General features: G+C 40.8%; 4 protein-coding genes across 9 annotated transcripts; 3 read left to right on the top strand and 1 right to left on the bottom strand.

Moving 5' to 3' along the window:
• The first annotated feature begins 1832 nt into the window (after positions 1–1832).
• Positions 1833–170845, top strand: DNAH12 (dynein axonemal heavy chain 12). The gene is made up of 73 exons (XM_077821355.1): positions 1833–2002; positions 7076–7166; positions 7512–7538; positions 9302–9491; positions 11205–11280; positions 14266–14424; positions 15184–15379; positions 16296–16484; positions 22305–22461; positions 22582–22673; positions 22938–23116; positions 24077–24212; positions 25843–25968; positions 28504–28638; positions 29710–29903; positions 32011–32254; positions 34477–34662; positions 35092–35292; positions 36406–36600; positions 36844–36965; positions 37085–37367; positions 38559–38678; positions 40914–41070; positions 41323–41495; positions 42817–42969; positions 43421–43660; positions 45389–45634; positions 56359–56478; positions 58259–58368; positions 59517–59700; positions 62344–62484; positions 63973–64056; positions 64162–64350; positions 64951–65070; positions 66593–66781; positions 67479–67633; positions 75473–75611; positions 77651–77817; positions 80973–81228; positions 86409–86708; positions 88977–89155; positions 90714–90906; positions 92257–92418; positions 98535–98729; positions 99633–99766; positions 100165–100327; positions 110452–110532; positions 113274–113450; positions 114939–115070; positions 120641–120730; positions 121910–122050; positions 123246–123487; positions 123840–123987; positions 125642–125787; positions 127170–127384; positions 129750–129942; positions 131347–131539; positions 136451–136623; positions 137411–137551; positions 138684–138842; positions 140020–140164; positions 149374–149524; positions 149895–150148; positions 151349–151489; positions 157191–157328; positions 158338–158571; positions 159942–160130; positions 162082–162185; positions 164611–164815; positions 166504–166641; positions 167136–167227; positions 169157–169224; positions 170655–170845. The coding sequence occupies exons 1-73, from the start codon at positions 1833–1835 to the stop codon at positions 170843–170845; spliced, it is 11898 nt and encodes a 3965-aa protein (XP_077677481.1).
• A 12123-nt stretch (positions 170846–182968) lies between these two features.
• On the top strand, positions 182969–204723 carry ASB14 (ankyrin repeat and SOCS box containing 14). Its single transcript, XM_077822678.1, has 6 exons — positions 182969–183125; positions 185330–185575; positions 188294–188465; positions 194855–195398; positions 203322–203475; positions 204545–204723. Exons 1-6 carry the CDS (start codon positions 182969–182971, stop codon positions 204721–204723), a joined length of 1452 nt encoding a protein of 483 aa, XP_077678804.1.
• A 5685-nt stretch (positions 204724–210408) lies between these two features.
• On the bottom strand, positions 210409–263367 carry APPL1 (adaptor protein, phosphotyrosine interacting with PH domain and leucine zipper 1). Its single transcript, XM_077821448.1, has 22 exons — positions 263244–263367; positions 256504–256602; positions 255458–255517; positions 250740–250811; positions 245509–245596; positions 244213–244254; positions 236123–236181; positions 235497–235643; positions 233160–233242; positions 232870–233028; positions 231040–231228; positions 228881–228923; positions 224850–224906; positions 222993–223084; positions 222233–222415; positions 219747–219796; positions 219055–219229; positions 218905–218941; positions 217202–217348; positions 216887–216937; positions 216405–216494; positions 210409–214249 (listed from the first exon to the last, which is right to left on the bottom strand). Exons 1-22 carry the CDS (start codon positions 263295–263297, stop codon positions 214100–214102), a joined length of 2127 nt encoding a protein of 708 aa, XP_077677574.1. The 5' UTR covers positions 263298–263367; the 3' UTR covers positions 210409–214099.
• A 192-nt stretch (positions 263368–263559) lies between these two features.
• On the top strand, positions 263560–273243 carry HESX1 (HESX homeobox 1). 6 transcript variants are annotated; one of them, XM_077822262.1, is made up of 6 exons: positions 263560–263797; positions 268173–268262; positions 270245–270327; positions 270557–270756; positions 271089–271190; positions 272353–273243. In XM_077822262.1, the coding sequence occupies exons 2-6, from the start codon at positions 268231–268233 to the stop codon at positions 272449–272451; spliced, it is 516 nt and encodes a 171-aa protein (XP_077678388.1). In that variant the 5' UTR covers positions 263560–263797; positions 268173–268230; the 3' UTR covers positions 272452–273243. The 6 variants fall into 6 exon arrangements, with proteins under 6 accessions (XP_077678388.1, XP_077678383.1, XP_077678385.1 ...); XM_077822257.1 differs by lacking the exon at positions 268173–268262 and having other exon boundaries at positions 263562–263797; positions 268791–270327; positions 272353–273240; XM_077822259.1 differs by lacking the exon at positions 268173–268262 and having other exon boundaries at positions 263562–263797; positions 270069–270327; positions 272353–273240.
• Positions 273244–288358: the final 15115 nt, after the last annotated feature.

Consider the following 288358-nt stretch of genomic DNA (forward strand, 5'->3'; position numbering starts at 1 on the left):
GATCATCAGGTTAGGCCATTTCCAGCACAAATCCAGGTTTTCTCACCCTCCACCCCCCCACACAAATTCACTCTCCTGCTGGTGATAGCCCATCCAAAGTGACAACTCTTTACACAATGTGCATGATAATCAAGTTGGGCCATTTCCTGCACAAATCCAGGTTTTCTCACTCCCTCACCCCCCTCCAAAAACCCACCCCCATACACACACAAACTCACTCTCCTGCTGGTAATAGCTCTTTCCAAACTGACCACTCTCCAAGTTTAAATCCAGTAAATGTTTGCTGTTACCTTATAATAGGAATAGATAACCAAGAAGAATACAGTAACGACCCATTTGTTTTCATGAAGTTTACACATCTGAATACACCACTATACATTCAACAATTACTTTGATCTATCCTAATAGCAAGTAAATTGGCCTGAATACATTCTTACATCTAACAATCGCTTTTGATACTAACACACAAGTGAACTGGGCTGTGGCCCTGGTTTACCGGCATCAGAAGGCCTATTCAGGAGACAGTGAAAAAAATGGAGTACTAGTGGCACCTTAGAGACTAACCAATTTATGTGAGCATAGGCTTTCGTGCGCTACAGCTCACTTCATCGGATGCATTCAGTGGAAAATTTTCCACTGAATGCATCCGATGAAGTGAGCTGTAGCTTTCCACTGAATGCATCCGATGAAGTGAGCTGTAGCTCACGAAAGCTTATGCTCAAATAAATTGGTTAGTCTCTAAGGTGCCACTAGTACTCCTTTTCTTTTTGAGAATACAGACTAACACGGCTGCTACTCTGAAAACAGTGAAAAAAATGTTGATGCCCAGTCAAGAAAATCCAGAGATGTAGCTGACAGGTTGGAAACCTGAAGGACAGAATGAAAAGCGGGGACACCAGCAAAAGCCAGAGATGAGGCAGGTCTGTCAGAGATCTGGATGAAACACTTGACCATATTTACCAGAAGCCTTGATCTAGAAACCGTGCTCAAAACCAAGATTTTCACGTACAGATGAGTTGAGACAAAAAGAACAGTATAAGTCAAGTTTCAGAGTAGCAGCCGTGTTAGTCTGTATTCGCAAAAAGAAAAGGAGTACTTGTGGCACCTTAGAGACTAACCAATTTATTTGAGCATAACCTTTCGTTTGCTACAGCTCACTTCATCGGATGCAAGTTGTCAAGTTGTTCTTGTAGCATTTAGAGTCACATTCACTATTTCTAGTTATTTTCTTTTGTATGAACCAAGAACAGAATCAAGCCCTAAATATCCCTTTGTACTTTGGAATTTAAGTACATACAGTATAGTGTTTTTCCATTCACAGGCACCGGCTTCCAATTTTCCCTGGGGATGCTCAACTCCTGCTCAGCTCCAGGCCCTGCCCTACTCCACCCCTTCCCCCAAGGACCTGCCATGCCCCCGCCACTCCTCTTCCCGCCCCACTCCACCCCTTTCCCATAAGTGCACCCAGTCCCTGCTCCTCTCCCTTACTCCCAGTGCCTCCTGCACGCCACTGAACAGCTGATTCACGGCAGGTGGGAGGCTCTGGGAGGGAGTGGGAGGAGTTGATGGGCGGGGCCATCGGTGGGCGGAAGGCACTGGGGGATGGAGGGAGCTTGGCTGCCATTGAGTGCTAAGCACCTGCTAACTTTTTTCATGGGTGCTCCAGCCTTGGAGCACCCACAGAGTCGGCGCCTATGTTTCCATTGTAGAAGCCTGTGTTGCTTTGGTGTCTAGATTGTGGAAATTATTGTGACTAACCCATTCTATTTCTCATGCAAGTACAATTTAATATAGTAATCTATTAAATTTTTCTTGTTTTATTATGCATTTAGATGTCGTTGTCAAATAAATTGACACCACCCACTGATAAAGAGACTTTGAACAATCGCTTGCCACCTATAGTTTTACCTACGTCATCGACAGCTGGTGTCTCAGCATCACACAATAAACTATTGAAATACCGAAGATTCAAGGAACAGCAAAAGATGCTTAATCAGATAGTGTGAGTTTCATATAATTCATCCAATAAGTTACGTTCCGATTCAGATTAAAGGGTCACTGTATTCCTAGGCAGCTGAGAGGTTTTAATAATCTTTTTTTCTTTCTTAGAGTTTTATGATGATGGTACTCATTACCATCAAAGTGTCTTCCATGTAAAATCAATAGCGAGGTCCCTAATGGGCTTCATGGAGTCTCTCTGACACTTTACAGGGTCAAAATTCTGTTTGGGGTAGCTTGAGGGGTTTTCTTTGTGGAGTGGAAGGGTTGGGAATGAGTGTCAGTTATGATGGAAAGATTTTCTCAAAAAAGAAGGTTTTGCACTGTTAACTAAAGATGGCCAGACTCAGGATTAGCCTGAACTCCTCTAGAAGATTGTTCTGTAGCTGAGTCCCCGCAAGAGAGAAAACTCTGGTCCCAGCTCTGGCATGCTTCGTTCTGGGCTTAGTGATTTGCATTGTCCCAGAGGAGTGTTGTGGTGATTCATAGATAAGGCAATGATTTAGTCACAGGTATTTTTAATAAAAGTCATGGGCAGTCATGGGCAATAAACAAAAATTTACTGCCTGTGACCTGTCCATTACTTACACTATAAATATCCCAGACTAAATCTTGGGCAAAAGGTTCGCTGCTAGGGAGGGTGTTGCTGAGGTGGGGTGGGGTCCATAGCACTAGCTGCCGGGGTCCACTGCCGACTGGCAGCTGCTCCGGTGCCCCATGACTGCTTCCAGGTACTGCTAACCTCTGCTGCTCCAGCCGTTCCAGGACCGCTGCTGGGGGCTGTCGACAGCAGCTGCTCCGGCCACCCAGGGACCCCTGCCGGAGGCCGCCGACAGCAGCTGCTCCGGCCACCCAGGGACCCCTGCCGGTGGCCGCCGACAGCAGCTGCTATGGCCACCAGGGGCTGCCGACAGTGGCTGCTATAGCTGCTCCGGGACTGCTGCCGGGGGCTGCCAAGCAGTGGCTACTCTGGCCGCCCCAAGGATCACTACTCGGGCGGTCCCCGGGGCCAGCCGCTCCGGCCGCTGCTCGGGCGGTCCCCGGGGCCAGCCGCTCCGGCCGCTGCTCAGGGCTGCCTGAACAGTGGCTGGTGTGGCTGGCCCGGGGCCACTCCAGCAGTGGCTGGTGTGACTGGCCTCAGTGCTACCTGAGCAGCTGGCCCTGGGGTCAGCCACACTAGCTGCTGCAGAAGTCGTAAAGGTCACAGAAAGTCATGGAATCCGTGACTTCCGCAACCTCCGTGACAGACACGGAACCCTATTCATAGATTGATATACATTAATATTATACACAAATAATTCTTTACAAGTCCTGTGTATGAACAAGCATTTACAAAGACATTAGAAGGAGTAATTTCATGTAATTTTTGTAGGTCTGAGTGGTAACTAAATTAACATGGAAATCTATTGCTAAGTTTTATTTGAAAATTATTAATTGCACTATCTTTTAAATTACTGCATTTCTTTTTCTGCAACTTTTTAAGGATGTATGATTGCCCTGTTGGTATAAATGCAAGGATTATGTGGGCTAAGAATACACCTATCAGGTTACCCTGGGAGTAGTGTTGGCATTGAAAGCGTGCGTGTTTGCTTGCTTGATCAAAGATAAAGCGGTGCAAAGAAAGCAATCTAACCTAGGTCTATAGGGTTAAGAAGCATAGACAAAATACATCACGGCCTCAAGATGATTGAATGGAGACTAAGACCCCAGTCTAGCAAAGGCTTTAGCACATGCTTAATTTAGCATGTGAGTCCCATTGATGTCAATGGTATTACTAACATATTTAAACTTAAGCACTGTGTAAGTCTTTGTAGGATTGGAGCCATGTTGGTGAAATGTGGTGACAGTACTCAGTTGCATGGATAACGCTAATGTATCTCTCTTAAAAGTATGAGTGATGAGGTAACTTTGTGCACTGCATGCGCGTACATGTTCACACTTTGAAACATTTTTATTTTTACACAAACTATAGTTAAGAAATATATTTCCCCTCCCCCCATTTTCTTTGGAAGTAATTTGATTCCAAAATAGATAAAATAAAGCCTGGATTTTGCAGTCTGGCCCATGCAGGGGGAATTCCTGCATTCGTTCAGAGTCCTATTGCCTTCAGTGGAGCTGAATGCCAGATTTCAAGTGTAAGGGCAGATTGCAGGATCAAGGCCTAAGAATAGTTTAGCACAAGGGAATTGGATTAATACTGAGGAAAAGAGAAGCAATGGTATTTTTATTAATAGCAATAAAAATCAGTTATACAAAGTCATATATTTACATGGTGCCTTACAAGCAGAGAGCAAGCTACCTTGCCCTGGATGTCTTTCAGTCTATCTCAATACAAGCTTAAATACAAAATTAAACCGCTGCATTTTTAGTTCTTAACATCTGAAGCCAAATCCTAATCTTCCACTAATATCTGTGGTGGCAGAGTGAGGCCCCTTGGAATGCTCAGAATGTTAACTATGTCACATTGGTAATTTATTATACAATAAAATGACTGCTGATATGCATTCTGATAGGCTGAGAAGGTTCTCTTGAAGTCTGATATTAAATTGTCTTGTTAAATTAATTCTCCTTGAATAACGTCAGTTATGATCCTCACATTAGTGTCATTGTTGGCCTAAGATACATTATTTGAAGCTATGTTACAAGATAATTTCATAGTCATAATCATGCCATCAGTGGGGAGTTCTGCTTAAATACTGATACCTATCCTTAGACCAGGGGTCGGCAAACTACGGCCCAGGGGCTGCATCCAGCCCTCCAGACGTTTTTATCCTCCCACCCATGAGCGGGGTCCAGGGTTTGCCCCGCTCCGGCACTTCAGCTGAGGAGTGGGGTCGGGGGCTTGCCCCACTCTGCATGGCTCCCAGAAACAGTGGCATGTCCCTACTCTGGCTCCTATGCATAGGGGCAGCCAAAGGGCTCCGCACGCTGCCCCTGCCCCCGCAGCTCCCATTGGCCATGCCTGGCCATGCCTCCGCGTAGGAGTCGGATGGGGGACATGCCGCTGCTTCTGGGAGGTGCTTGAGGTAAGAGCCACCTGGAGCCTGAACCCGTGACCCCCTCCTGTACCCCAACCCCTTCCCACCCTCAGAACCTCTTGGTCCCAGCCCAGAGCACCCCCCTGCACTCCCAACCCCTCATTCCCAGCCCCACCCCCAAGCCCGCACCCACAGCCGAAGCCCTCACCCCCTCCTGCACCCCAACCCCCAATTTCATGAGCGTTCATGGCCCACCATACAATTTCCATACACAGATGTGGCCCTCAGGCCAAAAGGTTTGCCCATCCCTGCCTTAGACTGTACACTGTGTGAATAGCTTTAAAATAGCATTAATTCCATTCTTGTTAATCATAAATGTACTGTTGAGAAAGAGAAGATGATACCTCTGATTTGTTGAAAGGGACACTATAAAGCTGAAACGTAGTTAGTTTTAAAAAGAAATTCAAAATAGTTTCAGGTACTACACCTGTCCCTGAGTCCCCTTGCCAATGTTTGTGGATTTTATAATCACATTTTTCTACTTTGTAAAATGATTTTTCCCTCATTGATTTGTGAAAGCCCCACACAAGGAAACAGTAAAACAGCTGTCAAATACTTAAAGTAAAGAAACTGAAAAATGGACAACAATCAGTTTTTCCTCTTTCATCTTTTTCAATTTTAAATAATCTTGAGCAATAATAGATGAATAATTTTCAGATGAAGTGTGAGTTTTTTGTAAATGGTCTCTTCTAAATTGTGATTATTTTTTAAAAATATTTTATGTATATTTAGAAATTTTGATAGATACACTTATAAATGTCAAATAAAATATTTTAAATTTAAAATGTGGAAGACATGAAATGTTAGGAATAAACCTGTAGTCTCTAAAATGATCTTGTTCTGTTATGTATGTTAAGAATGGGCTTGCTAACTGTAATCAAATATGTTATTGCTATTTTGATTTTTAATTTGTAAACTAGATGGCCAATTGTAATGTGATACCAATACATGAGAATTAAGAAAAATCCACTCTTGATGTTGAATACAGTCCGATGCAACATTAATCAAATAAAGAATACATTAGGTGGGAATATTAAAACGCAATTTTAATGTCAAACTTATTGCCAATGAGTCTAATAGTGATTGACTATTGTTCTAATAGGACATGTCTCCCGTACTATATGTCTACTGCTAGCAAACTCACTGTGCCAGGTTCACCCTCATGGAGATAGGTTATAGAGTGATCTTACAAATTTAGCTGCACTGCAGGAGGGATTCACCTCTAGGAAAGGATGATGGCTGTACTGCTGCAACCTTCTTCAAGAGGGTTTTCTTTGAAAACTGTGGGGGAGGAGAGTAGTGCATGTCTTAACCAGCCCGGCCTTTCCTGGTTCTCGGTTCCCTGGCAGACTGAAATTCTGAGAGTGTAGCCCCATAGACTTATTGTCACTTGGGGGATCTGCAGCCCAAATTGTACTGGGGGATGCATCTGGAACACTGTATACATATGTTCACTTGTCAATGTACAGTATACTCACATTAAGCGGGATGGGGTGCAGTGTTTTGATTGCTAAGGTCAACATGACAGGCCAACACCAGTCATCTAAACTCTTCTAATGGCCATTTAATTTTTTTAGTTATTTATTTTTCAATTTATAAATTCATGCAGTAAAAAGGAGAGCATGTTTTTAGCTTCTTAACATATTTAAAAAATACAATTAGACTTCCTCAGGAACCTCACTTTACTCAATCATTGACAATGCACAATTGGTTGGGACCTACTGTAGATGCTTTAAGAAAGGGGTAGAAGTAAAGATCAATCATGGTACCAGTCTGGTGTTTAACTCATCATGTTCAACTTAGAATGAATGTGAACATACACATACATACAATATTTTCTTTTGACTGTGACGGAGATATGGGTATCTCACTATATAAGAGAAGAGAGAGCAAGTTGGAGAGTCTTACTCTATAGAGTTGGAATAGTTGGTACACATGAAAAAGGAATTTGCAGCACTTTAAAATGACTGTATTATGTTATTTTTAAAATATTATGTACAAGTTTTTAACATTGTTTCCAACTATAAACTATACTTCAGAATTGACCGGGCTTTAAAAGATTATAAAGCAACCATGGAAGAAAAGTATCAGAGAGTTCCCACACCTCCTGAGCCAGAACTACCTTCTACTGTGAGTTTTTAATTCCTTTTAGCTGTAATGTTTAATTTTGATCACGTTATCTTTGATTTTTGTTGATGATGTATTTAGTCTCTTATCTGCAAATGTTTAGCAAATTAGGGCCTAATCTTGCATTAAATCATAAATAGCTTGACCAATGTGAGTAGTTCCACTGAAGTCAATATATAGATGCATACATGTTTGTAGGGTAGAGCCCTTGAGTAGCAATAATATTTGTTCAGATTGAGAATCAAGATTTATATTAATGTATTAGTTTTCTGATTTGGCTTATCATTGTTTACACTCTTACTTTGATATATGACTTATTTTTGTTATATTTTCATTTTATTTTTATAGATGAACAGTGAACAAAAAAAAAGAAGAGTGAGTTAAATTGTTTACTATTCTTCTTTTCTTAAAAGAGATACTGCATGATTCCTATGCTGAAATAATACAGAAATTGCATGTGTGTGAGGAATTAATAGTGTTAAATTAGGCCAGTTTCTAACAGTTGCCTTTTGGAAGATGTGGCTGTCATGCTGTCTGGAGTGGCTCAGGGCCGTGAGTGCCTACCTCAGGGCAGACTGCCAAAAACAGGATAGACACCCCAAACCGTTGGTATGTTCTATAATTAGATTTCATCAACCCAAGTAACAAATGTGAACTCCTGAATCCAGGGCCGTCCCTAGCCATTCTGGTGCACTCCACAGCCCCAGGCCTCCATGGGGGCAGTGCAGGGGGGAAACCGCCCCCTAGCCCCAGCCCGCTCTGGTTTGCTCCCCTGGCTCCCAGCGTTGAGGGGAAGGGGGGAACTGCCCCCCAGCACTCGCCGGCGGTGCGGCTGGGAGCCAGGGGAGGGGAGCAGGCTGGGGCCAGGTCGCTCTACTTACTGCGAGGTGAGTGCAGGCCCAGCCCCTGCAGCAGTCCTCAGAGGATTGGGGGCGGGGCTGGGTCAGAGCAGGGGTGGGAAGAGGCAGGGCTGGAACGGAGCAGGGGCGGGGGCGATGGGGAAGAGGCGGAGCAGGGGCTGGAGCAGCATGCAGCTGCGCAGGGCACCAGGAAATGTGGTGCCCCAAACTGCCTGGTGCCCTATGAAGCTGCGTACTTTGCATATGGGTAAGGACAGCCCTGCCTGGATCACTATAACAGTCTTACCATCGAGTCACAGACAGTCCCCTTAGACTAGAGAGCCTATCTTGCTACCCAGGCAAGCTGGACTTAGTGATAAATGGTCACTTACACCACTGTTTTTCAAAGCTGGGTCGCAACCCAGTACTGGGTCGCAGCATGTAAGGCACTGGGGTAGGGCATGTAAGGGGTGTGTGTGTGGTGCCTATGGGCGAAAGTTGCATGAAGCCGCTTGCGCGCCTCCGCCTAAGAGCTAGACATGCTGCTGGCTGCTTCTGGGGCGCAGCGCGGTCAGCAGTGCTGGGACAGGCGGGAAGCCTGCCTCTGCACCCTGGCTGCGCCACTGACCGGGAACCACCAGAGGTAAGTCCACACCCCAATCCCATGCCCCAGTCCCCTACCCCAGCCCTGAGCCCCCCAAACCTGAAACCCCTTCCTGCACTCCAACCTCTCATCCCCGGCCCACACCAGAGCCTGCACCCCCAGCCCAGAGCCCTGACCCCCTCATTCCTGGCCCCACCCCGCAGCCCTCACCCCTGCACCCCAACTCTCTGCCCCAGCGCTGAGCCCCTCCCGTACCCCAAACCCCTCATCCCCAGCTCCATTGGATCACGGGAATCAACAGTTTTCTTCAACTGGGTCCCCAGAAAAAAAATTTGAAAACCACCGACCTTTACCAAAAATCACAAAATATACAGGTTCCAGTCCCAAGAGACCAGTCATTTACTCCAGCTCAATTGATTTTGAAATGAGCATGAAGTGCCTTAGAGAAGGCTATCTATTTTGTTATCAAAGTCACAAAGATGTGCTCCACAAGCATTAGCAGAAACCGAGGCAGGAAAGAGAACAATACACCGTCTCTGAGTAATGGGGCAGGCAAAATTTTTTTACCTGTCTTGGAGCAGCCTTCAGTGTACTAGTTATTACTTTGATGGGATGATAAACCCATTGATACCCTGACTCAAGTGATGAAAGTCTGGTTTAGAGGATTAATGATTATGATATTATTGTCCTTTCAGACCAACTATCTCTTTATGAAGAAGTGTGTGGAAAGTAATCCAGTAGTCCCCATTCAGCAGCAGTGGCTGACCTCCATGCTCACTCTGGTGCCTCAGTCCCTCATGGAAGGCAAGGACAGAGAATTCCTGGTTGAAGAGCTTTTAGATGAAGTAACAAAGGATTTTGAAATGAGCATGAAGAGATGTGTGGGTAAGAGCGACAAGATACATTATGTTAATATTAATGTATGAATATGTACATGTTATAATCCATTCAAAATGGTGCTGCAGAAAATCATCACTGGGGAAAAAAAGGGATGTCCTTATCTCGAGTTAACTAACTTGAAGTAGTATCATAGTGAAGACAAAGCAGTTTGTAGTTTTCACCTGAATTAGCAAGATGAGTTAAAGATTATAGAGGCATCTAGTCTTTAACTCATTCTGCTTACTTATGTGAAGGCTATAAACTGTCTTGTCTTTGCTTGGTTGTTACCTTTGATTAAATAATTTCAGTTACTTTACTTGAGTTAAGAACATACCTATTTTCCTACTGAAGACACAACCTTCTTGGTTTATCCCTGCGTTACTCATCATTTTTATGTTAGAGAGCCCTTTTTTCTTGCCTCTTCTATTTCAGGGATATTAGCCTTTATTGTTCATTAATCATATTTTCTCACAAGCACCCTCATCCTTTTTTCCCGTGTTAGTTCTTACGCATGGGCAAGCTCCTGGTAAAAATCTGCAAAGAAACTGTGTTATCCTTCAAATCTCTCCTGAAAACTTAACATCTGTCATGTTGCCTACAAAATAATTGATAACAGCTAGGCAGCTGGTGTAATCAAAATTGTCTCACTGTTACTTTGTGCTGCTCCCCCATCTGCTTGTTTTTCCTGCCTGTTGTCTCTCACAATATAGATTGTAAGGAACTGTCTTTTTGTTATGTGTGTGTATATAGTGCCTAGCTTAATGGGCACTATATACACACTTGATTTCTTATCAGGGCCTCCAGGTGTAACAATAATACAAATAATATAATAATTTATGTTTGAATTAATTTTCTTCTACTTTCTACTGTTATTAAAGTAAACATTATAAACAACATCATGGTAAGGTGAAGATGAACCAAATGACAAATGCCCTTCTTACTTTCTTTTATTTTGCAAGTTATAAAGTGAGGTGCTTAAAACTGGAACTGAATATTTTTTGTTGGAAATGATTTTTCATAGACATTTCTGAAACATGTTTTCAAAAGATTTGAAAGTGGAATTTTAAAACTAGATTTTTTTTTTTAATCTAAAGCTTCCATAATTTTTTTCTGCACTAAAAGTTTCTGAAACTGCAAAAGTATTTGTGACAAAATTTTATACCCAATATTTTTGTGGCTAATATTTAAAAATAATAGGTTGGGTTATTCTTTTAATTTAAAATGTTGTCGGCATGTTCATAGTGTCCCTACTACTACCAATGCTCTTTTGAAAAATGGGAACTTTAATGACCACTTTTAGTCTGGAACTTGGTTTAGAATTTGATATGAACAAGATGGCACTTGTGGCAGCAGAATGCCCTGTCAACATACTCTCCAATGGAAGTTTTTTTAAATGTTCTAATTATTTTACATGTTAAGCACTATTTATCCAAAACCTTATGAAGATTAAGGGACAGTTGGATGGGAAAGGAGATTCCTTATTTAATATCAGTTATCCACAAAACATACTTGACAATACAAACTTTTAAAATAGCCTCATCAGGGACCTTTGTGGGGGGAAATATTCTGAAGATTTGAGTGATAGTTAAATCTCCATCATACCAAAGTTTTGGTCCTCTCCAGGGAAAGACAGAGAAAATACCTGCCAGTTTCCGTTTGTGCAAATTAAAGATAGTTGAATTTCCTTCTGATGGTTACATATTTATAAATGCATTCTAGTGCGAAGTGTTCTTGTGAAACCTGATGTAAAAGGACTTGAAGATGAAAAGGAAGGACCGTTACCAGTATCGCCTTTGTGAGTAAATTAAGTTAAGAAGTAGCCTAGTGACTAATCACGCTTTAAGTTACATGTAGGCGACTCTTACTGAGATGTATAAACACAATAATGGGATAAGTGGACCCCTAGTATTGATTCTGCAATTCAGCAATAATCAGGCTCTTGTTCCTATATAGCAATTTACATCCAAATGAATCATTAATTCTTTAACATTTTTTACTACAGGGCACATTTTGGCACCCTTGCTCACACAGAGCATCAACCTTCTTCAAGAGTAGTTCTATATGAGGTCAATGGGACTAATGAAGTAAGGTGTTATTCAGTATGAATAAGGATATCAGACTCTGGCTCTGATTATGCAAATCATAAAGATCATGTTGCCCACAACTGAAATGTAGCCACCTCTAGAAGGAAATGCGGCTTTTCAGTGGTAGAGAGCAACAGTGCACTACACTTTGGGTGCCTCATCCTGCAATCATTGAAGTCGATGGCAAAGCTTCCACTGACTTCAGTGGTGCGGGATGCAGCTCTAAGACAGGAAGTGAAGAATATCATACCCAGTTGAATCAGTAGGGAGATTTAGGTAGAATATAACTCCCTAATTTGGAATTTGACTAGGACAGTGTTCATACAAATACTCTCTTGAAAAGTGCAATGGGAATTTTAATGACCAGTTGTAGTCTGGAACTTGGTTTTGAATTTGGTCTGAAAGATGGCAATTATGGCATGCCCTGTCACATTTTGTTGGTATATTTATTTAGAAGCAAGAGTGCCATTTGCTGAATCACCAGCACTTGCATCTCTCACTCAAATACTAATCCAGTCTGACCCTTCTGAGTTAATAACATCTGATGAAATCACAGTTTATGATGGTGAAACTGTGGTAAAACCAGTTGATCTGAAATAGAGTGTATTATCTCATGGATGAGTGGGCAGTTTATTTACATAACTTCCACTACATTTTGTTGAAGATATGCGCATAACACCCTTTCATGCATAAGTGTGTGTTTGTATATAATTTATTTATTTTATTTTAAAAATCACACTTTTTAGATCTGGAGGATATTTTACTGAAGTTCTTTAATATGTTGTATTGTTTGTTCTCTTCACTTGTTGCTTTTACTTTTTCAGAGGTCTGGATTTTTCCAGACCATGGCATAACAGTTTTATATAAGCAAGAAGTCAGATCCTCACAAACTTGCACATTCTTCATCCTACTCTGAAAATTTGGAATTTGACTAGGACAGTGTTCATACAAATACTCTCTTGAAAAGTGCAATGGGAATTTTAATGACCAGTTGTAGTCTGGAACTTGGTTTTGAATTTGGTCTGAAAGATGGCAATTATGGCATGCCCTGTCACATTTTGTTGGTATATTTATTTAGAAGCAAGAGTGCCATTTGCTGAATCACCAGCACTTGCATCTCTCACTCAAATACTAATCCAGTCTGACCCTTCTGAGTTAATAACATCTGATGAAATCACAGTTTATGATGGTGAAACTGTGGTAAAACCAGTTGATCTGAAATAGAGTGTATTATCTCATGGATGAGTGGGCAGTTTATTTACATAACTTCCACTACATTTTGTTGAAGATATGCGCATAACACTCTTTCATGCATAAGTGTGTGTTTGTATATAATTTATTTATTTTATTTTAAAAATCACACTTTTTAGATCTGGAGGATATTTTACTGAAGTTCTTTAATATGTTGTATTGTTTGTTCTCTTCACTTGTTGCTTTTACTTTTTCAGAGGTCTGGATTTTTCCAGACCATGGCATAACAGTTTTATATAAGCAAGAAGTCAGATCCTCACAAACTTGCACATTCTTCATCCTACTCTGAAAATTTGGAATTTGACTAGGACAGTGTTCATACAAATACTCTCTTGAAAAGTGCAATGGGAATTTTAATGACCAGTTGTAGTCTGGAACTTGGTTTTGAATTTGGTCTGAAAGATGGCAATTATGGCATGCCCTGTCACATTTTGTTGGTATATTTATTTAGAAGCAAGAGTGCCATTTGCTGAATCACCAGCACTTGCATCTCTCACTCAAATACTAATCCAGTCTGACCCTTCTGAGTTAATAACATCTGATGAAATCACAGTTTATGATGGTGAAACTGTGGTAAAACCAGTTGATCTGAAATAGAGTGTATTATCTCATGGATGAGTGGGCAGTTTATTTACATAACTTCCACTACATTTTGTTGAAGATATGCGCATAACACCCTTTCATGCATAAGTGTGTGTTTGTATATAATTTATTTATTTTATTTTAAAAATCACACTTTTTAGATCTGGAGGATATTTTACTGAAGTTCTTTAATATGTTGTATTGTTTGTTCTCTTCACTTGTTGCTTTTACTTTTTCAGAGGTCTGGATTTTTCCAGACCATGGCATAACAGTTTTATATAAGCAAGAAGTCAGATCCTCACAAACTTGCACATTCTTCATCCTACTCTGAAAATTTGGAATTTGACTAGGACAGTGTTCATACAAATACTCTCTTGAAAAGTGCAATGGGAATTTTAATGACCAGTTGTAGTCTGGAACTTGGTTTTGAATTTGGTCTGAAAGATGACAATTATGGCATGCCCTGTCACATTTTGTTGGTATATTTATTTAGAAGCAAGAGTGCCATTTGCTGAATCACCAGCACTTGCATCTCTCACTCAAATACTAATCCAGTCTGACCCTTCTGAGTTAATAACATCTGATGAAATCACAGTTTATGATGGTGAAACTGTGGTAAAACCAGTTGATCTGAAATAGAGTGTATTATCTCATGGATGAGTGGGCAGTTTATTTACATAACTTCCACTACATTTTGTTGAAGATATGCGCATAACACCCTTTCATGCATAAGTGTGTGTTTGTATATAATTTATTTATTTTATTTTAAAAATCACACTTTTTAGATCTGGAGGATATTTTACTGAAGTTCTTTAATATGTTGTATTGTTTGTTCTCTTCACTTGTTGCTTTTACTTTTTCAGAGGTCTGGATTTTTCCAGACCATGGCATAACAGTTTTATACAAGCAAGAAGTCAGATCCTCACAAACTTGCACATTCTTCATCCTACTCTGAAAATTTTACTGGATATTGGTTACACAACATTTTCCAAATTACTAATAGTGGACTTGTCAAATGTCAGGTAAAATATCATTTGTTGAATTAAGATTATAAATGTTGGCTATATGAGCAGTGTTTTTGTAGTCAATAAAAATTGTATGAAATTGCAATTTATTTTAATTTGATATATGAATAATGAAATGCTTAAAGTGTTATTTTGGATCTTCAAGGTCCTATAAGTAGGAAACATCACACTGTAAAACATTTAACATAATTTTCCTACTCTGTGCTGTGCACAAATAGTTTATCTGCTCGTACATTATGAGTAATATCAGTACGTTGGGAGTATGTTTTCTTAGGGCCAGCTCATGAGCAGTAGAACTCGATGGCTAAATTCCCATTGACTTCAGTGGGCCAGGACGTGACATGTAGTAGGATTGATTCCCTGTAGTTTTACCTGAAGAAATTGATATAGTCTCTTCTAGCAAGATTGCTAGCTTTAGGGAAACTTCACCAATGCTCATTTCCCACTATTACATGTTCCCTTTACTATTTACATTTGGTTATTTTTCTTCAATCTTTATAGTTGATAGATCCAGTTTTATCTTCCTTACCATTGTTGCTGATCCTGTTCCCAGTATCAGTTCTTCTTTAGTTTTGGGGCTTTTCAATCTGACTGTAAGAGGGCCACTTAGGCTTACCTTTCTTTAAAGGAAGAATAGACTGCATAGTTAGGTAGATATAGTATAGCACTAAGATCCCAGTTCTACACAGTTGTTCTGTTAGATTGTAGAATTTAATTTTCAAATCAGTCCTTCATTTTTCTTTTTCTGGTAAACAGTTTGAAAGGTCCAATTGATTGTGAATCACTGAAGAATGATGTTTCTTTAAACTGTTCAAAAACAGAAGAGAAATTACTGAACACATGGTATCCAAGAGTTGTCAATCTCTTCACCAGAAAGGAAGCATTAGAGGGTGTAAAGTCAGATAAAGTTGATTCTTTCTATAACTGTGTGGCTACACTTATGTCTAACCAGGTGAATATCTTTTGAACCTACAATAGTTAACTTTTATATGTAATAATTTGGTGATTTTTAAATAAGCCAGTTCAATATACCATCTCTTATTTTTAATTAAAAATATTATTGTTAACTCTCTCTTGCCTGGCATCCAGTTAGATTAGGAAAATATATTGTCAGATTTTTAAAAAGTTTTCTTTAGTAAAAGACTTAGATAGTATTAAGTGTTTTTATTTTCCCCAAGGTGAATGAAAACTTTAGACATAAAACAGTTCAATAGTCTTTTTCAAGAGAGACAATCACTTGAAACCTAATCAGTTAAAAAAATGAGATAAAATTGATGAATTCCCCAGCCAGTTTTCATGGTTGCAAAATTATATTTCCCATATTTTAAAAAAAAATCCTCTACCCTGCTGCTGTGTTTTAAAACAAACACACACATACAAAGAAGGGAAATTGACTAAGGACCTAGTCGTGCAAATACATAAACATATGAATAATGTTCAGTGGGATTAAAGTTGCTCATGTGTAAGTGTGTTCAGGATCAAACCCTGAAAAAAAATTATAGGAAAAAAGTTGAAACTAATGTATACAAAGGGCTTTCAAATGCACAAAGTAAGCAAACAAAAATTAAAGAAAAATATTTATCATATTCTGTCTGTCATTTATAGTAATGCTTGGGTGTACTAGTAATATTAGTTATGTTATTGTAACAATAGCAGATAAAAACACTTTGACAGAAGTGGGTGTTACTTTTAAGGGTCTGATCTAATGCCCCATTGAAGTCAGTTGAAGGACTCCTATTGATTTCATTAGACTCTGGGCAAGGCTCAAAGTACTGAAATAAAATGGACATCCTGATTTATTTAAAAAGTGGAAGAGATACAGTTTTCTGTGTTCTCATGTAATAAAGTCAATGTGTGGTATTGTCTAGTTGAAAGAGCTATTGAGAAGAACCGTTGAAGCTTATGTGAAGCTCTTTGATCCTGAAGACAAAAGATGGCTGCCATTGTTTAAGATGGAATTGACTTTTGATGATGAGAAAATGGAGTTCTATCCAAACTTTCAAGATCTGGAAGAAGCCATTCTGTTTATAGTGACCCGGATAGGGCAGACTCTGCAGGTGCAGTTTAATCTTTATTTACCTCCGGAGTTCGTATGTGTAACGTTACAGAGTATATGAAGATGTTAATAATTTAGGATCATATCCTGCCCTGGCCAGAAGAGAGTTTAGAAGCAGAAATGTAGCCTGGTGTATCTTCTCTGCTGCAAATATTCTGCAATGCAGAGCATGATTCCTTACGGCAGTCAGGATGTTGAGCTCTGAGGTGTGTTTTGGTGTGCCTTGGATCAGGAGCAGAAGTAACTTGCTTATGTGCCATCTAATGGTTAGTATTTGCTGCCAATGGCAACATATGCACGAAACAGTCTGAAGAGGGAGGCCTGGATGCCCTCTGTCTCACAGACTATTCCCCAGTGAGAACATTGTGAGCAGCTTGACAAATAGAGTTTGGACCCATAAAACCCAACACTTCTTCTTTGAAGCGCATCCATTCCACTGTAGGTTTATGCACACCTCGTGCACAGTTGTTGGAGGTTTTTCCCTCAGCAGTACCTCTTGGGGTGGCATGAGTCCCCTTTGCTGCCTCACACCCCTGCATGCAGGTATAAAGGGCAGAGCCATCCCTGACCCCCATCAGTTCCTTCATATGACCAGTAATGGTTGTTGGAGCTGTTATCCTTGCATTTGAAAGTTCTACCCTCTTTAGTATATATAGTACCTGTTGTGTTAGTTTTAGGCTAGTTTAAATTTTTGTAGATAGTTTAGATGAAAGAGTAAGTTTAGGTTAGTATTTAATAGCATAGAATCACAAGTTTCCGTTTTGGTACTGGTACCGGACTCATGCCTTGCTCCCCTTGTTTTAAGACCTATCACTCAGGTGACAAGTCTATACCAGTGAATGACCTGCATCCCAGCTGCCTTGAAAGTCTGGGGGAGGTGTATGTGAGTGACAAAGGTGACATTTGTAGGGGGTTCAAGCTCTGCTTAAAGAAAAAGCAGCTAGACTCAACAATCTGCTCATGGAGCCTGCAGTTTTCCCGTCTTCAGATCCTTCCTGCACAGAGCAGGTACCAAGCATGTTCAAATCTGTTTGGAGTGCTCCCCTTGGTCTGACTGACTCAAGAGGCAGACCTTTGTCAGCAGTAGCAAAGAAGAGGCAATATAAGTGTTCTAAAGACTCAGACATACCGGCATTTTCTAGATCTTCAGCGACAGTAACAAGTGGAGGCAATGACACAGAGGAGTGCTCAAAGAAGAGGCACTCCCAGGCACAGTCCTTAAACCAAGAGGGGTCGCTCACTCCAGAGCCTAGGACAGGCCCGTTGAAACTGATGCCTGAAGTGCCAATGCACCTTTCAATACCACAGAGCCAAGAGCTCTTTTCTGGTGCCATCTACGACCAAGGCTTTTGATGCAGTTCAGTAATTATTGAACCTGTCAATACCGGTTTCCCCAGCTATTCAGGACTTCTCACCAACACTGGGATCTGCCATATATGCTTCAATGGTTCCGGCTCCAGCCCCGACGCACCATTCAGTACCAGTGGCTGCTACGGTAAGTGCACCTCAGGAGGATTCCATCTAGAGGGAAGCTAGTGATGATCTCGCCAGTTCCTCTGTCTGCAGACTTGGAACCGGTCTCACCAGTACTGACAGGGTCAGCTCCTCATCAACCTGAGGAAGAGGGCTCTTCATCAGACTTTGATGACTTTGAGGTAAACTCTTATGTGTCTCAGCTGATCTGTTCAGCAGACCCCATGCTCAGCATTCCAAGGACCAATGGCCTGGACATAACTGGGTCCCACCTCCATTTCAGTGGGCCTTTTGCTACCCTTGGGGCTTCCCTCCACAGTGTAGAGCAGCTCTACTCCATTCCCACCCTGCTATGTTGGCTGGGCATCGGGAACATCTACAACAGGACAGCATCTGCCTACCTCCAGTACCGGGTCTGGTACCATGCACAGGGACCTGTGTACTTTGGATTCTTCTAGGGAGGAATTGGAGAAGGTTCCACCTCAACAACCCTTAACCTGTTCTTCTCTGTCACCTGAGGAGGTGGTGATAAGAGTCTGCTTCTCCCCTTTCTAATGATTATAAAGCTCATCAGGACTTGTTGAGGAGGATGGCTGCAGCTTTGAATATCCAACTGGAAGTGGTAAAAGAAAAATCACACAGGCTTGTGGTAGCGGCATTCCTGTAAAAGTCAGGAGTCTTACCTAGATAGCTGGCTAGTAAGAAGCCAGTCCAGATCTCAGATACTGTCCAGCATGGCAACTATACAGTCCACCTTTGACACACTGGGTCTCCTAATCAATAAGCAGAAATCTACCCTGACTCCTGTAGAGAGAATAGAATTTATTGGAGCAGTCCAGGGCTCTACAAAGGCCAGGGCTTTCCTGCTAAGGCTGAGATTCCAAACAATGGAGGTCGTTGCTGTAGCTCTAAAGGCACATCCTGTCACTACATTATGAAACTGCATCAAACTTCTAAGGCATATGGCAGTGTGCACTTGTGTGGTGCAGCGTGCCAGAATGCACTTCAAGGAGCTGCAAGATTGGCTAGCTGTGGCGTAGTCATCAGCCTGCCATCATACAGAAATGGTTATTCAAGTACTATTCAGGTCTTGTTCTCCCTGGACTGATAGATAGAACCTTCAGGGGTTTGTGTGGGAGTTCCCTTTGCTTCTCCACAACAGGCAATCACCCTGGTCACAGATGCATCGAATTTAGGTTGGGGAGCTCACTTAGGACCCCTTTCAGATGCAAGGTCTTTGGTCTTTCCAAAATCTAAAGCATATTAGGGAGCTTTGGGCCATCCATTTGGCTTGCATAGCATTCCTTCCACATATCCCGGGTCAGAATTCCTTGGTGTTTGCCAACAATACAATAGTCATGTAAACAAACAACGCGGGGCTCAGTCCACAAAAGTTATGCCAAGAGGCAACTCTGCTTTGGAATTTTTGCATTGCCAGTTTTATCAGCCTGAACGCTGCTTACCTTCTTGGAATTCAGAATACTCTGGCAGATCACTTCACCAGGTAATTCACAAACCACTATGAGTGGTCTCTTCATCCAGAAGTGTCCAGTTCCATTTTCCAGCTGTGTAGGACTCCCCCTGTTAGCAACAAAAGCAAACAAAAAAGTCATTTTTTTTGTTCCCAAGCAGGCAACAGCCCAGGTTCGTTGACAGATGCCTTTCTCCTACCCTGGTTGAAGGGCATGCTGCATGTCTTCCTGCCATTCCTGTCCAAGATCTTGTCTGAAGTCAAACAAGACCATTCTCGCCATATACTAATAGCCCCAGCATGGGTCCATCAGCATTGGGTTTTGACTCTAATAGCCCTATCAGTAAGATTTCCACTGTTACTCCTGCAGGATGCAGATGTGATCTCTCAGGACCACGGCCTCCTACATCATCCCTCCTGCATGCCCTTCACCTGACAACGAGGATACTTTATGGCTTACACCCTTGGAAGGAGGTTGCTCTAAAGGAGTGCAGGAAGTTCTTCTAAATAGAGAAAGCCTTCAACTAGAACTGCTTACCTTCCTAAATAGACAAGATTCTCCATTTGGTCCACAGAGAAAGGTGTTTCCCTGCTTCAAGCTCCTATTCACCATATAATGGATTATTGTTTCTGAAGCAATGAGGGTTAGCTGTTATTTCTGTCAGAGTCACCTGGCAGCTGTCTCAGCTTTCCACCCTCCCTTGGATAGCTGCTTGCTTTTTTCAAACCTTATGTCCACCAGGGTTCTGAAGGGTTTGGACAGATTATATACACAGGTATATAGCCCGATCCTCCCGTAGAAATTTAAATTTAGTTCTAACAAAGTTGATGGGTCTTCCCTTTGAGGAGCTGGAGATCTATTATCTGATACACCTTTCTATCAAGGTGGCTTTCTTGGTTGCTATTACCTCAGCCAGGAGAGTAGGGGAACTGTGAGTCTTGGTATCAGAGCCTCCTTACAGAATTTTTCTTAGAGACAAGGTTCTCTTTCGACTTCATCCAAAGTTCCTGACTCAAGTGGTTTCCAGTTTCCATATTAAGAAAGCAATTTATTTACTGACTTTCTTTCCAAAGTCTCGTTCTTGTAAAAATTAAGGAAAACTTCATACTCTAGATGTTAGAAAAGCTTTCGCTTTTTACCTTGATCAGACTAAGCCAGTTAGGTCTTTATCACGAATGTTCATTGCATTTTTGGACAGAATAAAGGGTCATCCAGTATCCACTCAAAGGATCACTTCCTTGATTTCCAAATGTGTTCATCTATGGTACTGAAAGGCTGGTATTGCACCCAAAGTAGAGTGATGGCTAATTTGACCAGATCACAGGCAGCTTCCGAGACCTTTCTGGCTCATCCTGGACATTTGTAAGGCAGCCACCTGGTTATTGATCCATATGTTTGCCTTGCACTATGCCCTCTCTCACATCAGTCTAGAGATGATGCCAGATTTGGACAGGTGTTCTTACAATCCTGTTCAAGTAGATTCCAAGCCCACCTCTGGTTTGAATTGCTTGTGAGTCACCTACAGTGGAATGGACATGTGCAGTCATTTGAAGAAGAAGAAACACTTACTAACCCTTTTCTGTAACTGTTGTTGTTTGAGATGTGTTGCATAAGTCCATTCCAACCCTTCCCTCCTTTCTCTCTGTTTCCTATAAGAAGGAACTGTCAGGGGTTGGGAGCGGCTTCTCCCTTCATATCTGCATGCAATGGCATGAGGCAACAGAGGGTACTCATGCCACCCCGACAGGTACTGCTGAGGGAAAAATCTGATAACTGTGCACAAGGTGCGTGCGCACCTACAGTCGAATGGATATGTGCAACACAAGCTGAGGAACAACAGTTACAGGAAAAAGTTGGTGACTGTTTCTTGCTTGTGCACAGATGTTAGAATTTTTTTTAAAGTTTGCACATGTGTGTTTACACCTGTAAAGTGAGGGCTGTGTATGTGCATGTGCAATATTCACACAAATATAGGTGAAAGCCAGGCTGAAGCTTGCCCCTAAAGGTGAATTTTAACTTAAAGGTGACCTTTAAAGGAAAAAGAAATGGTCGTGTCCTCCTCTCATCCTTTTTTATTTTGTTCTTTTCATGTATTTAGGCTGCCTGAAAGTGTTTTAATTATAATAAGTAAAAATTCTGGGTTTTGTTTTGTTTTGTTTTTTTAACATTAGTAATTCCGGTCATGTTTGTCATAGAAGACTCTGCTGACTGTAGAACTAAGCAGTGGAGAGGAGGAGGGATTTTTACTTTTAAAGTCTGAGTTTTTTCTTTTGTTTTTGTTGTTATCATCAACTTAATTCAAATGACTAACATTTTGGATAAAGGATATATCTATTAAATAGCTAACACCTCTAGTCCCTTAAATTAAAGTGTGAGGGTTTAAAGTCTTATAGTTAAGATACCGGACTGGGACTTGAGATTTGCCACAGACTTCCTGGGTGACTGTGGGCAAGTACCTGAAGGCTAGATTCCAACAACCTTATTCATACTGAGTGATACATTACTCTGGAAGTAGCCTAATTGATTTCAATGGGGCTAACCACAGAGTAAGGGTGTTGGGTGCCGTATATCTATTTATGCCTCTGTTCCTCATCCGTAACGTGGAAATAATACATTTTTGTCCATCTTATTTGTTTAGATTGTAGGCTCTTTGGGGCAGGGAGTTTTGGTGTGCATGTGTACACGTGGTCCCAAGCACAAATGGGGCCCCGATCTTGGTTGGGGTCTCTTGGTGATTTTGCAACACAAATAAATAATAGCAGCAAGCCCAGTTTTAAAAAAACCTTTCCAAGTTATATTTTAGGAACATGTATCTAAATCTTGTATTGTTGTTCTTTTACTTTTTTAATATAATTGTCATTTTCTGCTTCTGTTAGAATGTTCAAACAGTACATTCTTGGCTAGCTGGAGGGCCCACCGCTGTAACCCTTGACACTGAACTTGCTGACCATGTCATAGCTTGGGCCTCATCTACACTGAAGAGAGCAATCCAGGCCAATTTGGAAGGTCCAAAAGAACATTTTGAAAGATATGGTAAGTGAGCTAAGACTGCATTTTGTATGACAACGTTAGTACTTGAAGTGAATTTTGTGAAATAATTAGCCTACTTCTATGTACATGCATTGTGGTTTCAATGTGATTATTACCTTACAGTTGAAAGGTATGGTTGGCTTGTAGATGGTACAGCAGACACGCGAATAGAGAGTTTTGAAGCAGAAGAACACAATTTTGATGAATATACTGCTGTAAGTTTTAATTCTACATTTTATGCATAATTTTTCTGTACAATAATTAAAAAAATAGAATAGAGAAAAATAGGTGTACAGCCATTAAGCTCACAAAACCATATTGGGTATCCACAAGTGGATTTTTTTTTTCAGAATAAATATGGTAATCAGAATAAAGTATTATTTTTAAAGCTTTTTAAATAATTTATAACTCTTATTCATAGATCTAAATATTTGAAAGAATGTTTCTGCAATTTAACATGTGTACATGTCATTTTGAAGTTCATAGATGAGTTTCTCAGCCTTGCTAAGGAAATCATGAGTTTGCCACTACTAGCTCATTTCCCTATGGTACGTTTGGACTGTGATGATTTGAAACAGGGTTTGACTGATAAAGCAAAAAGCTTTGCAAATATACTAATGGAGAGAATAGTTGCTAATCACAGAGAGGAAAATGAAAAGTGAGTACACTTTCTTGCTATAAATTGCCACTTTCTTGGAAAGGAATATTATTTAACATAGTTGCATTTGTGTTGTCTAGGCAGTGTATAAATATATACAGTACTTTACTCCCTTGATTAACCAAAACTCCTGGTTAACTGAAAGTCAGTAGTATCTCAGGGGAGTTGCATTGCCTGGTGTCTCTTTACTGGACTTCAGGTCCTAACTCCAGCAAGAGCACAGTGTTTCTATCAGAGCTGGCAGGTTTTGGGGAAACTGCCCGGCAAGAGATCTACTTCACTGCATTCCTGGCTTCCCAAGAGTAAAGTGCCAGAATTGGCCAGAGGAAGGGACTTCTAGATTTCTTGAGGCTCTGTATACATGAGAGACATCTATAGATTATCTATATATGTAAGGGATGAACTGTTAGGAAATAAATCAGACTATATGATGGCATGATAAAATTCTCAAATACTATCCAAAATTCATGATGCCATATCACAAGAATGGCAAAATGGGGTTATATTCTTATAATGCAAAGCAGACCGTGTGTGTGTGTGTGTGTGTGTGAGTGTGTGAGTGTGAGAGAGAGAGAGAGAAAGTGTGTGTGTGTGTGTGTGTGTGAGAGAGAGAGAATGAATAATATATGGCCCTAATACTGTGCTTAAGTTTCAATGTACTTATTTTTAAAAAAAGAAAACATTTTTCTGCAACAACTGTATAACAAATATTTTAAGAATTACTAGAAGGGTAAAAGTAAAGGGATGTATATGACTCTTACAGCTAATTGGCCAAATTCACTGTGACATTGAAATCACGGAATTACACCAGGGATGGACTTGGCTCAGTGATTTTAAAGAGATAATTGGAATGATAGTTCCAGGAATGCTTGGTAACTGTCATACACATATTGCTGGTCTTATGGCTCAGCTAGAAACCAAGTTAAACAAAATCTTAAACTTTGACATACGATTTTACAGAATATGCAAGGAATTTGAAACAATTAAAGAGCGTGCATTAAAAGTTCCTGAGACCACAGAAGAAATGATGGAAATGATAGCTTATGTAGAAAAGGCAAAAACCACAGGTATTCAGGCACTGCTCATAAAAATCCAGGTAAATGTCTATATTTCTTTTGGCTTAAATTCTTCTCCAGTCCTGTACACTGGAGAGTTTCTGTGGAGCTGGGTATCAAAAATCTCCTGTAACAATGGACCTGCTCCACAGTTGCTGCTCCAGCCACTGGGCTAGAATGTCCTCCATACTCTGTGTTCCCCTCACATGTGGGAAAGAGCTGGTGACTGTGTGCAATGACAAGTCCACTGTCCCTGACCTGTATCTAGATCTTTGCTACATAGCATGTTTTTATATGTTTTTAGGCATTGTCTAAGTATACAGTACATTGTACCCAGATTAACTAAAAGTTCTGGTTAACGGGAGCTTAAGGACACCATGGAGATCTGGGATCCATGCAACACAAGATGAATGCTTCCTCTGTGTGAACTTTATACATCTCACCCCCTACCCCCCTCTGCTTACATGCATGAAGAGGATGGGCAGGATTTTCCTTCAATTATAGCTCAAATGAGCTGGACTTGAAGTTTTATTTTTATCACAGTATGTCTTTTGAAGGAGACTCAAGTTAAAGACTGTCTCTAGGTCCTGACTTTAAAGGCCAAATTTATAAAAACTAGAAGCTGATTGTATCTGCAAAAAATACACACTCACATATTAAACTACATTTATGTGTGTAAATATGATAATTAGGGACACAAAAGGATACCAGTTGGTACATACAGTTTTGTTAATGTGCAGGTTTTTTACAGCTGCAGCCAGCCTCTGGTGTTTAAAATGTTGTCTGTAATTGTCAGAGATGAGCCTTTTATTGTTTGGATGGGATTGACAAGAAGATGCTTCTATTTAGTGTTTGAGCTGTGATTGTTTATTCTTGGAGGAAAAATAGGAAATATTATATTTCAAATTGTGTAAGAAAGGAATCTAAAACAACACTACAGATCCACACTAGTCCTAAAATCTCAGAGGGCAAGTGGCTCTCTGATTTGTTTTGTACTGTGGGTCAAGGTGATTTGTGATCAGATTTTCCACTTTGATGCTGAAGCCATCTATGACAAACAAAACATATGCTGCAGGATGAGCATATGTGCTAAGTAGTAGGCTTTCCTCACACAGACATTAAGTTAATAGAATATGGTAAGATAAGAGAAGTTTACACATTAAGGGAGGCATAAACTTGAATATCTTATGCTCTTCTAATAGATTTCTAATTTTTTAAAAATTGAACTTCATTTGACTTAAAAGAAACTACACAACAACATGTAATTTTATATTGCCTATATTATTATAGCTCCTTAAAAAAGGAGAGCTCAAGAAGCATAGTACCCAGCAGCTGAGATGTGATCACTATAGGGGGAACAAGTTTCAGAGAAGACACATGCTAAGATTCTGCATACGAACTTTCCATGTTACATTGCCTTTCAAAGCAATGAGAGGTCAATTCCTTGATAATTTATAGTCCTGAGGCGAAATCTGGGACACCCACTGAAGTCAATGAGAGTTTTGGCAATGACATCAATGAGGCCAGGATTTCATCCTTGGATCAGGATAATGAGGAACAAGGGATTATGGGTCTGAATTCACTGTTTTACCTTCATAAATATTTTCAGTTATCCTATTCTATACTATAAGCAAACTTGAAATACAAGTTTTTGTGGAATCTCTTTTTTAGGAATGTGAAAGGCGAATGAATTACCTTTTAGATGTTTTTATATTTGCTCCTGAAGATCTGGCACTGAATGCAACAGTCCTACTGTGGCCTCAGAAGATTAATCCCATCTTTGATGAACATGATGATGTAAAGATATTTTATTCGTACATTATATATTCTAATTTGTTAGGCCTTGTAAAGTATTTGAATAATTTATTTTCACTGCTGATGAAAATAAATGTGTATAATAACATTCATTATAAGGCACTCAAATGCCATGGTACCAGGTTTATGTATTTATAAGAAGCCAGTGCACTAATGGAGACTATAATAATTAGATATTTAGCAAGTACCAGCAGGCTACAAATATAGAAAATTAGAACTGTCATTTGAGCTTAAAGTCTTTAGCAAGTCTGGTATCTTACTTCTACTGTGGTCAATACCTGATAATTCAGAGGAAGATAAAAATTCACTAGAATGCACTTAGCCAATTGTGTAATACTTTATACAATGGGGAAAATTCCTTCCAGACCCAAAAAAGTTTGTGCCTTGAAGCATGAGAAATGAATATCATCCTTTTAATATGCATGCTTATCACCATCATATGTGAGGGATTTATCTAGGCCTTTTAAAAATTCAACCATTGCTATATGAAGAAATTATTGCTTTATTTTCTTTCTAAATGTACCGGATATTAATTTTTTCATGTGACTTTGTTCTCTAGATAAATAAGAATTAGGAATTCCAATTATTCTATTAAAGTTTACTAATGAAGAATATGCAACTGTTGTTGTTTTTCTGTGATCCTGGTCCATAATAGTTTACTTTCTTAATCTTCCACCACTTCTTCGAGCAGTAGTCCACATGATTCACATTGTAGTTCTTTCGCACTGCCCATGGTAGCAAGTTGGAGTTCATAGTATCCCCATGCTTTCCCATGACTCTTAGATAGTTTAAGGTTATAGTTAGTGAGCTTAGAGTTTGTGTAGTTTTTAAAAAGTTTTATTTAAGCCTGTTGGGTGAAAAAAATCCAAAGCACTTTTCTTTCTTTGAGTCTTGCTTTGGTATTGAGGAATACATCCGAAGGCAGAGAGCAAATCTTTGGGCTTTAAAAGACTGTTATGCCCCAGTGATGTGTGTACAAAATGTTTATTTTGTTTAGAGGAGTCTCATATCCCTAGCATGTGTACCATCTGTATTTGTTTTACTGAGCTCACAGATAGGGCTTGTGATGCTTGTTTCAAAATTATTTTTTATAGAAAGGTCAATATGAAGTGTGTCTGACTCTGAGGTATCACCTAAGGAGCAGTTTCTTGTAGCTGGGGTACTCAACAAAACCAGCTTTGAAACAGGAAGAAACTCCACTCTGGGGGCTGAGTGATCTGCTAGCTCTATGAGACCTCATGTTGCTATCAAGCCTTCTTGTCCATTCTCCTCAGCTCAGTCAGTGACTCCTCCTGTCCAAGACCGAAGGAGCAAAGATCTCCAGATAGGGCACAGCACTGGTCGCCATTTCCAGTACTGACCAAGAAGGCTAAAAACCATCATGCTTACTTGTCTAAACTGGCTCCTTTGAAACCACATTGGTACCATGCTTGCTTCCTCTGCCCCATTGTCATTGGTACCACATCTTGACAAGATTTCTGCTGAGACTCCAGTATTTGTACCATTGGACAGAGCCCTGTCATTATCAGTACAGTCTCCTTCATCTACTAAGGCTGGTTTTACATTTCCTGCAGACCTTACTATCATTCCAGAACTGGAGTCCCCCTTGGTGGCTGTCTCTCCTTTTTCTTCAGTAGCCGGGAGACTCCTGGTATTGGAGCCCAAGGTTCTGAAGATGAGAGTCTCTCTGCATCCAACCTCATGCTGTCAGGCTGAGACTTTTCCTATTTCTACAGCTCAGGAATTGCCTCCCCCTTTAGAGTAATTCTGTTCATCTGCATAATCATTTTTGCATGGAAGCAGGAGCACTTTTCATACGAGATCTCTGCCTTCACCTACACTGATTCCCGAGAGTAGCTTTGGAAGGAGTCCATCTCATCACAGATCTTATGCTTCAGAGAGGTCTTATGTTCTTGGTTTCCAGCTTTTGCAACACCATATTTCCTTTTTATATGGGGCTCAGACCTGGCCCTATTGGTTTTCAGTTCAGTCCCTGAATTGAAAAATGAACTATTTGCTCAGTTCTACTTGCAGACTGCATTCAGATTTCCAATTTTTTTAAATAAACTACCTTTTCCCTCTTAAATTAGGATGCACTCTACTCGGGCCCAGTTGACATCTCTGGCTTGTTTCAGAGAGGTGCCTATTTCTGAAATTTGTACTTGTGGTTAGGTTCATACGTTTACCAATCACTAGTCCATTGTCACAACTTCTAGGTCAGATGCCTAATTTGCTCTGCCGGACTCTTCTACAGTTGTTATTTAGATAAAACTCCTATCACCTATCTTTTTGAGGGATAACTGCAAGCCACTTACCCATAGTAGGATCATTGTGGACAAAAGCTTCTATAAGAACTCCAGTTATTGCAAGGGAAATAATCTATCTGTACTATTTATTTTCTCTTTATCCATGCTGATAACTCTTATTTACAAAACATTGATGCAACATGTTTGATCACTCAAATGTCTACTGCAAGCTTTTTTTTCTTTTAACACATTTAAATTATCTATTTTATAGGTGATTGAACAATCTAAACGTAAAGGTGAAAGTGAACTACTGGCCAAACGTGAGAAGCTTATTTTGGAAATAGAAAGGCAGACTCGCTGTATGGAAGAGTTTACAGAATTCTCAGAACTGGATCGCATGCAACAGGTCTGATACATAGTATAAAGGGGGTTCAAAGAGTCACATATGCTTAATACAAGAAATAGGATTATGATTTTAAAAAAAGATGTAGCAAACACAAAGTTAAATATTAAAGCTCTATTGCTGTACTGTTATGCTGATGAAAGTCATTAGACACCCACTTTCACGCTAACTACCATAGTGCACTAATATTCTGATTGGAGGGGAAATTTACCATAAGGACGTTGTTTAAATCAGTTAATAGGTAGTCACAGAGTGGAGTGATATTAAAGATATGGAAGCAAATGCTTTTGAGGCTGTGCAAACACTCTTGGTGAAATCCTGACCCTGCTGAAGTTAATGGGAGTTTTGCCATTGACTTCACAGGGGCCATGATTTCAGTAGCTGATTTTAGTATGTTTAGTTTTGGGAAATTAAACCACTAAGTTAGGTTTGTTGGGGTTTTCAGTCAGTAATTTCAATAAGAATTGTCCAGTTACATAAATCTCAAAACACCATTGTATACGAACAGTAGACTGAATGCTGGATCTGAAACTTCATGACGTCCCAGTCCCCTTCCCTCATCACTAAACACTCCCTGCCATATTTTGAATTTAAAAAATTGCTTAAATGGGAAGATTCCTGACTCCTTCACTGAGTAATTAAGTACATTTAAAAAAAATTATCTTAAAGCATGAAACTAGTTTAAACTTGGGATTCGCAGTTGCCAAGACTACATATTAACTACAGAGAAGTTAATAATATGTGTTCTTTTTGTTACAATGTACCATTGAAACTCAAAAAATTTGAGAACACTTTTTTACAATGCTTTAATTTGAGAAGAGTAAAATTATGCTTATTTTGTTTTTCTGAGCATTAATCTACTGTCCTCATTGTGGAAAAACTCAGTCCATCTGCTTGAGGACCATGTTATTGTCTTTATTAAAGAGCATGAGGCTAGTATCTTGTAACTCTCACAAATTTACTTATCATTTTGAAAAGTCAATGATTTATTGTCTCTTTTAATATCATGTAATTATGTCTATTCATAGCATAAGTTGAATAATTTTCAAAAGATATAAAATCATTTGATTTCAGTATGTGACTGACATGAGAGCATTGCAGAAACGCATACAGGAAGCTGAGGAAACAGTAGCTTTTATTAATAAAGAAGAAACTCTCTTCAAGTGGGAGTTGACTGAGTATCCTGTTCTCGAGAGTTTAAAAGTTAATATCGAGCCCTATCAGAAACTTTTTGTTCTTATACTGAAATGGCAACGAACAGAAAAACGGTAATTATGTACTTGATAGTCTTAAAGCTAAATAAGGAAAAGGCTAAAAGATTCAGGTTGCTTTTGTTTTTCCATGCAAGATATGTGAGCTATTTTGAGGCTTAACTCCTGCATGTGAATATTTTCATCTCTGTGTTTATATCTATCCAGGTATAGATATACAGAAGTCTGATTTGTCTTGTGTACCCCAAGTTTCACCTCATTTAAAAACTACTTGCGTACAAAATCAGACATAAAAATACAAAAGTGTCACAGCATACTAGTACTGAAAACTTGCTTACTTTCTCATTTTTACCATATAATTATAAAATAAATTGATTGGAATATAAATATTGTAGTTACATTTACTCCTGAGGGCATTCTGCTCCAAAAAATTAAAAATTATGCACACAATATTTTAAAATTATACAAAATTCTGCAAATTTTATTTGTCAAATAAATGTGGAAGCTCCAGCATGGCACTAGGGAGCACAGGCCACTGGCATCACAGAAGTGAGAGATCACTGTGAAGCTCCCTCTCCCTCCCGGACCCTGACTAAGCAGTGAATCTGCACGCAACCCTAACATAGCTCAAGGACTGGGCCTGCCCCAGAAACATCCCAGAACTCTGCCCCTCCATGACAGGTGCACCAGGTGTGGGCAGGCAGGCTCAGCAAGGTAGGATTCATGTGTGGAGGGGCTTAGTGTGTGTGGGATCCAGGTATGGGTTGAAAGGGTTCTGTGTGGGGCAATCCGGGTGTGGGCAGATGGGGGGGATCTGGGTGCGGGGGGATCTGGATGTACAGGGGTTTGTTGGGGGGTTCTGGGTGCAACGGTAATGGGATTCTGCAGGGGATCCAGGTGAAGATGGTTGGGGCTCAGCGGGGGTAGGGAGGGTTTGGGTGTGGGGGGCTCAGTGGGGGTCCAGATGCTGGGGAGTGGAGCTCAGTGGGGGTGGGGATCCAGGTGCAGCTGGTTGGGGCTCGATAGGGTGCGGATTTTGGTGTGGATGGCTCATCGGGGCGGTCCAGGTGCAGGGGGAGTGGGGCTCATCGGGGGCGGGGGGTGTTCTGGTTGCAGGGGGGATGAGTCTCAGTCGGAGGGTCTGGGTACGAGGGGGTCTGGATGCACAGGGGTTGGGTGAATGGGGGAGCAGCTCCCTGTACAGTGATTCCTCAGTGTACAGTGTAGCTGAGGAGCAACAGGTACAGGAAGCGCGTGGGGCAGGGGTGGGGGAGGGGGAGGGGAGTTTGCAGAGCTTCCTACAGCCAGAGGAGAAATCTGAGGGTGGGTCTGACCCAGCTCCAGATGCCATGCAGGGGTAGAGGAAGGATAGGGTGGGGATTTTGGTGCGGATGGCTCATCGGGGTGGTCCAGGTGCAGGGGGAGTGGAGCTCATCAGGGGGGTTCTGGTTGCGGGGGACATGGCTCAGTCGGACCAACCGTGTCTTCCCCAGTCCCGCCCCACCCCACTCCACAGAGATTTACCTCTCTGCTGGTTGCGTTGGGCATCCGAAACATACTTCTCTGGGACACTATCTATATTTATATAACAGAATTCAATTTTGAGGCTGTCTGCACTCCCAAAATGGAATGTAGACCTGCTCAAATTATGATGTTACCTGTGGTGGGTAAATACTGCTGTATAAGCTATAATAGTGACAGGTCTAAAGTGTGTGAAAATGGGTATACACTTCCTAACTGGATGTATAATTTCCAGCTCTAGGAGACGCATTCATTCTGACTCTGATTGAGCTATTGCACTAAAAATAGAATGTAGCCGCAATGGTGTGAGCAGCCGAGGGTGGGGGGAGGGAATAGCCACCCCAAGTACATACCCATCCAAGATGGTAGTTACCTTCTAGTGACTATACCCTGTGAAAGCCCTGATGCTACTAAACAGCTGTGAGTGCTTTCTTCGTTGTTATTATTATTATTTTGTAGAGAATGACAGAATTAAAAACATTAGCTGCACATCCATTAAAAAGTTTCTTTTAACTTTTTAAACTTCTGTTTATGATACAAATAGTATATTTAAAATTTAAAAATGTGTTTTAGGTAGGTACATGATATATTTGTCATTCTGATTCTTGTATAAGATGCATTATAATTTTGTTTTTTGTCCCAGATGGATGGATGGTGCTTTCCTGGACCTGAATGGGGAAAGCATGGAGACTGAGGTAGATGAGTTTTTTCGAGAGATATACAAGATGTTGAAGCTTTTTCAACAAAAGCAGAAGAAAGCAGAACTAGAAAAGAAGAAGACACTGCATCGCAGAGCCATAGTAGAAGAGAAGCTGGAAGAAGAAAAGAAGGAAAATCGAACTATTATAATGTGTTCATCAATAATGGGACAGATCAAAGACTTTAAGGTTAAAAAAAATTGATGATAATACTTAGCACTTAGGGGCAAATCCTAAGATCATTACTCATCCAAGTAGATACTACAATATCTGAAACATCCATTTTGGTTACAGTAGTAACTTGATAATTCACAGAAATGAAGGGGGGAAACCCCTTGTGAATGACTGAATTTTGTGGAAAGTTGAATGATTGATATAGATATATTTTAAGGGTCAGATTGTTTCTGGCTCCTGAGTGGGTGCACAGGAGAAGAGAAGAAGTCACTTTCTCACTTCACCCCCTTTGACCCTGGAAAGATCAGGCCTAGGGGCTGAGGATGTGGCTAGGGGAGTGTAGGTCTGTACTCCACTTACAGTTTATGGGCAGTCGCTACTTGGAAGTGGGAAGAGAGGACTGGGGATGGGAGCAGGAGAAGAATGAGGAGGATGCTGCACTTCTTCAAAGAGATCAAGCTGCTGCATCAGGGTGCACAGGAGGAATTGTGGCTGATGATTCCCTGTTTACATTAAGGGAATTTGCACCAGTGCAACTACATCAAGGCTTGGCCTACACTACCAGTTTATGTCAGTACAACTACTTAGTTCAGCGGTGTGGAAAATCAGTTATACAAACTAACCCCTGGTGAGGACAGCGCTTCTCCTGTCAACATAGCGACCACTTCTCAGGGAGGTGGAGTACCTATGCTGTTGGGAGAAGCCCTCCCGTTGGGGTACGTAGCACCTTCACTAAATGCTGTAGGTGTAGACAAGCCCCAATACACTCATAATATAAACCCTTAATGTAGACATGTGGTATCTGTGCAAAATAGGACTTAAACTGGCACAGTTTGCTTTGTTCAGTTATTGGATTAAACTTCACCAGTTTAAGCCCCACTTTATGTTGGTGCAGTTACATCAGTGTGATCAGCATGAGATTCAGCCAGAATCAGGAAACTTTGCTTGCTGAGCAGACAGATGGTGCCTCTTCAGTGCACCTGAAGGTGCAGTATAGGTCAAAATGTATTGACACGCAAATGCCCATTTGGATTCTTTCATCAAGATATTCTTCACTGCCATCTTCATAATTTAAATGTGATGCTGAACTTGCCTTCTTCTAAGGAGCAAACCCAAAATATTAGTAGTGAGCTGCTATGACAGATTTTTTTCAAGTCCTGCTATGCAGTGTTCATGGGAGTGTTGGTTCTGTAATGCTTTTCAAGTGATAACAAGTATGTATTTAGACTGAATTCCTGGCCCAATTTAAATCAATGACAAAACTTCAACTGATTTTAGTAGGGCCAGGATTTCTCCCCTAAAGTTTTGGCAAATTTTCAGGTATATGAATAACCAAAGAGTGAATTAATAATATATTTTTAATTTACACGTTATATAAATAATAAAACGATTACTTCCTGCCATGGAAAAAGCTACAGTAAAAGAAACAGATTTTGAGGCGTATCTAAGAACTGTAATAGGGAATTCTGAAAATTAGACATAAAGGCAGCTAAAGGCTTTGTAAGCATCACTATGTGCCCCTTTTGTATTTAAAAATAAACTGGAATTAAAAAATACACAGATACAAAATAGTATTTTTTCTCAGATTACTAGTAGAACAATTGTATAAGAAAGTACATTTTAATACAAAATGTAGTCAAAAATTGGTTACTTTTTTATGCACCTGCGAAGACCTAAGTTCATGATTCTGTATTTCTTCAGAAAAAATTAAAGAATAATGTTTGGTAACAACTGAAGCAGTGCTTTGAAAGAAGCCATCTGTACTGTTCAGGGATTAATTGAAGTCACTCATGTCATCAGTTGTTTCAGGAGAAAATCTGAACTTGGGTCTTGGCAGGTAAAAAGCCTTCTGTTTCACCCTTAGGAATGCATGTACAATAGCAAAATTATTATCTATAATTCATCATCAGTGCAGATCCACTGATGAAAGTGTTATAATAGACAGGTTTTAGATTGATACGGAAACATTGTTTGAAAAGATTGTTAGATATCAGGAACAGTGGCACGTCTTCCAGAGAGTCAGTGGTATGTGGAATTATGTTTTGAAAATAATAGTAGACGTATATTATGGACAGTCATTTAATATTCAACTTCTCTGGATGTATTAGCTGAAATGCAGAGTTTAGCTGCAAAGGGGAAAGAGGGTGAGCTAATATAGGTGGATCATAATTCACATTATCTGCAAAATTTGTATTTACGTAGATGAAATTCTGTTTTGCAAATTTTTTCTCAACTAGGAGAATATCCCCACAGTGACTATCCTTTGTAACCCAGGCATAAGGACTCGCCACTGGCAACAGATGTCAGATATAATAGGATATGATTTAACTCCAGACTCTGGAACTACCCTAAGAAAAGTTTTAAAGCAGAACCTAGCCCCTTACGTGGAGCAATTTGAAACCATAAGTGTAGGCGCAAGTAAGGTGAGCACAGAGGTCTGACTGTAAATCTCTTAAGAAACAAATGAAAAGCGAAGTATATTTTTGTGTTGGTTTCTGGGGCTTATTTTAATGATTTTTTCTCCTTTTATTGTTGTATATAACTTTCTGCGTCTGTTGAGAGCTCGTCACTGACAACATGACCTATTGGATGGAGTGTTGGCTATAACTTTGAATCTGTTTGCATTTATGACTTTTGTGTTGTAGCATCAGTGTTACCTAACTGTATTATTTTGTTATGCTTCAGCAAATGAAATGTTAAGAAAAATAATAAAAGAAAACAATGTCATGCTGTTAGTACTAGTGACAATTCTCGTAAGATTTATCTGGGTATGTGAGATTATATATTGAATGTGTCAACCAAAGAAAATTAGTGCAGTGACTATAAAATATCTCCTTCTTTCTATACAATAGGAGTTTTCTTTAGAGAAAGCTATGCACGCTATGATGGAAATATGGGAGTCTGTTTCCTTCCATACAAGCATTTATCGTGAGACTGGAGTTAGTATTCTGTCAGCAGTGGATGAGATTCAGACTATTCTAGATGATCAGATTGTAAAAACTCAAACAATGAGAGGATCGCCTTTCATTAAACCTTTTGAAAAAGAAATCAAGGTATGAGAGGCAAAATGTTTATTTGCTTTTAAAAATGGCCACTTATATTCAAGTGATAACTATATAGTTGGCCTAATGTTTTATAATTGTGGCATTATTGTTGGATTTAATTTTTCAAAATTTGATGATATGGGTGTTTCTAAATAAAATCTTTTACAAGTTGTTTTAATTTTTATTTTTTTTAAATATTGAGATTCCCCCTTATTCTCCCAGTCATGGTTTCTCTCTTCCTCCTGGGCCAAGTCCAACTGCAGCAGAATATCCTCATCACTTTAATCTGGGAAACCAACATTTTATATAAACTCTCTAACCCTTCTTGCTGATGATTATAATAATGGCTTCATTATCTGTAATGAAAGTACTCGGTGATCTAGTCTTTATGAGCCAAATTTTGGCCTCAGGGCATGCCTTTGCAGCTGGGCTGTACACTGGGAGATTCCTGGTGGGCTGGCAGAGGAAGGAATTACTTTCCTCAGGGTGCTGAACAGAGAGTGGAGCCCCTCTGCCGCTGTTATTCTAACCTCAGGGCTAGAATAGTCTCAGTAGTTATTGCACACCCTTCCCACATCAGGGGAATATTTGGTGGATCTACTGTCCCTGCCACCACCCCAAAATCTCATTTGGTAGTGCATGCAGGGAACCCACACACCGATGGGCTCACTGAAGCATAGGTGGTGTGTACTCTTTACACAGACCATTCAAATCCTGCCCCCCTACTGTAATATGGATCTGTCCTAGTTCTGCTATGAGCAAGACTCTCCTGGCTATGGAGAGGTGAGTAGGATTTCAAGTATCATAATGAATGTTACCTAAACATAAAATTATTAAACGATGATAGTAGTGAAGTGATCTGAAACGCCATTCAAAGGCGTTATCAGCACTTTGGGAAACTAGTCTACTGGAAGGTTAGACTTTTCAAACTGTGTAAGTAATGCATGTATAGGAAAGAACGTTAATCCTCCTAGTGGTTTACTTTTCTGTTTATATTAAGTTTCCTCGGGAGACAGAACATGTTGTGCTCTCCATAAGGTTTGGTTTCTTTACTTTTGATTCTCTCTTTAACTTTATGGGGTATGAATATATCCTGGCAATAATTTTAATATGTTTGTTAAGGAATGGGAAGACCATCTTATTCGCATTCAGGAGACTATTGATGAATGGTTGAAAGTGCAAGCTCAGTGGCTTTACTTGGAGCCCATCTTTTCTTCTGAGGACATCATGCAACAGATGCCAGAAGAGGGACGTCTCTTTCAGACTGTGGACAGATACTGGAGGGACATTATGAAGTATTGTGTCAAAGACCCTAAGGTAATATATTGATTCAGAAATAATCTGGCCCCAAAAGAAAAGAATTTTATCCTCCTTCCATTTTTATCAATAATTTTCTAGTAAAAATACTCAATGAATTGAACTATACCTGCACTCACACCTAAGACTTAAAGGATAAAAGCATGTGCTATGTATTTATCACCTTAATAACCTTCTTTGTACATGTGCCCTGTATGTGACTTACTGTATGCACTTATGGAGATTATATATCTGTTGTTACAGGTTCTTGCTGCCACTTCATTGACAGGTTTATTGGAGAAACTTCAGGGATGTAACGAGCTTCTCGACAAAATCATGAAAGGGCTTAATGCTTATCTTGAAAAGAAGCGCCTGTTCTTTCCTCGGTAGGCTGCATGTTGATTACGTCAAAACTAAAGATGATTGAAATTATGTTTTGCTGTATAGTTGGGCTGACACATATGGTAACTTGGTACTTCTGTCATTTTTGTGAATCTTTTTCTAGTTTTTTCTTCTTGTCTAATGATGAAATGTTGGAGATCCTATCAGAGACAAAAGATCCTCTCAGAGTTCAGCCTCACTTGAAAAAGTGTTTTGAGGGCATTGCTAAGCTGCATTTCCTTCCTAACCTGGATATTCAGGCAATGTATAGCACTGAAGGTGAGCGAGTGGAACTGATTTCAACCATTTCTACTTCTGAAGCTCGAGGTGCTGTGGAGAAGTGGCTGATCCAAGTGGAAGATATTATGCTGAGGAGTATACATGATGTTATTGCTGAATCAAGATTGGTATGTTTTCTAGTATATGATCCAGGCCACCTCCTAAAAAACTATATACATATGAGTAGTCCTTACTTCATGTTAGGGTGCTTTCCTAAAAGCCTTACTCACACTAAAACTCTTCTTGCCTTGAGTGTAATGTAAGCATATGAAAGCCACAGGATCAGGTCTAAGTTTTTGGTGGGAGTCTTATAATTTTAGGCCAGTTAGGTCAATGTGAGTTTTACCTTAAACCGGACTGAGAATTGTCCTGCATGGTCACGAGAATGTATAAAATAAGCCTGACAACATTACTAATCTTCCAAGAAGAAAAGGAGTACTTGTGGCACCTTAGAGACTAACCAATTTATTTGAGCATAAGCTTTTGTGAGCTACAGCTCACTTCATCGGATGCATACTGTGGAAAGTGTAGAAGATCTTTTTATATACACACAAAGCATGAAAAAATACCTCCTCCCACCCCACTCTCCTGCTGGTAATAGCTTATCTAAAGTGATCACTCTCCTTACAATATGTATGACAATCAAGTTGGGCCATTTCCAGCACAAATCAACCTGGATTTGTGCTGGAAATGGCCCAACTTGGTTATCATACGCATCGTAAGGAGAGGTTTCAGAGTAACAGCCATGTTAGTCTGTATTCGCAAAAAGAAAAGGAGTACTTGTGGCACCTTAGAGACTAACCGCTTATGCTCAGATAAATTGGTTAGTCTCTAAGGTTCCACAAGTATTCCTTTTCTTTTTGCGAATACAGACTAGCACGGCTGTTACTCTGAAACCTAATCTTCTAAGATATCCTATTTTGTAGAGTTTATTTCAGTATTGCAATCTTTTTTTTAGTTAATTAAAAATTAGAAGTAAACAAAATACTTGTTGCAGGTTTGTCCTCCCTAAAAAGAAAACCACAAACCAGAAAATGTTTCTGTTTGTGATTTAGCATGTTAGGTAGATTCTAGTAATTAATAGGGAGACTTTTAAAATCTAATGATTTGGCAATAAAAAAAGGAAGAAAATTAAGGAAAAGCAATTTAAAAGAAATATTTTTTGTATTTTATTTCAAAAATACAAATATAATATTGCCAGCATTCCAAAGAGTATCATTAAAGGCATCATATAGATTCATATTATACAAGAGCATACTCAGTGGTACGTATTCAGTTATTTACACTGACACCATCATGTGATGTATTTAACTCTTTAGGCATATCCTGAAACGGAAAGAAAGCAGTGGGTTCTAGAGTGGCCTGGACAGGTAGTGCTGTGTGTGTCTCAAATGTTCTGGACAAGTGAGGTACATGAAGCCATTTGCAATGGGCCGGAGGTATTATGAAGCATAATATTTTTATTTTTATTTTACATTTAGTATAACAGTTATTGTACTTTGTTCAGCTAAATCATTTGTCTCTCCTCCTGCCCAAAATAAAGTTGGATAAAGTAAATGATAATTAATCTTAAAACGTAGAGGTGTAAATAGCCTTTGGGTGTTTTGAATATTAGGTAATGGTCAAATTCTGAAGAATGTGCCCACTGCATCCTTTATGCAACTGGATCTTGGTCTGGCTAGCTGGAGGAAAAGGGGCATTACCCCTTAAGGGATCCCTTGCAACAGCGCAGAGAAGGGGGAAAGCTTACAGGGATGGACAAGAAGGGGAGGGTGCAATTGGGGACAGATCAAGGTCACTTCATTGTCCTTCCTGCTGACCGGAAAAATGGGAGAGGTGTTTATACACCATGCAGCCACCCTCTTTACCAGGATCAGGCTGGAACCAGCCACCCATGCACCTATATACTTGGGAACCTGGTCCTGTTCCTTTTGACTCATTGTGGGCATTATGCTAGTTGCCCCTTTTCTTTGTGGGGCTGGAATGGAATTTTTCCCTCACTGCCAGATTGACCAAAGTAAGGTGAATTTTTTCACCTTTTCTGCACCTGAGCTGGGAACCTGATGGGATGGAGTAGGTGGGTTAGGTTATCATGTCGCAGTTTATATGTAATACTAGTAGTGGACATCCAGTGCAGGTACTCGGTATGCAAGGGGTATAGTTTTGGATAAATGGATTGGAAATGGATTTGAAGGAAAGCATCCCTTATGGGAGCTGATTTAAGGGGGATTTGGGAGTCCTACATCTCTTCAGATGGGAGCCGACCCCTTCCTTTTCCTGGCCCCATTCAGGGAGCCAAGGAAGGTGGCGGGGCTCCTATGTCTGGATCAGCAGAGAGCCAACCTCCACCTCCGTGTACTGTACAATTTGCCGGATACTCCCAGATGTTATAAGCAGATAAAGTTGCAGCCTAATTAAACCACATCCATGCCCTCCTGTCTTTCTTCTAGCATGGATGGATAATGTATAGTAGCCAACTTTTTACTTTCCCACTGGGTACTCAGGTAACTGATTTACAGAGAGTGCTGCCTAAGGACCAAATACCGAATTTTTTTTTGCACTCAAAAGTTCCATTGAAATTGGTGGAAGTTTTATATTCAAGGAATCCAGGATTGGACTCTGAAAAATGTAGGCTGATATGCAACCTCCTGCTACTTTCAAGTTTTCTATTAGAAAAGTCTAAATACCAGCGCAGTCCTCATTCTAACAAGTGTTAAAAATCAGTGATACTTTCAAGGGATCAGAGGGATGTGGAAGGATCAGAAAGGAGGTAGGTACACATGACACACTGGAGCTTTTCATAGTTTGTGGGCATGTACAGCACACTCACATATATGCATACAGAACCATTATTTATGGGAACATTTTAATTGTAGTTTACGAGCCAATTTTCTGTAAAATAATTAAAAATTATTACTCTACTAGTTACAAGGAGTTCAGGTAGATAATATCAAAATAAAGACATCTCTATTCAATTCTTTCTCTAGGGGATCCACTGTTTAAAAAAGATGAATGTGGTTTCAGATTGCACTTCCAATAAGAATAAGAACTTTAAATAATTTTCTTAAAATAGGATTCTTTTCAACTAAGTGTTCTGCTTTACACAGAATTTGTAAAGATTGCTACTTATAAAGTTTGAAACTGCTTTCGATAAAACAAATGCAAACTAAATTAATTTTGAAAAAATATATAAGCTGAGCTGAATCCTACAGCTTTTCCTTAAGCAAACCTACCATTGGCTTCAATGAAATCTTCATGTATATAATCCAGAGGTTTGCAAACTGTGGTCTGAAAACCACTGATGGATCAAAGAGCACAGGCAGATGGTTCACAGAGAGTAGGCTGATCATAGGCTCCTCCTGTTTGTTTACAGCTGCTGAAATGCAGTAAGTGTCTGACCCAAGCCCATTGAAGTCAGTACTCTCATTAACTCTAAATGGGTCTTGGATTCAAAATATGTAAAAAACAATATGCTGTAGTTTTACAGGGTAGGTAGATAATAGCAAATGAGAGACGAGGTGGTCTTTGGGAAATGACTGAGAAGGGAGATGGTCCATTAAACAATCTCTATTAAGATGTCTGTCCACACTAAGAAAAAAATTTCATAACCCTAATTAATTGCACACTAAGGTCCAAAGGTTGTTAAATCAAATTGGACATTTTTTTTCTTGTAGGGTTTACAGGATTACTACAGTACTCTTCAGCTTCAGCTTAATGATATTGTAGAGTTGGTGAGAGGAAAATTATCTAAGCAGACACGAACAACACTGGGTGCTTTGGTTACTATTGATGTGCACGCTAGAGATGTTGTCATGGAGATGATTGAAAGTGGTACATAACTTTTTAAAATTTTATTCTTCATGTGTATTTAACATAGAGTTACCTGTAACCCAGAGAAATAGATTTGCATTATCTTTCCTTGTTGGCCTTAAGAACCGTAAGAATTTTTCAAGCTTTTTATGGATGAAAACAGTCATAAATTCAGTCCTATTTCATATTGGCAAATTATTTATTTTATACCTAACAGAAAATCCAATTTTCTAGAACTTTTTTCATATCTCCTGCTACTTACTTTCTTACCAGGTGTGAAAAATGAGACAGACTTTCAGTGGCTCGCTCAACTGCGATATTATTGGGAACACGAGAATGCTCGTGTCCGCATCATTAACTGCAATGTAAAATATGCCTATGAATACCTTGGCAACTCCCCTCGACTTGTCATTACTCCCCTTACGGATAGATGTTACCGCACCTTGGTATGCTTTTATGTAAAACTTGTCATTAACCTGCTTAAATAATTCATTTAGCTGTAATATGGCATTTTCAACATTTTATACTTATTATAGTGTCACTTGGGAGCGCTACAATAGTTGTGGGACTCTCAGCATTTCTGTTAAAACATCCAATTTTCAGGGATTTTAATTTCTATTTTAAATTTTCAAGCTGAACCTGGCTGGCTCCATTAGACCTGCAACAATTGTCATGTTTTGTGCTGAACTGAAGACTGCTTACCAACTTCATCAAGTGGGTTGGGTTTACAAATCTGACAAAAATGTACCTCTTGACAGGTTGCTCCCAGCTTGGATGAGATCGCTAAGCCACTTATGTGACATTGTGTAACTAGCAGTTTAAATTGGTATTGATGCCATGATATTGCTTCTGAAGCTAGGCAGAAGCTGGCCACTTTTTACTTCCCATTTTCAGTTGATGGGCAACACATCAAGAGACATTGCTGCATTGTACACTTGGCCCATCTTCAACCAACTACAACTAACCTGAAAGTGGTTAAACTGACTAGAAGAGTGGTGTTCCATGGGATGGCATCCTTGTGCATAGGGATTGAAAGATGAATAAAACCAGGAGATGGGAAGACTGGGATTAGGGGTGCAGAAGAGAGATGGGGAGAGTGGAGGAGAAAAAGAGAGTCTGTGTTACTAACAGAAGGAATAAAGGTAATGGGGGAACAAAGGGAAGGGGGAAAAGAAAGGTTTGGAGGGTGGGAGAGATGGGAAGGATGGAACAGGAAAAGAAGAAAAGATGGTGCGGGAGAGAATAGAATATGGGGCGGGCAGGGTATGATGGACAACAGAACATGGGTCGAGCAAAGAGGGAGTATGAGAAAGACCACAAAGAATGAGTGGGAAAGGAGATGATGCTTCTCAGAGAAGGAAAAGGAGAGAGTCAGATAGAGAACAGAAATAAGCAAGATCAGGTACATTGACTTTAAAAATGATTTTTGCCTGAGGAAGAGCTGTATGATCAGGTCCAATATAACATACAATGTCTAGTTATGATAAGGACTGCTCAGGAATGGATAAGATTGTGTCCTTTTCTGGGGCACCTACAATAAAGAATAACTCCAAACCGAACTTTGAGTTTCCTGTGTTTTGAAGACGTAAATAATTTTTAGTTTAGACTTTTTCATTTAGTATTAATCTGATAAATATTGGTTTTATAAAATAATTTGTTTTCAACTCTCTAGTGTTTTCAATTTACAATTAAATTTAAAATTATTTTCCATTATGAAAAAGTCTTTGATTAAAGTATTAATTTTCATAAGCTATTTCTGTTCTTTAGATTGGAGCCTTTTATCTAAACCTTGGTGGTGCTCCCGAGGGCCCAGCAGGGACAGGTAAAACAGAGACTACTAAAGACTTGGCTAAGGCTCTTGCTGTACAGTGTGTTGTCTTCAACTGTTCTGATGGCCTTGATTATCTGGCAATGGGGAAGGTAAATTGAATTACATTTTAAGATCAGTATGTGTTTTTCAGGAGAAAAAATATTGACTTTCAGTGGGAGCTATGTGCCCTTTTCACATGGTCGCTTTTGAAAATCCCACCTAGGATTCCCTGCCCCTAAGAGTTTATAATCTAAGGTCTAATGACTTCAATGGGACCACTTGCAGTGCATTAGTTTAAGTATGTGACAAGGAGTTTGCAGGATCAGGGCCTATGAACCTGACTCAGCTTCCAGTAAAACCAAGGAAAGATTTCCATTGACTTGATTTCCTAATATACCTGCTGACCTTTCCTCTAAGGAGGCTTAATTATTCAAAGTATGCAAATAAGTTCACTGCACAACATTACATTTCAAGCCATTGTACTACCAATTGTTGCTTTTAAATCTCCTAATACTCTGTTGGGGTACACTACAGTTTTTGTCTTTCTTTCTCATTTTACAGTTTTTTAAGGGTTTGGCTTCTTCAGGTGCTTGGGCCTGTTTTGATGAATTTAATCGAATTGAGCTGGAAGTACTGTCTGTGGTGGCTCAGCAGATCCTTTGCATTCAGCGAGCCATACAGCTGAAGATGGAAACGTTTATTTTTGAAGGGACTGAACTGAAGCTCAATCCCAACTGTTTTGTAGCTATTACCATGAATCCAGGTTATGCAGGACGTTCTGAACTGCCAGACAACCTTAAGGTAAAATAATAAAATAAGTATATTCACTTAATAGTGCATTTAAGAAACCTAGTGCCAAATTACCTGCTGGAGTTACACCAGAATGTGGCATTTACAATATAAACAATTTATATTTTTAAATGTTGTATCTCTTACACAACATATTCGTCAGGTTGCATTTTTTTTAATTCAAATCAGTTTGTTCTCCCTGAAGGTTTTTAATCAGTCTTTCTGCTGTTATGAATGGAAGTTACACCAATTAATTATTATTATTATTGCTTTTATTTGTGGTGGGCCAAACCCTTCAGTGAGGATTGTTTAGCTGTGAAAAGGGGGACTGCAGGATTTTAAAGTAGTGTTTTTATTGAATCCAAATCCTGCTTTTAAAGTAGTGTTTATATTGAATCCAAATATTTTAAGAAAATGTGCTTAAAAATAATTCAGAATGGAGTTTTATTCGGAAGCAGTGCTAGAGCAATTTGACTAGATCATGTGATGATGACTCTATACAAACTACCAATTACAAATATTTGCTATGATATTTGTTTATGCCAGTGTTTCTATTTCAGTGGTGAGACATGGCTTCAGCAAAGTAAAGTGAAGATGTCTCGATAGCAGCTTTGCGGTTCTATTTTCCCTTTAAGTCACAGCACCAAAGTGAGAAAGGCCAGAGCCACATTGCCTCAAAGGGAGCTCAGGGAGGAATTCTACCTCAGGAGGGCAGAATTCATTCAGGAATGCTCTAGTCAGCAGTGGCTACACCCCTTCAGGGGGTGCAGTATACTCTCCCATCTACCATGTGATCCATCTCCTTTTCCCACATCTTTTTCTGCCGTTCAGGTGTGTTTGGCCCATCGGTGGCACACAATGAGCAGTCTTTGTTCTCTGGAAAGCAAGGGTGTTGAGGAGGAGGAAGTTAAAGCAGGGTAATCTGGTGAATAATATTATGTGTAATGAGGGCCATATAGGCAACTCGCTTGTGTTTGGCTCTTAATGAGTCATGGACAGTGCTGGGTTTAAAATGGCGTCATGGAGCCAGGCCCATGCTCAGAAGGGGCCCCGGCCTGTTCTGCTTGCTGTTTCCCCCCTGCCCACCACTTGCTCGTCTTGGCCTGCAAGGTTCTGCATTTGTGGAGTGGGTTTTGTGGGGGCTCTGGCCATAGGGAGTCGGGGGGGAGGGGAGGGGTGTTGCCAAGGTGCTGAATTTCTGATTTCCCCATGGGTGCTTGACCCCAGCTCTGTCCCAAGCCCCGCCCCCACTCCACCCTTTCCCCCAAGGCCCTGCCACCCACATCTTCCTGCCCCATACTGCACCCTCCCCAGAGTGCCCCTGCTCCTCCCCGAGGAGAAGGGGCATGCTGGCAGCACAGGGCTGGACAGGCCACAGTGCGTCTGGCAACTGCCGGTTTGTAAAGAGTGCCCTCGCACTGGACTGGGCGGAGCGGGGCCACTCCTGCCATGCCATGCCATGCCCCATTGCTCCTGGCTGGGCCCTCGCTCTGGGGACTGACCTCCCTGTGCCATGCTCCATTGCCCCTATAGAGGCCCACAAATATGTTTGATGCCAGGCCCACAAAATCTTAATCCAGCCCTGGTCATAGATCTTGTCTTCAAAGATTGGTAATACTGTTACCACAAGAATTTTTATGTTGCAGTATCTATACATATTGAGTGCAAATCAGAGTTACAGGAATTCTTTTGTTATTCTGCTAAACGTTTTAAGCATATTTTCTGCGATATGCATTTCAGGTTCTTTTCCGAACAGTAGCTATGATGGTTCCTAACTATGCTCTGATAGCAGAAATCTCTCTCTACTCATACGGATTTCTGAATGCCAAGCCATTATCAGTGAAGATAGTAATGACCTACAGACTTTGTTCAGAGCAACTTTCCTCTCAGTTCCATTATGACTACGGTATGCGTGCTGTTAAAGCTGTACTAGTGGCTGCTGGCAACCTAAAACTGAAATTCCCACAGGAGAATGAAGATATATTGGTAAGTCCCTGAGGTAACATAGTGGATTTCACTGTGTCAAGTATGTCAGAGTTTTGAACCCAGCTGTGCCACTGCCTCACAGCATTGCCTGCTGAAGTCATTGAAGTCTCAGTTTCTCTATCTGTAAATTGGGGATAAGAATCATGGCTGGAAGGTATAGGTGGCCAGGGGAGGCTAAGCCTCCCCAAACAGGATGCAGCGCACCTCCCTTTGGAGGCGTGCTGGCCCACTGTTGAAAGGGCGCCTGAGCTGTATCCCCTCCCACGCTCCCCCCTGTCCTCTTCCCCCATGGCCCCGCCCTCACTGCTCCTCTTCGCTCCACCTCTTCCCCACAAGGCCCCGCCCTCACTCCCCTTCTTCCTGTCCCCGCTCTTTCCCTGAGGGCCCCCCCCGCCACTCGCGCCTCTCCGCACCTGGTGCGCGGGGGGTCCTCGGAGGAGGTGCAAAAAGGTGCGAGCAATGGGTGGGGGTTCTTGGGGAGAGGGCAAAGAGGTGGGGGAGGCAAAGCGGCTTGAGCAGCCGGCGGGAGGGCCTTCTGGGGGGCAGGGCGAAGGGTGCGAGTGGCAGGCAGGGGGCCCTCAGAGGAGGGGGCAAAGAGGTGCAAGTGGCGGGCCTGGGGCGGACTGGGGTGGAAGATGGGCATGGCCTCCGGGAGGGGGTGGAGCATGGGAGGGGTCTTAGAAGGAGCAGGCCAAGTGGGGCAGGCCTCAAGGTGGAGCAGGGGACCTGGCCCCCCACTTCTAGGGAGCTTCCAGTGCTCGTACCCAGCCTCCACAAATGCGCGAGTCAGGCATCGCCCATTAATTATCTACTTCATAAGGCTATTATGAAAGATAAACTAATATTTTATAGTACTTTCTAAATGTAAACCACTAAGTGCTAAGATGTAAATTAAAACTAGTTTCAGAACTGGTTTATCTAAGATGTAAATTAAGACGAGTTTCAGAACTGAGTTTTAACTGAGAGGATTAAATGAAATTCTTGATAAGGAAAAAATGGATATAAAAGATACAAGTGTATTTGGGTGAATTTGATGGTCTGTGATTTGCATCAGGTCTGACTAGGTCTCTTGTGGCCGTAAACTCTATGAAACACCCTTTCCAGCTGTCATTGTGGAACTGATGCCTAATTAACTGATATTTGGAAAGCACTGAAACATCCTCCAATGAAAGACCTGACATAAATGCAAAGGATAAAGTATGATATTGTGACCAGGATCCCAGGGGAGCCAGCTGAGATCACTCAATTTGGATGAATTGCAAAGAATGTGGCAGACAATCCCCAAAGCTGGTGGATATTCTAATACTTAGATTTACCAAGCCAGCACTAAACAGCTTCTGTTATACCTCACTGATGACTCAGAAGTCCAAAACACAGTTCCTTTCAAGTAACCCAGCCTCAGGCCGCCACCTAGTTACCCAAGCCAGATATTATGAGGATTAATGAAAATCTTATTCACCATATAAACAAAAAGTTTCTACCAATCCCAAAGGATCAGACACATTACCTCCCAGGTTAATGAATATTCCAGATCTTACCCAAATACACGCATACAGCCAATTCTTATGAACTAAACTCAAATTTATTAAAAAAGAAAAAAGAGAGAGTATGGTTAAAAGATCAATGTACATATAGACATGAGTCAGTCTTGAGATTTAGATTCATAGCAGAGATGGTAGACTTTGTAGCTGCAAAGAGTTCTTTTAGAATTTAGTCCATAAGTTATAGTCCAATGTTTATCTTCAGAGTGGTCCAGTCAGAACTGGGATCTCAGTCCTGATGGCTTAGGCTTCCACTGCATGAAACCCCAAGCAGATCTGAGATGACAGGATCAGGCCCCAAGGATCTTTTATACAATTTCAAGCCTTGTTTGACAGGTCAGAGTCCCTTGGCTTACTCTGAAACCTGATTACCTATTGTAACAGCCGTGTTAGTCTGTATTCGCAAAAAGAAAAGGAGTACTTGTGGCACCTTAGAGACTAACCAATTTATTTGAGCATAAGCTTTCGTGAGCTACAGCTTACTTCATCAGATGCATACTGTGGAAAGTTTAGAAGATCTTATTATATACACACAAAGCATGGAAAAAAATAGGTAATCAGGGTGACTTTGAAGTAGGTCCATCACCGGTACTTAGCTACACAAATTAACATTAGGCAATTGCCTGTTCTTTACCATTCGCAGATTATCAGCTATACATTTCAAAGGGAGATGAATACAGCAATATCCCATGGTTACAGTTAATTTAAATGCTAGGATGTTCTTTTGATCTCTGAATTAACAGAATACAGCATAGATAGGGACTGTTGATTATATTGTTGACCACTACCCATATATATGTAAATACACAAAAACACAAACATTATCTCCCCATATGTCTTGAACGGTTGAATCTGAGTCATTTATCCTGCAGGACTCTTAACACTTTCTGGCCATGCATCACACCCCCAACGAGAGACTGTGTAAGGGAGCTATCAGAGCTCCTGGATACACCTTAAGAACCTTCCAACATTGATATGAGCTGTGTTTACATTGAATTCTTTGGAAGGCCAAATTATTGATGCATGCTTTGGCCCAAGTTAAAAATTTAGTCCATACTTTCTGAAACACTTCAGTGATTCCAGGGTTTGGTCTATGTGTTTACTTAACATAGCCATTAACGTTTTTCAGAGCCAAGAATAGAGGAGATGATGTAAAGGGAGACATAGCCTGCTCGGCTTCCCAGCAGCATCAGTTCAGGAACTCTCCCTCTTCCTTGCTGAATTAATGACGGAAGATTGAGAGGGCAGGGTCTTCAGAAGTGCTAAAACTGGGGAAAAAGAAAAGGAGTACTAGTGGCACCAGCTGTAGCTCACGGAAGCTTATGCTCAAATAAATTGGTTAGTCTCTAAGGTGCCACAAGTACTCCTTTACTTTTTGCGAATACAGACTAACACGGCTGTTACTCTGAAAACTGGGGAAGTAATTTCAGAGAGATGGCAATACTGTAATCATTATGAGAGGCAGTGGAGAGCATTTGGGGTGCTCCATTAGACTCCCTAAACAATTTTAGGAAATGCACTGCTTGATGCGTCTTCACTCATTACAGGGACTCATGCCTTTTAGTGCAGCCTAGCACTGACTGCTATATAACTTACGTTACTTTTTAAGCATAACATTTTGTGATGGAGATCATTGATTCAATGACTTTCAGAGATCTTTGAGATATTTTCCTGCGATGGCAGGGCCAGAGCTGTCAGATGCTGCATGCAGTGGGGGGCCCTGGAGCTCTGAACCACCAAGGGCAGCAGGGGCTCTACAGCTGTCAGCTGCTGCTGGTGGCAGGGACCTCACAGCTGTCACCCATGGGCAGTGGGCCTGGAACTGCCAGCCGTGGGCAGCAGGGATTGGAGGTGTCAGTGTCCCCCCCCTTTATTTTTAGTGAAAGTCACAGACATGTCACAGACTTCCATGAAGTTTTGTTTATTGTTGACAAATTTTGTGAGTCTTGAATCTGATGAGCCCTGGCCAAAGAAACAGGGGCAATCCGACAGATGGCCCTCCAAAACCGTCAGGCATTGGACATAGTGCTGGCGGCAAAAGGAGGGACTTGTGCTCTCATTGGAAAAGGCTGTTGTCTGGTATATACACACAGCAGTCTTTTCCAATGAGAGCACAAGTCCCTCCTTTTGCCGCCAGCACTATGTCCAATGCCTGATGGTTTTGGAGGGCCATCTGTCATATTGCCCCTGTTTCTTTGGCCAGGGCTCTTAAACTTTCTCCAGTTTCATTTGCCATTATTTCAACTACTGCTTGTAACCTTAGGAGCCTTTTTGCATGGTGTATTACTCCCCCTAATGGTATTAAGGAACCGCCAATGGCCTCTTCCCAGGTTAAGGGGCTTATGTTATTTACATACCATTGGGCATCCGTTAAGTCCCTTCTTTTTCGCCTGAAATTGCGGAGGCTTTCTCGAGGGAAGGTTCCTAGCACTCGGAATTGTGGGAAGAGTCGGGCGGGATAACAGATTCCTGACCAATTAGCTGGTAGTGCGGTATAAGCTCTGGTCCCACATACCCAGTGATGGCCTATTAAGGCCGGGAAGGGTCGGTTGCACCCATTTGTCATATAGGTGTTTGCAAAGGAGTAGTAGTATCCCCCAAAGGGTACAGGGTAATTCTCCTTACGAGGAGTGGTGTTATTTGCATGACATTGAAAGATTGTATTGTTTTCACTAAGGTTACTATAGGGGGAACATGAGATTGATCCCATCTGTTTGATCCCAGGTTGAGAAAAAATTCATATCTCCATACCCGGCCCGCCACTTTTTAGTTTTGTTTGAATAATGCCATACACCATTGGCCATAATATGCTGAAGGCAACGGCTTTTCCCCAGATCCAGCCCTGTCCCATTACACACCCAACACCAGTGACCTTTTCCCTCCACTACACTTATCCATTTAGATGCATTTATTCCCACCGCTTCCCAAGTGTCATTGCTGTTCCATATTTTGTTAAACGGACGAGGCCGGCATATGTACAAAATCAAGTTGCCAATGCAAGAACGGTGCTTGAGGCAGGCCCCGGAACCCCTGGGCCACTTTTACAGGTTTACCAATATTATGGCTTTGGCAAATGGTACAGGCTGCACAGTGGCAGGCTGCAAAAGAGCTAAAATGGGGGGCCCACCATCCTGTCTTAGTTACAGCAGAGACCATCCTCTCCTTTCCGACATGCGAAACACCGTGTAGCAGGGTGGCCAGAGACGGGTAGAGTGAAAAGGGGGCTACAAAGGCACCAGTAGGCAAGCGCCAAAGAGAATCGGGATGTAGAGAGCAGCCTTGGTCAACCCAGGATTCTTTCTCGGTTTCTGGGGCAGAGTCTTGGAGCAGGGTGAGGTCAGTGGGGGACGGCGGCGGTATAGAAACAGAAAGGGAACCTAGAAATGCATCTGGGGAAGGTTCTATGGCAGCAGCATGTTTAGCAGAGGCGTCAGCAAATGCGTTACCCTTAGCAACATCAGTATCCGCCATTGAGTGGCCAGGGCACTTAACAATAGCTAGGGCAGACGGAAGTAAAACTGCATACAGAAGAGCAGCGATGTAGGGTCCATTTTTAATAGGGGTACTGGCAGAGGAAAGGAAACCCCGAGTTTGCCAGAGGGTACCAAAGTCATGTACAACCCCAAAAGAGTAGCGAGAGTCAGTGTAAATGGTGGCGGAGCGTCCCTCCACCAAAAAGCAGGCATGTGAGGTGAGGGCAACTAATTCAGCGACTTGTGCTGAGGTTACAGAAGGTAAAGGCTCAGCTTCCAGGGTTTCAGAGAGTGAAACTACAGCGTATCCTGCAAGGAGACGACCTTGGTCGTCTCGAAAACAGGAACCATCGTAAATAAAACAAGGTCAGAGTTAGGGAGAGGGACATCAGAAAGGTCAGAGCGTGGGACGGTGACAGCAGAGACAGTTGCAAGGCAGTCGTGGGGATCACAGTCATTAGACAAAGGAAGGAGAGTGGCAGGATTTAACTGAGAACAACGCTTTATGGTGATATATGAAGCTGATAGTAGTAAAAGTTCGTACCTGGTAAGGTGGGCAGAGGAAAGGTGGCCTGTGTTATGTTGTAGCAGGAGAGTTTCTACAGAGTGAGGGACCAGGAGGGTAAGAGGAGAGCGGAGAACAAGGGAATCGGATATTTCGACTAGGCGCGCTGCAGCAGCCACAGCACACAGGCAGGGGGGTAAGCCTTGGGCAACAGGGTCTGAAGTGGCAGAGAAATAAGCCACTGGGCGGTTCTTTTCTCCGTGCATCTGAGTGAGAACTCCAAGTGCACACCCAGATTGTTCGTGGCAGAAAAGGGTAAAAGTCTTAGAATAGTCAGGCAGCCCTAAGGCAGGGGCAGAAGCCAAACTCTGAGGGAAACAAAGGCAGAATTGGCCTCAGGGGGCCACGGCATGGCATCAGGCACAGAGAATCGAGTGAGTTCCTGGAGAGGTTTTGCAAGGGAGGCATATTGGGGAATCCATTGTCTGCAAAATCCAGCCATGCCTAAAAACTTCCGGACCTGGCGTGGGGAGCAGGGTCGGGGAAAGCTAAGGATAGCTTGGATGCGGGTGGGAGAAAGTGCACGGGAACCCTGGGAGAGGAGAAAGCCAAGGTATGTGACAGAAGCCTGACAGAGTTGTAGTTTAGAGCGAAAAGCTTTGTGACCCTTATTTGCTAGGGCAGTAAAGAGCACTAAAGAGTCAGTTTCAGAGGCAGACAATGAAGGGGAACAGAGGAGTAGATCATCTACATATTGGACTAGTGTGGACCTGGACGGGAAAACAAGGTCAGCAAGGTCTCGGGCTAATGCCTGGGAAAAATATGACGGGCTTTCAGTATACCCCTGGGGCAGTGTGGTCCATGTGTACTGTTGCCCTTTGTAAGAAAAGGCAAACAGGAACTGGGAGTCAGGGTGAACCGGGAAAGAAAAGAAAGCAGAGCACAAATCAACAACAGTAAAATGAGTTGCATCTGGTGGGATAGAAGCCAGAATCGTCTCTGGGTTAGGGACAACGGGAAAACCAGGTATGACAATGCGGTTAATGGCCTGAAGATCCTGAACAAACCACCACGATTTACCATCAGCTTTTTGAACTGGGAGGATAGGGGTGTTACAGGGGCTGGAGCAGGGGATAATAATGCCTTGTTCCCGCAGGGCGGTCATGACTGGAGCAATTCCAGCCTCTGCTTCGGGGTTTAAAGGGTATTGAGACAGGCGAGGCAGAGGTTTGGAGGAATCAACAATAATGCAGACGGGGTCAGTATTTAAACGGCCCACTTCAGACGGGTGGGTTGGCCACAGAGAAGATGGGACCTATGAAATTAGGTGTTCAAGGGATGGGACCAATGGGCAGCAGGGGACCGGAGTGGAAAGGGGAGTTTCAGACAGCAGGGAGGCTACAGAATCACTCAGAGAGGACTGGGGGATTTGTAAGTAGACACCATCAGGGGAACAGTAGATGGTACAGCCAAGTTTACATAACAGGTCCCGACCCAAAAGGTTCACCGGAGTGGAATCCGAGAGGAGGAATGCATGGTCCGTGGAAAGGGGACCAACCTGGACTGGTAGAGGTTTTGAAAGGAGATAAGGGGTTGGGACTCCCGTAATGCCCACAGCGGATATGGTTTTTTCGGAGCGGGGAACCTCAGGCAGGTCGGCAGTACGAACTGCAGAGAGCGAAGCTCCCGTATCAACAAGGAAAGGGAGAGAAAGATCATTAATAGTCAAAACACATTCACCCATGGGAGTGAGAGGTAGGAAAGGAGCTAAAATTTCCTGAGGTTCCCTGGTGTTCTGTCATTGCTGTGGGACAAAGTAAGTCTGGGGACTGTCGGGCTGTGCCGACAGGGGGTCTAGCTGGTTGCTTACAGAGCTATTAGGCTGGTGCGGACACTTGTTTTTCCAATGTGCGGGTTGTTTACAGTAATTACAAACACCCCCAAAACCCGAAAATCCAGTTCCACGGCCCCTTCCATGACCACATCCCCCTCCCCGGTACTGTTTACCTTGCCCTGAATAATGCTGTGTTTGCAGGGCCATTAACTTTTGGGAAGATGGTTCCTCCTTTCCCTTTAGAGTGCGATGGCAGTGTTCTGCCACTGATTGCAATTTATCCATGGTTTCAGTTTCCCACCCAACACTTATTCGCTTTAGCACACTGCCAATAGCAGGTAGGAGGCCATTAACAAACGCATGAGCCAGGGCGCCCTTCCCATTTTCACCTGGTTGCTGTATACCAGAATGTTGCAGAAAAACATCAGTCAGTCAGGTGTGATAGTCACCCGGACTTTCTCCCTGTCGCTGTTTACAGCAATGTATGGCTGTCCAGTTTGTTTTTGGAGTCCATACTTGAGGGATGGCCTCATGTAGGTTTTTAGCTCGGTCTTTACACTTTTTCCGGTATTCAGCAACAGGACCGGTGTCTGGTAAAGTTGAATGGCGCTCACTGATGGGCCGGTTGGCTGCTGTGAGCCATTTTTCATGCTCGCTAGGGGTTACAAGTAGCTTGCACAGCTGCAGGAGGTCTGTCTCAGAGGGTTCATAGGTGTCGCACACTAACAAGAATTCCTCTGCAAATGTGGTAGGATTTTCCAGGGGCTTTGGAAAGCTTTTTACAATTGAGAGGAGCTCTGTATGAGTTCAAGGTTTATAGCTCCAAGTGGGACCCTCTTGTTGGTCCCCAGTATGCAGGATTCGGAGGGGAGCCTGGATAGGTTAAGAGCCAGAGCGTAAGTGTTGGGCCCAATCAATGTCCAGGCTATCTTCATATGTATGGGGAAAAACAGAGGAGTCAGACAGACTGGAGGATTTTGGGGGAATGGGGGTTTTTTCTTTATGGGTCTGAGTGGTACCGGAGGAATGGGCCTGGGCGGTATTGGACGATCCGGACTGGTCTGAACTGGAGACCCCTGGGAGTTGTTGTGACCCCCTATTGATCCGATGCAAGGATGCCAGGCCTATTAATGCATCTTCCTCATCGTCATCCCCAGAATTTAACAAGGGGTTTTCTTCGTCCTTTCCCACAATGAGATGGGAGTATGAAGGGGGATGGGATCGATCCTGGTCTTCTTGGAGAACGGGATAAAGGGGAGCGCTCGGTCTGGCAGCGGGAGAGGAGGCTTCTAATAAAGCTTTTAACTTATCATTTGAATCTTTGAGAGAGGCAAGTTTTGATTCTGTCCACCTATGATTTGCCTCTTCCCACCACTGCATGAAACAATCAACCTCTCCTTTTGCCAATTTAGTTTTAGGTTGGCTGAGTTTGTCCTTTAAGACGTCTACTCGGTCTTTGTCCCAAGATCCTAACAGTGGCCACTGAATTTTGGGATTCTCCTGAGTTAGCCTAGACCATTTTTCCAGAAATTTACAGGAGTCCGGACCCGTTCTAAAATACATAAAATGAGCCGGTGTTCCTTTAGGGAACTGTCCCGACTTAGACGTCTGGTTATCCATACAGGAGGACTTTACACACCAATCACACAAGAAGGAAAGTCAGGTTTGTCAGAGCGATGCCCGGTGCAACACACAAAAGGGGCCCACAAGCTACTGCCTCAATTGCCCTTGCTTTCACACCAAGGGTTTTACCCAAGGCGCGGTGCGGCTGCGATTGTGCAGATTTCACTCACTCAGACCGTGGGGACATGAACCCTTTGGTCAGCCGATCCCTGGACGGAGACTGCGCCCAGACTCAAACACACCACAGGGAGGATGGATAGACACAGAGACAAGACAGTCCTCAGTCCGGACAAAACACAGAAATAATTACCTGACCAGATTCCTGATGTCAGATCCCAGGATCCCTACCAGAACAGAGTGGGAACCAACAGGTTTGATGGCGTAGACTTCACTGTGGTCATGCACCCTTCCGTTCTGGCGGAGGACCGCTCGGGCCAAATGCCCAGGTGCCGGCGTGTCACGGCCATCCTAAGAACAGTCAGGAGTCACACAGCCCCAGTGAAGACGGTTGCCATCTCGGTGGGACCTCCAAATTGTCAAAGTCAGATTCAAGACTCACAAAATTTGTCAGACCACTCTGTTTATTAGCAAAGCGCTTTGCCAGTGCACCCAGATATGTGAGACTTCTGCAAAAGTTCAAGCTAACTTATTTAAACAGATAAGGGAAAGCCAATTTAACATAAGAGACAAAAGGAAGCAGAAACTGCTGTGTGTATATACCAGACAACACCAATGAGGTAATAGATCATGCTAGCCACTTAGAACAAATCGCATATATTCCCCACGAAGAGCCAAGTTCTTTATGGAAGTGGCTAAGTAACCTTTTCAATTTCTCTGGCATAGGAAACTGGTTGTTTCAGGAAGCCCTAATTCTCCTGTTTGGAATCCTAATAATTTTTGTATGTTTTCAGTTACTTTCCTGTTGTATCCAAAATTGTGTCAGGCATGCTACACAGATAGCTGCCCCAAACCAGAGTGCTAATTTGATGATTTTAAATATCATTGATGAACAAAGAGATAAAGAACGATTGATATGTGGAACCCAGTAATTGTTGGTCATTGTGTAGCTTGACCAAAAGGAGGGATTGTGAAAGTAGAATGAATTATACTGAAATTATAATTCATTAAACAAATGCTGCTTGAAGGGTTTGTTGAAATATAGTTGTCAGGAAGAGAAACATTAAGGAGTGTGAGACAATGGGTCCTACTGAGCTAGGGTCCTAGCTCAGTAGGAGCTCTAAGTTAATTAGTTTGAGGACCCATTGTCTCACATGTTTCTCTTCCTGACAACTATATTTCAACAAACCCTTCAAACATCATTTCTTTAATGAATTATAATTTCAGTATAATTCATTCTACTTTCACATTGTCCACAACCTTTTCATGACTTTTACTAAAAATAATTGTGACAAAATCTTAACCTTACACATTAGCGTAGAGTTCAATTTTAGAGTAAATCTCAGGAAAAACTTCCTAACTGTAAGAATAGTAGGTCAATGAAACAGACTCTCTCAGCAGGGTTGTGGAAGCTTCTTCACTGGAGGTTTTCAAAAGGAGGCAGGATAGCCCTCTCTTGGATCGTTGAGACACAACAAATCCTGCATCTTGACTGGGTCACTAGATGACCCTTGCGATCCCTTCCAACCCTATGATTCACATTGTGCAGACTGATTTGATTTGTATTTCTATAGTCAGCATGTAAATCAGAACACTCATTTTCTGTAAACTTATGTATTTCTTTTCTTTAGCTTCTTAGATCAATTAAGGATGTTAATGAGCCTAAATTTTTGTCACATGATATACCTCTGTTCATGGGTATAACTAGTGATTTGTTTCCTGGTGTTAAGCTTCCTGAAGCAGATTACAATGTAAGTTCATTTGTAAGGTAACTTTTTTCACTAATACTCATGGCATTGCATCATTTGTAATTAATGCAGTATTCTATTTCTAATTGCAAAATGAGGCCCTGTGAAAGGAATTTGTACCAAGCAAAATTTACTTGGTTTTCTTTTGAACCCAAAACCAGCCTTGAGTCTCTCATCATTTGCAGATCTGTATTTGTCTTTGTAGTTTTGGCCCATTTATACCTTAGCCCCTAACAAATCCGAGGACCCCTCTTACCTTAAACAGCCTTTTTGGATGTATACCAGTATGAAAGCCACCCCACTTTCCCTGGATTTTAGCGTCTTTTGTGAGTAACTTGCTGGTCCCCTCCCTAGCCTTTGGGGTTTTCCAAGTTATTAGGCATGGTGAAACTTGCCATGATTACTTAATTCTTCCTGTTCTTCTACAGTGGAATGGTGAGGACAGAGACGGCCAGGCTGCCCTCTTCCTCTTTCAGGGACTGGGTGAGGTAGCTGGTCTCCCAATCCCCTTCCTTCCCACCAAAGGGGAAAAAAAATGCAGGTGGGAGTCAACCAGATGTCTGTTCCCAAAAGACTTCACACAAGTTCACTTTGAAGTTCTAAATTTTGTGGAAACCTGAAATTCCTAGTGAACCTGGAAGGTTGTACTGCTACAGATCCAACTTATTGTAGATTCATGAAATGCACATGCTTCTATTATGATAATGTAAACCATGTGGGATGTTTTAATACACGAGCACAAACTTGGCAGAAGGGGAAATACTTGTCTTCTATTACCTTCCATAATACAGTAATTGGAGTGGGTAGCGTGTAAGCAGAGGCAGATGTTCAGTAAAAAAGGTGAAGATTTTGTTTTCCTTACCCACAAAATACCTTCTGTGTGCAGTTACAGCACAGCATCATTAGCTCTTTTTGTAGGGAGTCTACAGTTTAAACAGTACAGCAGCACAGCTGCAGCACTTCAGTGTAGACATTTACTCCAGCGACGGGAGGGGTTTTCTTGTTGTTGTAAATCCACCTCCTCAAGAGTCGGAAGCTACTTCAACGGAAAATTCTTCCATCAACCAAGCACTGTTTACATGGCAACTTATTTCCCCTTAACTACGTCGCTCAGAGTGCGTGTGGATTTTTTGCACTCCTGAACAACATAGATGGGTCAATCTAATTTTCTAGTGCAGCCCTCAGTATTAGGCTCTGAGATAGAAAGGATTTCTTTGTACTGGATAAGCCATGTCACTGTTATATACAACATGAGACATATAAACATCACCAAAGGCCATCAATATCTCAATAGAGAATTTGAAAACTTAGCCTTATATTTGCCTAAAGTAACAATATTTAGTTTAAGTTACAGCATCTTAAATTCTGCACGTTAGTAAATAGTACTTTAGTCAGGGCATATCTACTTAGGAACTTTCAGGAAAGTTAAGATGAATGTTAAAATGTGAAGCTAAAACATTTTAGTTAAACCCCTGTGTGGACACTCTCATTCAGAAGTAACGTGGTCTTAGTTTTCTTTAGCCTAATCCCAGAGGAGTCAGTAATTAACTAATTTGATTCTGTTATCCACAAATGTAATAAAACATACTGAGAGTGGGGTGGAAGTTGTTCTAGGCAATAATCTGAATATGGAATGATGAATGATACAGGTTCCTTTTGTTCATGAAGAAAATTATATGGCTTTATAAAGGATTGTTGTAAACTATGTAATATGTAACCATGAAAATACCCTTTAAAAAAGACTGTTATGATACGAAAAGGTTTTATTTTGTTTTGATTTTAGGATTTTCTGGAATGTGCCAACGAATGCTGTGTTATAAATAATATCCAGCCTGTTAAAGTTTTCATTGAAAAAATGATACAGACCTATGAAATGATGATTGTTAGACATGGGTAAGATTACCAGTGCCTGTTTCACAAGTACTACAGGTTATAGTTATGTTTTTTGTAATAACCAATAAAGAATATTTATGTAAATAGACTAAGAAATTATTTCCACTTTTAAAAAAGACAGACAGTGATTATTTAAATCAAATATAGAAAATCCCAATGGTCACTGTATGCTGCAGAATTTTTATATTGGTACATTTGGATATCCTAATTTTTAATGCAAATTTGGTGCCCAAGAAAGTGGAATCTCTGAAACCAGACATATTTGATTCTGCAGTCCCAATGCTCCCTTTGAGATCGGTAGCAATTTTGCCTGTTTAATGTTTGCAGTTTGGGCCCATGTTGTGGAGAGGAGTTGCTGCTGTAAGAGGTTGCCTGTATTAAAATATTTGCCCACCAGATCTCTGCCATTTTCGTCTTTGCCTTTTTTTGAGCAGCAAGTATGTGGTCGTAATATTTGTACAGTACCTCAAGAAATAAAAACATATACTTAGCTCTAATGTATGGCTTTGCATATTCAAAACTCTTTGCAAACATTGACTAGTTAGTCCTCTAAAATACTCTGAAATGGGATGAAATTAACAAACTTATTTTGAGTTATGACTAAAGATTTTTGTTTTAGTGCAGGTTCCTCATCTATCTTTGTCTTTTATGATAATCTTTCCTAGACAGCAAAGAAAATTAGAGAATAAGTATAGCCCCAATTCTGCAAATAAATGCACTAGTGTGAATCCCTGCTGCTGCACTGAGTCCAGTTGGGTCTATTTATGTATTTTAATTGTGCGATCAAATATATGCAGTTGCATGAGCAAATCAAGTATTTGCATACACAAATTACCATTTAGACTCCTAACTGGTTATTTTGGACTTATAAAATACTTGATTGGTATGGGTAACTGTGGTAATAGCTCACACAATGCAAGCACATATATTTTTCTATTGACTTCCTAGAAACATGGTTCCTAACCATTGAATCAATGATGTAATACATTTCACACTATAATTTTTGCTACATACAGAGTCAGATCCACTTAAGCATGTGCTTAATATTAAGCACGAGTAGTTCCCATTGAGGCCAATTGGGATCAGTGCCATAAAGTATATATTTGATGAAGTTAAGATTTTTAATAATAATTTTCTTTTATCCATAGCTTTATGCTTGTTGGAGAGCCTTTTTCTGGGAAGACCAAAGTTCTACAGGTGTTGGCAGATGCACTAACCCTTATGAATGAACGTGGATATGGTGAAGAAGAAAAAGTAATTTTTAGAACTGTGAATCCAAAATCCATTACCATGGGTCAACTTTTTGGACAATTCGATATGGTATCTCATGAGGTATTGTGTTTTATATGATTGTTTTTAAAAATATTGTATAGCAATTGGCCATATTCCTCCATTGGTTATGCTTGTGCAAGCCCGATGGGTTTGATAGGTTTGCATGGGTACATCCATGCCTTCACTGCAAGGTGCTCTTATTTGGGTATTGCCCCTAACTCCCTTCTATCCAGAACACACAATTCCCTCAACTAAGTTGGTAGTGCTTTAAATCTGGGCTAGCTGGCCTGGCTAGGGGTATAGGCTAGAGCCTGGATACCGCTGTTGCTTACGCTGGTAATCCACCCACTCTGCAGTGAGGACTCAGTACTTTTCCCATGATTTCCCCAGTGTACTCAGAAAGACAGGCAGGTTCTCCCACAATTCATTAAGAAAGAATCATAGAGCAGCTCAGCTTACTGCAGCACAAAGAACCATGGGAGTTGCCCCCAGAAAACTGACCAGCATACACTGAGGGAGCATAGCAGTACTAGTGAGGACACAGTAACACGGGTATGGCTTTGCAGTGTGGCTGCTCACATTCAGGCTAGCCTGACTTGGGTGCTCAGACCCTGATCACTCGAGTTAACTGCTGTGAAGATATACCCTGAGAGCAGAATTTTTTTAAATTTATGAATAACTGGACCAAAGGCAAATATACATTGTTATGGCAAAAGGTGCTAATGGCTTGCATGTTAGGGGTCATTGATGTATAAATCCTCAGGATGAAACTCCCTACAAAAAGACAGGTTTCAGAGTAACAGCCGTGTTAGTCTGTATTCGCAAAAAGAAAAGGAGTCCTTGTGGCACCTTAGAGACTAACCAATTTATTTGAGCATGAGCTTTCGTGAGCTACAGCTCACTTAGCTCACGAAAGCTCATGCTCAAATAAATTGGTTAGTCTCTAAGGTGCCACAAGGACTCCTTTTCTTCTTCCTACAAAAAGAGCTAATGATGCTGTGCTGTAACCACACACAGAAGGTATTGTGTGGGTTAAAGTGCTCTTCTATGTATGGCAATAGAGGTGCTGAGGTTCCTGCAGAGCAGCTGCACTGAAGCAGGGTAGACCCCCAGGCTCATCTTTCAGGGCCATGTGGTCTCCATGTGCAGCCTTGGGCATAGTCTACACACAGTTTTTGTACTGCTTTAATGTTTTTGGTTAGGGGTATGATTTTTATTCCACTGTAGTTAACTCAGCACAGCCCCTAGTGTGGAAGCAGTTATACCAGTATAAAGTATACTTATACTCGTATAGCTTATTTCTATAGAAGTATGGGATTGAGCTACAGTGATATAAGGTCATTTATACAGAGGTAACTGCATCTACACTAGGGAGTTATACCAGTTTAACTATATCACTTTCTAAACCAATATAATGAAAGTAATACAAAAACTGTGTGGACAAACATCTGGTCTAGAGTTTTCCAATATGTAAAACTCAGAGGGTGACACAGGAAGAGGAGACTGTCTGTGAAGTAATGAAATTTGTATGAGGCCTTGGAGGAGGAGGGAGGTACAAGATAGCTGCTTTTTCATGGCCACACAGGAAGAAAAACAAGATGCAATGGATGTGGTTTAATTAGGCCACAACTTTATTCACTTAACATGTCTGGGAATACCAGGCAATAAATCATACAGTGCAGGTCATCGTTCATTCCTTAATCAGTTCTACCTGTTTGGAAGGGCTCCCATCAGCCCTCCCACTTACCAGCCTGGTCCCTGTCCATTGTTGGGACATTGCTGCCTTCCCCTCGTGAGAAGGCAAAGGGTTCTGGAAAAATGGGATGTTTTCTCCACTGTACCAGACATTAGGAGTCCCAACCCCTCTTTTCGCAGGATGCCTTCCCTAAATCTTCTTCCAACTCCTGTTTATCAGGGAATTGTATCCTTTTTGTAACAAGTACCTACACTGGACACCTGCCATAAAGAGGCACCAGCAATTAGTGTGGCTTCTTTTGGAGACTGGGAAGAGGTGCCTTATTTCAACTTTCTGCAAGAAGGAGTTGCCTGTGTGCTCTTCATTACCATCCCTTGTTTGAGGAAACAAGACTTGTGTATATTTTGTAAACAAATTACACTAAGACAGTACCAGATTTTTTTGTCACCAGTTTCTGTTCCAAATGGGAAACTGAGGCCATGTCTACACTTACCGGTAGATTAGCACTGCTGTGATAGATGCAGCAGTGTCGATTTAGTGGGTCTGGGGAAGACCCGCTAAGTCGATGGCAGAGCGCTCTCCTGTTGACTCCAGTATTCCAGCTCCCTGAGAAAAGTAAGGTAAGTCAGCGGGAGAGCATCTCCCGTCAACACAGCAGGGTGTAGACACTGTGGTAAGTCGACCTAAGCTATGTCAACTTCACTTACTTTATTCATGTAACTGAAGTAGTGTGTCTTAGGTCGACTTACTCTAGTACTGTAAACAAGCCTTGAGACTTGCAAAGCCCTGAATTCTGTTCTGTTCTGAATTCTTGGCAAAGGGTCAATAAAGTTTTTTAATAGTTTTTAACACTTCTTCATGTTTTTACTTTGTTCTTCTCTGTTTTGTTCATTAACATGAGCTAAATAGAGCCCTGATCCAGCAAAATACGTTAGCATGTAAGTACTCCCATTGACTTTAGATTTAGAATTTTTAAATATGCCTGTTTCCATTTTTTCCTGATCTAGTGGACAGATGGTATTGTTGCCAATACTTTCCGAGAATTTGCTTTAGCTGAGACACCTGAACGCAAATGGGTTGTTTTTGATGGTCCTATTGATACTCTGTGGATAGAAAGTATGAACACAGTGCTGGATGACAACAAAAAGGTAAAACATAGGCGTTATAAATGTCTAAAGAAAATGCTGTGCCACTTAAGAAACAAAATTCTGCATATAAAAGAAAACAGCACTTGTAGCTATACCTGCACCTGAGGTACAATGGAACCAGTTGAGTAGGCTTGTGATTAACTTGTGTTTTTATGAGAGAGAGAGATATGTCAGGAGAGTTGTTTGTGGGGGTTTTTCGGTTGGTTGGTTAGTTGTTTTATATCATAGAATAAGGTATTTAATTTGACCACATTTCCTAATCAAACGTATGTTCTAATCTTGTCACAAAAATGCAAAATTTATCAATGGGATTTAAAAGAAAAAGATACTAGAAGTTTAATGATATTTCTTCTCTGGAAAACCTTACAACCAAAATTTCAAAAATGGTCTCCAGTTGTGGGTGTCTATATTTTTGTATGCCCAACCTCAGACACACGGGGCCTGATTTTCAAAGTTGTACTCACAACTCCCACTGACTTCAGTTAGAGTTGTAGATGCACAGCACCTCTGGAAAAACAGCCCCTAGGTATCCCAAGTTAGGTACCCAAATCAGAGGTCACTTCGTGAGCCTATACTATTTTGGTGTGGTGTCTCATGGTATCTACACTAGGCTATCCTGTGCTATGTTCGTAGCACAGGCTGCAGCAGACGTCTGTCCGACCTTGTGCAAGTTAGACCCTTGCCATCCTTTCCTGTTCCCATCCAGTGCAGGAAGATACCAACTTTAAGTGGTGGGTAGACCTTGCAGGTGGCAGTGCTGGGAACTGTGGCTGGTGCTGGTGCTATAGTTGTGCTGAGTCTCAGGAACTGAACATTTTAATTTCTGTGAGCAGTCCAGAACCAGTGCCTAGACAACTTCACTGGTCATGAAAATAGTTGTCATGGGGTTTTCCTGGAAAAACTTGAAACTTTGCAGTTTGAAGCATGAGGTTCTCCTAGTTTGTTAAACATTTTCATTAATATTTTTGTTGTTGAAAAATAATTGTGTAAAACTTCAGTAGTTTTGTGAAGCTTATAGAAAGGGCAATGGGTCTGATTCACTTCTCACACCAGTGTAAATAAGAAGTAACTCCACTGAAGTCAATATATTAATTAGTGTAAAGCTGGTATAAGTGAGAAAAATCAGGTCCGATATTTGTCCTTTACCTGTGATTTCCTCTTCTAGCAGGGACTGAAAGATCATTTGAGTCCTGTAACACAGTTACAATTTCTATTTCCACAATTAATAGACAAATGAAGTGAGTGGCAAAAGTACAGAATTTGGCCCAAAGAGAATAGAAATTGGTTACTATTTCAAATGATTGTTGTATGGTGCGATGGGTAATGACATGTCTTTCCCATTTACTGTTGTTAGCTTCACTCATTTCGATATGGAGATCATCCAAAGATATAAACACATTAATTTACAAGTGAAAAAGATTGTTGTTACATAAGGTTTTGCTAATATTCATAACCATGGTTGTTAAATTAACTCTTCTTCATATTTAGCTTTGTTTGATGAGTGGGGAAATCATCCAAATGTCTGCTCAGATGAGTCTGATCTTTGAAACAATGGACCTTTCCCAGGCTTCAGTAAGTTTAGTAGTCAGTTAAAATGTAATCCATAATTGCACAATTATACAATATATAATGATGCGTGGACTTGGTCTTAAAAGTGAATTTACTATTCTTCTTTAGCCGGCTACAGTCAGTCGTTGTGGAATGATTTATTTGGAGCCATCACAGCTAGGCTGGATGCCGCTTGTAACCTCTTGGTTGAACAGCTTACCTGAACCCCTGAGACAAAAGGAACAGCAAGATCTACTGCAAGAACTTTTGAACTGGTTAATACCACCAGCCTTCAGATTTCGTAAACAACAGTGCAAGGTATTTTTTTGTTTTTATTTTCACCACAATAATTATGTTGATGTTTCCATTCCACTCTCTGTGTCCTGTGACAAAACACTCAGCGATGGTTGTGGCAGATTTTTGCATATGCAGCAGATGCACCTGATTTTGAGAGCGCAACTATTTTGCCCAACTTGGAAAACTTGACCAAGAATATTAGGTGAAATTTGTAGGTAAAAGATATTTAAAAGCTAACCAATATCATAATGAGTGAAAAGTAATCTCACCTGAAGTTTGAGGGGAGGGAAGAGGATTGTTTTATGTTAGGGGAAGCATTTTATGTAATGCTCACATGCCATACAATAAGTGGTGCTCCCCATGCTGCACCTATAGGATTACATACATTGTGTCTAATTTTTTAAAAGATGCATGATTGTCATAATTACAGATTAAGAGGGTAGCTTTTCAGGGACAAGACAAGGGAAAAGGGTTTTGAAACTAAAAGAAAAACACTTGCCCCTAAATCTTTTGTTTAGAGCCAAAATATAATTTAACTGTGTTTCCAAAAGATATACTAAGATTTGTGAGAAGTATTTGATACTGTGATATCAAGCATTTTCCATTCTTTGTGTCTTGTAGGAGCTGGTTCCCACAAGCAACAGCAATGCTGTAGTGTCTCTCACTCGACTTTTTGAAATGTTACTTTGTCAAACTGTTCAACAGGATCCTACCAACAAAAACATCCGCACATGGATTATGGTTGGTCTTTTACTGGATGTATTTTAAAAAGAAAAAAAAAACAATTAATTGGTAACAGGACTCTTGCAAAATTAATCTTTTCATCTTGGCTTTCCTGCAATAAGTGCATCACACCACATGAGCAAGCATACACATACATACACTTCGTGTATACACACACACACATTCTGCTAACTATTCAAGTTCACTTTAACTCGGTAGGTGAAAGAAGAGAGAGTTGAGAAACTGTTGCTACTTTTCTAAAACTTGGGAGATGCTCAAACACTACCATGATAAGGGATTTATAAGTACCTAGACAGATATATTTCAACCCTTTTCCTATCTGTTGTCAATTAATTTAAGAACATTTTGTTTTAACTCATTCATGTTTTAATTAGACCAAGCAGCTAGCTAAAGAATGATATTGTGGAAAGAATGATGTATATATTATAGCAATGCATTTGTCAGGTTGTGCAGAAGTTTCATGGTATGAGAAAAGCAATTTCTGAGGCATACATTAATCTTAAAATGTTCTTCAGAGATTGACATGAATAGAGAGCTCCAAAATGAATATCAGACTGAAATGATGTGTGGGATCTGCAGCTATTTACAAACTGCTTATGCTTTACTTACTTGTTTTATGGTCTTAGTGGAATCCATTCATGAAATTAATCTCTGGTGCAAGGAGCACCCCAAAGTCCTTATAGACTAAGCCCATATAAGGGCTCTGCTGGATGAGTAGCCATGCTGTGGAAGTAGCCTCAAGACTGGCCAATGCAGGGCTAGTTCAGAAGCTCACTGTGGAGTTGGTCTGTGAGTGGGCTGTGGGCAGGGTCATGGATCCACATGTATGTTGTGCCCCACGCAATTAACATGAAGGGTTGTGTCCGTTGTTCCTGTGGGACAGCACTGAGCCCTGGCCCTGGCTTGATAAAGGAGTACATTTCAAATCCCTGCACTTCACTTATGTAGAGTCTGAATACTCAAGCTTTATGTAGGGGGAGTGAATTTCACTCCTGGAGGCTATTTACAGCATCACATATTCATTTGAAGTCATCAGGGATTTGATATCATGTTTTATTTGTGCAGTAGGATGTAGTGAATTCTGTGTCGAAGAAGCTCTGTCTCTGCTTCTTTTCAAGGTCATATTCAGGTACTTAGATACTACAGTGATAAGTATGGTTGCTTCTCTGACCTTCTCCTCTAAAACAGACACATACCCCGTGCAAAAACAAAACTCCTAGTTCTAGTGTTTGCAATCAAAGAAACCCTCAATCCACATGGCTCAGTGCCTTGTGTGGTATCCTCAATTGTTTCCAGCTGTCTCACTACACAAAAGGGCTTAATTGCTTCTTCTGCTGAACCTGAAAGAAGGGGGCTTATCCTTAACTAGGTTTGTGATTGTCTTAGCTCAAAGACCCACATGATGGCTGCTGTGAGCACTTTTCAGCATAATAGTATTCCTTGTAATTTTATATGTTGATCATACCATACAGTAGTTATCATTTCTGAATGGTAATTGTTTGCCTCCTTGTACTCACAGGCTTGCTTTGCTTTCTCCATGGTTTGGTCCATTGGTGGAACTTGTGACAGTGACAGCCAAGTCCTTTTTGATATCTTTATGAGGGATATTCTAGCAGGAAAGTCTGAGGCTCATCCAGTGCCAACAGCTGTGGGTAAATGGGACTGTCCCTTTGATGAGAAAGGCTTGGTCTATGACTATATGTATGAGGTATGAGATTTACTGATTGCTCATTTTTAGAGTAGTTTAAATAGATCCTCAAAATCTAAGTGAGAGAAGAAAGCAGCTAGGTGGAAATGTTAGCTTCTTAGTATCCTTTGGGGGCAAGATTGACTGGCTTTAATGGGAACAGGATTGGGTCCTTAGTGCAGTAAATGAACAACTATTGGTTGACAAAAATTTATTTTATTTAATAATCAGTTTATTTATTCTTTTAAAAAGAATTAATGCACTGACTTTCTAAACAGAGCTTTTTAGTAAATGTCTACCCAGTCTACCTAAGGCGTGTCTAGACTGCTGCGGTTCAGTTCAGCTGCAGTTGAGGCCCTTGGAGATTTTGAGTTTCATATAGAGGGAAGCACATGCTTAAAATTTAAGCATGTTTATAAACCTGTTGTCTTCAATGGGACTATGCATATGCTTAAAGTTAAGCATGTGTAAGTATTTTCCTGGATAACACGGTCCTAGAGAGATAGGGGAAAGAAGGGGGTCTGAACATCCATTTCTAAAATGACCCTCCATTCCTTTTAATGTTTGCTCATCACTAGTGCAATGAGGAAAATAAATACATAAGCACCTGAAATACTTAATATTATATTAACTTGTAAAAGAATAAAGTGCTTAAGAAAACCTTTTGAATGTCAGTACTATATTTTCCACTGTAATTGAAATCTGTTTTTCTTCTTAGTTGAAAGGCAAAGGACGCTGGGTGCATTGGAATGAAGTCATTAAAAGCATTAAATATAGTGATGATAAAAATGTTAAGATTCAAGACCTCATAGTCCCAACAATGGATACAGTCAGATATACCTATTTGATGGATTTATGCGTTACCCATGGAAAGTAAGTACGTCTATTTCATGCAAAACGTTGAATGATTTCATTGTTGTTCATATAGAACCTTATCCAAAGACCACTGAAATCCATGGAGTCTTTCTATTGACTTTAATACTTCTGTATTAGGCCACCAGAATGTATCAATATTAAAATATACTGTTCTTGGCTCATTAGAAAATAAACAAAAACAGACTTTCAAGCATCTGATTACATTATTTCTATAAACTTTTTAGTTTTAAAGTCTTTGATTTATAATCCAGCATTCAGTATATCCATCCCACACTGTTCCACTGATATTGTTAGGATGGCTGCTGAGATTTGGTGCCTCCTTTCTTTTTCTTTTAGAATTAAATTTCTCTTAATTTTTCTTAAATTAGTCATGAGTTAAAGATGAGTTAGTCATGAATTAAGTGATTAGGACATGCAGAAAAATGAAACAAAGATATGGATGGATGGATGGATCCAGGGATGGATTTTAAAGCAGAAAGCTTCAATTTTAATATATTAGTATATATACCACTGTGCAATCTGACCGCCCCCCAGTTCCTTTTCTACAACCTTCGGTCTGAGATGGAATCCACAGCAAAGCCTACTTGTCCTTTTTGACCTGTTAGATAGTGCCTTGTCTGTTAGTTTTAGTGTAGTTTCAATAGTTCTTTCTTTTTGATCTCTCCCTATATGTATATATATATTTGCTTTTTTGCTTTTATGTCTTCTAACCTCCCCATCAGTTTTTTTTTTCTTGCTTCCTGCCTTTCCCCACCACGGAGCTTTTTCCTCACCCTTATGCCTGGCTCTCCTAGGTTTAAGAGGTGTGTAACTTGCCAGATTGCCTTCCTGGTAATGGACAGTCACCCACAGTGCATTCACTGCCTGGGAGAGGGACACATCCCGCAAAAGTGTGCTTATTGCCACGACCGCAATACAAGGGCCAGAAAAGACCAGGACATTTGGTTGCGACTTCTCCTCCTGGAGAAATCACTACATCCACCATTGGACCCTGGCCCAGACACTACCCCTCTATGGCCCTCACGCTCCACTGGGTCATCTACTGACCTTCATTTGCCTCATCCTTCTAAAAGGAAGTCTTCTCTTCCTTGCTCTGATGGGAAAAAAAACAGGCTCCCTCATCACCTGCTGAGACACCGCCTGCCAGAACGCCATTCCCTGCAAAGTTGGTTGCCTCGACATCCTCGGATATGGGACATAGCTCCAGGGCCCATCTGAGTACCTCCGGTACCAGTGCTCACGAAACATCTAAAGACCCTAACGGGGCAGATCTCCAGCCCTTAGTGCCATCTCTTGGTGTTAGAGACAGAGACATAAGACTTTTGAAACTGGTGCCAACTGTGCCAATCAGATCTGCCTGCTGGTGCCGATGTCCTTTTCTGTACTGAGCAAGCCCTTGGCACCAAGCAAGTCTGCCGCACTGAGCAAGCCCTTGGCTCCGAGCAAGTCTGCTGCACTGAGCAAGCCCTCGGTACCAAGCAAATCTTCAACTCCTTCTGCTGGCTGCTCAGGAGAATGTACTCTCCCTCAGCACTGATGCATGTGCCAGTGAGAATGATGCTCTTCCCTCCTTCCCAAGAGTTTAGATACCCCAAAGACCTATCTGTCTCTGATGTACCTGAGTCACCACTTCTCAGACATGACATCCCTCCACTTCCATCCTCTTTGCCAGAAATCACACCACTCTACCCTTTCCCCTCCAAGGATGAGACTTCCTTTCCCTAGTGACGCAGAGGAGGAAGAGGAGTACTCCATCCCACCCTCACACTTGAGACAGGCTCAAAGTCCTCCTCTCTACACACTACTCACAACCCACCATTGGACAAGGGCCCTGGTATGGACCACAGTGGATGCAGCCCCACGTGCAACTCCCTCAGCATTGGCCATGCTGAGGTCCTTGGGCCATGTACAGAGCACAGTTTAAGAAGCCTCCCACGGACCAAAATCAGAGGCCTTCACCTTTGCCTTCTCCATTGATCTCTTGACCACCAGAGCCTGAGCCTTTCCCTATGGTGGATGAGGAGGAAGAACAAGAGGAGAAAATTCCACCACCACTCCATTTAACCTCATCAGGAGAAGAAGAGGAGATCATTCCTCCACCCGCTACAGCTGACGACTTCAAAAATTTCCAGGAGTTATTTTGCAGGGTTGCAGACTCCCTCCACATTCCTTTGGAGGAGGTGAAGGACCAATAAAATAAGCTGCTTGACATCCTGCCTACATCCTCCTCAAAAATAGTCCTCCCTATCAATGAGGCCCTTCTCGATCCTTCCAAGGTGCTCTGGCAGACCCCAGCATCCATCCCAACGACTTGCAAGCAGATGGACAAAAAATATTGTGTTCCCACAAAGGACTTTGAATTTCTGTTTTCTCACTCCACCCCAAATTCCTTGGTTGTCAATGTCGTGCAAGAAAAAGGACACCAATACCAACCTCGACATGCCCACCATGATAGAGGCTGGAAACGATGGACCTGTTTGGATGCAAAGCTTATTCACCTGCTACTCTCCTGTTCCATTTATCCAATTACAATGTTGTCATGGCCAAGTATAATTACACCAACTACTCTAAAATACAGGAATTCTGTCAGGACCTTCTTGATGACAAAAAAGAACAACAGGCACAGAAATGTGAAGGGCACATCTTGGTCCATACAGCTTTGCAAGTCTCTTTGGACTCTGTGGATACCTCTGCCTGTTCCATCACAACTGCCATTGTCATGAGATGGGCATCATGGCTGCACTCTCAGGCTTTCCAAAGGAGATACAAACCACCATTGAAGACCTACCCTTTGAGGGCTCCAAATTATTCATGGTGTGTACAGATAACTCCCTACAGTCCCTTAAGGACTCCCAAGCAACTCTTCGTTCTCTGGGCATTTACACTCCAGCGCCAAAGAAACGCCCCGGGAAGTATCAACTTCCTCTATGATCCCCAACACTGCAATATGCTCCCCAGTGACAATATGATACCCAGCAACACTGACAGAAGCCCCTTACCAAACGCAAACATGCGACTCCACAGGGGGCTACTTTTCATGCACCTCCAATCAAACAACAATTTTGAAGTTGTGGTCAAGGCCATCCCCTGAGAAGCCATCCCCTGTTTCAGTCACATCAACCGTCTTTCATATCCCACCAGTTTGGTGAATACCTAACCCCTTTCTTTCCATCATGGCGGCTCGTTACCTCAGACAAGTGGGTTCTGGAGATCATTAGGAAAGGATACTCCATCCCCTTCCTAGCTATCCCACCCCAACACATTCCCTCCCTGTCTCTCTTCAGGGACACTTCTGACACTCGTCCTACAAGACAAAATAAATCATCTTCTGTGACTAGGAGCTATAGAACCAGTCCTGTCCCAGCACAGAGTGAAGGGTTTTTACTCTCATTACTTTCTGGTCCAAAAGAAATCCAACAAGGGAAGCCAATCCTAGACCTTCAAAACCTAAATAAGTTTGTCAAACTGCAATGCTTCAAGATTGTTACCCTCTACACCATTATCCCAGCACTGGAGCAGGAGGATTGGTTCTCAGTCCTCGACCTCCAAGACACGTATTTTCATATCACAATACACCCTGCCCACAGACAGTTACTCCAGTTCATCATGAGGACCAATCACTATCAGTACAAGGTATTGCCCTTCTGACTGTCAGCAGCATCTCATGTGTTCCCCAACGTCCTTGCAGTCATCGCTGCCTGCCTACACAAAGAGGGTGTTGTCGCCTTTCCATACTTGGATGACTGTGTCCTCAAGGCCCCATCAAAAGCCGACCATCTTCGCACCATCCGTATTACAATGGACCTTTTTTTGAGCCTCAGCCTTTATGTAAACTTGGAGAAATCTACACTGACAGCAGTACAATGTTTAGAGTTTATCGGGGAACAACTGGATATCATACAAGCTTCAGCCTTCCTCCCAGCTCACAGATTCTTGACTACAGTTGATCTTGTATCCAAGGTCAGAACCTGCCCCCAGATCTCAGCCAGGACATGTCCCCAGCTACTCTGCCATATTGTGGTAGCCACCTTCATGGTAAAACACACAGGTTTACACATGTATTGCCTTCAGCTGTGGCTGCATACAGTCTATGTCTATCACAGACACCGCCTGCATGAACTCCTTTCCATGTCTATAATGGTCAAGGACTCACTACTCTGGTGGACTCAGCTCAAAAATGTTTGTGTCAGTATTCCTTTCCTTCAACCAGCACCATCCATGAGTCATCCTTGTTCGATTGGGGAGCGCACCTTCTCAATCACACAATTGAGGGCAGATGGTCTTTCACTGAATCCACCCCGCACATCAACCTCCTATAGCTACAGTCCGCAATGCCTGACAACACTTTCTCCCATTGATCGCACATTGCACCATTAGAGTCATGACTGACAATATCACCTGCATGTTTTACATCAACAAGCAAGGCAGAGTGAGAGCCCCTCTTTATGCTCAGAGGCACTAAAATTTTAGAACTGGTGTATCCAACATGGCATCACCATCTGAGCCTCATATCTCCCTGGATGCCAGAACACCACTGGGGACTCACTGAGCAGGTGATTCTCCCATGATCACGAGTGGGAACTGGATGCATGAGCCCTTCAGCACATCTTCAACCGCTGGGGATTCCCCACTATAGACCTCTTTGACACATCAGAAAATGCCCACTGCCTTCAATTCTGCTTGAGAATGGGACTGGGGCACGGATCCCTGGGAGATGCATTCTTCATGGTATGGTATGCTCTGCTAATCTATGCCTTTCCTCCCTTTCCCCCTCTGTCTCGTGTACTCCAGGGTCCAAACAGCCGTATAGCTCTGACCTGGCCACAACAAGTCTGGTATACTTAGTTCCTTTGCATGACAGTATGCTCTCCGATCTCTCTTCACCTACCTCCATGCATCCTTTCTCAGGATGCAGGTCGCATCATCCTTCCCAATGCACAGCTGCTCCACCTGAAAGCATGACTCCTCCATGGTTCCAAGATTCGGAAATAACCTGTTCAGAAGCAGTTAAACAAGTATTCTTGAAGAGGAGACGTGACGTAACATGACTAGAAGCACATAGATTCCAATGCTGGTGTGCCTCCTATCAGGCTAACACAATGAATGCTCCATTACCACTTATCCTGGAATATATTTTACATCTTAAATAGTTGGGATTATCCACCAGCTCCATACATGTGTATTTGGCAGCTATCACAACCTTTCACTGCCACATAGATGGCCGCTCCATTTTCAACCACCCACTCACAAAACATTTCCTACAGGGCCTCCAAAATCTTTACCCTCACATACTGGATGCAACCCCTGCTTGGGACCCTGGCCTCTTTCCATGCTGTCTTACAAGACCTCCATTCAAACCAATAGCAACATGTTCCTACATTCACTTATCTATGATAGCATTTCTTGTCGCTATCATCTCTGCCCAACATGTTGGTGAAATTGGAGCCCTTATGGCATACCCCCCGTGTACAGTTTTTCATAAAGACAAGGTTAAGCTATGTCCATGTCCAAAATTTTTACCTACGGTACCATCCTCTTTCCATCTCAATCAATCTATCTACCTTCCTTGCTTCTTTGCAAAGCCTCACAGCAACCAACAGGAGACAGCATTGCTTATTCTGTATGTCAGATGAGCATTAGCTTTCTACTTGGACAGAACTAAACCTTTCCAAAGATCATCATGCTTATTCCACACAACAGCCAAAAGATCCAAAGGTCCAGCCATCTCTAAGCAATGCCTTTCAAAGTGTATCTCTCAATGTTTACATCTGTCCTACCAACTACACAAATGACAGCTTCCTCCTGGAACTAGACCACATTCCAACCGCTCGCTCTCCTCCTCTATTGCTTTCCTCAATAATGTTCCAATAATTTACATTTGCAAAGTGGCCACATGGGCATCAGCAGACACTTTTGTCTGTCACTATGCCATTACTCAGGATGCATCAGCAGATACTCTACTAGGATGCACTGTCCTATCATCTGCAGTAAATGCCGCTCCAAAGCCCCAGCCTTCCAATTACGGGCACTGCTTTCTAGTCACCTGCAGTGGAGCACCCATAGGGACATCACTCAAAGAAGAAGAGAAGGTTACTCACCCTGTGCAGTAACTGTGGTTGTTCAAGGTGTGTGTCCCTATGGGTGCTCCACTACCCACCCTCCTCCCCTCTGCCTTGGAGCTGAAACATAAATTCTGCAACAAAGAAGGAACTGGGAGGCGGTTCAACCAGTGCTATATATACATCCTGCTCATGGTGTGAGATGGGGAAGGTGAGCATGTGCAGTCCAACGAGCACTGCTGATGAAGATCTCCCATCCCAGGCTCAGGAGGTGCTGCCGCACCTACAGTGGAGCACCCATAGGGACACACATCTCGAACAACCTGTTACTGCACAGGGTGAGTAACCTTCTCTTAACATACCATACACTCCTTTCTCAAACACTAGGTATACATTTGGGTCCTGTTCAGGGTTAAATGGCCTCCATACCAAAAAACTAAACATTAAGGTTAGCCCTCTTCTGCCTAACCCCTGGGATTCAGCCCTTCTCTGAGTCCTCTCACCCTTCCCCCATGAAGGGGAATGATGGTAGGTTTGAAGGATCTCTCAGTCTATGAGGTCTTAAGGTCTCCCCTTCTTCTTCCAGGCTAATAGGGTCTCCCACTCATGATTGCCTCTGGGAGGTGACCCGTTTGAGTTGCTCACCCACAGTGAACATGAGTCATAAATTGCAATGGAATTACAAACTCCACCTGTAAACATACAGTTTTTAAATTCCTGCCCTTACTCCTTATTTACTTAAAACTAGGCCTTCTTGTCAATCTGGTCTCATGGGACAAATTCCTTCCTGATCCCATAAACTGACCATCAGTCAGACCCACAGCATCTTGGAAACAGTTGAAATTATACCTCCATTACAGGGCAGGGATAGTGGGGCAGCAACTGCAGCAAGGTGGCTGCCGCAAACCCTGACGATTTCACATGCAGGAAGGGGAGAGGTCATGAGAGATTATCAGCTCTCTTTCCCACTCTCCCAGTTTATGGCAGCAGGGAGAGGCAGAGAAATCTCTCCACCCCCTCCCTTATCCCTCAGTGGACAATTTCCATATGTGTTCTAGGTGAGGTGGGGGTGGAGCAAAGGCTTACCCCTCCCTTTCCTTCTCTCTCTTCCCCTCAGGAACTCTGGGTTGTCTGTACCCTGCAGGTCTAATCAAACTTCCTCCCCTCCCCTGAGATGGAAGGTGAATTATCTTCTTATATCAACAATTTCTGGAGTTTTGATAGTGACAGCTGGAATTTTCAAAGGGGCATAAGAGAGTTAAGTGTCTAAATCCTATTGACTTTCAAAGGGAGTTGAGCACCTAAGTCACTGAAAAATCCCAGCTGGCATTTCTAAACTTCCTATTTCTGGTGGGTAAAATTCACACTAGTGTCAAAATCATGCACAAGACCCTCTGAACTATTTACTCCTGATCTTAAAAACTTTAACAGAGCAGAATTATGGTTACAGTGTAGACACAATGAAGTGTATTTCAGACTATGCATTTCTTTGTCAGTAAGGTCCCTCTACTTTGCGAGCCTGATTCTACTTTTAGTTACACCTCTGCAACCCCATTAATTTTAAGTGCATCTTTATTTCAGTGGGGTTGTAGGAGTGTCTAACTAAGAATAAAATTTAACACGCATTTTTAACATTTTTGTGTTTTTAGTGGTTTACATGTATTTACAAGTAGAGCAGATTTGTTCAGTATTTCATTTTTAGTTTAATTGGGTGTATGTTTTATTTACTATTTTGCTTTTGATTGACTAATGTAAATTTTTATTCTTTTTTGCAAAGACCATTGCTTTTTGTGGGACCAACAGGTACTGGGAAGTCTGTATATGTGAAGGATAAGTTAATGAACAACTTGGAAAAGGAAAGATACTTTCCATTCTTCATTAATTTTTCAGCACGGACCAGTGCCAATCAGATCCAGGTTGGTAGGAACAGCTGGTTTACATTAATTAAAATGAGATTATATAGACAGAGATGTAAATGTACTTGGAATTTGTTCAGTGGATAAGATTTGGCTCTGTCATTTCAAGATACTTTTATTGTGATATTTTTATAGTATGGTTCCTGGAATGTCAATGAAATGTTGTTTAAAAACAAAATATCAGCATAGACTCAATTTACTTTACTCTGGCCCTCGAATTCACATCTCCTTTTAGTCTCATAGAGCCTGTGTTTGCTGATCTTCAGGGCATAGTGTAGAGCCCATCTGCTCACTGAGGTTGTTGCCTTAGGGCTAGTCTACACTGGCAACGCTAAAGCGCTGCCATTGCAGCACTTTAACGTGATTTGTGTGATCGCAGCAGAGCGCTGGGAGAGAGGTCTCCCAGCGCTCTAAAAAACCCACCTCCAGGAGGGGTGTAGCTACCAGCGCTGGGAGCACGGCTTCCAGCGCTGGGGCACTGTCTACACTGACACTTTACAGCGCTGAAACTTACTGCGCTCAGGGGGGTGTTTTTTTTCACAACACTGAGCGAGAAAGTTGCAGCGCTGTAAATTGCCAGTGTAGACAAACCCTTAGTGGATAAGCATATAGCTTGGTTTAATTGGGGTTAAGCCTCCTAATGTTTATTTGATATTTGTCAACAAATCTTTGTGGTTTTATTTCATTTGTGTATATGTGTTCAGAGACGTAAGCTGGACTTGATTTTAGAAATCTAAGATAAATAAATAAAAATTCTCTGCTTTGGAAAAGAATATAAAGTAATAAAAAAGTTCCAGAAATGATTTATTATGATTCAACAAAGCTAACCCTTATCATTAAGAATGAGGATGTGGCTAAATGGCGTATTAGTGAAATTGGGGGTTTTGGTTGGGTTTTTTTTTTAATTTTTAAAACAACCTGATGTTTAAATTTGCTTTGCTTTTTTTGATATCACACTCCAAAAATTGTAATAAACACCTGGAAGTTTCAACATTTATTGCTCTAGTATCAAAGAATACACTAAGATGTTACCTGCTCACTGGCTTTCATAGCTAAGTTTTTATGTATATAGTTTCTCAAAATAAGCATTTTGTAAGCACAAAAACTCAGGAGGATGTGTGCAATCTACATTTGACCAGACAAAATGAATGGTTACTGTAATCATCTAACTGTAGTACTTGATTTATATACCCAAATGCTACCCAGTTTTTGGTTATGCAGATGCTTTGGTTTTGATCCCACAAAGGGATTTGCTTGTGCAAACTTTTCTGCCTGATGCCAGTGCAAATGGATCTCATCAGGGTTCTTTGGTTTGAAAATTGTAAGTACGATTACAAAGGTGGGTGACCAGTTTTGTAGAAATTTGTACCATATGTTTTCTCTGTTGTTTAATATATTAAATGTTTTTTGTAATTGCAGTGTGTTGAAATCCTACATAAATCTGGAGTAATTTTCCTGTTAGTGGATAGTTCTTCTTTTTCCTCTTAAAGAAATTTTTCCCATAGTCCAAATTTCCCTTTGTTGTTCACCGAGATAGTACTATATCTCTGCTGTGAGTGGTTTCCTTGACACCATCAAATTAAGGACCTGATCCTGTAATTAAATATGAGTAGACGTACCATTGTGATTCTGTGAGGGTGTAGCAGTATGGTCACCCACAAAGAGCAAATTGTAAGATTAAGGCCAGGAAAGTTTTAGGGCTCAATCTTCTGAGGTGCTGAGCCCTGACATAGTGGAGCATTTAAGCATATGCTCAACTTTCAGCAGATAAGTAGGACCACTAAAATCAGGAGGAAGCAAACTTGAAATCAGAAATAAATTAAAACACATTATAATTTTTTTCATTTTAGTAAGCTCACCAAATAACAAGACAAAGAGGAATACAAAAAGTTAATATTCATATCTGTATTTTCCAATTCTGCATTTTCTTAATTATTAAAGCCATGAACTGTTTCAGTACACTATTTATATTCCATTATGTAATATAGTTGGGCTGCATATTAAATCAATGCTTTAAATAGTCCCATTTTGTTTTTTAGAACATTATTATGGCGAGACTGGACAAAAGACGCAAAGGAGTATTTGGCCCTCCTATGGGAAAAAAGTGTGTCATCTTTGTAGATGATATGAATATGCCTGCATTGGAGAAATATGGAGCTCAGCCTCCTATTGAACTTTTAAGACAGTTTTCTGACCATGGAATTTGGTAACTATTCAAGAGAGATCTAAAACTTACAGAAAATTAGTGGATAATTTTGCCATTATCATTATTTATTAACTTCAATTTAATTTTCAGACTTGTTCTCTTAAAAATAAATGCTATTTTTATTTTTTTATAACATTGTCATTTTAAAATTATTTACATTTTAAATAATCCTTATTTTGCTTTTTAGTCATACATCATAAGTGATTTTTTTTTTAATTTAGGAGATTGATTTTCAGCTTATTTTTAGCAGGTCCATGACTTCTTGCCATTACTGAGTAGAGTTTCTATACACAATATAGATTTTCTTTCTTTTCCTATTTCTGCAGATGCCATTGTTTCTCTTCTTTTGTTGTTGTTGTGACTTTTTGTTTTTTTTCTCTCCAGTTTTAGTCCCACTTTTGTATTTATTTTCCCCACCATTCCTTCTCTCAGAGTGACCTTCCAGACCTAACAGGGTTGTGACCATTGAAGTTGCAATGGCATTTAATGAATTCAGCAAATGAAATCAGTGATTTGTGCTGTTGTCTGAAATCCAGTTGTTGAATCAGTTAATCTTAAATTTCATCTGCCAGTTAATCATGGCTTCCAGGATTCTCTTAAATTTATAGATAGTGTAAAATAGTTGGAACATGTGGCCTGAAAAGAGGGCCTGAACGTTGAGTCCAACCTTGCTACAGATCTAGTGACTGTACTCCTAATAGCCATTAATCTTTCCTGTTAAGGACTTGCTCAATTTTTTAAAATATGGCCATGTTAGTCGTTCCTAGTGACTAGAGCAGTGCAAAATGTTTTGGATGAAACTTTTCTTGGCGAAAAATTGGAAATAGAAATAGAATATCAGAGTTGGAAGGGACCTCAGGAGGTCATCTAGTCCAACCCCCTGCTCAAAGCAGGACCAATCCCCAATTTTTGCCCCAGATCCCTAAATGGCCCCCTAAAGGTTTGAACTCACAACCCTGGGTTTAGTAGGCCAGTGCTCAAACCACTAAGCAAATGCAGATTCAGAACAACCAAAACATTTAATTAATTTGTGTACATTTTGCTGAATGGTTTCAAAATTAAATGTTTTGATCTTTTTTTAATTCAAAATGACTTCTCACTTAGAAATTTTCTTTAATTTTATTTTAAAATATCTTGATATCTGTACAAAATATTTCGTTTTTGGTAGAGCAAAACAATTTTTTCAGACCTGCCAGCAATTTTAAAAATTAGCAATCTGTACAACTCTCTTATTAGTGTACTTATCAGAGGTGTTTTGAAAGCTATTGGTGGGCAAATATTGTAAAAAATCTTCAAAGATTTGCTAAAAATTTTAATGAATTTGCTCCAGCATGTACACGATCCCTTTATGATTGTTTTTATTCCCAAAAGAATAAATGCAAACTTAGTGCTTGAAATTAAAATTCAGTTTTGGTGAATACCTATGCATCAAACTTTGATAATTACTATGAGGAGTCTGGTGGCACCTTAAATATGAACAGATTTATTTGGGCATAATCCTCATTGTTTTTGCGGATACAGACTAACACAGCTACCCCTCTGATATTTGATAATGACTGTCCATGTCACACAAATGTTTGTAGAAAACGATGTGTGATGTGACTCATCTGACTAATCATAATGAAGCAACACAACTTGGATGGCAAATATCAAGTATTGAATACTTACAGCATACTGTCTGCAATATATCCACAAAGATGAAAATACTTTTAAAACTTCTATAAATTAGAAGCCATCTGCTCATGAATATTCTACAAACAGAAATTGTTATATATTACTTGCTCAGTTCTAGTGAAAACTTTTTTGCCAGAATAATTTTGCCTTCAATTTCCCTTTTTTAGCCTGTCCATGAGTCCTGGGTTTTATAAATTAATTCAAAAAAAGGTTATCCAGCTCTACCCACAATATCTAATTTTAGTGTTTTGAAGACTTCTATTACTATCTTCCTTAGCTGTCTCATTTCCAGCGAGTACACTCATAGTGTTTCTGGACTTTCTCTGCAAATTAATCTCCTCCAGTTCTTTTAATTCTGTACAAATATAAGGCATGGAAAATTTTGGAACTTCAGAAAGAAAGTTCAGAGATACTTTTTTGTTTCTTTTTCAGAGCATTAATTTTAACTGTTTAAAGAATCCACTTATAACTGATTTGGATCATAAATTTTGAAGAAAGTAAATAAAGAAAATTAGTAGATCTTTAAGGACCATGAATTCATAAATAATTGTTTGTTTCTATACTAATTTGTTGGTTAAATATGTCATCATGTATAGTGCAAAACAATGTATTTTAAATTCACGTGGTTAAACTGCTACATATTGGCCTAATTGTTTCAAATTTGTAAGTATTTAAATGCTCCAACATAAGCTTTGAAGTTAATGTTCTTTCAAGATAAAATAAAAGTGTAAACTCATTGAGGCAGGTACCCATCAACTCTATTGGTCTATGCTATAACTGGCATTGTATAAATAACAACAGATGTAGGCAAAGTTCACACTTCTACGCTGATGTATTATTTCAGTCTACCTGATTGTGTAAATAAAAGTGCCCTTTTACTATATGAAGACTAACTTTCCAACCAGGAGGCCTAGAAATATGTGTTTTTAAATTAAAAAAACCCTTACGTTTTAGGGAATATAGCAAAAGGAAGAACCTAAATCCCCCAGCATTTTCATCCCTGCAGGTATCTGTTGCTCTTGAATACAGGAAGTATAACCCTCCAGTTGACATTGTCATTAGCTATTATTTATTTGTGTTATCAGAGCTTCTAGAAGCCCTAATCATGGACCAGGACTCTATTGTGCTAGGTCTGTATAAACACAGAACAAAAAAAATTATCCCTGTCCCTGAGAGCTTACAATCTATCTATTAGTTGTTGTCACACAAAACTGTGGGATGGGATGGAATTGTGAATCCCAGATTAAAACTAATGATTTGGGCCTCAATGCTTCAAAGCAAAACATGTGGGTCCTTGACCCCACGTAAAGCTCCACTGAAGTCAACTCAAGGGTTCATGTGCATTGCTGTCTTTGTAGAATTGAGGCCTAAGGTATCATATCTAAAAAATTCTGTAGTGCAGATGTAACAGACTACTTGCATTAGGACTGATTTGTTGTATCTGTAATTGTCTAAATATCATATTGTAATTTGTTTTGAAGGTACGACTTAAAGGACACAAATAAAATTACACTGGTTGACATACAGCTGATAGCTGCTATGGGACCTCCAGGAGGTGGGAGGAATCCTGTTACGTCTCGTTTTCTGCGACACTTCAACATTTGCACCATTAACTCCTTTAGTGATGAAACTATGGTCCGTATCTTCTCTACCATAGTAGCTTTCTACCTTAGGAATAACGAATTTGCTCCTGAATTCTTCACAATTGGAAACCAAATTGTCAGTGGCACAATGGAGGTAAGAAACAAATACTTTCCTGAAAGTTCTATTTTCTATTACTTGGTGAAGTTCTATGGGTTCCAGATTGATTTAACTGATGATATTAGAGTTTGGGAAGTCTAGTCCCCATTACTATTTTCAAAGTATAGACAATTCAACGGCATCTATTTATATTAAGTTAACTTATTTTTATGGGTAAAGCTTTATTTTGCTGGAAACTTATGTGTCAGTGTGGGTACCACTATCGGTACACATCACACTTCATGTCTGCAAGATTGGAGTCTTTCCAATAGCAGTGTCCTTTGGGGCTGCACCTCCACCTAGTGCCTGCTTGTGCTCCCGTGCAAGGGCGTAAGGGCGGAGTGTCCACAGCTGTCCCTCAGTTTCCTTGTATTGCCTATGGAGGCATGATGGAATCTAGCAATGTCCAATCTGCTACTCCTTAATATTGGCTAATTCTTCTACTCATTCTGCTTTACTGGACAATCATCTTCCTTTCCTAGTAGGAAATTGCATCAGAGGTCAGCAGGTAACTCACTGGAGAGTCTGGGCAGCTTTTCTTTTAGAGCTGAGTCACAGCCTCACTATGACTAGCAGTGGACACCATGTGAGCCAGTCATGCCCTTATGGCATGCCACCATAGCCCTTTTAGGCATACTGGGGACCATTGTCTCAAGCTTCCAGAAGATGGTCCCCATTTCACTCCAGGAAATGGAGGAGATCAAATTCTCAGACAACATTCCTGGCCAGACCACTGACACCAGGCAGAACGGAGTATCTGGTGCAGTCAGATGGGACCAGGAGAATGACACTATGCTCCCTCACTTCCAAAAGACTTTTCTTGTCATCATCACCAGACAAAGTGATTGTTCTCATACCGACCCTGGCTGATTGCAAAGCTTTCCAAGAGCTGTTGTTGAGGATAGCAGATATGTTGGACATCAAGATTTTGGTGATACAGGAGAAGCCCCATAAATTGTTCAACATCCTGACTGCATTAGACTCTGCTAGAATTGCCCTCCTGATAAATGATAAATACACAACCCAACTGAAGATCTATGGAAGAAAGCTACCACCATTCCTGACACAACGAAAAGGGTTGAGAAATTGTACCAAGTCCCACAGAAAAGGGTTGAATATTTTTCTGTCACCCCATTAGATAATTAGTTGTCTCTGTGGTCCAGGTAAAATCTAGTCCACAAAGGAGAAAGGTCTAAAAAATGGGACCTTTTTGGAAGGAAAGATCACTCCTCTGCCTCCCTGAAACTTTGTATTTCTAATTAGCAAGCTCTCTTGGCTGAGTACAACTTTTTAAAGTGGGACAGTGTCACCATTCTTAGCTATGCTTTCACAAGATAGTAAGAAAGAGCTTAAGGTCACAGACAGGGGTGGCTAATAAGTGCCTAAGCCTACTCTCCAGGCAGCCACTTTCACCTTGGACATGAAGGGCAGATCCATGGCTACAGCCATAATGATACAAAAAGCCTTATGGTTACAGGCTTCAGGCATACCCAAGGAGTTGGAAGTCACAAAAGAAGACCTGCTCTTCAGTCGATGGAGCTATTTAGTGAATACATGGATAGTGCTTTACATTTCCTGAATGATCTGAGAGCCACTCTGTGCTCCTTGGGGAGGTACACACCTGCCTCTTATCATAAACCTTACCAATATTCACCTCAGACGAGGCAGGGAACTATGTTGTACCAGCCAAGCCAACCGTGCTATCTCCTCAGCAAGAAGCCATGCATCACCTCCTCATAACACACTATGCATCTGCTTCTGGACAGCGGATTTGTGAGGACTGTCAGGAGCCACACCAGAACCAGTCCAGAGTAGAAGGCAATCTTTGGAAGCTGCATTGCTCTCTACAACTGAGTTTGATCTGCCACACATCCAACACATGAGTGCTAGAGATCATCACCCATGTTTACCCAATCCATTTCCAATCCCTGCCCTCTATCCATTCCTTTTCCCCATCCTTCTTCAGGAACTTTTCTCAAGAGAGCTTACTATAAACAGATGTGGCCTCACTGCGTCTTCTAGGAGCCATAGAGACGGTACTGCAGATGTACTGGAGAAGAGGGTTCTATTCCTGATAATTCTTTATTGTGAGGAAGAAAAGGGATTTTCTTCCTATCCTGGCCCTAATGAGTCTTTATGCGCTGTCTCTGATTCAGGATGGTAACACTTGCCCCCATCATTCCCTCTCTTCATGCTCAAGGCTGGTTCATGGCTGTCAACTTACAGGCCAGGTATTTCCACACCTCTATTCATTTGGTCCCCAGGAAGTGAGGCCCAACCGTTCACAGTAAGACTCAACCATTATCAATCCACAGAGTACTGCCATTGGGACTCTCCATGGCCCCAGCAGTCTTCACAAAACTCCTAGAAATGGTAGGGGGCACACATAAAGATGAAAGGCCTGGATGTCTACTCATATTGAGACAACTGGCTGATAAGTGAAGGATCCTAGCAAAAGATGGTAACAGCTAGTCCTCTCCTTTTTGCCCAACTACACCTCCCGGTGAACTGTGAAAAATCATCTCTCGCCCCAGGCCTAGATGGCAAAACCATCTCTCCTCGAGAACAGGTTCTTGTCCCTGCAATCAGTACTGAATGGAGTAAGATAAAATCTGGCCATGATACTGTGGACTTTTCTGGTCTGCTAGGTCACATGTCTGCATGCATATGTGTGACACTGGTTGCCAGACTTCATCTGTGGCCTCTACAAATCTAAGATCAGTGCATTCCCTGTTGGGACACTAGATAAACAAGGAAGCTGTGGTTCCACTTCACATCATCTCAGAGCTGAGTTGGTGGCTAGCCCCAAGACCATATGTAGAGGGGTACCTTTCTCACGCCCCCCCGCCCCTGACCATGACATAGTCATACATGTATCAAGAGGAGGTTGGGGGTTATCTAGACAATCTCCAGATGTAGGGGACCTGCTTCCAGGATGACATGAGATGTCCTGAAGCTCACAGATCATAATGGTTTCCTGCATGACATTCCTACCTCTTCCTCAAAATTCCACAGTGCAAATCTTGATAGACAGCACCTCTATAGTGTACTACCTATACAAACAAGAAGGCACCTGCACATCATCCCTCTGTCAAGAAGATGTCAAGTTACGGACATGTTGTCATCAGCCCAGGCAACAGCCCTGGAACCAGGGGGCAGGATGGGAGGCCATGGTCTCCCCACTTTTAAAAGCTGGAGGGTCATGCCCCAACTTTTAAACATGGGCGTACTTTGTGGGGGAAATGCTGCCGCTGACCCCGCTCCGTGCCTGCCCGAGGCTTGCAATTTGGGCGGGCATTGCGGTCTTCTGCCCCCCGACTACACCCAGGCTAAAAAAAAGTGGATGGTATGCCCCCCTCCTCCCCCAGGTTTCAGCACCAGTGGTTCCCCCACTTCTACAAAGGTTCTGGCACCCTTGAGCCCAGGATAACGTGACAGCTCTTCACTTCTCTGGAATCAGCAACAATGAAGCAGGCAACTTAAGCAAACAATTCATCACAAGCAGAATGGTTTCTGCAGAGGCCCATCATAGAGCTCATATTCAACCAATGGAAAGTTCCCACAATGGACCTGTTCACCACCGAGGGCAACTTTTGCTCAAGAGGGGGCGTGAGCCTGGGATCATTACCTGATGCCGTCCTTGTCTCATGGAATTGAGGCCTCCTGTATGCTTTTTCCACCAATTCTCCTGATTCCCAGGGTGATAGCCAAGATCAGATAGTACAGAAGCACACTTATCTTTATAGCTTCTTATTGGCCATGGTAGCTTTAGCTGACAGATCTGTTACAGATGTGTCTTTTCAACCTCGTATTCCACTCTCTTACTGTCCAAACATGATGTTTCACAATCATGGTTAGATGATCATCCAGACCAAAAGTCACTGCATCTGATGGCCTGGATGTTAGCTGGTTGAGTAACCATGACAGAAACTGCTCATTGCAAGAAATACTTATACAAAGTAGAATGCCATTTGGAAAAAATCATTACTCCTTGAAATTGAAGAGATTTTCAATATGACCAGTCCAGCACAATCTAGAATAACTATACGTTTTGATATTGAAAATCCTTGGCTGCATATTGCATTAAAAACATTCTGGCCTTTCCTTCAGGTCCATCGTGGTTCACCTTGCAACAGTTTCAACTTGTCATCCCCTAGTACAGTTATGCATGGTCTTTTCTCACCCAATGGTATCGAAGTTTCTCAAGGCCCATTACATACTTAGCCACAGGCTAGAGAATCGACTCCAGCATGGGGCCCTAATATTGTCCTCCTAAACCTCTTGGATCCTCTTTTTTGAGCCCCTTTCGGAATGCTAATTGCACTGTCTCACCCTCAAGATGGTCCACTGCAAGAGCCATCCCCTGCTGAAGCCAGCAGTTTTAGGATTATGAACTATGGGCACCAATATAAGAACCTGCCAGTCTTACTCTGGAGCCTGGACTCTAAGAGAATGGTAATGTGTTATGACATATAGCTTCAGAGAACAAGAATTAACTTTTAATTTTCATTTTTTCTTTCTTTCTTTTTTTTCAAAGGGCTTTTGGTATATTCTCTTCTGTTACACCAGTGTGACAGGATAATTTATTTGTTCCTTTTTTAAAGAATAATTTGTTTGGGTTCCAACAGTGCATGTGATGGGATGGACAAAAATCCCACCTGGGACAAAAAGGGGTAATATCCCATTCTGGAAGCAGGGACTGAATAGCCCCCCTGCTGCACAACACTTGTCAAAACAGAAAGTCTGGGTTAAGTAAAATTAGAGACAGGAAGCATTGGAGTTGGGCTACCTTGACAGCTTTTGGTCTGAGATGGAGAGGTTATAGCAGAAGAACTGAGCAACCATAAACTAAGAACCTAGGACCAGGCCTGGGGAGAAGATTTGGACTAAATTTTATTGTTTTATTGTTAATTTGTCTGTTAATAGGGTTAATATTTTGACCCTACACAGGGCATGTAGCCTCTATCTTAGAGCAGATGGGAAAAATGCCTGCTAACAGTGTTCATTACACTGAATGTAATATTCTTAACAAACGTCTCCATTTCATCACACAGCATGAACTAAAGACAGATGAAACGTTCCAGACAACTGTAGGGAGTATACCATATATTATCTGATATTGTGATGATGCATGTTGATAGTATAATAAATGTTTTTGTTCATTTTTCATATTTAAGGTATATAAGAAAGCCATGAAAAACCTGCTCCCAACACCAGCCAAATCACATTACACATTCAACCTGCGTGACTTTTCACGTGTTGTCCAAGGCTGCTTACTCATTAAAAAAGAATCAGTTGAAACCAAGCATACAATGATTCGTCTGTTTGTGCATGAAGTATTTCGAGTATTTTATGACCGACTTGTGGATGACTCTGATAGAGCCTGGTTGTTCAAAATAATGAGAGACATAGTGAAAGACCATTTCAAAGAAGCGTTTGACATTGTTTTTGCACATCTAAGGCAAGGGAACGCACCTGTAAGTAATCACATTTTCCATTACAAAACAATTAATTTTTATTATTTTCTGTATCATAATGTCTGAATTTTAGCAGTGGCTATTTTATCTCGGTTCTATCTCATCTGTCTTGGTGCCCTTCTCTGTTGGAGCATGTTGCATGATTTAAAAAAAAAAAACCCAAAACAACCCCCAAACCTACAACAAAGGTTTTGCTCTTCTTTCCTGCTGGCAAGAGGTAGGCTTAAGGTTGTACTTTTTGTTACCTGCATTACTTTAAAAAAAAAAGTTATGTTTATTTCACTTCCAAGGCATTCATAGTATTGAATTTTTTAATTTTTTGTGTTTTGCTAGGAAAATATTTGTTGGAAATCAGAATAAAACAAATGAATATAGCATGCTTGTCAGGGGGGTGGGAAGAGGATACCTGGCATTTCAGCACTCTAGGAAATTAATTATTTTTCATCTTTTTGAAAATTTAAGAAAACTGTGATGTGACTTGTGAAAATTTCTGGACTAGTTTGAATAACCAGATTAGTATGTCACTTTTAAAGGCTTGACTGATACACCTTTAGTTTATGTGACTTTGTATATTATGTGTTAGAGGTCTTGCACACTGAGATTAATTCATAATAATGTCTGTGTAGTTGATTTATTGATAGTGTGTATATATATATAATTCTGTTCTTTTCTATTCTCAAGTCTGCATCAGTGGTCTTCCTTCTTTAGGTTTCATGCTGATAGGCAGACCAATTACCAGGTCATTTTCTTCTCTGCAGAGCTTCCTCTTGCAACTTATTGAAGCTCTTTAGTTTTCCTTCTACTTCATCCAAGACAAACGCTCCAGCTCCTCATGATACACACCAAATATTCCTCAAGGCCCTGTTGCAGAAATTGTAATGTGGTCTCTTGTTCTGCCCACAGTGTGACTGAGGGTTGTCCTGAGCTCCAGTCCTGCCTCTCTTGATAGGGCATAAGGCCTATGGTACTGCAGCCTACCTTCCTTGTGGCCCAGATGGGAGCTCTTGCTCCAGGCTTCTCTCTCAGCAGATCAGCTCCCTCTTGTGCCTCATATAAGTGGATCACTGGAGGCAAAACTCAGTCAGTGCTCTCCACTGGTTCCTTTCTATGCAGCCTCAGCAGCTATTACTTTGATCAGACATGTTGGGGATCTCACTGCTTTCTGTCATAAAGAACTATTCCTTATTTTTCATAAAGGCACAGCTGTCCCACATATTAGTCCCAAGATTCACCCCCAAGCCTGGCTCCGCATTTCATATTTCCCTCCCAAGTTTTGTCCATATTCAAAGTCCCTTAAAGGATATTTTGGCATAATTTAAGTATTATTTGAACCTAACAGTTTTTTTTGCTTAGGACTTGCCCTTTTAGGCAGATTCTTTATTTGAGATATTCAGGAGTCTAAAAATAGAAAGAAAAAGTCCAGTTACACAGAAGCTAGGATGGATGAACTTCTGCAGTAAAACATTGCTAACTTCCATTAGTGAAGGAGACAAGCTTCAATCTCTTCCATTAGTGAAGAGATTAAAAATAGAAAGAAAAAGTCCAGTTACACAGAAGCTAGGATGGATCAACTTCTGCATTAAAACATTGCTAACTTCCATTAGTGAAGGAGACAAGCTTTCAAGTTACACAGAGTTCTTCTTCAGGCCTGTGAAAGGCACTTGGAGTGTCATAGCTAAATACAAGGTGGAATAGATTGTTTAGCATAGTAAATACAAATTCTAAGGGACCGATAAAGGTGAACAATCTGTTTTTTGTTGTGATCACAAGTTTTTTGGATGATTTTTGTTTTTTAATATGTTTTTCCCACTCTTTTGCCATTTAATGGATGTGTAGACAAGGAACTTACCTTATGGCTCAAGTTATTACTTCCTAAGATGAGGAAGAAGGGTGCTACCCATACCTCTGTGTTATATCCTGAAAGTTTTGATTATGTTTGTGCATGAGACTATGAACAGCATTTTAATTAATTGTGTTCAATGAATAAATAAATAAATATTTACTAGAGTTGGACATGACCTATTAGTAGGGATTTTGATTTTTTGTTTTAATCAATAAACACTGATAAAACACCCCAATACAAAAAAAAAAGTTTATCCAGTAAACAACAAAAATGGTTACTTGTGTCAAAGGGCTTGTCTACTTGGATCAGTATTGTGACTAGGAAGTGTGATCTCTAAAGTGTGCTAATGTATTGCTCATTAATTAGTCCATGTAGGAAAATGACAATTAAGTTTCACTTTGCAATTTATTGATTTTATACCATAGGTAACTGAAGAAGACATGAGAAGTCTGGTATTTGGTGATTACATGAACCCTGACCTTGAAGGAGATGAAAGACTTTATGTTGAAATTCCAAGTGTTCAACAGTTCAGTGATGTTGTAGAGCAGTGTTTGGAAGAATATAACCAAACTCACAAGACAAGAATGAACCTTGTAATTTTCAGGTGCACATACTTGGCATTATTAACAGCTTTAGGCAATAAACAACTTTGTAATAATATTCATTTTTGAGAAGTTCACTTTTTACCTCTCTCTTACCCTTTACATGTCTCCACCAAACTGTCGCTGATTACAATACCTGTTGGCAGATGCTGGGGCCAATTCAAATGATTTTACTGGGAAGCAAATGCACTACACTTTGCACCAGAAGTTCTGTTCTGATGGGAGACGAGCAATCCTGCTTTATTTTCAACTGACTTTATTTTTCCTTTTTTGGTGGGGAAAGGGAGTAGGTGGGTAAGCAGTGATCTTTTCCTTTCATGTCTCTGCTTATTTCTTCAGTTAACTGATGTTTGAAATAACATTTTTCTCCCCAGGGACCCTTTGCAGGAGCACTCATGTTTGTAATTTAGAAGTGCTGCACTAGATCCAGATGATACTATAGCTGTGAAGTTTCAGAATAGCAGCCGTGTTAGTCTGTATTCGCAAAAAGAAAAGGAGTACTTTTCTTATGCTCAAATAAATTGGTTAGTCTCTAAGGTGCCACAAATACTCTTTTTCTTTTAGCTGTGAAGTGACTCTCTAACTATCTGTTAGGGGAGAATTCTACCACTTTTGCTTGTGGCTTCTGGACCCTCATTTCACCAGGGAAAGGAATTCCAAGTCTGAGCGGGGCTGCACAGCCATGCCCTACTAATCACAGCTGCAGTTCCTCCTGTGAGGTTCTAGGCTGATCAGACCAAGCCACTGGTCTCCTAGTGACCAAGCACATAAAAAAATATCCTGAACTGGCTTTTCAGGATAAGTCAGAATTTGCTTTCTTTGAGATGATTGAACTTTTTTGAAACCAATTTAAATGGTGTCCCCCTTCATCTTCTTAAATGAGTTTTATGCTTCCTTAGGAAGGAATTCTTACCCCTCTCCCAGCCAAGGTTGAAAGCAAGACTCTTACTTTTGGCGGCCTTCCTCTTCATCTCCTTTCTGACACACTGTTCAAATATGAGGATGGGAAAATAGCTTTTTCGCTGTTCCAGTGCACAAACTTTCATTCAGTCATCTCCAGATGCCACCTTTTAAAGAAATTGCTCAATTCTGTGTTTCCCAAAATCAGCAACAAAATGCATTTTGAAGGGGGAAAACATTGACCTATCCCATATTCTTTCCCATGTATTCTTCCCTATTCTGTTCATACTATTGATATTTCCCAAAAGTTAGGACTAACAGAGCAACTGTGCTTTAGACTTGGAAATTTCCTTATCTGTTGATTTCTTCTTTTAGATTGACATCTCCATCAGTCCAAGCCCACTAATTCCTAAAGCTTATATTTAGTGATCGGGTGATGTGTATATAGTTGTCACAACAGTTATGAAAGATTGGTTTAATGGCTACATATCCAGCTTTGGAGGTACTCTTCTGGGCAGGAAGTTGGGCAAACATGACTTTCTGTTCTCATCTCCCAGACTTATTGACAGAACATAAAAATATTAGCTTAGAAAAATGTAAAACATTTATAAATGTACTTTGTCTCTTTTCATCATGATGTTTAATCTATTTCATTGTCAGGTACGTGTTGGAACATTTGTCTCGGATAAGTCGTATTCTAAAGCAGTCAGGTGGCAATGTCTTACTGGTTGGAATGGGAGGGAGTGGACGTCAGTCTTTGACCCGTTTGGCTACAGCCATGGCAAAAATGTATATTTCTCAGCCAGAGATCTCTAAGAGTTATGGTATGAATGAATGGAGAGAAGATCTGAAGGTGAGTGTTAACATAATGGGTGGCAGGTATAATAGGCAAGGGGAGGCATTGCCTCCACTAGCACAGCCGTCCCTGCTACCCGACACCTGGGCTCTGGTGCCCCCACCCTCTCGCCTCTTCCCCTCCCTGTTCTGACCCTTCCCTGAAGCTCCCATGGCTTGCTGCTGCTGCCTGGGGTGAATCTTCCTCCTCTACCCCATCCTCTTTCCCTTTGGAGGTCCCCACAGCTGCCAGCCACATCTCTGCTCACCCCCTCCTTCCTGCGGGGCGTGTGTGTATGTGTGAGAATGCCAGCAGGGAGTCAGTGGCAGACGTGGATGGAAGGAGTGAGAAGGTGAGCGGAGGGGATCCCTGAGTAACTTTACACAGTGAAAAAGCCTTCCAGAGACCTAGTAGCAGAGATCACTGCAACTGTTAAAGAGCCATTAAAGTAGTAATGAAGCCATTTAACAGGTATTTGCCAATGCCCAGGAAGCCTTTGGCCACATTCAGCTGGCTTTTATATTGTAGGAAAATGTATTATTGGGATTAAAAACAGTTTCCAAATGACAACCCTTCAGTTATTCTCTGTACCCAGAAGAAGTAAGTGTTAACCTGGCTCAAGGAGGAGCTGACATAGCTAGTGAGTTTATTTCTTGATCTAGGCATTTTATTCAAACCCAGTTTAAGTAAACGAGTCTGGCAGGGAATTTTATGTAAGAAAAGTGATTAAACTACTGCCTTAATGCAGGCTGTCAATGACAAGCACTTTTTCAAAAGGAGAGATTAGGCTTCAGGTAGGCACAGGTAGCCTGGCTTTTCATCTCTCTCTATATAGCATACACCGAACTCCCTGCCACCCAAAGGAGAATCTATCTGGCAATTGAGCTATACTTGTTGCCTGTTCAGCTCCCTTGGGGAATGTTATTAGTGTTTTAAGATGAAAAGGGGGGAGGTAGTCACGGGGTGGGGGGCAGCTGCAGGGTGAGGAGGCTAGTGGCGAGCCAGCTGCACAGCAGGTGGTGGTGGGGGGTCTCATAGCGGGCAGGGAAAGGGTCTGGTGCAGGGGGAGGGTGAGGAGGCGAGCAGCGGGTGGGGAGGAGGTGAGCAGAGGGGGGGATCTTGGGAGGGTGAAGAAGTGAGTGGAGAGTCAGTGGTGGGTGGGGGCGGGATCTGAGGCAGAGCAGGGGTGGAGTGTGGGCGGGGCTGTGGACGGAAGAGGCAGGACAAGGAGCTTGCCTCCCCCATGGGACGTTTCACCCACCGCCCATGATTAACATGCATGTGTTTTGGTTTTAATTTTCAAGAAGTGTGTTCCAGAGTGTGCCATACTTTCAAATCAACTTAAAGTTAATTTTTTGAACCTTATAGAACCTTCTGAAGAGTGCAGGCATGAAGGGCTTGAAAACTGTGTTTATAATCACAGACACACAGATTAAAGAAGAAGCTTTCTTGGAAGATATTGACAGTGTTCTCAATACTGGAGAAGTACCTAATCTTTTTGCAGCAGATGAAAAACAAGACATTATGGAGGTATCCTTAAAAAATGGCTATATTTCTCTTAAAATGTAATCTCTTATTTTCATTGTGGTTTGACAATAAATAGTAAATTTAAAAGGGGAACCATAAGTTAACTTGCCCCAGCAACACAATTTTAAAGCAAAACTGCAAAATTTTTGCATCAAGAATTTAACAATATATACCTTTTTTAAAGTGCCCATTTGGATATGTACAGTTCATTTAATGACTTTTACTGGATCTCATGAAATCTTGTTTTCACAAGATCTTCTTGTAAATTGTGTTAACTTGTTTATAAAATGGGATGGTTGATACATCTTGCCTCTGGTACAAACCTTAATTCTGAGCACATGCTTTCCTCACACATACATAACACACTATACACGTAACTTGTGCTTATATGCCAACCCTCAATATTTGCTAATGTTGCTGAGCTTGTAATGATGGATTTGCACTTTTTCTTATTACTTGGAGGAAGAAATAAGTTCTCTGGGACTATGTAGTCTGTCTCTGTCAGTAGAAGCTTCTTGTGTGGGCATTAGGGCATGGTTAAATGTCCCATAACTAGGCATTTCCTTGTTTTTAGGGCTTTCTTTTGGTGGCATGTCACATTTAACATACTTCAATCCCTTTTAAACAAAGGTAGGAGGACGTTGTTTGATGGTGTATGTGTATTGTTGGTGTGTGTGGTTGGGGAGGGTTGTTTTGTTTGTGGAATGCCATAATAAAAGCACAAATCACTTTTTCACTGCACCCCTGCAGTTTACATGGAAATCAGTGGCAAGTGCACTAGTATAACCAAGGCCAGAAATGGGCAGAAAGTGTATGTCATCAATTATATCTTCCCAGAATAGGGTTAGACCTACATTTTCAGAATACAGAGTAGCAGCTGTGTTAGTCTGTATTCACAAAAAGAAAAGGAGTACTTGTGGCACCTTAGAGACTAACAAATTTATTTGAGCGTAAGCTTTTGTGAGCTACAGCTCACTTCATCGGATGCATTCAGTGGAAAATACAGGGGAGATTTATATACATAGATAACATGAAACAATGGGTGTTACCATACACACTGTAACCAGAGTGATCACTTAAGGTGAGCTATTACCAGCAGGAGAGCGGGGGGGAAAAAACCTTTTGTAGTGATAATCAAGGTGGGCCATTTCCAGCAGTTGACAAGAACGTCTGAGGAACGGTGGGAGCCGGGGGGAGGGAGGGCGGAATAAACATGGGGAAATAGTTTTACTTTGTGTAATGACCCATCCACTCCCAGTCTTTATTCAAGCCTAAGTTAATTGTATCCAGTTTGCAAATTAATTCCAATTCAGCAGTCGCTCGCTGGAGTCTGTTTTTGACGTCTTTTTGTTGAAGAATTGCTACATTTAGGTCTGTAATCGAGTGACCAAAGAGATTGAAGTGTTCTCCGACTGGTTTTTGAATGTTATAATTCTTGATGTCTGATTTGTGTCCATTTATTCTTTTACATAGAGGTTGTCCAATTTGGCCAATGTACATGGCAGAGGGGCATTGCTGGCACATGATGGCATATATCACATTGGTAGATGTGCAGGTGAACGAGCCTCTGATAGTGTGGCTGATGCGATTAGGCCCTATGATGGTGTCCCCTGAATAGATATGTGGACACAGTCGGCAACAGGCTTTGTTGCAAGGATAGGTTCCTGGGTTAGTGGTTCTGTTGTGTGGTGGGTGGTTGCTGGTGAGTATTTGCTTCAGGTTGGGGGGCTGTCTGTAAGCGAGGACTGGCCTGTCTCCCAAGATCTGTGAGAGTCATGGGTCGTCCTTCAGGATAGGTTGTAGATCCTTGATGATGCGTTGGAGAGATTTTAATTGGGGGCTGAAGGTGATGGCTAGTGGCATTCTGTTGTTTTCTTTGTTGGGCCTGTCCTGTAGTAGGTGACTTCTGGGTACTCTTCTGGCTCTGTCAATCTGTTTGTTCACTTCAGCAGGTAGGTATTGTAGTTGTAAGAATGGTTGATAGAGATCTTGTAGTGTTTTTCTCTGTCTGAGGGGTTGGAGCAAATGCGGTTGTATCGTAGAGCATGGATCGTGTGATGTGGTCTGGATGAAAGCTGGAGGCATGTAGATAGGAATAGCGGTCAGTAGGTTTCCGGTATAGGGTGGTGTTTATGTGACCATCGCTTATTAGCACCATAGTGTCCAGGAAGTGGATCTCTTGTGTGGACTGGTCCAGGCTGAGGTTGATGGTGGGATGGAAATTGTTGAAATCATGGTGGAATTCCTCAAGGGCTTCTTTTCCATGGGTCCAGATGATGAAGATGTCATCAATATAGCGCAAGTAGAGTAGGGGCGTTAGGGGACGAGAGCTGAGGAACTGTTGTTCTAAGTCAGCCATAAAAATGTTGGCATACTGTGGGGCCACGCAGGTACCCACAGCAGTGCTGCTGATTTGAAGGTATACATTGTCCCCAAATGTAAAATAGTTATGGGTAAGGACAAAGTCACAAAGTTCAGCCACCAGGTTTGCCATGACATTATCGGGGATAGTGTTCCTGATGGCTTGTAGTCCATCTTTGTGTGGAATGTTGGTGTAGAGGGCTTCTACATCCATAGTGGCCAGGATGGTGTTTTCAGGAAGATCACTGATGGATTGTAGTTTCCTCAGGAAGTCAGTGGTGTCTCGAAGGTAGCTGGGAGTGCTGGTAGTGTAGGGCCTGAGGAGGGTGTCTACATAGCCAGACAATCCTGCTGTCAGGGTGCCAATGCCTGAGATGATGGGGCATCCAGGATTTCCAGGTTTATGGATCTTGGGTAGCAGATAGAATACCCCAGGTCGGGATTCCAGGGATGTGTCTGTGCGGACTTGTTCTTGTGCTTTTTCAGGGAGTTTCTTGAGCAAGTGCTGTAGTTTCTTTTGGTAACCCTCAGTGGGATCAGAGGGTAATGGCTTGTAGAAAGTGGTGTTGGAGAGCTGCCTAGTAGCCTCTTGTTCATATTCTGACCTATTCATGATGACAACAGCACCTCCTTTGTCAGCCTTTTTGATTATGATGTCAGAGTGCTTCTGAGGTTCACATTTGGGGACAATGTACACCTTCAAATCAGCGGCACTGCTGTGGGTACCTGCGTGGCCCCACAGCATGCCAACATTTTTATGGCTGACTTAGAACAACACTTCCTCAGCTCTCGTCCCCTAACGCCCCGACTCTACTTGCGCTATATTGATGACATCTTCATCATCTGGACCCATGGAAAAGAAGCCCTTGAGGAATTCCACCATGATTTCAATAATTTCCATCCCACCATCAACCTTGGACTGGACCAGTCCACACAACAGATCCACTTCCTGGACACTACGGTGCTAATAAGTGATGGTCACATAAACACCACTCTATACCGGAAACCTACTGACCACTATTCCTACCTACATGCCTCCAGCTTTCATCCAGACCACATCACACGATCCTTTGTCTACAGCCAAGCTCTATGATACAACCGCATTTGCTCCAACCCCTCAGACAGAGAAAAACACTACAAGATCTCTATCAACCATTCTTACAACTACAATACCCACCTGCTGAAGTGAACAAACAGATTGACAGAGCCAGAAGAGTACCCAGAAGTCACCTACTACAGGACAGGCCCAACAAAGAAAACAACAGAACGCCACTAGCCATCACCTTCAGCCCCCAACTAAAACCTCTCCAACGCATCATCAAGGATCTACAACCTATCCTGAAGGACGACCCATCACTCTCACAGATCTTGGGAGACAGGCCAGTCCTTGCTTACAGGCAGCCCCCCAACCTGAAGCAAATACTCACCAGCAACCACCCACCACACAACAGAACCACTAACCCAGGAACCTATCCTTGCAACAAAGCCTGTTGCCGACTGTGTCCACATATCTATTCAGGGGACACCATCATAGGGCCTAATCGCATCAGCCACACTATCAGAGCTCGTTCACCTGCACATCTACCAATGTGATATGTGCCAGCAATGCCCCTCTGCCATGTACATTGGCCAAATTGGACAACCTCTATGTAAAAGAATAAATGGACACAAATCAGACATCAAGAATTATAACATTCAAAAACCAGTCGGAGAACACTTCAATCTCTTTGGTCACTCGATTACAGACCTAAATGTAGCAATTCTTCAACAAAAAAACTTCAAAAACAGACTCCAACAAGACACTGCTGAATTGGTATTAATTTGCAAACTGGATACAATTAACAGAGTAGCAGCCGTGTTAGTCTGTATTCGCAATAAGAAAAGGAGTACTAATGGCACCTTAATGAAGTGAGCTGTAGCTCACGAAAGCTTATGCTCAAATATATTTGTTAGTCTCTAAATTGCCACAAGCACTCCTTTTCCATTTTCAGAATACTGTTCACACATTTTGAGTGCTTAGCACTTCCAAAAATCAGGGCTTAGGTTTCATAAGTTGGACATTGAAAATTAGAGTAGTATTTTGAAAATTTAGGTCTTAATCTTTTCACGTGTCCATGGTATGTCAACTAATGAACCATCAGGGTGTTACATTTCCAAAACTCATAGAAGTTGATGCACCGTACATGCACAAATATTTTTATTTAATTAGTTATGTTACTTGATACATTTTTAAAAAAAACATTTCTTTCATTGTGGTTTGATAAATATATTGAGAGCAGCATTCCATATAATTTGCAAAGAAGTTAGATTATATGATGATTTTAATTGATTGGATTTTTAAGGTATTATCTTTTCATTTTAACCAAGTATTTATTAAAGATGGTTGGCTACGGATAGTTCTGTTTCAATTTCATAGTTCTTTTGAACATATTCTTTAATTTCAAATAATTTTTTTTCCATGTAGCATTTAAATGTGGTAGTTATTCTGCAGCATGTCAGTTGAGATAAACTCATTCATTGTTCATAAAAATATGTTCAATCAAAATAATTCTATCACCAATCTATCTTTCCACTTTATAGATTTCTAAAAAATAATTGCTAGGTTATGTGAAATAGTCATATTTTGTGGAAAAAACTTTTGAATTTTAGGGAAATGGATGATCTGTTTTTTGTGGATTATTAGTTAACTGAGATCAGTATTTATTGTATTGTAAGAACAGTACAGAGTAACGGTGTAGATGCTTCATATATTCAGCATATAAGGTTTCTTCTTCTAAGAAAAGTTTTTGCAAATGATTAAATGTGATATGTTTGTGTATGTGGACATTTGAATCCTTCTCTACCTGTAGGTAAATACTGCACATCCTTTTAATGAATTGTTTTGAGTATCACTTTCAAAAATGCTTTCAGTAAGTTGTTTATTTTTATGAAATGTAGTTTAGGAAGTTGGTGTGGTATATGGCACTTAAAATGTATATTAGAGGAAGAAGAACATTGATTTTTATGAGATTGACTTTCCTTAAAATGAGGATAATAATTTGCACCTTTTTAATTTATATTAATAATTTATATCTTTTAAAATGTTTTTGTAAGTGGTTGAAGATTGATTTTAATTGTCTTATTGTTGTGTTACTAATAAAAGGCTAAGATACTTTATTGCCTGAGGAGGTTCCATTTCAAATTCTGAATTTCAGAATGTGATTTATAACCTCCCCATAAAGAGAAGGTCACATTTTAACCAGTTTAATCTTTATCCTAATCTAGAATACTAGATTGGTCAAACCAGCAGGAAATTAGTTCTAGAATAGTGGTGGCAGAGTTACAGATAAATACGACAGGTTTCAGAGTAGCAGCCGTGTTAGTCTGTATTCGCAAAAAGAAAAGGAGTACTTGTGGCACCTTAGAGACTAACAAATTTATTTGAGCATAAGTTTTCGTGAGCTACAGCCCACTTCATCGGAGGCAGTGAGCTGTAGCTCTCAAAAGCTTATGCTCAAACAAATTTGTTAGTCTCTAAGGTGCCACAAGTACTTCTTTTCTTTTAGATAAATACGAGTGTGGCACCCCCAAATATTATTTGCTTATTGTTCTGTTTTTCTAATTTTATTCTGTTTATTAGCAGGTTTTGTCTTATTTTACCTATACTACATTTTAGATCATGTGATGTCAAAAAAGGATGATTTAAATCATTTTGAAATACAGTATTTAATGACAGGTTATTAATCACAGGCTTCCCCATCCCATCCATTATTCTCTAGGGAGTTCGTGCAGTAGCTCAAGCTGGCAGTAAACATGATGAACTCAGTCCCCTGGCCTTGTTTGCCTACTTCGTGAACCGCTGCAAAGAAAATCTCCACGTTGTGGTAGCATTCAGCCCAATCGGAGATGCTTTCCGCAATCGTCTGAGACAATTCCCATCTCTCATCAATTGTTGTACTATTGACTGGTTCCAGGTTTGTAAAAATATGTTGCTGCCTCAACAGAGGGTTTCAGTTTTCTAATAATACCTGTATTTTCATACCCCATTATGTTTCCCTTCTACCCTCTGGCTAGCAGGGGTCAGCCTCTCTCAAAATATTCAAAGTATAACAAGTCATCCTCACTCATGTTTTTGAGAAACTATTTGATATTTCACCCTGTTACAGGTAAAGCTAAAAAATAATTTAAAAAAATTAGAATGTCGAGATGCAGAATATTGTAGGGGCTGACCAGTTTCAGCATGGTTGTTCCTAGTGTTACTCTGTCATCAACAACTTGCTCTCTAATGATGCTTCATTCCTTCATTTGCTGATTATTGATTGTTTTGTTTAATCAGATAATATATGATGTGCTGTGTCTCAAGGCATTCAAGATTTTAAAATAGTTGTTCACATCTGAATCTTGGTTCCAATATAACAGTGTATAATTAACCTAGATTTTTTTTGTTAACAAAATCAGTTGGGTGAAAAAGTAATACGTTCATAATTTCTGTTGCCAGTTTACAGGATCAACAAGTTGGAAGCAAAGGTGTAAGCAATTTGGAATGGCTGACAAGTGTGGGGGAGTTTTCACTTTGTGATGCTGCACAGTGTTTTCCTATGCTGCTGGGAAAAACTGAAGATAGAGATTCCTTAGCAGAACTAAAACCTGGATAATTACCTTTAATTGCTAAAGGCAACAGTCCTTACAAATGGTGTTATCAGCAATTAAACTGCAGCTAGATCTATTGATTAGCCACCAGCAAACCATTTCTTGAGACATAATTTGTTGGACGCATTAAAGAAATTGCTTGTTCCAAAGTGTAAAAATTACGTCTTTGCACAAATCATGAGTGGTAACACCTACATTTTATTTCCTCCCTCTGCCTTTTTTTTCAGCCATGGCCTGAAGATGCCCTTGAACGTGTGGCTAATAAATTCTTAGAAACACTTCAGCTCACAGACAATGAACGTCAAGAAGTGGTGCCCATCTGTAAACACTTCCATACTTCTGTTTTGTCACTCTCTGAAAAGTTAGTTTTGTGTATTTTTAAAAAACGGGGTGATATGTTATATAAATAAAGGTATAAGGAGGATAAGATGAGACTTTTTATGCTATCAAAAGTGGTAAAATTAAGAATAATCTAAAATTAAAAATAAAGTACTAGGTTAGAGAACATTTGTTAACAATTAAGGCAATTAGGTGATGGACCACATTACTTAGTAAGGTAGTTTAGTCACCGTCATTACTGATAATTTCTGTACTGTGAATTTGTAAATTTGAAGAACTGTGCAAGTTTAGAACATGTTTGTGTGACTTTTTTATTTTTGAAACAAATGGATCATTCCTGTTAGTTGTCACACTTTTTATTTTCCACCCCTTTTATGTTTCATTAACTGTAGTTAGAAAGATTATCTTTCTTTTCCATAGATTCTTGGAAACCCTGAGACGACATAACTATGTCACTCCTACTTCTTATCTTGAACTCATTGCTGCCTTCCAACAACTTTTAACTCAAAAACGGGATACTGTGATGAAAGCCAAAAAGGGTTATACTAATGGACTAGATAAACTAGCTTTTGCTGAATCTCAGGTGAGTAGATACACATGTTAGAACAGGCAGAAATTGAACTCAGAAACAGTTCTATAGAGACAAGCCAAAAGCAGAACCTCAAATCAAAACCTTAAAATTTCCAAGGTGGGAGCTAGATTCCAATCCCTACATCTGAAACAACCCCTATGGGTTTGGTTTTGGATTAAGAAGTGGTCTGTGTAGCTTGAATGCTTGTCTCTCTCACCAACAAAAGTTGGTCCAATAAAAGATATTACCTCATCCACCTTCTCTCTCTAAAAATAGCAGAGAATTTATTTTTCAGTTTTGGCTCAGATGTAGCCAAAAACCTCATCAGAATAGCTATGCATGTAAGCTTTGGTGCCAGAATATCAGAAGTGTCATGAGAACAGGAGGTCTTATAAGATTTTCACAATTCAGGTTTTATTTTGGGCAGAAATCTCAGGGCTTGTCTACACAAGGGATTTAATCCACAGTGAGGAGTGCCCTATAAGAAGCAGGTCGCCAATGCCATCGGAAGCTGGCCACTCACAAGTGTTATTGATTTGTAACCAACCAATTAGGTGTAGGGAGATTGACTGCTGATGCCATTGTTATGCAGATGTGTGATGCCATGCATAAGGTACTATTGCACCAGGTTATAAAGCTTGGTAGTGCTCAGGAGTTTGATGGCTTTGCACGCCTGGGTTTCCATACTGTATTGGAGCAGTTGATGGGACCTGTGTGCCTATTATTTGCCCCCTGTACCAGAGCTCAGAGTTTATAAACAGAAAGGGGTATTTCTGCCTGGTGCTTTAAGGACTGGTTGATCACTGTGGCAGGCTTATTAACGTAAATAGAGGGTGGTCTGGAAGGGTCCACAGTACCAGGATCTTTGAGAATTCACTTCAGTTTACCTTAATGGAGAAAGGACAGTTTGCATCCAAGCTCACTATGGATATTAATGGTGTGGAGATTGCTTCAACTATCTGGCGAGAGACCCAGTTTATTCTCTATTTCCCTGGTTAAAGAAGCCATTCAAAGGTCACTTGGACAGAAGGAAGTAACTGTTTAACTATTCGCAAAAAGAAAAGGAGTACTTGTGGCACCTTAGAGACTAACCAATTTATTTGAGCATGAGCTTTCGTGAGCTACAGCTCACTTCATCGATGAAGTGAGCTGTAGCTCACGAAAGCTCATGCTCAAATAAATTGGTTAGTCTCTAAGGTGCCACAAGTACTCCTTTTCTTTTTGCGAATACAGACTAACACGGCTGTTACTCTGAAACCTGTTTAACTATTACGTCAGTAGTTGTGGAATGGTAGTGAAGTGTACATTGGGCTGTCTGAAAGAAAGGTGGTGCTGTTTGTGGAATAGGTGGGAAGCTGCAGGAAAAAACTTGTTTTCTCTGAATACTGTGTGGGTGCCTCAGTTCCCCTATGCATTTCTTAAGTATCTAGGTCGGGGGATAAGGGTGTGTGATTGTTGTAGAGCCCTAGAAGGAAGGGATGTGCAGGTGTCTGCACAGAGAATGGCCGATGGCCTGGGCCCCTCCCCTGCAAGATGCCATCTGAAAGTGTTGGAGAAAAAAGATCAGATGGTCGTCTTGCCCACGAGAGAGACAAAGGCCAGAGGAGAGGCTGGGGGGAGTGTCAGTTTGGAGCTGGCTGGGGAAACGGAGGGAGGCCCAGCACCGGGGTCTGGGCTCCCTGCCCCCCAAGATGGATCTGACTGAGCGGGTCCTGTTGTCTGTACCTACAAGCTCTATTTTGGACTGTGTTCCTGTCATCTAATAAACCTTCTGTTTTACTGGCTGGCTGAGAGTCACGGTGAATCACATGAAGTGGGGCGTGCATGGCCCTGACTCCCCCACAATCCGTGACAGTCAGCATCCTGGTTGTGAACCCTCATGGAGATTTGCTCAGCAATGTACACAAAAATATCTTTATTCCAGTGTTTGTCCACAAGAGTTTGCTGTACTAACAGATTGAGATCAAGGGTCTCAACACACTCCAAGTGGCTGCTTGAGGCATATTATAAGTCTTCTGGAGTGATAGCCCAATAGGAATTGTGTGGGCAAATAGCTTAATTAGTTTTAAGAGAGAGCTAGACAAATTTATGAGTGCAATTGTATGGTGGGGCAGGGCTCAACAGCCCTGGGACTCATTTCTGGTTTATGTTTTTTGTTCCCAGAGTTCATGCTTCAGGGTTTCAGCAGGGGTCAGGAAGGGATTCCCCCCACCCTCAATGTATTCTGAGAGATGTTTTTTATCTTCTTCCTGTGAGGCATCAGGAATGGCCCTGGCTGGAGATGGGACATTGGATGGGAAGAGCCAGGGCTATAAGGTGGCACTGTGCAGTCTCTCTCTCATGTGCTTTGCTGGCTGATTCTTGCTCACATTTTCAGGCTCTAACTGATTACCATGTGTGGGGGTGGGAAGGAATTTTCTCCCAGGTCAAATTGGGAGTGACCTTGGGGTTTTTTCGCCTTTCTCTGCAGCATGTGGGTGTCGGTCACTTGCCAGGATTATCTGGGTATGTAACAATTAATCATTTCCTTGCTATTTTAGGGCTTGAGCACTGGTGCACCTCGGTCCCTCCTATTCTCTGCTTGTGGCACAGTCCAGTCTTTTGTGGGCTGTAATATTTTGTCTAATTTTCAGTTGCTGGATTTAGTACACGGGTGGTGGTGGTGATGGCATCCTGTAATATACAGGAGGTCAGGCTAGATGATCTGGTGGTCCCTTCTGACCTTAAACTCTATGACTCTATATCACAGCAATGCTGATGTATTTGAATCCAGGAGCAAAAAGGCAAATTCTGGCCCTTGTACCAGTTTTTACAGAGCTTTGTACATCAGGTCAACTTCCCAGAATAGTGAAAGGCACACAGGTACACAGATCAGTAATGGACACTCACAAACAGCGTGGGATAGCAGTTGGAGAACTGCCAAGTGGTGCACAGCAGCAGTCCATGAACATGAATAATACAACACATTAATTCAATTCTCATTGAAATTAATGCACTTTAAAAGAGGATTCCAGTGTTGGCAATGAATTTGGAGTTAATGCGCTCTCATGATTTGTGTCATGTGTACTCAGGCATTTTCATATCAGATTAATTCAAATTAATGCAGATTAACACGTAGACACACATACAACCCATGTAGACAAGCCCTCAGAGAACAATTTGTGAGATAATGGCATGGACTAATCCAAATGTGAACCCTAACCCTGATTTTGCCTCAGACTCAGATCTCAAACTCTGTACTAAACTTGATCTGGATCCAAACACTGCTTCATCAACTCATCTCTCACTTCCTCATTAAATTGGCAGTCAGTCAAAGGCCTGGTCTACACTACGAGTTTATGTTGAAATTAGCAGCGTTAAATCAAATTAACCCTGCACCTGTCCACACAACGAAGCCATTTTTTTGTCGACATAAAGGGCTCTTAAAATAGATTTCTGTACTCCTCCCCGATGAGGGGATTAGCGCTGAAATCGACATCACCGTTTCAGATTAGGGTTAGTGTGGACACAATTCGATGGAGCTATCCCACAGTGCACCATTGTGACCGCTCTGGACAGCACTCTGAACTCGGATGCATTGTTCAGGTGTACAGGAAAAGCTATGGGAACTTTTGAATATCATTTCCTGTTTGGCCAGGCGAGCTCATCAGCACAGGTGACCATGCAGTCCCAGAATCGAAAAAGAGCTCCAGCATGGACCGAACGGGAGGTACTGGATCTGATTGCTGTATGGGGAGACGAATCCGTGCTATCAGAACTATGTTCCAAAAGACGAAATGCCAAAACATTTCAAAAAATGTCCAAGGCCATGATGGACAGAGGCTACAGCAGGGACGCAACACGGTGCCGCGTGAAACTTATGTAGCTCAGACAAGCATACCAGAAAACCAAAGAATCAAACGGACGCTCCGGGACAGAGCCCCAGACATGCCTCTTCTATGCTGAGCTGCAAGCAATTCTAGGGGGGTCCGCCACCATTACCCCACCCCTGTCCGTGGACTCTGATAACGGGGTACTCTCCGCCATGCCTGAGGATTTTGCGGACGGGGAAGATGAGGAGGAGGACGACCAAGCTTGAGGAGAGCACACAGTACACCATTCTTCCTGACAGCCAGGATCTTTTTATCACCCTGACTGAAATAGCCTCCCAACTCAACCAAGCCGGAGAAGGGACCTCTGGTGAGTGTACCTTTTTAAATATAATACATATTTTAAAAGCAAGCGTTTTTTAATGATTAATTTGTCCTGAGGACTTGGGATGTATTCGTGGCCAGTACAGCTACTGGGAAAAGTCTGTTAACGTGTCTGGGGATGGAGCGGAAATCCTCCAGGGACATCTCCATGAAGCTCTAAAAGCTCCATGAAACTCTAAAAGCCTTTGCAGAAGGTTTCTGGGGAGAGCAGCCTTATTCCGTCCTCCATGGTAGGACACTTTACCACACCATGCTAGTAGCAAGTAATCTGATCTCATTACATGACAAAGCCTGGCAGTGTATGGTCCCCAGTGTTTGCTGGCGTTCAAGCAACATCCATTCTTTATCTCTCTGTACTATCCTCAGGTATCCTGTGATATCGTTCATGGTAACCTGGTTGAAATACAGGGAATTTAATTAAAGGGACATTCAGAGGTGGCCGTTCCTACTGGGCTGTTTGCCTGTGGCTGAAAAGAAATCCTCCCTGCAGTTAGCCAAGCAGTAGGGGGTGGGGGCCATTGGCGCTGAGCTGTTCGCGTTTGGCTAGCAGTGATCTTCCCTGATACCAGCCACATGGTGGGGGGAGGGGTAAAGCGATCATCCCAGAGAATTGGATGGGCGGGGGGGTTAGTTTGGTTTCTGCTGCTGCACGTTAACACAAAAACTGCAGCACTAAGTGGCCAACTCAATGGGCTTTGCTTGGTATGGGAAAGGAGGGCGCTGCTGTTATGAAGGTTGCAGAAGCCAAAAGACTATGGCTTACCATGGCCGCCTGCAAGCCGAATTCTGTTGCCTGGCACTGCGTGTGTTATCTCTAACACCAAAGCCACAGGCACTCAATATAAGATGCAAAATGCTGCCTTGTACTGAAATCACATGTGCTATGTCAAGTGAATAGTGTTGTTCACTGTGAAAGAGTATAGCCATTGTTCTGTAAAATGTATCTTTTTAAATACTTCACTCCCTTTTTTTCCTCCCGCAGCTGCAAATGTTTCAAGCCTCCCTCCTCTGTCCCAAAGGCTATCTCAGATAAGGCGGCAAAAAAAACGCACATGCGATGAAATGTTCTCTGAGTTCATGCAGTCGTCCGGCACTGACAGAGCTCAGCAGAATGTGTGGAGGGACACAGTAGCACAGTACAGGAAAGAAGCCAGTGAATATGAGGACAGGAGGGATGATCAAGATGAGAGGTGGCAGCAGGAAGATGAGAGGAGGCAGGATGCAACGCTGGGGTTACTGCAGAATCAAACGGACATGCTCTGGCATCTGGTGGAGGTTCAGGAACGGCAGCAGAATCACAGACTGCTGCTGCAACCCCTGTTTAACCACCTTCCCTCCTCCCCAAGTTCCATAGCCTCCTCACCCAGACACCCAAGAACGCGGAGGGGGTGGAGGGGGCTCCAGGCACCCAACCACTCCACCCCAGTGGACAGCCCAAGCAACAGAAGGCTGTCATTCAATAAGTTTTGAAGTGGCCTTTTTCTTCCCTCCTACCCTCCTCCCACACCCCGCCCGGGCTACCTTGTGAGTTATCTCCCTATTTTTATAATCAATTAATAAAGAATACATGGTTTTTAAATGATAGTGACTTTATTTCCTTTGCAAGCAAGCTGTGATCAAAGTTGGGAGGGCAGGTGGCTAACAGGGAATTAGTCAACTAAGGGGTTGGGTTTTCATCAAGGAGAAACAAACAGAAGTGTTACAAGGTACCCTGGCCAGTCATGAACCTGGTTTTCAAAGCTTCTCTGATATGCAGCGCTTCCTGCTGTGCTCTTCTAATCATCCTGGTGTCTGGCTGTGCGTATTCAGTGACCAGGTGATTTGCCTCAGCCTCCCACCCCGCCATAAACATCTCCCCCTTACTCTCACAGAGATTGTGGAGCACACAGCAGCAAGCAGCAATAACAATTGGAATATTGGTTTCGCTGAGGTCTGAGTGAGTCAGTAAACTGCACCAGCGACCCTTTAAACGTCCAAATGCACATTCTACCACTATTCTGCACTTGCTCAGCCTATAGTTGAACAGCTCCTTACTACTGTCCAGGGTGCCTGTGTACGGCTTCATGAGCCATGGCATTAAGGGGTAGGCTGGATCTCCAAGGATAACAATAGGCATTTCAACATCCCCAACAGTTATTTTCTGGTCTGGGAAGTAAATCCCTTTCTGCAGTCGTTTAAACAGACCAGAGTTCCTGCAGACGCGAGCATCATGAACCTTTCCCAGCCATCCCACATTGATGTTGGTGAAACGTCCCTTGTGATCCACCAGTGCTTGCAGCACCATTGAAAAGTACCCCTTTCGGTTTATGTACTGGCTGCCTTGGTGGTCCGGTCCCAAGACAGGGATATGCGTTCCATCTATAGTCCCACTACAGTTAGGGAATCCCATTGCAGCAAAGCCATCCACTATGACCTGCACATTTCCCAGAGTCACTACCTTTGATAGCAGCAGTTCAATGATTATGTTGGCTACTTGCATCACAGCAACCCCCACAGTAGATTTGCCCACTCCAAATTGATTCCCAACGACCGGTAGCTGTATGGCGTTGCAAGCTTCCGCAGGGCTATTGCCACTCTCTTCTCAACTGTGAGGGCTGCTCTCATCTTGGTATTCTTGCGCTTTTCAGGGCAGGGGAAAGCAAGTCACAAAGTTCCATGAAAGTGCCCTTATGCATGCAAAAGTTTCGGAGCCACTGGGAATCATCCCAAACCTGCAACACTATGCGGTCCCACCAGTCTGTGCTTGTTTCCTGAGCCCAGAATCGGCGTTCCATGGCATGAGCCTGCCCCATTAACACCATGATCTCCAAATTGCTGGGGACTGTGGTTTTAGAGAAATCTGTGTCCATGTCCTCATCACTCTCGTCACCACGCTGCTGTCGCCTCCTCGCCTGGTTTTTCAGGGTCTGGTTCTGCATAAACTGCACGATAATGCGCAAGGTGTTTATAATGGTCATAACTGCTGCAGTGAGCTGAATCGTAGAATCATAGAATCATAGAATATCAGGGTTGGAAGGGACCCCTGAAGGTCATCTAGTCCAACCCCCTGCTCGAAGCAGGACCAATTCCCAGTTAAATCATCCCAGCCAGGGCTTTGTCAAGCCTGACCTTAAAAACCTCTAAGGAAGGAGATTCTACCACCTCCCGAGGTAACGCATTCCAGTGTTTCACCACCCTCTTAGTGAACAAGTTTTTCCTAATATCCAATCTAAACCTCCCCCACTGCAACTTGAGACCATTACTCCTCGTTCTGTCATCTGCTACCATTGAGAACAGTCTAGAGCCATCCTCTTTGGAACCCCCTTTCAGGTAGTTGAAAGCAGCTATCAAATCCCCCCTCATTCTTCTCTTCTGCAGGCTAAATAATCCCAGCTCCCTCAGCCTCTCCTCATAAGTCATGTGTTCTAGACCCCTAATCATTATTGTTGCCCTTCGCTGGACTCTCTCCAGTTTATCCACATCCTTCTTGTAGTGTGGGGCCCAAAACTGGACACAGTACTCCAGATGAGGCCTCACCAATGTCGAATAGAGGGGAACGATCACGTCCCTCGATCTGCTCGCTATGCCCCTACTTATACATCCCAAAATGCCATTGGCCTTCTTGGCAACAAGGGCACACTGCTGACTCATATCCAGCTTCTTGTCCACTGTCACCCCTAGGTCCTTTTCCGCAGAACTGCTGCCTAGCCATTTGGTCCCTAGTCTGTAGCGGTGCATTGGATTCTTCCATCCTAAGTGCAGGACCCTGCACTTATCCTTATTGAACCTCATCAGATTTCTTTTGGCCCAATCCTCCAATTTGTCTAGGTCCTTCTGTATCCTATCCCTCCCCTCCAGCGTATCTACCACTCCTCCCAGTTTAGTATCATCCGCAAATTTGCTGAGAGTGCAATCCACACCATCCTCCAGAGCATTTATGAAGATATTGAACAAAACCGGCCCCAGGACCGACCCCTGGGGCACTCCACTTGATACCGGCTGCCAACTAGACATGGAGCCATTGATCACTACCCGTTGAGCCCGACAATCTAGCCAGCTTTCTACCCACCTTATAGTGCATTCATCCAGCCCATACTTCCTTAACTTGCTGACAAGAATACTGTGGGAGACTGTGTCAAAAGCTTTGCTAAAGTCAAGAAACAATACATCCACTGCTTTCCCTTCATCCACAGAACCAGTAATCTCATCATAAAAGGCGATTAGATTAGTCAGGCATGACCTTCCCTTGGTGAATCCATGCTGGCTGTTCCTGATCACTTTCCTCTCATGCAAGTGCATCAGGATTGATTCTTTGAGGACCTGCTCCATAATTTTTCCAGGGACTGAGGTGAGGCTGACTGGCCTGTAGTTCCCAGGATCCTCCTTCTTCCCTTTTTTAAAGATTGGCACTACATTAGCCTTTTTCCAGTCATCCGGGACTTCCCCGGTTCGCCACGAGTTTTCAAAGATAATGGCCAATGGCTCTGCAATCACAGCCGCCAATTCCTTCAGCACTCTCGGATGCAACTCGTCCGGCCCCATGGACTTGTGCACATCCAGCTTTTCTAAATAGTCCCTAACCACCTCTATCTCCACAGAGGGCTGGCCACCTCTTCCCCATTTTGTGATGCCCAGCGCAGCAGTCTGGGAGCTGACCTTGTTAGTGAAAACAGAGGCAAAAAAAGCATTGAGTACATTAGCTTTTTCCACATCCTCTGTCACTAGGTTGCCTCCCTCATTCAGTAAGGGGCCCACACTTTCCTTGGCTTTCTTCTTGGGCTCCATGAATGGGCTCCATGCTTGCCGTGCTATGGTGTCTGCTCGGGCAACCCAGGGAAAAGGGCACAAAATGATTGTCTGCCGTTGCTTTCACGGAGGGAGGGTTGACTGATGACATTTACCTATAACCACCCGCAACAAATTTTTGGCCCTATCAGGCATTGGGAGCTCAGCCCAGTATTCCAATGGGCAGCAGGGACTGCGGGAGCTGTGGGATAGGAACCCACAGTGCACCTCTTGCAATGTCGACGCTTGCCACGGTACTGTGAACGCACACCACCGAATTAATGTGCTTAGTGTGGATGCATGTACTCAACTTCATACAATCTGTTCCCAAAAATCGACTTCTGTAAAATCGGAGTAATTTCATAGTGTAGGCAAGGCCAAAGGCTACTACGTTTTAAAGTAGGCTGCAATCTTAAAAATAGAGCCAGGATATTTTTCTTCGTATGTAGAAAATACGTATACCTACATGGACCAGACCTGAACAGCCTGTTCTTTTGTCTTTTATACCCAGGAATTGTGACCTATGTCATTCCCTTCATGCAAAGTGTATCTCACTGGTCACTGCTTTTAGCACAGTCTTAAAACATAAGACCAAGATAAACTGACTTTTCCATTTTTCTGCAGACATCATTGTTTGTTTATTTATATTGTGATAGTGCCTAGAGACAGTGGCTCCACTGTACTAGGCATTATGCAAATATATAATAAAGGGATGGTCTGTACTCCAAAGAACTTACAATCTAAGTAAGTGCTTGCATGGATGTGACTCCATGAAACCAAAGGGCTGCAGAATTGAGCACTATAATATTAATCTTTCTGCAGTGTTTTCTTTGTTTTGATATAAAAGGCTTGCTTAAATTATTAAAATCAATATCACTAAATCAAATCCTGGCCCCATTTAAAATCAATGGGATTTCACCCACTGTTCTTATATGTAGTAATTTTATGTATTTATAGTACTGATGTTTCTCTAATTTTTAAACCACAGGTTCTTGTCACTAATGTTTGAGCCTGTTTTCAGGGAATATAACAAGTTTTTATGGGGTTCTTTTAAATATAGTACCCATATTTGATTTTATACTGTATTTAAATGTTAAACTTTCCACTTATTATTTGCTATATTTTTAGCATCAGCATTTACTGCTACTGTGATAATTTTATAAAGAAATGTCCATCTAGGTTGGTGAAATGAAGCAAGAACTAGTTGATCTGCAACCCAAACTGGAGGAGGCTAAAGTGGATAATGCAAATATGATGAAGGTAGAGTTAAGCAAATATATTGTTTAATGCTGAAATACATAATTTGAGTTATTTGTAATGATTAAATTATTATTTTAATTAGCAACTATCATGTTGATAAGGTGGGGTTTCCAGGAAATCTGGGGAAGTAGGGTTCCCATTAGAGGCTCCTGCTGGTAAAGTTCTATGAAAGCCCAGCAGAATGTAAAGCTGTCTCCCATAATGATATCCTGATGGGGAGAAAAGACAGAAATAATCTGCAAGAATGAATCCCCTTGGGAGCATAATGGACATAGCTAATTCCATAGGATATACTTTTTAATGTCTTGCACCAGCTTTGTTGAGTTTGACTCATGAATAGTCAGGTATGGCCATTCCTATGTATGATCTGAAGACTAATTAATGAGTAGTATAACTCCAAAATACTGAATATATAAATGCACATTTTGTGCTGCCTTCTTAATATGAGGGCATGTCTACGCTACAGTCTTAACTCGATCTGTTAAGTCAACTTACAGCCACCACAGTAATTACTGCAGTGGCTGGTGTCCACATTACCTTCCTTCTGTTGGTGGCGTGCATCCTCACTAGGAGCATTTCCACCAACTGAAGAGGGGCAGTGTGGGGAGCTGAGTACCAGGGCTTTCAGCTCCATTCAGCTCCCTGCTGGGAGCCCAGCTGCCACCCAGGCTTCTTGCCTTCACACTCCCAGCCAGGAGCAGAGGGCAACCACCTGGGCTTCTTGCCTCCCCTTTTCCAGCCAGGAACAGAGGAGAAGCCACCCAGGGCTTGTCACCTCCAGCAGGGAGATCCACGCCTGGAGTCCAGTCAGCTGCCATGCTCCCAGTGGGGATTGGGGAACTGGGATCCCGGGAGGAGGGGCAGCAGGGCTCCCAGTGGAGAGTGGGGAGCCCGGGCGGCAGCCCAAGCCGGGAGCCTGGGTGGCAGTCTGGCTTGGAGAGAACCTGGTAGCAGCCTGGCTCGGGAGATCGCTTTCTTCTTAATTTCACGGCTCCAGCGGAAAAGAATGACAACCAACAGGCAACATAAGAAACACAGTGTCTACACAGACACCGTGTCACCCTAACTACACTGACGTAAGCCCTCTCGTGGAGGTGGAGTTATGATGTCAGTGTAGTAAAGCACGTATATCAGCAGGATATGTAGTGTAAACACTAACATAGTTAGGTCAACATAAGCTGCCTTATGTCGACCTACCTCTGTAGTGTAGATAAAGCCTAAGTAATCCCGTGAAAGCACATTGTACAGCGTTTGTGTGAATATTACAGATCCATAATGCCACTTGCAAAGCAATTAGTTTTTAATGAAGAGTACTTACTGTACAATATATTTGTCCATACCTCAGAATCTCAGTTATTCATGGAGGAGCTTTACACTGAATTCCTGAAAGGGGTAGTATAATTATGCTATTGTATGCTGTCTGTCTTACAAGGGAGATGAGTTCAAGATAAAAGCTTTGTTCTTGTTTTTGAAGCGCCTGTGGTTACACATTGATGCTTTATCTAAACTAAAAACGTCTGCCAGTATAGCTATGCTGGTCAGAGGTTTGATTCCCTGACTGATATAACTATGCTGGCAAAAGCCCCTAGTGATTGCAGTTTACAGATAAAACTGCACTTTTGCTAGTATAGCTTGTTTTGCTCAATGGGGCTGGAATAAGCTATACTGGCAAAAGCTCAGTTTTGCTGGTATAAACTGCATCCATGCTCGGAGCACTTTGCCAGTGTAGTATACCAGTGCAGCTGTACCACTGAAGTCCTACTAGTGTAGACATGGCCTAAGGTTATAGGCTGGGGTTTTCAACAGAGCCTAAGGAAGTAGGGTGCCCAACTCTCATTAAAATTTCATGGATTTTGGTAGTTTAACTCTCTCTTAGTAGATGTACGTGGATGCTCTTACAGTAACTGTAGTACCAAATAGACAGAAGTCTTTCTTGACTTTTTTGTCAACTTGGCTGTTACTTAAAAATGGCTTTCTAAAAATGCATTCCAGTACATTCCGCCTTCTCTGACAAATCTGCATTCCAGGTCAGAGTCCCCAACACCCAAAAGCTTTGAGGGAAACTGGTCGTCAGATTGACAGAAATGGGAGGGAGTCATTGCCCTGAATCAAGTGATGGCCTCTTCACTCAAAAAAAAAAAAAAAAAAAAACACAATAGGTATAGTCTATATTACAGACTAGGGGCCTGTAAAAATCATTTTACATTACAAATCCATTTTTAAGTTGCAGCATGAGGCACAACAAAATCGCCTGGTAAACTTGTGGCCTTTTTCACTGTAAAAGTATTGTAAAAACAGCTATTTGTAGTAACTGCAATCTTAGTGCACGTAGTGGTGGGTTTCTTGGTAGGAATTTCAAAATTGTAGGGATATAAAGCCCTTATTTAGTGCAAAGAACACCTTTTATATGTCTCTCAGTTCCAATTTCAAATCTAAGACTGCTTATGTTTGTTTGATTCTGCTAGCTGTTGACGTGGGTCCACAGAGATGTTATGTTACTCCTACAAAATTCCCATTACCTACAGATCTTTTCTTTTCAGTTTATTTTGAGAAAACAATTTTTTATGCAGGTCAGTGTCACATAAATTAATAATGATTCTAATACTAACCTACTGAAAAAGACAAAGAAGTAAACCAAAATTATTTTATAGATGCTCTACATCATAGCCCCAGACAGTTGATTGAATAAACACCATTCAGTGGCAAGTTCGATGAATTCTGCTCATGAGTGTTTTCTTTAGATTATAGAGAAGGAATCGGCAGAAGTGGAAGCAAAAAGTAAAACTGTGAAAATAGATGAAGAGATTGCTACAGAAAAAGCCGCGGAAGCCCAGGAACTGAAGAATGAGTGTGAGAGTGACCTGGCAGAGGCAATTCCAGCGCTAGAGGCTGCACTTTCTGCCCTTGACACCCTTAAGGCGAGCTAAATTTTTAAAAGTGGCACTTTAAAAAATTATTTAATTTTTCTGTGTACTTTGGGTTATTTGCCAAAGAACATATTAAGGAGAAAAGAAGAAAAGGTTTGAAAAAGGTTAAAATTCTCAGTTTTTGACATCTGGGTAATCACAAATTCTTCTTCTGAATTTAGGAAATCTGTTAAAAAACATACTTGTTTGTGTCATGTGACACAGAAAGCACTTCTGAGAAAACAGTTTTCAGATATCTTCTCTGCTTGAGAGTTGAAAGCCTGTGTGATTTTTTTTTTTTTTTTTTTTTGTCCCTAGACTTTCTTTATAAATACTTTCCCAAGGCAGTATGTCACTCTCCCTTCTTTCCCTGGCTCCCATCTCTCTAGCTACTAGGTTCTGTCCTTTATTCTTTTTTCTGGTCCATCTCAGCTTTAGGTTTTCTCTATCTGCTTAGTCACAAACTTCTTTGAGCACCACTCTGTATATCTTTGTTTTATCATCTTTTTGGAATGAGTGGGTCTGATCATGCAAGGAGCTGTGTTCCTCCTGCAAGATGTTGAGCACCCTCAAATCCTGATGAAGTCAGTGGAAGTTGAGGTCTCTCAGGAAATGCTCAGCTTTAGGCCCTAATCTCAGGATTAGGCCCTAAATCTGTTGCTTTAGGAAACCACCTGGCCATTACTACACAAAAAAACATAGATGAGAAGAGGAATCCTGATTAAGATCTTACAAACACATTTATACATGCTTAACTCTCACATGTAGTCTGATTCAGTTCTTTCATGGGACTAATCACATTCCTAAAGCTAAGCACAAGCATATTGGCAGGACTGGAGCTGTATTAGGCACTACACAAAATCGACATATTAACATTGGTGTTTAATTTCGCCACCTAGCTAAGCTTAGGGATGTCCATTCAAGGAATCCAGCGCTTACATTTTTGTTTTAAAATTATAATGTGGCTAAGAATTTTCTGGATCTTGAATTTTTCAGAGTCACCATTATGACTCCGTTACCAGACTTTAGAACAGTATTGTAGAGAAAATACCTGCAGGAACTGTTCATTTGGACTTGCCAAACATATGAGAGTTCTTGTGTGCCACCTCGGGATAAGTACCAAAGAAATCTTTTGACCTAGTCTTGGATTTTTGTATGGTTTGTTTACAGTTACTAAACTTGATCTAATTTTGATCTCCCATGTATAAGAAAAAGTTGCTGTAGGGTGGATTTTTCTTGTGTTCAGGCAATATTAACTATATGTTTTCAAATCATCCCTTGTAAAAAAACAAACCCTATAATTATTCTTATATTTATTGTGTGCAGTGTTAAAATTCCTTTCATTTCTGTTTTTATTCACTACATATATGCTACTTGGTCATGAGAAATTGATAATCCTTTTTTCTTTTGTTATGAATATTGAGCTTAATGTATTTTGTGTACGAGATACAAAACTGTAAATCAATACATTTTATTTTTAAAATGTCACTTTTGTTTTAGCCATCTGATATAACAATTGTGAAATCAATGAAGAATCCTCCATCTGGTGTCAAACTAGTTATGGCTGCCGTCTGTGTTATGAAAGATATAAAACCTGAAAGAATTACAGATCCTGCCGGGACTGGAGGCAAGGTAAAATGGCAGAAAGCAAATTTCAAATAAGAATGTAATTTTTCTAATATATTTGTTCATCAATAGCAGTTCTTCTCAAATGAAAAATATAGGTCCCTATAAACTAGACACACATTTGCAGCCTTCAAGAAAACCATCGATGCAGGCTGTACATCTGCAAGGAGACAGCTTCAGCTTCCAATCCACCTGTTGTGGAACTACAGAATAGCTTGTGGAGGAGTGGAGAGTTCACTATTTTCTGCTTTCTGTGACTCCTGGTCCTGTATCTGTCGTTCTCCCTGAGAGTTGCTACTGCTGTTGTAGACACAGGGCAGTTAAGTGGACTCTTGCCTTAGCCTCTACAGGTGGTGAATCAGGCAGAACTCCCTTATTGTACAAGGGGTACCCCCTGATCATCAGAGTAAAGGGTCTTTTTCCCCACAATCACTATTTGATTTTTAAGTCTGGTCTAGGGAAATATTTGGTCCGACAGACTCCTCTCTCTGTGGCTGATTCCATCCTCAAGGAGATTTCATCTTCATACCATGTGACCCCATTGGATTTCTTTCCTTTCTGTCTTGGAAAAGAACATTGCTTTGACATTAGAACATTAGGGAAGATGGGCCTTATATTAATAACATACACGAGGAAACTAAGGCCTGGTCTACACTACGAGGTTAGGTCGAATTTAGCCAGGTTAGGTGGATTTTATAATGAATGGTTCAGAGTAATAGCTGTGTTAGTCTGTATTCGCAAAAAGAAAAGGAGTACTTGTGGCACCTTAGAGACTAACCAATTTATTTGAGCATGAGCTTTCGTGAGGTACAGCTCACTTCATCGGATGCATACTGTGGAATGAATGTGTCTACACAACCAACCCCCTTCCGCCAACCTGAAGGGCTCTTAAAATCAACTCCTGTACTCTTCCCTGACAAGGGGAGTAGTGCTAAAATAGACTTTCCTGGGTCGAATTTGGGGTACAATAGATGCAGCGCTGTGCAATTTGATGGTATTGGCCTCTGGGATGTATCCCAGAGTGCTCCAATGTGACCTCTCTGGACAGCACTTTCACCTCTGATGCACTAGCCAGGTACACACGAAAAGCACCGGGAACTTTTGAATTTCATTTCCTGTTTAGTCAGCGTGGCGAGCTCAGCGGAATAGGTGACCATGCAGTCCCCCCAAAATTGCAAACGAACTCCAGCATGGAGGGAATGGGAGACACTGGATCTGATTGCTGTATGGGGAGAAGAATCTGCATGCAGAACTCCTGCAGAAGAAATGCTGATATATATGTCAAAATCGCACAGGGCATGATGGACAGAGGCTACACCAGGGACACACAGCAGTGCCACATGAAAATTAAGGTGCTCAGGCAAGCCTACCAAAAGACAAAGGAGGCAAACGGTTGCTCCGGGTCAGAGCCCCAGACATACTGCTTCTGTGATCAGCTGCATGCCATTCTAGGGCGGGACCCTACCAGTACCCCAACGCTCTTCGTGGACACTTTAAGGATTTTGAGGAGGAGGGGGAGAATGCACATCAGGCAAGCAGAAAATCCGTTCTCCCCGGCAACCAGGACCTTTTCCTCACTCTGGAGCCAATACCCTCCCAGAGTGTATTGTTCTTGGACCCTGAAGGTGGAGAAGGCACCTCTGGTGAGTGCACATTTGTAACGAAACTATAGGGGTTAAAAGCAATTGTGTTTAATGTTTGATTTGCCCTGAACAATTGGAATGCATTCGCGGCCAGTACAGCTATTGGAAAAGTCTGTTAATGTGTCTGGGGATGGAGCGGGAATCCTCCAGGGACATCTCCATTAAGCTCTTCTGGAGGTACTCTGAAAGCCTTTGCAGAAGGTTTCTGAGGAGGGCTGCCTTATTTTATCCTCCACAGTAGGACACTTTACCACACCAAGCCAGTAGCAAGTGATCTGGAATCATTGCAGCACAAAGCATGGCAGCGAATGGTCCTGGGTTTTGGTAGCATTCATGCAACATTCAGTCTTTATCTTTCTGCGTCAGCCTCAGGATGGTGATATCATTCATGGTCACCTGGTTGAAAGAGGGAAGTTTTGTAAGGCAACAGTAATCCCCTCTATTTGGTGATCCCCCACACATTAGACCCCAGGCATGCTGGGCTGTTTGGGCTTGTCTAAAATGGATCATCCCAGAGAATAGCCATGTGGGGGCAGGGAGAGGGGTGTGCTGCACATCCACCCCAAAACAGCAGCCCCTCCTTTTAAACGGCAACTGCAGCCCTTCCTTTTAAACAGCAAACCCAACTGGCACTGGTTGCTCTGGGAAAGGAGGGCGCTGCAGTTTGAAACCATTCCCACATGTTATGAACGTGGAAGAAGCCAACCTAACGTACCCTTTGGTTTACCATGGCTGCCTGGAAACCAAATTCTGTTTCCCATCTGTGTGTGATGTGTCACCATACCGGCAGGCGCTCAATGTAAAAGACAAAATGCGACCTTTTACCTAAAACACATGTGCTGTCTGCTGTGAATTGCTTGATTCACTGTGAAAGAATCTCCCTTTTGTTCTCAGAAATGTATCTTCTTAAAAGTCTACTCTTCTTTTTTTTCCCCCCTGCAGCTGCAAATGCTTCTATGCTCCCTGCATCAACTCTGTCCCTGAGGTTATTGCAGATTAGAAGGCGAAAAAAACACACTCGCGATGACATGTTTTCAGATCTCATGCAGTCCTCCCGCACTTATAGGGCACAGCTGAATGCATGGAGGCATTCGGTGGCAGAGGCCAGGAAAGCATACAGTGAGCGTGATCGGAACACCCAGGAGGAGATACTGAGGCTAATGGGGGAGCAAACAGACATGATGAGGCATCTGGTGGAGCTGCAGGAAAGGCAATTGGCGTACAGACCCCTGCTGCATCCATTGTGTAACCGCCTGCCCTCCTCGGCAAGTTCCATATCCTCCTCACACAGATGCCCAAGAACACGGGGGGTGGGGAGGCTTCGCGCACCCTGCCACTCAACTCCAGGGGATGGCCCAAGCAACAGAAGGCTGTCATTCAGACCTCTTTGATTTGTAGTTTGGCTGCAATAAGCAATGTGGCCTTGTCGTTCCCTCCTCCCCAACCTCACCCTGTTATCAAACCCTTTGTATACCCAGGTTACCTTTTACTAGTCAGCGTTGTCAGTGATCTCAAGTTTTTTTTAATAAATAAAGAATGAATGGATTCAGAACAATAGGGACTTCATTTCCTGTGCCAGCTGTGGTTGAAGGGAGGGAAGGGGATTGGCTTACAGGGAAGTACATTCAACAAAGGAGGAGGCTTTGCATCAAGGACAAACACACACAACTGTCATACCATACCCTGGTCAGTCATGAAACTGTTTTTCAAAGACTCTCTGATTCGCAGCACACCTCAGTGTGCTCTTCTATTTGCCCTGGTGTCTGGCTGTTCAAAATTGGACACCAGGCGATTTGCCTCAACCTCCCACCCCGCTATAAACGTCTCCCCCTTACTCTCCCAGATATTATGGAGCACACAGCAAGCAGCAATTACAATAGGAATGTTGGTTGTGCTGAGGTCTAACCTAGTCAGCAACAGCACCAGTGAGCTTTTAAATGTCCAAAGGTACATTCTACCACCATTCTGCACTTGCTCAGCCTATAGTTGAACTGTTCCTTACTACTGTCCAGGCTGCCTGTGTACGGCTTCATGAGCCATGGGAGCAAGGGGTAGGCTGGGTCCCCAAGGATAACTATTGGCATTTCAACATCCCCAGTGGTAATTTTCTGGTCTAGGAAAAAAGTCCCTTCTTGCAGCTTTCCGAACAGCCCAAAGTTCCGAAATATGTGAGCGTCATGCACCTTTCCCGACCATCCCACATTGATGTCAGTGAAACGGCCCTTGTGATCCACCAGTGCATGCAACACCATTGAGAAGTACCCCTTGCGGTTTATGTACTCTTTGGCAAGGTGGTCCGGTGCCAAGATAGGGATATGCATTCCGTCTATCGCCCCACCACAGTTAGGGAATCCCATTATAGCAAAGACATCCACTATGACCTACACATTTCCCAGAGTCACTACCCTTTTTAGCAGAAGGGTATTGATTGCCCTGGCTACTTGGATCACAGCAGCCCCCACAGTAGATTTGCCCACTCTGAATTGACTCCCAATTGACAGGTAGCAGTCAGGCGTTGCAAGCTTCCACAGAGCTATCACCACTCGCTTCTCAACTGTCAGGGCAGGGGAAAGCAACTCATACAGTTCCTTGAAAGTGGCCTTACGCATACGAAAGTTTCGCAGCCACTGGGAATCATCCCATACCTGCAACGCTATGTGGTCCCACCAGCCTGTGCTTGTTTGCTGGGCCCAGAATCGGTGTTCTACTGTATCAACATGCTCCGGTGCCGCCATGATATCCCAGTTGCCACATCCCGTGCTTTCAGGAACGTCTGTGTCCATATCCTGCTCACAATCTTCCTCATTCTTAGCTAGGCTCTGCACATACTGCAGGATAATGCGTGAGGTGTTTACAAGGCTCACAAAAGCAGTGTGCAGCTGAGCGGGCTCCATGCTTGCCATGCTATGGCGTCTGCATGGATAACCCAGGAAAAAAGGTGCAAAATGATTGTTTGCCATTGATTTCAAGGAGGGAGGAAGGGAGGGGAGACTGACGACATGTACCCAAAACCACCTGCAACAATGTTTTTGCCCCATCAGGCATTGGGAGTTTAAACCAGAATTCCAGTGGGCAGCAGGGACTGTGGGATAGCTACCCACAGTGCACCACTCCGTGAGTCGATGCTAGCCACGGTATTGAGGATGCACTCCGCCGACCTAATGCCCTTAGTGGGAACATGCATGACCTACTGTATAAAATCGCTTACTATAGATCGACTTCTATAAAATCGACCTTAGTGGCAAATGCTTTGGATTAGTAGTATATTAAAGCTTCAAAATATAAACAGTCTGGGCTAAATCCTTAAACATGCTGCAATCTGACTTTTACCAACCTTCTGTAATAAGCATGAACATAAAAACATAAGAACGGCCATACTGGCCAGACCAGAGGTCCATCAAGCCCAGTATCCTGTCCTCTGACAGTGGCCAATGGCAGGTGCCCCAAAAGGAATGAACAGACAGGTTATCATCAAGTGATCCATGCCCTATCACCCAATCCCAGCTTCTGGCAAACAGAGGCTAGGGACACCATTCCTGCCCATCCTGGCTAATAGCCATTGATGGACCTATCCTCCATGAATCTAGCTAGCTCCGTTTTGAACCTCGTTACAGTATTGGACTTCACAACATCCTCTGGCAAGGAGTTCCAGAGGTTGACAGTGCGTTGTATGAAAAAATACTTCCTTGTGTTTGTTTTAAACCTGCTACCTATTAATTTCATTTGATGGCCCCTTGTTCTTGTATTATGAGAAGGAGTAAAAATAACACTTCCTTATTTACTTTTTCTATACCACTCATGATTTTATAGACCTCTATCATATCCTCCCTTAGTCGCCTCTTTTCCATGCATGCCTGTCTGTTAATTAGAGGATATTTATGAATTCATTTTGATTTAAAAGTTTTAAAAGTTCTTCCCTAATTTCCATTGTAGGTCTTGGATTACTGGGGGCCTAGCAAGAAAGTTCTGGGTGACATGAATTTCTTAAAGGATCTTAGAGAGTATGACAAGGATAACATTCCAGTAAGTGTTTGATTAATGTCTTTTGAGTAATGAAATCTGCTCCAAAAACATGTATGGAAGATATTACACCAAGGGGTAAATTCACCCTGGGCTTTCATGGAAATAAACTATATGGGGAAGAGGGAATTGTGTCAGCACACAGCAGCTTGCAAGCTCAGTTATTCTGGGGGCTTTTAGGAGCAAGTGCCATCTGAGAAGTGAATGACACTGTCCAAGAAGGGTGCACGGCCAGGGCAGACTGGAAATACAGTGATTCAACTCCTCCTCTCAGTGGTTCCTACCGGTGGTGCCTCCTATGGCATTCCAGCAGGATTTAGAGTTATCCCCCAGTAAGTACCCTGTAGGGGATGTCTGTACCACTGCCTGCTAGCTGCCTGAGTGACAAGTTCTGTACCTAGATTTACCCAGCTCAAAATATGTAAGTAACATCTCTTTGTACCAGCTTTACTAAATCAGTCCCTGTATGTTTACCAGAGAAGCTATGACGAAGTCAGGTCTGGCATAATACATTTTATTTAATTTTGAAAGGACTAAATATATCAGTGGGTTTTTTTATTTCATTTAAAAAAACTGTTTATCTGAAATATAGATTAAATCTGACAGTGTGGATAACATGGTATGATTATATGCCTCGAAATGTACAAGGGCGCAATATAAAGATATGACCTCTGCTTGCAGGGAACTTATTGTCTAAGGGCCTGATCCTTACAAGTTGCTGAGTGCTTAGTATCTCACAAGATTGGGCCCAGAAGTAGGCACAGGCAATGTAATTCATTCACATACTCTGGTTGAAGATCCAGTCTTCATTCAGTAGAGATAACTTTGGGGATCATCATTAAAAAGCTTTGCTGAAATAAGTAAATTCAAAGGAAGAATATAAAAGAAGAAAGGGAATGCATTTGTTTCAGAAGGAGGGGCAACTTAAAATAAGACTTGAAGAAAGACACAAAGGATGGCGATCTAACGAGGAGGGAAGCTTGGTAAGAATGCAGACAGTGAGAAAATCAGAGAAACAAATTAGGGCTGGACTCTGTCACAGTTACCCATATTGAGTAATTCCTTAGTGATGTCAGTTGATCAACTTGTGGAGTTAAGGTACTGTTCAGCATGGTAAGGGTGGCAAAACTGGGCCTTAGAAAAATAAAGTTTTCCTATGGCTGTAATGTTTTTATCATGTAGGTGACTGTCATGCAGAAGATTCGTTCTGAATATCTGACTAATCCTGAGTTTGATCCACCTAAGGTGGCTAAAGCATCCTCCGCAGCTGAGGGTTTGTGTAAATGGATTATGGCTATGGAAGTGTATGACAGAGTTGCTAAGGTACGTGTTGAGTCCAGTCCTGAAAACTCCCGTTGGCTTTATTGGAAGCTACACACACATGAGGACTGCAAGACTAAGCTACTTATTATGATTGCAGTTAAACTGAAATAAAAGTTCTTCACTGGAAAATAAATTTAGGACATATATTTTCAAATTTAACAGAGGACTGGGACTACTGTGAAGATGAAAATAGCTGTCAGATTTGATGAAGATAAGAGATGTTTTTACTGAAGCAGCATACAGATTAAAATAAAGTACTATAAAGTCTGTCAAAAACTATAATCATACTTTTATTTTCTGCTTATACAATAAAAAAGGATATCTAAAATTGTGATCCAGGAGGTCCATGGGGAGTGGGTGGTCTACATAATTAAATATTTTGAGAATCAAGCAAGGAAAAAAGGGGGTGTTGAATGGAGAGAGAGAGTCCATGCAGGAGACTTTCTCTTACAGAGAAATCCAAAGAATTAAATAGCTGAGGAATCTCTGCCATAGGCTACACACACCACTAAATAGAACAGAAATATGTTCATTCTTCTAGAAAACCATGAAAAATATTTGTATGTTTTTTTTTCTTCCTTCAAACAATATAACCTAAATTGCCATCTGTAAATGGGTATTGAAAATCAAATCATAAATCAAGTAATTATTTTTAGCCAATGAATGGTACTTTGGAACGATATTGTTTTGAGGATTTTTGTATTGGTCTTTTTTTGTTTTAAGTTTTAACTTAGAGAAAAAATTATGTCTGCTTTAATCCTTGTTTATCTCACTTCGGTAATTTTCTTTATCAATGATACTAGCATTGCTGCTATAATAACAATATAAGGTGTCCAACGTTGGACACAAATTTATGGCAAGCATCAATACAGTATGTTTTCTGCCTCGGTAATGCAACTTAATTTATTAATTTAATACAACAAGATTCTGAGCCAGTTTAATTTTAATTTTTTATTCAAGTAATTTAGAATGAATATACATTGTTAGTTGGCTATGCTTCCTAAGCTTCATTCTCAAAAAACATAGTGCATTTAGTATATTAGGACCCACCTCCCTATTCGTTTTCACAAGTATTAATATAATAAAATATGCTCCTCCTTACCTTGGAATATTGATCCAAAGTGTTACATACAGAACTTTATATATTAGTAAACTATATGGATTTAGCATCCCTGCATTAATTATAATTGAACAGGTGGTTGCTCCCAAAAAAGCCCGTCTAGCGGAGGCCCAGCAGTCCTTAGCAGAAACTATGGCATTACTGAATCAGAAGAGAGCTGAACTTGCAGCAGTGGAGAATCATTTGGCAAAATTGCAACAAACCTTTGTTGAGAAAACTGAAGAAAAGGCTCGTCTAGAATTCCAGGTGGATCTGTGTGCTAAGAAACTAGAAAGAGCAGAGAAGCTGATTGGAGGACTGGGTGGAGAAAAATCAAGGTCAGATGTAAATACAAATGCTCATTTGAACATGCATCCAAAAGCAGAGACAAAACCTGAGCTTTAGTTCTCTGAGCCTTAAACTTTTGCATCCCTGTATCCTCATTTGGGGACTGGGGAAATCAGGTCCTTCAAAGATCGTCAAAGGACCCAATATTGTGACTAAAAAATACTCACCAAAACATTTGAGGCAGTCTTCAAAGCAACATCCAAGGGTACAAACACAATGTTTAAATTATTTATTTGCAATTCACCTTTAACATAAAGGGAAAACACTTCTTGTGTTGATGATGTACTCTGTTAATGCTACCAATATAGAGGAATTTTATATGGTATCTTTGCTTATCCATAGATGGTGTAATGCTGCAAATGATCTTCAAAATACATATGATAATTTGACAGGAGATGTTCTGATATCAGCTGGAGTGATAGCTTATTTGGGTGCTTTCACTAGTGCCTTTCGACAAGAGTGTACTAAAGACTGGAGCAAGTTGTGCAAGGTTAGAAAGTTTATCTTAGATTTAAATAATATCTTTCATCCCAGTAGATCCCAAAGTGCTTTACAATCTGTGGGCCAAATCCTGAAATTTTTGATTTTTCACTTGGTGTCTACTTAGTAAAAAATCATATTAAAGTGAGTGGTTTAAATTTTGCTGATTTACACTTTTGTAAATCTGGAGTAATTCACTGAATTCAGTGGATTTACTCAAGGTTTACACTGGTGTACCAGAAATGATCTGATGTTGACCCATTGACTTCAGTGAGAGTTTCATGTGAGTAAGGACTAAGTAATGATTGAGAGGACTTCAGAAACTGGCCTTAAATAAATAAAGCAACCACTTTACAAACTAAAGTGCAGCTACATTAAAGATGGATGGCACAGTGCTAACTAGTCTGTCCAACCCAAGCACAAACCAAAAGAATTTTTTCAAATTTAGCTATCCTGATACTAGCCCTGTCCCCAACTAAAGCCTTTCAAGTAAACCATTTAAATAAACCATTTTAAACACTACCGTGTTTGAGATGGTGCTCCTTTACTGTGTTTCCAAACCTAAGTTTTGGATGGATAAATATGAAACATTTTTTAAGTTTGTAGTGTGGATGCAAACATGTTAAGCATTGTTAAACTGTGCTTCTTCCCTTTAAAACATTTTAAAAGTGGTTGCATGAAAAGGGCTTGCATACTTGCAGAACGAAATATCAAGTCACAATGTAAGGCCCTGATTCTGCAAAGGGATTTGCTCAGATGGACCCTTACTCTCATACAGCATCCCACTGATTTCAGTCGGACTCCATGGGGCATCTGTTTGCAGTACTGGAACCTGAAGTATGGTGGAGGACAAGGTGGAAGATAAAGGCTTAGGCTGCAAAGGGACCAATAGGGCTAACACAGGACCAGAATGTTCCCTTTGCAAGATCAGGGCCTTTCAACTTCCATTTTGTTGTTGGATGTTGCTAGCCCTAGCTGCTGCTAGGTCCCAATCCTGCAAATAGATGCACTAATTTTGAGCTATGTACCTGTACAGAATCCCATTGTTCCACTGAAGTCAGTGGTGTTCCTCATGGGTGCAGAGGTCTGTGCTAGCACATTTATTTGTATAGCTGGGGCTTTACTGAAGAAATTATTGCTGCACAGTACCTGCTTTTGCTTTTTTTAAAGAGACAGTTGCACCATAGACTTGATTTAGATAAGTAAGTAGCAATGAAGTAATATGTGACTGACCGGCATTGGAAAAGTGCGTTGTATTAATTGGAAGTGTAAACACAGAATAAATAAACAAAAGTTGGGAAAATTTTCTTGCAATTTAAAGATTTCCAGATGGTTCTGTTTTTCCCACTACACCGCAGTGTGTAAGTTATCATCACACAACATATTACAAAAGGGTAAAAAAGAATACCTTCAGAACTGGGCGCAAAAAAAAAACAACTCTAGAAAAATCCCACAAAATCTCAGCCAAAATTGGGGAAAGTCACCACAAAATTGGGAAAATCTTTCCATTTTCTGCAAACGTGAATTTTTCCCCCCATGATTTTCTCTCCTTGAACAAAAGCTAATTTTTAAAGCAAGTTGTGAATAAATTAATACTTTTAACTGAAGCAGTATTTTAACAAAATTTAAAGAAATAAAGAATAAAGATTTATTTTTTCTTGCAGGACAAAAATATTCCTTGTTCTGAGAACTTCTCTTTGAGTAAGACCCTTGGTGACCCAATAAAAATCAGAGCCTGGAATATTGCTGGATTACCAACAGACAACTTTTCGGTCGACAATGGTGTGATTGTTGATAACTCCAGGCGCTGGTAGGTAACAAAGAAGCTAATAATTTGCTAAAACAAACCGAGATTTCAGACTAAATCAAATTTAGTCTGTATACTAGAAACAGAAAGGTGCTGCATACCCTTCCCCTCCTTCAATGGAACTTGAGGAGGCTTTGTTCCGCACAGGATGAGACCCAGTGTTTCCAGTGGTTGAAAGTTTTTTCCTTCCAGAATATTACAGATATTTTTTTCATCTTTAAATTCAGTTGTTGAATTTTATATTGTGATTAAACTTACTTCCGGATTATCCACTGTTTTCCAATGTCTCTATTGTGTACAATGACTTCACATTGGAAAACTATTGACTTAGAACACAGATTGGTATAAGTCTGGTAATTTATTCTTTTTTGCAGTTGTAGAAACATAGAAGGCAGAAGGACATTTTTGATAACAGCTTTAATAAATATTTTTCTTGTGTGAGCCATTAAATATATAAACCACAATATAGAAAAACTGTGAGTCAGGTTATACACACATTTCAAGGTCCTATTGCTACCACAGTCAACTTCAGCTTTGCTGTTTGTCATGTTTTAGAGACTAGTGTATTGGATGAAATTGACTTCTGTGCAGAGGGCCAGCACAGAGGGCCAGCTTTGTTATCAAAGTCCAATCAATCTAAGCCTTATTTTGAGGACTTAAATCCCTCTTAAATGCTGTGGAAGCATTGGGATGGCCCTCTGCACAGGAGTGAATTTCAATCAATAAGAAGAACATTACAAATTTCAATAATAACATTCATTATTAATTCTGTTCTGGAACCTGAATGTTGGCTACAGGAAGAAAGACACTATTTTTATCCCTTCAGTGATCCTCCATTGAAACTCGAACAGCCTACCATGGGATACACTAAACCTGTCTGACAGCTTTTGTGCTAAAAGCTTTTGCTTCCTTGCAAAAAAAAAAAAAAAAATAGACCCATATCTTCAGTTAATGCAAGTGAGTACAGCTCCATTGAAAGGAATTACACCCACTTACGCCATTCGAGGTATCAGCCCTATTAGTCTCAAATTGCTGGTAGTTATTGTAAAAAACAAAAATTATTGCAAAACTCACATATAATAAAAAATTCTAAAAAATCAGAATTCGAAAGGAGAAATACAATGAAGCTATCAAAAAAGTTCTGAATACTGATCTGTGTCTTTTGAAAAAAATCGTAAACGTCATCTTCATGGCTTTTAAAAGAATTCTGATATTTCTGATCAAATTGTGACTGTAATATTCAGCCAGTGGACGTTTATCTCTTAAAATAATACAGCCACAAAGTATCATGTGTCACTTTTTTCCAGCTAGTCCACAGCAGAAATAATTTCAAATTTACAAAAAGTCATGTGTACTGAGCAAGTTCTTTGTATTGTACATTCTAGGCCATTAATGATTGATCCCCAGGGTCAAGCCAATAAATGGATAAAGAACTCAGAGAAAGAAAACCAATTGAGTGTTATCAAGTTCACAGATACAGACTACATGAGAACTTTGGAGAACTGCATTCAGTTTGGGACTCCACTTCTGCTAGAAAATGTTGGGGAAGAACTAGACCCATCACTGGAACCCCTGCTGCTTAGACAAACCTTTAAACAAGGTACAAGAAAATTAGTTATGAACCCAGAAGTATGCAACATTAATGCTCATCTAACGAACTGTTCTATCAGCTAATATTTTTCTTCTTTCTTTACTTTTGCTGCTTATGATCAGAGGAAGGTAGCCTTCTTAAGCTGATTTTTACTTTTTAATAAAGTTCACAAATGTCACATTATAGATTTCTTACTTGAAAACTTCACTATGCAGCGGTGATATATTTAAATATAGTAGGTTTGATCCTGCAAAGACTCCCATTAAAACTCCCATTGACGCTGAATATATTTTTTCTGAAGTATTATACTGTGTAAGGCTAGATATCTTATTTATAAAATATGTTTTAACTTAATAGGATGTATTATTTATTGCATTACATTCTAAGTTAAGAAGAGTTATCATGGTATTTTGCAAAAGTTGCACATTTTTCATGCAAGTATTATCTTCTCAAAGTCATATGATGATGAAGAAAAGGTCCAGGTTTAAGGTGGGAATCTCCTTTTTCAAAAAATGTATCCTTTCTTTTCCAAGTGATAAAATGGGCGAAAAGTAAAGAAGTGAGAGAAAAAGAGTCGGTAGAGGGACCTGAACACTGAATTTTCATGTTTAGTTTTCAAAAAGAAAATTGAAACAAAACATTCATTCAAAACTAAATGAAAAAAATTGTTTCATGTCAAAGTTTGTCATGGTAGAAAAGGTCTGATTTTTTTGACCAGTTCTAATTATATGGGACCTGGGAAATCTCAAATCTCATACATGCTAGGGTTTTGGAACTGCACAGTGTGCTGTGGGCATTAATTATTGGAACCGTATTCAAAATAAGGTCAGGCTTGTCAAAGCCCTGGCTGGGATGATTTATTTGGGGATTGGTCCTGCTTTGAGCAGGGGGTTGGACTAGATGACCTCCTGAGGTCCCTTCCAACCCTGATATTCTATGGTTCTATGATTCTATGAATAGGCAACAGCAGGGCTCAACATAGTCTGCTACTACAGAGAGCAGGTGGCTGTGAATTGGTTTCTCTCCTAAGATACCTGCTGTTGGAGATAAGAATGCAGAGCCTTCATATGGAGGAAACTCATGCATGGAGCTCTATAAGACACTTCCTTTAAGGATCCTCTAATATTTGGAGGTGTAGGAGTCAGACTGTGAGCAGCCTTCCCATGGATAAGAGGAAGATGTCTGGGATGTGTGGCCACCCTTTAAAGATCCCCACTCTACTTGAGTGGAAGATAGGAAATGGATGGTCTATCCCTGAAGATATTCTGCTCTTTTAGAGAGAGCTGATCAGACTGGGAATAACTAGAGGGGAATAGGGCTGTAGCAATCTCCTGAGTCTCTAAAGGTTGAGCCACGAACAACCTGCCCCATATGTGCTTGTTGCAACAGATGCTGGTGGCACATTTATTTTGTAAATATTTGTACAGGGCCACAGGTGTGTGTGACATTTTACAGACAAAAGATCTTCCAGGGAAATTTTAGTCTAAAATTATACAAATCATGACAGGTGGTAGCAAAAAGCATAGGAGAGTTTGGGTTAAGGTCAAATAAGATTATATGCTTGCTTGATATGCTATGTATGGATCTTGTTATCTTGTTTTAATACATGAATTGGTTTGAGCTATTGTGAAACAAGAATATGAAATTTGAAAACAACCACATAAAACCTGTACCTTTTCCAATTTTATATGTACACAGTAAAGGAAGGGCATAACTGTGTGACCCACTCAATTATTTTTACCTACTATGGATGAAATCCTGGCTCCACTAAAGTGAGTGGTAGTTTTAACATTGACTTATATGGGGCCAGGACTCACCTTATTTCCAGCTCTTACTATTTGAGGTTACTTGGTTTGCTCTTAACAAGACTTTTGCTTTTACTTGATCACAAAAGTAATATTTTTTGCATAAATAATTGAGGTAAGCAAATATATAACTTACATTGTGATGTTTTCTTGGGACGCCCCGGATTGTGGGTCACTTTGTTACCACCCTGCCCCTAGTGTGAGGGAGTTTGTCTTGTGGAATCTGTGTGTCAGCCCTTGTACACTGCCAGCCTTTCAGCTACTCATATTCTCCTCAGGACGCTGCCAGTCCTATTTTGATTTGCAGGTTAACAATAGGTGACCCCAAACCCCAACCCCCCCTTTGAAGAACTTTCCCCTGTATCATCCAGGCCCTGTCACTGGATACTCACAGTAATTACCAAGTAAGCTGTCCTCAAGGAGAAAGTGTACATGCATGGGAGGGTTATGAGTCAGGATCAGTTCCTTTATAACAACACAGCACTGTAATCTGTCTTGGTGAAAACCAATACACATTTATTAACAAAGAACAGAGTCACATGCACAAATGTTTGTCTTCTGAACTTTAGGGGGCATGGATTGCATCAGGCTTGGTGAGACAATTATTGAGTATTCCAGTGATTTCAAATTTTTTATTACAACAAAACTAAGAAATCCACATTATATGCCTGAACTGGCTACAAAAGTTTCTTTACTCAACTTTATGATAACACCAGAGGGACTTGAAGACCAGCTACTAGGTATTGTTGTTGCAAAAGAGAGGTATGTGTTTGTTTATTGCAAATAGGGAAATGAAATATTCTAAACAGGAGACTTTGGAAGCAATTAAGAGAAATATTTGTAATAAAATGGGGCAATTGTTAGTGATTCTAAATGTTTTTTCATAACAACTATAAACAATACTGGTATTCTAGCTGTCTTATTTAAGATATTTCTAGGGGGTCCATCATGATAGTATGTGAGTCATCTGAGATATTGGAAAAGTGTTTTGTTATTTAACATTATCACAGAGCAACCATGATTATTTCAGAGTAACAGCCATGTTAGTCTGTATTCGCAAAAAGAAAAGGAGTACTTGTGGCACCTTAGAGACTAACCAATTTATTTGAGCATAAGCTTTCGTGAGCTACAGCTCAGCATCCGATGAAGTGAGCTGTAGCTCACGAAAGCTTATGCTCAAATAAATTGGTTAGTCTCTAAGGTGCCACAAGTACTCCTTTTCTTTTCATGATTATTTGTTTTCTGATATGGCTTCCTGGCAATCCAGCCCATTGATTTTGCACATGTAAATGTGGATATTGGATTATTAGGCTGCATTTTTACTTTTCAATGAAGAAAGGACATGGTGGCTCTGAAACTGTTCCTAGTTCTTGTCTAAACTCAAAATAGAGACAGATTAGATTGGATTTCCTGGGTTTCTGATCATTCAAATGAACACAGAACTGTCCACTCAAATATACTAGATTCACTTGCTAAAAAAATCTTAATACATTTAATGTAAGTTCCACATCACAAACTCATGCAGTACATAAGCTGTATAATATTTACTCAAAAACAAGAATTACATGTATAGTAATTAAAAATTCGGATTAACTGACATTTTCAGAAGTCTGGATATAAAATTTTAGGCAAACATTTTCAAACATAAAATTAACCTAAAGTTTTGCACCTAAGTCCATATGTAGACATCTAAATAAGTGGCCTGATTTTCAGGAGCTGAGCTCTGAATTGAGTCAAGGCTTTAGGGGCCAAATTCTGTGGTGACTGAAATCCTGTGCAACCCTATTGATGTTAGTGGGAAAGCTCTGGGTGTAAGCATAGAATTTGACCCCCAAGAGCTTAACTTTAGGCACCCAGGTTTGAAAGTGTTGGCCTTAGTGTCTTGCTAAAATAGAGAGGATTGGCACTAATGTAGTTCCAGTATAACTGTGTAGCTCAGTGGTAAAAACTGCATTAATGGAATGCTAAGATCCTGACACAAACCTACCAAAATCAAGAGGTAAGGTTTCTGTGACACTAATATTACATGATCATATAACATGAACAATGTGATCTACTTTATATAAATATTGATTTTTCAAATGTGGATTAACTACATGCAGGTATCTGAATATGTAACAATACTAGCATAAAAGGTAAACTTTGGGTGTATGTTTTGGTTTTTAGACCAGAATTAGAAGAAGAGAGGAATGCTCTCATCCTTCAGTCTGCGGCCAATAAAAAACAACTAAAGGAAATTGAGAAGAAAATTTTAGAAACATTACAGTCTTCCGAAGGGAACATTTTGGAAGATGAGAGTGCTATCATGGTCTTGGATTCTGCTAAAATAATGTCTAATGAGATCACCAAGAAACAACAGGTAAGCAATGTTAGATTTTGTTTTCAAATTCAGTGGTTATTGTGTACAAAACCTAAAAGCTTGCTTTCTGCCAGGAAGACTGTGAATTAGAAGGAAAATTCTATGCTTATGAATGAAAAAGATCAATTTATAAGAAAAAGAAAAACTGTTGAGGAAATGCTGAAATCCTCGTTTATGGTCAGATCAGTCCTTACTTGGGCAAAACATCCATCTTCAAAGGCAGTTGTGCCTGAATAAGGATTGAGTAAGAGGTAAGGCCTTCAGGATTTAGCCCTATATTAACGTAGTTGTAAGGGTCTAATTTTTAAATGAACAAAAGCCAGTCTTTTAAGGGAGACAGTAATGGTCTAACCTGCATATGGGACTGGGAGCCAGAAACTCCAAGTTCTAATATTGTAAATGCCTCTGACTCACTGCGTGGCCTCGTGTGAGTCAGTTAACCTGTCTCTGTGTTAATTTTCCCACATATAAAATGAGAATAATAATACTTACCTTTAGGTTTCAGAGTAACAGTCGTGTTAGTCTGTATTCACAAAAAGAAAAGGAGTACTTGTGGCACCTTAGAGACTAACCAATTTATTTGAGCATAAGCTTGTCACAAGGTGTCTAAGGTGTCACAAGTACTTACCTTTAGGACATCATTGAGGAGGCTGGGTGGATTAATTAATATTTGTGTGGTACACTGAAGATGGGAAATGTTATATATGGGTAAGCATAGTGGGCCAGATTGTCCCCCAATTGGAAAAACCTGCATATGGGACAAGAAACATCTTGACTGCCAATTATATGAGTTTTCGCTGAATTATCTTGTTAGTGGGTGGTGTACCATGCTAGGAAAATGGTAGCCTACATTTGCCTCTACATTTACAGATCTCCTGAAATAAGGCCTTCTGGGCAGAAAGTGACATTCTGCAATACCTTTTTACCTTCCACGGCTCTTGAACAGCATTTTTGGGAGGGTCCACTGTGAAGATAATCTGCATCATATAATGCAGGGATTCCCCATTTAAGGAGGGATTGGGAAAGTGCAACTCTCAAGGTTCCTTCCCCGTTCTGAACTCTAGGGTACAGATGTTGGGACCTGCATGAGAAACCCCCTAAGCTTATTTTTACCAGCTTAGGTTAAAACTTCCCCAAGGTACAAACTATTTTACCTTTTGCCCTTGGACTTTATTGCTGCCACCACCAAGCGTCTAACAAATATATAACAGGAAAAGAGCCCGCTTTCCCCCACAAACGTCTTTCCCCCCAAAATCCTCCCAAACCCTACACCCCCTTTCCTGGGGAAGGCTTGATAAAAATCCTCACCAATTTGCATAGGTGAACACAGACCCAAACCCTTGGATCTTAAGAACAATGAAAAAGTAATCAGGTTCTTAAAAGAAGAATTTTAATTGAAGGAAAAGTGAAAGAATCACCTCTGTAACATCAGGATGGTAAATACCTTACAGGGTCATCAGATTCAAAACATAGAGAATCCCTCTAGGCAAAACCTTAAGTTACAAAAAGACACAAAAACAGGAATATACATTCCATTCAGCACAACTTATTTTATCAGCCATTTAAACAAAACAGAATCTAACACATATCTAACTAGATTGCTTATTAGCCTTTTACAGGAGATCTGACCTGCATTCCTGCTCTGGTCCTGCCAAAAGCAACACACAGACCAAGAGAACCTTTGTTTCTCCCCCCGTCCAGCTTTGAAAGTATCTTGTCTCCTCATTGGTCATTTTGGTCAGGTGCCAGTGAGGTTATCCTAGCTTCTCAACCCTTCACAGGTGAAAGGGTTTTTCCTCTGGCCAGGAGGGATTTTAAAGGTGTTTACCCTTCCCTTTATATTTATGACAGCAACAGATAGTGATATTCTCCCAGTCTCAACTGTCCTGCCCCTGGCCTCCTCCTCCTCCTAAATCAGTTAGGCTAATTTCCTCAGAACCTGCACAGTAGGACTCGTTTAGGTTTGGAGTAGTGGATAAAAAGTACCATGGAGCCAGAAAGGTTTTCCCCTCAACAACCCCTGGCTTAGCTCTTATCTATATGAAAAATTTGACCAAAAGAATTATAGCAGTATAATCATACCAGAATAGATATGCTGGTGAACTCCCTGTTATAACATGTCAAAGCAGAGTATTTAAACTGGAATAAACTGGACAGTCTCTATGTAAAATCATAAATGGACACAAATCAGACGTCAAGAATTATAACATTCAAAAACCAGTAGGAGAACACTTCAATCTCTTTGGTCACTCGATTACAGACCTAAAAGTTGCAATTCTTCAACAAAAAAACTTCAAAAACAGACTCCAGTGAGCGACTGCTGAATTGGAATTAATTTGCAAACTGGATACAATTAACTTAGGCTTGAATAGAGACTGGTAGTGGATGGGTCATTACACAAAGTAAAATTATTTCCCCATGTTTATTCCCCCCCTCCACTCCCCACTGTTCCTCAGACATTCTTGTCAACTGCTGGAAATGGCCCACCTTGATTATCACCCCCTGCTCTCCTGCTGGTAATAGCTCACCTTACGTGATCACTCTGGTTACAGTGTGTATGGTAACACCCATTGTTTTATGTTCTCTATGTATATAAATCTCCTCACTGTATTTTCCACTGAATACATCCGATGAAGTGAGCTGTAGCTCATGAAAGCTTACGCTCAAATAAATTTGTTAGTCTCTGAGGTGCCACAAGTCCTCCTTTTCTTATTTCAGAATAGTATCTCCATATGGGGAGTTATCCTGGCATAACTACAGCAGTATAAGTATACCATTACCATTCTGCGGATCAATTTCCCCATGTAGCTAAGCCCTAAGCACCTAAGATGCATTAGAAACTGGGGAGAACAATCTGGTTCACAGTCATCTGTTAGAGCCCTATTGTTCTAAAGTAATCTAGATGTGTCTGAAAACAATCTTCTAAAACACTTTGTGTTCTGAAGCACCCTTGTTTCATGCGGGTGTGAGGTTACAGGTGATGTTTTATCCTCAAGTCTGAATTTCCTTGCTCTTTTGTTTTTGTAAGGTCTGTAATGTCACTTTGATAAGATATTTGTGGCTCAATGTGTTTAAACTTTTTTATGAAAGGAGGGTTTTGCACAATTAGTAGATTTTCCTTAGGACTTGTGTAGGATCATATTCTTAAGCAAGAAATAGGAAGTACATTACGCCAGTGACAGTAGTGAAGATTTCTTCCTGTCCTGAGAAATTACTTGTTTCCACCCCTGTTCCTGGTGTCTTCGCCTTTCACATTGTCAGTTCTTTGTAAAACATGGAGTCTGTAAAAATTGCTAAGGCAAGTGCTCTATTTATATCAGAGAGTGATTTCCCCTTCCGTGGCCTGAAGACTGTCTGCTTATAGAGTCAGGTTAAGCTTTTGGTATCTATCTATACAGTGCAAGTAAGCACTAAATTATCATGCAGTTACTTTGCTTTAGTGGCATACAGTGTGGCACTTCTAGGCCAGCCTGTTAACATAAATCCAGTGGTGCTCTCTGACTAAATTACTTCATAAAGAAAGGTAGAGTGGCAAAGCTATAAAGAAAAGGAGTCCTTGTGGCACCTTAGAGACTAACCAATTTATTTGAGCATGAGCTTTCGTGAGCTACAGCTCACTTCATCAGATGCATCTGATGAAGTGAGCTGTAGCTCACGAAAGCTCATGCTCAAATAAATTGGTTAGTCTCTAAGGTGCCACAAGGACTCCTTTTCTTTTTGCGAATACAGACTAACACGGCTGTTACTCTGAAAGCTATAAAGAGATTCAGACAGAATTCTCACTAAGGCTCATGTAGGAGAGAAGGGTTGGCTTCTCAGTAACAGTTGCTTTCAGAAGGAACCTAATAAATTCCATATTTTATGTTTAAGGCACAAGGTATGTTTCCTTGCATGGTGACCTACTAATAAATTTCCTATAATATTTTACTCAGTTACCTAAACTTTTCCATTATACTTGAACAGACCTATTCAAATATGTGCAGGGAGCAAATAGGTGGAGGAAAAAACATTCCAATCTTTAGAATATACTCTCCTTTTTTCAGTTACATTAATATTTTTTGCTGCATTGGAATTCATCCTTGTGATGTGCTTAAGAAATACATAATAGAGAAATGGGGTATTTTCAAAAAGCTGACAGACTTACAGGTACCTAGACCACAGAGAACTACAGCTGTAAACTTTGTTTTGGTAACATATTTATGAAAAATAACTTCCCTTCCATATGTGTACATAATTCTCTTTGATAACAATGAGAGTTAAGTATGCACTGGTGGTAACTAGACATCTCTGAATTGTCAAAGACTTTACAGCAATAAAATATCAGTGATTCTGTGTTTTATCTGTTATTGTCCTTATACTCCATTTGTTAGCACCTAGCTACATTAATACTGTAATATATACTTACAAGTAAGAAACAATCCTTCGCTCTTTATGTTAGCTATATTCTAAGTTATTTAATTTCATATAATATATTTGATAAAAGGCAAATATATTGTTAAATATCTTCTGCTGGAATGATTATACATGAGCAATTTGAAATCCAGTCATATTTCCGGGCATTAATGGTGAAGTCTAACACACCTGATGCAGAGGGACAAGCCTGACCGGTTGTGCCTGGTTTTGTTTTGGTCTTGACTACCTTAGGCCCCAGTACTGCAATAAGCTCTGTGGGGGAAGATCGTGAAATCAAGGGGTCTTTGTGAGAGTGCTGGGTTCCACCCACCCAGGGCTCATTTGAGGGTTAGGGCCTGAGACTGTAAGTATTTTGGAGCATGGAAGGTGTCTTACTCTATGCTTATAAAGTGTCATATACATTTATTTTTAATAATGATAGTATATACTAATACATTCTTTGTGAAGAAAGGAAAATATGAAGAGAAAATCTTTTACAATATTTGTCATTTTGTTTAGGTTGCTGAGAAAACAGAAATAAAAATAGCAGAATCACGAGAAGGTTATAGACCAATTGCAAAGCATTCATCGGTGCTCTTCTTTAGTATTGCAGACCTAGCTAACATTGACCCCATGTACCAATACTCTCTCAGTTGGTTTGTTAATCTCTATATCAACTCTATTCATGACAGGTAAGTACTTATTTCTGAGCCAAAATACCATATATCTCTTTATTTCTCTTCTGATCAACAGTTCCCTCCATTTAAAGCATTTACCTCACTAAATTAGGCTTTCCACTTCTGTTTTGTCTCACTGAGGCCCAAGTTTTTAGAAATTATCTCTGATTTTGGTGTTACAAATTTGGTCCAGCAAATATCAGCATCTGTATTTTTGCACCTGTAGTTTTATAGAAACCAGTATTAGTAAGTCTCTGAACTGATTGCCCACAGTGCAGCTAGGATGGGCTCAGCTCCCCTAATATGCAGATCAGATAGGTCCAAGTTGTGGTGAGGAACCATCAGCCACTGACTCTTCCCTTTTTAAACACAGACTCCCCAAACACAAAACATCTCTTATTAAGAGAAGCAATATGATTCTTAGCTTCCAAGTGGACAGTTCTCCCACCACAAGCACTCTCCTTAATATGTCATACAAAGGACAGCACTCCCTATATTAATCTGCTGCAGTGTTATTTGTTGAGGATTCCAAATCTGGTGTTGAAATAGAACCCATAATGCATGGTGAGCGTGCCACCACCTGAGTACAACTGAGATCTCAGTTAATCATTTTGGCTGGGATATTCAGAGGAGCCTAAGGGAGCTAGCTGCCCAACTTCCTTTGGATGCAGTTGGTTGCCTAACTCCTTTAAGTGCTTTTGAAAGTTTCAGCCCTAATCTGTATCCCGCCAAAACCTTTCAAAGAGCTTTGGATTTCTTATTTAGTTGCTGACTCAATATATGTACAAATGTTCTTTTTTAGTAACAAATCCAAAATTTTGGAGAAACGTCTTCGATACCTAAATGACCACTTTACATACAACCTATATTGCAATATATGTCGCTCATTGTTTGAGAAGGATAAGCTGCTGTTTTCCTTTTTACTGTGCTGCAATCTTCTCATGTAAGTTTCATCTTTTTTTTCTAGCATCTCATAACGCAAGACAATCATTTTTCTTAGACTGAAAGTATTTACAAATAACAGAATACTTGGGCACAAATGGTGATAACTTAGTCTTTAGTGCCTAGTCATGAAATGTGAGTGCTTTTGCTCCCATTGAAATCAGTGGTTTTGCCACTGATTTGGGTGGGAAGATGAGGCCTCAAAATGTCTCATTAATTTTTTCCTTTTATGTTTTTATGGTACCCTTCAAAGGGGTGGATGATGTTATCTAATAATAATACAATGTGAACATCATTTTAAATATAAGGTTTCAGGAAAAATTCTCCAAGTAAGAGGTCTGTCTTTCCGGCAGTTTTGTGGAGCATATCACTCCCCCTTTCTTGAGGAGCCTTTCTTTTTCCCATCTCCCCATTGTCTCTGCTTTTCCTTCCACCATGTGATCTAGACTCTCCACTCTGGCTGACTGGCTGTGCCGCTGCTTTTGCACAATGTAGTTTGTGTCTGTGGGCATTGAAGAAAGAAAGGAAGGCACACATGGCTACTTGGAAACATCATAATCAGTTATTATGTGCATACATTTTTTAATAACCAGGCTCACCAGCTATATTAATTTATATTGCTTAACTGTAAACCATATGAAATTATAGTGAATGCTAACATCTTATGCATCATATCCACACTGTCTTCCACTCTGCCTTATGCATGGGAGGCCCTTCTTGAGCTGATTTGTAAGGCCACAACCATCTCCTCCTCTGCATTCTTCCTCAAGATCCATCTTTGGCATGACACTTACAGGAAATCAGCCAATGATTGATGGGTAGGCTTGGACACAGATAGCAGTAGCTGAGACTTTTTATAAGTAAAAATAAGTGAATTGTATACATATGATTGTATCCTTCTTCCCTTACCCTTAATTTATCATTTCTCCTTATAATGTTTGTAAATTGCATAACACAGTGAAGCCCTGAAACCTCAGATGCTACTGCAATATGAATGTTGTAAAATAAAAATGGAACATAACAGCTTTTGCTTTATACATAACAAACAGCTTTTGCTTTATACTATGTCAAAATGCATTTTTAATATAACTGTGTATTGCTTACAAACTATTTTGGCATTCTTCTGAATTTAGGGCTAGGAAAGAGATAGAACAACAGGAATTTATGTTCCTATTAACTGGAGGAGTGGGTCTCAAGAACAAACACAAGAATCCAGATCCAACTTGGCTACAAGATAAAAGCTGGGATGAACTATGTCGTGCAAGTGATTTCTCAGCTTTTAGAGGACTGAGGTACAGTAAAAATCCATTGTGAAATTACAAAAAACTACATTGACTGAAGTATGTTGCATACATTTAAGCAATATTTCTGAGACTTTTTCAGACTATCAGTGTGATATTGAATATCAATGTGATTTGATACCTGTACAACATAAATTGTGTCTCAGCTTCAGAAGTGAGTACTTCTTTGTCACACATTGTAAGGAAGTTGCTGAGGAGGTTAATTAATTAGAAGGTTATTTCATGTTTTATTCAAGTAATTGTCAGAATGAATCCAATCAATTCCCAGATAAAGAACTTGTCTTTCTGGAGTGGATTGTATTACTTTCCCTGTGAAGTCCCTTCCTGATAGAAGAATCTTACTTTGAAAAGGAGGCAGCTGTGGCCAGGGGGAGTCCCTAATAGCAGAACTCTGTTGCAGGTGTAAGGGAGGAGACACCGGGGTAAAATCGTGGCCCCACTGAAGTCAGTGGGAGTTTTGCCATTGATTTCAATAGGGTCAGGATTTCACCATAGGATTTTAGAGCCAGTGCAAAGGCATAAGCCTTCCACATGAGTCTGCTGTGGGTCCCAGAGCATCTGTGGGGTTTGGGAGTGGGCACTACAGATCATTTCATGGAGGAGCAAACCCCATTCTCTGACAAAACAACCAGAGTTGTTTGGCGTTCTCCTTCCTTTAAATGTAAGTTTAACTGTGGGGAAGAGGTGGGGAACTGGACTAATGTAAGAACCAGTCTCTCCCCCACTCATGGGATAACCTATGGGAGGGTGTTCCAGGGAAGAAAATTCCACAAGATTTCTTCTTCAAAGAATTTCCTTTGAATTCTTCTGTTGGGTAGTGGTGTTTGTCACGCACAAATATAGAAGAAATAGGGAGTTCACAATACCCAGAACCTATGAATCTCCTGAGATTCAAGCAGACCTTGGGGAGACCCAGGCCATACAGATGGAGGCTTTGCTCCTCCACACCAGCTTAGGTGGTCCCTCCCACTTCCCAGCGCAGAAGTCAGGTAAGAAGTTGTATAATATACAATTTTTGGCTGGTTGAGAGGGGGATAATGCATGTCGAATCGATTTTATTAATTGTACTGCATATGACACTATTTCTTTGTTTTTAATTTAATCAAGTGAATTAATGAAAACCTAAACTCTAGGCATTTACAATAACAGACTATGCTTTTTCTTCTAGGAGTCATATTTCTGAAAATGCAAGTGAGTGGCGTAAAATCTATGACAGCAAAGAGCCATACAATGTTCCCTTACCAAAACCATGGGATAAAACGTTGAATGAACTACAAAAGATTATCATTCTTCGGTGCCTAAGATCAGACAAGGTAAAAGGACATGGAAACATTTGTTTGTAGACTGTTATTTGGCATGTAGTACACTTCGATAATTATTATTACATGTTACTATGTTCTTTGAGTGCTTGCCAATATGTATGCCACTCCTGGTACCCACATGCCCCATGCCCTTGAAAGCCAGATATTTTGGCTACCAGTATGTTTTGGGGCTGCTTATGCACTCTGAGTGTTCTTGTGCTCCTGTACCCAGGCCATAAAGGATGGAGTGGGCCCAACTGCCCCTCAGTTCCTCTTTACTGCCTGTGGCTGTGAGACCTTGGTAGAGTCCATGTCCTAGTGCAATCACCAAATCTTTTTGTGTATAGTTTTTAGGCATATAGTTTTAGGATTAGGTTGGATTTAGTGTATATAGTATAGTTTTGCCTACTGGCAAATAGTAATATAGTTATTTTTTCTTCATTTGGTGAAAATATTTTCATGGTACCATGAGTTAGCCATGACTGAACTGAAGTTTCCCAGCTTCAAGAACTGCTCTTCCTGTGAAGCAGATATATTGCTTAAAGACAGTTACATGAGCTTTATTTTTTTGCCTTGCGGAGGGGTGCATACCTGAAAAATGTTCTATCTGTCAGTCCTTTTAAAAAAGGGTGCAGATGGCTAAGGACGCTTGCTTCAAGCCTTTTCTTCCTGACCATTCAGTGAGGCCAGCTGTGGATCCAGGAAAGCAAGACCACGCTGGACATGAATGCTCTTTGCCCAGGGATGCTGTGGTGAGCTCTGGCTCAATCTCCTGCTCTCAACCACCTTTCTTAAAAATCAGCCTTGTGAGGATCCATGGGTCTAGAACCTCGGTCTGCTGGTCCCTGAGCGACCACCACATTCATACCACCACGGAACAGCTGTGGTAAAGCAGCAGTTGACAGATTATGAGCTTTGTGGGCCCAAGCACCACAGGATATGCTGCCCACAGAGGGCCTGATTGACAGTGCTCCCGGCATCCTGATTGGTCCAGGCACACTACTTAAGGGGACACCAGGAAGCTGTCTGTGCAATGAGGAAGATCTTAGCCAATTGCTTTGGCAGACCTTACTCCTGCCTTGTTCCTGCCCTGCTCCATTCTGCTTCTGCCTTTTCATTAAGGCATTGCTTCTGTCTAGGAGAGTATTGACACTAAAAATGGACTCCTCCTTCTGGTCCAGATTCAATAAGTGGTGCCAAGAACACAATGCAAATTTCACAAAATCAGGAATTTCATCCATTTTGGACTTTCTCCAGTACCATTATACGTCAGGTGTCCACTCTCAGTAACATGCTATTTGCAGGATCCTAGGGGTCCCTGGCAGACATCCCACAGATAACCGGATTCCTTCAAGCAGTCCAATTAGCCATATCATTAGTCATGCCATTCTTCCCGAAAAGCCATCCCCTCGAGCCTTTGACTTCTGTGTCAGCCTTTTATTTATCCATTAAGACTTGTTTCCTAGTAGCTGTCACATCGACCAGGTGAGTGTCGGAGCGGGCAGCCTTATCTATACCGAAGCCTTATTGCTTGCTCCAAGAGGATCAGGTGCTCAGGACAACAGAATCCTTTCTTCCTAAAGAATATTCCTCCTTCCACACTTCCCAAGAGGTTGTGCTTCCTTCATTCTATCCAAAACCACAACATCCAACTGAAAAGGCATCACACACCTTAGATGTCAGAAGAGCATTGAAAATCTGTCTCAAATGTACAGAATCCATGAAAAGATTGGGCTCTCTATTCATGCCCTTCCACCCAAAATGCCAGGGACTCAGAGCTTCCAAGTCCTCCATTACTAGATGGTTTAGACTATGTATTGTGAAAGCCTACAGATCATCAGAGGTTCCTGTCCTAGAAGGGATCAAGGCACATTCTACAAGATCCTTAGTAACCTCATGTGCAGAACAAGCAAGTGCATCCATTTTGGAAATTTGCAAAGCAGCCACTTGGTCTACAGCTAACGCCTTCATTAAGTACTGCAAGGTGGACTTTCTGTCTTTGGCAGGAAGGTGCCGCAGGTGGAGTCACAGAAATAATATAGACTTTTGAGCAAGCTTACAAAAAAGGGACTACTTCTTTCCTACTGAACTTTTGTTTCATAATCCTCCCTACAGCTTTTCCCAGACATCCAGAATTGTAGGAGATGCTGAGCTGCAGAATTGAAAGTTTCTTACCAATAATTTACTTTCTGCTAGCAGTGTCTCCCAAAATTCTAGTCATCCTGAGTTACTTATGAGTCAAGTGTCAAATATTGACTGGAATCATTGCCATATGGCAATATTCCTTCATCTAATGTACATAGTTAATATCTTTGGAATATGTGTTAGCAAAGTTATGCAAATTTTACGGCTTGGGAATAAGTAATGTGTTAGAAAATGGGAGCAGAGGAGTCATGGCCAGACCATGCAATACCAAAAAGCTGATCCGCCTCTGTGAACTGCTGAGAAAGGAAAACAGACCAGACAGCTAGCATTGTGGGAGACACTGCTAACAGAAAGGAAATTATCGCTAAGAAATTCTTAATCAGTCTCCAAACATATTAAAGAGGTATCTTGTTTACTTTCCAAGGACTATTCTTATGATGTGTGTGCATAGGTGCTGACCTTTGGTTTTGCTGGCGGGTGCGCCACCCTGACTCTGCCCCCTCTCCCAAGCCCCTACCCCACTACACCCCCAAAGGCCTGCCCCTGCTCCCCACCTCCTGGTGGCCCTGTCTAGCACCTGCCCCAACCCACTCACTCAAAGAGGCACAGGAGGTTTCCCCTCCTCAATGTAGGAAGGGTTGCCTAGTGGTTAGGGCAAAGGCCTGGGGCTCAGATGTTCTGGGTTTGATTCTCTGCTCTGCCATAGACTCCCTGCTTAGCCGTGGGAAAATCACTTCACCTCTGGGTGCCCTAGATCCCACCTTCCAAATGGGGCTGATACTTCCCTGCCTCCTAGGCTAAATCCATTCATGTCTGTGTGGTGATGGGGGCAATGGAGGTATCAAGGTTTTGGCATTCACAACATCCCCTGGCAATGAGTTCCACAGGTTGACTGTGTGTTGTGTGAAGAAATACTGCCTTTTGTTTGTTTTCTATCAGCTCTGAGACACCTGAAGGTGTATTTCTTGTAAATACAAATGTTATCACCTTTTTCCAGTGGCAATGTGTTTTCTTTTCCTATTAAGTTACTCAGTAATTAGAAATAAAGTCTTAAATCTATTTATACAATGCATTTGATATTTCTCCTGCACAAATGAAAACACACTCCAGTTTAAGGTACTAAAGGTGTGAAGATTCAAAACATAAAAAACAAATGTAAAAATTGAACTTGCATTTACAAATCACTGATCTAAAAGCCTGTTTTAGCCTCTGGAAACCGTTCATTTTATAATGTAATATAGAAATCCTGAGTATGTATCTACAGTGACCCAACTGGAGGATTCTTAACCATGCCTTAATGAAAATATAATATGACACTATACGTCTTAAATGTTATTAAGAAAATTTGCTCTCTAAAAAATGTCATTTTCAAGAGCGTACTCAAATATTAAGGAACTTACTAAAGAGACCTGTTCTAAGGCTGTAACGCCAGGTAGAATTAAGAGCTCTCCAGGAATTGTAAAAAAAAAAAAGTCCCCAGGGTCCATAGACTAATTCATGAAAGATTTTATTTTCTGATTGAGAAGCAGAGGTATGTACAATAACTTCCTATGGTTTCCATCAGGAGCAACTGAAATGTATAAAGGAAGCATTGACTGTTACACTGAAAATAAAACTGACCACCTTTGTGGGAGAGACTTAAGGAGATCAGCACTCATCAGTTCCCTTCTCTTTCCCAAGGCTAGCCAGAAACTGCTCTCTCCTGGCTCTCATCCTATCAGCCGGGTGACAAGGAAATATTTACCCATATGGAGTGCTTTGTGTGCCCACTGCCCCTCTGATTCTGGGGCTGCTAGCGCTGGGGGGGTTTCTAAGGTGCACAGGCTCTCAGCTGCCCAGCCTGAGGGGGCATTTGGGAACCTCATTAAAGGCTCCCCTATGTATGAAGGAGTGGAGATGGACAGAGCAATACAGACAGCTCTCCTGCTCGCAGCTACAGAGCAACAGCAGCCTGCACAACGGGGAATTTACACTTCCCACAGCCTCGAGCCGATGGTGAGGGAGGAACTGCTGATCCAGCTCCTGGAGGACAGTCCTATCAACCAAAGCAACTTCTTGCTCAGCTCACAGCTAAAGGCTTCAGGTTCCTCCGGTGACAACATGGAGCAGCAGTTCATTTTCCTGTTTGCACTCAGCTGTGGTAGGAAACTCAGGGAGGAGCAGAAGCCCCCTCTGCCCTCCCTAAATGGTGCCCTGCTCCCTCTGCCCTGGAAAGGTACCACTTTTACCTGCAGTGGGAGCCAGGCTAGGAACTGCAGCCACATGCTGCGAAAGAGCTCATCCTGGCTCCCTACCAAACAGCTAATAGGCAGCTGCGCTCTACAGCTGATTGCTGGAAACAGCTGATCTGGTGGGCCCCGCATGTGCAAGAGCTGATTTGCGGCTGCCACAGCTGATTAAACTGGTGGGTGCTGAGCACCCACTATTTTTTTCCCGCGGTTGCTCCGTCCCTGGAGCTCTCACGGAGTCTGCACCTATGTATGTGTGGATCTGACAGAGTAAAGAACCTTCTGTGTGCCACATGGGTCCAGAGGTTCCAGGGATAGGCATTCCTGATAGTTCCCCCCCCCCCCTCCACCCCACTTTCTCTAATAACATCCAGTCCCTGGCCTACTGGGCTCCCTGGAGCTAGCAGCCTGCTACGTACCTTTTATTCGCACACCAATCCAGAGTTAGGACCACCTCCCTACTCCATCCTAGGGAGCTTGTGGGACTCAGGTGGCAGTCCAGCATGCTGAAAAACAGGAGGAAGTATCTAAAGAAGAGCATCCTACCATGGAGGGGCAGATGATGCCAACTGCTGTTTCCTTGTCTTCTCTGGATGAAGCACTGGTGCCTGCAACCCCCTGTCAACCTAACAATTATAAAAGTTTTCAAGACCTGCTTCTCTTAATAGTGAATTAATTTGAGATACCTATGGAGGGTGATACAGGATACATCTCAGAACTCCTAGATATCTTTCACGCCTCCATGCCTCATTGCCTGGTGATGCCAGTTAACAAAGCATTATCGGAGCTAGCGAAGAACATCTGGTAAACACCAATTTCTATTGCAGCAACTTCCAAGAATCCAGACAAATGATTCCAGGTGACATTAGATGTTTTTGAGTACTACTGTATTCATCCTGTACCAGGCTCCCCGGTGGTAGCAGTGGCCCACAAAAGAACTAGGCAACAGAATAAACAAAAAGTGACACCCTCAAACAAAAAACCCCCAAAGTGACTAGATTTATTTGTCAGGAAAAATATTCTTTGACTAACCGGTAATTATGAATAGCTAACTCTGAGTTCTTGTTAGTGTCATGACCGGGACGTGGGTGGTTTGACCTTGTGGTCAGGAAAAACTATTCTTTGGCTAGCCTGTAATTACGAATAGCTAACTATCAGTCCTTGTTAGTGTCATGACTGGAATGTAGGCAGTCTGACCTATTGGTCGGAGCAGGAGTCAGGCTAGGTCAGATACCAGGAGGTCAGGGTCTGAGACTGGCCAGAGGTCAGACAGAGAGAGTCAATCACAGGCAGGCAGGGTCAGGTTACCAGAAGATCTGCAGCAAGTTGTAGGAGTAGACATTGCAGGGGAAGCAATCCTGAGCAGGGAGAACCCAGTTGCATGAACAACTTCCTGTTCCTGGGTTAAGTAGAAACTTGGAACCAGTCAGGACCCCCAGGTTCCACCAATCATATTCCAGGACTGGTATCCTTTGTTAGAATTCAGCTGCTGTTCAAGGGTGGCAGGTTGGGACTGCCTAGCTCGTAAGAGCCCTGTGGATCAGGGTTCAAGACCTATGGTCCCTGACATCTAGTAAGGTGTGATTATTTAAATTAGTATAAGGTGTTAGACTTCCCAGACAAGATTCCTCAGGATAGCAGAAAGGCACTGAAGTCAGTAATCTCAGATGGGTAGCTGGTAGCATGAATGTCTTTCCAGGCAGCATTAGATGCTTCAGATATGTCTGCAATATCCATGGCCACATCTATCACCATGTGGAGAGCTTTCTTGTTACAGTCCTCAGGCATCCCAAAGGAAGTAAATACAACAATAGAAGAGCTTCGCTTCAAGGGCTGCTGCAGTTTCCACGGTATGCATCCGATGAAGTGAGCTGTAGCTCACGAAAGCTCATGCTCAAATAAATTGGTTAGTCTCTAAGGTGCCACAAGTACTCCTTTTCTTTTTGTGAATACAGACTAACACGGCTGTTACTCTGAAACCTTCAAGGGCTGTAGCATTTTAAGCAAGATGGATGAGGCCCTGCATTAGTTAAAAGATTCTCACTCTACTCTCTGGTATCTAGGATTTTACATACTATCTCCTACAAGGAAGCATATCAGACCTCTGATTTACAACATACTAGTTTCATCATCCAGGATCATCACGGGGTTACTATTTTCTTGGAGTCGCTGAGAAAGAGACCTACATCCTCTGCCTCACATCCTGCAACTTCCTTGACGTAATCATTTTTAACACCTTAGTGAAGAGCAGTGTTACAGAATGCCTGGAAGATCTTTACCCCTTCCCACTCACATACAGACTTTGGGGATTGCTGTCGTTATTTTCAGTGATCACAGAACCTCATTACACTGGCTCACTGGGTTAAGGAGACCATCTCTGCGGGCTGTTCCCTGCAGTTCCACATGCTCCTTTCTTCCCCTTTCCCCATCTCTTTTCAAGGACCCTCCTCAGAAGAGTCTGTTATGACAAGAGGTGTATTCACTTCTGAATCTTGGAGCAGTGGAAGATGTGACTCTGGAAGGGGTTTTACTCAAATTATTTCCTGATCCCAAGGAAAAAGGAGGGCTGACATCCAGTTCTGGAGTTGAGATCACTCAGTGCTGTCATCTGCCACTTCAATTTCAAGATAGTAACTCTGGTATCCATGATCCCATTCTTAGATCCCTAGGACTGGTTTATGACTCTCAACCTCCAGGATGCTTATTTTCATATCGTGGAATATCACCCATACACAGAAAATATTTACAATTCCAAGTCGGAGATTCCCACTGTTAATACAAGATCCTCCTCTTCAGACTATTGACAGTGCCAAGAAATTTTACCAAATAATTGGCAGTAGTAGCAGCCCGCCTGAGAAATTAGGGAATACAGTTACACCCATACCTCGATGATTGGTTCACCTGAGGGAAGTCACTGCAGCAAGTGGGTGCTCCATGTATCAGATCCTTCACTGGATCCTTCATCTCTTTATCAGATTGGACCTAAAGATCAACATGGCAAAAATCATTCCTGGCATCAGCTAACCCTAACCTTGTACTAGATTCCACAACAGCAACTTGAACAACCACACGTGACAATGCTGGCAAAAAATAGTAGTCTCCAGCACACTGCCCAAGGAGTGGACATGTGAATACATGTGTACCAGGCAACACATTTTGAAGAATCACAGTTACTGTAAGGCAAGTAACTATTCTTTCTGTTAACTACAAGACTGATTAAATGGAACCTAAATGCAGTAAGTTCTGTTAAGATTTCTTTTCTCCCTACACTTCAAACTGCTAGAATTTCACTCCTCGTTTTTTTTGCTGATACAGACTAACACGGCTACTACTCTGAAACCAGTGACATAGCTGTGCAGGTGATCACATGTGTTCTACTTTTACCTAAATATCCTTAGCCTATATGTTATATATTCAGTCATCATCTATAATGATCAGTTTGACTCTAAAAGTAAAATTGAGGTATTGTTTTACCAGTACTACTGATCTCTTAATATTTTCTTCTTCTTAGTGATACTAAATTCTTATACTGTTTGATTGTTTCAAATATATGTTCAGGAACCCTTAATTTTTTTTTTACTGTCTGAGTCATAAGACTGTAAGGACAATCACAAGTTGTTATTTTTCATCTGTATTGACTATATTTAGTACTTCACAGCACGTAAAATTGCAGAATTAATATTTGGAATAAAAATTGACATGCAGGTTTTTTCATAAGTATATTTCCTCATGAATCTATCTGTACAGCAATAAGGGGTCTCGGTAGTTAGGAGAACTATACATGCTATATACATTTTTCATGGCAAAAAGAGACTTTTACTAGAATTTATGGGAAAACAGCCACTTTGGTCAGCAAAAATGGATATATGTTGTGCTTGTGTCACACTGAATGGCAACTAGTTGAGGCCTGGCATTGTGCTCTACAGCCTGAAAAAACTGCAACTAACAAAAAACATTTGTGAGGACATTATGCCTCACCTACTGAGATGATGTTTCACCCCCACTCCATTCTACCATCCCCTGATTCTGTGAGGGGTTGCTGGGTTTCTTGTTGATAGGGTGGGAAATAATCATCCAGGCACTGGAAGTAGGCATTTAAAGCATAGGAGACTGGGGGAGTACACCCAGTTGTCCTCTGAAGAGGAGACCAAGCTATTGGAGGTGAAGCCTGCAACCCAAGAACACAACCTGTTTGGTGTCTGTTGGAGGAGTTATTTGGGGATTGACAAGTTAGTGCAGTGTAGCTGGGTGGATAAGGCCTCAGTAGTATGGAAATATTTAATAAGCTTCCAAGCTTTTGAATGTTAAATGAGCTCAAATTCCAAACCTACTGAGACTTCTACAAATTTAGTGTTAAGAGTCCCAAGGCCCTGAGTCATCCAGTGCAGGGGCGGAGGGGAGGCAGTTTGCACCTTCTAAATTCTGGGGCTGCTGAGTGGCCAGTTTGGCCCCTTGTGCAGGTTGAAGCAACCCTGAGCGCTGCCTTGAGTTGCTCCCTGGTTGCAATGGGCCATCTTGCTGCGGTGCAGAATTGCTGGCCCTTCACTTTCTTTCTCTCCTGCCCACCGCTTGCACTGTGAGTATTCTGCAGTGGACCCATGTGAATATTTCTGGCCCCTTTATATTGGCGCTGCTGGGCAACCATGGATTGGTCCCCAAGAGTGAAAGTGAACTGTATACATTGACTGTGAAATATAGCTATTAATTTGCTACATTATCAGTATCCAACTCACTGTTTGTATAATGATTTAGGTTACCATGAATATGAAAGATGATACAGTGTATCCAACCAAATCTGATTTAATGTTATATTTGTGCTTACCAGTATATTTGCTTTTTTTAAAATAGATTAGTCCAGCAATAGCAATCTTTGTAACTGACAAACTGGGGAAGAAGTTTGTAGAGCCACCACCATTTGATCTATCAAAAAGTTACTTAGATTCAAATTCAACAATCCCACTAATCTTTGTGCTGTCTCCAGGAGCTGATCCCATGTCTAGTAAGTATTCACTATGGGATGCTTTCCTTACTAAATCTTTGAATCAGTGACAGATAAAAAGACCTGTCAAAATGTCTAGTTTTTCAGATTAAGAGCTTGATTCTCCTCCTTTTTGCACCTTATGGAGTCATTTGCACCTGTGCCAAATGGGTATAAAACGCTACCAAATCAGATTTGTAGAATTTTGTCTTGCAGAATAAAAGGGATATGATTTTAAAATCAAATAGTTTAATGCATTGTGAAAAAATTCTTTTAATTATTTTGAACTTTCAGATTTTAACAAAATAGTATTATAATTCTTTTTTTAATATCAAATATAAAGCAGTCTTTTAAACTAACAAATGCTAAAAGATTGCATGTTTCATCCAAGGTCTCCTGAAATTTGCAAATGACAAACACATGGTTGGAAATAAGTTTCAAGCCATCTCGTTGGGACAGGGACAAGGACCTATAGCTGCAAAAATGATTAGAGAAGGAATGGAAGAAGGCACGTGGGTTTGTTTACAGAATTGTCATCTTGCTGTCTCCTGGATGCCGATGCTAGAGAAAATCTGTGAAGAATTTAATAGTGACACCTGCCATCCATTCTTCAGACTTTGGCTTACCAGTTATCCGTCACCCAAGGTACTTTTATTTCCAGTGGACCTAATTACACATTTAATGATAAACCATTTTGTATTCCACAATAGAATAACCACACTGCAATTTTGGCTTGGATTTTCAAACTTGTACACGAAAAGTGGGTGTACATTTAAAAAAATATCTCTCTCTAATTAAAGGATTGTTGTGAATATATATATATATATAATCAAAATACAGTCGATATATATTAGAACAGAATGTAGACATGCTCTTCTTGTGAAGAAACAATGGTGTTTTCTGCCTTATAGATATGTTTTATTATCCACAAGTACCTTTGTTGCTTTTAAGAGGAGAAAGTTCCTAAAGTCTATTTAATTTTGCTCTAAATCCAGGTCCAGATTTTTGCTGTTGACTATGTTTGGAACAAATCCTGATGAAACACTCTGTGTCTCAGAAATGTACTGTTCTTAGTGAAAGCGCAGCTCCTTGTTTTCATCTAATAGTGTAAATATCAACATTTTCAAATTTGAATTTTAAAATATATAACAATTAAAGGGTTATATATATATTGTGTATATATATATAGTTAAATTCATTATGTAGTACCATAAATTTGCTTAGTGCTCTGCAAACATTTTAAGGCACATTCTTTCCTCTGAGAAGCCTACAAGCTAGGGCTCTGTACATGCAAACACATACTTATTGGGAAGGAGGAGAAGGTAGAAATATTCTCGGAAAAAGCAAATCTTAAGGAGAATTTGAAGGAAGAGAGAACAGACTCTTGGTGCACGAGATCAGAAAGACTTCCAGGTGTAGGAGGAAGTAATGATAAAAGGTGTAAAAATGAGAGAGGGAGCATACAAAGGGAAGAGTAATGTGAGAGGATACATAATTTCATCAACAAAGGACAGTTGTTCTTTTTAATGATATTAGAAAATATAAAAATACAGAGCAGGCTTTTAAACATTTTTAGCATGAATGTAAGTCTGCTGAACAGAAGTGACTGTATTTTGGCTGTGGATACACATTCACACAGCTTTTATTGCTGTCCATGAGAGGTTGCACACCTGCATCCAAGGAATGAATTTAGCCCATGTATATTTAATTTATAGGACTTTGAACATCAAGAAATTATTTTAAAAATACAAATATATTTATACTTTTACAGAAATATCTCACTTTATTATTTTTTTTGCCATCGCCATACTCTCCTGTTGCAGTGTTGCTATTTATTTTGTCTAGTTTCCCGTAACCATTCTGCAGAATGGAGTAAAGATGACAAATGAATCACCTACAGGTCTCCGGTTAAATCTACTTCAGTCTTATCTCTCAGATCCAGTTTCTGATTCCATCTTCTTCTCTGGGTGCCCTGGAAAGGAGCAGGTAAGTTGCTCATTCTTCGACACTTTTGAAATATTTATTTACTCACTGTTATGTCCAGAAGGTTCTAATCTAAAGCATTCCCTAAAGTTATGAGCTAACGTTTACACAGAGACTAAATGATTAGTGAATAAAATACTTCACACATGGTTATAGCTTAAATGAACATTTTGTCAGATGGAAATCCCCACGCTAGTTACACTGCAATAACATTAGCCAAACTTGGTTGATTCCTACATTAATGGCAATTATGGTTCCTCAGACTGAGAGCAACCCCACTGGGTTCTGCCGATGAAATATGCTTCTGAAATGAAATCCCCAACCCGTCCTATCCTTGTGAGAATGAGGCATGAATGAGCCATGCTTCACCATACCGCTCATTTCAGCCTGTAGGCCACTCCTCCCAGCTCTTTACATGGGTTTGTGATAAGATATGTCCTCAGTGTGCACTATTAGCGCAGAGAACTTTCCTTCCTATAGAGCTACAATAGGTAAATGGAAACTGAAGAAAACAATGAACTAAGTTCCTTCCAGGCAAAACCTGAGAAAACAAACATCAGGGTCCCACTAGCCCATTAGTGAGACACACCTGCTAAACAAGTTGCAGAGAGGGAGGTAGGGGTCAAACCCAGCCATCATACCATTCTGAGGCATGGGAATGTTCCAGGGCAAAGATATAAAAGGGGTGTGGCAGTCCAGAGGCCTCAGTTCCCTCCAACTGCAACCAGCTGAACGAAGGTAGAGCTGCTCCAGAATTTTACCAGATCCATATATTTTATAATTATTTGGATATAGTTAGGCTGGTCTGTTAGTGTTAGGTTTAGTTTAGAAATAAGTTCTTCAGTGCTGGGGGAAAAAAAGATGACACAGCTGAAGACCAAAAAGCTAGGATTTAAGAGGTACGTCTCATGCCTAGCTGTGTTTCTGGTGGCCAAAACACATGCATGGTGTTTATCATAATTGGTCGAAAAACATTCACCTTCAAAATACTTGATCTTCTCAACCATCATGACATCAGCCCAGAATGAAAGACAGAACAGGCTTCAGACTGTCTTACTCCAGGAAGCTCTGTCAGCGAAATTGCCTGCAACCAAGAGAGAGCAAGCCTCTAGCAAATCTTAGAAGCTTGCATTGGCTCCAAGCAAGTCTGGAAGAAAGAAAATTAAATACTCGTCTTTGGTGCTGTGCACTAAGGAATCTAGAAGTGTGAAGTGCCCAATGATCAAAACTGCTCACCAGACCGTGGGATTGAACTCTGATTCTAGAGCAATCCACAAGAAAAGGACAAGGCGGTAATAGTGAGCACAAGACTCCATCCTTGTTGGTGTTGGCCTCTTTTTATCAAGAACCAATCTGTGAGAAAAGATCCATCTGATCCATTGGTATTTAAAGAACCTTCCCCAAATGATGATTCTCTGTCTAAAACCAGAAGATGCTCTTTGGATCTGATTGTTTCAGATCCAAAAGAGCCGGATTTGAGAGAGAAGATGAAAGAACCTGTTATGAAAGTTAAAAATAAGGATCTGACTACTGAGGATTTGCGGTCTGGTTCCAGTACGGTACCACAATAGTTGGTGGTTATAGCACAGATTCATCAATCGGATCTGTCTCCTTCTCGGTCAGTAATGAATCCATGTGTGTCAATTGAATAGGAACTGAAGGTTATACTGGATAAATAGATAATCCTTCAGAGAATAGAAGGCAGATTGAAGAAGTTAGAATTTCTCCCATATCTGCACCACCTAAGACTCCTTCTGGGTCTTGAGAAAAAGGGTTTTTTCTATTTATCTTTTATTCAGCCTAGCAGGTTATTAACTCTACTTCCCTCAGGACTGAGAATGGCTTGAGATTGGAAAACAGATCTAAAGAAGAAATTTAAATCAAACTCAGTCAATTTAAGCAAACTCAGTCATTTCTCCCAGATCTGTATGGGCAGAGATATTTTCAGCCAGATCAGAGTATAGGGCTTTGACCAGATTGTCAGGCTTCACCTTGGTTTACGTCAGTGGTGGGCAACCTGTGGCTCACAGGCCACATGCGGCCCATCAGGGAAAACCACTGGCGGGCTGTCAGATCATTTGTTTACATTTGCACGGCCGCCCGCAGCTCCCAGTGGCTGCGGTTCACCATGCCGCTTCCCACAGCTCCCATTGGCTGGGAATGACTTTACGTGGTCTCACTGGCCTTCTCCTGTACCTTTTCAGGGTATTCCTAGATATAGTAATTGCCAATTTGATACTGAAGACATTCAAGCATCAGACCCAAAGGATATGGATTTGATGGTACATCAGAGTCCTGATAGGTCATCTACAGTTGTAAGAGACATTTTATCTGAGGAAGAAGAATTGCTAGAGATCCAAGAGTCACATCCAGACTCTGTGAACTTTACTTCTCCTTACAGAAGTGTAGGAGTGATTGCTCCTTCGTCACATTCAGATGATGTGGTGTTCTTCCAAGGACATTAGAGATTCCCTTGATTCCTGTTGAGAAATCTTCACATTTTAGAAGCAGCAACTAGACAAATCCTTTACTGGAAGGATTGTCTCAACCAGTTTTAAGCAATTTGGAATGACCCTAATAGCTCAGCTTATGTTAAAAAAGTCTTATGACCTTTTCCTGTTTTCCCAGGAGGGTCTTGCTGTGTTTCATATCTCCGTTCTCCTAATTCATTGATAGTAGAGGCTGCACTGCATAGATGAAAGCGTGCTCAGGCCTATTTTATCCCCTCTGATAAGGAAGGGAAAAGACTGAATGTTTTCCTCAGCCACTTCAGATAGGAGAACAGTGAACCATTAAGATGTAATCGCAAGATATCAATGCCATCTTGTCAGGAAAAATGTTGTCTTTCATGAATACTCTCCCTGAGGAGCATAGGAGGTTAGCAAATGTTCTTTTGGTAGAAGGACAGAATGTTGCTATCAGTTAAGGACTTTTTATTGTTGGTTTCCATGTATGATATAGATCCATATACAGCTCTAATTACTTATATATTGGAGTACTTATTATATCTTAAAAGAGTGGATCTCTCTTTGTCATCAGTCAAAGTTAGGGTGACCAGATAGGAAGTGTGAAAAATCGGGACGGGGGTTGGGGGTAATTGGCACCTATATAAGAAAAAGCGCCAAATATCGGGACTGTCCCTATAAAATCGGGACATCTGGTCACCCTAGTCAAAGTTAATCTCTCAATGATCTCAGCATACCATGTCTCTGGGAATAGTAAATTGGTTTTTATTGGTGGTGTAGTCAAAAGATTCTTGAAAGGTCTTAATAATCTATTTCCACCAGTTAGAGAGCCTATATCATCTCGGGATTTAGTGCTTACACTAAGTGCAACATCTGTTTGAATCTCTGGGGAGTTGTAAAATACCCTATTTATACATTAAGACAGTCATCTTGATACCTATCACTTGAGCAAGGTGCATAAGTGAATTACAAGCGCTGATGGCACACCCACTATTTACTGTCTTTAATAAAGATTGTCAAGGTTCCTTCCCCACTCTGAACGCTAGAGTACAGATGTGGGGACCTGCATGAAAAACCTCCTAAGCTTATCTTTACCAGCTTAGGTCAAAACTTCCCCAAGGTACAAAATATTCCACCCTTTGTCCTTGGATTGGCCGCTACCACCACCAAACAAATACTGGTTACTGGGGAAGAGCTGTTTGGAAACGTCTTTCCCCTCAAAATACTTCTCAAAACCTTGCACCCCACTTCCTGGACAAGGTTTGGTAAAAAGCCTCACCAATTTGCCTAGGTGACTACCGACCCAGACCCTTGGATCTTAAGAACAATGAACAATCCTCCCAACACTTGCACCCCCCCTTTCCTGGGAAATGTTGGATAAAAAGCCACACCAATTTGCATAGGTGACCACAGACCCAAACCCTTGGATCTGAGAACAATGAAAAAGCATTCAGTTTTCTTACAAGAAGACTTTTAATAGAAATAGAAGTAAATAGAAGTAAAGAAATCACCTCTGTAAAATCAGGATGGTAGATACCTTACAGGGTAATTAGATTAAAAACATAGAGAATCCCTCTAGGCAAAAACTTAAGTTACGAAAAAGATACACAGACAGAAATAGTTATTCTGTTCAGCACAATTCTTTTCTCAGCCATTTAAAGAAATCATAATCTAACACATACCTAGCTAGATTACTTACTAAAAGTTCTAAGACTCCATTCCTGGTCTATCCCCAACAAAGACAGAATATAGACAGACACACAGACCCTTTGTTTCTCTCCCTCCTCCCAGCTTTTGAAAGTATCTTGTCTCCTCATTGGTCATTTTGGTCAGGTGCCAGCGAGGTTACCTTTAGCTTCTTAACCCTTTACAGGTGAGAGGAGCTTTCCCCTGGCCAGGAGGGATTTCAAAGGGGTTTACCCTTCCCTTTATATTTATGACAAAGATAAAATAATATTCTGTACATACCCAAGATTCTTGCCAAAAGTTCTGTTAGATATTCATATACCTGCATCTATAATGTTACCAGTATTTTTTCCCAAATCTCACACTCAAGGTGGGGAGGCTAGATAACATCTACTAGATGTTAGAAGGGCTTTAGCTTTCTACTTTGCCTAAAATAATTAGTTCTATCTATCTCCCAATTTGTTAATCACTTATGAAAAAAGGAATAAAAGGAGATCGGTCACTGTACATACTCTTTCAAGATAGATTAGATTATGTATTGAGGATGTTTATAAGATGATGAGTCTCCCTCTTCCTGAAGGAATTAGAGCTCATTCTACTAGATGAAAAGCAGCTGCTATCAAATTCTTTGGACATATTCCTTAATAGAAATATGGTGAGCAGCAACATGGAGTACAGTCCATACTTTTACTGAGCACCAGACATTAGGCTTAGAATCTAGATCAGATGCAAAATTTGGCAAGGCAGTTTTGCCATCTTTTTTTTAATTAGGACTCCATGTTCCAACCATCCTGGGTCTGAGTTACAGCTTGTTAGTCTATCCCATGAATAGGAATATGCAGAGGACACTCAAAGAAGAAATGAAGGTTATTTACGTGTAACCAGAATTCTCTGAGATAGACTCTGCATATTCATGCTCTCTGCCCACCTTTCCCTTTGCCTCTGAGTCCTACTTATCAAAAGACCTGGGGTTGCAGAGGAAGGAACTGAAGCGGCTGTGGTGCTATGCCCCTTTTATAACCTTGCCCAGGAACATTCTGTGCTCCCTGAGGAGAAGGGCAAGAGAGACATGTGAGCACCCCAACAAACACTGCTAGGTACAATTCTACCATTCATGCTGCACCAGTCAGATGGGAGTATGCAGAGTCCATCTTGAAGAACTCCTGTTACAGGTAAGTAACCTTCATTTCCTTAGTTAATAAATAATGGTCCAGCCCTGCAAACCCTTAACTCAGTGTAGTGCACACATCCCCAAGTAGTCCCATAGCTTCAGTGTTACTACTCAGGGGTGTAAACATTATATCTACTAGTCAGGGATTGCAGGAATAGGCTTTAACATATTAACTGTCAATTCCATATTGTTATCTAATAACATTTAAAAAAAAAACCAAAACCTCATGCTAGTCATAGTCTAACACTTTTATCCAAAACAGAGAATTTAAAATGTTAATAAAATGTTTTTCAAACTGCTTTTGTTGTTTCAGCCGTCTGCATAAATTAAAAACCATACGCAGTCATGCCAGTTAATACTTTTTGTTGTTGTTTTCTTAAAGACATGGGAAAAACTGCTCTTTGGAGTTTGCTTTTTTCATGCTCTTGTTCAGGAGAGAAAGAAGTTTGGCCCTCTTGGTTGGAATATCCCATATGGATTTAATGAATCAGACTTGCGAATCAGTATCAGACAGCTGCAGGTAAAGTCTTTATTTACTGTTGCTTCCACAATACAGAAATGGCCGTGTTAAATGCTCAAACACACAATCATAAACAGGTTTCCACAACTTTAGTTCAGGTTTCTTTGCTATTGAGACAAAGATAAATAACATAGACCATGTTATATTTATAAAAATAAGAAATTCTTCATTAGATTTAGATAAATTTTCTAAAAAAAAATTCACAGAGCCATTTGGAACTCAGTATAACAGAGTTAAAACTATATTTCAAAGGAGGTCTCACTATTGAGTAGATTCCATCAAACTAGTAGATACCATCAAACTGCTCACAGTTCTTAGTCAAAGGAAATTTTGATACACAGCAAGTGGCCAGGGCTGTCCTGTCTGACTAGCTCTATAGGACTCCTGAGAAAATTTTACCAATTGACCAATCTAGACAAGAGTCCAGAGAATTTAGGGTGGGAATTAGAAATGTTGAGTTTGAGCTGCTGGAAAAAACTATGATGAGTCACTGAAAGAGACAAACATTCTGAAGGTTAAAAGCAAGATACTCTGAGCATCCAAAGAGACTTGGTAAAAGAAAGAAACATGCCTTTGCTAGAAAAATCAGGCTTCAGAATATGCACAATTGTAAATACTGTAAGAATGATTGGATGATTTGTTAATTCTGGGACAAATCTTTCGGTCTCTGCCCAGTTCTTACTCAATAAAACTCCCATTAACCTCAAATGGGAATTTTACCTGAGTGAAGACTTCAGAGTTTGAATTTGCTGCTGCACTAGGGGAAAACATTTACTGTAGCTCTGTACGAGTTAGAGCATACTCTTCTCTCCACACTGTGTTCCACTATTGCTCTGTAGGCCTCTCCATGGAAGGGTCCGTTGGGTTTGTGGGCCCATCTCTGCTCCTTTCCTATTTAATAATAAAAGGCAGATCACACTGTGTCTCTAATTAACTATAGGATTTGATTTACAAGCCTAATTGGGATTCAAGGTGGTGAAGTGTCTTAGATTTGTTTTCGTTGTTTCAGCTATTCATAAATGAATATGACCATGTTCCATTTGAAGCTATATCTTACCTTACGGGTGAATGTAACTATGGAGGACGAGTGACAGATGATTGGGACAGACGTTTACTAATGACTATGCTGGATGATTTTTATAATCCAGATATAATTGAAAACCCATGCTTCGCCTTTTCTCCCAGTGGCAACTACTATGCACCACCAAAAGGCACCTATGAGGACTACATTGAATTTATTAAGGTAACTTGGTTTCTTTGTAAAATGGAAGCTCACATAATATTCGGTCTAATTACATTAGTGAATGTTGCAAAAATAAAATATTTTCAGTGATGTGTCATTTTTAATTTGATATTCCATTAATGTTAAAAAATTACTTCTGCATGAATGTAACAAATTCATTTTCTAATATTAAAATGCTGGAACATCTAAAACAATAATGTTTAGCTCTTTTATAATGCCTTTGCTCCAAGGATCTTAAATTGTATTACAAAATAATAATTCTCTTAGTACCTCACATCACTGAAATACAGCCACTTCTGGGGTAGAGCACAGAAGCTATAGAACAGTCCACCATTAATTTTGAATAGGAAGTAAAGAATACATCTAACTGAAACCTCAAGGGAATTTAGGCAGCTCAAATGTAATTACTTTTAGTTGGAATTTGGCAGAACATTGGGGATAGCACTCCTGCTTTTGCAAAAGGTGCCTTAAGATGTTTGGTGAGCTCTAAGTCCATGCATTGCTTCAGTACGGTTCCAGGGAGAAGAATCCTATAACACTGAATCACAAATGTTACTCTCTGCTGTGCTAGGTGTTTTCTGAGACGTCTCCTTTCTAAGCACTGACCTCGCCAGACTCTCCTTAGACTGTGAAATAAGACAGCATCAAACCACAAACGGATCTGGGTGAAATATGAGGTGGTAATTTCATTTAGAGCATTTACTCCTTAGAACTGTGCTTCAAATCTTGCTGTCTTGCGTTGAGGACAGGAGTTGGTTTTCTAGCAACAAGTTTCTGGAATTATGAATTGTGCAGTAGATGGATAACCTGGAAATGAGAAAGGGAAACAGTTTACCAAGATCCTATTGGTCATGCATGGGATTTTTTTCCCATGTAATTTTTTCTTGGTAGTTTATTTAGGATTCACAGATCAACAAAAATTTCAAAGGTTAGTGGCAAAGCCTTGAGAGGTTACAAACATGATACACTAAGCAGACAACCCTCCTGGGTCTGAGCCTCTCGACATTTAAAAATAACATTTTTATGTGTGCTTCATTTTTCATTTGATGCCCATCCTCTTTGCTTTCCTTGGCTCCTTTGCAGGTATGTTGTGATCTAAAGTGCTTTGTGATTTGAAACACCCTAGACTTTGTTGCACTCCAGAATTTGTACAACTTAATGAGGAGATCAACAGGTAGATAATAGGGCCTGGTATAAAGACTAGAAAGCCATTGTCAAGGGATTCACTATTGGTGAGATCATGGTTCTAGGCCTGATCCAGTGTCCCCTGAAACTAATGGAATCTTTCCATCAATAAGCTTAAGATCAGGCCCTTAATGAACTGATTTATCTAATTAAATATATTGTTTACTTAATATGTTTTGCCATAGAATCTTCCATTTAGTCAACAGCCAGAGGTGTTTGGGTTGCATGAAAATGTGGATATTTCAAAGGATCTCCAGCAAACAAAACTCCTCTTTGAATCTCTGATACTAACACAAGGAGGAAGCACGCAGGGAGTCTCCTCGGGAGGTGGTGACAGCACTCTGTATGAAATTGCTGATGATATTCTCATTAAGGTAATGTAGAAAGACAAATAGCATAATAATTGATTAGAATAACAAATACTCCCACCATTACCTGGCCAGCTTAATGTTCTTCCTTGAGAAAATGGTAGTGGGCAACTGGACAGACGATTGGGCCACAAAGGATGTGACCACAGAAATGCCTTTTTCACCTCCTTTGCAACAACACACTGTCTCAGCAACAAATATAGTTAGTGAGCAACTTGCAGCTCTACTCTCTCCACTGACTACCCTAGAACATTGCATTAAGTTTGAGTTCTTGGTTCTTATTTTCAAAGCATTAAATGGCCTGGGCTCAGGATACCTAAAAGACTTTTCCTCAAGGACCATGACCACCTTTGACACCTACACTCCTCAGAAATAATGGAATTGTGCAAGGGCAAAGCTCATGTATGCAGGAGATAGGGCTCTTTTGGGGGCTAGCCCCATGCTGTGCCATGTTCCTCATTCTCCATAAGAACTACAGCAAATCATAACAAGTTCCATTCCAAACATAAGATCATTTTTTCCTTAAGAAAAATACACATTAACTTACTCAGAAAACAAACAAAAACTCTCACAGATCTCATGCACAAGGGACGGGAGTGGAATAGAAAGTTAACCCTGTCCAATTAACCTAAATCTCCTTGTTTATTAGGAAGTACTCAGATACCATGGTGATGGGCATGGCACAATAACCTGAATAGAATAGTGATTTTTTAGAAATAAAACATTGACTTTGAAGTATGGGTCTGTCTTTCTCTCCCTATCCTTGTGCTACATCTCTGATTCCTAAGATTCATTATGCATTGGGAAAAACTCAGTGGGGAGCATTAAGCTGTCCAACACAAAGTGAAAGTGAAGTGCTTATCAGACTGTGGGGAGCCACAGCCATATCTAAAGTGGGGGAAGTGTCGCTGAGCAGCTAAGAGTAGAAGGGAGAGAAATCAGAGCAAATAACCTGGAGGAAAAGTCAATTCAATATTGTAAAGAACTTCACAATCATTAAAACATTTACATTTATTTTTACATTTTCAATGATGTTCAAGATATTTTTATTGACCAACCAATATTCAGTAGGGTGTTTTACTGAATATCAAGTTTCAGAGTAACAGCCGTGTTAGTCTGTATTCGCAAAAAGAAAAGGAGTACTTGTGGCACCTTAGAGACTAACCAATTTATTTGAGCATGAGCTTTCGTGAGCTACAGCTCACTTCGTCAGATACATACCGTGGAAACTGCAGCAGACTTTATATATACACAGAGAATATGAAACAATACCTCCTCCCACCCCACTGTCCTGCTGGTAATAGCTTATCTAAAGTAATCGTCAGGTTAGGCCATTTCCAGCACAAATCCAGGTTTTCTCACCCTCCACCCCCCCACACAAATTCACTCTCCTGCTGGTGATAGCCCATCCAAGGTGACAACTCTTTACACAATGTGCATGATAATGAAGTTAGGCCATTTCCTGCACAAAAACCTGGATTTGTGCAGGAAATGGCCTAACTTCATTATCATGCACATTGTGTAAAGAGTTGTCACCTTGGATGGGCTATCACCAGCAGGAGAGTGAATTTGTGTGGGGGGGTGGAGGGTGAGAAAACCTGGATTTGTGCTGGAAATGGCCTAACCTGACGATTACTTTAGATAAGCTATTACCAGCAGGACAGTGGGGTGGGAGGAGGTATTGTTTCATATTCTCTGTGTATATATAAAGTCTGCTGCAGTTTCCACGGTATGTATCTGATGAAGTGAGCTGTAGCTCACGAAAGCTCATGCTCAAATAAATTGGTTAGTCTCTAAGGTGCCACAAGTACTCCTTTTCTTTTTACTGAATATCAGTCATTCACCATGGAGCTTATGTGGTTACTTTGGGTCTCTTTGCTTTTAATATTGCTTTGAAACCATTGTAAATTAAAATGTGCACTTATCAAAATGTGTCCAAATATATTGACATTTGCAGCTTCCAAATGATTTTGACATTGAAGCTTCCCTACAGAAGTATCCTGTGAGATATGAGGAAAGTATGAACACTGTGTTGGTGCAAGAAATGGAGAGGTTTAACAAGTAAGGGAATTAATTAATTTAATTCAAATGTACTTTCAATCAACCCATTCACAGCAGATCCCTTTTCTGCCAGGCATCCAGTGTGGTCTCTTTATAGACTCTTTATTCTGAAGACCTTTATTTTATTATTATTATTTGCTTCAGTTCTAATTGCCTGCAGTAGTGTCTGCATTCTCAGAACTTTTCCTTTGTTAGGCAAGACAGAATATTGGTTGGATTTAAGGAAAAATATCTAAATGGCAAATGAATTGGGGGATAAGGTATGTAATGGGGGGAAGGTCCAAAGAAAAGTTTGGTAATGAGTCATCTGCAGGGTTGTGCTTGTATTGCTTTATTTTTCACTTCCATTTCTTTATTCCATCCATCCTCTTCTTTTTGGTCTCATTTTTCGTGTGCTTGTATCATTTCCTTTTTTCCTCCTTTCTGACTATTTCTCTCTTTTTTATTATTTTCTCACCTGCTCCTATCTGTGCCCCATCACTTTCCTTCTCTCTTCCCTGATTCCCCCTTTCTTCCTATACCCTCACCTCCTCTCTTTTTGCGGTCAACCATAATCCTCTACTCTTTTTTTTTCCTTTGGGTCCCCAGTCTCCATCCCACTTTGCCCAAATTCCTATTTTTTCTCCCATTTTGTCTCTGTCTGCTCCCTGTTTCTTCCTGCCACCATTATTTTTCTCCTTGTTGACCTTCCCCCTCACTCTGCTCATCTTTCCCCCTCTATCCCTTAATTCTCTCATAAAGAACTCCCATAATTCTATCAGATCCCTTAATTCACTCTCCAAACTCCCCTTATTTCTCACATACTCCTTTCCCTCTCTTCTGTTATCTGAAACCTGCCTCCCCATCTACTCCATACACATATTGTACATTGTTCCAGCTAAGCACTGGAACACATTGCCTAGGGAGGTTGTAGAATCTCCATCTCTGGCGGTTTTTTCTAGAACAGGTTAGACAAACACCCATCAGTAATGGTCTAGTTATTATGTAGTCCTGCCTTGAGTGCAAGGGACTGGACTAGATGATCTACTGAGGTCCCTTCCAGTTCTACACTTCTGTGATTCTATTATTTTTAGGGTTGTGGTTTTAATTTCTTGCCAGGACAGTATAGGCTAGAGACTATGAAATTCAAAGTAATGCATAAAACAAAATGCCCCATTAGGTCTTCGACTATTTTAACAGAAATATTTTATTTTACGTAAACAGAAAGAGATGAACTTATACAGCTGCCATTGGACCATTATTTCCCCAACAATATTCACTGCATAGTGTTCTATTTTTTTTTAAGCTAGAGGTGGACTTTGCACTGGAGCATTGGATCTCCCCATGAATTTTCCCAAAGATTGGGGGATTCCAGATCAGGAATTTTGCCTTAGCCCATTAAAATGACAGAGGCAAGCTGAAAAGTCTGGCTTTGGATTCAGGGATGCTTTGATCTAGGTTCTGGTTTGGACTCAACTATTTTTAACTAGTTGAAAATAATTAGAATTTCTATATCACCTTCCATCTAGACATTTCAGGTTCTGTACAGTTCATAATCAGTAAGGTTAAGAGTTTGTCATGGATATTTTTAGTAAAAGTCATGGACAGGTCACAGGCAATAAACCAAAATTCATGTAAGTCTGCAACCTGACTTCTACTAAAAATACCCTGTGGGGGGACTAACAGTAAGAGCCCCACTGGGGGCTACTCAGGCTCCTGCGGCGGCAGCAGCTGCTGCAGCCCCAGTGGCTGATCCTGTGGTGGTGGCCACTGCTCTGGCCCTGGGGATTGACCCAGCCCCAGCCACTGCTCCGGCTGCTGCTCCTGTGGCGAGGGCTGACTGACTGCTGCTCCGGTCCCTGGAAGCTGCTCTGGACCTGGATGCTGACCACCAACCACTGCTCCAGTCCTACCACAGCTCCTGAGTGGGGGCTGACAGCTGCTCCAGCCCTGCCACTGTGGCGGGCTGAAGCCAAAGAAGTCATGGAGGTCCATTAAAGTCACGGAATCTATGACCTCCATGACAGACTCCTATCCTTAATAACGAGTTAAACCTCACAGAACCCTTTGAAGCCAGGAAGATGGGATGGAGAAAAGGCATCACAAATTAACAGATTTGTCCCAGGCCACAGAGCAAGTCAGTGGCAGTATTTGGAATAGAACTCAGGTCCCCTGACAGTCACATGCTATAACCACTGAAGATGGTGCCTCAATGGACATTTAGATAAGCAGAAGAAAAGGTCTATTAAATGGCAACAGTATGGGCACAATCTGTAATTTTGCAAATATGGCAAGTTGTGAATGAGGAAAACCTGGTTATGTACTTTTTTCATAGTCATCACAATAATGTAATATTATTTCTTGAGATGGTGATTTCATGTCTGACAAATCATGTCAAACCTGTTGTATTTTAGTGATAGTTCTGTGATATTTTCTTTAATTCTAGTTTACTCCGAACTATACGTATTACCTTAATAAATCTGAAAAAGGCCATTAAAGGACTGGTCGTTATGGATTCTGAGCTAGAGGCCCTGAGCGGCAGTCTGCTTGTTGGAAAAGTTGCCGAGAACTGGGCTAACCGTTCATACCCAAGTCTTAAACCTTTGGGGAGCTATATCCTAGATTTTCTAGCGAGGCTGAAATTCTTGCAGGTAAAGCAAGAGGGATTGTGTTACTAATAATTCTGTTTGATTTAAAATTAAAGGATGATTTGGACATGGGTTGGTAAAAATTGACTCTTTATATCTAGACTTTCTAAACAAGGTTGTGTAGAATATGGCTAAATTTTTTGTGGAAAATTGCAAATACTACCTAGGCCTATACTGAATAGCAAAGATGGTTGACAGGTTTCAGAGTAACAGCCGTGTTAGTCTGTATTCGCAAAAAGAAAAGGAGTACTTGTGGCACCTTAGAGACTAACCAATTTATTTGAGCAAAAGCTTTCGTGAGCTACAGCTCACTTCATCGGATGTATACTGTGGAAAGTGTAGAAGATCTTTTTATATACACACAAAGCATGAAAAAATACCTCCTCCCACCCCACTCTCCTGCTGGTAATAGCTTATCTAAAGTGATCACTCTCCCTACAATGTGTATGATAATCAAGTTGGGCCATTTCCAGCACAAATCCAGGTTTTCTCACCCCTTCCCCCCCGCCACAAACCCACTCTCCTGCCTTAGAGACTAGCCAATTTATTTGAGCATGAGCTTTCGTGAGCTACAGCTCACTTCATCAGATACATACCGTGGAAACTGCAGCAGACTTTATATATACACAGAGAATATGAAACAATACCTCCTCCCACCCCACTGTCCTGCTGGTAATAGCTTATCTAAAGTAATCGTCAGGTTAGGCCATTTCCAGCACAAATCCAGGTTTTCTCACCCTCCACCCCCCCACACAAATTCACTCTCCTGCTGGTGATAGCCCATCCAAAGTGACAACTCTTTACACAATGTGCATGATAATGAAGTTAGGCCATTTCCTGCACAAATCCAGGTTCTCTCACTCCCTCATGAAAGCTCATGCTCAAATAAATTGGTTAGTCTCTAAGGTGCCACAAGTACTCCTTTTCTTTTTGCGAATACAGACTAACACGGCTGTTACTCTGAAACTCTCCTGCCTGTAATAGCTTATCTAAAGTGACCACTCTCCTTACAATGTGTATGATAATCAAGGTGGGCCATTTCCAGCACAAATCCAGGGTTTAACAAGAACGTCTGGGGTGGGGGGGGTAGGAAAAAACAAGGGGAAATAGATTACCTTGCATAATGACTTAGCCACTCCCTGTCTCTATTCAAGCCTAAGTTAATTGTATCCAATTTGCAAATGAATTCCAATTCAACAGTTTCTCGCTGGAGTCTGGATTTGAAGTTTTTCTGTTGTAATATCGCAACTTTCATGTCTGTAATCGCATGAGCAGAGAGATTGAAGTGTTCTCCGATTGGTTTATGAATATTAAGAATGTTGAATTATAACATTCATAAACCAGTCAGAGATAAGCTATTACCAGCAGGAGAGTGGGTTTGGGGGTGGGGGTGAGAAAACCTGGATTTGTGCTGGAAATGGCCCAACTTGATTATCATACACATTGTAAGGAGAGTGATCACTTTAGATAAGCTATTACCAGCAGGAGAGTGGGGTGGGAGGAGGTATTTTTTCATGCTTTGTGTGTATATAAAAAGATCTTCTACACTTTCCACAGTATGCATCCAATGAAGTGAGCTGTAGCTCACGAAAGCTTATGTTCAAATAAATTGGTTAGTCTCTAAGGTGCCACAAGTACTCCTTTTCTTTTTGCAAAGATGGTTGAAAGTATCTCTCTCTTCCTCCTCCCAGGACTGGTATGAGTTAGGAAAGCCGAGTGTTTTTTGGCTGTCAGGATTCTATTTTACTCAAGCTTTTTTAACTGGAGCCATGCAGAACTATGCCAGGAAGTACACCATTCCCATTGACCTGCTGGGATACGAATTTCAGGTATGGATAAGTGATAAAAATATATTTTACTAATATGGGTCCTGATGTTTCCATGAGATATACCAGGTGGACCCTGTGCCTGATTGGATGGGTTCACTTGCATATATCTTATTGCAGGATCGAGACCTTGATTAGCAATGGCATTGTAGATCTGCAACCATGTTGAATAGTAGTACATGCTGTTTTCCACTTGATATCTGTAAAGGAATGCTATTAAAAGTATATTCCTCATTACACTTAATCACCTAATTAGGAAAACAAATCACTTGATAAACTTGAGTGTTCTAAGTATGATGATAAAGGATAATTAACAGTCACATAGAAAGCTGCCATCTTAACAGTTGATGATGTAAAGTTGTACTGAACGAAGAGGCTTCACTATTTTATCCTGACTTGGGGTTGCTCTCTTGAAGATTGGCTTGTAGAGCTAATAGCTCTAAAACAAAACTACTGTGGAAATGTATTAACAAGTATTAACATGTATTTCTTTTTAGGTCATTCCTAAGGATACATCTGCTACTGCACCAGAAGATGGTGTTTACATCCATGGATTATTTTTAGATGGAGCTCGCTGGGACAGGACCAAGTCAGTAATTAAAATTTTAAAATAAATCTAAAACTTTCTTATGCGCTCATATTAGACTTGTTGAAATATTTTAACATCATTTCAACATTTCAATGATATACTCTTAATTTAAAATCTTCTCCTTCCTCCAAAAGATCTTGACAAGAAAAAACACAATGAATCTGTGATACTGTAGTATTGGGAATGTTGCACTGTGCTTACTTGTAATAAAAATGCAGTTTTCTTTCATGAAATTGCCCTTCTACATGAGTCACAGAACCATTCAAAGCAGTAAGGCCAAGATTTTCAAAAGTGACTAGTGATTCTTTTCAGATTCTTGTTGCATCAGTTTCCAGGTGCCCAATTTGAGACACCTCAGAGGGACTTGATTTTTTGAAACAGGTTTTCAGGGGCTATGTATCTCGCAAGTGAATAGTATAGTGTTTCCTCTCCAAACCTACAGCACTTACTATGTGAGTACAGAATGAATTTTTTACGTCGGGTCCCCAGTCTATTAGCAGCTCTCCTAGTCCCAACCACAGAGCAGCTGGTGGAGCCCACCTATCCCTTTGCTGCAGCTGACCTGGCCATCCTCAGGGTGAGTCACCTAGCACACAGGCAGCTTAGATGAAGATAAGCACCAATTCACATCTTGGTCCCACACAAGAGAAGGGCAGGATTTGGCCCACTATGGTTTAACTGTTTATATAGTCATTCAGATATGGTACTTGTTACTTTGTAAGGTTTCTAAATAGATGGGAAAGGGTACAGACCCTAACAGCCCTCAAAGTGAATATTTTAAAAGGGGCCTATGGAAAATCTCAGCTAATTTTTTTTTCCAATGGAGTGAAGCAGTGCATTTTGAAAAAAAAAATTGAACTGATATGCAGAGTAGTCGGAACTAATTACCAGACAATCAGAAAAATGCACATTGCAAATAGGACCGTGTTTTCAGCCGACTTCAACTGGTCTGCAGTTTTGCATGCCTGATGTACATTAGGGCAGGCCTACACTACCACTTAAGTCAATGTAATTTATGTTGCTCAGGGGTGTGAAAAAGACACCCCCCTGAGAAAAGCAAATTACAGCGACTTAAGTGCTGTCCACACTGGTGCTGTCGGTGGGAAACGCTCTCACACCAGCATAGCTTCCTCCTCTCACAGAGGTGGAGTAATTATGCTGATGGGAGAGCACTCTCCCATTGGCACAGAGGGCCTTCACCAGACGTGCTACAGCAGTGCAGCTGCACCAGTGTAGCGCTTCTAGTATAGACCTGCCCTCAGGGTACACAAATTTGGCACCCAAGCATCCAGCACCTCAATTTGTGCTGATAAAGCAGCTGCATACCCATTTCTGCTTGCACAATTGTTTACGCACATAAAAGTGGCTGTACAAAATCAAAATCTACAGTGGGTTTTAAATTTTCATTATACTATTACAAGTTAATGGACACTTTTAAAGGTAATGTAGTTCAGCAAGAAAAACTGCATGTTTTATTCCAAGAGTTTAAACAGCAAAGGTCAGAGTACAGTATGGCTTTTTATTTGTTATTGCCTAATCCTATCCCTTGTGTGGGATTATGAGAGAAGTGTTTTTGATATCTGATGATTTTACTGGAACCTTTGAAAAAGGTAAAGATAGGGAAGTCCACCAGCTCTGTTCTGCATCCCTCTCCTCTCTTCTTTTATTTCATTCTCGCTCTTGTTTATCTTTTTTCTCTCTTCTTCTCTTTCTTCCCTTGTTACATCTTTTCAGTTTGCTTCCATTCTCTGTATTTGTCCTGACATTTCTTTCTCTTGCTCTTCCTGTCATCTCCATTCCCCTTTCTCATCCCAACCCTTCCCTTTTTTCCTTCCTACCCAACAAACAAAGTAAAATACAAAAATATCTCTTTTAAAAATATACCTTTTATAAAATTATGTTTTAATAGTTTCTTTGTTGTCTCACCAGGGGACTATTAGCTGAACAGCATCCCAAGTTGCTCTTTGACTCGATACCAATCATTTGGATAAAACCAAGTAAGTAAAGTGGTCTGGAACCAATGTTTCTTTGGATTCTAATGCAACAAGAGATTGCAGTAATGTACTTCTTTGACATTGCAAAAAGACCAGCCCTTCTCTCTCACCAAAAAATCCAAATGCACATAGGTCTCCATTAATCTGACATGATCAATGGCTTGCCTGTCAAACATTATGCCTTTTCACTGGCTGACCCAGTTTTTTATCTGAAATTTATCTGATCTGGGCCTCTTCCCCTCCTGACCCCCCCCCAAAAAAAGGTTTATTTAGCATGGATTGGACAAAGGAGGAGCCAGTCAGATAGACGTTTTTTATAAAGCAAATTTCACTGCCTCCAGATTGGATCTTCATGTATTTTTTAGGCATAAACTAGACTTGGCAAAAGAGAGCATGATTGTTGAAATCCAGACTCCATAAAAGTCAGTGGGACATTTGCAACTGATTTAAATGGGGCCAGTATTTCACCCCGTATGTGTTAAAATTAATGTTGCTCAAAGTTTCATTAACTGCTGCAGAAATACTGTCCATAGATGGCTAAACACTGATAATGTTTTCTTCTGACTGACCTCTACTATTGTTTTCTGTCATTTGGTTCCTCCTTTCTTTGATCAGGAGCAATTTATTCCAAACATTCCTAGTGGAGATATTTTTAAGATTCTCCACAGTGGCTTAGTTTCTACTTAGTTATAACTAGCTGCAAGTCAGCCTCAGAAAGTATTCCATTCTGTCCGTTTACCCCTTCTATTGACATTGGAGGAATCTGTTAATTGAAGCTGACTGACGTCAAAAGAACATGATTTAAACCTTTGTGCAAGTTATGTGTACACAGTCTGGGCACATTACAGTTCCTCCAGAGCTGTAGCCTCGGAACTCAAACAACTTGAATCATGATTAGATTCTCGAGCTGCTGAATCAAAGTTGTCCTGGTGCCCCAATTTTATATGAAAAGGAGTACTTGTGGCACCTTAGAGACTAACAAATTTATTTGAGCATAAGCTTTCGTGAGCTACAGCTCACTTCATCGGATGAAGAGCTCATGCACTTACTAACATGCTCTAAACTATAACCTGATGGTATTTTAGTCAAATGCTTTGATTTTTATATAACTGTTTAGATTTGAACACCTCTTTGAAATATTTGAAAAGCAAGTCGTACAGGAAGGCATCTATTCCTGTAAGCAAACAATAGCAAACATACTTCCTCTAGTCTATTAGCCTATGTAAATTCTCTAAATTAATTTTTAAAAGAAAATCAGAGCAAGGAGTGACTTCTTTTTAAGTTTTGCTGGATGAAAATAATTTGTCAAATTTTTATTTAGCTTTAAAAATAAATCAGAATGAATATTTGATTTTTACATTAGATTAGATTATTTCTATTCATCTAGTACATCTACAGTATATAATTCATTGCTTTGTTTGTTCTTTTTGAAGCTAAAAAATCAGACATAAAGAAATCTAGTGCCTATATTTGTCCACTCTACAAGACAAGTGAGCGTAAGGGAACCTTATCCACTACTGGACATTCTACTAATTTTGTCATTGCGCTATTGCTAGAGACTGATAAACCAGTCCAACACTGGATCAAGCGAGGTGTTGCTCTGCTCTGCCAGCTGGATGACTAACCCTGAAGAATTCAGAGGCAAACCTCATCAGACATATCTTTCTTTTCCTTCCTTTACTGAGGAATTGAAGCACATTGTATCAGAGAAACATCTTGATATATTTATATTTGGAGGGGTCAGACTAAATTTTTCCTGATCTTGAAATGTTGCATTTAATAATTGTCTGATGTTATTACTATTTTTAAAATATATAATGATCTGGAGTGTTCATTTTATTATTTTGTAATATAGTGTCATGGGTAAGTATACAGATCTCTTTTGTCACTTATTAAAATACCACAAATGATATCTTGATTAAAAAAATGAAAGTTGTCTGAACTCCCATTTGGGAAGTATTATAGCAGACAGCATTCAAGCACTGTAGGCCTGAACCACGAGAGGGCAAAGTCTCGATGTTCAGATCTGGTGTTTTGGTTTGGACCCGTCTCTAATTTGTGTGCTGTCACACAGGTGGTGGTGGAAGAAATTGTTTACCCATGTGATAAAACTGAATTTAAGATGCACCTTTGTCTGCCCCACCTGTATACTTCCCAGCAATCCATCATTACTTGTACTGCTTCTAATATTGTAAACTCCTCAGCTCCTTTTGTATAGTTTCCATGAAAAATAAACAGCCCAAACAAACAAAACCCCCACAACTTGCCATAAAAACATTACCTCCTTTTGCAGCCTGCTTACAAACACAGTTATATCACATAAAGTCCAAATTCACCACCCACATCTCTTTCTAGGATTTAGCTTTATTAAAAAGAAAACTATAATAAGATAAAGATCACCTCAAACCTTCTTTTAGGCTTGTCTGTTTCTAGAGTTCTTTTCTCAGGACTCCTAAAGCCTCTCTCCCAAAGAGCCGTTCCCACCTCCCCTAATAACCAGGAAGGGTAAAGATTCAACAGAATAGACTTAACCTTTTCTGTGCAGTGTGTTCAGCTATAGTATGCCATTTGGAGGGGAGTTGAGACACAGCCATCTTTCCTCCCTCAGCAGGATCAGCAGGAGTGAATTTGGACCTCAGAAATTAGTGTGCCCCATATCTGCTTATTATGCAGAATCAAGAAGAGGGGTAAAATGGAACACAAAAAATTCAGTTCAAGTGGTTAAAATAGTTTCAGTAGATACATTTTTCCATTCAATGTTAAAATTTCCCTTGTATGAGTCTAAAAACTCTACAAAGCTATTTAACCCTTAGGGTATGTTTACACTACGAAATTAGGTCGAATTTATAGAAGTCGGTTTTTTAGAAATCGGTTTTATATATTCGAGTGTGTGTGTCCCCACAGAAAATGCTCTAAGTGCATTAAGTGAATTAACTCAGCGGAGTGCTTCCACAGTACCGAGGCTAGAGTCGACTTCCGGAGCGTTGCACTGTGGGTAGCTATCCCACAGTTCCCGCAGTCTCCGCTGCCCATTGGAATTCTGGGTTGAGATCCCAATGCCTGATGGGGCTAAAACATTGTCGCGGGTGGTTCTGGGTACATATCGTCAGGCCCCCGTTCCCTCCCTCCCTCCGTGAAAGCAAGGGCAGACAATCATTTTGCGCCTTTTTTCCTGAGTTACCTGTGCAGACGCCATACCACGGCAAGCCTGTTTAGGTAATCGTCACCGTATGTCTCCTGGGTGCTGGCAGACGCAGTACTGCATTGCTACACAGTAGCAGCAACCCATTGCCTTCTGGCAGCAGACGGTGCAATACAACTGGTAGCCGTCATCGTCATGTCCGAGGTGCTCCTGGCCGCGTCGGCCGGGAGCGCCTGGGCAGACATGGGCGCAAGGACTAAATTTGGAGTGACTTGACCAGGTCTTTCTCTTTAGTCCTGCAGTCCGTCCTATTGAACCATCTTATGGTGAGCAGGCAGGCGATACGGATTGCTAGCAGTCCTATTGCATCATCTTATGCCGGGCAGCCATGAGATATGGATGGCATGCAGTCCTTCTGCACCGTCTGCTGCCAGCCAAAGATGTAAAAGATAGATGGAGTGGATCAAAACAAGAAATAGACCAGATTTGTTTTGTACTCATTTGCTTCCCTCCCTCCCCCGTCTAGAGGACTCATTCCTCTAGGTCACACTGCAGTCACTCACAGGGAAGGTACAGCGAGGTAAATCTAGCCACGTATCAATCAGAGGCCAGACTAACCTCCTTGTTCCAATAAGAACAATAACTCAGGTGCTCCATTTCTTATTGGAACCCTCCGTGAAGTCCTGCCTGAAATACTCCTTGATGTAAAGCCACCCCCTTTGTTGATTTTAGCTCCCTGAAGCCAACCCTTTAAGCCATGTCATCAGTTGCCCCTCGCTCCATCAGAGCAATGGCAGACAATCGTTCCGCGCCTTTTTTCTGTGCGGACCCCATACCAAGGCAAGCATGGAGGCCGCTCAGCTAACTTTGGCAATTAGGAGCACATTAAACACCACACGCATTATCCAGCAGTATATGCAGCACCAGATCCTGGCAGAGCGATACCGGGCAAGTAGGCGACGTCAGCGCGGTCGCGTGAGTGATCAGGACATGGACACAGATTTCTCTGAAAGCATGGGCCCTGCCAATGCATGCATCATGGTGCTAATGGGGCAGGTTCATGCTGTGGAACGCCGATTCTGGGGTCGGGAAACAAGCACAGACTGGTGGGACCGCATAGTGTTGCAGGTCTGGGACGATTCCCAGTGGCTGCGAAACTTTCGCATGCGTAAGGGCACTTTCATGGAACTTTGTGACTTGCTTTCCCCTGCCCTGAAGCGCATGAATACCAAGATGAGAGCAGCCCTCATAGTTGAGAAGCGAATGGCGATAGCCCTGTGGAAGCTTGCAACACCAGACAGCTACCGGTCAGTTGGGAATCAATTTGGAGTGGGCAAATCTACTGTGGGGGCTGCTGTGATGCAAGTAGCCCACGCAATCAAAGATCTGTTGATATCAAGGGTAGTGACCCTGGGAAATGTGCAGGTCATAGTGGATGGCTTTGCTGCAATGGGATTCCCTAACTGTGGTGGGGCCATAGACGGAACCCATATCCCTATCTTGGCACCGGAGCACCAAGCCGGTGAGTACATAAACCGCAAGGGATACATTTCAATAGTGCTGCAAGCTCTGGTGGATCACAAGGGACGTTTCACCAACATCAACGTGGGATGGCCGGGAAAGGTACATGACACTCGCATCTTCAGGAACTCTGGTCTGTTTCCAAAGCTGCAGGAAGGGACTTTATTCCCAGACCAGAAAATAACTGTTGGGGATGTTGAAATGCCTACATGTATCCTTGAGGACCCAGCCTACCCCTTAATGCCATGGCTCATGAAGCCATACACAGGCAGCCTAGACAGTAGTCAAGAGCTGTTCAACTACAGGCTGAGCAAGTGCAGAATGGTGGTAGAATGTGCATTTGGACGTTTAAAGGTGCGCTGGCGCAGTTTACTGACTCGCTTAGACCTCAGCGAAACCAATATTCCCACTGTTATTACTGCTTGCTGTGTGCTCCACAATATCTGTGAGAGTAAGGGGGAGACGTTTATGGCGGGGTGGGAGGTTGAGGCAAATCGCCTGGCTGCTGGTTACGCACAGCCAGACATCAGGGCGGTTAGAAGAGCACAGGAGGGCGCAGTACACATCAGAGAAGCTTTGAAAACCAGTTTCATGACTGGCCAGGCTACGGTGTGAAAGTTCTGTTTGTTTCTCCTTGATGAAACCCCCCGCCCCTTGGTTCACTCTACTTCCCTGTAAGCTAACCACCCTCCCCTCCTTCCTTCCATCACCGCTTGCAGAGGCAATAAAGTCATTGTTGCTTCACATTCATGCATTCTTTATTCATTCATCACACAAATAGGGAGATGACTACCAAGGTAGCCCAGGAGGGGTGGTGGAGGAGGGAAGGAAAATGCCACACAGCACTTTAAAAGTTTACAACTTTAAAATTCATTGAATGCCAGCCTTCTTTTTTTGAGGCAATCCTCTGTGGCGGAGTGACTGGTTGGCCGGTGGCCCCCCCCACCGTGTTCTTGGGCTTCTGGGTGTGGAGGCTATGGAACTTGGGGAGGAGGGCGGTTGGTTACACAGGGGCTGTAGTAGCAGTCTGTGCTCCAGCTGCCTTTGCTGCAGCTCAAACATACACTGGAGCATACTGGTTTGATCCTCCAGCAGCCTCAGCATTGAATCCTGCCTCCTCTCATCACACTGCCGCCACATTTGAGCTTCAGCCCTGTCTTCAGCCCACCACTTACTCTCTTCAGCCCGCCGCTTACTCTCTTCAGCCCACCACCTCTCCTCCCAGTCATTTTGTGCTTTCCTGCACTCTGACATTATTTGCCTCCACGCATTCGTCTGTGCTCTGTCAGTGTGGGAGGACAGCATGAGCTCAGAGAACATTTCATCACGAGTGCGTTTTTTTTTTTCTTTCTAATCTTCACTAGCCTCTGGGAAGGAGAAGATCCTGTGATCATTGAAACACATGCAGCTGGTGGAGAAAAAAAAAGGGACAGCGGTATTTAAAAAGACACATTTTATAAAACAGTGGCTACACTCTTTCAGGGTAAACCTTGCTGTTAACATTATATACATAGCACATGTGCTTTCGTTACAAGGTCGCATTTTGCCTCCCCCCCACCGTGTGGCTACCCCCTCAACCCTCCCCCCTCCCCGTGGCTAACAGCAGGGAACATTTCTGTTTAGGCAAACAGCCCAGCAGGAACGGGCTCCTCCAAGTGTCCCCTGAAGAAAAGCACCCTATTTCAACCAAGTGACCATGAATGATATCTCACTCTCCTGAGGATAACACAGAGAGATAAAGAACGGATGTTGTTTGAACGCCAGCAAACATACACTGCAATGTTTTGTTGTACAATGATTCCAGAGTACGTGTTACTGGCCTGGAGTGGTAAAGTGTCCTACCATGAAGGACGCAATAAGGCTGCCCTCCCCAGAAACCTTTTGCAAAGGCTTTGGGAGTACATCCAGGAGAGCCTCAAATGCCAGGGCAAATTAATCCTTTCACATGCTTGCTTTTAAACCATGTATAGTATTTTAAAAGGTACACTCACCGGAGGTCCCTTCTCCGCCTGCCGGGTCCAGGAGGCAGCCTTGGGTGGGTTTGGGGTGTACTGGCTCCAGGTCCAGGGTGAGAAACAGTTCCTGGCTGTCGGGAAAACCGGTTTCTCCCCTTGCTTGCTGTGAGCTATCTACAACCTCATCATCATCTTCTTCGTTCCCAAAACCTGCTTCCGTGTTGCCTCCATCTCCATTGAAGGAGTCAAACAACATGGCTGGGGTAGTGGTGGCTGAACCCCCTAAAATGGCATGCAGCTCATCATAGAAGCGGCATGTTTGGGGCTCTGACCCGGAGCGGCCGTTCGCCCCTCTGGTTTTCTGGTAGGCTTGCCTCAGCGCCTTAAGTTTCATGCGGCACTGCTTCGGATCCCTGTTATGGCCTCTGTCCTTCATGCCCTGGGAGATTTTGACAAAGGTTTGGCATTTCAAAAACTGGAACGGAATTCTGATAGCACGGATTCCTCTCCCCATACAGCGATCAGTTCCCGTACGTCCCATTCAGTCCATGCTGGAGCTCTTTTGCGATTCTGGGACTCCATCATGGTCACCTCTGCTGATGAGCTCTGCGTGGTCACCTGCAGCTTGCCACGCTGGCCAAACAGGAAATGAGATTCAAAAGTTCGCAGTTCTTTTCCTGTCTACCTAGCCAGTGCATCTGAGTTGAGAGTGCTGTCCAGAGCAGTCACAATGGAGCACTCTGCGATAACTCCCGGAGTCCAATACCATCGAATTGTGTCCACAGTACCCCAAATTCGACCCGGCAAGACCGATTTAAGCGCTAATCCACTTGTCAGTGGTGGAGTACGGAAATCGATTTCAAGAGCCCTTTAAGTCAAAATAAAGGGCTTCATCGTGTGGACGGGTGCAGGTTTACATCGATTTAAAGCTGCTAAATTCGACCTAAAGTCCTAGTGTAGACCAGGGCTTAGGAAACTGACAAGTTCCTAAGAGTTGAACACCTGAGTACTGGCTAATTTCTGGCCCCTAAGGTGCTCTGTGCTTGGGAGGAAAGAGTACTTTAGGTTGCTGCAAAGTGGGGCAACTCAAGACTCATGAAATGAGGAAGTCCAACCCTATCCTAACTTTGCCCCCACCCAAGGTGCCATGTCCCACCTTTCCCTGATGCTTGTGTGTTGGGGCTAGAGGAGTATCAGATACAGGCTTTTCTCCTCCCCTTACACACACACTCACACTCTTTCTCTCTCATGCATGCACACCCACACACACAGACAAGAGTATGTGCTTTTCTTTGTCTGAATGTGAAAATTGTAATTACATATTGACATGTTTTGAGCAACTTCTGTCATAATATTGTCTTCTTTTAAAAACATAAAATTCCTTTTGTTTATGTATTATTTTATTTCCTTGTTTATATTTAACTGTATTGATTTATGTAAAACCTGAGTTTGATCTGCACTCTGACATTTCCTTTAGGCAAGCTCCCAGTAATGAATCCTGGCCTTTAAATGTACTCTGTGTTGATAAAGCATGTGAAAACAGCAGGGATTTTTCTTTAAATCAGATGTAGAGAATGAACATATTACTTCCCTTAAGCATCAATTCTCACTAAAACAATTACATCTGGAATATTATATCAAGAAGTCTGGACTTTTAATCTCTTCTTTTACTGATGTATAATTCATCAGATCATGTCATCAGACACAAGCTAACCCACGTGTGTGAAATGTGGAGAAAGTCCTAGAGTATCTTATGATCAGATATTTATAGAGAGCTATTAATGGATCTGGACTCTTCAGAGATCATTTTTCAATATATGAAAATATCAGATTCAACTTAATAATCACTTGTTTAAAGCGTGAGGTCCTCTATGTTCTTTTCAAAAGCTAAAAAAGGTGAGAGAAAATCTTTTATTTTCTATTCTGAGTTTATGGTGAAATTTTGTATTCTTAAATTTTCCCAAAAGCAATAATTAGACTTGAATTGTATGTATATAACTGATAGTATTTTGATCAATTTTGAGTTTGCCTGCAATACAAACATTTATTTGTTTACATTTTTTACTAATATATTTATCTAGCTACTGTACATATATAAGTTGGAGATATAAATGTAAATTGGATAATATATGTAAATTGGACTGGGTAACAAATTAAATGATTCAAGCTTGCTATGAATTCCTCTGCTCAACTTTAAAATGTTTCTAGAACATTTCCAAACTCTACAAGGGTTGTACTGACATTTTCTCTCATTGTGCCTTATTTGTGGATAAATGGGAGCCAGTTCTGAAGTCCTTATTTAGGCAGACTCTCCCTGGAAGTCAATCATGAGAGATTTGTCTGAGTAAAAACAGACAATAGGATTTGGCCCTAACAGACTAACACTGATTTTATAAATATGATGGCACGTACTTCATTGTGCAAAGCAGCAATTAGTAAATTGTGCGCACATAAAATGGACCTCTACCAGCAATTGGATATACATTTTTATCCCTTTCTCTCTGCAGCCATCAGTTGCCATTGCAGTGGCTGCATGTTTTTTAATTTCAAAACATTTTATTATGAAAGCTCTGCTAGAACTGATTTGTAACTTTCATTATTTCTTCTATCTTGCTTGTTTAATGGTTTCATTGTTTTGGTCATTAATGAGTATATTTCCATGAAATCATAAAATCAAAACCAGTTGTCAAGTTTTAAAAGGAGAATCTTAGCTATTTTAATTTTTATTCTCCATTGTCTGTAATACAGTATTAAAAGGCTGAATATAATTTTCTGTACATAGTTTAACCCTTTCCATTTGGCAAACATTGATTTCCACTAAGCCCATTCCACCACATCCTTATGTAGATCAAATTAATATGGTGCTCTGTGTTTACTCTGTTGTTTGTGCGCAGGCATTGTTGATTGCAGCTTTCATCTGGAATTAGTAGATCAAAAGTTTATGTCGGTCCTGTAGAACTATTGAGATTCACAAACATGTAGTGCTGTTCAGGACAGCTTTATTTTATTTTGCAAATTGGTCTTTTGGATGCCCACAATAACATGGATCAGAATTTCTGGCAGGTTTGAGGCACATACTTTGGTGTGGTTTTCACTGGAAGACTTAAAACATGAACTCTTACACAGAGCTGCAGTGCTTTTCTGACAGTTAATGATGGCTCCTTGGTTTAAATGCTCCTCGTTTGAAGCAAATCTTGAGCAAAAGCAGTGATCTACGAATTGTTTCCCCACTGCCAAGCATCACGTGAGAAGAGTTTGGGAAATTATAGCAAACACTTAGTGTACATCCTCTCCTCCTATAAAGGTACTCTAGAGTACCTATCATTATGGTGCCACTAAAGAGAAGAGGCAACATGACTGAAGAGGGAGGGGCCATTTATACCAATTATTAATTAGGTTTTTTTGTTCTTCTTTTAGTAGTGTTCTTATGGGTGCACCACTTCAGGTGCGCATGTGCCTGTCCACCTGAAGTTCTGCACCCTTAGGGGGGACACATCTTGAAGCAATCCAGTTCCTGCATCTGGTGAGTAACCTCTTCTTTTTTTGCTTTCTGGTTGGTGGTGCCATAACATTAGCTATTTTACATGTTTGCTCTCTAAGAGGGCGGAAAGAACTATGACAAACCAATGTACTGGAACATATTTCCTACCCTGAAGAGAACAGTTGACTGTCTTTGCAGTGTTTAAATCAAAGTACTGGCCGGGGGATTGTTTCTGATCTGTAACAATTCTTCATATTTCTTTCAGTACCTAAGTCCTCTGTGGCTTCTGCTGTTTCTGGAAATCCACAATTAACCAGAAGATTTAAAAAACTGCCTCCTGTATAGAACTTTTTTTTCCTCGTTGCTTGTGATCCAAGTTATACAAATATAAAATGTCTGATTCTAAATATGTGAATGATGAAGACTTTGATGATGACATCCCCACCCAGAATGCTATTCAACAAAGCTTGCAGCATATCCATAGAAGTGAGACAGTTACAGATACTGCAGAGAGTGATAGGTAATACTTTGCTGTGGAATATATTCTGGCAGTGTAACTGGGAGCTATGTTACAAGCTATTACTATGTAATAGTCTATTTATGTTAGTATTTTTATACATAACCCTGCACCATAATGCTTGCCATTGTAGACTGCTTGCTTAATGAAAAGGAGTACTTGTGGCACCTTAGAGACTAACCAATTTATTTGAGCATAAGCTTTTGTGAGCTACAGCCTACTTCATCGGATGCATTCAGTGGAAGATACAGTGAGGAGATTTATATACACACAGAACATGAAACAATGGGTGTTATCATACACACTGTAAGGAGAGTGATCACTTAAGGTGAGCTATTACCAGCAGCAGAGGGGGGGGGGGGGGGGCCTTTTGTAGTGATAATCAAGGTGGGCCATTTCCAGCAGTTAACAAGAACATCTGAGGAACAGTGGGGGTTGGGGGGAAATAAACATGGGGAAATAGTTTTACTTTGTGTAATGACCTATCCACTCCCAGTCTCTATTCAAGCCTAAGTGAATTGTATCCAGTTTGCAAATTAATTCCAATTCAGCAGTTTCTCGTTGGAGTCTGTTTCTGAAGTCTTTTTGTTGTAATATTGCAACTTTTAGGTCTGTAATCGAGTGACCAGAGAGATTGAAGTGTTCTCCGACTGGTTTTTGAATGTTATAATTCTTGACATCTGATTTGTGTCCATTTATTCTTTTATGTGGAGACTGTCCAGTTTGACCAATGTACATGGCAGAGGGGCATTGCTGGCACTTGATGGCATATATCACATTGGTAGATGTGCAGGTGAACGAGCCTCTGATAGTGTGGCTGATGCGATTAGGCCCTATGATGGTGTCCCCTGAATAGATATGTGGACACAGTTGGCAACGGGCTTTGTTGCAAGAATAGGTTCCTGGGTTAGTGGTTCTGTTGTGTGGTGTGTGGTTGCTGGTGAGTATTTGCTTCAGGTTGGGGGGCTGTCTGTAAGCAAGGACTGGCCTGTCTCCCAAGATCTGTGAGAGTGATGGGTCGTCCTTCAGGATAGGTTGTAGATCCTTGATAATGCATTGGAGGGGTTTTAGTTGGGGGCTGAAGGTGATGGCTAGTGGCGACAGACTCCAACGAGAGACTGCTGAATTGGAATTAATTTGCAAACTGGATACAATTAACTTAGGCTTGAATAGAGACTGGGAGTGGCTGGGTCATTACACAAAGTAAAACTATTTCCCCATGTTATTTCCCCCCACACCCCACCGTTCCTCAGACATTCTTGTTAACTGCTGGAAATGGCCCACCTTGATTATCGCTACAAAAGATTTTCTCCCCCCCACTCTCCTGCTGGTATTAGTTCATCTTAAGTGATCACTCTCCTTACAGTGTGTATGGTAACACCCATTTTTTCATGTTCTGTGTGCATAAAAATCTCCTCACTGTATTTTCCACTGAATGCATCCGATGAAGTGAGCTGTAGCTCACGAAAGCTTCTGCTCAAATAAATTGGTTAGTCTCTAAGGTGCCACAAGTACTCCTTTTCTTTTTGCGAATACAGACTAACACGGCTGTTACTCTGAAACCTGCTTGCTTAATGTTACTGAGGTGCATGTATAAGCTGCCTCTCCTTTTATATGTACACATAATAGAGGTGAACTGTTTGAAATATTCCCAAGTGAAATTTGAGAGCACTTGAAACTTACTTGTTTGGGGGTTTCAGTGCACATTTACACCACATTCATCAAAAGGGTGACTAAAGTTCACAAATCTTATATTTTTGTTCTTGTACAAACCTGGAACTTCCAAATAACTCTTGGGAGGGAAAGAGGTGTGAATCCATGTAGACTGAAATTGAAGAATGTATTTATATTGTATTCTTTGAAAATTATTATATATGTGCTAAGAGTTATGGTTTATACTGGTACAGACTATAGCAAAGAAAAATACCCATGTTCTATGCAGCTGTAACATGCAGTACAAACTATTTTTCTATATTAAACTGAGTTCTAATTATATGCTTATCCTTCATCGGTGGGATTTTTGTTATAAAGATTAGGAACTGTGATCAAGAGAATGTGAAATTCAGCTTCCTTTTCAAAGTGAATATGTTTCATTGAGTCACAATAGGTAACTAGTGCAAATTGGGAAACAGCAAATAAAATAAATAAGTAAATGATGTGAATATCTACTATTTACAAAACAAGTCAAAATGATTCTGGTCTGTTATTAAACAGCAGATAGAGCATTTACTTACTTATTTTTACTTTAATAGCATGCATATTTTTCCCTTAACTGATATAAATTATAATTATTATGTTCTGTTTGTGCAGATTCCATTTTGTTATGAGCAAAGAACATGGAAAGATAATCACAGCAATACGGGCAGTTAAGTACAAACACACAAATCATCAACACTCTATTCTAATTTGATGGGTGTAGGAAGTTTTGTTAAGGACTGAGTAGGTTGCATTCTTCCCCTCACTTTCTAAGAACTGAATACCCAGAATGATGTTTTGGGCGCTATGCTACTGGAGATTCCATCTTTCAGATGAGATGTAGAATTGAAGACCAGACCACTTATCATCAGTTAAAGATTCTGTGGCATTTTTAGCAAGAGTAGAGGTAGTAAAAGTAGCTTTTGTGTGTTACTCAAATTCTAGCTTAATTTTATTCTGCATACCTGAAAATTCATATATAGTTTCAGTTGGACAAGTGTTAACTTCATGTTGCAAACTTTTGTGTAGAGTTCCTTTGAGCTGTTCAGTAGCTGTCATGTTCTATTTCAGAGGCAGCTGAATTTCAAATGTTTATACTATTTATTTCTTATTTGTGTGTTTATATTATTTATTCACTATTTGTATTATTGTAGCATAGGAGGCATATTAAGCATTGATTATAAGCATATAATTCTGATATATGCAACTTCTGAAATGCTTTGGGAGGATTCCTCTAGAGAAAATGAGCCCAATAAATCACTATATTAGCTCTACATTCATTTAACTCAACCTTAGATAGAAAATTGTTTTGAGAAGCAAAGTTGCCAGTTCTGTCTGTAGTAATGGAGTTGGTGATACTCAAAATATTCCTTGATGTAAGTGGAATCTAGATTTCAATTGTCGTGAACTTTCTGTTTTATGCTAAATAGTGTGATATGATTCTGATTCTATATACTGCAGGCCAAGAAGCAGTCTTGCTGAAGTTGATGAGGCACTGTTTTGCTTTTAAGGAAGCTGATCAGCGAGGCTGGCTTCCTTTGCATGAAGCTGCAGCACAATTAAACAAGAACATCCTAGAAATAACTCTGAAAGGTAAAGAGTATTCTGTGCTCCTCATTTGAAAGTTTTACTAAGTCAGTTTTGATGATTAGTTCCATTGCCAATGTGTGCTGTTCTCCTGGGTATCTTTCAGCTTCAGACCCCATTGTGTGGGAGCAGACCAGTCTGAAAGGGGAAACTCCTCTCTTTGTAGCAGTAGACAAATGCTTCTTAGACAATGTCCACTTTCTCCTGCTCAGTGGCTGCAACCCTAATGTTAAGAATGAAGAAGGAGATTCTTCTTTAGTTATAGGTAAATCAAATAATTTTTATGGTGGGGGGAAATTTTATTCATGTCTTTCACTGCATGAAAAATTTGTTTTGTATCTTGCAGTCTTTTGTTGTTGACTGTAAAGTCTGTAAAACTTTCAGTTTCCAGAATTTTATATATTTCCATTGGCCAAGAGAAAGACAGAGGAATACTTTGTCATTTATTTTTCTTTCCAGTTGGTATCAATGCTTTAACTAAATCCCAATCCATTCTAAGGACTAACATCCACAAAAGACCAGAAATCCAGTTGAGGACCTGTCTATACTATTAAACAAGTTTCCTCAGACAGGTATGACTGTAGTGTATATGAGCCATAACTAAACAACATATTAGGAATGGTGAATCAGTTCAGATAAAATAAGAATTTGCACAATCTTTCCCTCAAAACGTGAACCATGCCTTTTTTTTCCCCCAAGTTCAAAGAAAGTTTAGTTAACGTTTTTTTCAGAATCCCTCATTTGTGCTTGCTTTTGCATTTCTGGGGGCTGGCCAGGATTGGAAAATGAAGCGTTACTTATTGTGAGAGAGTCCATTTACCCCTTTGGAGGTCTGAAAGTATCTCATAACTTTGGAGATTAACCACCTCATTTCTTCTAGTGATGAACAATAGATACTTCCTCTCTTCCAGCATCAGGGCTATTTGGTGATGTCAAGTGATTTTCTGCATATCAGGGACTTGTTGGCTACTAGAGCTCAGCTATTTCAGTCTCCAATAGGTGGAGAGTCAATATCTTTGACAGCTAAGTAGAAAATTTAAAAAATGTAGTAGGCTACAAAGTCCTATGGGAATTTCTAGGTCCACACCAGCATATGAAATGTTGTGGACTCTTGCTCCTTTGTGCAATGAGCTGTCCCTTGCAGAATCACAACAAAGCTAACTTCTGCAGGATTTCCAGCTGGGGATTGCCCACGCTGCCAAGCTGTCACATGTAAAGCAGACCCTGCAACTGCTTCTTACCCCCCATAAAGGGGTTGAGAGTGAGAGATAAAATTTTAAAAAGGGAAAACATAAAGTTAAGAATTTCTTTCTCAAAGATCCCTCAAAAGCAAGGAGGTCCAGATGACCCTCCTCTTCCCAAGGCATTCTACATGGCAAGGGTTCAGCAGTCTAGGTGGGACAAGACAGGTCCTCCCCTCAAAAAGGGTTCATGTTGCCTTCTTCTGACTTGATCCTAGCTACCACGAACAAGCAATGACCCTGCTGAAGGGGTGCTGGAACAGTTTGTTTAGTGGTGGTCCCAAGAGCCATTGAACTAAACTGTAAATCCTGTATATCATAGAAACTACTTCAAGACAGGAGGTGCTGCCGCACCCCCAGTACCCTACTGCCAGCACCTATGCCCTGCTGTCTGAACCTTAGAAGGGTGCTATGAATTTCTTGTGTGTGCTCAGAAATTCACATTGTTGGAGTGGCTGTTTTCCTGCACAAGGGCCAAGGAACGAGAAAAGTGAAGAAAAAACATTGTGCAACATCCAAATCCAAGTGGATAAGCCATATAGACAGGGAAACTTGCTTTCAAAGCCAACTACACTAGAGAGACAGTTGCATCCTTGGCTGAGGTGGTGTACACCTCTCTAATGCAGCCACCTGGGTTACATGTTCTCCGCTGTATAACCTATAGTATTTAGAGAATGTAACAGATCAGATACTGCATCATTTGGTAAAAGTGCTGCAAGCAACTGTGGGGCACTAACCTCCCTCCTTTGTATGACACTACTCTGCTTTTTAATGGTATAGAAGATCACAGAGATAGAGGGAAGTATTCCCTATCTATTAATTCTCTTTCTTAGATATCTCTGTGTATAAATAGAACAGCTGAAAGCAGAGTAGAGGCTCTTCTGGGCAATTGCACTCAGAAACAATAGTGTATAGAATATTGTTAAATAATATTTTTAAATAGCTGATGTTTCACCTATTATTTTACAGCAATTAAACATGATTTATATGAAATTGCCTCCCTGCTGATAAGGTTTGGAGCAAATGTAAACTTGCAGTGTGTCAATAAGAGGACAGCTTTACATGAAGCAGCCAGACTAGGCAGGAAAGATATGGTGAACCTTCTGCTTTGTTCTGGAGCTGATCCTGATCCCCGCAGTGCATATGGGCTCACTCCCCTAGCACTGGCTGCGCAGATTGGGCATACAGAAATTATGGAAATTTTACTGCGAAAAGGTGAGAGTTTATATACAATTTTTTTTACAGTTCATTATGTTGGTTTAATAACTGGTGGTTGTCAGAAAGATCCTACAAAGTTCTTTTATTCTTTAGACTAGATAAGGGGTTGAAATTGCACAGCCATATGTGTTGGCAGAAAATTAATTATTTCAAAATGTGAGTAAATTAATCCTCCTCCCATTAAGGACATGAATAATTGTCTGGGCAGTGGCAAAGTAGAATTGCTAGCTCCCCTGTCAGTACAATATTACCTTACCAAAATAAGGTTTTGAGTGGAAATGGAAGCCTTGTGACATTCTTACTACTAACATAGTGGACAGGTATTAATATATACAACCTAGTATATAAATTGATGGTTTTATGTGGAGTGTTTTAGAATGAATTACACTGGTCACTTTGTATATTCAAGGGTATTCACGTTAGCACATAGGAATGACTTTTTCGGCACAGTATCCTGTTTTGGTTTGCTCACTACAGTACATCTTTAATCACCTGAAGAACTTAATTCTTACAAAATACAGGAGAAGCACAGCAGTTAAGAATTGTTGGTGTCATTACATAATCTACTAAATTTCAATATTCTTCTAAGACATCCATACTACATTATCTTTTCAAATCATTATTATTTCTACCCAGATCCCTTAAGTCTTTCAAAAGTTTTGTGGTTAGAATGCTATTAAACTAATCATTATATGACATGAACATATAACATTTGTTACTAAAGGGATACCTCCAACTAAAGGAGTTTTGTGACCAAGCAACATAAATGCATAAACACAACACAATGGAATTTTTTAAATATATTCCTTCCCAAAGAGAACTGAAGGCTAAATCTACCAGGCCTTTGTTTACAGTTACAGAGACCATGTTCATTATGAGTTTACAGTCTTCAGCTAACACTTCATCCTGTACTGTGGCCTAGACTGTATTAAACTGAAGATGGGGGAAAAGAAGATAATTGCATTTTCTTTTCTTCTTGATTGCCATTAACTTTGCCATGAAAAAAGTGTAAATGTCATCTTAATGGGCCGCTTCACTTTGAATGGTCCCTTGCAATATTTGTGCTAAACAATCTGTACCACGTGTATTTAGCTGTAGCACTCTGACTACATTTCCCAGACCTGAAGAAGAGTTCTGTGTAAGCTCAAAAGCTTGTCTCTCTCACCAGCAGAAATTGGTCCAATAAAAGATATTATCTCACCCACTCTGTCACTTTAAACATCAAGATTTTATTCTTAAGACAGTAACTTTTGTCTCTCCTTCATAATGTTGTTTCCACAGATCTACACTGTAAAAGCATGTCTCTGGCCTTGTCTACTTGAGAAAATGTTGTAATATTTAAACTGAACCACTATGATAGAGATTTAACCATTACTAGCTGGCCTATGACTTGTGTTTGCATACACCAATCACAAAGTTGTGGTCAGCATTGTGTCAGCTAATGAAAGCATTTCCAATCATGCTTAAATAAAATAGTATTTACTCATCTAGACAAGCCGTCTCTGGAAGTGAGTGAGACACTTGGGGTGGAGGATTTTATCCCCCTTTGTTCTGTAATACTGGAATGAAGGGGATGCATGCAGTCCCCCACAATCTAACTGCCTTGAAATGGGTTCCATCAGCATGTGACGGGGCACACACTGTCACAGGGTGTATCTGCGGAGGCATGGGAGTTGTGGGGGGCAGAGGCCAGCAGAAGCTCTCTGTGAATGAGGGGGTGGAGGGGCAGGAGGGGGAACAAGGGGAGCTACTGCGACTCAGTGAGGAGGGTGGAGAGGTGAGGAGTCAGTTCCAAACTGTGAAGGGCATCTTTGCAGTTCTTCAGTGGCTGGTGCCCTGTGCACTGAACACCCTCTCTGTCCCTGCCCATGTGCTGGTGCCCTGTCTCCCACATGTCCCTGGCACATGTGACCCTGTCCCTTCCCTGGGCTAGGTGCCTCTGCTGGGACCTGCAGTGGCTGGAAGGCAAGGAAAGAAGAGCTGTTCCTACCTGCTCCCCAGCAGCAGGCCTGATTTCCTGCACTGCAACAGCCACTCCAGCTCTTCCTCTGGATCTTGGTCTTGCCACTGCCCCCAAACCCCGTGCCAGCCCAGTCCCACTCTCACTTTTACAAGATACAGTGGGGGGTGGAAGCATACATAAGCCCCCCCGCAATATTTCCATTGCAGTGACAATTCCCCCTCCCCCAAGTTCCTCAACCCCTGGCAGAGGTACTATATTCAAATAATATATTTGGGAAGTGAGCCTTTTTCAGTTTATGGCCTCTATGTCTTTCTGTTGTAATGAAATGTATCTCACTCCCTGTCAGGTCTCTATTCTGTTGCTTTGTACATATTTAATTTACCCTTACATATGTTTGTTCTCTGCTGAATTAATTGCACTGTATTTAGTCCAAAAAACAGCTACTCATGTAACAGAATAACATTCAATGCAATCTTCTAATTATGGTGTTTCATTATTATGAAGATTTATATTACAATAATGCACAAAGAGCAGGGGCCTTACTGCGCTAGGCAATGTACAAACACATAGGAAGTTAAGGATGCTACCTCAAAGGATTTATCGTGAGAGAAAACACTGGCTATTGCTCTAACATTTATGTTTCATGAAGAGTAGAAGTCACAGTTCTAAAGCAATTGGGAAGTTAGAGATACTAGTTGTTACTGGATATTTACAGTAGCTGCTGTGAAAACCCTTGTTCCTTCTTCCCCTAGGTGCTGATGTCCTTTCGCAGGCAGCTGATTGTGCTTCCATATTATTTGAAGCTGTTGGAGGAGGAAATCCAGATTCACTGTCTCTTTTACTAGAGTATGGAGCTGATGCCAATGTGCCAAAACACACAGGTCACTTGCCTATCCATAGAGCTGCATACAGAGGACACTTTCTGTGAGTTGAAATGAAATAAATATTTGAAAAGTAAGAATGAATAATGATAAATAGGTTCTGCAAAATATGTACATTTAAAGTTTATACAAAACTTCATGAGTCTTCAGTGCCTGAATGTATCAGGCCAGTCCAGATAGGCTCTCCACTTGCTTCATTTGGGGAGAAACATTTAACCGCTTACATCTCCTCTTGCGTCCTTCATAAAAATTCTTATTCTTCTTTGAATACTGGTCCCTATGCGTAGTCACTGTGGGGTGAACATGTGCTCCATGCACCACGATGGGAAATGCTTCAGTATCAATGTCCATTTGGTCCGCACCTGTGCCACTTTGTGCTGTGAACTAAGGACATCAGGGGTGACACAGAAAGAACCACCACTCCGGTTCCTTTTCTACTGCTCATGCTCTGGAGCAGAGCCCTCTTATGTCTACAGCCTTCTAGCTTCATCAATCCATTCTCTCTAAATATTGTAAATGGTTGTATTAAGTTTTACTTGTTAGTTCGTAGATTCTTAAGTTGTAGTTAGTTAGCAGAGATCAGGTTCCCACCCCCACCATTTTTATTCCCCCAGTATTCGGGGCACTTATGCCCAAGGTCCCAGGCTTCAAGCCTGGCCTTGTCTGGCCTCCTGTCTTCCCAGTTAGCAATCTGCAGGAGAGTTGCCTCTACTGCCTAGGGGAATCTTACATCCTGTCAAAGTGTGAGATCTGCTACTCTGTCCCTGCTCATGCGAGCACTCCACCACCACTGTCCCGTCTCCAGACCCAGCCATCTATCAAGAACTCATTTTGAAAGGATGATTGAGAGATATCAACCAGTCTTTGCAAAACCACTCTCTCCTCCCTTTTGGTCACTGTCTAGCCCAGAGGTGGGCAAACTATGGCCTGTGGGCCACATCCAGCCCGGCCCGGACCCTGAGCTCCTGGCCCGGCTCGCCCCCAGCCTCTCGCCTTCTGTTCCCCCTCTCCTGCAGCCTCAGCTCACTTCATCGCCAACGCAATGCTCTGGGTCGCCAGGCAGCGCAGCTGCAGAGCCATGGCCTGACCCGGTGCTCTGTGCTGCGCGGCGGCGTGGCTGGCTTTAGCTGGGCGGCACGGCTGCCTGTCCTGGCGCTCTGGGCAGCACAGCTGTAGCTCCACCAGCCACTGGAGCTCCAGGCAGCACGGTAAGGAGACAGGGAGCAGCAGGGGTTGGATAGAGGGCAGGGGAGTTCGGGGTGGTGGTCAGAGGGCAGGGGTGTGGATAGGGGGTGGCGCAGTCAGAGGGCAGGGAACAGGGGGGTTGAATGGGGGCAGGCGTCCTGGGGGGGCAGTCAAGAAGGAGAGGGGGGTTGGATGGGGTGGCGGGGGGGCAGTCAGGGGACAGGGAGAAAGCGTGGTTGGATGGGGCAGGGGTCCCAGGGGGCAGTCAGGAATGAGAGGAGGGGTTGGGCGGGGGTTCTAGGGGCAGTCAGGGACAGGGAACAGGGGTGGGGTTGGATGGGGCTGGAGTCCCCGGGGGAACCGTCAGGGGGCAAGAAGCGGGGGGCGGGGGGATTTGGATAGGGGGCGGGGGCCAGGCCATGCCTGGTTGTTTGGGGAGGCACAGCCTCCCCTAACCGGCCCTCCATACAATTTTGGAAACCCGATGTGGCCCTCAGGCCAAAAAGTTTGCCCGCTCCTGGTCTAGCCCATTTACTTCTGTTGTGGCAGCATCTAATTTCAGGGAAATTAGTCTTAGACATCTCAGTAGGCTATACCATTGAGTTCCTGACTACCTCTTCTCCAAAACCTTGCTTCCTGTCCCTCTTCAGGGACCTCTCTCATAATAGGCTTCTCCAGGAGGAAGTGGACTCCCTAATCCACCTAGGTACCTCCTCAGCACCAGGGTAAGGGCTTTTACTCGGGTATTTCCTAACCCCAAGAAAGAGGGGGAGTTGCAGACTCATTCTGGACATCAGGCAATTGAATGTCTTCATCTGTCCCTCAAGATTCAGGGTGATTACCCTGGCTTCTATGATGCGCTCCCTGAATGAAGGCTACTGGTTTGTGGCTCTTGCTTTAAAGGGCTTTTATTTTCATATAGATATCTACGTGGTGCACAGGAGATCCCTGTGTCCCATGGTAGGCTCAAAGCACATCCAGTACAAGGTGCTGCCCTTTAGATTTTCAGCGACGCAAAGGATTTTTTACAAAGGTCATGATGGAAGTGGTAGCGTACTAAGGCTGGCAACACCACCGTATATTCATCTGTCTAAATGACGGGCTCCTCAAGGAATGGCCATATAAGGAGGTGCAAGAAGCAATTCTGCACTGCTAGACCTATGCCACTCCTGAGAACTTCAAGTAAACGTACAAAAGTCCGCATAAACTTCCACAATGACTAGAACAATTATTGGAGCAGTGCTAGACTTCCATGCAGCCAGAGCCTACTTCCCACAAGACAGATTCCTCATGATTAGAGACCTCAGTATCCAGCTTTGCCTCAGTCATCAAATGACAGTGCAATCATACTTGGTTTCCTAGGACTATGACGGCATCCGTCTATGTGACTCCCTTTGCTGGGTTTCACCTATGCAGTCTCCAGACTTGGCTACAAGGGTATATGTTCCAAACAAGGACTCCTTTGACAAAAGAATCAGACTTCCTCTCACTGTCTGAGCATCTCTCACCTACTGAGAAAAGAGGGACAATGTTTGTGTGGTGGTTCCCTTTACTCCCAGCCCACCCATAAAGATAATCATGATTAAGGCTACGTGACTTCCGCGACCTCCATGACTTCAGCCAGGGTCCTGCCGGGACCCCTGCCACCTGGAGTGGTGGGGTCCCCCGCAGCTTCCCAGTCCCTATGGGCAGCGGGGGATCTCTGGCAGCTCCTCAGCTACTGCTGCCAGCGGGGGAATCCCCCGGAGCTCCCCAGTCCCCATGGGTGGCAGGGCATCCCCAGGAGCTCTCCAGTCCCCACAGGTGGATGGATCCCCCACCTGAGGGGGAATCCCCCAGAGCTTCCCAGTCCCAGCTCCCAGCCACGGGGCAGCTCAACCTTCCCATTTTGTCATGGACATTTTTAGTAAAACTCATGGACAGGTCATGGTTTCTGTAAATTTTTGTTAATTGCCTGTGACCTGTCCATGACTTTTACTAAAAATGTCCATACAAAATCATAGGCTTAATCATGATAGATGCATCCCTATTAGGCTGGGGAGCAAACTTGAATGGATGTATAGCTCAGGGCTCTGGACTCCACAAGAGGCCACACATCACATTACCCTTCTCAAGCTTTGAGCATTCCACACAGTGTGCAGCAGTTCCTGCACTTCAACCATTGCACTCATATCCAGCTCAGGTCAGACAACATGACCATGGTTTAATAAATAAACAAATGGGGGAAGCAAGGTCCACACCACTCTGCAACTCTGGAACTGGTTCACCCAGCATCAAACCTCCCTCTCTGCAGTGCACCTGCTGCGGTTTAGGAACTTCCTAGCAGACAGCCAAAGCAGGCAATGTCAGAAAGATGTCAGTGATCCAATGGATTTTTAACCATTAGGGATTCCCATCTTGTGACCTCCGTGCAGCTCATGAAACCAAAGTCTCTAGTTTATTGCTCTTAGGATGCTCAAGGGTCCTGTTCCAGAAGGGATGCCTTCCTAGTGCAATGGTCAGACCTGTTGATGTTCAAGCCTCATCTGAGGATGCTTCCTTCAGTCCAGCAATCCTGTGATCTGTGGCAAGAGTTCTTCCTTGCACCCACCTCCTCAACAAGTATTGCTTGGGAGTCTCCTACAGTGAATATCCATACGGACCAGCACTCATAGAAGAAAGGAGGGGAACTTACCTTGTAGTAACTGGAGTACTTGGAGATGTGTGGTCCCTATGGATATTCACGACTCACCCTCCTTCCCTTCTGCTTTGGATAACTCGTGGTAGACTAGGAACTGGAGAGGTGGTTGGACCCTACTGCCTCTTACGCCCTCAGCTTGCAGCATGAGCCCGTGCAGGCATGGACCAGTGGACACTGCTATTGAGGGACTTCTGGTCCTGGGTGCACCTACAGCAAATACTCACAGCTCAACTCCAGTTACTGTAAGGTAAGTAACTTTCCCTTATTGTGCTCTAACTGGATGGTCAGGTGAGTTAGGCCAGAGCTGTTCCATATTTTCTCCTGATATACCTGCAGAGAGGAGGACCAGATTTAAAAACAATTGCACTTGGTGCTTTAAACACATTAAACTGTCACACATACCTGTGGAATAAGGATCACCTTCTGTAATAGAGCCGGACTCACCTGGCGGCGCCTCCTGCTGGTTGTCCTTGGGAATTAGCTCGTCAGCCTCTGGAGTGCCCTCTGCCATCTGGTGATCTGCCTTACCACCGGCCCCAGTCCCTCCCAGGACCCGGTGCCTCCTCCCACTGGGGTGCTGCCCCCTGGCAGTAAACCCCAACAATCCCTGAGGGTCTCCCCTCCCCGGGGAATCCCCACCTCGCCTCAGTCTTGGCTACTGCCAGTGATGAGCTGCCAAAATCTTAACAACGGGTTCCCTCCTCCCCCCATGAGGGGGTCGTTGCCCACCCCCGCCCCCTGGGACCCCTGCCCCATCCACCCCCCCACATTCCTTGATGCCCCGCCCAGGACCCTGGCCCCATCCGCCCCCCTCCCCATCCCCTGACTGCCCCCAGAACTGGGCAGGAGGGTCTCGTGGGCCTCCGTAGTGGGTGCCCACCCCACCCCTAAGAACCAAAGGCACCTGCCGGGGGGCAAGGTGGGGAGTCCCGGAGGTGCTTACTGGGGGAAGCTCCCAGGAAGCATCCGGCAGGTCCCTCTGGCTCCTACGGGCGGGGGAGCATAGCTGGGGGGGAGCAGGAGGAGCGGCTGCTCCCCCGCTGATCACATCAAAAGTGGCGCATTAGGTGCTGACTCCCTGGGTGCTCAGGGGCTGGAGCACCCACGGGGAAAATTTGGTGGGTGCAGAGCACCCACCAGCAGCTCCCCACCCTGCGCCCGGCCCTAGATCACCTCACCTCCTCTCCGCCTCCTCCGCTGAATGCGCTGCCCTGCTCTGCTTCTCCAACCCCCGTCCCCACTTCCCGCGAATCAACTGTTCGGCAGGAAGCCGGGGAGGGCTGAGAAGCAGGCGGCGGCTTCACACTCAGGCCGAGGGTGGCGGAGGTGAGCTGGGGTGGGGAGCGGTTCCCCTGCGCCCACCCCCCCAGTTACCTGTGCTGCGCGGGCAGCTGTCCTCGCGCCCCCCGCCCCAGCTTACCTCCGCATCCCTGGGCCTGAGCGGGAAGCTGCTGCCTGCTTCTCAGCCCGCCCCAGCTTCCCGCACGAACAGCTGATTCGCGGGAAGCCTGAGGGGGACGGAGAAGCAGAGTGGGGCTGTGCGTTCAGGGGAGGAGGCGGAGCGGAGGTGAGCTGGGGCCGGGGGGCGGGGCGGGGAGCTGCTGATGAGTGCTCTGCACCCACCAAGTTTTCCCCTTGGGTGCTCCAGGGATGGAGCACCCATGGAGTCAGCGCCTAAGGCGCCACTTTTGGCCAGTTAAATTTAGAAGCCCTTTTAGAACCGGTTGTCCCTCACAGAACAACCGGTTCTAAAAGGGCTTCTAAATTTAACAACTGGTTCTAGTGAACCGGCTCCAGCTCACCACTGGCTACTGCCAGTCATCGCTTAGCCCTGCTCCCTGGGGCAGACTGCAGCCTGACTGGGGCTTCGCCCAGCTGCGGCCGTTTCCCCAATCAGCCGAACTTTTCTTGCTCTCAGCCCTGGCTCTCTCGCAGGGCTGGCTTTTAAGCCCCACAGGGCAGGAGCGGGTAACCACCCTGCTACACCTTAATTTTACAGATTGGGAAACAGAGGCACTGGAAGGGTTGGGTTGCTTACAGTCATACAACTATTCAGTGCCCAAGTCAGGAATAGAACTTGATGTCTTAGGTCCCAGACCACAGCTTTTAGCTACTAGTAACGCTGCATTGTGGTCAACAAAAGAGGGGCTCTCCCACTTTCTGTAGGTTACCGAAGAGTGGTCTCTACAGACTTCTCCAGACTGATGGGATGGAGAAGTTCTTCTCTAAGGGGCCATGATGTCATTCCATTAGATCAAAAATGGGGAAATGGAATGTTCCTGAAAGACAAGAGGGAAAGACATAATATTTGATGCTTCGTCCTGTAGTTTGGAAATCTGTAGGAGTCATAGCTGGTTATCATGTAATTGTCAGAGGTTAAGGCCAGTGCAGATGTGTAGTATGTCAGGATACTAGTTTGGTAGTAAATGAACAACACTGTAAGCAAAGCAGAACACAATTCTGTGACCCAGCTAAGATGCATGTAACAAAGACTGCAGCACTGAGAAACTCAAAGGTTTGTACCAGAGAATAGATAGATATATATTCCTTCTTTTTTCTTTCTCCAGAGCTTTAAAGCAATTAGCTTCAGTTACTGATTATGCTGCCATTAAGGAGAGTGGGATAAGTCCAGTTCACTCAGCAGCAGCAGGAGCACATCCTCAGTGCCTTGAGTTTCTCCTCAAATCTGGGTTTGATGCCAATTTCATGTTGCATGAGAGGGTTTGCAAAGGCTATGATGACCAGAGGAAATCAGCTTTATATTTTGCTGTCTCAAATGGGGATATTTGCTCAACTCAGCTGCTTCTGGATGCTGGAGCCCTGCCAAATCAAGATCCCATTAAGTGCCTCCAGCTAGCCTTGAGAATGGGCAACTATGAGCTAATCAATCTACTGCTTCGGCATGGGGCCAATGTAAATTACTTCTGCAGAGTGAATACGACGCATTTCCCCTCAGCTCTGCAGTATTCTCTAAAAGATGAAATCATGTTACGAATGTTGCTGAATTATGGTTATGATGTGTACCGCTGCTTTGATTGTTTTCATGGAGACAACATTCATTCCCCATATGCCTTTGAAGGATGGACTCCTTCTGTTATCAAAGACAACATGGTAAGTACTTCCCTAGGAATTTTATTTCACTGTTTTGCTGCCACTATTCTTCTAGAAATTAAATAAATTTACTTTTTATTGATGTGTTATAATGAAATATAGTTTGCTAATATAGCATGTTTGGGATTAAAGTACTATATAGACTTTATATATAAAGGAAGTAGTAGACAGAGTTCTGAAGACAAGTTGTGGTAGTAAATTTGAATGTGAAGCCTTGTTTATGATAACAAATTATTACAATAAAATAGTTTTAAAGGATCAAAGTCCAGACAATGTGAATTATGTGAATGCCAGTCTGGCTACCTTAAAAACAGCTTTTATCCATGAACTCATAGTAAAGAGCAGACAAGAATATAGTTCACACGTGGTGATCCAATATGCAGATTAAAAACAAATATATGCAGAAAAGTCTATTTTAAACATGAATTGCAAAGAAAATATACTATTCTTTGAGTGATGGTCTCTGTGTATATTCCACTGGAGGTGTGCACACGCTCCAGGTACCTGAGACCAGAGGATTCTAGCTTGCAGTGTTGTCTGTTCCTGCACCCTTCTTCTCCTCATGTCCCAAAATGAGGGCATCAGAGGTGGTGTGTATGCACTGCCTTTCCAGTTGCTTCCTGCAGCCTGTGGTCTGGGGCAGAACTCTCTTGCTAGCTGTAGCATTAGTTAGCACTCTTCTGCTTCTATTTGTAATTATCTCTAAATAGGTATTAGATAAATAGTTTTTATACTTAGTGTAGTTTTAGGGCTTGTCTACATGAGGACACTTCAAAAATTAATCTGAATGAACTAAAGGTATGAATTAAAAGTGGGTTAATTAAACTGCACTAACCGCCTGTGTGGAGATTCGCATTCAGAATTAAAGTGGCCTTATTTCATTTTAGCTTTGTTTTTTTTGTTTTTTTACAATGAACATTTAGTTTGTGGGAAACTGAGGTGTGACTCTACCCCATACTAGCCTGCTGCAGGCTAACTGTCCATGTAGACTCTGCTGATGCTCATTAACAGTTTGTTAGCTTGCTTTGATCTAGTCCATTTCATAGAGGCCTAGATCAAAGTGAACTGATGGACTGTTAATGCACATCAGCAAGGTCCACATGAACAGCTAGGCCTTCTCTATGCGGCTACTTTACAGCGCTGAAACTTTCTTGGTCCGGGATGTGAAAAAACACACCCCTGAGCGATGCAAGTTTCAGTGCTGTAAAGTGGCAGAGTAGAAAGTGCACCAGTGCTGGGAGAGAGCACTTAGAGGGCAGGGGGAGGTTAACAGCGCTGGGGAGAGCTCTCTCTCAGCGCTGGAGCCACTACTACATGCTTTAATGTTGGTAGTGAAGACATACTCTTAGTCTGCAGCAAACTAGTGCAGGGTGGATTCAGACCCCCGTTTGTCATTAACAAATTGTTCATGTAAACAAGTCCCAAATTCATTTTGGAAGTGAATTAACCTAAAACAAATTAAGGCCACTAGAATTCTCAATGGGAGTGTCTATATAGGGGTTTAATGCAATTTAGTCCACTTGTAATTCACACCTTTAGTTAATTCAGATGATCTTTCCTGAATGTCTCTGTGTAGACAAGCCCTTACCAGTTCAGGGCTTAGGGGGTCCTCTCCCTATTCAAACCACTTCTTCCTCCATAGTATGCCCAGGATCCCAAGATTCAAAAAGTGTGCATCTTGCTGTCAGGCCTTTCCAGTCAGTGATGACCACCTCAAGTGTCTCTACTTCCTCAGGGAAGCCCACATCCCTTTGAAGTACAGCGTTTGCTGATCCTTTCATAGCCAAACCTATCAAGCTCTTGAGTATATACTTTGAAGATTCGTAATGGATCATGCTATGAGGCCCCAGTCTGATCCTGGCCTATCAGACCCCCCTGTACATTGGGCAGAGGAACCAAGAAGTGCCCTCTAAGTATGGTGGTCTCTGGCTTTGGGACTGATAGTAAATTAAAGGACTCTTCCAAAGAGGGACATGAAGAGAGTAGTAAACACTTGCTGAGAAATAAGAAGGCCTCTGACACCCTCCAAGTTGGGTGAGATTCTGTGCCTCAGTATGGAAGTCTGAGGAGCTCACAAGCACAGTATCAGTCCCCGGGCTCTGAAGGGAAGAAACCCCCCCCAAACAGATGCTAACTGTAGGAGCAGGACCATCCCTGGTACTGACTAGGGAAAAACAACAGTGGACACCTTGTACACTGATGCTACTGATGCACCGTGAAAAGGAGATGCCAGAACCAAAGACTGCAATGAGACTGATACCACTGGTGCCATGGAAAGAAAGAAGCTCTGTCCACTCTCTTGCTTCAGGGGATAGATAGCAATGTCCACAGGGGCAGTGTATCTACATGGACCCAGAATCCCTGATTCTATTGGAACCGATCCTGACAAGGGAGGTCCCTACACCATTGGTCCAGGACATGCATGAAACAGAGACCCACTCAACAGGACGATCTGCAAACTGGGACATAATAAGGCCCATAGAACCAGCTCCTCTCCAGCACAGTGGGAAATAATTTTATTCAAAATCATTCCCAAGAGGAGAGGAGGCTTGAGACCCATTCTGGATCTCAAAGAGTTGAACATTTTAATCTCTCCCATGAGGTTCAGGATATTTATGCTGCCTCCATAGTTCCCGCACTGAACAAAGGCAATTGGCTTGATTTAATTCACACATCTTGATTTAAAAGATGCTTATTTCCACATAGACGTTGCCTTGTGCACAGGAGATTCCTGAGATTCACCATGGGCGCGGACCGCTACCAATACAGTGTGCTCTGGCCTCACAACAGTGCCAGGGGTATTCACAAAGAGGCTATTGGTAGTGGCAGCCTGCCTCTGCCGCCAGGACTCATCAGTGTTCCCCTTCCTCAATGAATGGTTACTCTCATCAAATGGTACAGATGGCAACCATATCTCTACTCAGTCTCCTACAGTAATTGGGGCTTCAAGTAAAAATAGAAACATCCGTTTTAATTCCCACTTCGCAGGCTATAGACTTTATTGGGGTGACCCTGGACTTTATCAGTGCCAGAGCATACCTACCTCATGGTTACAGTCAGTTCATGAAGCTTGCCACTATTTCCTACCCTTCATTCAGACCTTGCATATCCAAATCACACCTGACAACAGAGTACTACCTCAATAAGGGGGAGCAAGGTCCACTGCTCTTTGCACAGAAACAGTCAATCTGTAGAACAGGTGTATCTGCCACCATATCACCATCTCAGCAGTGCATCTCCCAGAGGTATACAGCATGTTAGCAGACAGTCCCAGCAGACATTTCTCTAGGGATCACGAATGGGAGCTACATGAGTTGGTAGCCCAGAACGTATTTCAGCAGTGGGGATTCCTAACCTCTTTGCATCTGAGAAAACCAGGAAATGTCTGACCTACTGCTCCAGAGGGGACACATTTCTAGTTCAATGTTTGGGCCCACTGACATACGCCTTCCCATCCATTCCCTTCTTACCTTGAGTTCTGAGGAATATCAAGCAAGAGGGAGCATTGGTAATATGCTTTCTCCCAAGTGGCCAAGACAATTCTGGCTTGCCAGCATTCTCCAGATGTCAGCATGTCCATCTGTATCCCACTCCTCCTGGACCTCTTGACCCAGGACAGAGACAAGCTCAAACATCCCAAGCCAACATCCCTCCACCTAACAGCCTGACATTTGAATGGATGACAAACCTAGAAAAGGCATGTTTGGAGGCAGTACAGTCCATCCTTAGGATTCCACAGGGAAGTGCTGCATAGCAAAGTGGGAAATATTTTCAATCTGGTGCCAACGCCGCCTGATAACCCCAGAGAATTATCAGATGATAATCCCTGCCATTTTGGACTACCTTCTCTCCTTGAAAACTTCACTCCCTGCAGGTGCATTTAGCAGCTGTCAGCTCACCTTTCCCCCATCCTGTTACAGTGTGCGTTCTAAAAGATCGTCAGAACCTGTCTTCCAAGAATGAAACTACCTCGATATGGTAGTCCTAAATGTAGCCCTATTAGCATTAAAAAAGGCTCTGTTTGAACATTCACCTTCATGCTCCTTAGTCCACCTATCAATGCAGGTTGCCTTTCTGGTTGTCATCTCCTCAGAGGGTAAACGGGGGGTGGGGGGCCCTTATTGCTGATCTGCCTTATGCAATCTGCCAGAGGGACAAAGTTTCCCTGAGATTATGCCCAAAATTCACCCCCAAAGTAATCTCGGAATTCCATCTAAAGCAGCTTGCTCACTTGCTCGTTTTCATCCCCTAGGCAAATGCCACCAGGGAAAACTTGATTCTCTGGACGTCCATCAAGCTTTGGCATTCTACCTGCAAAGGACTAAATCCTTTAGGAGATCACCTAGGCCAGTGGTTTTCAAACTTTTTTCCTGGGGACCCAGTTGAAGAAATTGTTGATGTCCACGACCCAATGGAGCTGGGACAGATGGGGTGATGGCTGCGGGGTGGAGCTGGGAATGAGGGGTTTAGGGTGTGGGAGGGGGCTCTGGGTAGGGGGTTGGCGTGTGGGAGGGGGTCAGGGCTCTGGGCTAGGGATAAGGGGTTTGGGGTGCAGGAGGGGCTCTGGGTTTGTGGGGATCTCTGGGCTGGGGCACAGGAGGGGGTTTGGGCTGGGGCCAGGGATGAGGCATTTGGGGTGAAGGAGGGGCTCTGGGTTTGGGGGGGTCTCAGGACTGGGGCAGGGGCTTGGGGTGCAGACTTACCTCTGGTGGCTCCCGGTCAGCAGCGCAGCTGGGGTGCAGAGGCAGGGTTCCTGCCTGTCCTGGCACCGCGGACCGCGCTGCGCCCCGGATGCGGCCAGCAGCAGGTCCAGCTCCTAGGTGGAGGTGTGCAAGCAGCTCCGTGCGGCTCTTGCCCGCAGACATCATCCCCCCCCCCCATTGGTTCCTGGGCAATGGGAGTGTAGAGCCAGTTCTCAGGGGCAGGGGGAGGCAGCACACGGAGCCCTGTGGCCCCCCTGCCTAGAAGCTGTACCCACTGCTGGCTGCTTCTGGGGCGCAGTGTGGTGTCGGAACAGGTAGGCACTAGCTGCCTTAGCTGGGCAGCACTGCTGATGGCACTCTTAACGTCCTGGTCAGGGGTGCTGACCAGAGCTGCTAGGGTCCCTGGGTGCTAAGCAAGGCCACCCAGTGCCTTACATGCCACAACCCAGTATTGCAGTGGTTCCCAAACTAAGGACGCTGCTTGTTCAGGGAAAGCCCACGGTGGGCCAGGCCGGTTTGTTTGACTGCCACATCCGCAGGTTCAGCCGATTGCAGTTCCCAGTGGCTGTGGTTTGTTGTTCTCGGCCAATGGGGGCTGCGGGAAGCGGCGCAGGCTGAGGGAAATGCTGGCCGCCACCTCCCGCAGCCTCCATTGCCCTGGAGCGGTGAACTGCGGCCAGTAGGAGCCGCGATCGACTGAACCTGCGGACACGACAGGTAAACAAACCGGCTCGGCCCACCAGGGGCTTTCCCTGAACAAGGGGCGCCCCTAGTTTGGGAACCACTGCAGTATTGGGTCATGACCTGAACTTTGAAAAACACTGACCTAGGCTGTGTATATCCTTTATGGAATGTATGAAAGGGGAAGCAATCTCTTCTCAGACTTTCCAAATGGATTTTGGGCTACATACTGCTTTGTTACAAGTTAATTGCAATTCCTCCCTCACAAGGTGTGATGGCTCTCTCGACTAGTGCCCAGTCTGTATTGGTAACCTTACTTTGAGAAGCCCAGCTCCTGGAATTCTGTGAGACTCTGTTCACAAATGGGACTCTGTTCACTCCTTCAGGAGATCATTAAGCCATGATGCAAACTGCTACCGCTGATGGATCCTTCAACAGGGCAGTCCTCCAATTGGTGGTAAGCAAGGGTCCTTGCATCCTCCTCCTCAATGAATACGGTTTTTGAGTCACCCATAGTGGAATACACATAGGGACTATGTATATGCATAGGGACTGTGTACACTTTGGAATAGACATAGGAACCATCACTTGGAGAAAAAAGAAACATTATTTACCCACAGTTCTTTGAGTTCTTCAAGATGTGTAGTCTTTATGTGTTGTGACAGGGTCAGGCCAGATGGCTACAAGAGAGTGATCAAAAGGTAGATACATTAGTTCCAGGTTAAGCAGGTCCCATATCCCTGGGTAAGATAACAGGGACTATTCCAGAACACTCAGGAACTTTCTAGATCTAATTAAGGCAAGCAGGCTAATTAGGATACCTGTAGCCAATTGGAAAGCTGCTAGAATTAATTAAAGCTAATCAGGACACCTGGTTTTAAAAGGCTCTCACTCCAGTTAGTGAGGTGTGCATAAAGAGCTGGGAGTGAGAGGATGTGCTGCTGGAGGACTGAGGTGTACAAGCATTAACAGACATCAGGCGGAAGGTCCTGTGGTGAGGATAAAGAAGGTGTTGGGAGGAGGCCAAGGGGAAGTAGCCCAGGGAGTTGTAGCTGTCGCACAGCTGTTCCAGGAGGCACTCTAGACAGCTGCAGTCCACAGGGCCCTGGGCTGGAACCTGGGGTAGAGGGCGGGCCTGGGTTCCTCCCAGCTCCTGACTCAACACAGGAGCTTCTACCAGAAGTGAAGGTCTCTGAGCTGGTCCCTGACCCACATGGTGGATCAGCAGAAACTGCGGGGATTGTTCTTACTCTTTTTTCCCCATGCTGGTCAGTGATGAGGTTATCTGAGTGAACAGCAGATTTGAGCCATGGAAGTGGCCAAACTGAGGGCTGCTGTGAACCTCTGAGGCAAGCAAAATCCACCAATAAGTGCAGGACCCACCAAGGTAGAGGAGGAACTTTGTCACATTGTATTCCACTACCTGGCCTCCTTCTCCTCTGCTCTAGATCCTTATGTTAGGGCCACTCATAGTCAAAAGGCAACTGGAGAGGCAATCGGCCCGCACCACTCCAAATGCCCTCATTTCAAAGCACAAAGAGGAGAGGGACACAGGAATGGAGCAACAGGCACCTCTGGCAAGAACCTTTTGGTTTCAGGCACGCGGTGCGCACGCACTCCCAGGGTGGAACGCAGTTCGGGACCATACAGCGAGAAGAATTCCAGTTACCGTACACGTTTTCGCTCTGCCCTTTACTACTGATTTATAGTTGTTTTACATTAGAAGTATTAGGGCTTTCTTTGCTGGAAGACTTCAGCGAAAACCATGATCTCACTTGCCATGGAATGCCACAAAGCTGTAGCCTAAGCTGCCCCTGCTCCTGCGTCCAAACTTTAGGAGGGAGGAAGACCTGCAGCAGAGGCAACTGCTTTATCTGACATTACAATTCAGGCCTTGCAACGATCATGCCAAAGGCGGCCTCTCACAAACAGAACAAACCATGAACTGGCAGTTTTTGCTATTCAAATACTGGTTAAAAATACACACACTTGATGCAATCTTTATGAACTGTAAAGGACTAAAACAAAAACATTTTTTCTAGCTTCACAGCTCCTCTTTACATTTTTCAGTATAATACAAATGTAACATCTCACACCTACAAGTGTGGGGGCGCAGTTACCACACGTGCACATGTGCAGTTGTTCTAAACCCTTTTCCTTATTCTGTTGTAACAAACGCATGCACTGACATGCACATTTTAAACCCGCTGGTTGAACCTTCGCTTCCATGTAACTTTCACGCTGGCTTTAAACTAGTTGAGACTGAAAACTTATGCTCAAATAAATTGGTTAGTCTCTAAGGTGCCACAAGTACTCCTTTTCTTTTTGTAAAAACTTAAAGTGACTAGCCATCAGTTTTTCACATTCCGTTTGAAGCTTATTATACCCAATCCAACCTCTGAGTGATTCAGCACTCACTCACTCCTGGCTTTTCTTTGGGAATTTGTTTATGTCCTGCAGAGGAATTTGAAAAGGGGAAATGAGTCACAGAAATGTTGAATGCTATACTCTTAAATATGCTGTTTTTTTCCTCTCTCAGTTCTGTGAAGTGATAACTCTATCGTGGCTGAAGCACATAGCTGGGAAAGTAGTGCGAGTGATGCTAGATTATGTTGATCATGTTAGCATCTGCTGTAAGCTGAAAGCAGTTCTGGAGGAACAGACACTATGGCCAGAAATCAATTCCATTTTGAGTAAGTGTCCGGTGTTTAGAGTTTTGAAACATCCAAAATGCTAGATGACACTACTTTTTGGCTTGTTTATTTTCTATATTATTTTGGCATCATTGGACCAGATCCTCAAAGGTATTTAGGTGTCTAACTTTTATTGATTCAATGGGAGGTAGGCACTGACTTACCTTGGAGAATCTGAGCCAGCGTTGTCTTGTCCTGCCCATCCTTATAACAAAAATCAATTAAACTTCAGCCTGAAGTAAAATTTCCAAATACAGTAGGCCTTAGAAGAGTTTGTGATAAAAATATTACTAAGTCACATCAGTAAGAATGTGTATCATTTTGGGTGGTTTGGGAGTTCCCTAATTACATAGCAGCAGTAGAATATACCTACTGTAACTTAAATGCATGCACAGGGAGTCCACAGAAACATATACTTATACTTTATGTTGCTCAGGACTAAAAGTTTTTTCCTATACTATCGCTGTTGCAATAAATTCAGGTCTTTATATAAAGTAATTCAGTAAACTGGCTGTTTCTTTCAGATTAGACTATTTTACTCTAGTCACATAGAGCTGTTAGCGTGTCTGGCCTGGTCATTTTTTTCCCCTAGTAGCTGCAAGCGCAGTTAAAAAAAATAAATGGGCAAGGATGACTACTGTGTAAAAGTTAACACACAGTAACCCCTCCTTGTAGTCTTTTTATTGCTCTCCCACCTCCATGCCTTACTGAGGCAATAGACAACTCTTTTATGCTTTAGGCCTAAATTACCCTCTGCCAAACTTTTTTCTTCAATTAATTTATGTTTCAAGCTTAGATTCACAAAAACTAGGCTAATGCCTCAGTTGATTACACTTGCAAAAGGCCAGATCCTGCTACCCCCATGCATGTTGGGTAGAAGCTTACTTCAAGGGAGCACCTGTGATTTCAGTGTGTGTTCAGAATTAATATACTATGCAACAAGTGTTACGGTATCAAAATCTGACTAAAGTTTCTCAAATGTTGCTTGGGGCTATCATGCAAAATTGAGTATGTTGTTTCTTGTTGTTTGATTGGTAAAAGACAAATTCTCTCTTTTTTCTTTTAATAGCAAATCCACGTTCTTTGAAACATCTTTGTCGTCTGAAGATTCGGAAATGCATGGGTCATTTGCATCTGCGTTGTCCTGTCTTCATGACATTCCTTCCACTGCCCAATCGGTTGAAAGAATATATACTGTACAAAGAATATGATCTTTATGGACAAGGAAACTTGCTAGGAACCCACTAACCCAACTGCATAGAATCATAGTCCTACATTTTTGAGAGAGGATGCAAGTGGACAAAGACTATATTGTGTGCAATTCTTTTTCTCTACTGGGATTTTAGCTTCTAAAAACCAACAAGTCACTTTGGTGAAAACTTTTCTGGATAAAAATAAAAAAGTATAGTACAGAATAAGTATTAGAAAGTATTACTATTAGAAAGTATTAGCAGCCCTCTTAGCAGAAAAAGCATCCAGAAGTTAACAGACGCAATTACAGGTAATGGCAATATAATTTTAAAGTTATCTAGCATCAACGCTTAGGTCAGCATTTTCAAACAACATATAGAATGGGAAGTGTCCTTCAAGACAGGTGGGTCAGGTTGTAACTAGGAGTTCAAATTCTTCTCCCAACTTCTTTGGGTTGCAACTCTTGTTATACTTCTACATTCTGCTTCTGGTTGGAGCAAAGTACTGTCCTAACAACCTACATGGTGGTATTTCAATTTCTGACTAGAACCAGCGAGAGGCAGAGGCTTTCTTCTCCCCTCACTCCCAAGCAAGAAGAGCTGGAAGGAAGATGAAGTTGTTTGACAAGGTTTTGACTTTTCAAGGTTTGTTATTTCATCCAATTAGCCAATCCCCAGTTTTAAACAGTGAAATGGGGTTAATGGCCATGGAATTCTTTTTATGAACAGAACAGTCAGTCAGTAGTGAAACATTAGTGGGTTTTTTTATTAGATGTCTGCTTTCCTGCTAGATAGGATAGTTCCACATCTCATTCTTGGTATTTAAATGTCTTGTTACCATAGTAATTAACTGCTGGTCTACATATAATATGATCTAGAGCAATCTTATTTTTTCTTCTGAAAAGTTATTTATAAGGATGTCCACAGATGTTTGGAGTATATTTTGGCCCAGCTCCCTCAATTTCCCACCTATTGCCATATTTGGGGGACAAGTTTAAAGAGTATTGGTTGAATTTACTTTGTATCACGTGTGGCATTTGAGTACCATGCAATGCAATGTTAATGCAGAACTTGGAAATGTAAAATGTGAATTATGATTAGGCCCTGTGGGTGATAAAATGGAGACCCTTTCCCTGGTGGGACTTGAACATTTCAAAAGGGCACATTACCTTACAAGACAACAGTATCCAATAATGCCACTATGCACTGAATAACGCTTTGTATATACTTATGTATTAGTACTCTAATACAGTACAGTACATAGCTAAACATTTACAAACCCTTAAATTTCTCCAAGCTAGGAACAGTTTCAGGTGTACAAAATACTGCAGAAGAAACAGATATATAAAAATGAGCAGTTCAATAAACATGACAGGCATTAATAGTATTTATTTTTTCATAATTAAGTTCAGGTAAGTACAGATTTTTATTTATACATGCATCTGTATCACTTAAGTTACATAATTCAAAAGTTTATTTCCCTCTCAAAAATCTATAAACTTTATAAAATACAGATTGGACTAGTATGTTATGACTCATTACTTCTTACAGGGTGCCTACTCAAGTACTGAACAAAACTAATAAGCAGGTGGGAAATATGCATTAGTATCTGTATTAATGGGTCTGAACCAATCAGGTTGTGCTGGTATAACTTCTGTATCCATCAATTCTGTTCATTAACATAACCACAGTTCTTTAGAAAGTACTATGCATGCATGTGACAAAACAAACAAGATGTGAATTAAAACACCAGCTAATGTAACAAGGATGTTTTCTTTGACTGTTCAGACTTTGATAGTTCCAAAAATAAATCCGCATAATTCCCCTCCGTTTTGATTAAATAAAGTTTCATTGAATATAGCTGGGTAACATTCCTGAATTACTGACAGAATCAAAATACATTTTGACAACATCAGGCTTTAGCTAATTGTATATTTAGTGGGGAAAAAACAAAGCCATATTAGTAATGTGATTTTTTTTTTTGGAAGCAAGCATTAGAAAAAGAGTCTAAATTTTTTTAAAGTAAGTCTAATTCAAATAAAGATTATTGTACAAAGCAAACTTTGAACCTTTTATTAGTGAACTCAAATTAACTGAAGCCCTAGCTAACACATTTATTTCTGAGTTTAAACCAACTATCAAATTGATACTAGGCACACCCATTTGAGATGATTGCTTTACTACAAATATTCAGGGAAATTTTTATAAGACTCTTAAACATTGAAAAATTACTTATACAACACTAGAACAGGACCAGTCTAGTATGTTATGGTAAGATTTTGACCAATCCACTACATTATAAAATCACCTGACTATATTTTACTAAATCCCAGGTTTGCATATAAACATTATGGAACACAAATGCAGGCACAATGGCATAGTGACAATATTTTCATGCCCAATTAGACATCACTGTAAGCACAAGAAAATTACCTTACTGCCTGTAAAGAAACTTTGGGAGTTCTAGTAAACAGAGATTTTGTGAAAAAGAGCAAGGTAGGAAAGACAAAGTAAGAAAGGTCAATTATTACAATGGACAATGGGTCTTTCCTGAATTCACTGAATATATGAAAAAGTTCTGTCTTAAAAAAGCTGAGTAAGACGCAGGCAATGACTGTCTTTTTGTTTGTGTGTGAATTAAAAAGGAATTCACTTGTAGGAGTTGTGATTAAAGAAAGATTACAGATTTATTATTCTCACTTATAACAAATGCTTAAGGGTTTTTTTCCCGGGGGGAGCGCTGGAATACAGTGCGTACTGTGAGATGTCGAATCATTGAAACAAACAAACAACGCCGTAAATTTATCTTCAAATTACGCAAAAGTGAAAAATAGACTACCAGCAGGTCAGGAGAGACGTTTTGTTTAATGTTTCAGATGAGATTATTAATCACGAATTAAACAACCCTACCTTCTTCTTAAATTCTGTGCAAACGTCAATTCTAATTTATAAACACTAAACATACACATAGGGCCCAGTCCTGCTTATTTATATGCAAGCATATCTAGAGTAAATTCACTGAATAATTATCTCTAGAATTACTCTGAATTTACACTCATGTAATTGAGCACAATCAACTAGATTTCAGAAGAGGAATAAATCAGCTAATGCCTATTGTTAAAACATGGAGTCAGTGCCAGCCTCATGATTACTGACAATGTTTCATCTGATTTTCTCTTCCAGACCTCAGAAACAATGTAATAGACTACATGAGTTTATCTTAACTGACTGTGTTCAGTTCCTGAGGGGACAAAAAAGCGTGGACCTTTTAAACTTGATTAGAATGGCAGTGTCAAAAGAAAAACTTTTCATGACTATGATGGGGATATACACACAGTATAACACAGTGCATTACATAACCATAAACACCCATCCTTACATACATGAAGAATGTATGTAACAATACCAAGGTTACCCTGAAACATGTGATCATCAGGATTTACTGTTGTCTGTCACATTTACCTCTTAGATGAATAAAACTGGATATTCACCTGAATAAAATTAAAATCTACACCATGCAACAAGCATACTAACCAATTATTTTTTAGTTAAGTGGTGATAACTATGAGGATACAATTTAGCAATAAAAAGATGATTAATTCTAACCAACACTGTTGCCACAATGTATGTGTGTTAAATGGCGTTTTTAAACTCTTATTTCTACGTAACTGAGCTTTTAAAAGGCCAGACATACTGGTTTCACCTGCTGTAGGACCATGACTTCAGGTGCTATAGATAATATAATTCACCCAGTAGCAGAAAGATGGGCAGGCAGAGTATTTAACTAGAAGTGAAAACCGAATGAAGAGTTTCTAATCAATATTTCAATCTTATTCCAATGTGCACTTTGATAGCAATCTACCAACCACAGCCAAACATTAATGTAGGAAAAGCCATGCCAACTTAGCTAATTTAAGAACATGGAGCTTATATGTTTAAAAAAAAACGTACTACTTATTAGAGTCTCTGCACTCCACTTAAACATTGGCATTTATTAAAAATAAAAAAAAAATCTTGGCAAAAACACTTTCCCCTAATGATTGACTTACAAATTTTACACAAAATATGGTTCCAAAGTCTGTTATATATGGAAAAATCACCTCCTACAGCCCCCAGAAGCTAACCTGAAAACCCGGTTTGAAAGAAGCAATTACATATGGAAACACACACACACATTCACACAAGTTCTTCTCGGTAAAATCCACTCTACATGGCCAAACAGCTACTTTGACATAGGCTATGTAACAATAAAGGTCAAAGGTAATACTACCCTTCATGAGAGCGGGATGGTACCTTATTAATCTGCTTTATACCACAGAGCTGATCTATCCTTCAACTCCTGTCTACTAGTAATTGGCCTAGTTCTTCATACTTCCATCTCCCTTAGCAGTGATCCCTTCCAGACTACATGTCAGAAGGCTCACTAGCCCTACCTGCTTACTCACTGCCAAAGTAGGGGTACCTCTACAAAGCTGTGCACAGGCTAGTCTACCTGAACTAGCTTGAATCCCGATAGCGTGGATAACAGTAGTAATGAAGACAGCACAATGAGGTCAGTGCAAGTAGTACAAACCCAGCATAGACCTTGTGTATATACTCTGCTTGCTCACGCATGGCACGCTGTTTTCACTGCTACTGTACTCACGCTAGCTAGATTCAAACTAAGTAAAGTAGGCTAGGCCCTGAATAGCTTTTGCTGAGTAGATATACCTTAAATGAGACTAGTGCCCTGTCGTGGCTCAGTGCAATGAGAACTCATAATTCAGAGGAAAAAATGGTCACTCCTAGTTGCTATGAGGGCAGGGGATACATGCATGAAGGGGAAGGCAGGAAATACAGGGTCTTGTAAAAAATTACCAGTACATGCCCCATATATGAGAGGGTTGGGTAGTTCTACCAGGGGTAACTGGGGCAAACCCCTCTCAGCTTTGAAGTAGTTCTAGGTCACAGATCCAGGCACCCCATCTCTCAAGCACTGCAAACTAAGTATTCCTGACCTCACCTCCACCTCCTCACTTTAGCCCCCTAATCTCCTTCAGCATGCACTCTACTCGTGCTACCTCCACTTCCTTCAGTGCTCTCTCTGGATCGCCTCACATCTGTTTTTAATCCCCTGTAGGCAATGCAACTGTTCTACCAAGTATAAGGACCTCTCTTCTCATTCACCTCCCTTTTCCTGGGCATCACCCACTTTATTCAATTCCTTTCTTAAGATACTTCTAACATCAAGAAATGGGTTTGCAGCTTCTTTTTAGTAGCTGAAAGAATCATTCTAAGGTGCTAGAAAAAGAGATGCTTCTTGCTCCTCAACTATCAGGCTCAAACGATTTATCTATCTATCACAGGGGCGGGCAAACTTTTTGGCCTAAGGGCCACATCGGGTTTCCAAAATTGTATGGAGGGCTGCTTAGGGGAGGCTGTCTCTCCCCAAACAGCCAGGCATGGCCTGGTCCCTGCCTCCTATCTGACCCCCCCTTCCCCCCGCTTCTCACCCCCGACAGCCCCCCAGGACTCCTGCCCCATCCAGCCCCCCACATCCCCTGACCGCCCCTGGAACCCCTGCCCCTGACTGCCCCCCGCTGCCCCATCCAACCTTCCCTCTCCTTCCTGACTGCCCCCCCTGGGACCCCTGCCCCCATTCAACCCCCTTGTTCCCTGCCCCCTATCCACACCCCCGCCCCCTGACCACCACCCCCAACTCCCCTGCCCTCTATCCAACCCCCCTCCCCTCCCGCTCCCTTACCATGCTGCCTGAAGCGCCAGTGGCTGGTGATGCTACAGCCATGCCACCCAGAGCACCGGGTCAGGCCGCGGCTCTGCAACTGCGTTGCCTGGCCGCCCAGAGCATTGCACCAGCAGCGCGGCGCACTGAGGCTGCAGGGAAGGGGGGGACAGCAGGGGAGGGGTCGGGGGTGAGCCTCCCGGGCCAGGAGCTCAGGGGCTGGGTAGGAGGGTCCCGTGGGCCGGATATGGCCCGCACTTTGCCCACCTCTGATCTAACATGACATTAAATGCAGAAGCTAAGAAACAAATGGAAGAGATACAATAATATATCAGGTCACATCTTTAAGACCTACATACCATAATAAATTTTACACACACACACACACACACACACACACACACACCCCCACCCACCCCTCTTATTCCTTGTAGAGCCTTTCCAAGTTTAAGTAAGTCTAATATTTATGCTAGGGTAATTTAACAAGAGATGAAATAGTCTAAATATCTATGGCTCCCTGTGAGCCCTGAACAGCTAGACTCAGGATAACTAAGCCAGCTGGCTTTAAATCTAAGGGATAAGGAAAAATAATCCCAAAATGTTTTTGGAAACTCTTAAAAAACATTCCCCTAAAATGTTTTTTGTGAAATATGTAGAAAAAGATTAGGCTTTGACTATCATGACTGAAGTGTCTTGTTTAATTTACAGAAAGGTTGAGAATGAATTAAACAAAGCTGATAATCAAAAATTAAATGGCTAATTTCCAAGGCTTTTAATGGCCCCTCTGGTAGATCATGAGTCAGGCAGGATAGAGGATTTAAAGTTGCTGGGAGCTGGGAAAATTCAAAACCCTTGAATGGAGCAAGACCCACCCTATTTTGCTTGCTACTTGCTAGCATCACACCAGGATCTCTCCTGTCCTGTAAACATGGCATGCTGAAGAATGGACAGAAGGGTTTGGGGGCATGGGCCTGCTCCCTAGTCTCCTCCAGGTTGGGTCCCGTATTTCCTGGTACAGCATATTTTCCAGGTGCTGCTGCTGCCTTGACCTAATCTGGATGCATTTGAGTTCTGTAGGCTTCCAAAAAGGATATAAAGATTATGATGTATATTTCTTTCTAGGTCCAGGGCGCCATCTCATTTCATTGACAATCACATCAGGTAAAGTACCTGAGATCTATTATAGTCATTCTGTAGGATCTAAATTTGAGAGGCTTAGTTTTGTTTCCAGCTGTGACTGTTTGTTTTGTTTCCTGCTGTGACTGGATGTTTGCACTACAATTTTGAATCAAGATACTAATTCAATGCTATTTGTCATCTAAAGACCAATGGGAACCCTATCCTGGCCAAACTGATAAATTGTGGCCATTTGCCAGGTTGCAGGCAAGTTTAAGGATTAGTGCAGTCAGTTAATGGGAATCCTGTATTACAAAATCTTCAAATAGATGGGAGTCCAACAACGGTTCCTTTTTGGCAAATAATTTGTTTCTAGCTTTAGTCAAAATCTAAACTAAAAGAAGGTCAATCTGTAATTCAAAGATATTTATCTGGGTTAGAACACAGCCTTCTGAACACAATTTGTGCATCCCCCCTACAATACCATGTCAGGAGGGTTGAAATTACCCCAGCAAAAGGATACTGGCAGAATAGCCATGTAACAAGCTATACTAATTCTATGTAGTGTTCAGATAAGCCCTTTGATTGGTATGAAAGTCCCAACAGCAAAGGGAGCAAACAATCCCAATTCTCTGAAATATCCCTTCAATGAGAATAATGCAATAAAGCTTAAGGAAAATTTTAAATTGAACATCAAGAAAACTTCAAGTTGATACTGTCTCCCACATGAAGTGTGGTGGGTGTTACGCTTAAACTGGCCAACCCACTAAGCAATCCTGCACAGGGAGATAACTAGATCACTTAATAAACTAGAAACTGAAAAGACATGATTTCATACTCTTTCTGTGGGTTTTTGGAAATTTTTAGCTGGATTTTAAACAGGTAGAGGAGGCAGATTGCAAGATACAATAAGTGTGAAGTAGACGGTCACCTGGTCTGCAAGAAGGTGATGCTGGTGGAATAAATATAAGTGAGAAAAGTTAGTCAGAAATGTAAGCAGCCAGTGCAAATTGCAGAGATAGAAAGTCCAAAATTCCTGGTGCCAACCATCCTTTTATAAGCCTAGGATCGGGAACAGGGAGAAAAATCTGCATATGCTCCCTTTGGATCTTCAAGTTGGCAGGAACAAATGGGCAGTCTTCTAGATTGGAGGATAGCTGTTCATGGGAATGGCTGTATACAATAACTTGTATAATGAATAAGAAATGACATTTAGAACAAGTAGAAAGCCTTATATAAACTGGAAAATATACATAAGTTGAAACCGACCCAGAAGTACAGCTGTATTTTCATGTTTAGTACATTTCCTTGCATTACTGTACTACACTAGATTTTCCCTGACACTGATACATAAATGTATCTTCTGTTCATTGGACTTCACTATATACAGTAATCAGTGCAAAAATAAATAAATTCTCTTACATTAACTGGTTTCCTATTCAGGATGAAAAGGTCAAAGCACATTTGATATAGTACAAAATAAGTTATGTACATCATGCAGTAGTACGGAGATCAGGCTTAAGAGCTGTAAGCAGACACCTGTGAAAGATGCTTCAAGCAGTTTAGATAGGAAGTATGATTTGTATGCTTGCACCCTATCGCTATTAAATATTTTTTGAAAAATACATTTACATGCAATGACCCAAACCCCTCCCCCCCCCCAACCTCTTTCTAGTAAATTTAGTGAACTGGTTCCAAGGCATGTGGGTATTTGAAGACCTTCTAAACAGCTGGTTCAATCCAATATTTTCACAATGTTAACATACTTTTTATTATAAAGTAAACCCCAAGTACTGGACAGTTACTACAGTCCTATGACAGAGAACTGAGAATGTGGTACTTTTATTTTCAGGGGTATACACACTGTATTCTCATCTTGAAGTGAAAGGGTTTATAACACAATTCCCCATGCATCAAGATGCAAATACATCCCTCTAAGTCTTATCTAGGTTCAATGGAGTAAAATCTTTTTTACCATCCAATAAAGTGTCCTAAGTTATATTAAAAAGGAAACAGAGACAGTACCATCCAATTCGACATAAAACAAAAATTATAATCTCTCTCTCTCTCTCTCATCTATCTAAAACTATTGCACATTTATCTGGTGTTATTGAGGATTAATTTTTTTTTATAAACCCAGAAAATTCTCTGCAACAGTATTTAGATACAGCTTAGCACTGTTTCAGTTCAAAGCCCACTTTTGTTCTGTGTACAGCAATTTAAAGAACAATATTTCAGTGTACTGTTGAAGCCCAATCAGAAGATGAATTTTTGTTTCAGAACAGTCAGCTGCATAACCAGGTAAGTGAAAAAAAAGTTTCCATATGTAAGAGAAGTCGAAGATGTAATTCTGTAGCAAACATGGCAAGTCACCATGCCTCTTTCTGACACATGGAAGGTATATATTTACATTAAAAGGCAGAGTTAGTTAATGAATGTTTAAAAGAAAAAACAACAAAGTATAATCTGGTCAGCATATTGTTAAGTGTTCTATATAATAAGCAGACCCTCCACTTCCATTCTCTCTTCTTGTGTAATTTGTGCCATTTCACCACAAATACGTCCAAAGATTCCAGTTTTAACAAGATCAGTAACCTCATGCTTCGGACTCTCTTTTCTTCTTCCCATCTTCTCCCAAATCACTGTCTTCTGACTGGCTACTGCTAAGGAGTACAAATTGTCCCTCTCCACTGCTCTGACTGGGTCTACTGGAAGCAGCTATCAATCGGCTCTGCTCCTCCAAGTCCTAATATGGGAGGCAGGGAGGAAGGAAGAGAAGGGGAAAAAATATTCACTTCAGAACTTTCCATAGTGAAAAGGAATTCCAATGCCGCTCTGCAAGAGTGGAAATTATCTTATTTAGAGCTATGCAGTGGCAACTTGTAGAGAGGAATTTAAAAGATTCTATGGGAAACCAAAAACAGTAACTTCAGTGACCAGTGCAGATGGATTTAAATCACGATTTAAAGCAGAAAACAAATCTTGATTTAAATAATCAATTTTAATCTTGTCTTGCATTTGTACTTTTTAGTTATTTCCCTAAAAGAGGTTGATGTGTCGTTTGGTAGCAGTAACCATTACAAAGTGTTAATTTGCAACTAAATTCAGTTTTTAGGCTAAATTTGGCGCTTAGTTTTGCTAATCAAGAGGATACAGTATATCTACAAACATTTATTTAAGCAATTATGTACCTTAAATTTACCTTTATTCAGATTCTTAATTTGTATATTTATTATTTTAGAAAATAGTGAATGATGCATTTCTGATTTACTAGATGAATATTAATTTTTTTTTTACTTGTGATGTATCACATTCTATGTGGATGGAAATTCAAATTCAATTAAATGCACGGAAACAGTATTTAATTTTTTTAAAATTAACTAAATAAAACTACCTTAACTATATTGGATACATAAAAAAAGTTCATCAAAACATTTTGCATTTAAAATTAACTGATTTATTGAAGTATTATCTTTAGTGAGTGAACTGAACTGATGGTGACCAGAGCGTCCTTCAAGATTTTAGAACTAGTAGACTTCATTCTCTCACATCCAGTTTTTATTCATAGACCTAAAGAGGAAAACAAACTTTTCTTCTTTTTCAACTCCCACTGGTTTCTGAACATTGAATGAACTAGTAATTGAACTGAACTGGTTGAATAAACTGAGATGCAGAAAATATTCTTTGCACCTACAGAAGAGGTGACTGCTGTCAAACACTGGATCTATATGACTTCCACCAGTTAAGTGGTTTGACTTTTTAAAAAGAAAAATCTTGCAGCAAACATATACTGCTTAATTCTCTTTAAAAAAATTATTTTAATAGGCCTTAACATAGGCAATCGTGATTTAAAATACAATTTTAATACGTGTTTTTAATTAATCTAGATTTAATTTAAATTAAAAATTATTTTTAATCATCAGTTTTATCTACCTGGGCAGCAGCTAGCTCTATGTGAACAACTAATAAGAAAACATTTTATTCTAAGTAATGTATTCCTATTCCTATTCCCAGCAAACTCAATTCTACACGGACAAGCAGTATTGCAGAAGAACACAAACTTTGAAATACAATATGACATTTATGATCTCTGATGTATATAATTTCATAATAGACTATTTGGTTTTGGAGTTTTATTGTTTGTTAATTTTTTTTAAAGTCAGTAAAACAATGCAATAGTAACAGGGGAGGAGAGGAGGTGGATTAGGTTAACAATATTTTTAGAGTTACAGTTTGAGTCTGCCCCCAGTTGCAAGTAAAAGTCAATCATTTTTCAAAACGCTAAACTTTTAAAAGCAGTTTCTATCGAAGATGAGTTCGAATACATCATCTGTTGTATCTTACATGCATGTTTTCTCAGGTTGCTTCAGTCAGGATCTAGACTAGACTAAAATTTAAAATATTAAAGCTTACTTACAGCATCAGATCAAGGGGTCCACTGCTGTGGTAGCAAGGTATGCTCAATGCTTAGAGGGAGGCATGAATTTGCAAAGCTGACTATCAGCACTGAAAACATGAGGCCTTTAGCCTACAGACTGACACACCATCATCATCCACAAAGAGCTTGATTATAAGGACGCTGCCAACCACATGGAAATTTTTTAAAAAGTTTAACCTTTACTAAAGTTTAGATTTAGGAAGTGAAGCAGAAATAAAATTGTTCAGATTTAATCCTAAAATGTTTCCATAGTTAAAACATTCTAAGATCCCAAAATCCAAAATTTACTACATTTAGCAAATAAAAAAAAAAAATCAAATTGACAGAGTTTCCAGGCAAAATCAAGCCCACCGTGTTTTTTCTACTACGAATGTAATGTAGTCTGGGGTAAAGAGCTATGAAAGACAGCATGAAGGTTAATGAATAAGAAAATATTAGTACTATAAGTAATCATGAGACATACCTTTTCAATTTGCTTTTGTTTATTGAGTTCTTTCTGTTGTTTCTCCTTTACTTTGTCTATTTCTTTTTGTTTTTCAGATGCTCTACGATCCTAAAGAAGTAAAGATATAAATAAGGCTAATCTTTGTAAATTGGGATATATAAAACACTGCCACCTTGTAGGAGTTTCCTTACGATCGTTAAATCAAACATTGATATAACTAAGTATGTATACCATTATTCTTACCTTAAAAGACTTATCTCTGCTGAAATGAACAAAAAATTTATCTGCAATACCCTTTTCCAATCAGTCTTAGTATGAAACCTATTAAATCTTTATCACTTCTTGACAAGTTTAAATATCACCTAGATACTATGCAATAGACTCTTTAGAAATTCTTAATCTGCAGATTGCTGCCAGACACAGTGCTATTATCTACATACTTCACATACTGCATTTTGCACGCACGCACACCCCCTTTTTTCCCTACTTAAGAATCTTACCAATTCTGCATGAAAAGCGATCTGTTTTGCCAGTCCAACAGAGTCGCAAATCTAAATAGAAACAAATTGAATATTCAGAAAGTATGGAAAATAAATATTCCTTTAAAATTAAGAAAAATTTCCACAACTTCAAATAGACTGAGTATTAAAGCACTTTTAGATCCTTGGACTGACAGCCTAACATACCAAAAACAACAAAAAAAACACACAAACTTCTAAAAATTTCTTCATACAACTTGAATGAGAGCTAAGACCTTGAAATCCACATCAAATTTGAAACAAGATAAAAGTGTAAGTAACATAGTACTGTAATACCTTTTCCCCTTCATTGTTTGATTCAAATATATAACAGACAGATGTTGTATGGCCCTCAACTCTCCCTCCTGAGGACTGAAGCACAAATCCAAAAAGGCGTTTATTCTCCTGGTGTGTAGCATACAAGACTACACTTGGCAAAGGAAACTGCCAAAAAAAGGATGAAATAATGGGAATTTAAAGTTTGGTCTACACATCTTTGAATACCAGATATCGATATACTGTAGCTTACTAAAACAACAAAATAAATGGACATGATCAGCAGAAAGAATTTCATTATACCTGATCAAATTGCTGGATAATGCTTTTGGCATTGTAGCAAACTGAAACAGGTTATCAAAAACATTCAGTGACCAAACACATGCAGATCTTTCAAAAACGTACATTGTGCAGAGAGTAGTATAGCATTTGCATACAACAAATGTTACAATGAAGTCTGAGTTCCTGTTTCTTTTCTAGGCATGTGCACGCACACACTTTTTCAGATACTCAGCTCTCTCATACAAATTCCTTCTGGGACTAAATTTTCAATATGTGGTCTCAGTCGAAGGATGGACTGTTTTTGAAAACTATGACCTGAATACATTCACGAATTTTGAGTCGTGCATGCATGCACACACACACACACACACACACTTTTTGTATTATGTTCAGTTGACATTTTTGCACTCCCATAATTAAAAAAAGGCTGAAGATAGAAATTTCAAACTTGGGTTCTTTTCAAAACTTCACAAAAAATGGAAAACAACCCAAGATTGAAGAAAATAGTTTGAATTAGTTTTAAAATTATGACAGCTCAAAGTTAAAACAGTTACACCATAATTTTTTTTTATTTAGGTTTTTTTTTTTGGAGCCCTCATACTAAAACAGTTTAGAGCACTGGGCACATGATGAATTGCCTTAGTTCACATTTAACAGCTTACAGCCCTAAGACAGCTCTGCACTTTAGGCCTTAGAGTTCATGAATGCACAGCTGCTTTTAGCATTGAGAAGTTTTACATGCTTCATTTATTAAGGAGTCCTTAAGACGCTTAACACAATTACTTCTCTTCAGCTCTCTAAAAAAGACCCAGCGATCAAATTTAAAGCATTATTGTTCATGCAATACAGACTAAAAAGATTAAGCAAACAAATCAAAAATAAAAAAGTTAAGGTTGTTACTGAAGGTTAACGTGGCCATACTGAATATATTGTGTCAAGTATTCCATTGATTTCTTTTAGAATGCAAGACATTACTCTGTATTATTAATTTTTAGAGATAAAAATAAGTTGACCATAAGACATGTCACATACAAGACATGCAACATGGCCAATTTAATAATGCATTAGAGCCATCGCCTTTCGAATTTCCTGACTCGTGTAACTGACATCCCACCCTTAATGTTAACGTCTGACTTTGTACTTACTACTCACTACAAAAACCTACCTTGCCAATTTTATTATGCTCTTGCCATTTCAAGTAATGAAAAAGGCACTGTTTGAAATGTTTACTTAATCAAATTAATTCATCACCGAAAACAGTCTTTCACTTAGCCATTTTAATACATAATTCAGTAAACTGATAACTTAAGTTTTGTGGGAAATCGTTTAGAAATCTCATTACACAGTATCGTTGATATTTAAGAGAATGAAAATTGTATTCAAACAAAATTAGACATAAAAATCAGAAAAAATGAATTGACATTAGCACTTAAATTACTTACCCTGAGCCTTGTAACTTGCGTCTGTGGATCTATTAACCTAAAATGTTAATTAAACAAACAAATCACACAGTAAATTTTCTAAATTGAAAGGATCATTTGAAAATATATTTGTGAAAGTCAACTTCAGCAAAATTTAGGAAGGATACTTACTTTAAACAGTCACAAGTGACTAATAAATGTGATTCTGTCATCCTGAAAATATTATGGATAGCCCGGGCTGCTAGTATTTGGCGCATTGTTTCATAAACAACATCTGGACTTTCATCAGATTTAACCTCCATGGAGCCAAGGAATCTTACAATAAATAACTGGTGAAGAATGGAATCTAAGAAGATAAGAGTATTCAATAAGCAGTACCAAACCATTTCTGGGTTTTCCTATTTAAACATTACTGTTTCCATGACTAATCCCAGAAGAAGGATTTCTAAGTTAGTAAAATATTATAAACAAAATCCCAACCCACACTCTAACTCAAAATTATACTTCCAATATTTGTTTATGAATGACAGATGCAGTTACTGAAACAGCAAGATACACATCTGTCTACTAAGTTTTTCACTTAGGTTTAGTGAACATGAAAGACTCAACTAGTTAGACTTCCAGACTGTAGTCTCACCTGACTCATCTGATGCAGTATGTGCTAATGCAATCCACCAGTCCAGCAATGGGTGCTGAGCTAGTTATTTTAGACACATCTGCTGTAGATGAAGAAAGCACTCAAGTATGCTTTAACTGAATACTAGCATACAAGTCTTAATTTTATAGCTTCTATAAAAAGCAAATTAGTTTTGAAGAGTATCTCAATCAAGAATATTTTGTACTTAAATGAAATCCTGTTTTACCTTCTGTCTCAGATTTTTTGCCTCCAGATTCACCAAATGGGTTTGTACGTCTATTAAAAAATTAAAACATTAAACCAGGAGTCAGAGTGCAAGAGCCATTGACATATAACCTAGACTCATTCTACATCAAATAAAGCAACATAGTAATTTCACCAATTGGGATCAAAATAGATAGCCCACCTATGAGTCACAAGGACAGACTTACTAGATGTGGGTTTAAGACACAAGCTGCTGCATTTGAGTGGAGAGCGCAGGATCTGGGGAGTGGGGAGGAAATATCAGGTGCTATCTGTCCCACTGTTGTGGTAGGAATGCAATTTGAGCTTGTCGTCTGCACATAAATACAACCCCAATGAATCACTTAATCTTGTTAATTTTTGAAAAGACAGAGTTTTATTTCAAGTCTCATTGAACAGCTTCAGGAAGTGCAGCCAAAAGCTAGTCCTCTAAGAGATTAATTGAAAACAGCACACCTTTCCCCACTTTTTCAAGCTGCTGAATTACTTGCTACAGGGAAGTCACTGGTGTTGTCTCAAATGCAGCTCTCTGAAAACATCCCTGGGGTTTTACTCCTAGAGGGTCAAGAGAAATGTGGCTATATCTGACTCTCAGAAGAGACATAATTACTCTCAATTATAATAAAGTGAAAATACTCTAGGCTTCCAGTCTGCATTTTTCAAGAGAAGGAAAGTAATGTAAAAAGAAAATTTCGAGCTGGGGAACTAGCTGAAGCTCTCAAGGAGAAAGGAAAGATATTTTCTTGGCTAATTGGCATTGCTGAAAACTCTCAATGAGGACAGCTGATAATAAGAGTTAAATTTCATATCAGCTTTTACCAGGAAAAAAGTGAAGATGTCACTTTTTCCAAATGTCTGATATGGTCCTAAAATTCATTTTTAGAATAAATCCAACATCTGCCTTGATATGTAATACAGAATAAGTCCGTCTTCTTTATTTGTGTGGCCTATGAGATGGGATTGTTAATCTTTAAATTAATAATGAAATGTTAACTTAAACTAATCAAAAGTAGTGTGTGAACTTTGGATAATCATTGAACTAAATAATTAAACTCTGAACTAAAGTTTGCATGGCAAAAAATGTACAGAAGAATGGCGAGTCCCAAAAAAGATTGTTCATCTGTTCAAATATACCTAGGAAATTCCCACAACCAGATTTTGTTTGTGCTCAGACATTTGCAGTCCCTCAGAATCAGAACAGTATGGAGAGAATAAATTCTAAGCTTTTTGTGGTCTAATCAAATGCAAAAAATCACCTGACAGATGTACTTCATATTTGTACCTGAAACACAGTGACGATTTTTAAAAAAGTATTGTGATAATGGTACTAAGACAAGTATAGCATGTTTCCAATCTATACCAAATGGAGTAGTGGTTTTTTAAAAATCTTTTTAGGGAAATATTGACTGCATCTCTATATAATCTTTCCCACCTGAGACAAAATCATGAATATATATGATAGAAAAAATATCTTTGTTGACATGAGTTTTTGGTACGCTATTATATGCTTTTCATTGCCTAGAATCCAGTTCAGTTCTTATCAACCTATTTTAATCAATATGTTGTACTTAATTTGATGCACTGTTTAATAGTCTCATTATTCTTCTAACAAAAAGGAAAAATGAGTTGAGTTGAATACTGTACATCACACGATTTTCTTCTGTGTGAACTCTAAGTTTCTTCTCTCTGGTAACAGACACTCCAATATGGGGGTCAAACTCACAAATCAAATATTTTTTGTAAGACGACACCCATAAGTCACAAGACTTAAGTCAAAAAAGACTTAAGTCACAAAATAGTTTTCAGTTTCCCTCAGATGAATGGGATCTACTATCAACAACAAAGATTAATTAACTTGAATTCTGTACAAACAGTTCTGTAAAGGCAATGCACGGTATCTTATCAGGCATCTTATTTTGAATGGGAAAATAAAACAAACAAAAACAAGCAGAAGAAAGAAGTTGTTTTATATTTTGGGAGAACTATAAGGCAATTCTCAACCTGTCTGTTTACGATTGCTCTAGAAGCCTAGATCATTTTCACTCACCTTTTAGTTTAGGAAGAGTGTCATCAGTATGCCATCACCACCTGGAGGCAGGGCTACCAAATTTCTCTTGAGTTTCCAAGAGGAAATACCCAAGGTGCTGAGCGAGCAAGCAATAGGAAAGGAAAATATACTTTTTAAAACCAAATGATTATGAAGCATAAGCTGTTAAACAGGGTGAGAAAAGCTGCTGCAAAACTGAAAAACTACATCTTGAATTTACAGTAAATACTTGGCAGTTTCACAATTATGCGTGAAAAAGATACTGTTTTGCAGGCCTGCTCTTTGCATACTTGTCACAAAAAACGTCAAAGCAAAGAAAATACACATGATGGAGTTACTGGCTGCATTCACTTTCCTTACTTTTGTTTCTGTAATTGTAAAACAGACAAATACAAGGATTTTTCTTCCATTGCTTCTCCTACCTGCCCGATTGCCCTGAGGCTTTTGCCTGACCAGGCTGATCTTCACTAACTGGAGAAATTATGTCAAATTGTATCGGTGTGTCAGGGGCAACAAGGGAATCCAAGGAAAGTGCTGATAAAGCTGCTGATTCAGATCCCAAAGACCCAGAGCTATTAGTACGAGCTGTTGGAGGCCGAGATTGTCTAAAACAAAACAAAGAGCGATGTAAGCTTATAGATAACAAATGAAACTCCACGGTGGACACAAATATAATATTATGAAACTTGGGAAAAATAAAACAAGACAAATATTAGAAGAAACTTAAGAGAAACAATACTATCATTACAAAGTATAAAGAAATGCAGTCTAGATTCAATTTCAATCATTTACTACTTTCTCTCATCACTGATACGGCATTCACATACTAGAATGTGAAATATCCTACAGCTAGAAGTCTGATGCTAATTGTTAGAAATATTGAGAAAATTGAATCAAGATTGTCAAAAGCCAACAAATTAGTCACATGGCTTAAATGGTAAAGTACCAAAACTGGATACAGTGCTGGATCATTTATTTCTTAATGTACATCATAGAACATTAAAATATTTATCAAAAATGCATTTGCTACATTGTTCAAGAACTTGTTTTTATCCTGTTAAAGGTTTTAAAAGTCACTGTAGACAACTGAAACCTTTTCTGCAAATCATGTTATTTTAGAAGCCTTCACCAGACACCCATTAGAAATGTGCTCTTAAAATGACCAACTGTTCCGTAATGTACATTGTTGGCCGCATGCTCTCATGTCTCTGTTGGAAGGATGGAGAGGGGGTGACAGCCTCCAGAGCTGATTGATTTACACGTGCAGCAATTTCCTACGTAATTAAAAGAAAAAAGGTAACTGAAAACATTCTCTTCAAATTCAATTTAGAATGTTCAGTTTAAATTTTACATGCAATAGGAGAAACTATAAATTAAATCTATGCTGGAACCCCATGTTCCTATCAGTGGCAACACCTATTAATACCAGGATGATATATGGCCCCAACTCTGTATTCATCAAAATATACATGTATGTAACTCACATTTGTTTCATTGATGTTAGTGACTGCATAGTAGGGACAACAAAAACCTTTAGTTTCCTATTTACAGTTTAGTTAATTTAGACATTGTCACACAAATATTATCCACAAACTCATTATTAGTCCAAAAATTGAAAACTGGTATCACAAGCAACGTTTTTGTTTTGTTTGTTTTGTTTGTTATTGAACTGGCAGATCTACACTTGTCAAGTTTCCAGTACTTAATGAGGAGCTTATATTTCATGGTTCCATAGTGGATTCATGTACAATTTGATATACTGCCTGTATATTATGCTTCCACTAGTTTTCAACTCTAGAATATGATCAATGGAAGGTTACCATTCTGGTACTTCACAACACTGCACCTGCCAAAGGCCTGAGGCAGAAGAGTATCGTATTTGATTTATATTCATACCCCACAGGATTAGCAGAAAGCAGGAACATCACCTGTGAGAATGACTTAGCAGTTGCAAGTAAGAAGTCTGAGCATTTATTCAACCAATTACCCTAATTTACTAACATTTTGGGTGTCCTCCAAGACCTCTGAATAACCAGAGTTATATTTTGCCACCTACTGAATGATCAAGACCACTTTGATTAGCTCCATGCATGGCCTCCTTCCTACACAAACTGTTACTAAGTTAATTTTGTCATAGATAAGGCCCTACCAAATTCACAGTCCATTTTGGTCAATTTCATGGTCATAGGATTTTAAAAATCATAAATTTCATGGATTTCAGCTATTTAAATCTGAAATGTCACGCTGTTGTAATCTTAGGGGTCCTGACCCATGAAAGGAGTTGTCGTGGGGTCGCATGGTTATTGTAGGTGGGGCTGTGGTACTGCTACCCTTATTTCTGCACTGCTGCTGATGGCGATGCTGCAGAACAGCCGGAGAACCGCGGCTGCTGGCTGGGAGCCCAGCTCTGAAGGCAGCTCAGAAATAAGGGCAGCAATACTGCGACCCCCCTGAAACAACATTGTGACCCCTCTGCAACTCCCTTTTGGGTCAGCACCCCCAATTTGAGAAATGCTGGTCTCCCCTGTGAAATCTGGTCTCTTGTGTGCTTTTACCCTATAATATACAGATTTCACAGTCCGGGATGCGTTTTTCATGGCTGTGAATTTGGTAGGGCCCTATTCATAGGATTATTTGACGGTCAGCTCGATTAGAAAGTGAAGTTTTCCACTGCTCACCACAATGATTTGTGGTAAGCAAAATACAGACACAAGTTCTTGAAAACCAATTTTTAGAATGTTATTTATGTTTTCAGTAATGTTAGTTTTTAACGTGCCCTCTTTTCAGCATTCAGGTGGAAGAAATGTATATTACTTGCTTATAAAAATTTATAGTGCTGCCAATACACGCACTGCTTTACAAAACAAAGTTACATTTCCTGCCATGAAAAATTTCTAGTCTGAGATGTAAGACACATTCAAATTAATTTCATACTATAAAATTAGGTCGAGCAGATCTCTTAAAATGAATACACATCTAAATTTAAATGTATTCCTTTGGGTTAGTTTTGGATATTATAAAACAAATGATCAAAGTTACCTCAGCGTTTTCACTTAGGTATATCTGTTTAGAGATGTTGTTTATTGTACATATCCACTAAAAGAGAAAGAAAAAAAAAAGAAACATTAGTAAGTATATTGTAGTTTTAAAAACCTGTTTAAATATTTTAGCTGATTTTTCTTACCACCACGTTCCCGCCGTGAAAGTCACACCGTACAGCAGAATTTACCTCCAGAATATTGCAGCCAACACCCAATATTTTGTTTTCTATCTCCCTGCCTTACTGAAACTTCTTGCAGCTGCCTCTTGTTTGTTAACTTTTCCTTGTTCCATGGAGCCCAAGCTAGAATTCAGCTTGTAGCCAGGAGTTTATAGGCTAGCCAGCTGTTCTACTTAGAGAACAGTGCAGCAACAGAGGCCCAAAGAGTTTGGGAGGTGAGCTGCTGAAGCTGGCTACAAGCTCCCCCACATTCTCTGGCATGCATGAGAAAAGGAGGTTATGAGATTGCCTTCTGGACAATGTGATGGGAGCTGAGGCCCAGGGATCAGAGCTGGATCAATTGGGCATCTTAGCGAAAAACCTATCCTCAAAAACAATCACTGTCAAAAATAACTGAATGGTTTTACAAGTGAGTATTTTCAGCTATGTTTCATAGTTGTGCGGGTGGGGGTGGGGGGCTGGGGAAGGGATGATGGGAATGAAGGGTATATCCAGGTGAGAAAACTATCACAGGAATTTAGGGGTCCTTGTAAAAGTGCATGGGGCCCTGATTGCACTGTATATTCAGCAACAACACAGAGCAGCATGATTTTGCACATATCCCCCTTTAACTGCCTGCTCATACTTGCATTGTAGAAATCTAAAAGCTTACAAATGTTAAGTTTTTATTCTTGATGCAAGAAAGTCTATATTAAAAATGAAAGCAAGGTAATAAATATTTTTATTTAGCAAATATTTAAAGGTGTTTAACAGATTTGCTCCACAGAGTTTCTGGAAAACCCTAAATAGATTCAAGAGTTTAGTGAAATGTGTCTGGTCAATAGGCTTTATCTGAGCAGTTTGCTAACAGATCCTTTTCAGTCTTCAGCTCTAGAGGGAGAACGATGCCCAAATGAAGTCTAAATTGTATCATGGAGTACCTCCTTTGTTAGCTCATAACAATTACATTTTAAGAAAGTAGTAAACCACTACTAAACTATTTCTATTTTCACATTTTAAAAGTCCCCCTCTACATTGAAATGTTTAGGGAAAAGATTATGTGAACTTCTACTCTTTGTCTTCATTCTCTCTGCGTTTATACTTAACACCCGAAGATGTTGGCACTGAGTATAAACACTGATCAATTTTCCAGCTGATATCCACTTGCATAGGCAACTACAGTGCATGCTAGATTTACCCTCCATTTTGAAAGAAGAGTTGTTTGAAAGTGTCACAGGGTGTCTGGTCCCTTCAAGAGGGAATGGGACCAGTCCTCTGAGACTCATTAGCTGCCTCCGAGTAGAGCAGTAGTTCTCAAACTTTTGTACTGGTGACCCCTTTCACTTAGGAAGCCTCTGAGTATGACCCCCTTATAAATTAAAAACACTTTTAAATATATTTAACACCATTATAAATGCTGGAGGCAAAGTGGGGTTTGGGGTGGAGACTGACAGCTCGCGAACCCCCATGTAATACCCTCATGTCACGGCTGAATCCCCACTCTGTCACTCCGAGTGCAGAAGGTGGGGGCCTGCAAGCATTCTACATATTAACACTGGCCACTCCAGGCTTGTATTAAACTCCCAAGGTTACAGCTTTTCTCTGACCTTGGCTTGGTAAACGCTGCCACCACCCAAATGCAAAAAGGAAAAAACCTTGGACCCAGGAAGGAGCACTTGGGAATTCCTCCCTGTGGGGTACCCTCAAACCCTTTCACTTTACCCCACCCCGCTCCCTGGGGAAGAGCTGAGAAAGAAAAAGGAAATTAGCTGTTGCCACCAGCAAATCAAACAGCATATGCACAAACCTCTGAGGACACCAAAAATCCAATCCTGTTCTTAAAAAAGGTAAATTTTATTAAAAACAAAAAGGAAGAAACTACATCTGGAACTTAGGCTTTTGCTAGATTTTAAAAGAGCAATTCCAAAAATTAAGCACCCAAAATAGCTTTCTTGGGGGGTTAGCTTAAAGGTTACAAGCAAACAAATGCATCTGGGGTTAGCACAGATCCAAAAGCCAAAATAAAGAAATAAACCAAATCGCCTCTTCCTAAACATTCCTAATTTACTTACATATTTGGGTTGTAGTTCTAGGTATGATCTGATGGTTTTCATATCTGGTTCAAACTTTACACAGAATTCCTGCTTATAGCATTGCTGTTCCATGTCTCCGGAGAACAACAGACAAAGGGAAAGTTTTTTTTCACATTTTAAAAAGTTCTAGCCTTTCCATTGGCTCTTTTGGACAGGTGCCCACTTCCTTTTCTTTACCTGGGGACTTTTAACCCTTTACAGGTAAAGCAAGCAGAGAACAGCTGATTTTACAGCTAGCTGCCTGTTCAAAGGGAGCTCCCCACCCTGCAAGTCATTTATCACACCTTGCAACCCCCTGAGGGGTCCCAACCCCCAGTTTGAGAACCCCTGGAGTAGAGGCTATTTAGCTCACCTCGTTCCACTTGAGGGCAAATCAATTATCTATCAGTCATAATTGGGGAGTGACTCAGAGCTTCTCACAAAGGAGTTCAGAGTAGTGGGAGGAAGCTGCAAGGAGGAAAGACACATTCTCTGCAGGCCCTCTCTAGGCTAGAGCGGGGGAGCTACCTAGAGTAAGAAAGTTCAGGCAGGGGCAACCAGTGAGGTCTGCCAAATTCCCCAGATGAAGAAAAAGACAGGAGCAAGCTGCTGGAAGTTTCCTGGGGAGGGCTGAAAGTCCCCTGATAAGGAAGGAAAGAAGTGCTGCTGAAAGCCTGAGAAAAGAAGGGTTCGGGAATTACCTCAGTGTAGATTCTGACAGAGCTGGGAGGGGTTGGTGGAGGTTCAGGGACACTGGGGAAAGCCCTGATTGGACTTAAAGAGAGAAGCCCAGGAGGGATGGACACGAAGTATATGGCACGACTGTTTAATCCCAGGATGGGGACATTGGCAAAATCTGGTTGTCTTCCACCTATAGTGTGAGCTGCACTAGATGTGAGAAGAGTCTGGGCAGAGAGCAGATGAGAAGAGTCAGCTAAGAACCTTTACATTGTGACCTTCGACTATAACTGGGTCAGTCTGACGCTTGTATGTAAATAAATCACTCTCAACAAGAGTGGTTTTTCATTGAAAGAGTGATCAGTGGCACCAGGATAGGTGCATTCTTGCTGCAAGGTGGATCTAGGGACCTCAACCCTTACACAAGAATGAGTGTGGAATGCAACCAGAAAGCAAACAAACATTTAGTTTTTGTTTGAAACGTATTTGTTTCTTTGATCACCCAGCAGTGGGCAGTGAGACATGCAGTCTTCCTAACGGATACTGAAAGCATTAAATGCCTTTCTATACTCAGCCTCTGAGCTTCTTGCCAAGGATGGATGATCCTGTGCTTGCTTCTTAACTCGGTTCTAAAGCTACCATCAAAAATAACTATAGCAATGCCACTAAGACAGCATGATTTTTACAACATTAATTCTATGATCTTTTGACTGAATGCTTTTTAAACAAAGTTTGGATGTGGTTTTCCTCTTGTTTTGCAACATGGCACTCAGGATATTTCATTTTGGGCTTTCTTTTGCTTTCTATAGCTGGCTGACTCAAGTGTACACCCCCGCTACTGCCCCCAAAAAGGTGTGCAGTGTTTGTTTCCCTTATTGCCAATGACTATGCTGGCTATTTTTCCTCCAAGTTAAACCTTTAGGTCCCCACTGACAGTCACTTTTGCTGGCACAGATTTTTTTTTCCAGGGTAGAAATAAAGGGACACCTTCTTGACATGTCAGTATGGGTAGAAGAAATCTTCAGGTCACTATTCACTTTGATAACCTAAGGAATATTTCTTATGTGTAATGAATTATCAGAAAAAGCATCTGAACAACCACACACTTGCTGTAAGCTTACCTCTTCATAATCTTTTTTACTGTCTGCCTGTAAGATTGAAGATCTGAAAGAAGAGAGAATAAAAAAAATTCTCAGGCTCAATTATTTGAAAGTGAAAGATCCTTTCAGTAACTTTTTGTCTTGAGGTAAATTTTCCCCTTGATATATGAATGTAACTTGTACTAACAACACTGGGAGCTATGCATGCATACTAAATGGAAGCTAGATTTAACTGAAGATGCAATCTTATTTCTGTGCAAAAATCAGGCAAAGGTGCTAGCTGTGCGCACACAGCAACTGAAGATTCAGGTAGTCTGAAACAGGCTAGACAGTTTCACATCCATGGGTATGTTTACACAGAAACTAGATACAGTGACTGGCCTGGATCAGCTGACTCGGGGCTGTTTCATTGCTGTGTAGAGGGTCAGGCTGGATCCTGGGCGCTAGGACCCTGTGAGGTGAGGGTCCCAGAGCTTGGGTTCCAGGTGGAATCCAAAAGTCTACACAGCAATGAAACAGCCCCACCGCCTATGCCCCACAAGCACTAGTCAGCTCACTATCTCATACCCAAAACAATGACAGGGCTTTGCAAGTGTCCAAACAGAAGAAAAAAGTGTTAATGTAGATGGCGCCAACCTTTTTTCTCCAGGATCTAGATCTTATTGCACAAAGTAAAGAACTGAATATTGAATCTTCCTTTCTAGAAGAAAGCATAAGAAGCTGTGCTGCACCCTACTAAATTTGGAGCTTCTCATGAAAAAGCAATACTTATTGTGGTATGATAACCTCAGTTTTAAAATTGCTGGGAAGGGTAAGAATCAAAGATACCCAAGCTATGGATGATTTTGTTGATAGAGATACAAAAACATTGTTTTAAAAAACTTTTTATGAAGGATTTTGAAAAGCACTTCATATTTTCTACGTATATAAAGTCATTATTCAGATCACTTTCACATCCACGCGTATAAGACTAACAGTTTTTTAGAAAATATCAACAGAAAAACATCAAGGCAAGTTATTATGCACGTTTGTTAAAAAAATTAGGCTATTATAAATATGTATAATAATTTTGTAAGTGGTGTCATAGGCAATCAGAGTGTGCTATAGCACAATCAAGATCTTTTTGTGTTCAAATGGCAATGGGAATTCAGCCCTAACAACATGCTATAAACACCGGATGGTTCTAAGGCTGAATGTTAGGTTGCAATGGTAGGGAATGCAAGAGTACTTATACTTGATTATCTCAAAACACCAATTTATAGCAGAATATTTACATTTCTAATACAATACACCATCTACCTGTATAATGGATTTTTGTTATAAGTTATGGTTAAATAGCTCAAGAGAGTTATGTGATCTTTAGAATGAAATTGCATTACAAACAGCTAAGGCTGTGTTCAAATCTTATTTAAAAGTATCTTCAAGCTTGGGTACATACTTAGTTCACAGATATCATACATAAATCAACAGCTCATTTTCTACGAGTCCAGGACTGCATTTCATGCCTGAAAGTCTAGTCTGTGGACATCAGAAGTAAGAGGTTACACTTAAAGCTGTATGGAAGGATTCTGGGGTTTGTAGTGAATGTTAAATGTTTGAACGGGACTATCGCTCAGCAAAAATTGCAAGAATTACACTGAATTTTATCTGTTTGACATCTCAGTTATTTAGAACTGGACAAACCTAAGTAATAATAATAAATGTATTTACTGTGGTACACTGTATTTATACTAATAAACATCTTGTTAATAAAGTAAATTTGAGGGTTAAATCCCAGAAGCATTGCTCCAACAACAAATGGAAAGCTATCTCACATGCTAGCACTCTGAGGCTCACTTAATACATATTCAGATTTCAGTGCAAATGTTTTGGAATTATCCAAATAAAAAGTGACGTTCACACAGTTTAAATGAATATAGATTACAGCTTGTTCAACATGCAATATAACCATTTATGGTTATGGAACTGTTGTGGGCTTTGATTATTCCAACCTGTTATCAGCAGCTCCATGTGGCTGTTTAGGATATGGTGAAGGAAAAAAAGGCAGAGTTTTAAACAACACAACAAAAACCCCTGTTCAATTTTTCACCAGCCAAAATTGAAATTTGTCTTTTTTTTCCAGTTAGTTAATGAATATAGCGTCATTTACAGATAACACTATCATAAGAATGAATACTAACTTTTTGCCATCAAAAGATGTTATCTGAAAGCAGTATCTTCTGTCCTCACAGTCCACAGCCATCACAGAACAGTTGTCTATGTCCATGACAAGTCCTCCAGCTACGTCACCTCTTGCCTGACTCATTAGGTTTCCACCCTGAGTAAAGTAAAACTGTCTGTCCCAACTGGAAGACACCAGCCCAGTCTTACTAAAACAAGAAGGGAGACACTGATTTAGTGGATTGCATATTTAAGTCAGACCTCTAAATTAGAAAAATACAAAAGAAAAATCAGAAAAACAAGACCACCAAGTTTTTTTAAGAAAATAAAACCCAATAGATTTTCACTAAGTCCTAGATTAATTTACACAACATAGTTGGTTTCTTCACCATTTGTACCCTTTTACTTTAAGCTAAACTGGTTTAAATATCCTAGTTATATGATGAACCATGTAAAAGTAATATGCTAGCCAACTGTTACAGCTATAAGAAACTTAATTAGAAGTAAAGGTTAAACCAATTGTGTTTTAACCAGTGGTGTTTAGAGCATTGCTTTCTGGGTCACAAAAATCAAAGGGTCTTCTTTTTTCCTTACCCCTTTGGTGGTAGGATCAAGAGTTCTTTAACAAAAACAATGCATTTTGTTTTAATCCACTGAGAAGACTTAATTTAGATGTCAAATATTAATATCAACATAGCTAACTAAAGATCCACCACTTTCCACCCCAAGTATTTATTTGATTCACAGGAAGAGACTGCAGGAGCTATGGACCACAGCATACAGCCTCTGCAGATCTATATAAGAGGAATTTCATGATAAATAAATTGGGGTATTGCACTGAGAATACCCAACACTAGAACTTCATCTTTGTTTTTGTACAGGTCTTCTCACTTCAACATTAGCTACAAAAGTTGAACTATTTAAATAATTCATAGTTCAAGGTCAGGAAAGTACTTTTCCTCTAGGTTGTTGTTGTAACATTAGACTGATTTTTATGAAGTTCTCCATGTATGCAGAACATGGTATAAACTGGGAACACACGCACTAAACTTTATAGCTTTCATTCGTTTTTAACCAACTGTAAAACCAATAGGTTGCCTTTACATATGTGGAATAATGTCTCCCTCTAGTGGGCCAAAGAGCACTCCTTTAAATTGCCATGCATGTTCACAAAAGTCTGTTTAGTATAATGCATAACGTGTTTTCCTTATATTTCAGAAGTACAAACTCTTATTCTACTGTAACCCAAACTTTTTATCCTAAAGTTATATTTTACATAGAAAATGAGCAACATAATATAGTATTAATCCTTCAAATACTGGCTTTTTCAGAGATTACAACCCAATTAATAATGAATAAATACATATCTCTCCATATTTCTTTTGTAGGCACAAATATCCAGGGGATTAAGTTTTATTAACAAAAGAGCATAATTTCTCTAACCACTAGGTGGAAATCAGAAGGTCTGTCTCTGTTCCTGACTGCTAGGTTCTTGTGACTATGAGGAAGTCACCTGATCTCTCTGTTTCAGTGTCTCTGTCTTATGGCATTAACAACACTTACTTTTCCTTTAAGATCACTGAATGAATAATGCAAAGTATTAATAGGTGGGCCAATTACTAAAATCCAAAAATTAATGCTAAATAATCCACAACTCAATCTATCGTGAGGAGAATACAAAGAAAGGAAGCATATCAAGCTTCACTGTGGCTAGTTCAATTTGACCAATTAAATGTTTAGGTACAGTCCAATATAGCTGTTTTTATAAACATCACTTCCTTATCCAACGTGCCTTTTTTTAAAATGAGTAAAATTCTTCTGACTTTTTAAAATAATAGTAGGTAGCTTACTTCCTTGCATTCAGATAGCCAGCTTTCCGTGTTAGATTTCTATGGACAGGAAATTTTGTTGTGTCAGGATCAGGTAAATATAATGGATCACTGGCTACTTCCAAGTCCTCTATGGTCTGCTGCATGGTTTCTACCTCAGAATCCATTTCCCTGCGAACACTAAAATAGCATAAAATACAATGCGTTATTAACAGAGATGATGTAGCAGTAGGTTGACTCAAAAAAGAAAATTAGTGAAGGCAAAATTAGGCATTAAGGATACAATTAAACAAATAAGAACAAAAACTTACTTCTGTACACTTGTGCCAATATTGGTTAAAAATTCTTCCAGTTGCTCAGTAAGATTTTCTGAACCCATTTTAAAGAAACTTATCTTAAAAGAGAGAGAAAAACCTTTCACTTAACAAACCAAACAAAACCCATCTATTTCTGTTCTTTTAAAACCCTAGTAATAGATCCAATAGTAGGAACTCTAAAATCATTGTGATTGTTGGTCTATCCGTCCCGCTAAATCTAAAGATTTTGGAACATATCCTTCATGCCTCACAACACCGCTCAGATAAGATGTAAACAGAATGCAGCTGTATTGTTCGGCTTTACAGCAGAAGATATTCAAATTTAGTTCCTACTTCTATGCTGGAGCTGTAGACGAGAAGCAGTAGTACTCATACTGAAGAAGAACATGGAAACATTTCAATCACAATATGGGAGTAAAATAATCCTTTTATGAAGGGAAAGAAGAGGAAGCTAAGTTCTCTGGTAATGACATGTTCTCACAAGGTCTCTATATTAGCTTGTTTTTTACTACAAAATTTTGATCTGTTTGAGCAAAAATAATTTTCATTGCGACTTCACTTTAAAAGACACTTAAACTATTCTTATGGGTAGTTCTGCATAAAAACAAAGTAGGAGATTGGTGTATTCCTGGCTCCAGTGACATCTATGGGAGATTTGCTATTGATTTCAATGAGGTCAGAGTTTCACCAAATATACTCACATAGCAAAGAAAATGAATGATGACTCAAGTTCTGTAGCCTGATCCATTGGTAATCAATATAATTAATACATAATCTAAGAATTCCAGTTATCATTTTGAGGGTTGACAGGTTCTTGCCCCAAGATCAGGCCCAGTATTATTAAAATTACTATATAGTTGGGAACCCCGAAGTGCACAATCACAACACTCACACTATAGGAACGCCTCTATATTTCCAAGTAGTTTATTAATACATTTAGCAAAAAATCATAAACACTAACCTCAGTGAGGTAGACAGAGACACTACAGAAGTACACCTGCATGTCCATATACTCAGGTCACCCCTTGCAGGAAAATCTGAAATGTTAGTCATTATTTTCCTCATCACCATCACTTTCCTCCTCATTACCAGTGGCCATCATTCTGGCCCCTTTCAAGGGCTACATCTCTCTCAGCCCCACAGGCTGGGATGCAACTTCTGTGTTATGCTGAGGCCACTAAATCTAATGCATTATTCAATAGGGGTTTTTGCCATTTTCCTTTTTTGTATTTCCTCATCCTACTAATGTTGAGGTGTCCTTCTATCGGTGTAACTACCATTTGTGGTTACTACTTCCATGTTTCTTGTGGTAGCACTTACTGGAACATTCTACCTCCTACTAGTGAGCAAGCTCTTCTTTGTTCCTAAAATCAAAAAAGGTAATCGTTGATCTATGCCAAGAGTTACGGCCTACTTAACCACACTTGTGCTAGCTTAGGCTTCAGCTAATGTCTTACAGGATACAGTAGGTTTCTTGTGCTACAGCTGAATATAATGAAAGCAGCTAAGTATAATGAAGGCAAGGCAGTGACTATAGTAAAGGCAAGCCTGTGGGCTACAGTTTCTTTTTAAAACTCAGTGACAGAGGCAGAAAGTGATTTGTCATATTCTCTCTGAACATATATGTAAAAAGAAATTTGAATTGTTAACAATTATCTTATTAAGTTAGCTACTAAACTGAGCCAGAATGATTGTGAACACCATTCCAGTGCTTCCAGCATTCCAGCAGTGATGAGACTGCAATGATTGACTCTAGGGCTAGGTCTACATTGTGCCACAGTGAGAACTATGGGGGGCATCAGTTGCAGAGTGCACCAAACTGTTGCAATCCTAACTGCCTCACATGGACGCTGCTGGCTTGAACAAAAAGGTACCTAGTTTGCATGAACATAGTCCTCTTTCAAACAGGACTACGTTAACACAAATTCAGTACCTTTCAGTTCACACCAGCAGTGTTCACATGGGATAGTTAGATCACAAGACTTCAGTGAGATCTACACCCCCGCATAGTCTTCACTGCAGTGCAGTGTAGACAAGCCCTAAGTCTTCTTCAGAACAGCTGCCAAAGGAGAGTAAAAGTACAAGTTTCCCCATATCATTCCCTCAGAATGTGCTTCAATACTGAACTGCAGAAACCCTTCTTCTGGAGGTGAGAAGACCATACCATTGCTATAGTCATTCAATTCTTAGCTTCTCTGCATACTTGTCAGTGCCAAAGATTTACTCAACAGTCACCAACAATGCCGTGAGAAAGTTCCTACCAGCAATGCTGTGAAAGGTACTCTCCAACCTTATTTTAAAGCTACAACTTTCAGTGTTTGACATATTCACCTGAGCTTGCATATATCCTAGCAAGGGTTCCAGCATGGCTATTTTCTTCTTGTACTGAAGAGTATTTAATGCACAGAAATAATGCATCATGGTCTGATGCTGTTTCTTCTTGGAAGTATACACATCTTCTGTAACTTCATACTTGACCTAAAGAGAAAAAAAAAGTCACAAAGTTTGTGACTCGTTTTGCATATCCTTTCTGTACAGGTTTATTTACAACCAGCACTGAAACATTACTATTAAAAAAAAATCCACCATATATCAGAAATGGCACTTTTTGCCCCATGACTCCTTTTCCAAAGATTATGGAGGAGGAATCCATGGTAACCAAACCCTGCATTTTGTTTTTCCAGCACTGAGTTCTCTCTTTAACCAAATGTACCTGAATATAATATTGCATCCTTAGACTCACAGCATTTTAAAAATATTACATGCCACTCTTACAATGCAAAAGCAGCTTTTGTCTGCTGTACAAAGTTGTCTCGACTATTAGAACCTGAACTATCAGACTTTAAGTAAAGTCTACTCTGTTGCATATTATTTGCTATCATTGGAGATTATGTCTATTCTATAATATTTTGGTTTACCTCCTCTAAATAGGCTGCTTAAAAGTACGTCTCACAAACCTTTTCATTCTCTCTTCTTTTTGACAGCCGACTGTATCTGTTAATAGCAGTATCATGATCTAAATAATAAAATATTTAATATCTTATAGTCATTTAATAAATTAAGCAAATATATAAACATAGAAAAGATACAGTAATGGACAATATTTAAATTCAATGAAACAAAATAAAACCACTTAGATTTTTAATGGTTTCTTTCACTGACACTTGGAACACAAAGCTCTCCAAAATTAAAACCTCAAACTTTTAAAAAATGAAATCTCATGAATAAGAGGAGGTTACTCACCCTGTGCAGTAACTGACATTCTTTGAGATGCGTGTCCATGTGGGTGCTCCACTCCAGGTGTTGGTGCATCCCTGCGCCTTTGCTTGGAGATTTTTACAGCCATATTCGTACCAGTCACACACGCGCAGAGCCTACCCCCCCGCTCTGAGTGTACCTTAATAGTGTGCGTGCGCGACCGGTCTCCTCAGTTCCTTATCTACAACGGAGGCTACCCCAGCTCCAAAGTAGAGGGGAGGAGGGTGGGTAGTGGAGCACCCACAGGGACACTCATCTCTAAGAACGTCAGTTACTGCACAGGGTGAGTAACCTCCTCTTTGAGAGAGAGATGTCCCTGTGGGTGTTCCACTCCAGGTGACTTAAAACCAGTGTCTCTCAAGGACGTAGGGACTTTGGATTTGGTAGGAATGCAGAAGATAATACAGCTCTGCCTAATCTTGTATCAGAGAGAGGGCCTTGAGTAAGGGCATAATGCTTAACAAATGTGTGTTCAGAAGTCTAAATGGCTGCTTTACAGATGTCAGCCAGAGGAACTTTGCATAGAAAAGCCACGGAGGTAGCCACAGATCTACTGGAGCGAGTTCTGATGCTGGCTGGAGGCGTAACTTTCTTTATTTGATAGCACAGTCGGATACAGTCAGAAATGCAGTTTGAAAGTCTCTGGATAGAAATAGGTGTCTCTTTGGGGCACTGCAATGGAGACAAAGAGTCTAGAAGAGTTTTTAAAGGGCTTGGTTCTATCCAAATATAAGGACAAAGCCCTGTGTACATCTAACATATGCATTGTGGATTCAAGAGAGTTTGCATGTGGTTTAGGAAAGAAGGTTGGTAGGTGTATCGGCTCATTGATGTGGAATGACGAATGCATCTTTGGAAGAAATTTAGGGTGTAGTCGGAGGGTAACCTGGTCCTTAAAAAATAGTGTTTACGGTGGGTCCGCCATGAGAGCTGCTATTTCTCCTGCACGTCTGGCGGAGGCGATTGTTACTAAGAATCCTGTTTGCATAGAGAGGTGTAAGAGGGAGCAAGTGGCTAGGGGCTCAAATGGTTGTTTAGTTAAGCAGGATAATACTAAGTGAAGGTCCCACGGAAGGGTAGAAGATTTAATGTCCGGGTATAGGGATTGGAGCCCTTAGAGAAAACGCTTGGTGATTGGATGAGCAAAAACAGAGGTATCTTCAATCTTGTCATGAAAAGTTGTAATAGCAGCTAAATGGACCTTGATGGAGCTGAAAGAAAGGCCAGATTGCTCAAGGTCTAATAGGTAGTCAAGTATGGGCAGAAGAGGTGCAGAAGTAGGAGGAAGTTGTTTAGCTGAGCACCACTGTGTGAATCGCTTCCACTTTCGGAGACAGGTGATGCGAGTAGATTGTGTTCTGCTATGTAGGAGCACTCTTTGAACCTGCTCAGAGCATGCTAGTTCATTTTGGGAGAACCATGTAGGAACCAAGCTTTGAGGCGAAGCATGGACAGGTTGGGGGGCAAAGAAATTGGCCGTGTTGCTGCGATAGGAGGTTCGAAGTGAGGGGCAATGAAATCGGTGGGCGAATTAACATTATGGTGAGGAACGGAAACCATGGTTGTCTGGGCCGTGACGGGGCAATCAGAATTACCGTGGCACGATCTGTTGGTAACTTTGTCAGAATTCTGTGGAGAACCAGTCTTGGGGGAAAAGCACACATTAAGTGTTGGGCCCCATGAGATCAGGAATGCATCTTCTAGGGAAAGTTTACCCAATCCCGCTCTGGAGCAAAATTTGGGACATTTCTTGTTCTTCGCAGTCGTGAAGAGGTCCAGGGTTGGATAGCCCCAAACGCTAAATATATTGCGTATGATCCTGTTGTTTATCTCCTATTCGTGATCCCAGGGAAAACGTCTGCTTAGTTCGTCCGCAGCGGTATTCAGGGCCCTGGGAAGATAGACAGCTGATATCCCGATGTTGTTCATGAGGCACCAATTCCAGAGCTTCATGGCTCCTGTACAAAGTGAGAGAGATCGAGCCCCTTCCTGCCTGTTGACATAGAACATGCAAGCGATGTTGTCTGTCATTATCCGAACATGTTCGTTCTGAATAACTAGGAGGAAGGGACGGCAGGCATTGCGTATGGCTCGCAGTTCTAGGACGTTTGTGTGTATGGAGACTTCGGTGGAAGACCACAGCCCCTGGGCTGCGTGGTGGGAAATGTGCACTCCCCATCCCTTGAGGGATGCATCGGTAGTCATTATGAGTGATGGGGAGTCCTGGAGAAAAGGGACTCCTGAGCAGAGGTTAAAGGGAACTGTCCACCATCGGAGGGAGTCTTTGACTCTGAAGGGTATGGATAGAGGCTTGTTTAGAGCGTGTACTTTTGGTCTGTAAACCGTGGCCAACCAAGCTTGGAAGCACCTCATGTATAGGCGTGCATTTTTTACCACGAAAATACACAAGGCCATGTGGCCTAATAGTTGCAGGCAGTCTTGTGCAGTGACCTGGGGACTGTTGCGAAGTTCTGTAACCAGTTTTATGGTGTTGAAACGACTCAGTGGGAGAGACGCTTTTCCCGTTTGGGAATCCATGTGCACTCCTATGAATTCCATTTGTTGGGTAGGAAATAAGGTGGATTTGTTTTTGTTTATTTGCAGGCCAAGGGAAAGGAAGCAAGCGACAGTAAGCTGCATGGATCAAAGAGCTTCGTCGAACACTGAGGCTTTGAGGAGACAATCGTTGAGGTAAGGAAATATTATAACCTCGTTTCCTGAGGGGGGCCATAACCATGGTTAGGAGTTTGGAGAAAACTGGGAGGGGGGGCAGTATATAGGACGAAGGGCAACACTCTGTATTGAAAATGTGTAGAACCGAGGGTAAAACCAAGGAAACATCTATGGGCTGGGTGAATAGTCACATGAAAATAAGCGTCCTGTAGGTCGAGGGCTGAAAACCATCACTTTGCTCCAGGGCTGGGATTGTGGTGTTGAGGGTAACCATTTTGAACTTTTGCTTTTTGATAAATTAGTTTAGCTGCCTGAGGTTGAGGATCGGTAGCCATCTCCCCCCCCCACTCCTTTTTTTTTTTTTTTTTTATACTGTTAAGAAGAAATGGGAGTAGAAACATTTCCCTCTGTGTTGTTCAGGCACGATTTCCACTGCCCCCAATTGAAGGAGATGTTGTAATTCTTGGAGGAGCAGTTGCTTGTGAGAGGGGTCCCTGAAGAGGGACGGGGAGGGTGGGTGGATGGGAGGTGGGGAGAGGAAAGGGAAAGAACAGCCAACTGTGACAACCTCTAAAGCCCACTTGTCGGTGGTAATATTGCTCCATTGATCGGAGAATGGGCGTAGGCGGTGACCAAAAGTAGGGGCAGGCGGTGTAAGCGCTGGAGTGGGAATATTGTTTTCTATACCCTCGACCAAGGCTTCAAATTTGCTTATTGGTTGGAGGGGGTTGAGATGCTGTCGAGAAGTTGGGACGGTTGCGTTGGTACCTGGATCTCTGGCGCTGCTGTTGCTTGTGAGATCTATAGAATTGCTGGGTGTATGTGGGGTAGTGTGGTCGCTGGTAAGGCTGGTATCTATTCTGGTCATAGGTGTCAAATATAAAGGGAAGGGTAACAAACCTTCCTGTATACAGTACTATAAAATCCCTCCTGGCCGAGGCACAAAATCCTTTTACCTGTAAAGGATTAAGAAGCTCAGGTAACCTGGCTGGCACTTGACCAAAAGGACCAATAAGGGGGCAAGATACTTTCAAATCGGGGGGGGGGGGGGGAGGTTGGGGAGAAGGTTTTGGTGCTGTCTGTTCTGTGAGCTTGCCAGACACAGATCAAGGAAGCAAGCAATCCAACTCCATTAGAATTAGTAAGTACTAGCAAGGGAATGCATTAGATTATTTTTGTTTTGGCTTGTGATTTTCTCTGTGCTGAGAGGAAGGTGTATTCCTGGTTTTCTTTCTGTAACTTTAAAGTTTGGCCCAGAGGAAAATTCTCTGTGTTTTGAATCTGATTGCCCTGTAAGGTTATCTTCCATTCTAATTTTACAGAGGTGCTTCTTTTACCCTTTTTTTTTTTTATTATAAAGTTCTGTTTTAGAATCTGATTGGGTTTTTTTTTAGTGTCCTAAAAAAACCAAAAAACCCAAGGTTAGTCTGTGCTCATCTTGTTTATTCTCAAGCCTCCCCAGGAAAGGGGGTATGGGGACTTGGGAGATATTGGGGGGAGTAGGAACTCCAAGTGGTCCTTTCCCTGAGTGTGTCTAAATCACTTGGTGGTGGCAGAGTTACCTAATCCAAGGTACAAGGGAGAATTTGTGCCTTAGGGAGTTTTTAACCTAAGCTGGTAGAAATAAGCTTAGGGGGTCTTTCATGCAGGGCCCGACATCTGTACCCTAGAGTTCAGAGGGGGAAGGGAACCCTGACATAGGGGTTTGAATTCCTAGAGACCGGAGAGTTGCCCTGGAGTCCTTCACGGAGTGGAGTACATCATTTGTGATGGAGGCGAATAGTTTGTCACCGTCGAAGGGGAGATCCTCAGTGGTACTCTGGACCTCCCTGGGAAAGGAAGAGTAGGAGAGCCACGACCCTCAGTGCAACATGACTGCTGCGGCAGTGGACCGTGTTGCAGTATTGGCCACATCAAGGCCACTGTGGTGGAAAGCTTGAAGAGTAGTGCGGGAGATGATTTGTCCCTCGGAAACTATGGCTGTAAATTGTTGTTTCTTTTCTTCTGGAATGTGATCAATAAAGTCCATGAATTTATTGTAATTTTTGTGGTCGTACTTTGCTAGACCAGCTGTATAATTAGCAATGCAAAACTGCAATGTGGAAGAAGCGTATACCTTACGTCCAAGCAGATCTAATCGCTTACTGTCCTTGTCGGAAAGGGATGGAGCGGGAAGGAATAAAGTACTTTCGGTCTATTCTCTTACAGGTAGGTAGGCTTGCAGCCGGGGTTTGCCAAACGGCTGTGGCAGATTCTAAAAGGGCAGCATTGATAGGTAATGCAATTCTAGAAGAAGACGAGGGCAGCAGGATGTCAGTTAGCTCATGCTGTTGTTCAGGAACTTCCTCCAGGTTAATTCGTAGCTCATTGGCAACTTTTTTAAACAGGTCTTGAAATTTTGAGAAGTTGTCCGAAGACGTCAGAGAAGGAGGGAGGAAGCAATGCTTCATCAGGCAGAACAACTGGTCTCACACCTGGCTGCACTGGTATAATGAGCGTGGTCCTGAGTATAAGGAGCCCAATATTGCCACTGTGGTGGAAAGGGCATGGGTGGTGCCATCCAGGGGTTCACACACCATGGGGCAGGAGCCTCGGAGTAGTACGAGGCAGCTTTTCTATGACCTCTCTTGAGTGGGGTCTGTGGACAGGAGATCTGATAAGGTGAAAATTCTCCCCGCAACCCAGATTCCTCATCACTGGAGGAAAGCTGTGTGGACCTTGCCTGAGGGTCTAGAGAGAAGTAGGTGTTAAGTAGGGGTGACTGCAAGTTAGGTGACACCAGGAGTCCCCTTGTGTGTATGAACTGCAGTGCCACAGTGCCTCTGTGATGGGAGGGCTGAGTGAGAGGAATTTGTTGTGAGGTGGGATTCCTCTGTTCTGTCACTGCTAGCTAACTCAAAGGCTGACGGTGCCGGGAGAGCGAGAGCAGCCTGTGGCGGGTCAGGCAGGCTCGTATACATCGGCACTGCTTCCATTGTGGTGCTGAACAGTGCCATGTGAGAGGCCGGCAACTGAAAGCCTGAAGCCTCGGCACCGGAGGTTAGTGTGACCGCCGCAGCTTTTTTTTTTTTTTAGGTTTTTTTTTTGGGCTCTTTGAAGTAGGGGGGGCTGCAGTGTACAGCAGAGTCAGAGCCCGGATCTGAGACTGGTCCGAGAGATTTTTGCAGCAGGAGCAGTTTTAGCCGCAGCTCCCTGTCTTTGTGTGCCCTGGATTTCAACTTGCTGCAGTGGGCACATTTTTGGGGGATGTGGGACTCCCCCAAACATTTAATACATTTAGAATGGCCATCTGAAAGAGGGACAGCATCATTACAGTTAGAGCAGCACTTAAAACCTGGAGAGCCATGCATGTCAGAAGCAGCTGCACTGACAGGAACAAAATTTTTTTTTTTTTTTTTTTTTTTTTTAATATATAAAGAGAAGAGAAGGGAAAGGGTACTTAACTATTACTGGTAAGCTAAACTAAGAGGGAAAACAAGTTGAACAAGGAAGAGAAGAAATTCTCTAATGAGTCTGCTGAGCACCGGACGGGGACGGTAGAGAAAGAACTCAGGAGACCAGTCGTGCACGCGCACTATTAAGGTACACGCAGAGCAGGGAGGCAGGCTCTGTGCTTGCATGACCGGTACGAGTACTGCTGTAAAAATCTCTGAGGTAAGGCACAGGGACGCACCAACACCTGAAGTGGAGCACTCACAAGGACATCTCTTGAAGAAGAATTTTTGTTCTCTTGACTATCATTCTACTACTCTAGCTACCTAAACTGGAGACAAATTCTAAACAGCTATGCAAGTATCTTCACAAAAATTAGAAACAGGAACTGTCAGGAAAACTTTCCCTAAATACCTATTATTCTTCAAAGTGGTCGAGTGACAGTTTCTGAAATGGAGAAGCACTTTTATTAATAAAATTATTTGCATATTCTATTCTGTAAAAGAAAATAGATTCCATCTAAAGCTTGTCCCCTTTATTAGCATATACGAAAAGGGTTAACATTAAAGAAATTAGTTAGTCTCTAAGATGCCACAAATACTCCTTTTCTTTTTGCGAATACAGTCTAACATGGCTGTTACTCTGAAACCTGACTAAATAGTGCATTCTCCCCTCTCCAACAAACACCAACTACATTTTTAAACCAACATTACCGCACCCAACACAGAAAAAATAAATATGAAATAGCAATTTTAGGGAACTAAACTTCCATTAATTAAGCAAATCCCTATTTCATAGAGCACAGAAATTCATAAACCAACTAAGACCTAAACAGCAAATATGCTGTCATTCTAATTTTACTATATTTAGTGTTTTGTTTCCATCAGTTAGTAGTAACTGCATTAATTTTCAGTTATGTTTTCATTAAGGTATTGTAAGTAAGTTGTCACAGGCTGACTGGCCCCTTAAAGGGAGTCAGGCCCAGCTTTGCCTGTGACAGAACAGCTACTCTCCCATCTAGGAATCAGGTAGCTCTGCTCAATTATTAGACCTAGCTAGGAAGGGGTCATTGAATGACTACAAAGGGCAAGAGAGCTCAGTTAGAGTAGAAAGCTGTAGAAGGGCAGTTGGCTCTTCTGGTAAGCCCTGGAGAAGGGTAATCCCCAGGTTAATAGGTTGAAGAAGGATTGAGGGTTACAGGAGGGAAGCTGCTCCTGTGCCTGGCCCTGGAAAATAGGAGACTCCCAGAGGAAAAAAAAGCCCTGAAAGTCAGTGCTTTGTAGGAGAGCAGAAAAGAAATGAGACCTGGGCCCAGGAGAAGCAGAAGATTCTTTTGTTTATGTAGCATTCAGAACTATTGTCTAAGTTTGTTACTAATACCTTGCCATGTGGTGCTAAGAGAGATTACTATCTGTGAGTTTCCTGGGAAGTGGGTGGTGGAGGGGACTGAGGCAGGGTGAGCAGTATCAGGGCAGGGCTATGGAGGCTCACCTTGCCACCAAACAAACTAATTTTATGACTCCAGTTTTCCGTAAACCTTTGAGACTCGAGACTGGGATTTTCAAAGAAAGCTAGGAAAGTTATGTTCATTGAAAATCCCTTTTAAATCCCCACCCTACCTCCTGATGTTATATTCTGTCATACAAACATTCACAGGAAAATTAAACTTTTAAGGTGTACTTACCATTGCTGGCAATTTGGAAAACTTCTTTTAAAGTCAATATCTCTGCAAAGAATATTATATTTGAATAAGAGACCAATATCAGAAGAAAATATAACATTATTATAATGTGAATATTTGATAGTGTTTTAGTTTTCTTTTTAAAAGATTGAAGAAAAGTGGCCTCTATCTCTGGGTCCATGAGAACGTCAAGCACTTCCACAGCTAGGTAACTGACGTAAATGGGAAGTGTTTGTAGAATATATAAAGGAGGAGCATGGTCTCATTAGATGTTAAATACAATCTCAGTTGCAGGTTTTGCACTTTTGTAATGAGCAAATTTTCAGCTGCGAGTATGGCATCAGGAACCATTTTCAATAACCACTACATAGTTAATGGCCACCCTTGAGGACTATGAAAAGTAATTTTAGACTTGACTGGAAAAATACCATTGCTTCCTTGTTCTGAAAAATAACATTGTCTACTTTGTTCCATAATCACTTCTGCAACTTGGCATCGCACCTACAGAAAAGGAAAATAATCTTTTCTGAAATCTACAAAGAGTTATCCGGATTATGACAGAGCCCTTGTTTTTCCTTCAGTATAGTGTCCACATTATTAGTATGGAATGTCTTACGTTAGGAATTTTAATTAGTTATTTTTTAAAAACTTCATCGTATTTTACATACTTGAAACCAGTATTCAATAGTCTAGTAAATTTAGTATGCAAATAAAATCTACCATAATTACCCACTTCACATTATTAAAGAAGTGCATCTTATTTTGTTTAATATAAAATAAAGTGCTCACAAACTGTAAGCATTTGCTAAAGCCAACTATTTTACCAGCAGTGTCAGGCAAACCACCTTAGAAATCCAGACCTATTATACTGTTGATCTACTCTGAATAGAGACTGCCAGTCATTACAAGTTTATATGGTGGCATTGGATGTGGACAAACATCCTTGGGAAATAGGCTACAACCTACAAATTATTTATATCTTTTAACTGAAACCTGATTTTTACTGGGATCACCTATGTGAAAGGCTATTGCAAAAATTAGATCTTGAACAGAACTGTTTATTTGCAGAAAGAAATTACCATGTTTGTTGACATGACATAGGGTTAATTCCTTTAAACATGGACAAAGTTTTTTAAAATATCTGTTTAGCAGTTCTAATGTCAATGATTTACATTAAAAATATACAAGTTTGAGACAGCTGGAGTATATTCCAGTGTAAATTAAGTGATGTAGCCTGTAATTAGGTAGAGCAAGAGCTATGGATAAAAACTACTATATGAACCAGTTTGACTACTCTACCTTTCAGATCCCTTTCTTTAAATTGAGTAATGGGAAACATCATGGCATCAGCTAGTTGAGTTGAAAGTACTGCATGACAAGAACTGAGCTGTAAGGGGAAAAAAACAAAAGAGCAAATAGTCAGCTATGTAAGTAGTTTTTGGAAAATATTACTAACTGCAGTTCCGCTTGGCTTTAATAGCCTCCATGAACAAAGTTGCTTTGGTATAAATTTCACTTACAGATGACAAGCAAGTCATTAAAATCTCTCTCCCGAGCTTCAGCCATGTTTGCAAACTACTTCAAGCTAAAAAGGACATTCAATACAGAGTTTTAATTTTAAATGTATGTTAAAAAGTAACTGAGTCCCCCTCAGCCTTGCAGCTAACAGCATGAAGTACATGTTGCAGTAACGGAAGCATTTTTTTATTCAACTTTTGTAGGTCACCTTTAGGAGAACTTAAGTTTACACACTGTAGATAGATATTAAAAAATATAGTCTTTGTATCTATGTGGAGGAATGCCAAAGCACACTGAGATCCTGCAGATTTGTGTTATAATAAAATAGGTCAGTATGGAAAAGACTTAATTATGTATGGAAACTGAATAAGCATATAGCTTTTTAGCTGATAATTATACCTTTCTTGAAAACTTGTCCTCTCTTGGTTTTCAACAGAGCTGATTGAAAAAAAATAATCACAATTTCTGTTCCAGGGGAAATTTAGAAATGTCTAGTTTTTGTTTAGGAATAGAACTAAGCAAACAAACAAAATTGACATTGGAAGCTCCACCCCTGAGGCTCCTGGTTCAGCCATGGCTCGCAGGATCTGTGAGCTCCCGGTCAGCAGCGGACTGAGAGGGAGCCAGAAGCTTAGATGCCCTGGCAGCCAAAGCTGTAGCTGACCTGAGGGTTTCGGAAACGGGTGCTTCCATCTCTATAGCAGAAACCCTAGAAACCCTGGGACTAGCTGCATGTCAAGGCTGCCCAGAGCCATGGACTCTGGGGTCTCCAGCCCCAGGGCAGCCTGCCTATTTGGGCAGCCCCAGACCCTGGAAGCCCAGATTCCCCAGCGGCCTTTCAGGCAAACTGTGAGGCAGTTAGGCTTGGTTTTTATCATAACCTTGCCTGTTGTTCATTGGAGGACTGAACCACACGTTTCTGCAAAACATTTTGGGTCTGATGAATCTGCATTTTCCAACAAATGCATGTGAGATGCTGTATGGAATATAGGTGACCATTTATAATATTATCGATACCAATATTACAAAATTGCAATGAATCTTACACAAGATATGCCATGTAAGATAACAGTGGAAAAGTTATGATTTGCTAAATAGGATAAGCTTGTTCATAACTCAAACATACATATAAACGTGTGGTATACTTGATAACTCAAACTTGTGCTGTGTATCTGGGTGATACCCAGACAGATTGGCATCAGCATTATCCAGCCTGCTCTATGGCCTATCAAAGGCAATCAGCTGTACAATGAACCCATTGAGAGAAGCAGGGACTAAGCCTATGAGTCAGCAGGACCTGAAGGGACATGCCTGTGGACAGAGGACTCCAAGAGCTTTTCCCAATGTTGCCAACTTAGGACTTTGTCACCAAATTTAGTGACTTTTTGGTTTCCCTAGTGAGAAAATAAACGTCAAAGTGACCAGTGACAAATCTAGTGACTTTCACTGCCAATAACAGTGACATTCAGAGAAAGAAGGTACCAATATCTATAGTCACAAAATCATTCACAAGCAGCTCAATAATGTTAATAGAATCCATTCCATGCTCTTCTTACTACATTCTATTGCATACCAAGTCAATGTAGTTACATCTCAATTGACCACGTCCTCAGAAGGAATCACATTCCACTGTTTCTTGGGCTGAGATCACTATAATCTGCAGGCGAGGAAAAGAAGTTTGTGGCAGCTAATTAAATACTTTGCTAAAGCCAGGTGCATTTTGGAGAGAGCAGCACATTAACCAGGGCTTGTTTTTACCCAGATGTGTTCTTTCTCACCGCTCCACAGTAGGTAGCACACCCTGTGATGCAGGGAAAGATGGCTAATGAAGTGGGCAGGGCGGGGGAAGGCAGTTGAGACAGCAAGGAGAGCCGTGAAGGTGAGGTGAGATGAGACAGGCCCATGTGCCCCAATGTGGTGGGGGGGGCACTGTGCCTCCCTGAATGAAGCCCTTACTACAGGATCAAAGGTACAGCTGGCTTGATTTCAGTTCCCCTTTACTCCTTGCCCTGGCTTGGCCTCGGGTTAGCTGCCCAGCTGTTTTCAGAAATGAAACCTCGAAGCAGGGGAAAGGGGTCCGGCTAGCAGATTTTTGTTTTTAAATCTATTTTCTTGGCTCCCTGTGCCAAGCTCAGGTCAGGTGAATGTCCTCTTCTCTCTGGTTCTGGACTTTCCCTTTCACTAACCTGTCAGCTCAAATCCAGGCTGGCAAGAAAGGGAAGCTCAGCTGAAATTAACCAACCCCAGCCAACCTGGGCTGCAGCGTACAGAGGGCACTTCCCAGTGAGCAGACGGCTACAGTTTCCTTCCTAATGAGCAGAGGCATCCTCCTGATGATGACCGTGTATTTTTGTAGTTGCTTCTGCTGTGCAACAGAATATACTACAAAGAGCATGGAATGCATTTTATTAACACTAGTGAGCTGCTTGTGAATGATTTTGTGATTACACTTGCGTGTGTATATATATATGAAATTCTCTGTTGAATTCTCTGGAAATTTTGTTCAGTGACATTTTTAACTCCTTTTGAGTGCTTAAACAGCTACAGCTAGTGACTTTTCAGGGTTTGTCTGGTGACTTCCTGCTATGTGGAGTTGGCAACACTGGTTTTCCATGCCCATGTGCTGTGAGCTTGTGTTTGGGGCAAAGGATGTACAAGCCACATGGCAAAGGAGATAAAAAGGCAACTGCATCATCTCCATTTTATCTTTAACCCTGCTTCTCACCTCTGGAGTAACTTCTCTACAAACTGAAGCTTTGAACAAAGGACTGATAAACCCATCCAAGTTTTGGATGTGTTGCAGAGGGATTTTACAAGCAAGCAAACTCACCAATGCTGCTAAGGACCTGATATATGGACTCTGAAGTCATATGTGTGTATCTGATTGCTTTGATCATTTAACAACTCTCTTCTCATTCTTTTCTTTTCTAATAAACCATTTTTAGATGCTAAAGGATTGGCTGGCAGCATGGTATTTTGGGTAAGATCCAAACTAGTATTGATCTGGTAGTGCGGCTGGCCCTTTGGGGATCAGAAGAACATTTTGTAGAGTAAACAGAGATTTAAGTAACTTCTCACTTTACTGGATCTATTTGCTGATTCAGAGCCATAGAGTGGAATGCAATAAAGGGGGTTATGTGATTTCTTTTCTTTCAGCTTCTTGATAATGAGTGCGGTGGATCAAGAGCAGAGTTTGTGACTGGTTGATGAATCTAACTACAGTGTTAACGACCAGTTTTGGGGAAATCATCTCTCTTTTTTGCAGCCTTCCCTGTCGTTGGCATTTCCAGTGTGGGATGCCCTAGGCACCTTGGGTTAAACCCTGATTCATCAGAAAAATTCCTATCCAGCTGAAGTTTTCAGGACTCTATCCTCTCATGGTTCTCCCTGACTTCTTCAGCATGTACTTATCTCATTAACAACTTTCTGTGGGAGTTCTACAGAGCTCTGTTCTTGGCCCATTCTTCTTCTCCCTTTATATATTTTCACTCTCTCGGTTAACTGATAGCAACTGAATCTTTATCTAAATCTAATCTTTATCTATCTTTATGCTAATGACTCCCAAATCTACCTCTCAAATTTTGATCTGTCTTCCATCATCCAATCCCACATCACAACCTCTCTGACTCTTCATCAATGTAAACTTAATGTGGCTAAAAGAGAATTCCTTACTTATCCCTCCCAAGTCCTTCCCATCCCCCCCATTTTCTGTCAATGTTGATGACACCACCATCTTCTCTACAGCCCTGGCCTATAATCTTTGGGGTGGGTAACCTTTGACTCCTCCCTTTTTTGGCCCTAACACCCAGGCCATGTCCAAATTCCATGGCTTCTTCTTCAAAAACATTTTCTCTTTGTCCACATAGCTAAAATTCTCCTCAACATCTCATCATCTCCAACATTTAATGCTGTAACCTATATCACCCTTCTCTAGTCCAATAAAGGCATGTCCCTGTGAGTCTCACCATATCGTCCCTCTTTGAATCCCTCCACTGTCTGCCATTTACACTACATCCAAGTGAAGCTTCTTGTTCACACCTTTAATACCTCACAATTATGACCTTACCTACTTTCTGCTCTTCTACCTTATCAAGCCACTTTTCCATCATGACAACTATGCCAACCTTGATCGTCACTTAACCCCTCAAGCACCATTACAGTTACTGCCATGCTACTCTTCATGGAGCATCTTCGCCAAATGAATGTGTAACGTCTCAATTGCCTTGTCCTCCTTCAAATCCCTCCTCAAGATCCATTGTTGTTGTGATGCCCACATAAAATAGCAAAATGATCATGGCTGGATAGAGAGCCAATAAGAGTTCCTGATAAAAGCTTTTTAAATATAGAGAAGTAAGTTATGGAACTATCAATGCAGAAACCTCATATTAAGTGTGGAAAATTACTGTTACCCTTTTCTTCCCTATCCCTTCCAATTTCCTTCCTATTATGTTTTTACATTCACTTGCTTCATCATGTCTTAAATTGGTCTGCACTGGTTTGACCAAAAATGGCATCTTCAAACGTCTAGTACAATGGGTCCCCTATTTTAACTGCAATTTTGGGGTGGTACCTCAACATTAATTATAAATGATAGTGTATATTTGAAATTTCCCTTGATTTAAAGAGTTTATTCACTTTGGTGTGAACAGATATTGAAGAAAGGGGAATCAATTTATGTCTACAATTAATACTTATACTATAAATCCGCTACCTTCTAGTTCTGTAGTGTAACAATTTTTATGGCAGATGCCTACATAAAGTTACAGGACATAAAAAGTACATTGTTTAGAAACAATGTAATCTTACTTCACTGAATTGATTCTCTATCTTCAGGCCACACAATTTTATACTGTGTCAAGGGCAAGTAATTAAAGTGTTACCATCATGAATAAATAAATAAAAGCTATTTCTGAATGCTCATTCTAACACAAAGCCAAGAATGATAGTCAGTTGAGAAGTCTATACATGACTAAGAAAAGGTTAAAGGTAAGCCAAACACATTCAACACTTGCCTCATCTATCACTTTTGAAAACTGTTGTAGGGTAGAGCTCATAACTTCATCATCGCCCCCTAATGGAAAACGCTATAAAAATAAAGAAGAAAATGTTGACACATCCTTGTGGATGACAGAAGAAAGCTGTAACCTAATAACATACTGGTTGTTTAATTATTTTGAAAGGAAAAATATAGGAACTTAAAATACCCATGTTTAGAGTCAGTAACTGTAATTACTTCGTAGGACATTTTGCAGAGTAGCTTATTACTTTCATGTTAACAAAGAATATTTATGACAACTACATAAATAGTTACCTCTTTTAAAAATCTGTCAGATTAGTTCTAGTATTGGGAAAGATTCAAGCTTGACTTCTCTGGATAAAGACATTATTATTCCAGTTTTGTCAACGCTCTCAATTTTAGATTTGGTGTTTTCCTTAAACCCCCAGACCTCTCAATCATGTGATTAAAAAAAATGTCTTAAGTAGAGCAAAACTTCTAGCCTTCATGATTATGGAGAGAAGCCTGAAAGTAGGATCCTGAAGGTTCAAAATCCAGAATGCAAATAAAAAATCCCAAATTTATTGCTAAAAATGTCATACTTTAAATTAATCATGTTTTTTTGGTAGGGTGATTCCCTCCCTCCCTCACCATTTTTGAATATATGAGGTTGGCAATACTATTTTCCACCCTTTATTATCTTTGATTAGAAAATGCATGTGAATGCTCAAGTTTTAACATGTTAATTTTGTTTTAGGTTGTTTTGTGGTGCATTTTAAGCATTTCTCTTCTTCACAGTGGCGTCAGCAATTTTCTAAACTATCAGAAAGTCTAAGAACAAACAACCTAGCCTTCCATCGTAATAGAAAAGTAAACCAAAAAATAAAATACAGGGCTCAATTCTATTGAATTCTGATACTTAATTCTTAGCAATTATATGTACACACTTAATGAGTTTTGCCTCAGTAAAGACTGCAAGACTGAGAGATTTATACCTTATATCCATTGAAAGACCATCAAAGCTGTAACTAAAACCTAACTGAAATGAGGAAATTCACATACCGGCAGGATCTAGCAAGTCAGGATATCATTCCCATGCCATCTCTAAAATGTATCTCATTATATTCAATATTGAAAGTCATTATGTCCTTGTGTCAACACTATTATTTTCAGGTTTTATTGAGGAAAAGCAACTTTGAAGATAGCAGGCTTTTTGATAGAGATTTTGTTTTAGTTATATTTAATGCAAAGCACTGAGCAGATATGCTACAATTATTAAAATGGGAAAATTTAGTACACATTTTAGATACTTATCTGATAAGCATGTAATTAAACAATGTTAATTACAAATTATGCCAGAAAGCTTATTATTGAGCATACCAAAATTTGCAGGCATGGAATTTATATTTACTGTAATTATCATGACAAAATTCATAGAAGCATGAGTTGCTTGGTTATACTATGTTTCAGGATACCATTCTGTCCCGGAGGTCACATGTTCTGTGACATCCCAGGATCTCTGACTTCTTCTGGGGCAGGGCGGCCTGCTGGAGCAGCAGCCAGGGTTGGGTCAGCCCTCCGTGGGGCTGCAGCAGCTGGGCTCAGCACCTGCCGCAGGAGCAGCAGCAAGGCTGGAGCAGCTGCAAGCCCTGGGAGTGCTCTGTTTGTTGTCCCTCCCATGTCAGGGTATTTTTTAATAAAAGTCAGAGACAGGTTGGAGGCTTCCAGGAATTTTTGTTTATTGCCCACAACCTGTCCTTGACTTTTACTAAAAATATCTGTGACAGAGTCTTAACCTTAGCTATGTTGCAATAAAAACTACTGTGGTACAGAGCTACTGTTTCCTTATAACAAGATACTGCAAAATTAACTGATCCTAATTTTAAGTATACAGTGTAGTTGTAGCTATGTTGGTCCCAGGATATTAGGGAGACAAGGTCGGTGAGGTAATATCTTGTATTGGACCAACTTCTGTTGGTGAGAGAGAGAAGCTTTCGAGCCACACAGAGCTCTTTTTCACATCTGGGAAGGGAATGCCCAGGATCACTGCAAAATGCTCCACCATGTTGGGAGTTCCCATCCCAGACCTGAAGAAGAGCAGAGCATTGTGTGGCTCGGAAGTCTGTCTCTCTCACCACCAGAAGTTGGTCCAATACAAGATATTACCTCATCCACCTTGTCTCCCTAATTTTAAGGACTGCCTTGAGAGTTTTGATTTTCTAACAAAGCATTGGTGATAAGAAAGCAAAATAACCAAAATTCACTACATTTCTAATTAGTGATTTTTTATAATTCCAAATTTGTTGGCTTTTAAATAGTAATATTGAAAAAAATTCCACACAGACATTACAGCTACTTTAAAAATAAATTAAAATAGGACTTAAAGATAATTTCTTGCTGCAATTTTAATTAAACAAGGACATTGTTAGTAGCATTCATATTTATGGACTTTAAAATGTGGATTTGAAATGTAAAATTCCACATTTAGTCTCTTTTAATAAGAAAAACAAACTAATTTAAATTAACATTGCAAACAAAAAACCTCTACAAATGTCACATTTTCAAAAGACTAATCTGTATAATCAACAAATAGTAATACTGTCATGACTTATACTACTATTACAGAGCAGTAGTGGGAGACCATAAGGACGGTCTTACGACATCAAAGGTCTCTCTAGCCTAGTATCCTGTCTTCTGACAGCAGCCAATGCCAGGTGCCCCAGAGAGAATGAACAGAACAGGCAGTTACCAAGTTATCCATCCCCTACCACCAACACCCAGACCTGGCAATTAGAGGCTAGGGACACCATCCCTGCCCATCTTGGCTAATAGCCATTGATGGACCTATCTTTCATGAATTCATCTAGTTCTTTTTTGAACCCTGTTATAGTCTTGGCCTTCACAATATCCTCTGGCAAAGAGTTACACAGGTTGACTGTGCATTGTGTGAAGAAATACTTTTTTGTTTGTTTTAAACCTGCTGCCCATTAATTTCATTTGGTGACCCCTAGTTATTGTATTATGAAAAGGAATAAATAATACTTTCTTCACACCCGTCATTTTATAGACCTCAATCATATTCCCCTTAGTCGTCTCTTTTCCAAGCTGAAAAGTCCCAGTCTTATTAATCTCTCCGCATATGAAGCTGTCCCATACCCTAATCATTTTCTGTATCTTTTCCAATTCCAATATATATTTTTTTGAGATGGGGCAACCACATCTGCATACTGTATTCAAGATATGGGCATACCATGGATTTATATAGAGGCAATATGATATTTTCTGTCTTATTATCTATCCCTTTCTTAGTGATTCTGGAACACCTAGGGACTTGATTAAACATTATAACTGACTTGACAAGAACAAGCTGTGAAAGTTATGATGCTGGCTCCATCTAGGGGAAGGTTTGAAACTAAAATTCCCAGCTTCACACCAGTAAATTATGCAACAACTTGGAATCTCAAACAGGGGTGAGGAAAAAATGGAGGAAAAAGAATAAAGTTCATATAAATGAACTTCCCACTGCTGCATTCCACAGAAGATGGAAGGAAAGAGTGTAAGGGCTGACTACTTCTGATTTACAGTACTATGACAGGGTGTATAAACCCCTCATTGGACGGGAAGGGGTTAAGGAGCAACTCTGAGCTAAGGAAGCCCCGCCTCTCCACCCCTGTGGAGTGTGCTTGGTTTCGAGGCGGGGTTTAAAAGGCAGCCAGAGGCTGGTGGGCCAGAGGGAAGGGTGTGCCCTGAGAGCTCCAGGGAAAGACTTGAGCTGTGCCAAAACCAAGCCTGGGAACTGAGGAACCACAGCACTTGGAGACTGTGACCAGGGCTAGAAGCCCAGAAGGTGGTGCTCTGCAAGAACAGATGGTGGCTGGATAGGATGCACAGGAAGATAGTTTCCTTGGGTCACTTCCTGACTTGATACTGATGCAAGGCACCATGAGGTAAGCAAAGCCAAACCAGCCTGCCAAGGCCCTGGGTTGGAAGCTGGTAGAGTACGAAGGCCTAGGCTCCAGTAGCCTGCCTCACCCCATGAGCTGCAGTCCCAAGGTAGGGTGGCTGCCCACAGAGACCATTCAAAAATAACAAATTTCCTCACATTTCCCTTACTGGCACTACTGTGCATGTGCAATATAACTCTTCTTTCAGTGGGGAAGCAAATTATGGGCTTCATGATTTATAAAATCTGCTAATTTGGGGGTGGGGATTTCTCCTCCCAATCACTGGAGATTTTTGTGGCTGGGTACAGGCTCCATTCCTCCTTGCTTGTTGGGTTGCTGGAGCATGGTACATCTTCAGGCTACACAATCTCTTCTTATGACTACTAGAATTAAAGCTGCCATCTAGCAAGGCTCACTGCTTTTGGGCTACAGTCCCTTTAAAATGTCCCTAGATGATTGATGGTCAGCCAAAGAAGTTCCCTTTCCTAATATTATTCATGGTTGTGGACCTGAGCTGAGCCTAAAGATGCTTCCCTGTGAAAAAATCACAGCAAGTCTAGTTTAGCATTCTGCAGGTTCTATGGATTGGGTATCTTCAACACAGAATAGAAAGCAACCCCGTAGCTGGTGAATTTCTTGTGATCCAGCAGCTGCAATGGTTCATTTTGTCTGGATCAGACCTGTGGAGTTTTGCACTTTGCTGTGCGGGAAGAAAAAGAATTGCACCTTTTTTAATGTACAAAAGCATGTATTCTGAACTATTTCGAAGGGAAACTGATTTATACTGTACCTGCTTCTCATACTCCTTTAGAAGTTTTGAAGTTAGATGAGTTGCTGCACTTAATTCATTCTGTTTTTTTTTTTAAAAAAGGGAAACAGTTTAATCCTATTTTCTTTCCAACGAATATATACCATGAGCATCACATTTATAAAGAGGAAACATAGAAATACGGAACAAAAGTTTAAAATGGGAATCATCTTGAAACACACAGCCAGATTTTTCAGAGGAGCTGAGACCCACAACTCCCACTGAAATTAATTAATTGGAGTGGCAGATGCAGAGTATTTCTGAAAGTCAATGCAACAATACATATCATGCACACTGTAGAGTTATCAGACCCATGAAAATTGGGACTTGCATTCAAATTTGCAATTGTCTTGCAATTTGCAGACAACACAATATTTAGTTCACATCAGCCACCTTAGTTACTGAGTATTAACTACATGTGGGGATGAAAACTGTTAGAACAAACCATTCCATTAACTGGTTACAAACTTCTTAAAATAACTGTGTAGACAGGGACTCAGGAAAGCGCTGCATAAGCGGTTTCGTACAGCAGACAGTGCAGAAATAAACAGCAAAAAAAGGAAGGTAACACAATGAAGCAACATGCAGATAACAAACAGGTAGGTCATGAAAAGAACCGCCCCTCCCCCCCCCCCACAAACGCACCACCACCATATTCAAGTGAAGATGGAAACAAAATAAAGCAAAATACAAGCTACAGGAACTAATGTTAACAAGATTAAGTGACTACAACAAGAAACTGTCCAAATGTATTTATAAACTAATACTACAGCCACAATGGCAATTGTTCAGAAAAAAATCATTTAGACATCTAAAAGGTGTGTTAAGTACAAAGAGAACACAACTCTTCCAACTGACAAATCTTGTTTCAAAACCAGCAGATCTTGGCAAACATGGCATTTTCCAGTTTTCATCTCTGATTTTTAACCTATAGTTTAAAAAATACGGTTTACCCATGTTCAAATAAGTAGTTAAAATGTTTTTTTATAAGCTTTCTAAATGCATAGAGGAACAGCTACAATTTTAACCTGTGCATCGTAAATTCGGCGCATGGCTTGATACAACTGGTTGATGTAACTGGAAATTGCTGCAGCATCTTCTTCAAATACACCCAGCAAAGAACGTGTCTGTCAAAAATAGAACACACAATGAATTTGTATTACTCTTTTAAAAATCAACTTAGCAAAGAATGTCATGGTATTTCAAAGACATTAAATGTGATTTAATGAATTAGACAGTAAAACAGATTTCCTTTTCCAAGTGAGAGCAGAAAGACTTCAAAACTAGTAAAAATAGGGTTTAAGAAAACATGTTTCTTAGTCATAATTTAGACGCTCATTTTTCTAAAGTTTACAAAAGTTTCAAATTACTTTAAGTGTCTTTATGTGTTTCTCACTTGATAGAAGTAGATATGTCAGAGTGAGCAGTCCCTTTTAAGGGAACTGGGCTCAGTCTCATATGTGCCTGCGTAGCCCATCTCCCAGATGACAGGACTGAGACTCTGGAGTCAGATGACAGTTATGTGAGGTGCAGGGCCACAGAATATAATAAGCCTGAACTTTATCAGGAAGAATTTGGGGGCAGGCCCTCCCAAATCTAGGTCCAAGACAGAAAGACCTAGAGAAACCTGGGTGAGAGAGAGACAATAGGTTGGGCGCTCCACAGCACGCCCAAGATGTGGGATAGGCCTGAGGACAGGCCAATGGAAAAAAAAAAAACTAAAGGGAGAGAAGTAGACTTTAGGTAGAAAGTGGTCTAGGCAAGTGAAACAAGCATTCTATGAAGTGACAATGGATTGGAGCTGTGGTCAGTCACTGCTTACTAAGGGATCCCTAGACCAAAACCTCAAGTAGAGAGAGAACCTGAGCGCACCACCTGGAGCAAATGGTGCATACGTGCCCTAAGCTTTTCAGTAGCATTACCACCAGAATGGACAGCCTATCTTGCCAGAAAGGGAGAAGGTCTATTGCACCTGAGGATCTGGTGAGAGGCAGCAAGAAGGCATGGCGAGCCTGGACTGGGGTAGTAAAGAAAAGCTGTTTTTGTTGATCCCTGAGACCGGAAGGACTCACAGGTGTGGCTGGAAAGCTAAACTCTAATAGACACCAAATCACTGGGTTGCCAAAAGGAAAACTGTGAAAGACCATGTCTCCACATCTGGGAAGGTATGCCATATTAAAATCCCATTATGCCCATGTATATTAAGCTTTGCTACATCTTTTTCTAAAATAATTTTAAAATAAATACATTCCACAGGCACCAAAAGCATGTTATCATAATCAAAACAAACAGGCCCATCATAAACAGCTGAAAATAACACCTACAGCAAATGCTTAAATTACAAGAGAATGAGACAGCTGATAACTTGTTTGCACTGGAGTGGCAATGAATTTCCTCCAGCAAAAGGCAGATAGTGGTATGTCCACTAGCTTCAGGCCTATTTATTCCAAAAGGCCAAAATCCCACATGGGGGAAGAGCAAAGAATTGAGTTTGACTCCATTTGGGGCTGTATCAGACCTTCTTCATGGACATAAGATGACTTTACAGTAAGTCATGCTTTCAAATGCCTAGATATTGCAATACACAAGCAATGCCTTCCACATTCTAACCACACCTTGATTTTACCAGCAGTGACTGCACAAGGTTACTATAGTTTGGGGAAAGTCTTCAGGTAAAATCCAACTGAACCTCTGAATCTACTTAATTACTGATGAAAGTTTAAATTCTGGAGTATAATTCTGTTGCATCTTAAAGGGCAACTGCACAGCTGAATAATCTTTATACACCAGAATACCTTCTGGAACATCTCCTTAGCAGACAGGAAACGTTTGTGAAGCTCACTTAAATTGAGAGCTGAGGAACAAGCCTCAGCAACAATGGTTTCTTGCAAAGCAGAATTTTTTTTGTGTTTCTCCTTATCAGACTTTTGCTAACAAGGGAATTCAGTGACACTTGAGAAGATCAGTAAAATGCCCTATTTACACAAACATTCTTGAACCTAGCAGCGAACTGCTTACACTTCTATTACGTACTCCATTTCTAGAGTGTAGGTTTTTGGCTTAACTACTTTAATATAATCTAGCTCACAATACAGAAGCGTGTACTATCTCATTCTACAGTGGAAGAAATTATCCTAAAATGTATTATGGAGATGTGCAAAGAAACTACAGTATGTATGTTTGTTACAGAAATGCTATTGTCAGATATCCAAATCCTTTGATAAGAACATACCCCAAATGACTAAGAAATAAGGAAATAGCTTCCACATCATTCTTTTATTTAACCTGAAACATCCACTTGGCTGTCTGCATAGTAGAACTACAAGCCTGATTAGAAGAGCATCATTCATAGTATGTAACTTTTTTCATAATTTATCCTGTTTCTAACTTTTTGAATAAGCAGAGGATGTGCAAAATCTGAAGTTATCAAGTTAACCTGCTGTACCCCGACAGCCTTATACTTATGAAACCTTTAATGTTTTCTAATGGAGACAAGGGAAACCGTAAGACAGAAACCCTAAGTGCAGAATGGCAGACTCATTACCCTCAAAACAGAATACTAACAGTAGTACCTGACAGTTTTAAAAGGAAAGGAAATACTAATTTTGGGGGGGACGACAGAATTTACCATTATTTTGAAATAAAATAATACCCCTACTTTTAGTGGTATTTCCTATTAACATGAAGACTGTTACTGCAATCTAAAACCCTGTGGTGCAGGGTTCAAATATTCAAGGAAGTGAAAATATATGTATCAACTAAGTTGCACTGATGTATATTTAAAGTTAAACATTACATTCATTAATTGGATTTCTATTTGTGATGTTTGTTACCCTGAACATATCCACTCAGTGTATGATAAGTGTAACAGTGTATGATAAAACACAGGCCTGTTGCTTAGTCTAAAAAGCTGAAGCTCAGTTACTTTGGATAGGGAGCTTGGCTTAAACTTAAGCTTCCAGCAAAAAATCTAATTGATATTGCTCTCTGGGACAAAAACTTTTTGTCTTTCTGTATATGTAGAATGTGCTTACCACATTGTAGAAGCTACCAGAATACAGTAAACAGTAATCAACATTATCTGGTATCAAAAAAATAAAACCACCCTGTCTAGTGAGCGTGATTTACAGGATGCTAGATTTTTTTTTAATTTCATTGTACAGGTCTTAAAATACTACTGCTAATGTAGAAGTCCTTTTGTAGTCTATCACCATGGTTTTTGGCTATCCTATAGCACAACAGGCTCTTGCAGTAATGAACTAATGGATATGACTAATTGAACTTTAAATATTACATGTAGCACAGTTTTGCTCAACTGCATAAAGAATTGATTGTGCTTTTTGATAATCTTATCTCGATCTTCCTTTTAGGATAGTTTAAAGCCAACACCAAGTGTTTAAAGTTTCTGACATTCCAGAGACAAAAGGTAGCTTTTTCCGCATTAAAAAACATTGATAGCTTTAAGACTTAATAGAATTTGCAGTACTACAAGCTAAAGTTAGGGCAAACAAATCTTATGCTTCAGATTTGTAAACTGCGCTCACATATGGCTCAAGAAGGCATTTCCTTGCCTAACTCCAGCACTGCACAACTGTCTAGGTCAGTAGTCCTCAACCTCTTCCATACCATGATCTACGTTACACCAGAAAAGTTTCAGGATGCACCTAGTCATAAAGACATGGAATGGTCATGACATTCTGATTGAGAATTCATGGTCTATGTATATTACACTTTGAGTCTTACTCCCTCTCCCCTATCCCTCTGAAGAATGAGATCCAGTAAAACAAACTGTTCCACTTTGTGGTCTTGTCTTGTACTGCTGTGTACTTCTGAAATAATGGAACCAGACTGTAAAATGAGACCATGGTTGTTTTTATTTACTTAGCGATGGTCAGAAGTAGGATTCAGGACAGAGCATGGAAGAATGTAGGGAATAAAATTACTTGGTCTCTAATAGGTTTTGGTTCAGCCAGCATTTTCTACCCAAACTAATTATGTTTTAAGTAGACACAACTTTACCCTTAAAAATATCAAAAAATTAAGACCTGTGCCATATGAAAGCATGTAGGCAAATCTAGCAGGTAAAAAGTGCAGGCTCAATAGCGAGTAATGATCTCTATCTAACTCAAAATAGACTAGACTAGCTAAAGCCTGCCACAAAACCTCCACTGAAGGACTTTCTTGAGAATCAACACATCTGAAAGACTGTAAAGGGATTAAAACAAATTAACTGTATTTTGAATTGGTGTCTATAAATTAACAAGCCATCCTTGCATACAGTGAGTATTTCCAACAGCAACTTTGTTTCCTCAAGACTAGTGAAAAAGTATATTTAACAGAAGGGGGCAAAAACTGTTTACTGTGGATGCTAAATTATCTTGCATTTGATATCCTGAGTAAAGAATCTCTGGCTCTGAATACTCTGTGTGGAGAGCAGAGATTCATTTGTTAAACTCGGTTTAAAAAAAACTGGTATATGAAAGAAAAAGCTTCAAAGTGATGGAACAGGTCAATATTAATTCTTTTTAGGATCAGAGGTAGTAATCTTTTGAAGGGTCAGTCTTTCAGAGAAGACTTAAACCTCAGAGCTTGAACACTTGGTCATTAAACAACATGTGGGGCTTTTCACAAGAGCAGTGGCTTAAGGCCTAGCTTCCTGGACAAATCCCAAACAGGTAATTATATTTTGCCTACCTGAATTCCTCTACAATTTCAAGTGAATAAGGTATTTTTTTCTTTTCACCCTAAAATATTCAGTAGTCAGCTATATTTCAGAGACTAACCAATTTATTTGAGCATGAGCTTTCGTGAGCTATAGCTCAAAGCTCATACTCAAATAAATTGGTTAGTCTCTAAGGTGCCACAAGTACTCCTTTTCTTCTTGCGAATACAGACTAACACGGCTGTTACTCTGAAACCAGCTATATTTCAGTGGTGGGTGAACTGATCCAAATAGATTCTGTAAAATATTATTAGTGCATTTTTGTATCTTTGGACAGAAAGCAGTATATAAAGTAATAAATACTAAATTCATTTGACTAATTATCATCATGCATACCATTCTAAAAATATTTGAAGCACTTTGATTAAAATTCTTTATTTCAGTATTTAGAATATTAAACACAGGATTGTTCTTGGAGTTTATTTTTCCTTCCACAGCTCCCATTAGTAACAACAGTTTAAATCTTAAGTGATGATCTAGGGGTCAAAGTTCCTCTGGAAACTTCTCTGCTTTCTAGCCCACTCCCTTCTTCTGCACTTATTCCTAGATCAGTACTGCTAATATGCAGTAATATGGTATGATTTCAAAATGTAGGGTAGTCAAATCCTTTATGGTTTTTCCCTTCACATTTTAAAAAGTCCCTAAAACCATTTTATTTTAGTTATGTGTTTTAAAATATTAGTCGTGTTTAATAAAAATTTTCATTTTACATAAGTAGCACTACATAATTTAGGATTTTAATCTGAATCCTAAAATCAAGGTGGTGAGTCTTAAGCTCAGAAATAGCAATATGTGCACCCTGTTAAATTACAAATCATCCTCAGTTACACTAATACATCAGAGTGGCAGCTGTGTTGGTCTGTTCCGCAAAAAGAAAATACAGTATTTTCCACTGCATGCATCTGATGAAGTGAGCTGTAGCTCACGAAAGTTTATGCTCAAATAAATTTGTCAGGCTCTAAGGTGCCACAAATACTCCTTTTCTTTTTACTAATATATCAAATAGCGTCAGTCAACATTGTTCTATCGGATGATATTTGCCAGCTGACAGTGTAATGAGAGCAATGTTCACTTAACATGATATATTATACATTAGTGTTATATTATTCACAATGTCAAGAGGCAGATTACAAAACACTATCTGGTTAACTCTAGTGACAGCTGGCAGCATTTATGGATATCCTGCCTTCTTAATATCAAGCAGTGAGTGATTAACTAAACAGCAAAAACTGAGTGAAGAAATTAGAAAGTAATTAAAAAGCTGTAAATCAATAGCATATATTGCCAGTCTGGGAACAGCTTTCAGAAACACTTCATGAAACCAAACTATCCCAATTTTTTGGTCTTCAATGTAAAAGTTTTGGCTAAAACATAGCCACAGGATTCAGATTAAAAAAACTTTTCTCAAACTGACAATGTGAATGAGGAATATTTAATCTTAAAATACAGGCCATTTTATTTTGTATCTCCTGGGAACAGGAGACACTCACATTAAGCATCACACAGCTGCAGTGCTGTTTAACTAACAGCGCGGCCTTTAATATCATCTAACTAATCACTACTCGGAGCACACACGCAAGGTGGGGATGACGTGAGGGGGGGAAAAACTGACCCACACTGAGTGACTTCCTCCCTTCCCCCCAGCTTACACACACTTACACTACGGTAAAGTTGCGGGGGAAGCTCGGAGTCTATTTGTGGCTTGACACTGCTGCGGCTCACAGCCTCAGAGACACCCGCCCCCAGCTAGAGCAAGCCTGAAACTACAAGCGGACCCTGCGGGGCGCTCCTGTACCCCATGCCAGGGGTCGGTCCACAGGGCCCTGGGGGCTCGCCCCGGACACCTCAGCCTCGGCTGCCTGCCCCTTCACCGCACCCAGCCACCTAACCCGCCTCTCGACATCCCCTCGAGCTACAGCGCCCGCGGGCCACTGCCTGGGGGTACCACCCGGGCGCAGAGCCCCTGGGCCCTGGCTCCAAGCAGCGGCAGCCTTGTCCCCGCGCAGAACCCCAGGGCCCGACCCGACGGGGCCCCTCTCCTCTCACCTGGGGGCTGTCCTCCAACGTCTCCTCAATGGGCAGCTTGTCAATCCCGGGCATGGCGGTGGCTGGGTCTCTACGGGCCGACGCGCCCACAAGCCCTCCCGTGCAGCCAACACTGGACCCCTCCCCCTTCGTCAGCACAGCCACAACCCTGCCCCCTGCCCCGCCCCGGAAATCCGGCCCCCGCCGCCGCCGCCGCCTTCTCATTGCTCAACGGAGGCGTCACTCTAAGCGCGTGCGGCGGGGCTGACCTCGGAGAGAGGGCGTCGAGTGACGGCTGGCGTGACTCAGTTGCCGCCGCCGTCTGCCCTCTCGCGGGCTGGGAGTGGTTGAGGCAGCTGCGTCTGCCGGCGGTCTCCCGGGCCAGCGCAGCGGGAACCAGGCCCAGGTCCCGGCGGCGCGCGCAGGCTCCTAGCGAGGGCTCGTCAATGCAGCTCCGCCCTTACCCGGGGTGACCCCTTCCCGCAAGGGAGCCGCCTCCTCATCGCCCCGCGCGGTGTGCCTGCGGGTCCGCGCCCCAGTATATAAGCACACCTCTAACCAGCGTGGGTTTACAGGTACAAAAGCTGCGCAGAGCAGGTCTTAGATGTTTCTGAGGGAGAGACGCGCGTTGGGACTTCACTTTCCCCCTTAAGGTGCTGGATGGTGGTTGTGCTTTTCTCCTGCTCTGGCATTTAGAATTTCACATGGTTCTGACCCTTTCTTAAACTGTCAGCACGCTGTGATAGCCGTCCTGTGAGGAATTCGTTATCCCCACCTCCTTCCACGCTACCTCTTCTGTTTTAACACGTGTTGAACACACTGACTCCCCAGCATAGCTTATGCTCAAACAAACGTGTTAGTCTCTAAGGTGCCACAGATATTCCTAAAAAGGAAAAGGAGTACTTGCGGCACTTTAGAGACTAACCAATTTATTTGAGCATGAGCTTTCGTGAGCTACAGCTCACTTCATCGGATGTTCCTGTTCCTTTTGTGGATACAGACTAACACAGCTGCTACTCTGAAACATGTTACAATTGTCTTCAGAAACCCTATTTGCATCCTGCTAGGGGAATTAACATATTTTTGAATGTCAAAGTTTGTAATAATTCCTTTTAACTCTGTTTGGACAGGGTTTTAAAGCCATGTTCTGCTTCGTGTAGCACGACAGAATTAGAAAACCCTTTTGAAACGTGCTTGTAGCTAACCCCAGTTGTTTACTAGAAAGACACATTGGCCTTAGATAAAATATGCTGTCCTGTTCCCACCCTTCCCCCTGCGTGCGAGCGTACACACAAAATCATTCTTCAAAGCCTCTTTTTATAGCTTTGTGACTAGAACATCTTGACCTTGAGATGTATGTGTGTGGTTCCTGTAGATGTTAAAATGGATATCTGAGAGGTATATGATATTCATACCCTAATTGCTAAACATTTTAATTTCAGTTGCATTCAAAACACAGGAAACAATGTGTGTGAAATGAAATACAGCAAAAATATAAATTCAGACATTTGAAAGGCTAGTGACAGAAAAAAACAAAGAGATAAAATACATTTGAAGTTGTAAAATAATAGTTTTTAAAAAAGAAATTACTTGTTGTCATTGATGGGGAAAAAAAGACCACAAGAACATTTGATGGAAAACCAGTAACGTTTGAGTAAATTGGTTATTATTAGGGGGTAAAAAGAAAAGAAAGGGAACTGCTTCTCCTTCTCAAGAGAAAGAGAGACAGTATATGTCAGGCAAGAAAAGAAGGGTAGGAGAATTTACATTGTTAAATAAACTCCAGTGAGTGCAGTGCAAAAGCTAGGTTAGAAAGTGTGATAAGTCTGTTAGTGGAGCAAATGATTAACTAATGTACGGTATTTTCATTGCGATAAAAATGTGTTTATCATTATTTATATAAGATTCCATACTCTAAAAAAATTAGATGAGATGTAGACATTAAATTGTTTAGTGGTTGGGGGAGGAAACTAGAAGTAAGAACTTGGTTCAACTGGTTTAATTTCCAGTTTAGCCACTGACTCACTGTGTGGCCTGAGGCATGTCACTTAACCTCTTTTCCTCTCTTTCCCTATCTGTAATTTGTGACTAATCTTGCCTATCTCACAAGGATGTTGTGAGGATTAAGATTTGCAGTAACATTCTTATCTGTCTGGTTCTCCAAATTCAAATTTTATGGATATGCCATACACTAATTCACAGTCTATAAATGTCATGAATAGCTTTTCTTTTTTGAAATCTGTCAACTAGTGACCATTTAGTACAGCTGTCAAATCATGGGGATTTTTTTTTACTGGCGGCAGTTTGTATATTTTGTACAATGTGTAAGATTGAGGACATGTTCCCTTAGCAAAATCATAGATAGTAGTATGTGGGATTTAGGAAGTGGAGTTTCTGTTGTTTCTCCCATCTATACACCTCTTTAGATGGCAACAGACAACATTTATTTTCTTTTAGTTGCCATGAACTGAAAATAATACATCTTAAATTAGCACTGAAGAGATGAAAATGTGCTACAACAAAACCACAACAGATTTGACATTAAAATGTAGAAATTTGACTTGGCATGCAGAATAATCTCAACAGGCACATGAAAAAAGGGGACAGTCTTGCTTCTGTTGAAGAGAGCAGTAAAATGCCAATTGACTTCAAGATGGGTTCTTTTTTTATTATACCCTGCAACATAAGGGGACTTAGTTGTTTGAAATGGATCCCTTATAATAAAAAAATAATAATTTTAAAAATCTTTTAGTAATGTTATTTGTATTTTTGCAGTTTTTAGAAGGCAATATTATGCATGTATCTTTAGAAAGTAATTCGTTGAATGGGAATCTATGAACCCTTGATGGCAGTATTACTTTAGTTTCAGTTCTTCACACACCAACTGAGTTCAACTAAGACTCAATGGCTGAATGCTGGCCTCCTTTCTGAAAATACTCCTGGGAGCTACCACATCTTCTTTCTTACCTGGCAAGGCCATTATGAACCCAGTCCTGCAAGTTGTGGAGTACATCCTACTGGGAGTTGAGGGCATTCAACCCCTAGAAACTTCCCATGGTTGTAGGAAGCTCTGCATCGCTGCAGGGGGAGGGTGAAGCTCAGTGGGGTGGGAGGTTCAGGTGCAGGGGACTCCAAATTTACAGGGGTTGCACTGACAGGGGTAGCTGCTCCCAGTACAGTGACCCCTTCCCCCAAGCCCTCCTCCGCATCAGGAGACCCCCCCCCGAAACCACATCTTGCTGACCAAACCCCCTGTATTGGGAGACACACACCCTGACACCCCCCCACTGAGCCCCAACCAGCCACACCCTGATCCCTTACCCATCAAGCCCCCCTCCCACCGAGTCCTAACCACCTTCACATGGACTCCCTTGCGGACTCCCAGTCCACCTGCACCCAGAACCCCGCACTGAGCTGTCCGCACCCAGTTTGAACCACACAGAACCTTGGTACTCTTGAGGGAATTCTGCAGCAAACAATTAAAAAAATTTAAATTCTGCAAAGTCCTGCATATTTTATTTGTAAAATTAATACAGTAACACAATAACAATATAATCACACCATTTCCAATTATTTTTACAATTTATTTCAAAATACTTGTCAGCAAATAATTAAAAATGGTGTAATTATATTGTGTTACTTTGACAAATAAAATATGCAGAATTTTAAAATATTATACACAGAATTTTTAATTTTTTGGTGCAGAATTCCCTCAGGAGTAAACTACATAGACCTTTTAGCAGTTGGTTTTGAGGTGGTAAGGAGCATATAATTAAATGTTCCTCATCACTACTGACACTTATCTTTCTGGAAAGTTCTTTAGTAGCCCTTTAAAGAGAAATAAGATTTCATTACATAATTTATTTATATAAAGCCAGTTACCATATTTTGAACTTCTTACAATTCATGTTTCTAAGATGATCCCATCAAGCCAGCATTGTAAATGAGATATTTACTTTCTTATAGGTCCTTGTCCATATTTTTTTTAACTTGCTATAGGTATAAATAATGAGCTATGTTTGAAGGCCAGCCATTTTTTGTATTATAGTCATTAATGGTTTTCTACACTTGGAAAAAATCTGACCCATAATTCTCCATGCGTGCAGCAGTATATAATTTTTGGTCAGATTGATATACTGAGCCTCCCATTACATTTTTTATGTTGTTATATTTTAAAAAGAATAACAGTGCCTTCTGCTTTAGTAGGCAGTGTTGTGAACTCCAGAGATTTTTATCCCAAATCTCATAATATTTGGTGATTTTCCTAATGCTTCAGTTCCCAGGCATGAGATTATATGAAAATCTCAGCTTTCTTTAAAAAAAAAAAACAAGCTTCTAGCCCTTATGATTATGGAAAAAAGCTTGAAAACATGAACTCTAGAGATCAGAAACCAAAAGGCAAATGAAAAGAACCCAACATTTACTTATTTTAAAAACTGCATAATTTTTAAGTCATTCTCGTGGTCTTTTGAGATCTGAAATGATTTTTGAACTCTCGGCTTGGCAATATTGAGTAAACTCTTTGAACTATACTTACAAAATTATGAAAAATGTTCTCCATGTAGCATTACTGTTTCACAGCTCTCTGGATACTCAAGCCATTTTATTCAGCAAGGATAAAAGTCACCCCTGGTAGAGGGCCAATATAAGGCCTATGCCTAACTTAAATCCAACATAAGTGCTCAAAATTGAGCTGTGTGCTCACAAGGGCATGTATCGTGGTATAAATAAAAGTCCATCCTGAATACATTTATTCTTCAAAGATATTTATGTTCTTCATAATCTAGTGTAATAGGTACACTGTAAATTAGCATAGATGAGTTGTCTCTCATCTTTATTTTAATTTTTTAATTTTTATTAAACCTTCAGCACATGTTTTTGTGAATTGATATAGATACTTTGTGTATGCTTCCTTGTGCTGTCTCATCAGCTCCTATCTCATCTCTCAAGGTTAGCAGGGTCTGGATGGGTCACTCCTTGGATAGGCAAGATCTTCATTTAATAGATCATGTGGTCAACGGTGTTGGAAATCATGGTTCAGTAAGTTGGAACTCAATACCTTAAGTTAGTACTGAAGCAATACCTTATCATGGTGTTAGGGAGCACCATGCTTCGATAGCTGCTGTCTTACAGTATTAACATTGCCAAGAGCAATAGGATGAATATACAGTTCATGAATGATCTTTTCAGATATGCTTGAAATGACAGGTGTATCATATAGATCTTTAATTTCCCAGAATTTCATGGTGTTCTTAACTGTATCAGAATAATGGTTGCATGTTTCCATATGGTAGGTATTTATTAGATTTATATCCAACTATATTTTTATAAAAAGAAAAGGAGTACTTGTGGCACCTTAGAGACTAACCAATTTATTTGAGCATGAGCTTTCGTGAGCTACAGCTCACTTCATCAGATACATGTATGTATCTGATGAAGTGAGCTGTAGCTCACGAAAGCTCATGCTCAAATAAATTGGTTAGTCTCTAAGGTGCCACAAGTATTCCTTTTCTTTTTGCGAATACAGACTAACACGGCTGTTACTCTGAAACCTATATTTTTATACAGGAAGGTGACAGAGCAGGGATAAATGCCAACAAGAAGTCCTGATTCTGCCCTTGAATGCACACGGCTCCAGTTGGTGTGCATCAGAGGTCAGAACTTGAATTAAAGGTTGCAAACTCTGAATTTTTCTACCCTTACATTTAAAATTCTGTTTAATTTTTGCTGCTTTTTTCAAATAAAGTTTTAGAATAAGAAAAAGCAGGGAAATATGTAGGGAGATGGTCCAGAACCAAAACCTTGATCCAAATATCCCTGAGCTTTGATAGTGTTTGAGACCTGAACCTGCATCCAGATATGAATTTTATATATGTCACTTTCCTTATAATGGGCCAAACCACAACTCTGGATTCAAACAACTGTGAATTTCATAAAAATGCTTGAACTCATCTCCAATTCTCTATTTTTGATTATTTTAAATATTAGCACTGGTGACTGAAGTAAACACCCATTGATTTAAAACAAATACACGAGATTACGATGAAAGGCTGGTAGAAAAAAGTGTTCTGATTTTAATCAAGAAATTAAAATACAGTGATTCTATTCCTTTTAAAATGTTTTATACAAATGTTTTAAAGAATGCTTTGAGACTTTCACATTGCTGTCTTTTGAGAAAGCTGCACCAAGATTATTTTAATAGAAAAATGAAGCAAGTGAATGCGTGAATTATTTATTTAAATACTTGGTGCAACTGTTCCTGTTAACTAATCCAGGCACTTGGAAGGCAATTACACTGAGCTTTGACAACATTGCCAACCCACTGCAGTGTGCCTTGTGCCAAACACTATTGTTGTTTTATTGACCACGTTCACTATTACATATGCATATGAAAAAACAGAGGCATTTTCATCAGGATTACCCTAATAGCATTAAGAGATTATTTTTAAAATTTCCTTGGAAGAAAATTCACTTAAATGAGATTACTTATTACTTGACTGGTTTCCTATCATGCTGCTATGTTTAGGTAAGTGGAGTCCATTAGACTATAAAGTTTTTTTAAAAACTGATTTTATACATTAATGATTTCAAATAAAAGGGAAGTACTATATTTGTGCATAGCTTCTTTTGAGAAAGTTAAGTCGATGTTCTGGTTAGGAGAGATAACACTTTTTGTCCCTCTTGGTGGCCCCCCTAGTGTCGCCATTAGTTGCTAATTACTTGCAAACAAATAAACAATTAACTCCTCGTGCCTCTTGGTGGGAGAGTCTTCATTGACATGCTAAAACTTTCTAATAAAAGATTTTAATTAATGACGTTGCAAATCCAACCCCCTTGCCAACACAGCTATAAGGAGGACCTGCAAGAAAATGCAAGTACAATTCATGTTGTGCATAGACTGAAGGTGAAAGAATGGCAAATACATCATTATGTGCTTCTGATACAGCAGTGTCTCAAAATCTTCAGAAAGTATCCAGTTTTGTGGAAACTAAAACCACGCATTGCTCATTTTCCATTGAAAGCATTTTGGGATTAGAACAGAAAAAAGATGGCATTCCAGCTGCGAAACCTCACAGACCATGGATGGATACATGCAACAATTTAGGTATGTTGTCAGCTTTAGTTGTGTATTGTTTTAACTTTTTACCCTATGTTAAGTTTTATGTATTATCAAGGATATGTTTCCATAAGCACCTCAGTACGATTAGACCTATACTTAAAACATTAGATTATCACTTATTTTGTTACAGGCTTGCATTTTAATATAACTGTCTCATTCAAAAATTGGCAAATACAGATCTATGAATTTAAATTCTATATTTTTATGTTTTTAGGAGAAGACACTAATCAGTGTCTGCAGACCCCTGTTATTTCCTGCGAAGGGCCATTATTTCATGTTAACAGTTACCCGATACTGGACGAAAGAGTTTTGAAATGTGAAAAATATTTTTCAGCCACTGAAAGGCTATCTTACAAAAGGGAACTGAGCTGGTACAGGGGTAGGAGACCAAGAACTGCTTTCACTAGAAACCAGGTAGGGATTCAGTTACCTATTTATAAATTAAGTAATGTATGTTTTGCTATATTCATTTGTTGAGTAAAATGCATTCAACAATAGGAAGCCTGTAATAATTAGTTGATAAAATGTTGTATACTTACTGCATAAAGAGGCAGAGATGTACATATGTGGTTAAGGACTGGGGTTAACCAAGAGTAATTTCACTAATTTCATTTGATTTATACTGGTATAAATGAGATTGGAGTCTGGCCCAAAAAATTGTTGGGAAAGTCTTTTACTTGAACTGACTCACTTTTTCTCTTTTTCCTACAATGTAACATTTTAAATTGTTTGCTTATTCTCCTCAGATTGACGTGCTGGAAAATGTTTTTAGAGTGAACTCCTATCCTGGCATTGACGTTAGAGAAGAACTAGCTCACAAACTAGATTTAGATGAAGACAGGATCCAGGTAACTTAATTTAAATATATATTCTGTGATCACATGATGACTGCTCAGCAATGATGTAAGTGGGTGGATCGGATAACCATCTGAAAGTTGCATTTATTCTTAATGATCCTTAGTAATTAATGCATTATTAGATAGCTACTATATTGACAGTAATTTGTAGTGGAGAAACCAGTGAAATTTCTCTGTCCTCTCAGTCTCCCCTTCTCTCTGGCACTGATATGACATTCATCTCTGTAATACTTCAGTGTCATCCTCCTTGACCATCACAAAGCTTTCCCCCTACCAAACTCTCAGATTTAAATCCAGGTCCCATTGAAGTCTATGGGAATTTTTTCATTGACTTCAGTGGGGCCAGGATTTCGTTCTCTGATCCCAGGTTTGAAAACCTTTTCTACAATGGGTTTGGAACCATGTTTGAAAACTAAATAAATATAGTTAAGCAAATGGATACATACATTTCAGGCAGGGTTTGGCTAGCCAATTTAGACAGGACAAAACTGTTTTAAAGTCACATTTGAGACTCCGTCTCATTTGGTTCAAAGCTCAGTACACACAGGGATTTTAAGGCCTGATCGAAAACACATCAAAGTCAATAGAAAGGCTCCCACTGACTTCTTTGGACTTTGGATCAGGCCCTTAATGTTCATTAAAGGTTTGATCAACTTCCATTGAAGTCAGTTGGAGGCTTTTTCATAAAAGTAGGATCAGGCCCTACTGACTTATACTGCAAGGGTTTAAGCACTTCTGGGAGTTATTGAGCATCCTGAACTTCCACTGACTCAGCATCTTCCTGGATCAAGCCCTAGGGGTCCAGTCCTGTTCCATTGAAGTCTATGAAAGTTTTGCAGTTAACTTCAGTGGGAACAAAGCAGGTCCTTACTTTTCAATTCAGCTAGGAAATGCAATGAGTCCTTTGTCTATAATTTTCTCTGCCTTACATTATTATTTATTAAAATTATTACAGCTCACCATATACCTTCATCTGTAGCTTTGAAACTTCCAAGCTGCTTCAGCTTCCAAAAGATCAGAATTTCACAAATTATTTTACTGTATGGTTGTACTGATATTCTTTATTAACTTCAAACCTGGCCTGCATACAATGTTGCTTTTAAAAGGAAAAATTACCCATTTCCAAGAAATGTGCATTTTATTTCAATTATAGATCTGGTTCCAGAATCGCCGTGCAAAGCTGAAAAGATCCCACAGAGAATCTCAGTTTATAATGGTGAAAAACACTTTAACCTCTAACCTTCTGGAATAGGAAGAAGCCAGCTAGTTCACCATTATTCTACCACAGTAGAACATGAAGAATTATTGGAACTTCGTAATTTACATTATTAAGCAATGATAATGTAACATTTGTACTTTGATATTTGCATCTAGTTTTGAAAGATGATCATGATTTTCATTAGAATAAACTGTAAATACTTCATTATAACATGCCTCATATTATAATTGCACTTTTTGTAAAAAAAGTTTTCCATATATTTTAATAAATATTTTCAGAAACATGTAAGATATTTTTGCAGATAACAAACTATGATACACTAGATCCTGAGCTGATGTAAATCTGAATAATTTACTTGAAGACAATGGAGCTACACCAGTTTATACCAGCTGAGGATTTGGTCCTGTGTGGTTACTGATTTCAGAAAAATCAGCAGGAATACATGAAAAAAATGACTGAATTTTTTTGTTTTGTTTAATAAAGCTTCAGATATTTTAATGGTAGAAGTAAAAAATCATCTAAAGTACACAATTATGCAAAAATGCTACTGCTGTTACAGCAAATTTAGCTTAGGTATTTTACTGGACTGAAATAGTTTTTCAGTATTAACAATATGGAGCTGAAATTTTAAAAAATTGTACTAAATTATACTTGTTTTTATGAGACGTATGTGCTAGCTATTTACAAATGAAAAACCTAGAGAACAGTAACAATGTGTGGCATTTGTATTTTAGCTAAACCAATTAAACTGAAAAGCAGTTTAAAATGTCATTGTTATCAACTTTATGTTTTCTCATCTTTTAATGTAAATTTAGCAAATATTTGCCCAGTTAATATTACCAGCTTAACTATGTTACATCCAAATGGTTTTGTACTGACAAAACCATTTGGATGTAACATAGTTAAGCTGGTAATATTAACCGGGCAAATTAATTATAAATTATAAATATTAACTGGGCAAATTAATGATACAGTATTGTGAAGTACTGAGTGCCTCCAGTATCTCATGAGAAAATTCAGCACTTCTCAGGATCAGACCCATTTGAGATTAGATATATTGTTTCCTTGTTTATTCATTCCCTTATCCAATAATACTGTGAAACATTTTCCATAAAGTTTATAGTGGTAAAGATTTTTATCAGATGATATATGAAAACCAAGCATCCTGACATTTGATATTGAATCAACCCAAAGTCAATGTATATAGTCCCATCAACAAAGTAAAACCTTTAATTTACTTCACATGGCCCTGATTCAGGAAATCTACAAAAAGAAAAGGAGGACTTGTGGCACCTTAGAGACTAACCAATTTATTTGAGCATGAGCTTTCGTGAGCTACAGCTCACTTCATCAGATGTATACCGTGGAAACTGCAGCAGACTTTATATATACACAGAGAATATGAAACAATACCTCCTCCCACCCCACTGTCCTGCTGGTAATAGCTTATCTAAAGTAATCGTCAGGTTAGGCCATTTCCAGCACAAATCCAGGTTTTCTCACCCTCCACCCCCCCACACAAATTCACTCTCCTGCTGGTGATAGCCCATCCAAAGTGACAACTCTTTACACAATGTGCATGATAATGAAGTTAGGCCATTTCCTGCACAAATCCAGGTTCTCTCACTCCCTCACCCCCCTCCAAAAACCACCCCCATACACACACAGACTCACTCTCCTGCTGGTAATAGCTCGTCCAAACTGACCACTCTCCAAGTTTAAATCCAAGTTAAACCAGAACATCTGGGGGGAGGGGGGGGGTAGGAAAAAACAAGAGGAAATAGGCTACCTTGGAAATCTACAGTCATCTGTGTTGAGCAACACATTAACATACTTAACTGTTAGTATATGGTGAAGTCTCATTGCTTTCAATGGGATGTCAGCTGATGCTTAAGTGCTTTGCTGAATAGAGGTGCTTTCGTGAACTGGGGCCTAACAGTATACAAGGAAACTCCATTTCAGATGGCAGAATTCAATGTCTTCCATTGTTGTATGCAGTGTCGTAGGTGTGTTGGTTCCAGGATATTAGAGCAACAAGGTGGGGTGAGGCAATATTTTTTATATTGGTATATATTTATATTGACTCTGTTGGTCAGAGAGAGAAGCTTTCGAGCTTACAAGCTTTCTTGCCTGAGTGGCAAGATAGAAATGCCAGAGACGACTGCCTGTGATTCCATGGTAAAACTATTATAGTGCTTTAGGAATTCAACTTGTTACTGGGTTGTTGAAATCTATAACACATAACCAATTTGGGGTCTCTGCCTTGCTTCTTGACAGTCTGCCCTGAGTTTGTCACTCACGGTCACAAACCACTCTGTTTAAGCTTGAAAGCTTGTCTCTCTCATCAAGAACTTGGTCCAGTAAGGTCCAACTTGGTCACCCATCTTGTCTCTCTACAAGAAAACTGATTTTCTGAGTTTGGGGATTCATCCATTAGTCCAATAAAAGTACCAATTCCTTTAACTGGCCTTTTCCATTTTTTGTAACCATTTTTTTAAACTGCACATATCTGTAGACCTTAAAGCAGAGAGTTATGATTTACTATATGTAGCCAGAAGATTTCTCAAGGTGTTATTCAAGAACATGCATTCTAATTTTGAAGGCTTTGTTGTGTGCTGAATTATATTGAAAACTCTGTGAGCACATGTAGAATCTTTGAAAAGTGAGTGTCAAAACTGTTATGCCTTAAGACATATTCCTTAACATATCTGACTTCAATGAGCTTAATGGATGACCGTGATTATCCTATCCAATTTGTATGATGGCAGTAGTCCTCCAACTTCATTTTTATCTGCAAAGCCTTGAAACTGTCACTCTTTAATCAATATTCTTTTCTGTTCTTAAAATTGAATGTTGCTTATAATAAGAAAAATAACCAAACTAGGTGCTAAGACTTCTTATTGGACAAAAGCTGCAATTGACAAAAACTGCTTTTCTCCCTACTCGGTAAATTCATTTTGCTGATTCAGGGACCAATCCTGCAAACATTTACTCTCTCAAGTAATTTCACTGACGTATGAGACAATTTGCTTAAGTAAGGATTTGTTGTATTGGTCTCTTATTTTTAAAGTACTATGTTCGTTAAAATAAACTATCTGATTTTCAGATGGGGTTAAGCACTGAAGCTCTTCTTGAATTCAGTGGGAGCTGAGTGTGTGCTGCACCTCTGAAAAATTAGGCTGTACGCTTTAGTGACTCGGAGCAAACAGTTTTTGTTCATTGCAGCCATAGTACAATGGGAAGAGATAAAACTAAGATATGTTTATTTTATGTGGAAACTAACTGCAACAGGAGTGTATTGGGCACAAACAGGCCTTGTTAGGACAATGCAAGGAGGAGGAAAAAGTGCTAGTTTCCTTAAATTCTTTAATTACTTAGCTGGGTTTTGTTTTTTTGGTTTTTTTAGAAAGCAAAAACAAAACCAGATGCAGTACTTTATTTAAATTCATCGCATTTCTGTTTTCATTATTGGATTAGTATGAACACAATAAATCCCAAAGAATGATAGTTCCTCATTGTTTGCTTTTGTCAAAGTCTTAGAAGACACAGAAGAAAAACACTAGCAAGCCAGCCTCTTGTGTCCTACTCCATGAGACAACTAACTTAAGTAAAGTTACTCACATGTCCAACTTGTGTTTGTAGGATTAATCCCTTAGTTACTCCATTGTGCAGGGAGATAGATACTCAGAGGGCTGTATCCCCAGGTGGTGAACATGGATGTATTTGTCACAGCAATTTACACCAGCTGAGCATCTGGCTCAAAATCTTTGTCCTCTTTACTGTCTATGATGCTCACTTCATATGGAATTAGTTTCTTAAAACCTCTGAATACAGCATGTTGTCAGTAATACAGGTCAGCTGTAAATAGCAAAAAGTGAGAGAACTGGAGAAAAATGGAGAAATTCCACTGTCTTCTCCAGTCGCAATATAGTTCTGTTTGTAATTAAATGTTCTCTGTATCTTATTTCCTTTGCTAATTAAATAACTATATGAATAGACAAAATTTAACCTTCCCAGATACATTATTTTCAAATTAGTATATTCTTGAAAGAGATAAGGGTTGAATTTTGAACCCTTGTTTCTTTCTATTACTGGAGAGTGGTTGATTCTTGGTAAGCTGCACTAACATTTCTAGAGGAAGGACTTTCTTTCAGTGCTGGGAAGTGCCGACTTCACAGATATAGTGAATAGGAAAGATGGAATAGCAGGTGGCTGTTTTACATTTACATTAATGGAGAATTCACTGAAGTTGAGTCTTGCTAGATGTTTTGGAATCTATTTGGAAACCCATCTGATTCAGAAATTTACCAGTCTTGTTTTCCTAGTAGTTTCATGAGCAAAGAGAAAACAATTGTCTTTATTGCTTGAAGTTGTATCCATGCTATCGGTTGGTCTGCAGAATGGAAGGTCAATGTTTATTTGCGTGCTTTTTTTTATTGTTGAAGTGTGTGTTTTATAGTGCCTGGCATTTGCAAGGAGTCTGTGGTAGGTACATTGGGAATGAACTACATCTCCAAATATTGACTAAGAGCATTCAGTTGTGATTTGTGTGAAGGCGCAAGAGACTAAACAAAAATCCCTGATAATTGCCACAAATAAGATAAAAGACCTCCTTAACTCAGTGTAGATAGTTTTCCTTAATATACTCCGATATGTAGCTTCATTGATGAATTATCTGTAATCTTTATGGGTTCCATACAAAATGGAAAGTTATTTGACCTCACTGTTAAAAAAAGACTGTTTTAATATGGAAAAAGAAAAGGAGTACTTGTGGCAGCTTAGAGACTAACAAATTTATTTGAGCATAAGCTTCCGTGAGCTACAGCTTACTTCATCGGATGCATTTGTCTCTAAGGTGCCTTTTCTTTTTGCGGACACAGACTAACATGGCTGCTACTCTGAATCCTGTCATTAATCTGGAAAGATTACTTCAGTATGGAGAGAGGTTATCAAAGTTAGTAATTCATACTTTATTTTGAGAACTGAATTTGAAAGTTGTAACCATGTTAAAAAATATCACTGAGAGACTTTCTCAAACCCAACTAATCAGAATGCAGTAAATGAAAAGTAATCTAAAGAGATATATACTGTATTGATATAATTAAATTAAGATCTAAATATTCATTAACATGAAATTCTTAATACTCCAAAATTCTAGATCTATAATACATTGATATACAATAAGGCAGCAAACAAAAGGTATTAAAACAAACAAAACTTTCAAATAAAAGGGTTAATTAAGGAAAGCCAACAAATCCCAAAAGCATGGCGAATTCACACACTAGCAGAAAAGTATCTACAATGGGGGTAGACTCAGAGAATGCAAGAATTTGGATACCTCCCTGATTTGGATATCGAAGATGGTACTAGAGATGCCGGAGTAATTTCTCTCCCTCCCAACATACAAGATCTGTTCCACAGTTTAACCTGTTCCAGGTAATTTGAAGCTATTGTCTACCTTAATGCTGGAAACAAAGTTTACAACAGCAATAAATCACACTAAGCCAGTCAGGTTAATGCCTACAAGCCTCACTCTATTATCTGACAAAACACCTAAATAAGGTTACTGTCTCTCATAATGGAATTTTTTTCTCACAAGAGAAGACTGACAAAGCAATTTACAACACAGGACTAGTTACATAATAATAGCAACAGCTCTGGTGGTCAGCTTTCAATTAGTGAATGTTAACAATGGGATGCTTTCCATTCATATCATACCAGTGGTGTTGCACAAAGTCTCTTTAGCATAATTGTTATCAGCTTTTTCTCCATTACAGTGCTGTTGGTTTCATGAGGTGTTAACAGCACAGAAGGGCCACTAACTTCACATTTGTTTCATGATACACATTGCTTTACATCAGGGATCTCATATTATCAAGTTAAGGCAAATACTCCATTCTCATCTTTCAATATTAGTCTGCTCTTCATAGGACACATACAGTATCTTAGACTTAATTGCTGCTGATTGCTTAGTATCTTGCATTACAACAGCAACATAAAAACAACTTTCTTTATTATAACTGGAGCAATACACCTGAGGCATGTTCTGATGGAACATTTACATTACTTGGATTGTCTGTGCCTAAACAGTTGAATATAGCATGCTAAATTGTTTATATCTACCACTAATACTGTAATTTAATCCAGTACCAATTCTACATCTTTTGAGTCTTATTCATGTAAAGCTTTTGTTCATATGCCACCCACTGGGGGTATTGGGGGGAAAGCAAGGTGTTACATTCAGGTATACTTCCAAGAAGCCAGGAACTTCTCAATTTTAATCCTGGTTCTGCCACAGAGTTGCTCTGTGAAATCACAACTTCAGTGTCTGTTTCCCCATCTATAAAATGTAGATAATAAGCCTAGACCACGGAGTGATGCTGATGAGCAGCTGCCAGTGCAGCTGCTATTTCAGCCCGTTCCATAGGACTTAAGTTGCAGGTAGTGTTGGCTTCAAGGGGCTTAAAGTTAAATTTGGCCTTCAGTGCTATCCTGATTAGGGTTGCTTTCCTGAGTTTCCTGTTTCCTGAGTTAGGGTCTAGGTTCCCTGCTAGAAAATTAAAATTACTGGCCCGCTTCCTCAGTTGTTGTAAATTGTTATATCTCCATTAACTTAATCCTTCAATATTCTAAGAACCTCCTCCACCCACAAACCTTAGTCATCCCCAGATGACAATAGAAAAAGATGGCCTTTGTACTTTGGCGTGAAGGTTTCAAGAGAGTTCTTGAGTAAAATTCAAAGGTCTAGAAGAGGGGCACCCGTGGAGAATTCTCTACCACCAACTCCCTCACCTATAAACCAAGAAAGCTCCTAGTAAGGAGATATATGAGGGTGTAGTTTTTCTATGTAGGATTTTAAACAAAGTTAATTCCCTATCAATATTAGTATGTAGTCAATCAGTGTCCAATATCACCAGAGAAACCTCCTGTAGAAAATGGGCTGGACTGGAGATAAAGCTATGTGACTAAAACATGTAGTTGATAATTATTACTTTATAAAAAGAAAAGGAGTACTTGTGGCACCTTAGAGACTAACAAATGTATTTGAGCATAAGCTTTTGTGAGCTACAGCTCACTTCATCGGATGCATTGACTGAATGCCACAAGTACTCCTTTTCTTTTTGCGAATACAGACTAACACGGCTGCTACTCTGAAACCTACTTTATAAAAGTTAACCATGTGCACAGGATTTTGATATAACTAATAAAAATGTTAATCCCTGTCTCTAACAGGTATTTTCAGTATGTACATTAAACTTAACATACGTGCCATTATAGTATAATGTAATGGCAACACTGAGATCACATTATGGAGCAATAATACAATACAAAATTTTCTTGAATATATGCTGCTGTTTGTATGGAGCTGAGAGATGGGAGAAGTAGGGGGCAATTAAGAACAAATGGTTGACATAGTTATGCAATAATTGATAAATATTTGCATGATTGTTTAAATTGCAGTGGAAGCAGTTTAAGAGAAAAATAAATGTAATATTTGCAATACAGACATTGTAGTATGGTCTAGTCGTGAGAACCTTAAAGTAAAAATGTCCACATACTGAGCATAAACCTTAGTGAAACTTACAAGTCTATTTTCCCTTTCCTTTAAAGGAAAGATGTAAATTATATTTAAAATATTCCTTCAGTTTTAATAACATTAGCTGCTATTTGTAACGTGTAAGTACATATAATTTTCAAATTGAGTGTCCCTTTAAGAGCCACAATTAGCCACTAAGCTTCCAATACCATACCATTAGCAGTTCAGTACCACACTTTACTAGTTGTCCAAAGTTTGGAATTGAAAATTCGCTGAAGTAATAAAAATTAGAACAGGAATTTGTTCTATTGTGCATAAGAAGCTTAATGCAGTGTTGATCTGAAGGTCTACTAATAAAAGGAAATATGACTCCTAAAACAAATTAAAAAGTTTATTTTACTAGTCTCAACAAAAGTCATGCACAAAAACCAGGTAACATCATTTGCAAACATCCTTATTTTGCCCAGTGTGGAATGAGACAGTTCTAGGTCACTAAGTTCAGACCTTTGAGATTATCTCATACATAATTAATGATCACCAGTCAGGATTGCTTAGAAACCAATTGTGTCATGTTTTGATTCAATGGATTAACTTGGTTTTTGTAACTATTGTTTGGTTGATCTTATTTGCATTTTTCATTTTATAGGACTAATTATTATGTAATTGGATGAGGACTCTAAGACTTTCTAGTTTTGTTTTTGTTGAAAAAATCAGTATGGAAAGTGATGAAATGACAGCAACTGAGCCAAATGTCCTGCAGTTTATGTAATGGAATATCTTGCATTATAGCAGGATGCCCTCCTCTGCTACTGTTTAGATTAAAACCAGGTTTCTGTTTAAAGCTTGACTCTTCTAAGTGTTCATCAACATAGTTACTGAAATTGCCTTGAAAAAAAACAAAACTATGAATGCCAATAGTGCTTATTTGGTATATCCAAGTTTACATATATCCACTGAATCATGATGGAATAATCATAAAGAAAACAGTATAAGACTTATTCTGACTTGAATGGGTGCTGGGGCCACTCAGTACCTTGCAAAATTGGGTTCTATATTACTGAATTATGCCCAGATCCTTGGCAACAGCTCTGGTGCTTTCCATGCTGAGGCAGCACAGAGCACCTGTAAAACTTCCCTTAAGGAGCCGCTGAGGATTCTCTGAGAGAGAAAAGTCTGCAGGTGGTTTAGAGCCACTCTTCACTGATTGTAGGAGGGGAAACAGGGTGGGATGAAGAAGACGTATGCTAAGGTGTGGGAAAGGGCAGGGCAGAGCACATGGAACAGCATCGTGGTGGATCATACCCATGCTCTTTTGAGCTAGGGAGTGGATTCTGTCTTTTTGGGTGCCCCACAATAGGGTGGTGCACTGCAGATGATAAGGTTGCTACTGTATATAACTGAAGTAATTTTCTTACACTAAACAGGAAAGCATTGAGTAACTGCTGGCATATATGGCATAATGTTAGCTTTCCTTTTCATCTGCGGTAGATTGATGTATGAATGAATAATTAGAAAAGAAATCATTGTGGCTTGGCAAGATTACCAGAAGCAGTAAATTGATTTTTTTCTAATCTGTGTGGAAGCAGGACACTTGTTTTTTGGCAGTGAGATATACTAGAAACATCATCATGAGGACTGTGGTCTGTCTTGTCTGATACACACATAGCTGGTGTAACTTCCTATAAATTTTACATGAGCTTGTCTTTTTTTCATTTAGTCAGACGATTCATAGATTCATAGATATTAAGGTCAGAAGGGACCATTATGATCATCTAGTCTGACCTCCTGCACAATGATCTTGGAATGCTCCTTGCCTTGGAATAATGGAACAAGTTTGGGCACTGAATATGCTATAATATAAAATAGCAAATAAGAAACAATAAACAGTACTATATTGTGTAACTAGAGTGTGTTTGTTAAGTGTCATAATCACAAAGCTCAAGACGCAATTACTTTAGCCATCTCTAAACAATAACCTTGTAACTTCTCTTGAATGATTGGAAGGGAGTCCATGTGCCCAGTCATAATCCACAGTCTCAAGAGGCATAATCTTCTGCTTTGAGAGATGGTCATGACTTGAATGGGTGGTCTGCGTGTATGCTGCAGTCCACAGGACACCATGGGGTGGGAAGGGGAAGTAAGTGTTGCTTCTTTTTAGAGCTGCAGGAAAATGCCTTATAGAGTATATCTTCTCAGATCCAGTCTTCTTTCTGACAGCAGACTGGCCTGAGGACCCACTACATATATGGTGCCACTTCTCTCCTTCACCTTGTGCAGCTTACAAAGATAAGGTAGGGGCAAAAGTTTGCTGATAGCTCTAAAAGCTCTTTGCCAACTTTCAAAGAAAGGTGTTCTATAAATGAGAATATTTAGCGTCATTGTCATTAATAATCACTCAGAAAATATCAAGTGTGAAGTTTGCAGTTTCTGCTGTGAAATGGAATTTATACGCATACTGTTGCTAACTCTCAAGCTTTTATTGTGAATTTCATAGTATTTGGGTTTTTTCCTTAAAGTCTCCAACCCCTGGAGACATGTAATTACGTGAGAATTTTATCTTTCTTTTCAAAGTAAGTTTCTGGCCCTCATGGCTGCAGAGAAAAGCTTGAAAATGTGAACCCTGGAGGCTTAAACATCAGAAACCAAATTAGGAGACAATTCAAAGGTGGCTTTTTTACAATCTCATGATTTTTTCGGGCATCACCCATGATTTTTGAATGGCTGGGGTTAGCAATGCTATATACACAGCTCCCTTTCCAACACCCCCAACCAGGAATCTCAGACTTTCTGATTTTTCTGGTCATTATGCTGAACGACACAAAAACACTCGTTACCAGTCAGAAACCTCCCTACACTTCTCAGTTCTAAAAGCATTTAATATTTACTGAGAGATTTGGTCTTGATGCTGGATTCATTGGATTCTTTTCTGTACATCAGTAAAATGACTTTATAGTAATGTAATTCTTTCTTGAGAAGAGGAATAGTCAGATAAACCTGTTGCTTCATCCCAGCCACTCAGATAATATTCTAATGCTCCCACATAAACACCTAGATAAAGGGAGCTTTTTTTCTGTTAAATATTTAAGAACATAAGTTCTACTCTTAGGCCAAAGAAATATACAGCTCTGAACATAGAGCTCTATCACTTCTCAACTCAGACTTCCTTTTTGCATCCTGTGTCTGAAACCTTGGCATCTTTTCTCTGAAATCTTCCCTTTTCTGGGAAGGAGATTTCAGACGGAAATCTACAATATGTGTAAATCCACTCAGCATTGTTATGGGATGTCACTGCCTGAGCTCCATCTTTTCTGATATCCTTATCTGTACTTTTATCTCCTCTGCTTTCCTGCATATAGCTTTCCCAAGCCAAAACTCTTTGGACTGCAGGATGTGGAGAATGCTACTGTCCGACTTCTCCCAAACGTAAAGAAGTACAGCCACCTCACTCTCATGTTCAAACAAGGCCAGGGCACCTCCATTCATTTCAGTAATGCTATTCTTGCTTATAAAGCCATCCATCAGTAGCCTTGCCGCAACCTGTGTCTTGGACTTTATTTCTATATGCTCTCTGTTCCTCGAGAACTCATTTCCTCCTTTTCTTTCCACATAATTGCATTATTTGGATGCAATAGCCTTTTCATCTGTAGCTCCCAGTGTCTGTAAAAGATTTACTGACTCTCTCTGCACCATTGACTTATGTCTCAGTTTCATATTTCAGATGAAAATGTATCTTAACTCCTGGTCTTTACCTATTAATTTCTTTCTCCATCTACTAATATTTAGCTCTTTCATTGTATTATTCACAGTAACACTGTAAAGTGTTTTTAGATGCAGTGTGTATGAAAGATGCCAAACAAAATAAAATCAAGGAAAATAAGAGGACATGAAATAGAGAACTCTCTAATTAAGGAGAATATATTTGTGCTGTAATACATTTTCCAAATGTTAAACAAATGTTTACTTTTCAAATTAAATCAAACTTTTAAGTTCAGTTATGTCTCACAGCTAATGTTTTTCAATCTCAGTAAAAAAGATGCTATTTTACCATGTGTAACTTGCTCGCTCTTGTGGTTGGCACATAGATTTATACTCTCAGCTCTTTACTTAAAGCAAAACAAAATAAACAAACAAACAAAAAATAGTGAATCTAAATGAAGCTTTGGGCCAGACAGAGATAGGCTGTCTTTAACAATGGCTTTGTATAACAAGGGACATAAAGTCAACAGATAGTAGCCCCTTTTAATCACGATACAAGAAAACTATCTAAACTATTAAAAAATAACAACAATGGAATGCTATTGAGTTGGATAATTAGGTACTATATTTACTGCAAACTAGTTACTGATATTTAAAAGTGTGGTTCTGAATAAACTTCAGTAGATTCAGTTGTTTAATAAAAATGATTATGAGAAATATTTTGCATTAAAATATTAATGATGATGTTCTTCTGTGCCAGCTGCTGGGCCCTCACCATAGTTCTGAAACTGCTTGGGACTGGTACATAGCGCTCCTTCATTCCCTGCTGGTAATGCTGAGCGGAGAGGGGACTGCTGCAAGATGATGCATCAAAAGAAAAAGACTTTGAGAAAAGAGAAGAAAGAGAAGAGGAGTAGAAAGCAACAGAGTGAGAAAGAGAAGAGAGAGGCAGAGTATGAGCAGGGAAAGAAAAGCTTCTAGATGTCAGAGTAAGAGGAGTGAGAACACAGGAGTAGAGAAATGGAGGAAAGAGACAGCCCAAAAAGGTACAGTTGCCACCTTGTAAACTTTGTTCTCGTAATTGCACAAGAATTAGATGTTACTGAGTTGTGACACTCCGATGTAGTATTGCTACATCATGATGCAGCTGTCAGCATCTGATGATGGCATTAGCCACTGTGAGACTTTAGGACGATCATAAGGACTAAATGGCGATGGAGTCTCGTGATATCAATCTACAGGGCATTCAGCAAATACCACAGGTGAACGTGTATATACAAGGTCAGATCAATGCAAGAATTGCAAACATGGTTACATGTGGGACACACAAGATTGCACATGACCTTTGCAGGCTATTGTATCCTTGCTTTGTACTGTTCATATTTTTCACGTAAGGTGTTAATAAGCCTCGCTTCAATGCAGTTAACGGCAACATAACAAATCTGCCACAACCTTACTCTGTCATGGGCTGTTGCTTCCCAGTGGCTGGGGTCAATGTGACATGCTTTCAGGTTTGACTTCCATGAATCTTTATATCATTTGTATGGGCACCATGAGAATGGGTACCTTGCTTTAGCTGACCATAAAATATGTCCTTGGGTATTCTCGAGTCGGCCATATGAGTGAGATGCCCAGGTTAGCACAGTTCAGCATTTATGAGCATGCTTTGAATGTCAGACATCCAACAGTAAATAAGGATTTCGGTATTGGGAATCTTGGCCCACTATTTGACCCTGCAAACAAAATGAAGACAGCACATATAGAACTGATCAAATTTCCTAATGTGGCAGTGATATGTTGTCCATCTCCCATAACCATATAGAAGTGTAGTAAGCACGACTGCCTGATAGACATTAAGCTTTGTGCTTATTTTGACTCTGCTAGTGTTCCGTATGTGGTATGAAAGCATTCCAAATGTAGAGCTGGCCGTAGCTATGTGATGGGTAATATCATCATCAATTGTGGCATTCTGCCACTGTATACTCCCTAGGTAGCAAAACATCTTTACAGACTTGAGAGGAGTGTTGTTGATCTTAATAATTAGGTAGACATGGGCATCCCCCAGCACAAGTTGGTATAGTACGTTGGTTTTCTTTAGGAAGATTGTGAAACCAAAACAATAGACAGCACAAATGAAGTGATCAGTTATGAACTGAATGTCATCAATCAAGTAAGCAACCAGTGCACAGTCATCAGCAAATAAAAATTCTTTAATAAGTAATTCTGCTACTTTCATATGAGCATTGAAGTGTTGCAGATTGAACAAATTCCCATCAGTGCAGAACTGTATAAATACTCCCCTGTCAATGTCATGAAATGTATCCATTAACATAGCTGAAAAAAGGATGGAAAAGAGTGTGGGAGCCAGCACACAACCTTGTTTAGTGCAAGTGGTGACATTCCATTTTTCACCACTCTGGCCATCATCCCATCATGGAAATATTGTTATGTTGGAAGGTGTTAATGATGGCCATCAATTTCAGACCCGGTAAAAGTCTTCCAAAGAAGTATAAATTTACCTCATGATTAGTAAAGAGCAGCATCATATTCATAAGCAACCTGAAGCACAAATATCATAAAAACCATCACGGCTATAGACTTTGCTGGTTTTCATAATATTTACACCACCCAGGCTGGTCATGAACAATATCACAATTATACATCGTAAACAGTAAGAGCTGTTTATTGGAACATGATATTTGGACAGTAATATTTAGTTTTAGAAAGCGAGGTGTTGAATTTTGCTAATTGTCCCTTTAAAAATAGCATTTGATTTTTATTATTCAGTTTTCTCTTTCCCTCCAGTGTCTCAATGGTACTTCTGTTCTTTTCACTTTCCTGTGTAAACTCGTTGTTGATTGTAGACTGGTTATGTAGGAAGTAATTCTTCTACTCTCCTTTCTGAATCCTTTTTCTCCCCACCTAATCTGTCTGCTGCTGCCTTCTGCACTCTTTGATTGTTGAATGGTGGGACTGTCTGACATCTTCCCCAGTGGGATTGGGATTTTGGAGGTAAATCAATTGTACTTTCTTTCCCCTTCTTCTCTTCCTCCTCTTTGTCTGGTAGGAAGGTGCTTGGGTGGGGTTGTGACAGAGGTAAATTACTTCTGTTCTTCTTTCTTTCTCTCCCACTGGGGAATAACTAGGTGGGATTGTGACATCTGAGTCAGCTCAGCCTTTGAACAGCTCAGGCTGGTTGTTGGGATGAGAATTGAAGTAACTATATCGCTGTTTCTAATAGTTCAATGCCAGTTGACTAAATAACGAAATAAAAACACAAGACCTTGTGAACACTGGCTTTCCAGGGTCATGATCCATATCAAAATCATCAGAGAAACAGATGAGCCATGCACAAGGGATTTCATATTTTTAATCAGACAGATTTGGGGAAGAATTATAATAGAGATATGAAAGAGAGAAGGATACTTAAATTCCTGTTTTAAAAAGCAGATTGGGCCCAGTCCTGTAATCTGTTCATTTGCAGAATCCCCATCAAGTCAATGGTAGTTCTGTACACAGAGTATGTGCAAGCACAGGACCTTTATGACTTACTTTAAACTACAATGGGACTAATCCTGCAAACACAGTCTGAGGAGTCCTGACTTGGGCCAAGATTTTTTTAAAATGTAGGTGTCATAAATATAAAGGGAAGGGTAAACCCCTTTGAAATCCCTCCTGGCCAGGGGAAAGCTCCTCTCACCTGTAAAGGGTTAAGAAGCTAAAGGTAACCTCGCTGGCACCTGACCAAAATGACCAATGAGGAGACAAGATACTTTCAAAAGCTGGGAGGAGGGAGAGAAACAAAGGGTCTGTGTCTGTCTGTATGCTGGTCTTTGCCAGGGATAGACCAGGAATGGAGTCTTAGAACTTTTAGTAAGTAATCTAGCTAGGTATGTGTTAGATTATGATTTCTTTGAATGGCTGAGAAAAGAATTGTGCTGAATAGAATAACTATTTCTGTCTGTGTATCTTTTTTGTAACTTAAGGTTTTGCCTAGAGGGGTTCTCTATGTTTTTTAATCTAATTACCCTGTAAGATATCTACCATCCTGATTTTACAGGGGGGATTTCTTTATTTCTATTTACTTCTATTTTCTATTAAAAGTCTTCTTGTAAAAAACTGAATGCTTTTTCATTGTTCTCAGATCCAAGGGTTTGGGTCTGTGGTCACCTATGCAAATTGGTGAGGCTTTTTATCCAACATTTCCCAGGAAAGGGGGGGTGCAAGTGTTGGGAGGATTGTTCATTGTTCTTAAGATCCAAGGGTCTGGGTCTGTAGTCACCTAGGCAAATTGGTGAGGCTTTTTACCAAACCTTGTCCAGGAAGTGGGGTGCAGGGTTTTGGGAAGTATTTTGGGGGGGAAGGACGCGTCCAAACAGCTCTTCCCCAGTAACCAGTATTAGTTTGGTGGTGGTAGCGGCCATTCCAAGGACCACGGGTGGAATACTTTGTACCTTGGGGAAGTTTTGACCTATGCTGGTAAAGATAAGCTTAGGAGGTTTTTCATGCAGGTCCCCACATCTGTACCCTAGAGTTCAGAGTGGGGGAGGAGCCTTGACAGTAGGGGACTAAAGTTAGGCCCCTAAATCCATACTTGGGCATCTCAGTATTTGAGCCTGACTTCTGAAAGTACTGAAAACTCAAGAAGTCTCACTGAAGTCAAGAAACTGTTAGGTGTTCAGCACTTTTGAAAATCTGGCACTTGTT

Source organism: Eretmochelys imbricata, chromosome 7 (assembly GCF_965152235.1).
Source record: "Eretmochelys imbricata isolate rEreImb1 chromosome 7, rEreImb1.hap1, whole genome shotgun sequence".
Classification (NCBI taxonomy): domain Eukaryota; kingdom Metazoa; phylum Chordata; order Testudines; family Cheloniidae; genus Eretmochelys; species Eretmochelys imbricata.

Excerpts from the sequence above, each read along its gene's own strand:
- DNAH12 (XM_077821355.1), top strand. The coding sequence starts at position 1,833 with ATGTCGTTGTCAAATAAATTGACACCACCCACTGATAAAGAGACTTTG. Across the intron at positions 11,281-14,265 it reads CCGTTACCAGTATCGCCTTT|AGGTCTGGATTTTTCCAGAC; the intron begins GTGAGTAAATTA and ends TTACTTTTTCAG. Across the intron at positions 160,131-162,081 it reads CTGATGATATTCTCATTAAG|CTTCCAAATGATTTTGACAT; the intron begins GTAATGTAGAAA and ends TGACATTTGCAG.
- ASB14 (XM_077822678.1), top strand. The coding sequence starts at position 182,969 with ATGATTCTGATTCTATATACTGCAGGCCAAGAAGCAGTCTTGCTGAAG. Across the intron at positions 185,576-188,293 it reads GGAAATTTTACTGCGAAAAG|GTGCTGATGTCCTTTCGCAG; the intron begins GTGAGAGTTTAT and ends TTCTTCCCCTAG. Across the intron at positions 188,466-194,854 it reads GCATACAGAGGACACTTTCT|AGCTTTAAAGCAATTAGCTT; the intron begins GTGAGTTGAAAT and ends TTCTTTCTCCAG.
- APPL1 (XM_077821448.1), bottom strand. The coding sequence starts at position 263,297 with ATGCCCGGGATTGACAAGCTGCCCATTGAGGAGACGTTGGAGGACAGC. Across the intron at positions 224,907-228,880 it reads GTAAAAAAGATTATGAAGAG|TGGATATGTACAATAAACAA; the intron begins GTAAGCTTACAG and ends TTTCTCTTTTAG. Across the intron at positions 218,942-219,054 it reads GTCACTTGTGACTGTTTAAA|GTTAATAGATCCACAGACGC; the intron begins GTAAGTATCCTT and ends TTAACATTTTAG.
- HESX1 (XM_077822257.1), top strand. The coding sequence starts at position 270,135 with ATGGCAAATACATCATTATGTGCTTCTGATACAGCAGTGTCTCAAAAT. Across the intron at positions 270,328-270,556 it reads GGATACATGCAACAATTTAG|GAGAAGACACTAATCAGTGT; the intron begins GTATGTTGTCAG and ends TTATGTTTTTAG. Across the intron at positions 271,191-272,352 it reads TAGATGAAGACAGGATCCAG|ATCTGGTTCCAGAATCGCCG; the intron begins GTAACTTAATTT and ends TTTCAATTATAG.